A 273,769-nucleotide genomic window follows, 5' to 3' on the forward strand; every position below is an offset into this window, starting at 1 on the left:
AAACATCTCAGCACGAGTTTCATGGTGTTGGTGACCAAGTCACAGCCCGGAGTATTCCTGACCATGACACGCTTGGGGCAGAAAGGGTCATGTTAGAGCAGGTCCAGAGCTGCAGAAACGCTCCACAACTGTCTCTGAAGGGTTTGATTCTATCAAACCTCTGATCTGCCAATACAACACAGACTTTGCTACCCCAGTACTGCGGCCCTGAGCTGAATTTGGCAGTCCACTTCCCAAAATTCAATACAGATCAAGATTCCTCCCAGACAAAAGGTGCCAGGACAGAAAGCTCTTGGAGTGCCAAGAGTGGCCAACCAACTGCAGGTGAGAGATGGAGGGTCAGGGCTTCCTTTCCTGGCTGTCAGGGCTGTCATTGATCACCACAGCACATCTGCTTGACAAGTGACATCACTGACTGGCACCTCCCTCTCGAGGGGCTGGCACAGCCAAGTCAAAAAAGACAAAAAACAAACAAACAAACAAAAAAAATAGAAGAAACTTCTTGTGCCATCACCCAGCTTTTGGATGGTGTGGAAGAAGAGGGCTGTTGATAGCTTGGCTGGTTATATTAAATGTTATTGCATGGCTTGTTTATTTTTCAAGTTCAAAGGGGAGTCCATCTAAAAGAAATAAATAATCCCAGTGCAGCTTCCTTGTGTTTATATCCCTGTGTGTATAGGAGGGCATGAAAAGCCCCCTGTGGGGGGAGGGAAGGCAAGGCTGCAGGAGGCAGGGCAGCTCACACAGGAGCCCAGACAAGAATTCCCTGACTGCATTCCCCCGGGATATAAATGTGCACACACACACACACAGAGCAGCTCACTTAAGAGGTCTGTGTCTCCCAGCCCCTAATGTGGAACGAGCAAAATAAAACAGAATTGTGACCACTCTGCAGTGCCAAAAGGTGCCCAGCCAGGAAGGGGGAAAGAGGAGGAAACAGCTGGAAAGTTTTGGCACATAAACTTATTTTTGCACAATGAAAGAAACCCCAGGAAAGCCACAGACTCGCAGCGTTGTGTGGCCCCAGGTCTCAGAGGCTTCTTCTCCCCTGCTACGAGGAAGCCCATCCTTCCCTGTTTGTGGAAGTCTTGCTTTTCCGGAGTTCCCCAAGTTTCCTGGGAAACAGATGCTGGAGGGCGAGGGTTGGATTCCCTTTTTTTTCCCGAGCATCTGCTGCCATCCCGTGGCAAACGCTGCAATGGCAGCGGGAGCATCCCGGGGTACCAGGGCACAGGGACAACCTGGAGCCCCTCGGTGTCCACAGGCTGTGCCCAGGGGATGGAGCTCCCGGAAAAGAGGGAGGGAGCTGGACAGGGAAAGACCTGGGTGAGTCACGGGCAGAAATCAAGCGCTGCAGGAAGCTCTCAAATCCCACTCGGGGAAGAAGTCGGGACAATTGTTTGGCTCCAACTCGCCTCACATCCCTTGGTCCTCCTCGGGCCGGTGTCTCCTCTCATGGTGCTGTCCTTGCCATCCCGCCCCCCAGGGAGGCAGGGGGAGTTCCCTGCCCCAGGGCCAGCATTCCAGCCGGGAAGGCGGCTTTGCCAAGTCCCTGCCGTCCAGCTGGGCACGGGAACGGCGCTTCCAGGGCCACCAGCCAACTGCTCGTGTTTACTTATTTGCAGGCTTGTAAATAAAAATCAGTCAGACGAGAGCCCCGGGGGCCCAGGCAGAGACAGCCCCGGTCCCCACAGCCCAGAGTGTCTGTTCCACACGTCTGGCACAGGCGAAAATACCCAGGGCAGGGCAGTTTGCAGGGACACTGCACCCGCAGCACATTAAACTGCTGCTAAAAAAAGGGGCAGCCACGTCCCCCGAGCTGTGGGGACAGGGCTGAGATGCCTGTTAGCATTCCTCGGCCAGTAAAACCCAGACAATTCATTAAGAGAGAGACTTTATCCATGGCAAAGGCTCACACAGAACAAGGAATAAGAAGTAGGAACCCGGATCTTCCCTTTCCAAATGTCACAGCAAAGGCTCAGCTCGTGTCCTGTGGTGTCCCAGAGCAAACACGGGGCTGTACAACAGGGCACACACTGTGCAAACAAGCCCTGTGTCCTACAGACATCCCACATTTAGGTAACAGACTGTAAGCACTGCTCTCCATTACTGCAGATAAATGCAGCTGAACTCAACAGCCCTTCTCCTGCTCCGTGGTGGAACCAGCTGCTCATGATGGATCACTGCAGAGCAGAGGCTGGAGCAGGTCAGGAGCAGTGAGGAGCACTGGGGACTGAGGCATTATCTCAGTGCCTCCTCAGCTCCAGAGCATTAGGGGCAGATCCACAGCGTGGAACTACAAGACCTCATTAGAACAGGTGTCAGTAGCCCCAGCAGCCGAGGTTCAAATCACACCTGAAATCATGTGCAGTTATTAATTCTGCAGCCATCAGGATTCGAGGGTCTCCAAACCCATTACTAAGTTCTCCTCCATTGGTATTTCACCAACACAAACAACAGAAATCCATCTTTTCAGAGCTCTTTTGAAAGCACGAAACTGTAATTCAGAGCAAGTAAGAATCTTTTTACCTCTGTTTTTTTTCACACAGGGAAGCCAAGGCAGAGCAATGCCAGCACTGGGATTGGTGGCAGAACCAAAACTGCACCCGGACAGGTTGGCAAAACCACCCTCGCAGCCCTGTGGGACAGATTTGTCTTTCAATGGGCCATTAAGTAATTTGTCATGAATGCCAAAATGCTGTTTGAGAGAAATAAAAGCCGGGAGTTGCAGGGAGGATTACACGACTGAGATGCATTGGCAGAGCAGTTTAAATTGCCATCAACACCTGCCTGTGCCCATTAGCCCCTCGCTGTCAGAACACAGTGAGGTTACCTCAAACAGGCACGAGTCAAACTGAAACCAAACGCCAGGCACGGCTCGGGGGTGGTGCTGGCAGGAGACACACACAGAGGATTCACACTTTGATGTGGAATAAGAAATATGTAAAAAAAAAAAAAAAAGTCACGTTCTGCACTCTGGAGCAGCCCATCTTCACCTGCTTTCCCTTTAAACCAGCCAGGAGGGGGTGGGATAAGAGAGTTTCAAGCTGACTCTGTCCCAGACGGCAATGGACAGGCAGATGTCACTGCGCTGAAGTGACTGGGAAAATATTCCCCTCTGTCTCTGCCAGGGAGTTTGTGTTGAACTCCTTCCCTCAACCCCAACCCAGGTCAGAAGAGACTGTCCCAGTGCTCAGGGAGTTCTGTCCTTCTTCCACCCTGTGTCCCACTATTAAGGCACTTTAGTTCTTCCCACCCTTTGCACTCAAGACCCCGGGTTGTAACTCCACTGCCCAGCCTCACACAATTCCCTTTCCTTCTCCTTCATTCTCCCTATTTCTCATTCCCTCTGACACACCTGCTTAAAAAACAAAAGCGGTCCTATCACCCCAGAACAATACATTTCAAATAAGCATATAAAAGACCTTTTATTGACATGAATAAATTGATTGGGACCATTACTTGGTGGCTGCTTCCCACAGAAAAAGCCTCTTAAAAGCAGCCCGAGGCAGGGCAGCAAAAATTTACATTTAGATGAAGGCATTCCTGTCACAGCACCTCCCAGCAGTTGCTGGCCCCGGGTACTGTCTGCAGAAAAAATCCAAGGAGATCTGCTTTTAAATAACGTGGAGGGGAAAGGGAGGAAATATTTCCACAGTCCTGGAATGCTGTGGTCTGGAATCACACGATCTGCACCAAGCAAAGCAACAGGTGAGAGCAGCGACACCACATGCAGAGAGCTTGTCTGGAAACCTGTTTTTCCAGTACAAAATTCCCTGCTTTGTGTACCCCGACACTTGCAGAGGTTTCTGTCACCAGGCTGTGAAGGTTCCCTCACACACTGACACCGGGACAGACTCGGTGCTGCTGTGGGACGCTGTGAGACCACCCCAAATTTACACCGTGAGGGTTTTCCCCCCCCAGCCCTCGCTCAGTTCATCACATCCCAAGTCTTGGAGACATCCGAGGGATGGGATGCTCAGTCCATTGCTCCAGTGCTGCAAAGGGACCCCTTTTAGTGGCTCTATTTCCAGGGTGAGAGCACAGATCTAGCAAGGGTTTTCACTGCCCTTGGCATCTGTGTCCCCAGCCAGCACAGAAGTGGCAGGGAACAAAACCAGACCTGTGGGTTTTGCTGCTGTCATTGAAATCTGTGCTCCAGATTTGTCCAGTTTCAGCACTACACAACAGTTACAAGAGTAAAAACAGCAGATGCAAGTAGAACCAATAAAAATTATGTTTTACTGTCTTATCTACTCTAAAGGAATAATATCAGTCAGCTGGGGAAGAAAAGCAATTCCACCTCCCTAATCAATACCAGATATCAAAACTCAGCACAGCCCAGGTGTTAATACAGCAGCTTGATGGATGAAGGACAGACAAACTACGAACCCTCTAGTTCCACCTCACGTATTTCAAAATGGACATTCTGACTGTTAAATTCTCTCTAAACCAAGAAACTTTACTGTAGAAATTATTAGAGCAGTTTTCAGAATGCTGGGTCAATAATTTTCTTCTTAACAACGAGTACATGAATGTCTTTTTTCTCTAGAATTAACATCAATTAATATTCCTCTTAACACTGAACGTGAGTTAAAGGACAGTTTCACCAGAAGCAGAGTCCTTTTGCAGTGTTCACTGAATACATTAATCCTCAACCCCTACTTCCAATAATTGTCACAGACACTCCCTCTGTGACAAACCCCCCAGAGTTACCAAGTGCTGACCCTGACTGCAGCTCCTCAGGGGAATTGGGTGGAGTGTTCCTTTCCTCCCTGCACTTCTTAAAACCCTGCTGTTGATGCCCATTTTATTTTTCACTCTATAAAAAGCATTAAGCTGTGAAGGAACGGACTGGAGAGAAGGATAAAAGGGACAGTTGGATGACAATAAAACAATTCAGCTTCGAGGGAGGAAACTCCCCCCCCCAAAGCTGTGGGTGGGTGTTTTGAGAGCACAAATCCAGCCACGACCAGGGCGAGAATGAGATCCCTTGTAACTGCCCAGGCTTTGCAATTAGGGTTCATTCCAACAATGCCAGAGACATTCCCACCTTACAGGTTTGACTAATCGTCCACTCCAGCAAAACCAAGACCCCAGGCAAAGTGAAATACAGCTCCACTGACACCACACACAGCTGTTCTCCAAGGCCAGCCCATCAATTTGTTCTGTAATTTCTCTCCCATACACACGTTCCCTGGTGCAGGAAACAGCCTTGCAGCAATAGGAGACAGGAGCGTTCATGAGCAACACCTGAGCAGGGAATTCCTCCTCCTGGTGACATTGCCACAGGTAAGGACACTGGACAAATATTTAAAGAGCTAACGAGTAATGAAACAGGGATTGCAGCAGGACTCAGGAACTGGAAAGACGCAACAAAGTCATGCAGAGGGACAGAATGGGCAACAAAACCAATCACTTTGACCTTTTCCATGTCTTGGACAACTGTGCTCAGTTACCTGTGTGGTTTGGGGCATGGGAAAGAACACTGCTGCATTAATATCAGTAAAGTTATTCATGCTTATGTTGAAGCTGGGCTTGATTTAATGCCCTAAAATTTACATACTCTGACTTCCAAAACCTGAGGTTTTGTAAAACAGCAATCAAACCCTGTCCTGGATGTGACTCTCACCTGCCAAGTGTCCTCCACTCACTAAATGCTATTTTTTGTGGTGTCTTTTCCCCAACCTTTCCCATTACTCATCTGACCAGAAAATGGATGTGACCAATATTCATTGTGAAGACTCATTTCTCACATTTGTGAGCCCCAAAGAAGACAAGCTTATGTTGTGTCAGAAACCCGTGCTGCATCAAGATTCAGGTGCCACTGGTGACTTTTAGAATTCAAGTTTTGTCAAAACATCTGAGAGTTTACACAGATAAATGGTTTTTTTTGCCACATTCCTTCACTGGATTTTTCTTTAGGCAGAAAGTGGGAAAGGGCAGCTGAATTTGCAAGGGGGGAAAGCTACCACTTGTACAGAGATCAGCATTTATAAAGAACAAAAAGCAATAACCTGGCTGAATTGTCCACTTGGGATTCGTGGTTTGCAATATGTTGGTTTTATCTTTTGCTCCAGTTTGATTTTTTTTTTTTTTGCAAAGTCAACACCACGAGGAAAATCAGGTTTAATTAAAGAAGGAAACAAGCAGCACAGCAGTTTGCAAAGGGTGATTTGTACACACAGAGGCCCCCAAAGGCTCTGAAGGCTCTTCCCTCTATCAGACATTGAGTCTTTCTATCTCTTAGATAAACCACCCTAAAAAAGGACCCAACACAAATCCCAGCAAGGCTTTCTCAGGCTTACCTGTCACACCTGGGAACCAAAGGAGGGAAAAGACCCGGGATTGCCACGCAGGAGCAGCTGCCTGGGATACCTGGATGAGCAGCAACATGGACAGACCTGAGCAACCAGAACAAGCCCCTGGGCTGTGGGGTCTGGGCTGCCCCAGGGAACAAAGGACAGGGGAACAAACCTGCCAGGGGCAACAGAGGGACCCAGGTGCTTTGGGGACTGAGGGACAGCACCAGGAGGGGCAGAGGGGAAGCCAGGTTTGAGGAGCAGTGCCAGGGGCTGGGGGACACTGAACCCCAAGGTGTGGGATTCCCTCCCCAGGTAAAACACTGTGGCTGCTCTGGGAGAACAGGCTGTGCCCCAGGACTCCCTCCCACCACCTTTTCCCCACCACAGCAGGGGAAAGGCTCTTACCTGAGGGGCTTCGATCAGCTCCTTCCAGAACCTTCTGGGACAGGGGCTCCCTCAGGGGCTGAGGGGCCCCGCCCTCCCCTCAGGTGCTGAGGAGCCCCACCCTCCCCTCAGGTAATGAGGGGCCACGCCCTCCCCTCAGGTGCCTCAGCCCGGCCCCTCACACAGTTTTAAGGCTTCAGCACCAAACCCAGCACCAGGAGCTCCTGCAAAGTGCAGAAATCTCACGAGCAGCAACACCTGAGCGACCTTCCCTCGTTAACAGGCAATTAATTGCACCTGCTTCACCTTTTCTCCTCGTTAAAAATCCTAAACGATGCCAGCTGTGAAAGGCCAGTTCCCCGCCCGTGGTGAGGGGCTGAGTCAGACGGTGTTTAAGGTCCCTTCCAACCCAAACCATTCCATGGCATTCTGTAAGTGATCCCACGGCCCAGGAAGGATCCCACCCCACCTGCCCCGTGTTCCAGCTGACACAGCACCAAGTGAACTCTGGCACTGTGCATGTAACAAAGCCCCTCCACTGATGGGCTTCCAGCCTTTACCCAAGATCCCATTAACACGAGACCACAATATAAGAACTAACATCGTTTTCAATTTACCCAGCAATAAAAATCCTCTCCAGCCCCCTCTCTCTCCCCCTGCAGAATTCATCATTTTAAATCCGGAAACTCAGAACCTTGTGGCAAGAAAGGGGCAGCCTGAGCCCATTCGAGTTCTACGTTAAGTACAAGGAATTAAAAAAAGAAATGTCAAAATAAATAGCACATGTTCAAGCCAGGCTCAGGAAAAAAAAAAAATAGGCACTTTCAGAAGCTATTTCCAGCAGACAAGAACTGACCTTCCCCTCATAAAATGCCACAGGGTATAAATAGAGCAGCCTCTCATGCCATTTGTCACGGAGACTCCTCTGTCTGCTCCGAGCACGCTGGAAAACAGGACACTGTGCTCACAATGCTCCCAGCACTAATTAGCCTGGAGTCAAAATACTTCGTCTAGTCTATAATACTACTTCTGGAAAAAAAATCACAGATCAAAACCACAGCAGAAACGGGTCAAGAATGCAGCCTTCCCACTCTCTTCTGACCAAGCAATTAATTCTGCAAAGATACTCACCACGGCTCTCCGTGGCATCCCAACGTTTCCCTAAGTTTTGGGGATGCCAGTTATCACAAACTGGAAATAAGGAACCCTCACCAGCCAGCTCACACACACACACAGTGTGATCCCTGCTGGGTGCAGGACAGGGAGCCACTACAAGGGACACAGACATGTCACTTGATGTGATTGGAAGGCAAATTTTAGCTTTTCAGAAGACAATGAAGAGAGTTCTTGTGCATCTCCCTCCCTGCAGTTACCCCTCTGGAATGTGGCTCTTGCCAGCTCTGTATCAGTTGTGTGCAAGGCACAAAATAACATCTCTTTGGAAAAAAATGTGCACAAACCCTCCTCTACTGGGGTGTATATAGTGCATTATATTGAATTTCAAGCTTGCACTTCATAAGTCATCAGGCCTCATTCTCCCTTGCAGGTTCACAAGCAGATTTAAGAGATGAGAGTCTTTCCTACTCCACTGAAATTAGGAAATTCTCCTCTCTGGATTAGAAGTTCTCATCTTCCCGTTGTTCTCTGGCTGAGGCAGTGAGAGCTTCTGCACACTTTATACTTCATTTTAGCTACTGGTTTGTGCTCAGCCACTGTACACTGGAAATCTATGAAATCACATCCTTACACATCCGTTCTTATCCATCTGACTGCTTAACTTCTGGAGAAAACATGCCAAAATTGAGCAGCGTGGCCCTAGAGCAGCAACGTGCCTCGGGGGTGCAGAGCTGGAACTGGACACGATGGTGGGGTTTGTGTGCTGTACATTAAAACCAAAATGATCTCAAAGAAGGAAAAAATAAAGCCAAAAAAACCCAGACAGGTTTGAACCACACATGCCAGCATCCCACATTATCCCAGATGAAAGCAACTCTTCCCCCCCCCCCCAACTAACAACAAGCAACAGACACATTTCGCTTGCAGGCAAAACCTGGCTGCTGTAGTGTAGCTTGGTTTTATTTATGTCCACAAATATTTCAAAAAAATTACAAAATACTCAAATGGAGAGAACACAGAAGTCACGATTTCTGGGTTTCTACTCTGTTTACACTGTGTTATCCCATGGCAAACTACTCATATATACATTAAGCTTCAAGATATATATAAATGTAGCAGTCAGAATGTACACTCTGCTTTAACGGTGCAGTGAAACAAGCTCAACCATGACGACATAGAACAAGAGAGAGACGTTTCAAAAACACTAAAGCAAAGTCTGAAAAATAAAACTTTCAGAACAGAGGAAAAAAAAAAAGAAAAAAAAAAAAGGAAAGAGAGAGATTTTCTTAAAAGAAAACCAAAAGGTCTGGGTTGCTTTTAACAGGGCATCGAACACCGAGATGGCTTCAAAAGCCACTGCATGTGAAGTTGTAGTTAATCACTGGGCTGAAATGGAAGAATTTCAGTGCTTATTTGCTGAATGATGCGAACAAAAGAACTCCCATAAAATATTAGAATGTTCTTCTGTGGGAAAAAACCCAATAAATTTGAACAGACTGCCAACTTCAGCTGAAAAAGTAAGGAATACAGAGAGAGGACCACTGGAGGCAGTTAGGTTTCTCTTAAGAACTATGGCTAAAAATCAGCAAAGAGAAGGGTCAGAAGAAATGGCTGAAGTGGCTGAACTCCCCCAAATTCCACATGGTATAAAAAAAATGAGGGCAGAGATTTAACTGCAGTGTGCCTAATCAGACCTGTAAAGCAAACTGAGGCACCCTCTGCTGAGCAGAGCCCTCTTCCTGGGTACTCAGCTCTGAGCAGAAGTAAAAAACTGTGCTCAGAAGGAAAACATTTCACCTGATCACTGCCCACAGCAACTTCACCTTCCTTGATTCCACACTGACCTCACGCTTTGCCAGTCTCAGGAACACCAGCTGCTCCTCCACAGAGTTCAAACAGAGCAGCTGGAACTGGGTAAGTGTTACTGCAGTTCTTTAGCACTGAGAAATCTGGAATGGAGGGCAGAAAAAGGAGATCAGCATTAGCTGAAATAGTCCTCCTGTCTCTCTCCTCACTCTTGCTTTAAGTGAGCCTGGAATAGAGGCATAAATTTAATTTAAATTGCTGTCACTGACTGTCCAACCCCAACCTTCAGGCAGGTTTGAGGTGCAGGAGGTGGGTGAGCACTGTGCCTGCCACAGCTTCCATCAGAACAACTGATTAACTACAGGTTTATCATGGGTGGCTCAGAACAGTCCTAGGACACAACCATCACACTGAACAGGTTACAACAGCAGAGAGAGAGCACTCATGAGTTAAGAGAGAGAATGGGGGGAAGTTGTGCACCAGCAGAAAAAAAAATGACCAGCATGTTCAGATGTCCATTGGTCACGTCACCCTCTGCTCTGGCAAAGAAAAAGTGGCAAAACAGGGAAAAAATGTTTAAAAAAAATCTGCCTAGTAAGCAGAGCTGTCTCCAGAATAATGCTCACTGGCCTTCTGTGTGTTCCTCTCCTCTCACCACCCTCAGTGGCCAAGAGGAGTTATCCTCCATGGATCAGCTGGGAGCCAGTAAATGTTACTGTCCATAATCAGGTTAATGCCAAAGCAATAAAAGTTCCTGAGATGCAGAACACTGGTGGCAGTTAAAGAGCTTTTGCTTATAAAAACAAAACTCAAACAGTCAAAGAGAAAAACCAGACTGGTGTTTGCAAAACAACTTTTAACGAGTTGCCTTAGTCCACTTTTGTTGAGAACTTCTCAAACAGGAGGCCAGAAAGAGCACATCCTCCAAAATATGCACATGCAGACAAAATTCTGGCTGGGAACATTTTCAAAAAGAGACCTTTAGAAGAGATTATTTCTTTGAACTTTTTGCCTACAGTCTAAACCCAGTGTCCTCAGGTTTAAGTTTCCAAAGGTCACAGGGAAGAAGTGCTCTGTGGCCACACTGAAAAGGAAAGCGCCGAAGGAGGGATCCAAAGGGTCAGGCTGGTTCCAAGGGACATCTGTGCTGCTGAGAAACCCAACTCAACAGAAATCATCTGCAGAACAGAGAGATGGAACACCAACAAAAAACCCCCAAACAACCAAACCAACCGAAAAAAACCCAAGAACAGAAACAGTCATTTGCAACATTATCCCTGCAAATCCCTTTAATGCTTATTGTTGATATCAAACCAAATTTCAAGCTTTTACCCATTTGAAATTATTGATACCCATCACTCCCTTTAATTAAAGGGATAATTATATATATATATTTTATTAAAAAATCAACTCTGTATTCTGTCAATACCAGGTAGGAATTCACAATTTGTGATGTTACTGAAAATCAAGATAAACGTTTCTGGAGTTTTGTTTTGTTTTTGTTTCTCCCCTCTACCCAAAAAAAGTTAATATTTACAGACTTAAAAAGCCATGCTGCAGAACTGAGCTCTCTTTAAAATTATGAAGATTTCCTACAATGTATTAAAATAAAAGTAGATTTTTATTATTATAGCACTTGGATTCAGAGCTTGTTATGTCACCTACTTGCAATCCTTGTTTTTTTTTAAATAGCTATAGATGCATTGAGTGTCTCTTCACGCACAGTGACTTGTGTTGTGAACCTGATTCTAGCACCTACTGAAAACAAACTAGTAAGAAAAGAAAAAAAGGAAAAAAAAAAGAAAAAAAAAACCAAGATTGCAGGAAGTTCTCTGAATATTCCACACAGTCCTGTATTTCCAATAGGCTTCTGAATACGTTGTCATGCAGGGAGACCCACACCAGTCTTGAGAAACCTTCTCTACAAATGAACACTATGCTGATAAGTCTCTACTTGTTGGGTGGTTGCTTCTGTTTTAAATATATAAAGAAATCTTTATAAGATATTCTTTTCCTTTTGTAGCTCTTCTCCGTATGTAAAAATGTTCCACTCCTTCCCAAGGACTGGGGTTTCCACAGCCAGCGTCACAAATAAATAATTTATTACAACTGTTTGTCACCTTCTTTCTTCAGTCGACTGCAAGAGAAAGAAAAACTCGATTTAACACAGAGAAGGGGGTGTCAGACACTTCAGAGCCAGCTCTGTCTTCCTGCCACCTCTCCCAGGTGCCCTGAAGGGAACAGAGGTTGCAGGTTTTGAGCTCAGAGCCCAGAAGTGAGTGTGCTGTCCCAGCACTGATAACTCTGGGTGTGCAGGGGGGAGTGATGACCTTCTGCTCCCCAAAGTGCCCCTGCCATGGGAGCACCAGCACCAGTGCCAGCTCATCAGCTCCAGCCTTATCTGCAGCCCCAGCTGTGGCAGACTGGCTGTGCCCGTGGCACGAGGCCACCAGGCAGTTCTGGACAGCAGGAGCAAGGAGGGAAGCATCAGAGTGCAGGGCAGGAGTTGAATATGCTGCTTCCCAGATATCCTGGCTACCCACACACACATGGAATGATCCCTGGGAAGTGCTGATGCTGTCAGTGGTCACTGCCAAACAGGAACTAAGGTGGTGTCACACACAGCCACTCCACCATCAACACTGCAGAGCAGTCAGGGGAGGAACAACTCCCAGGATTGATCCAGGCCTTCTCAGCTGGCAGTGCAGGACCTGTATCATTCACACACTTCAACTTCCTAGTGCCCTCAGTCATTTCTCAGGATTGACTGAATCCCTCTGCCCACCCTCCACTGCTCTCAAGGAAGAGAAGGAGATGTGGAAACAGCCATCACAGCATCACACTAAAAACCCCAATCAGAGGGAATCCTGCAATGTAAGACTCAGCTAGTCTAATCTTGTTCCAGTAATTTGGACCCTGCTTCCAATCTGCCCAAACCAGGTCTTCATCTGTAAAGCTTCACCTGTAACTGCACCAGGACAGTGACTCACAGCGAGAAAGGCAGAAATTCAGAAGGAAAAAAGATGAAATGTAAAGAAATACAAAGGGATCTCCCACGTTTCCACAACGTGGGATCATCTCTCACCTGTAATAATCTTCCTGACTCGGTAGATGCCCACCATGCATGTGAGGATGCCCGTGCAACCACTGCTGCTCCATTGCCAGTCTTTGCAGCTCTGCGGACTGGGCGTGCATGGCCTGCAGCTGGTGGGCTGCTGACATGGGAGGTGGAATGGCACCAGGCAGATCCCGTGGGTAAGGAGTACCTAAGAGAGACAGGGCCCATTTTATAGACACTTGTTTGCTACAAGGTGTGCAGAGCTGTCCCTACAAACCAACAGAACCGACCTGCTGCAGCTCAACTCCCCCCGCCAGGAAAACACCACATCTCACACCAAAGGCAAGCTTTGTAAAGGACCATAAAATGCTCTCACCAAAGACTGGATGTCGGAGCATTTCATGCTCGTGAGGTGGCTGCCCTAGCAATGGGTTGGGGATGGTCCCAGGTGGGTAGGGAAAACGTGCCAAATGGGGTCCAGCTGCTAAAGGATCCACCAGCGGGTGAACAGGTCCTGCTGAGCCTTGGAAAGAAGGAAAGAAAGCATCAGTCAACTGCCTTGGGATCGCAGAGGGACTGCAAGGGAAAGGAATGACACAGCTAACACAATTCTCCCTCGGCTGGTACCTGGTCCAGAGCAGAAATTTGGGGTCATTTTGCCTTCTATTCATCTCCAATCTAAGGAGACAAGTGGATTATAACGGCAGTGACCACTACTCTGGAGCAAAGAACTACTTAGAGACACACAACTGTATTTTAGGAGCCCCTCACTGTATTTGAACCTGCCATCCAATATTAAAGCTAAATTACTTTTCAAATACAATCAGGAGAGATCTGGCAATGGACTGACTTGGCTCTGTCTGTACCAGTGAGAGGCAGAACGTACAAACCAGATTTTTCTCCAGCTGGGGACTATCAGACTTACCTGCACAGAGGTGCTGAGTGACTGACTTACCTGACAACAGAACCCTGGTACAGACATGACCTATGGCAAACTCCTTCTGCTATCTGGGGCATGCAAACCTGCCTCCAACTGAGCCAGCCTGTGATTTCTGCATCACTCTCAGGCCATGGCCACAAACAACAGCTTCAGGAGTGCTGACACTCAGCACTATCACTTCCTACCTGTAACCCCCAGCCCTCAACAATGTCACAACACCCTGCTGATTTCCTGGCTGTACAATCTGCATTCTGCAGCAGCACTCAAACTCTCTCCAAACTCCCCAGAGCAGCTCTCCCAGCATATCTGAGGCACGATGCTGCAAGGCAAAGTCTGCTACATTTGCTTGCACAAACACTGCTTTGGTAACCACCAGAACCTGCACTTTAAGTACTTGGATTTTTTCTCCCCTTTCTTGGAAGTGACTGCACCTGGTGCCTGGCTTGTCATGTTCTCTCCAGTCTGCCACCTAAAGAATCTGGAAACTTCTGCTTAGTGCCTCATCTTCAGGACTCCAGACCTCTAGAGGAGTTGCTTTAGAAATGAGCAAGGCATCGATTCATCTTTGAGGCTATTAAATATTTCTGGAAATAAGTTTCCAGGTATAAGAATACACCCTAAATAAAAAGATGCCAGTGCACAATTTTAGATGATTCTCGTGAGAACTGTGACAGAGGATTTCAGCTCAACTAAAGCCAGGTGGTTAGCATGTTCAGGGGCTAAAGAGATGGAAGTTTTTCTCCAATTTGTTTTTTCAGTTCCTATATGGAAACGCCATGTCCAGTTATACCTCCTAATGTAACAGCCACGAGCAGCAGCAGTGTCACCCTTGCCCTGTTCACCAGACACCACTCTAAGGTGCTGCCCTAGGATGCCTGTATTTAAAAAAAAACCAAACCACAAACCAGCAAACCTTTCCCAGTGACAGTGTGGAGTCTCAGTGAGCATCACTGTGGTGTTACCAATCCTGTTTCACTATTACTGGTTCACTCTCACAGAAACTACCTGCATTTCAGTTATTACAACCTTACACAGGACAGAATCACACCATGGACAAGAGGGCACAGTCTAAAGCTGCACCAGGGGAGATTTAGGTTAGACATTAGGAAGAAATTCTTTATAGAGAGAGTGATCAGACACTGGAATGGGTTGGGCTGCCCAGGGAGGTGGTGGAGTCACCATCCCTGGAGGTGTTTAAGGAGAGACTGGATGTGGCACTGAGTGCCATGGTCTAGTAAGCAAGGTGATGTTGGGTCAAAGGTTGGACTTGATGAACTCAGAGGTCTTTTCCGACCTCGGAGATTCTGTGGTTCTGTGAAAACAGGGATTTTGCCACTTGAACCCTGGGGTCCCAGCCTGCCTGTTCGGGGCAGACTGACACTAACAGCTCAGGGGAGGGGTTCCCTGGGGAATCACCCAGTTCCCTGGGCTCACCTTGGTGCAAGGGATCCTGCTGGTGTAGGTGTAGATGCGAGTGTATGTGTGAGTGCTGGTGGTGGTGGGGCGTGACGTTGAACATCTGGAGCCGCGCCAGGGGGTCGTTGGTGAGCGATGCCATGCGCTCGGCGTGGATCCGCTCGGCCGCCAGCCTGTCGGGGTAGCTCATCTCCGGCCGCAGCTGGGGCCCCGCCAGCGCCAGTCTCTCCCTCTCCAGGGGGTTCAAACCCGGGTGGAAGGAAGCGAAGGGGTGAGGTCCTGCCGTGGGTGGAATAGTCAGTGCGCCGTGCCTGGCAAAATGCTCCATGGGGTTGGTGGCCGGGTGCAGCGCGTCCAGCTCCGGGGGCTTCACCTCGAAGCCAGGCTTCATCCTCTCTCTCAACTCCCGCTCCCGGATTTCCCGCTCCCGGATCTCCCGCTCCCGCAGCTCTCGCTCCCGAATGGTGGGATCCACGTTGTAGAGGCCGGGCATGTGGTAGGCCAGGAGTGGATCCGTGGGGTTGAGGGGCACGAAGAAGGGGTGGTTGCGGTTTGTGGGCGACATGACGTGAGGCCGCGCGTACTCGCTCAGTGTCCGTAACGCGGGCGTGTCCGGCCCGATGTAGGGGGGAACAGCAGCGATGGTGGTCGGGGGAGGTTCAAATGAAGGTCTCATGTGTGCTGGCCCGCTGAGCTGGGACTCGCCAAGACGGCCCTCGTGGGAGGAGCTGGATACCTTCTGCTGCACAGAACGGGGGGAGAGAAGTTTAGTCCAACACACAGCTCAGAACACTACAGGTGCATGCTTCCCATCTTTGCCTCAAGCAGCTAAGTTCAGACTTTGGCTCTCTATACCAACACTGGAGTTCGGATCTCCTCATAAAGAAAGTTAATTAAGTTCACTTCAACTTTAAGAAGCCTTCAGATGCCTTTTTTCCCTGCAGACAGCTCTCATGTGCCTGCACACTAGTGCAAGGGACACAAAGACATTTATTATATCTGCGCAGTGTTTTTCTACTGCAAGTGAATGTCAACACTTGGCTTCCTTCTCCCCAGCTGCTCTGGCTTCCCTCACACCAGACACAGAGCAGGAGCAGAAGCTCTCCATTTCCTTTAAGAAGACAGTCCCAGAGTGGGCTGGATACACACAGCTCCATATTCAGGAACACCCAACTGCACAGGCATTACAGTGCTCCTGGGATCTGCTTTCTGCAGTGACCACCCACGTCAGACCCAACCACCAGCTCCCTCCCACCGCTCTGAGCCACCGCTGAACCTACCGCAGCTCTTTCCGCCTCTCGTTCCCGCTCCCGCTCCCTCTCTCTTTCCTTCTCCTTCTCTTTCTCTCTTTCCCTCTCCTCTCTGGCTTTCTGCTCCGCTTCCCTTTTGGCCTTTTCAATGGCCTCTTCTCTCTTCTTGGCCAGTTTTGATCCTGCCAGAGGCATGAAGTACAGGTCTGCTCTTGAGCATGAATTGTAGCCACGGTCCAGGTGCTTATAGAACCTGAAAGAAGCACGAGAGAAGGAGCTTATCCCTGGGAAAGATGCAGGAGTCTGGGATTTGAGAGCTGTATGTCAATAATAAAAAAAACTATCACTTTGCACTTATACAAAGCACTAGCAGCTTCCTTGAAAGCCAGGAGAAAATTAATTGAACCATGTTACTCCACAGACAATGGAATGTAAAATCAGAGCACAATCAGTGCTTAACTGGTGAAACTTCCATACCTGGCTGACTGACTGGCGTGACTTGGGATATCCACCACAGTGGGCTCTGGTGATGGACTCCTGGGTGGAGGGGGAGGGCTTTCTGGTTCCTCAGCTTCATCTGGGACCTCCTCTTTGATCTGGATGGGTGGCAGCGTGCAGGCTGTCACCACGGGCACCGTCCCACTAGAGGCTGCTGACGTGGAGATGGAAGTCTGGAGCGGGATGCCGGGCATGGTGGGTGGCGTGGAGGTGGAGGGGCACGAAGGAGGGGTGATGGAAGGTGGGCCCCCTGGGACAAAGGGATGCTGAGAAAAGGGGGGCTGGGAGGATACCTGATGGAGTCCAGAGGGGGGGTGACTAGCAGGAGGGGGAAGGCTCTGACTCTGGGTCAGAACAGGAGGCTGGGCTTGCGAGGACTGCAGTGGTTGGCTTTGAGGCATCAGCTGCAGAGGGGGAGGGTGTGCAGACGGAGGGTGGTGAGTCGAGAGGGAGCTCAGAGGTTTTAAAGCGGGCGGTGGAGGCAAGTTGGAGTTCATGGAGAACGGAGACGGGCCGGAGAGGTGAGGAGGGTGCTTGTGGGATGGAGCAGTGGGGAGCTGAGGGATGGGGGTGGTAGGGGGAGGTTTGATGTGAGGCATGGCCATGGGGGCGGGGGGCAGGGGCTGCTCCCGCGGGGGCTGCGCCTGCTGCAGCGAGGTGGCCGTGGGCAGGACAGGCTGTGTCACCTGCAGAGCCGAGTGGGAATGAGAGGGGGCTTGTGTCTGGAGGGGAACCTGAGACTGAGATGACTGAGCAGGCAGGGAAAACGGCTGGGAAGGTACGGGATGGGGCAGGAGGGGCTGTGCCTGCAGGCTGTGAGGGGCAGGCTGGGCCTGGCTGTGGAGGGGGGGCTGCGTGTGGGGCTGTGAGGAGGCAGGGCTGGGCTGGCTCTGCGACACGCTCAGGGGCTGCAGCGGAGGGTGGGGGGACGGGAGCCTCTGCGGGTGCAGAGCAGGGGCCTGCTGGATGTGGGAGTGAGGAGGAGGTGGGGCAGGGGCCTGGGGCTGGCTGGAGGGCTGGGACGCTGGCGGGGACACCTGTGGTGGGGCCGAGGCAGCGCTGGACACTGCGGGCAGCGACGCCGGTAACTGGGCCGGTACGGGAGGTGTGGGTGGAGGAGCCTGGCCAGAGCTGCTCTGTGCCTGCAGCACCTGGGGCTGTGCCTGCAGCACTTGCTGCTGGGCAGAGGAATCCGAGTCGCTCTCATTGTCCTGAGGGCTGGGGATGCTGGGCGAGGTGCTCCGGTTGTCCTGGTCGATGTCCTTGGGGTCGCTGCTCCCCTCGTCGTTGACGCTGCGGCTGTCGGAGCTCTCGCCCTCGCCCTCACCCTCCGAGGGGGAGTTGGGCCTGCTGATCTCCTGCAGGGAGAGGGGAACAGTCACCTCTGCACCGAGGGCATCCCCAGTGTGCCACAGGATGGGACCTGTCACACCAGTGCAGGAACCCTCTGAACCTCCCAGCAGGCAACGCAAATATCCAAGGGGAGGGTGCCAAGACAACAGAGCCAGGCTCCTTTCAGGAGTGCCCTGAAATGCAGCAGGTTCTCCCTGAACACAGTGAAACACTTTGAGGGTGACCAGCAATGGAAAAGATTTGTCCTGAGAGGCTGTGAATCCTCCATCTTTGGAGACATTCAAAAGCCACCTGGACACATATCCTGGGCAGTCAGCTCTAGGTCTGGAACAGAGAAGGTGGCCTAGATGGCCTCCAGATCCCTTCCAACCTCAGCCATTCTGGGATTCTCTATGGAAATATGGAAAGCTCAAGTTCAAAATTTCCAAATCCTATGCACAGAGTGAACCTGGTCAGATACACAGAGACATCCTGAAAGTATTTCAACTGAGCTTTGATACCACTGAATTAAGAGAACTCCAGTGGTAGTCTTCTAACTTTCCACAGAACAGGAAAAAATAAATTTAAATTAAAAAAAAATAGGGGTAGAGGGGGTGGAAAATAGTCCAAGTGTACTCCTATATGGTTGGTATTGATATTAAAGCAAAAAACAACTTCTGGACTTACCCTGTATCATTCCACTGTTTTCAACAGAAGGAACACATTACAATATTGGTTCCTTTCCAGCCCCAGATTAAGTTACAATTTGCTGTGGCTTAAATTGATTTAATGTTTTTGGTTTGTTACTAGGTTTGCAACCACCCCTCACCCTCTCAAACCATTCTCTTAAGAGGAAATATTCCTCTGTGGGACTCACTTGAGTTTTGGATTTTTTGGCATTGGACCTGTCAGGTTCCTCTGTGTCTGACGCTGCCTTTTCCCGCTGCCTCTTGGAGTTCTTGAGAGGAGAAGACACCTCTTCTTTTATCTTCTGCCACAAGGGAAGCAGAACACAGCAGTTACCAGTGGTGTAAATGCAAAAATAAATTGAGTGTATGCCTGTGATACCATATTTAACACAAATACAGGAGAAGGGTTCCTATGGAGCAGGAGAACTCAGAAGCTGAGATAGTATTTAACAACAACCCAACAGGCATCAAGCTAACAGGAAAAATGAGTGAATAAAGCCTTCCTCTTATCAAGGGGTATTTTAAAGAGCTGTGCAGGACCAAGTCCACCAGGAACTCATGGCAGATCAACTGGCCCAGGTTTACTCTTCTAACAGAGCCCAACACCAGCTGTTAACAGAGGATGGAATGAGAATTTCTGCAGGAGACAGGCACAAGATAAGCCTCATTAAAGTCCTGCTTTACTCCTGATATTTTGAGAGGAATATTTTTAGATCCCCTCAAATACAGGGCTATAGCTATTATAAGACTACTACCTTCTTTCATGGCCTGGGACAGCTTTATACATCACATAATTACCTAACCTAACTAACTTCAAATTCTGCCAGGTTTTCAGTTTTGTAATGTGAAAACTTGCTCCATACTCCAGTTTTGATTTTTTTTTTTTAAATATTTATTTTTAACTTGCTACTTTTTTGCTTAGTGGCAAGTCTTGCTGCTTCATGTGGCTTTGTTTCTTTAGAACTCCCTTGGAAAGACATTTATTCATTGAAACAGAATCAACTGTCAGCTTTGCTCTGAAAAATCAAACAAATACACCTCCAGAAAAACAGTAACAGAAGTAGCCTCAATTACCACACATTCAAATTCCTTTGTAAACAAAGCCTAAGTACTGCTTAAAAAAAAAATCCTTAAAAAAACCCCAAACTGTCTACTTGTCTCAAATACAGCATTTCTGAGCTGTATTACTTCCCTGAGCTTAATGCCTGCATTTGCATCTGAAATGGGAGGATTAATTTCTCGTGAGAGCAGAAAGGTTATGTGGGGATATCTGAATGGCCTGATCACCACCCAACCCTCTCTGCACAGGAACTCAGCAGCAGCTCAGCTGCACCGGGACATTCTCTGCTTAGCCACACAAGCAGGAATTTCTGGGTCACGGGGAGATTCTCCAGCCTCCTGCAGCCTCGTGTGTCTGACTGAGAGGCCTCAGGAGTGCTGTCCTAACACACCAAAGGCGTGGGAAAAGGTTACCTTGGTGGATTTTTTCACTGAGTCTGCCTTGCTGTCGTTGCTGGAGGTGCTGGCGGCGCTGGGCGAGTTGCGGCCGCTGGACCTGATGTCCTCGTTGATGGGGGAGGCTCTACCATCGGGGCTGGCTGGCTGCTTCTTCCGACCACTGCGTAGTGTAGACATCTGGGGTTCAACACAGACAAGTGTATCCAAGTCAGAATCTGCCCAACCTCTTGGATTTCCTCTGCCTTACAGCAGGGGAGTGCAGGAAGCGCTCGTGCCAAGAACCAAAAACCAGGAGCGCTGTTACAACTTCTCCTTGAAAGCCCATCTGGACTTCAAAGGAGGCAAATCCCTCATTTGTCTACTCAAAACCAGTAAGTGCTGATTATTTAATTTAGTACTGTCTGTCAGAAGTAAGGTTAGAAAGATGTTTCAATGCACATTTGCAAGTCTGCCTACACACAGGAGTGAATGAGACAGGAGAGGACCCCCACGTTCCACTAAAAATAGTCTACCTGTTGGCATTCAAGCAGTCAAGCCCAGGTTCTAAACCCCCAGTTTGTGTGCTCCTAGTATGTAAAAAGGGGTCACAGTCAAGTTTATTTCAATAATTAATGCTGTTTCCCTCCCAGTTTGGCAGTTTTTCTGGATGACTGGCTACCATAAAAGCAATGAGCCAACATTACCCAAGAGTGGAGCCTCACAAGAGATTCAGAATCAATGGTCATATCATCATGATCACAAAGACAGGGAGGGGAGGGTATGGAAAAGAAATCTATCTGCTGCTTTCAATCAGCCAAATCCAAATCAAAGATCAAATTAGCCAGAGCTGCTGTCAGAGCTCTCCCAAGTGATGTGCTCACAGGAGGGCTCCCAGCGTTCCACCCTGAGTAACAACTCAGGGACAGGGCACACCAATCACAGAGGCAAAACAGAGCTCTCTGCAGGGAAGACATCTGAACTCCAGTAATATGAGGAGACCACATGAACAGCATCTAATTTTTTAAAACTCTTCCCAAGGGCTTAACTCTGACAGGATCCAGCTGGAAGGAGGACACGTACTAGAACAGAATCTCTAACACACTGTCAAGTGCCCCCTTACGATGCCAGTCCACTGCCAGTCATTACAAACATGGAAATAACTGATCTGAGCTTGCAGAGACATTTCTGCTCCTTTTTCCAAAGAAAGCCTCAACCTCAGCAAAGCTCACACAGAAATGCAGCAGCAGGCCCAGTCCAAGTGAGATTAGCTCAGCTGGTGCTAAAAATGCCAAGGTCATGGGTTCAACCCCTGTATGGGCCATTCACTTCTGAAGAGTTGGACCTGATGATCCTTGTGGGTCTCTTCCAACTGAGATTATTTTGTGTGATTCTGTGGAACCAGCACGATGGAGAAAGGGTCAGTTGAGGAGTCTGACCCTTCTCCGCCACAGGATGAGGGTTAAACCTACCGAGCCTCGACTCCGCCGTGTCCTCATGCTATGCTTTCCACTGAGTCCATCATCTTCCTCTTTGACAGGCTTGAACATAAAGGGTGGAGGGTCAACTGGCTTCTCGATGGGTGGCAGCTCCCCGTACTTCTTGAAGTGAATCCGACAGTCCGTGCACAGCAGGATGTTCTCCCGCCCGCCGTGGTGCCAGTCCTTGGAGGCTTGGGGCAAGGAGAGCAACAGCTCAGCAACACAAAAGCACCAGGTCCCCAGAACAAGCACACTGGGTTATTTAAAAAGCTGCAGTTAGAAAAGTAGCTGCTTTTCTAAGGGGTAACGAAGTTGGAGAAGCTTCTGGAGAACTCTGTCCCGTTCCAGTGCACATCTTCAACGTTCAGTTTACAAACTAGTTGTTTGCTTGAGAAACTACAGCTTTGAAAGCAAAGAAAGAAGCCTTATCTGCTCTACCTGGGAGCTAACAGGCAGCTGTTGTTCTCCAAAGCTGTGGTTTCTGCAAGAGCAGCAAGTTGTGAACCTCTCATTTCCTTCCCTGTTTTGGGGCTCACGTTTCCATGCCGTGCACATGCCCAAATATCAACCAACCTTCAGAGCACCCACGGGAACGGGGCTGATGCAGAAGAGATTTGGTGCAGCATAAAGAAGTTGTGTGTGTGACAGTCACAGCCCAATATTGATTCATTACATCACAAATTGATTACATAGATTGTGGATTATGGAGATTTATTCCTGTATAAATGTCTACCCCAGGGTTCTCCTTTGTCACTGCAATATTAATTTGCAATGGCAAAGCCTGATTAACCCTGCAAGGAGGAATGCTGCATATTTTAGCTGATTCAACCCCACATTTTTTTCCTGAACAGCTGTACAAGCACACAAACTGCTCCTGCTTGAAGGAACCCCCATGAAACAGGCAGCAGAAGGGAAAGCCAGCAGTGAACTGGGACATACTGGTGGTGAAGCAGTGGCGGCAGGCGTAGCCCTTCAGCTCCTGTTCGCTGTCCTCGCTGTCAAAGTCATCTTCACTGGCTGAGCTCAGGTCCACTGAACAAGTGAAGAACAAGGGAAAAAAAGAGGAAAATGGAAAATAAAACACTCAGCAGGATTTTCTATTTCCTCTTACTTGGCTAAAATAACCATTAATAAAAATAGCTGGTGACTTCCTACAACCACCCTGCCTTGCATGGCCATTAGTTCTGATTTTTCAAACTAGGCAAGGCCAGACCTCATCAGCCTCCAGGTTAAAGGAGGATTCCAGGAACGTGCCAAGTGACACAACTCACAGAACTTGATTCAGTACACGGTACATTTCCAGATAAATTGTCATTCAGATGTCATTCCTGGGGAGCTGGAGAGGCTGTGTTCCAAAAACACAATTTTCAAGAGAAAAGAGGTTTCTCCTCTAGAACGTGTTCAAATTTAAAACCTAGTATTCTATACTTAAAACCTACTTTGCTACATTTAATGAGCAGACACTGTGGTGGCTTTTGTGTTTTTTATTTTGTTTCCAGATTTGCCTTGCAGCCCAGCTGAGGACCAATGTCACGCTCTGTTAGACACTGGCTGTATTTAACCAGGAGCAGATGTGTTTGTGGGTGGAAGAATCAATGCTTACATATAATGGACCTGTTTGGAAAACATGCTGTGATTCTTTTGGATGAGAGGCACTAAAGGACACCACCAGCTTTCCAATCCTTACTCGAGCCTCAGAGAGCTTCAACCCGTGGCAAACTCACATTTCAAAACCACATTTCAAAGAAGAGGAGGACATGGAAAGGGCCCCTTTCCTTTGTGGCAAGCAGTACACAGCAAATTAGCAGATTAAAAGGCTGTGAGCAAAAAAGCAGCATCTGAACCACCGAAAATCTGCAGACACCACAAAAACTGTATCTTATCTTCTAAGCAACTCAGGAGTAAATCCTTTCTTTCTGAGAGCGCTGTGTTCTTCAAGCACCACCACTATAAATTCACAACATAACAGGTCTGTAATTTGTCACAAGCAGAAAGCCCTCTGGCTTCTTTTGTTCTAATCCTTAATTAGAAGAGAAGTCCTTGATGCAAGAACACTGGTTTTCTAAAGGTTCCAAGAGGGTGTTTTGTACATGCAGGTTACAGTTTATGGATTATAGCTTATGGATTCTGCAGTAGCTGCCATCAGCATTTGTCAGCAACTCGTTACCCTTCAAATTAACACAGGGCCCCATCTAATAACCAGCACCACCATAATCCCCACAGTAATTCCTGCAGGTGTTTAAACCCTGACTGCAAAACTGACCCCAGGCTAGGACTTGCTTTCTTTTACTGAATTGATTTTTATTCTCATCCTGCACTCGGATCCATATGGACAGGTCCTTCCAACCACAAGCTCTGTGATGTGCTGACTCTCTTGGATTGAGCTGTAGAGTCCAGATCCTCACTTCTTGTGCACACAGAAACCAGCAATAAATCCTATCGATTCAGCAAGGAAAAACTAACAGCCCTTTCCTACCACCTCACTACCACCTGCTCCAGAATTCTGTCCTGCCTGATCACCACATCCTCCACCTCCCCCACATTCTGCCTTCCACACAGTCCCCCTTCTTCACAAGGCACGTGAAACGTGCTGGGTTTAGTCCACGGAAAGATTCTAAACCTCACAGGGTAATTAATACAAAGCCTTTTATAGAAGGATGAAAGTTTATCTCCAAATGGATGTTGCTGATCATAACCCTATGCAGTGCAGCACATGCAATGGTTTGGGGAACTACTCTTGGTTTGGACACTTCTGCTCCAGTCAAGGCCAGTGTTCTCCCAGGATACCCTGAGACAGTGCTGGACACAGCACCCACTGAGGTCCTGCACAAGGTGTGGGTCACCCAGGAAGGATGGAAGGGACTTCCTTCTTTCTGTGAGTCCCAATTCCCGATACTGTAATAAGCCTGGATAAAAATACAGCACAACACCAAGAAAAGAGCAGGGAAATTCAACACCAGGGCAATATTTCCATCCTTCCAGGATGCTTTTATGTTGAAGAACTGCACAAAGCACTGGGTGATCAAAGCCGCCTTCCACATTCCAGCATAATGGCGCAGGAACCGGAGAGGGCAACTGCCTGAACTCCATTTCCTTGCTCCGTTCCCTTGAAGGTACAGCACCATTACATGGCTCTTGCTGCCTGCATTTAGACAAAGATAAATGCATTGCTTTTAGCTCCCACTTACAGAATTCACTGGAGGGGGGCCTGGAGGGAGTGTTGACTGGAGTGGAAGCGGTTCGAGTTTTAATTCTCCGAAACACAGCCTGCCTCCGATGCCTACGGTGGGCTCGAGAACTTGCTGCTTCAGGGGTTTTCTTCCAATAGTAATAGAAGGTGATTAGTTCTCCCTGCAAACACAGAAGGAGTATGTTAGAGGGACATGCAAATCTGACTCAGCTTTCTCCCTCCCTCGTGCCTCTCTGCGTGCACACGTGTATTTTTGTAGGAACAACCACGAGGTGCTTCAGCCAGATGAAAGAATTATTCAGTAAGACAGAAAATAAAAAACCCTCGTTATTTTTTGTCTGCTTTTGCCAGGGAGGAAAAGAAGTAAATGAGTGGGTTTTCACTCCTTGTCTAGAAAAGGAAAGAGGTTGGGAAGCACATATCCAGGCTCCACCTGGATGCTGCAGGCACTGCTGGTCCTGGGATGCAGAAGAGGGTGCCCTTGTCTCACTGTCAGCATCCCCTGACACCTCTGCTCTGCTCAGGAGAGGCTCAACCTCCCACTGAGTTCTGAGAACAGACATCACCACACTGCTACAAATCCTCTGACGTTCACAGGAAGAGTAAGGCTCAATCCAAACAGACACTGCCATTTTGTCAACTGACACTCCATATACAGCTATTTTTCCAATATTCCTGTTTTAAGAAGCTGAAAGTCAGAAGGAAAACGTGTTCAACAACAAGTCTATAACCGTAACACAACCCTACTACAGTAAATCGTGTTTTAATTTGAATATATATGCCCACATCTAAATTAATTAAGCAGTTAAAAGAGCACACCTAGAGAAATGAGTGATAATTTCACAGCATAATGAATCTGGCTTACATTCAAAAAGTGGAGCAGCTGCCATTCAAACTGGAGGATGTAATGCTGAACCAAAGAACAGCATGTGGTTTTAATCTCTTTTCTCTTACTTTGAATCCCCATCATTTCCTGGCGACTTGTCTGCCTCTGAGGTAAAAGGTGTTGTTGCTTTCAAGTTGCAAGAGAAGAACGGAGAAGTTCTAACCAGCCTCTTGAAAAAAATCAATATCAGAACAAACATACCTGAACTGCCCACAAAAAGGGTTCCTTTGAACCGTGTTTTTATGTGATCAAATAACCTCAGCCTGCTCCCTCCGTGGGGAAATCCTGCAGCCCCTGCTCAGGGCAGAGCAGGGAGTCAACTCAGACCTGAATCCAAACCTTCCCAAACAAGCAATTACAGCCACCACTAATACCTGGCCCCCTGAAACACCCTAAAGACAAAAGGAGGATGTTGTTCTAAACATTAACTGCTGATATTTAATGTGCTTAAGAGTTTTATCAATGCCTACTTTAAAAATGGAAACCCCAGAAAGAAGAACACAACCACAACTGTGATTTCTGGCACCAGGCAGAAATAGATAATTTTTAATCTGAGCTGCTGCAGACTGGGATGATGCTGCTGATCCTCACCAGGAACCTAAACAATATTAATGTATTATATATTAAAGTAACAAGTATTCAGAGTGGTAACTGGTGAGGAAGAGGAGAAAGGAGCAAGTGGGCAAAACATTACCTACAACTGTCGATTCTGAAGCACAAACACTCTACTAAAAAAAAGAAAATATTTTAAAAAATAAGTGTTTCTCGAAGAGAATTTAAAACTGGCTGGCAATGAGCACCCAACTATGTCAAACTGGGACAGAACAAGGAGTTCTGACCCCAGCACCCTGCTCTGCCACTGCCTGTTCCTGGTGTTTGCTTTAGAAATACCATTTCACTGAGTGCACTCAGGGGGCTCAAAGTCCACCCGGCCCAACTGTTTGTCCAACAGGGATATGCCCCGTGCCAGAGGCAGGCACAGCTCTGCACAAAAGCTTATGCAATGCTCTTGCAAATGAAACCAGCCACTTTTAACCTATAAATTCATTTATATCAAATCTGAGGTGTCAGCACCAAGGAGCAAGTCAGTAAATCCCACATCTTTATGTCAGTGAATTAATGTGTCCTCTGACACCTGGCAACAGCAGAGTGCAAACCAATCTGTTCTCCTCCCATCATAAAATAGGGAATGGGAACCTATTTGAGCTCAATTTACACACTGCAAAGCCATCAGGTCCCAAGGGAAGTTTAACAACTCATATCATAAACCAAACTTTAAAAAAGAAATGGTGGGTGTTTATTAAAAACACTGACTTCATGATCACAAGGATTTCCCCCCCCCCCCCCCCCCCCCCGAAAGTGCAGCCACAACCACAGGCAGATAAAGACGAAGTAAAAGTCTATTTATTCAACAACCAGTTAACCCAACTATGAAATCTGGAGAGATCAAACGACCAAAGAATGTTCTGTACTTCAAATTCAGTGCTGGACTGCACAGCTACAACACTCAGTAAATGACTCTGAAGTAAGAGAGAGGAAGCACACAGAGAATGGACCCGTCACACACGGGTCACACAGGTACCACAGGGAACAAATTCCATGCCAGATCTTCTTAGCCACCTGGCTACCTAAGGCATTGTCTACCTAAGGGATTAAAGAGGCTGGAGTGGAGTGAGCCTGGCAGGATTAGACCCAGCTCGCTGGTGGCTGCATGGGTGGCACAAGCTCGAGCACAAAGGAGTAAGTCAGGGAAGCTTTGGTTCTCCAAACAGGGAGTAAAACCAGCTTCCAGCAAAGAAGTCAAATGAACTTTAATCAAACATGCAGAGTGTGTGCTGCTGAAAGCCACGGCACATAAATTCGGGAACAAAAGCTGCTGCAGAAATCAATAGCCTCCTGAAACGTTAACACAGGCCAGCATTGATCAAAGGCCCCGGGACAAAAGGCTGCCTTGCAAATTAGCTGCTGGTTTTGCTTGCAAGCAAACAGAAAAGCATGAACGCGCTGACATGAATGGCCTGTAATGATCATTTTGTTCCTGGTGATCTCACCTCACCTCACCACAAGGTCTCGCAGTCAACACATCCCACAGCTCGGAGCTGTAATTGCCAGCAGAGACACTCTGCTGGCTGGGGGAGGGCTGGGGGCAGCTGCTCTCCCTCGGATTTCCTGGGTAGCAGAAAAATCCCGGGGAACAGGCCTAACCAAAGAGCCTTAAACATGCTGTGTGTCTCCTCTGAAGTGTTCTGTGCCAGGAACTGGGGATTGCTAAACCATGCACACTAAAATCACACAGGTTAAAGCAGACTGAGCCATCCTTCACTGCAGCATCAGATTTGTTCAATTCAGGAGTGACACATCCTAACGAGATAAATTAAAGAAGGGTGAGACCACTGAGGCAACCACTACCTGGCTGATGATGGAAGAGAAACCTGTGTTGCTGACACTCTAAATTGTCCACTTGCACCTTTGCTTACCTATAAATCTAGTATGTTAGAAGGAAAATCCCAATAAAATGACCCACACATCTACTCCAACACGACCCCTCAAAACAAGCAGCTCTAATTCCTGTACTGTGCCACATCCAAGAAAGATGCTATTAGTGCCCTCCCAGATCAGCTCCATCAAGGCCCAGCTTTTCCTTTTCCATCTGTGTGGGCAGAAGATTCCTCTCTTTTCCTGTTCACAGTAACAGCCTCACCTCCACCTGATGCACCACCACCTCTTTTTTCCTGCAAACACAACTGCATTTTTCCATGTTAACGCCTGATTAACTGCCCCAAGCAATGTAGGAAACATATAAAATGAGAGGCATTATCCAGGCTTCTAATGCCACGTTTCCTCAAGAACACCTATGTTCCCACCACTGAAGTTTCACGAGACAGAGGGGGTGTGTTCTTCACTAGAACCACGGTTCAGCTTCCATCAGTTCTGAAATACATCTGGAGCTCACGACAATAATCTCCTGCCAAGGCCATTTCACCCCACGTTGTTGGTGCATATAGAAATGTCACACTTTATTCTCCTTTTAGCTCCGTTCTAGGGATCATTTTTGAAGAGAAAGACGTGGTTCAGATCCCTCTTGCAGGAGGACACAGCAGTGAGACCTTCTCAGCGATTCAGAGCTGACACAAGACTTTGAGTGTCCCCCAGCCCTCATCCCCCCTAACCCAGCACTCCTGCACGAGTAGGGGATGGATTCCTTGGCATGTGGCACCTTTCTCTGACCTCTGTTTTCACCCAGGTGTTTGTGCAGCTCAACCCAGCTCCCCAAACCACATCCCACAGCACCGGGGCAGCCTCCCCAGCCAACCTTTACACTCCCAGGGGCGCCAGCAAACCTGCAAGTCCTGGCTTCCCACTTCTTATCGGTGGTTTTCAAATGTAAAATACACACCGAGAGCTGTGCCCCGTGTTTGTGTTTAGTCTTGCCTTGGGTAAACAAAGGATTAAGGCTGTGTGTGCATTTCTGGATTGGAGAGGTTCTGACAGCCCTGCAGCAGCTCCTGTGGAAGCCAATCACACACATCAACTTACCTTCAAGTATCTGTTATGGTATAACAGAGTGAGCAAACATAATAATTGCTGTTTAATTTCCCCAGAGCCCAGCTCTGCCAGGGGGGAGAAAAAAAAAAAATCATGGGGGTGGGGAATAGCTTTACAGTAATTAAACAGAAAAGGTAAATGACAAAGCTCCTCAATGGCTACAAACCAGCCACGGCAGAGCAGAGGGGAACAGATTGTCCAGCTGTGGCCTTAATGAATTCACAATCTTTCTGGAATGCATCAAGATTTTATTAAGTCAACTCAATTTAGCTAATGCTCCTTAAAGTCCTGCAGTAAAAACAGTCTCCAGCCCTTCCCTCCTTCACTGGATCCCTGGCTTTGACAGTCTTGCTCCAACATCTGCTCCAGTGCCTGTTTGCCACGGGGTGGATCAAGAACGTGGAGTTTTGGATAATGGGAAGTGTATGGAATCAGTACAGACCAGTGTATCCATCTGGCACCTCCAGGCTGCTTCCCAAAACTTTACAGAGTAACCCCAAATACTGCCACGCACTGCTGGACTGGGAGACAGAACTGAAGGTGTCTGACCCTTCCATCACACACACCCCACACCCCAGAGCTGCCAGAGAAGAGGCTGCCCAGGGGAGTGCTGGCATCACCAAACCTGCAAGGGTTCCAAGAACACCTGGATGTGGCACTGGGGGACTGTGCTGGGTTAACAGCTGGACTCGGCCATCTCAGAGGGCTTTTCCAACCTTAGGGATTCCATGGCTATTCTTCCTTATGCCCTACCCAGGCAAGAGAAAATTTGGAACTTGTCTGAAAAAGTTTAAAGGATTGAAAAAAAAATGCAGCAGGGCAGAGAGGAGCAGCTGTGTGCAGCTCCAAGGGCTGAACTTGGGCATCTCCACACCGTGGAGCCCTGTCTGGGTGCCTCTGCCAACCATGACAAATAGGTTTGCACATGCTCCAATTAAGCAGTAAAGTCTCAGCAGCTTGTTCAGTAGCACTGATTAATGTCCACCCTGGGTGCACAGGAATCCTGCATAATCTAACACATTACCGAGATTTTAAGAGAGGCTTTTAAAAACCAAGCAATATTTAACTTAACACTACAAAAAAACCCATTAAAAATCGTGGGATGCTCTCTAAGGGATACCCTGCAGGCCTCAGTTCTCTGGCATGTTTTAGAAATACAGGCATTTTACCTCACAGTTCCTCTGGGTATTTGTTATCTTCTGGATGGCAGTGTAGCCCTCTCTCCATGGTCTCTGCTAAGAACTCTATCTATGATTTTAGCAGAGGACTGGCTGCCCTAATACTCTGTTCCCTGGCTCAGCACACAGCAAGGTTAAGCTCCCTGGTTTCAATTTTTATTTCAATCTCCTGGCAAACAGGCTGGCCAAGTGAGAATCAGAAGAGGAGACAGGTGTGTAAGAAACCCAGGCTCACTTCCTTGGGTTTTTATGCTCTCAATTTACTCCCCATGCAGGAACAGGCACAGAATTGCCTGGGAACCCAGCCGAGGCTCCATCTGCATCTTCTGGAGTTCATTTGGTTGTGGAAAAAACCCGCAATCAGACACAGCTTTGTGCTTTCTAATTGTTTCTGCTAAATGAGTACTGGTACCCTGCTTAGTCCTCTGCAGACCAGAGGAAGATCAAGCTTTGATCTCCTGCAAATGACACCTGCAGAGCTGACACAGGCCTAGGATGCCACAGCTCCTTAGAGAACCGTGGCACTTTTGAGAGGGCTAAAATAAGCTTGGAGCCTGAAGATTTCACTCCAAAGTTCCTCAAGCAGTGAAGAGACTAAAATAATTTCACTGTGCATGTTACCTAAACACAGAGATCACGTCTGTAATTCCCCCAAGAAAATATATTTGCCCCTCTTAACTATTACTCCAAATTCTTCAACATAACGGGTGAGTGCAAATTAAACCCAACTCTTAAATAAAAATTATGCATGGGAACTGAAGAGGTGAGACACAGTAATGCAATCATTAGTAGCAAAGAGTCCCTGCAAAGCCAGGAGAAAAAAGGAAAAGAACTACAGAAGCTGGATGTAAATAATCCCTCCTGCCAAACAAGCATTATCTGCAGTACCCCAGCAACACTCACCCACTGCACAGCATCTTCCATTTGATGACAAAGTCAATCAAGTTTTACAAATGAAGTCTCAGCACATCCTTTTGAAGTTTTATAGCGTGGAGAAACAATGAGACACAAGATTTATAAACTGGCCAAGATCAATCCTGTGTGGGAAGTAACAATTGTGCTGATTAACCTCTGTGAGCAGCTCCAGCAGTGACAGGCTCTGAAATTCCTTCAGAATTCCAACACGGGCCTATTGGACAGGCTTATCCATCCTTATTAAGCACAGTACTGGCTGAGTGTAACAGTTCACTCCTCCTTTTGCCCTCAGTACAAGCTGCTTTTTCTTACAGCTGGATATCCCTGTTTCACTCCTACCACTGTATGGTTTTAGCAAACCACAGAGAAACCCAAATGCCATTGTCCAAGCCTGGAAAAAAACCCCAGTAACATGTCTCTGTGCCACATCTCTCTTACCATTTTCATGTAGCCCATTTGTTCCTCTTCTCCACTGTTTGTAATTAAGGCTGCATAGACCGGTAGGAAATAAGATAATTAACATTTTATGGAACTTACCCTCGTTATCTGCTCTATGCAAACAATTCTTTTTCCCCTCCCATTTTTAGGGATTTAAGCACCAGCTTTAACAGTTCTGCAAAACAAATGCACAGCACACTGGGGCATTGTTTTAAGCCTCATCCAGAGTTAAAAGCTGCCGACCCTCTCTGCAGCTGCACCTCGTGCCAGAATGAAAAGAAAGCTTTTGTAATTAGGGCTTCTTCCTCCAGAGACTCCTCTTTGTTAATCAACAGAGCTCCCAATGCCCACAGGAACTCACAGACTGTTGGCTGCATCCATTATTAATTATTAGAGCCACTCTTTAATAGTGGCAGTGGTGGTTCTCCAGGACTGGGTAACCCCTGCCAGGGTCACCAGGTACCTCCCAGGGGGATCTCTGGGGCTTGATCAATCCTGAGGTTATCAAAATAGTGGGAGTTAAGAACCCCAGAGCCTTACACATATTTGTGGAGGGTTTCTTTTCTGCTCAGCTCCCCCTCTCCAACTTACATCACCCAAATTTCGCAGGTTAGAAATCTTGATTTGTCTCGACCACTTTGAACTCCAATAATTTAAATTTACCCTCCACCTCTTGTCTTCCACAGCCCTCTGTCCAACCTCTGCCCAGGCACAGCCCCCCAACCTGCAGCACAGGGGGGGCCTTCCATTCCTGCAGAGCCCAATTCTCCAGCCCTGGTGTGATGTTTTCACCCCTGACCACATTCACCAGGTGAACGGAGCACGACGTGGTTCTGAAGAACAGAGCTGAGATGCCTTTGCAGAGATGGCAGAAGCTGCTGTTTTCTTGAGCCAGCAGTTCTTCTGTTCCATTTTACAACCCACATCAAAGTGCTGGGGTTCACAGCTGTTACCTGCAGCTGCTTTCCCTGCCAGCCTCTTGTTAACTAGAAGTTCTCAATACTGGAGCTCACACACCAGGACAGAGTGAGATAAATACCCAGATAAATGAAATGCAGGCTATTCAGGAAAGCTTTCAGGGCAGGGCACTGTCTGCACTGGATCATGTCTTTCCCACTCCACGTACACTTTTCCTGTCACAATAAGAATTTAGCAGCACAATAGACAGAACAGGATTTTCTCAATGAAGGTGCCAACACAGACACATTATCCCTTTAACTGCACTTTCTTTTTGCAGCAGCTCAATAATTAAGTTTCTTGGTTGTGCATTGCCGGAGTTCAGGTGTGGAACAAAAACCCATTTCACTGCTACATCCCAATGCTACCTTCCTCAAAGCCTAAAATCCATCACATTTTCACTATTTAAAGCAGAGGCACCAGCGGTTCGTGCAGGGGTGTGCTGGAGAGAAGCGAGCCGTGAAGCCATAAAGCAGTTCCAGCCACCACACTCCAGCCTGTAAACATTTTTCTATTTATCTGCCCTTCATTACAAGCACAATCTTATTATCTGAGCACATCCTCAAAGCGACAGCCGTCAGGGTCACCCTATAAAATATACATCGGCAGCGTTACATCTAATGACTGGAGAGAGCGGGAGATGAAGGATGGGAGGAGTGGAAATACTGCAGGATGTTCTAAAGGGATCATCAGTTATAGCTGTGCATTTCCTGAGGTGATAATTGAATGACAGTGGCTGGGAGGAAAATCCATTTTTGAGCTTGGGAAAGGACTGTTAAGGAAAAATCAGGGTTTTTTTGTGCTGGCAGCGTGTAATGGCTGCCAGAGAATGGGAACCTTCAGCCACAGCAGCTCCTGTGCCTTATGGATTCTGTACAGGGGCTGAGAATTACATCAAGTACAATCAGATATTCAAGCCAATCAAAAAAACATCAACGGATTTTGGTGCTGGTTGTTGTGGTTTGCATGTCAGCTTTAATTAACAAGAGACCAATCTGTGTATGGGCACAAGGAAGGGACACTCCGACCACAAGTGCAGCAGCCCTTTTTCACTTTCATAATTTCCTACTTTCATAATTTCCTACTTTCATAATTTCCTACTCTCATAATTTTCTACTTTCATCATTTAAACAAAGTATTAAAAAATTTAATTCTGCTATTCAGCAGGGAACTCAATCCCCCTGCACCTCAGTAAGGTGTACAGATGCTCATTCGTTTTTCTGAGAACTGAAATGAAACTTGGGATTATCAAGGAAGTTTTTATACTTTAAAAATATTTTTTTTATTGCCTGATTTATTTTACAAATGGAATCAAACTATACTTAAGAAAACACTTCTCCAGTTGTAACTGTTGGATTTTTTGTTCTGTTAGTTGACTGATTCACAGCAATAACTCAAGTTGGTGTTAAAAACAAACCATTCCCAGTGACCTGTCACTTGGAATCAATGCTCTGCATCACTGCAGCCCTGCCCTGGCTGCCCCAGGCTCACACAGAACTGAAGAGAGGATGGAAAATGCTGACTTGGAGCTCAGGCTCCTGGGTTTTCTCTCACTAAAGTACTGGGGAGGGGCAATAAAATAACCCCCCCACATTCCCACTCCTCAGCAGCTAAACCAGACAAGCATTCCAAAGCTGAGGGAACTCCTTTTCAGTCCAGCTGGAAATTCCCCCAGGGATCAGAGGGATGAACTCACTGCTCTGACAAGGTGAGGTGCTGAAATGGTGAAGTGCTTCCACTTTGCAATGCACCTTTCCTGGCCCAACTCACCTGAGGAGCCACTGGAGCTTCCAGCATTTAACAGACAAGTTTCTGGTTATCTTTTAAACCCACTGGTCCACGGGTGGGCAAAGCCTTTCAGGCTGAACTCACATCATCACTCAACACCTCTGGGGCACCTTGGACCGTCTGGGGAAAAAGTTCCAACCCCCAAGTTGCTGCAGCCTCTCTGTGACAGTCAAATGTGTAAATCCTACAATGTTTGATGGGCCAAAAGGACTGTTTTCCTGTTAACTGGAGCTGGTGCTTCTGTTTGCTTCCTGGTATGAAACTGTCTCATGGCTTCCCCAAGTCAGAATATATTATATTATATATTATATTACCACCTTTCAACCCAAATCTTGCCATGCTCTATTACTGGAATTTGATATCATTCCCACTAGGAGTCCATCTCCATGATGTCAGACAGGTTTTATTCCCCCTGATTCCTTTGAAGAGTGGGATTTTGCCTCTGGATTAAGAACACAGCTGATATGCACTGCTCTCTGCAGTCCCAATTTCCTGGGCAGGCAGTGGGCACTGAGATGACAACATACCACAAAACCAAGGAAGCAAAAACCAATAAAGAAACACATGGAAATTCTGCAAGTTTGGTCAGATTTTTCCATTTTTAAGTAGGGCAAGAAGGGCTGAAAGGGGAGGAAGAATTAGCCACTCATTCCTCAAATGTCGGATCTAATTGCTTTCATTTAAATATAAAATCAGAATTCGAGGTCCCCCCAGTCCTGTGACAACCACCAGCAAGGCAACTCTGCCACGAGCAGCACAGTTTTGGACTCCTGATGTGTCTGACCACTGACCTGCATTCCACACTTCCATGTGCCAGATGTTTCAGGTTTTCCAAGCACATCTGGGCCGGATCACACAAAGCCTGGCTTGTCAAACGTGGGCACTCCCTCCCCTGCCACAGCTTCCTCTCCCTCTGCAGCTCCTGACCCACGGGGGAGCTGCTGGGTTTTAACAGTTCATACAAAGTCATGTTAAAAACAGCAGCCATCAGAAAATACTGACAATTATACAGGAGATAAACTCTGTAAAACCACCCTCTCACTGCTGCTGAGGAATGGGAAGCTGTGATCCCCTGGAAACAACGATTTTCAGTCTTTTTTTTATAAAAAGTCCTCATACCTGGTTATTTCAGGATGAAAACTATCAACCCCCCTGACTCCACACTGAAGACAGACAGAATTTGACCTCTTAATAAAAATCACTAGCACAGGATGTCCAACATCTGAACGAGCCAGATGGAGGAAGAAACCCACCCGTTTTACACCTGGAAAATATCAACTGAACTCATCCCAACCCCCAGCTTATCACTGCAAACTCACACACTGCACCAACAGGGGTTTAGGGAGGATGGGGGCCTGTCCCACAGTTCAGGCTGAGTTATGGACAAGGCAACCAACTTGCAAACAAACCCTCTCATGCACAGTCCCTGCCATCAAGCCCTGATTTTAAACAAACTTGGTTCCTCTCAGATCTGGTCCCTGAACAGCTGTTTTCCTTTTACTGCTCTCTGAGAACAGTTCTCTAAACCAGTAGATTTTCTAGATTAAGCATGGAGGGCTGAGGGGTATTTAAGTGTTTTCCTGTTTATCAGAGGAATACATGGAAAGAGGAATATTGAAGCAGGACATCAAGCAACCTCCCACCCCCCAACCCACAAAGAACTGCCACGTAAGCTGCTTATCCCTCAGTTATTGTTGCTTCCCTCCAGTCTCAAATTCCTTCTGTCAGGAAAAAATCCTTAGCAAGCAAAATTTAACCAGAAGACAATGCTAAGAGTTGTAAAGCAGTATTAGAAAGAGCAATTCGTTGTAGCTCACTATAATACCTACACAGTGAGCTCAAAAGTGAAAGAAATCACTAACTCTTCACAGTTCTCTTCTGCCCTGGTGTCTCTAGCAAGGATTAATCCAGACTGCTCCCCTGGAAAGTCAATTTGATCCTCACAATTAGGAGTACGAAAAAAAAGGGCACCAGTAATTTGGGGCACGACTTAGAGCTCTGACTCCTGAGGATTTGCAAATCATCCCACGGTGAGCTCAGAGCTGACATGAGCTGCCCCATGAATCCTGTCCCCCTGCCCGTGGCCACGGCCACTGCAGGGGTGTTGCAGGCCAGGTGACAGGGCTGTCACAGCTCCCTTACCCAGCGAGCTGAATTCAAATGTGTCATTGCCTCGGCTGATGCTGTTAATTGCAGTAAACAGCAGGCTCAGTGTTACCTTTCTGTCCCGTCCACTCCAGGGATGAGCTGAGGAAGAGCTGTGTAAGCAGGGCAGGAAGGGAGCGTGAAGGAAAAAGGAAATTAAAGCCATGGTATTTTTCCACCAACACAAAAATCAGCTGCCACCAGGAGCAGAGATCTCAGATGCCTCAGAGCTGTGATTCACACCCCCAGGCCATGAACCCTCCCACACCTATTGCTCACAGGCTGGGCACATTTCAGCTTCTGCCCCACTGGATGCCAAAAAGACACCTCTGTGTCCCTGGCCCTGCACAGTTCCCGTTATCCCGAAGTGCAGCTCCGTGCACAGTTATCCAGAGGAGCCATTACAGCTGAAGGGCAGCACTGGCAAAAGAACAAATGGCTCCAGACCTGATGAGCTTTAATATGAAGTTGGATCCGTCCCTGAACGGGATCTGTGTGACAACACATCTCAGGTGTTCTGGGCCTGCATTCCCGTGCCAGGGAAAGCAGTGCCCGGATCCCAGGAAAGCTGCCAGCACTGCCCTGCTCCTCTGCCAGCCTGCCACCTCAGGAACAGTTTCCTTACAACAGCCTGACAAGCTCCTTTAGAGCTGCCTTTCTGCCTCCTGAAACACGTCCCTCCACATTCACTTTAGTGCCCAAGAAAAGCTCAATTCCCTTGTGCAAACAAAGTCAAGTTGACTTCCCTGTTCATAGGTCTGGACTTGTGTTGTCTCTACCTGCCTTCCTGAGCTCCTCTACAGACTGAGACAGTTTTGATAAAGAGGAATAAAATACCATTTTCACCCTGTCAGTGATCTCCTGAAAACTAAGATGCTTCCTTTACTGCTTTATTAGATATGCAGAACTATATAAATAGTGTATATATATGTATATATAACTATTATAACTATATAAATATAAATATCATAACTATAGTTATAAAGTTATAAATCCAATATATAGTGATATTTAACAATAACATATATAAAATAGCAGTATACAACATATATGCATAATTATTTACAACAATATCAGACATATAAAACATATATAATGATAGTTATGTATCAAACAATGCCTGACAGCTCCTGCTACACCAGACTCAGCAGGACACTTCCATCCCTAACAGCCACCAAAATTACCCACTGCATTTTTTTTTCCTTAAACTTTGCTCTTCTGGAACAGATTTCTCCCCCTGGAAACCAACCAACCTGTGGCTCTAGATAAAGCTCAACAGCTTCCATCTATTAGAAAGCTGCACTTCGCTCTGCATTTGGTTTACTACAGCAAAATATACCATGCCCTAACTGAATTCTTCAGAAAGAGGGAGAGCCCCAGTGACACAGCTGGAAAAAACCCTGAGATGGATGTTCAGGGGGCTGATTTCACTGCCACATGTGTCTGAAAACCAGAATGCCACAAGTGTTCTTGGGTGGGGGCATGTTGTCATTTGTCCTTCTAACCGTGGAAGGTTTCTGTTTGTGAACCAAGGCCAGGGTTTGACACAGGGCTGGGCTCAGGGCCAGGCTCCCCAACCAACCACGGGCAGGGCACGAGGAACGTCTCCTGCAGACATGGAACACCTGGAACTCTTGGGAAGGGTTTCTCTGGGCACCATCACCTCAAACCTGCAGAAAAAGGTCAGCCTAGAAAGGCCACATTGCCATCACATGACAAACCTTTCTGTGAATCCCCACCTGCTGTCTTCTTCCTTTCCCTGTCCAAGCTGGTCCTTACAAAGCTTCTCCTACAAGCTTTGGAGCAATGTCTCAGTCTCAAGTGGTCTGATCCCCACAGCACCATTATAGAACAGGCATTATCCCATTTCACAGAGCAGTCAAGCCAGAGAAGGCCAACTGAAGAACAAGAACAAGGAGATTAAGCCAGTCCTCTCTATACAAGACTAACTTCACAGAGCTGGAGCCAGCTTTCTGTGGGATCAGATCCCATTTTTCATCCACCAGCACCTTCTCAGCAGGGCTGCTCTGAATCCATTCACCCCTCGGTCTGCACTGACTGTGGGGATCCCCCTGACCCAGGGCAGCACCTCGAGCTTGGCCTTGAGCCTCAGGAGCTTCCTCAGATGCCTCCTGAGAGCAGTGACTTGGTGCAGCCCTTGGTTTGCTCTTTCCAAAGCCAAGTGCTAGAAAAAGGTTCCTCGTGGTTGGTATCCTTGCAGGGTCTGTAAATGCAGAATCCCTGTGTTTTCCATATGAAATATTCACTAACCAGAGGATGTTCTCAGCTCTGTGTGCACTTCTCCATCAATGAGGAGCCAGGCAGTGCCGTGACAGCCCCCTCGGCTCTGCCAGGCAGCGACTGCTCCACACAATCCATCCCCCCCATTACTCAACAGCCACATCAGAGCATCACCACAGCCCTTCTCTTCTGCTTAACTCTTCCCTATCTGTCTGCCCAACTTTTGGGCTGCCAAGCACCCTGTTCTACCCACCCCAAACCCCGGGTGTGGCAGCCTTAGGAAAATCCCAAGGAAAAGCCATGGACTCAAGTTGTGATCAGAAACACATCCCATGGCCCAACCAGCTGACAGAGCCAAGGCACAGATCCTGCAGAACAGGGACGTGAGACATTACACAGCTCTGGAAAAGAAACCTTGTGGCACATGGAAGACAGACCACAAACACTATTTGCTCTGTTAAAAAACTCACTTTACTGTGCTGGCTCTACATAAAAGCACAGGGGATGCTCTGAGTGTCTCCTGTATCATTCTGTAAGTAATTCCTGCTCTCCTGGTTTCCCCCCTGGTTAAACCAATCACAGTAACCCTGCTAAAACATATCATTTACTTTTGGTCCATCCTTGCAGGTATCATTTGTGTGAGGTAAATGAGTAATTTATTTATTTCTATGTCTATTGCTCAGGCCTCGTGAGTGACATCACAGCCTGGAATTCAGTCCATTCCCACAGGCATGTGAGGATAATCAGGATTCCCTGGGTCTATACATACTGTCAGTAGCTGCTACAGAGCAAACAGGACAAAAAGTGGCATCTTTGGGTGGGAATATAACAAAAGCAGCAAATTAAGAAAAACTAAAAGGAGAAGCACAGAAAATGATGCACTAAAAAAACTGGAATCACTCAGTGGAATTTTTCTATAGTGATGCTTTTCACAGCAGCACTACCATCTCTTAAAATGTTCCATGAATCTTTCATGGACAAACACACTCAAAGAGGCTCAACAAACACCTGACAGTCAACTCAGGCATGTAAGAATTTTGACATTGCTTCTTCTATACCGTGTAAAAAATCTCATCAGCAGCTCAGGGCCTGAGAACTGCAGGCTGCACACAGCAGGCAGCTGTGGCTGAGGCAGGAAAGGGGCTTTGCAGAGGTGAGATGTGGAATTCTTCACTTCCAACTCACTGGTTCCCCTTTGGTCTGAAGCAGCAGTGACAGGATTGCTGAGCAGCATCCCCAGGAGCAAAGAGGCATCTGGGGGGAGCAGAGTGTTTCAGGGAGTCTGAATCCTACTCCTACTCATCTACATCCAAGACACACAACACCAGGAGAGAATCACAGAATTGTAGAATCAGCTGGGTTGGAAGGGACCTCTGAGATCATCCAGTCCAACCCTTGATCCAACCCCGCTGTGGTTCCCAGCCCATGGCACTGATGCCACATCCAGTCTCAGCTTAAAAACCTCCAGGGATGGAGAATCCACCCCTTCCCTGGGCAGCCCATTCCAATGGCTGAGCACCCTCTCTGCAAAGAAATTCTTCCTAATATCCAACCTAAACCTCCCCTGGTACAGCTGAAGACCCAGCCCTCTTGTCTTGCTGATCATTGCCTGGGAAAAGAGACCAACCCCCCCCCGGCTCCCCCCTCCTGTCAGGGAGTTGCAGAGAGTGAGGAGGTCTCCCCTGAGCCTCCTCTTCTCCAGGCTGAACAGCCCCAGCTCCCTCAGCCTCTCCTCACAGCACTTGTGCTCCAGTCCCTTCCCCAGCCTTGTTGCTCTTCTCTGGACCTGCTCCAGCCCCTCCATGTCCTTCCTGAGCTGAGGGCCCAGAGCTGGACACAGCACTCCAGGGGTGGCCTCACCAGCGCTGAGAAAACCAGCGAGCAGCTCAGCTGCAGTTTGTGTAAAGCCTGAGGAAGCTGAGCTGCCTCAGTCTCCTGGTCTGGCCTCTCTTCAGTGACACAGAGGAGAGCAACACTGCAAAGCCTCAAACTTCTGTGGGATGGGTACAACTGATCTAAAGCTGAAGCTCGAGAAATACTGCAACATGAAAAAATGAGCAGATGAGGGAGCAGAAGCAAAGAAACGCCCTTTGCAAATTCAAGACAAACAAAAAAACCCCAACAAAACCAAACAAATACAAATTGTTTCCTTAGTCAACCACAGCAGAGTTACCTTGAGCAGAGGAACATCCAATAATTAGAGCTCAGCTAGGCAGAAATTCCCCCAGCACCCGTGAAAATTCGGATTTTCGAAAACATTTGGAAGTGGAGAAAGGTGTCTAAGTGAGTATCACACGTAACTGAATTCATACAGTAAGTTCCCATAGTGGCTGTGTGTATCTATTTTGGTATTGTTTTATATTTAAAAGCACACAGGCCTTCTTCCCCTGCATTCCCTCACTCAGCACAGGCTCCTGCCTCCCCTCAGGAAAGCCCTGAGACACAAAGCAGCAGGACAGGTTTTCTGTTACTCATGTTTCCCCAATCCACACACACATGCTGCTGCAAAGTGGTCCCATAATTGAAACCACCCTAATTGTCCAACAGACCAACAAAGCCCTTGCTGTGGTTCACTGGCCAGTTTTTACTGGGGTTTGGTTACTCACCAGGCTTGGAAAAATTTCCACCCCCGTGACCCTGGGCAGGCAGGAGGGCCCAGAGCAGGTGTGGAGCTGCAGCTCCACTGCCTCAAACAATTCCTCCTACAAAAGGGCTTCTAAAGCATTAAAGGAATCAATCACTGGGTGCACATCATTTCTGTTCACAGATGCAGGTACCTGTAACTTATTTTTTCACTGTTTGCATCTCCAAGAGCAGATATTCCCCTGGCTAACAGATCCCTGGGGAGCAGGGAGGCAGAGCTGCCAGGAATCCAGCAGCCTCCGAGCGAGCCACGTCAACATTAATTATTATGGAGACAAGGCAAAATAATACAGAGCAACAAAGCCTGGGCAGCAGGGAACTTACCCTTCCTGCTGCCCTTTAGAAAGAAAATGGAAATCCCCCCTCTATCCTGCAGATGAAGGTGACCTTGGGAAGTGGGGGAGAAGAGGAATAAAAGCAGATGGATGATCTTTGGGAACTGTCCCCAAGAGCCCAGGTTCCCCCAGCCCTGTCCTTCCACCTGGGGACAACCAGAAATGAGATCTCACTAAATCTCAGAGCAAACCAGATCCATCCATGTCCATCCCCCTGCACTGCTCAATCTGCAAAGAATTCAACTGCAGACATGAACCCAAAGGAAGAAACCAACAGAGAAACCTCCTCCTGATCCGTCCTGCTGCCACCCAGAGCATCACAACTGCAGGGATGCTCCACAAGCTGAATAACAGAGTATTTGGGAAGTTCCTCAATGGGCTCTGCTCAGCATTGAAGGAGAGAGGATATATTCCTGGAGAGAGACTGAAGAAAGATCAGCAGCCCGAAGAATTTCTTGTTCCTGAATTAGGAAGTCCCTGCTAGTCTGGGATTTTTTGGTTGTGCTGTTTTGGGTTTTTCCCCCTCATTTTGACATGACCTTTATGGAATGACAAACCAAGAACAGGGCACCAAAAGCTGTTTATCCACAGCCTGCAGGATTCCACCCCCATTTTCAGCCCTGAGATGACAACTAAAGCAGTCAAACATAATGTGAAATCTGGTTTTAAAAATTTCCCCCATCTCTTCTATGTAAACTCCCTTGAAAAGGTCAAAGCAAAACTTCAGCAACTCAAAGACATCCAAAAAACTTAATGCTGGTTTGGCACAGACATAAATATAAACCCAGTTAATCAGTGGTGATTCAGAGGGATTTGTTACATATTACTTAATTGCTGAAGCAATGAAACTTCTCCAGTGGTAATTTGTAAATGCCAGCATGGCTCTCCTGACTCAGGATTGGGTAAACATGGGATAAGGACCAGAAAAGAGTGACTGGATGGAGGTGGGAAACGGGAGGGGGGTTTCACTCACACACATAACAATCCCATGGCTTTGTCTCCAGCAGCACTGTTAATGTGCTCCATGGAAAAGCATTCAGGAGTGGGGCAAGTGGGTCATTCATAACCACAAACAGCAGCTCACAATATTAATGTTTCTCTACAGTAGCCACACACCCATTAAACAAAACTTTCTCAAAGCATATGCATGATTTCCAAGTATCTCCTGGCCAGCTCTGGGTTACAGCTCCCTGATTGTTCAAATCTAACAAGATTTTAGCTTCCTCCTTTTCATTCTTTAGCTGAAAATCATTTGAATCAGTTTTGAAAGCCTTTGAAATGATCTGAAATCAGTTTTGAAGTTTGGGACATATAGATTGCTTGGAAACAAAAAGACTACTAACCTTAGGAGATAAAAAATAAGGGGCAGATAGGGAGGAGAGTTTTATGCCCACAGTGAGCAGACATTCTTTATAGAAGCTCTTATGCTCACAAAAAAAGAATGTCCTTCTATAGCCAGGCAACAACAACAAGGGAAAAAAAACCCCTATCCCATCAAATGGCACAGAATAAGAACATGAGCTGGAATTGTTAAATCAATACAACTTTACCACAGCACTGAAGGTGGGAGGCCTTTGTCCGTGTCACTTCTCCATAACAAGGTGAAGGTCCAGTTATACAACCCACAGAGTTATTCTACATTCTGGATCTCATTTAACAGTGGGAATTAGGATAAATGCATGTTTTTCATGTGCTCTTTAAGCACCCGGACTGTGCGAGGTTTATGGCACATGTTTTTAATCATATTCAACCTGCAAGGTTTTGCAGAACAAAACCAGGGTCCAAACCCAAACCCTTCCTCTTTCTGTAAATTTTGTTCTTCCAGTTTCTAAGCCACTGTACATCCCAACTGTACCACTGCAGTACAAGGAAGGAAACCTGTGCAAAGAGTGTCTGTGTGACAGCAAAACTGCAGAGGAGCCAGCCAAGCTCTAGCCAAGCACAACCACCAAAGGTGAAGACACTGCCCAGGCAAAAAACAACTCAGTGTACAAACTAAATTCACTATTCACCCTAAAAGTCTAAAAGAAACTTCAGGGAAGGGAAAGGAATGGATGGAAAGTAACAGGCTGCAGGAACAGGGCAAGGAGAGAGAAAAGGGCTGGGTTTATAGTTTAATAGGGTTTCTTTTGGTTTTACTCTGCTTGGTTTGTTTGTTTGCTGGGGAGATGCCATGATTTATTTCTCCAGTTCCCTCTGACTGCAATTGGGGTAATGAAAGACTCGAGCTTTGGCAAAGAACCCCTCCATGGCCATAAAAATCAAAAAAGAACTGTAATTAAACTTACCAGCAACAAAGCTAATCAAACTCCACAGTAACAAAGGGCAACAGAAACACGTCCAATGTATCAGATCTTCCTTGCTGGCCCCGAGCCCAGAGTTTTCATTACATTTTTTCCTTCCTCCCCCCCATTTCACAGCAGCATTAACCACCCCTGGCCCAGGATGCCTCAGCTTTACAAACTGCATTTGTAGGAGGTCAGCCTTCCATGAAGCCAAAAACCCAGCATGTGGAAAGTGTTAAGTCTTTCATGTAGCAGAGAAGGTTCTTCAAACTACTACTGTTCAACTCAAAAAAATCTTGGAGCTTCACAGATCATTAGAGGTTTCTGAACCACAGAGAAGGGCAGAGTTAGCAAAATAAATCCAGAGTTCCTGTGGGATGTCCTGGTGCTTTACACAACAGGCACAAAGCAGGCTTGGAGTTTAACAACAGGGAGGACTTCTCAGATTGCAGGTTTATAACCTGGAATGTGCTCCCCTCTCTTTACAGCTCAGGGGCTGGAGGCATCGGACAGAATAACTCCGGTTGTGTCAGGGGCACCGGGAGGGAAAAGGGAGCCCAGAGAGTGTCTGGGGGAGGAGAGGATCAACTCAACTGTTCCACCCAAGGACAAACTATTTCACCATGGCAGTAAAAGGACTTATCAGCACCTTTTTAATGCCAGATTTCTTCCTGTAGTTTGGTAGTGTAAAACAAATACTCCCCGCCAATGTTCCTTCTCCCAGTGACCAGAGCCGGGGAGGATTTCCCAACCATCAAGGACCCTCAGCATCCGAGATTTTGTCATCAATCTTGTAACACTTGGTCTGTTTCTTAAGACTCCAAGATCTTAAATAAGAGGGGATTACTCAGGAAAGCAGCCTGTTCACCTCCCCAGTAGAGAAAGCTTCTAAGTTCAGCTTTGCAAGGAAAAGAGGAACGGACAAATTCCATCTTAAAAGATCTAAATCAGAAGGAAATGCCTGTCAACATTCCAGGGTTTTTAAAAAATAAGGCATGCAAGAAGCCAAAGGTTTTCTGTGGAATCTGCTTTGATTGCTCAACATTTGATGAGGCACTACCTGTACCTTCTGAGCCAGCCTAAAAGCGAGAAGGGAAGGTTGAATTTCTTTACTGCAGAACATGTGATGCTGCTGCAGCAGAACGTGGCTCTACCTGGGACAATGCCAGAGGCACAGGCAGCACAGGGAAGAGCCCTTTCACTCCAAGGAAAAGGCACATAAGGTGGACACATCCTTGCAAGATCCTTATTACTCACTAGCAGGAACGGGAACCCAAAAGCCTGAGCATTTCACAGCTTTGAGCTTTGTTTTCCACACACCAGGAGACATTAAGGTCTCTCAAAATGCACCTCTTGGCTGGGAAAGAAGCCCCTGACTACAAATCCACTGCTGTGCACGTGCACAGGGCTCTGGTTGGCACTTCCAGCTGTCCTCCTGCCACCTGAGCTCCCTCCAGAATGGGCCTCTGCCCTCCCCTGCCACTGGGAGAAAAGAAGCTCACCCAAAAAGAACACCCAGAAGTAATCACCAGCATCCTATGCCCTGACAATCTGAATTCTGTCACACTCCTACACATCCTTTCTTTCAGGTAACAAACTAGAAAGGGGAAACCAAACAGAAGCAAAGGGAGGTGGTTTGGGAGTGTGATGGTAAATGTTTTCTAGGCTCCCACAGTCAGTGCTTCCCACAAACTGCCTTTCCCTATGGCACAGCTTTTATTTTTAACCCCCCATTCTCAGCTTATTCCAGAAGCTGGGTAGTTCCTGGGAGTCTTCCTTGGCATGAAAAAAACCACACAACAACACCCCTCCCAACAAGTAATCAAGCACTGCTTCATTTTTACAGCTGGTTCAGAACAAAACTGGCCAAATGAGTGCATCTGTCTGCTGGAGCTGTTATTGTCTTGCTCTGGCAGTACAGCAGAGCAGCACGTTCCAGGATGTTTAGGAGTGAAGAATGGATCTGGGGGCTGGTTCTGTGCCAGGAGAAGGCAGGAGACACCTTCTTTCGGTGCCATCTGGGGCAGGAGCAATGATTAAGGCCAATGATCTGCTGTGCAAGAAGAAAGTTCATTTTGTGCTCAGTGTGGCAGGCAAGACACGTTCAAAGCAGAGTCTACTCTCTGCCAGCAGCTCAGGTTTTTTTACCTACTGCACAATCCTTTGCCCCAAATGGCTGCTTGACTGAACCCCACACACCCTGAGCAACTGAATTTCATGTGTGTCTGTGCTAAGGAACCAAAAAGTGCTGTGCAGCTCTGCAGATCAATCTGACTCTCAACAAGTCCAAGCTATTTGTATTTATTTACTTCTTGAACTTGAAAATTCAAAGCCAGCTGCTGCAGTGCCTTTTGAAACTGTAATCTCCCTCTCACACACACTGTAAATACACCCAGTGAGTACCACAGAGAGGATTACCTGGAGAGTATTTCTCTATTAAGCCATTTCAAAAATCAGACCCCAGGCAGGATTATACAGATCCATTTCTTCAAGGAGTTACTCAAATTTTATGGCTTTAGCACTGTTCTAGGACAGGATGTCCCACAAACATCGCTGCTGCTGAGATGCCTTGTTTATTCCTGCCTTTCTGAAAGGCATTTTCATGTTCTAAAGCAGATCCTCAGTCACTCACTGGATGGGGAACAAACAGCAGGAAGGGTTTGATGCGTGGCAGCCCTGGTAAAGAATCCTGCCAGGCTGGGACACTCCACCATGAAAATAAACTCCACAAATTCTTTAACAGGTACCTGTTTTATGTACCTGTGATTCACAGGACCTCAGGGTTGATGTCTGAGTATTTGATACAATCTGACAACTGCCACAGAGGAAGAAAAGCTGAGTTTCTTTATTCTTACAGGGGAAAAAAAATACAGAGTAAATATAAATCTGTTGATGAACAACAACATTTTAACCAGTCACACTTACCCTTCAGCACTGATGCAAAAAAAAGAACTCACAGTAAGGAAATAAACAAACCAAAATTCCTTAGGATGGTGAATTATAAACAGAAGGTAAGGAAAATGCAGTGTAACAGAGCTCTGAGGAGCCACAGCACCGCTGTGTTCCCTCAGTTGCTGAGGAAGACTCAGACAATGTTGTAGCCATTACCCAAATAATCTTGGCTTGTATCTTTGACTACAGACCTTTCCCTACAAAGCAGAAATTGTCCTTTTTGGCTCTCTGACAGAACTCAATGCAATTGCCTAATGGCCCTCTTTTACTCACAACAATATTTTACTCCTACCTACCTCTAAACCTTCAGAGAAAAATAAACAATGAGTTCCAATCTTGTAATGTAAAATAATAAAAAAAAGCCACTAGAGTGCAGAGCTGATTTATTGCCCGTGCTAAACTCAATTCTAGAGTCCAGCTGGCACAGTGAATACACCTTCTGCTTTTATGCTCCTCATTTATGAAGGTTTCTTAGTAAGAAACTCGAATAAGCAGCCCAGTTTTTGAGCTGATGACACTATAAATTACCTCTGGAACACAGAAGTAAAACAATACAATTGAAAATTAATCCTCTTATTCTCTTAAAGAGAAAAGCTTAAGAGATTTAAAAGAAAAACAGAGCCCATGAGGTACTTTCTTGCTTTGGTTTTACTTGGTTCAGCTGAAATTGAGACAGGCAGGCAGGTGAAAGGGTATTTTGGCCTCTGGAAGATGGACCCAGTTGTGAATTGGTGACCACACACTGGTGGCACTGGGCCCTGAGAGGGAACAGGCCATGGAAAAGGGTTTCAGAGCCAGTGTGCACCTTCAGGACACGGTCAGTCACAAGGAGAAACTCAGGGAATGGAAACAAATGGTAAAAAATGGTCTGTAAACCACAGGGCTGGAACTGTGGCCCAGGTCTGTCCACTGCAGGGCACAGCTGGCAGCTCTACTCACCTGCAACACCTGAAACCAGGTTTAGAGGTTTAAAGACAATATGGGGGGGGTGTGTGTTAAACCTTTGTGTCTCTTTAAAAACCTTTCCAGACCTTCTGCTTCATTATCCAATAAAATTATGACATTTGCAAGAGGTTTCACAGTTAAACTCCTGAAAACAAACCCAATCCCAGCGAGCACACACCCTGAACATCCCTTTGTAAACAGCTTTCAGCTCAGAGCCACTTAAATTCAGGGCTATCTCCATGTGAGCTGGGCTCCTGTGAGCTCAGCATTTCATTACATTCTTTGGCTTCACTTCTCCTGCTCCTGGTGAGCAGCACGAACTGGATGGCTGTGAGCTGCCTCAGCACTGCTCTACCTTGAAGTCAAACATTAATGCAGTGTTCTTCCTCCAGCAGCCACGACAAAAACAGCCAAAAAAAAAAAAGGCAGCATGTTCCCTCCAGAAGAGTTTGTTATGCAAATCAGTCAATGGTTTCACTTACACAGGAAAAGCAACCAACTGCTGCCTCTGCCCCGTTTTTCTAACTGGACTGAAGCCCAGTAGGATATTTGCTATGACTAAAGGAAAAAAAAAAAAAAGGAAAAGAAGTCTCAGGCTATCATTTGAAAAATGTGAAGCCCACAGTCCCTGTTTTAACAAGAACAAACCCCTGTGCCTGCAGTATCCACGCTCTGGAAGCAGCAGCAGCAGCGAGCAGGGATGAAATGAAAAGAAGCAGTGGCTGTTTATGTTGGCAGTCGCTTCAAACTCTAATGGAAAATTTCAGCTCTGGCTGCACCCAGGCTAGAACAAGTTATTAAAGAAAAAGGTTCAGCTTTCAAACAGAAAAGGCTTCCATGGCTTGTCCCTTTCTGAACGCTCCTGCAGCAAAGACAAGTCAGGAAATAATATGCCTTGACTGTGCACTGTATTAACATCCCATCATTAGGGGAATATGGCATCAAATAAAATAGATTTCCTCTGGGAAAGGAGAGCAGTGACAGAGCCCACGCCACAGCTACTGCTACAAACAAGCTCCACCACTAAATGCAAATATTAAAAAGCCAGTGTAGGGCTAAGTAATCACTTTATACCAACAGACCAAGAGATATTCATCTAATTATCCCTCTCTTTTGATCAAAGGAAAACTGCTATTTGAACAATTGTCTCGAGGGAGAAGCTCTACCTTCCCGGGGAGTTTTGCACAAATATTCCTGAGGCTGTGAGCTGCCATGAGGAGCACACAGTTTGTCCTCAGAGAGGACAGACACCTTGCCAGCCTGCACATATGGTAACTGCACTGACCTTTCAGCTACTACACATTTGCACTATATTTAAGAGCTACTCAGGAAGCCAATATTGTGTATTATGTAACACAAGATTAAGCATTAATGAGGCAAGAATAAAATTGTTTATCTAAACCCCAATCTAAAATTAAACAGAAGTTTATGCTGAAAGCTCACACTGCACTCATTTTGTCTCCTAACATTAACAGAGCTCAGCTTACTTAGTCTCTGAGGTAAGTCCCAGCAGCATATAATTTGGAGAGGAAGATTTTACTATGAGAAGAGAGACTATTCTTCCTACAGAAATGATGCATATTTAGGTTGTTCTGTGCATAAACACAGCATGCTGCAGGTATTTCGATCTGAAGGAAACAGCTGATGTTCATAACTTCTGTTTACACTGTGTTTTAAAGCTAAATAAAGGAGCACCCACCCAGAGGCAAGAGCTCTGGATTGCACTCTGTCATCTCTTGCTCAGCAGCCAAACCAAAAATCACACACCCCAAAGACCCCTATGTGCTCACCAGGGGAATTCAAACCCCAATTAGAGCAGGGGCTCTGTGCCTCCACAAAGATCCCCTGTCCTCTTTGCAGGCTTCCTGCTAAGCCAGCAGCTCTGCAAGGCTCAGCCTGCCAGGAAAAGACACCATGTCACCATCACCATGCCATAAACTGTCCTTGGAGAAGGCAGGAGCCAGGGGAGAACCTCAAAACGTTCAGATGGGTGTCACCCCAAGTTTTCAGGACATGCTGAAGCACCATGGAAGACATGGAGGTCCCAAAACCACGACTCCAACTGCAGCAAACACCAGGACCATCCAATGGTGTCACTTTATATCACTCCTGAACCTGTGCAAGGCCACCAAAGGGACAATCACACACGTCCCCCTCTCTTTCTAGGGGCCAACTAAACTACTCAGGCCTCCTGCTAAGCCAGCAGCTCTGCAAGGCTCAGCCTGCCAGGAACAGCCCCCATGGCCACAATCCCCGTGCCATAAACTGTCCTTGAAGAGGGCAGGAGCCAGGGGAGACCCTCCCAGCGTTCAGGTGGGTGTCACCCCCAGTTTTAGGGGCCAACTAAACTACCCAGCACGAGGCTGGAGCTGCACAGCTCAGACAACACCTCTGACATGACACAGGCTGCAGGAACTCCAGCCAGAGGGAAACAACTCTGCTCCTTCTGGGACTGGGGCCTTAAATAGTTCAAACAAACTGCAACCTCACCCCTGAGGCTTCCCCAAGTGCTTGTGAGTGACCAGCACGAGGGCAGGCTGAGGGGAACAGGACACAGCTGCCACCACGGCCTGGCCTCCTCCTTCTCCTGCTCTGCACCAGCTCAAGTTCATTCCATGTTTCTGTTTACCTCCTGCTCGTAGCCAACACAGAGTTAAGCTATTTCCATGAACACAATGAGGCCATTCCCGGCCTCTGAGGCATTTAAGTACCTTTATCTCAGGCCTATCACAACTGCTCCTAAAACTCTCCAATTCAAGTAGCTCAGTGTAATCACCTAAAGAATTCAGAGCAGAATGTTAAATACTTGGCAAATCCTGTATTATCACAAAGTTTTAGCAAATTATCCCCAAACGAGGGGGGGAACAAAAACCACGTTCAAAGCCAAATCAGATACTCAGAAAAACTGCTGCCAGCTGTGTACCTTCCATTCTCACAACATGGGAGTTTAACCTCCAAAATTTACTTCTTGGCTTACCATGCAGAAGACTCAAAAGTTCTGCCAAGCATGAACCAAAGGAGAGCAGAACAGTTCATCAGCTGGGTCAGACAACCACAGCTACAACCAAAGGGAAAACTGTTCAGGAGGAAGGGGAAAGGATGGAAGGAACATTGGAATGGAGGAGGAGGACTATTTAAGACAGTTCAATGAAAACCCAAGGAAGTTTCAGAGATTTTATTTTAAAATCTCACATGGAGGCACTTTTTCTCTGGAGAATGAGAAGGTTAACACTTAGTGATATTCCTTTATTCCTTAAAGCTACTGGCCTGCCTTGATCCATGTCAGCATTCCCACCTCAGCCCAAGGCATGTCCAGGTAACAGCTGATTTCAGTTCCTGTGCCTCTTATGTAAAAAAGCCTGAAGGAAATGCTACAGTTCTTTACTCTCATGTCCACTGGGAACCCCTCTTGGTCATAAACATGGGAATAAAAGTGAAAATTTGAAATAGGCTGGAAGAGTGAAGTCCTAAACAAACACACCTTTGATATGGAATAAATGTTTTCTTTCACAAAGCTTATGGCTTGGTGATTATTTGTTTAGAATAAACCATTAAAAACGCTGAAAAACTGTGTTTAATTAAAACACACGTGGACAAACAGAAGGTTTTCTTAGAAGATACTGCATGTTAACTGTGGAGGAATAAAAAAAGCCAAGGCACAACTCAAATAGGACATTCCTTCACACACTTGTGAAATTCAGTACAGGATGGCCTAATTCTCATCTCACCACGGCCACTTTACACCTTCCAATACTACAAAAGAAATACAATGTCATGTTCATCTCTATATTCAGACTTTCTGCACAGCAGCCTCAGCTTGATTTCATATAAAACAGGCCTGGTCTCTACAAGGATTCTGTATTTCCACTGTATTCCTTATCTTCCCCTCTTTTCATGTCCCAACCACGGGGTTTAAGGTGATATTAGGGAGAGCTCTCCCCCCAGTGAAAGGGGCAGAACTTTAAGAGTTTAGAAAAGGCACATATTGTACAAAAATCAGGATAATAAGGAGATTTAACTTTTAGTGGGGTTTGCAGAGGCAAAAACCCTGGCTCTCCTCCCCACAGGCTTCAGTGACCAGGAAGGTAAACTTCATAAATTAAATGTATTCAGATATTAGGGTAAGTCACTCCAAGAATGCCCCTGACACATTTTTAAGTATCTGGAAGGTGCTTCACTGCTTTTGTATCCATATAATAATTTTTGGGGGGAGTTTCACCTCATCTCAATATGGAGGGCAAAGAGGAAAATAAGACCTTTTTCTAGTTATTTCTGGAATTGCCACAGGATTGCTTCACACTGCAATAAAGAAATGGCAGGCAAGGTATCTGAAATTATTCTGGTGATGAAAAAAGAGGGACAAATAAATTCCACGGCCTTGTCACTGACATTACTCATTATTCCACTTAAAGGAAGAAAAGCAAAGCTGGACAGTCAAGTATTTACTGCAGCCTTTACTCTGCAACGTCTTCCTACAGCAAAGCTGCTGTAAATTCTGGCTGAAAAAAACTGGGGATTAAAAGAAAGCAGAAGTGAGGCCTGTGGGCAAAAATAGGAAGCAGAGATTATAAACAACCCGCTGTAGGTCAAAGGTTATTTGTAGATCAGTTACCACAAGGGGCTAAAAAAACGAGCCCAAACCCATCAACGTGATGCTTCCCATGGCTCAGACTTAATATTTAGTCTTCTCCCTACTCAAAAATTAGACCTAATTAAACAAAAACATAGCACTTGTAAAATGATAGCTTATAGGAGGTTTAACACCACTTGCAAAACTTTCAGAAAAAGCCTGAGGCCTGATATCCAAGCTCCAGTGGAGAAATCAAGTAGCACCAACACGGTCAGACACCTGCCCCCAGCTCTGTTCTTCAGTTTTTCTTTTCCTTCCTCCCTGAAAAAATGTTTTTCTCCTTCACAAAAATACGTTTTATATTTAAAACATAAATTTAAGTTTAAAAAAAAAAAAAGATATGTTTCACAATTGCTGTAACTCAAACTTACAAGAGTACTTCTGCCTCTCAGTAACTTTACCACGAGCAGAATTAATTTCTAAAGCAAACACCAATTTGTTCTAAATCCATCCGAGGAGAGATTCTGAAGGAAAGAGGAAAGAACTGATTCAGCCATGTGCTGGATTTGTTAGATGTTGAAAGATCCACAGCTTTTCAGCATTCCCTCTAAGCTGTCATCTTTCCAGCACTAGGCCTTCATGCCTCAAAATCCGACAGCATACTAAAGCAAAGTCTACCAACACTCAATCAGTAATTAAGTTTTCCTTCTGAACAGAATCCATGAACATGTAAGTCCAGGAATTGTTTCATCCTCCCCTTCCTATTTGCCTCATTCAGTGTTACTATTTACCACCAAAAGACTGTGTTATCACAGCACTGTCTCACAAGAACATCTCAGAGGAGAATGGAAACATCCCACAGCAAGTGACAGATTGTTAAATATTTTTACAGTAATGCTCTTCCCCACTGCACGTCCAAACTCCACACCTACAGAAGTCCAAACAACCAGTTATGCTTCAAATCAATTATTTTCCAGATCGCTAACACATTGCTAGAAAATAACCTAACTCCATTTCCAGGGAGTTACCTCCTTTCTAAATTCAGAACAGAAATGAAAACCTCTCCCGGCTGTTAAATGACACCTGCAGAACAGAAACCGAAGCTTTTAGGGAAGCTTGATTAGGACTAAGGGAGAAGTAACTGGATCCCCAAGGCTTCCCAAACCCTCTTTGCCTTTGAAGGAGGCGACCACTCCTCCCTGTCCATCTCCCTGGGAGGCCCTTGCCAGGATTTTCCCTGGAATGACAGTTACGTAAGCTCCATGAAGTTCAGCAGAGGGATGAGCCACGGATCGATTCCCCAGCAGAACTTCCACGGTCGGGGAAGGTGAAGGGTTAAAACACAACCAGCGAATCCTGCGGGTCACAGGAGCAGGCACATACCTCAGGCTTCCCGATTCAATTAGATCTTGTTTTGTTTTAGGCTTCCTTTAATTACCCAATGCCATTTGAGCCCCGGCCGGGTGACATAAATGTATTATCCCCATCATAATGTCAGAATTTAAAATTAGATCTGGTCTCCCATAAATACACTTCAAACCCAACCTCGGCGACTCCGTCCAGCCATGACGACTATTTTATGTAACATCTTTCGTGCCCCGAGACCTAAAAAAAATACTGCGCTGAAATTTAAAGGCTACCTTGTCTGGCTGTGGGTCTGCCTTCCATTTATCCGAAGAGAATTCCGGGTGAAAAGGAAAGAGTTCCGTAAGATCAAACAGCGAAGCAGCAGCGAGAGAGAGAAAAAAGCAAATTACATAAAGTCCAAATGTACTCACGGTCTCCTTATTGGGAAGCAACTCCTTTCGGATTCTGAAGAAGTTCTTGCCGTACTGCCTCAACCCCTTAATAAAACGTTTCTGTGGTAAAAGATAACAAAAAACAGCGTGTCAGCAAAAGCGAAAAAAAATAAAATTTAAAAAATAAAAAGGTAAAAAACCCCAATAAGCTCCTGTTAAGCAGCACAAGAGCCGAGCAGCGCCGGGAGCCCAAGGTCTGTCGGTGGAAGCAAACGCACCTACACGGCGGCTGCGAACGGGGTGGGGGGGGGGAAAGGGCTTTGAAAACACACCGAAAAATTCCGACCGCATCCCCTTCCACGTCAAACTTCCAGCGTTCGGAGCCCGGGGACACCGCGCCACAGCCCGTCCTCGCCGGGCTCAGCTCCCCGGCCGGGGATCGCGGCGGCCGAGGGAAATGCGCAGCGCCGGGAGCGGGGGGCGCGGGAGCCGCTGCCGAGCAGGTGCCGCAGGGGTTAAATCCTCGCAAAGCCCCCCGCGTTCCTCCTCCGGGGGGCTCGGAGCGGCGGCCGAGCCCGGGAGCGCGGAGCCGAGCCCAGAGCCGAGCCCGGGCGCGGAGCGGAGCCGATGGAGCAGCCGAGGGCCGGGCGCGAGGCGGCGGCCGCCCAGCGTGTGATGGCGGCGGGGCTGGGCGGGCGGCACCCGCGGGGCGCGCCGCAAAAGGCGGCCTGGATCGCCGGCCCCCCCCCGCCGCCCGCGGGGCCCCGAGCCCGGGCACAGCCGGGGAAGAGCCGCGGAGGAGCCGCCGCCGGGTCCCGCCCGCCCCGGCCCCGGGCTCGGTAGCGGCGCCGGCCCCCCCTTCCCTCGCTCCGAGCAGCCGCTGCCTCGCATCCGCCTCCCCTCACGTCTCCCCTCAGCCCCTCGCGTTTCCCCTCAGCAACACCCCCAGCCCCGAATAACCCTTCGGCTCCGGCACCGCTCCCTGCCCTGCTCCTCTTCCTCCTCCTCCTCCTTTTTCCAGCACCTTCGCGTGGTAAATCCATGGCCGGGTGTCACCCATCCCCTGCCCGCAGCGCTGGGACCCCGTGACGAGCCTCTCACCTGCACCCCCAACACGAACCACCGCCAGGACCCTCAGAAACCTCCACAAGGACACTCAAAATCCTCCACCGGGACCCTCAAAAAACACCACCAGGACACTCAAAAACCTCCACCGGGACCCTCAAAAAACACCACCAGGACACTCAAAAGCCACCGCCAGGAGATTTAAGAACCAGACATTTAAGACTAAAAGTCCCTCTTCTGTGGGAAGGCCAGTCCTCCCCTAGGAGGACTTTTTCCTTTTCTACAAACAGCAAAAAAATAATAAATAAAAAGGGGGGCTTTCTCCTTTCCCATAAACACCATACACAGGTATGAATAATGAGCAAACACCAAATTCTGCCTGCAAAAAAGATAACGGATGTTGAGTATGTGGGCCCTAATATTCCAGAGAAGGGAGGGACCTGAGAATTAGTAATTCCCTAAAAAGAAACGAGAGGAAAAAAAAGCTTTTCCTTTCCTGTACACATCATACACAGGTATAAACAACAAGCAAACACCAATTTCTGCCTGCAAAAATGATAAGGGATGTTGAGTATGTGGGCCCTCATATTCCAGAGAAGGGAAGGAGCTGAGAATTAGTGATTCCCCAATAAAAAGAAACAGGCAAATACCAAATACTGCCTGCAAAAAAGATAAGGGATGTCAAGTATGTGGGCCCTAATATTCCAGAGAAGGGAGGGAGTTGAGAATTAGTAATTCCCTAAAAAGAAATAAGTTGGCAATGTATTTTGGATCACACCTATTTAACAAACATCTGCTTGAAGGAGGCGGGCAGCGATTAGAGGCTTCCATGTTGTGAAGGGCGTAAGGAATCCCAGAAAGGGTAATTTGCTGCTCAAACAGAGGACTCTGCACCTCAGCAGCTCCCACCACAGTCCTGGAGAGGAGTGAACGGGCCCTTTAGGGCCTCACACACATTATTCTGCAGCTCTGCTCCCACAGGGTTCTATCCTCACCCAACCCTGACCCTCAAAACCAGCAAGACTGCAGAGTTCGCCACGAACGTGCCTGGGGGCACAGAGACGAGAATTAACCACCAGTTGTGAAGGCTTTGAGATTACAGTCCCTTCCAGTGTATGATTTACCCACCTGCTCCTTTCCAACCAGCCGACCAGCACTTGGGATTTGAGCACTGGGGGCGCCTGGGCTCCTGAACACGGGAAATTTTTGCTAAGAGCAAAGTACCAGCCCCCCCAGACACAGGCAGAAGTCACACAAATGTCTAGAGAGCAAGATATCGAGTGCCTACAGTGTGTAACTGGTCCCTAATGCACAAACATACTCCTCATTTTTACCACCTGAATTTTACCAAGGAATTCTCATTACGCCGAGGGGAAGGTGGATCACGCCCCTGGCACCACAAACCTCTGGCTGTGCCCTCACACCACTCCCAGGATCCCAAAGAGCGATATAATTCCTGTCTGCAGCTCATCACAAAGAATGAAAAAGCAACTAAATGAAGAAACATTTAAAGGCAGACAATCCACAGGGAACTCGAGGATGCAGCTCAGTTCCTGGCTCTGCCATCGCTGCCTCCTGGGCTGTATCAGAGGGACGGTGCTTTTGCAGCCTCAGTTAACAGCATACACAGGAAAAGGTGACAGGAAAAGCTGTAGGGAATAAGAAGAAACCAGAGCTGGAACACTCCAACCAAGGATGAAACAGCACAGGGAAACAGGAGAGTGCAATCTAAAATGAAAACACCCAAAATTCCCTATTCCTCATTTTGCCAAAGACTTATTATGGTGCATCTGAATTCTCAATGGACCATTTAATTTATTTTTTTAAGATTCTTTAACCAAACTATTTTATATTTGTTTTGTGTTGGGATTCAACTCTATTTAAAAAGCCTTTGACAAACTGTTTTCCTTTGAACCCACGGGATATCAAAAATCCCTACTGGGAATGCAAGCCTAGCATAGAGCCCATCGGAATAACAGAATTACAGGGACCTTGAAATGCTATTCCAAATTTTCCAAGTAGGAATGAAGTCAGTCCTTCTGACATCCTGAAATTTTGGCCAACTATGGTGTCACCTTTATTGGTGCTGTGCAGCATTATCCCTGGGCCATGGAGGCAGTGGGAGATACCCAACTATAAAACAGTTGTGTGCCCCTTGGCACACAAAGAGATAAACTTCTTAATACACAGAAAGCACACAAAAATCAATTTGAGAAACTCAGAAGTCCTAAAGCTTAACAAAACAATAAAGGGTTGCTTAAAACTATTTCTTTTTCAGATTTTCCTTCCTCCTTTACATCGGATTCTTCAGCTTTTCCTCCCTGTTCTTGTCTTCCATTAATTCAGGCATCATGCTCTGCTCTCCCTTGGCCTGCAGCAAGAACAGCTACTCCTTTTCTCCAAGCCAAGCCCAACAGAGACCCCGAAATGCTTTTAAATATGAAAGAACCAAACAGTTGCAACACCAAATCAGAAGTGACCTGTTGCTCTGCAGCGCCTCGCAGAGCAGACTGCACAACACTGATTAAATTTGCTCTCCTCTGCACAGATGACACGCACCAAATTCCGTGTCTGCCTCTTAATGGGGCGGGAGATGTTGAGCTGCTCACAGAAGGCATCTGGGAGCGACAGCTGCTGAATTAAAATAGTCTTACAGTACAGGGCTGGTGGAATAACGAGGCTCAAACCTATGGATAAGTTTGAATGAGACGTGGAAGCGGCTCCAGAGCACAAATGGTTTAATTTTTACAGGTAGAGAATTCGGATTTTTTTTAGGGCAAACATTTCAATTTTGCCACTTGTGTTTAACTTTTGAGCATTCCTTCTGACAGGGTTCTGTCAGCACTGCTGTTTGTTCTGTTCACTGATGACAAACTGTGGCACAATTAAAAAAAAAAATGCTCTGGATAACGATGGCTGGGAAGCAGCTTTAGGAAATCCCATGGCTTGCAGCCGGTGCTGACAGACACAGTTATATTTTATGAAGTGGTTTCCATGGCTATTGACCAGCCACAGCACAAGGCCTCCTAATACCATTTTATAATTTGATGCAATGCATTAGATCCTGCAGTATCCCTGCTCCAGCCTGTAAACAGGGAGCTATAAATAACCCAGGAAGAACAAGGAACAAGCATGTTAATGTTTGCCTGTGTGTTACTTGCAGGTCCCATATTTTATCCCGGGGAACAAATATCATGACAAGATACACAAAGCCATTATGTTGTGCCTAACAGAGCTCAGCTGGCATGTTTATCAACGGGATGGCAGTGCCAGCACAGAGCTGGAGTTCAGGGTGTGCGTCAGGGTTTCTGTTATCCAGAGATTACAGCCTGGCAGGAGAAATCTGCTCACTGAAATCCTGCACCCCAGCTTCCCACCGGGAAATGAGGGGCCCAGTTCGCTTCTTTACTGCAAAGATCTAAACCAAAGCCTGCAAGAATAACAACTACTGCAAAAACCAACCTGGTTAAATCAAAGATCTAAACCAAAGCCTGCAAGAATAACAACTGCTGCAAAAACCAACCTGGTTAAATCAAAGATCTAAACCAAAGCCTGCAAGAATAACAACTACTGCAAAAACCAACCTGGTTAAATCAAAGATCTAAACCAAAGCCTGCAAGAATAACAACTACTGCAAAAACCAACCTGGTTAAATCAAAGATCTAAACCAAAGCATGCCAGAATAACAACTGCTGCAAAAACCAACCTGGTTAAATCAAAGATCTAAACCAAAGCGTGCCAGAATAACAACTACTGCAAAAACCAACCTGGTTAAATCAATTTTAGAGTTTCAAACGGAAACCTCACGGGCTTCAGGAAGGCAGCACAACTCTGAGAAACCTGCACATTCATCACTGCTGCTAATCTGTCTCTCCTGAAGTGATGCTTCAATCAAGTTTAGATCCACTAAGAAATTCCACGTGGTATTTCATTCCCTTCCTATGATTTCCACATGGTTAATGAGCGAAGAACATTGTGCAATGCAATATATTTACAAACACACAGAGCCTTTTCTGTTCTTTCTCAATCCAGGAAATAAGGACTTTATTTCTCAATCTTTCTAAAAAAAAAAAAGAAGCCCTCTCTAGCCTATGTCCAAGAACAGGAAGTTCTTCTCTCTCAACCTTTTCCTTAATTATAAGCAAATAAAATGGAAGATTTTGCTATAACAAAAGCAATAGGTTCAGTGCATTTTGGAAAAGGCAGATACCAATGGAAGTTGTCACCAAGTTGTCACCACCTTCCATATTTAATATGCCTTTTTGAAGTTTTATAGTACATACAGTAGCAAAATTTATGGGGTTTTAATAGTTAACAGCAAATAAACACTAAATGCATGAAAGCATCTTTATTTCTTAAGTTTCACGAGATGAAAAATTATGGCAGCTGTTCCAAAAAGAAAATGAGATTTGGTTGTAGCTGCAAAACTTCTGCTCAACGTGCAGCACATTTAGAGACTGCTCCAAACAATTCTGTCAGCTGAATTTCAGTGCAGGGCACATTTTATTAAAAGCTTGGCTGAGTTAACATCATATTTCGCTCGTGTGTGTACAGAGCAAATAAAGGCATTTGCTGATAAGGTCAGTGATAGACACTGTCCTCTAGAAACACAAGTATTCCTGATAGTTTCATTAAGAAGACTCAACCTGAAGATGTCAGGTCTCTCTTACAAAAAAACTTGTGTTATTCACAACTTATTTTTTGCCAAAATAGACCCGCCAGGAGTAGAAAATGATGCCAGTATTTATTGTATCAATCTCTATATTCCACAGTAACAGACAGTAACAGACAGGACTGCTCAGTAACTGCATGAAGGGCAAACAGAGGTACTTTAAGTGAAAGAAAAAGCAGCTGTCACACACATCCAAGCTGTTCTCAACATCCACCTGACCACTGCAGACACAGAGCATGTCTATTTAATGCTTATTTAACCCCTCCTACAAACTGCTTTGTTCCCTGAGCACTCTTACCCAAAAAAACCCCAAGGCACTGCAGCAGCTCTGGCCGTGGCAGGAGGGGCAGGACTGCAGGATGGGAAGTGCCAGGGGTTGATGTGCCCTTGCCATGCCTGTTGCTGGCAGGATTTCCCTCTCCAACAGCCCAGGCCAGGCTCTGGGTTAAATCTGGGGGAAAACCCTCTGTGGTGACACCTCTGTTGTAGGGGAGTGGCTGTGCCTTGCTGACCAAACCATACACACAAAATATACTCACTCCATTAAATAACTTACTCCATTTACTGCTTCATTCAGCACATTGTGACCTTAGTTCAAAATACATCCTAAACCCAAATTCAGCTTTCTTTTAATAGGATCACAGGATGGTTTGAGTTGGAAGGGTCCTTATAGGTCATCTAGTAACACCCCCCTGCCATGGGCAGGGGTGCCACTCACTGGAGATCAGTTAGATCATAGAAACTGCTCTGTTTATTTTTCTTATCATTTTTTTTTAAGTGAAATAATTCTATTCCGTCAAGACAAAATTATCCTTTAACCTTTGTGGTATTCTTGAAAATAAAATCATATTTTCACCAAGTTCTCTTACTCGAAGACATGGAAACCCCCAAATATTTTGCTGGTATTCATTAGATATTATTCTAGACTATGAATGTTCCTGTTGGATATTCAAAGCCCCTCTTCAGAGTGCATTGCTGGTCACCCCCATGTGATAAAAACCTTACACTCCTTCAGGCCATCTGCCTGCAAGATCAAGCATCCTCTATAAACAAACTGACAAGGAATAGATCAGCTGAAAGGCTTCGAGGAGCCAAACAATTTGCTCTCCCTCCCAATCGGATCGCTTTGTCTTCCTGAAAAATTATCCTGGAAAAGCAGCCCCTCCCTCAAACCCAGGGGTTCAACAGCAAAGCATTGCAGGGCCAGGCTGTGCTCTGAGCATCCCCAGCACATCCACAGTCATTAGGCAGCCTCCCTCCAGGGAATGCCAAAAGATCCCGCGCTGATAATGACCCCCCTTCCCTGGGGCTGCACTGCTCAGCTTTTGTTTGGAACAATGGATCTCCCAGGGTACCTCTCGCCCCGCTGAAAATGTTGGTATTAAGTGAGCGTGAGCACAGCTGTGTGTAAATGACATATATAAACAGATTAGATTTGTGTGTTTATACTGGATGCAAACACATTAATAGCACATTTGCATACCCAGTTGGCTAAATGAGATTGCATGCAGAGCGGGATTACTGGTTACAAGCACATTTATTTAGAATTTTCAATAAAGTATTTATATTGCTGGTGGAGAGGTCAGAGTGGATTCACCACCCTTTCTCTCCTCTCTGCCTTCTCAGACCTGCACAAATGCTCTTGTTGACGTGCTTTCCATGGATTGCCCACCCCTCCTCACCACTGTGCTGGGAAAAGGACTGGAGCCAGCAGAAGGAGCTGAGCTGAGGTGTTTATACCTAAAGGCTGCCCCAGTTTCCTTCCATTTAGTTTATGGAAGGTGATGTTTTAAGGGGGTGAGAGTTCTACATGTGACCACAGCAGGAACCATTACCTAAATGCCAGTTTACAAAACTCTGCTTTCCCTTTCCTCTGTTTAATGCCAGGGATCAATGTGAAAGTCTGTATGAAAGGCAACATGGTATTGAAGGTGACACAACAGCTCTCAGACATAACCAGAGCTGGAGGAGAATTCAGCTGTTCCTTCACCCCAGGCCTGGAGCTGTCAGGGTGCTGCCAACCTTCTGTGCTGACTCCAGCTGTATTTTCCCATCAGGATTTTACCAGAGCTATTTTTATAAAGGCAGAGATTTCAGGTTCACCCGAAGCACCAGGCACTGCCTGGATTTGGGTTCTGCACCCTACCTGGGTCTGGGTGGGAGCCTCGATGGGAAAGAGAAAACAAAACAGGGGAAAAAAATAAAATTAAAAAAAAAATCAATTCTATCTGAATGAGGAGCCCTTATTTTTGCTCTAATTGTGCCCTGACTATCAGCTCCGGGTGCTCTCAGAGCACATCCCAGACAATGCTCCCAGCCCAGCCGGGCTCTCTCCAGCCCTGCCTCCCGGGTTCCGCGCCCAGCCCCGCCGATAAATCATCCCCGACCTGATGCTCCGGCCCCGAGCCGGCTCCGGCCCGGGTTGCCAAGCAACCTGTGCAGGAGGGATGCAGGGATGGATGGATGGATGTCTGGGAACTGCTGACAAACGGCCAAGTGGCTGCAACAACAGACTCCTCTGTGTCAGGAGCGTGTTTGGGAGAAGTGCCTCCCCCGCCTCTGCTCCGGGCGTGATTGTAAAACCCAACTGCAAAGGCTTTTGTGAGGAACACACACTTCCTGCTCAATTCCTAATTGTTAGGGAGCTGCGGGGAGGCTGCGATCACACAGCGTATGGCAACAGAAATGTGATCCTGTAAACGAGATAAAGTCAACAGCGCACCGAGAAACCTGATCTGAGCACAGCCCACAGTGGCACAGCAGCAGCTGATGCACGATCAAAACCAGGCTGGGTATTAAAGCAGCAGCAGGAGGAAAAAAAGGAAACCTGACTTTCCTTTTCTCGAGGAGCTCTAGAAAGGGTGTTTGATAAACAACCCTGACTCCTTGGAAGAAACAAGTCATGGATTATTACAGGCATTATCAGCCCTGTTAACACTACTGCTGATGGTCCCACATTTCAGGGCAGGGATGGAGAGGCAGGGAGAGATGAGCCCTCTGGTTTGGAGACTGCTCAGTTTGCCATTTCCTTTCCTCTAATAAAACCAGGGTGGGAAGAGGAGGCATTGCTTTGTCCCTCCCAGGTCGGTGGCACTGCACAGAGGGGCGAGTGGCAGGAGGATCTTCCAAAGGGAGCAACAAGTGCTGGGCCTCCAGCAGGCTGGAAACATTCCCTCAGGACTCTCCACACCTCTCCTCTCTGGAGCTGCACAGAAAGCAGCTCCTCACTCTGCTAAACGTCATCATTTCCACAGCAGGGAACCAGCTCGGCCGACTCAGCCAGGCTGAGATTTAAATGCCCCTGACAGACCTGCTGCTGACAGATGGGGGATCCACCTATGCAGGTGGGACAGGCAGATCCAGGTCTGTGCAACACTCCAGCTGCTCCCACGGCCTCCCCAGACATCTGCTCTTCCATGCTCTTCAGAGAACAGCCCCCTGGCACGGGGCCATCAACCAGGTTTCACACAGTCAGTCTGAGACTCGTCCCTTCTGTGGGCACAGACCTTGAACCCACCAACCTGGAGTCTGCCCTCGCTGACTAAAGAGAGCTGCTTGTCAAACATTCTCTCTAGCTTGTTGTCTCCTGGAATCAACAGCTTCTCAGTCCTGCAGATGAAGCTAAAATGATCTGAGCGTGTTTTTACATAAATGATTTTTTAAAGGTGCCTTTTAAGAGTTAAACAGAACAAAGGTCTGGCACATTTTGTGACCCAGAGAAGCAAAACAATGTGCTGCTGCCAAGAGACAACAGCAAGCTTTTGATTATACCTCAGATTGCCTTTTCTGTACACAAAGAGATTCATTTCTGATTGTTATTTTAAACTGCTGTTAAAAATGCTAATATACAAAAAGCCTTCTTGTACATCAAAACCCAAGAGCAAGTAAAAAGAAAGAGCTGGACAACGTATTCCTTCTCAAGGACATGCTTCCTTTCCCATTTGGCATCTCCAAATATCTCCCTTTAATACAGGTAAATGGAAGAAATTCAGCACTTAACCTGCAAACTTCAATCTGAATAGAAAAGAAAAAAAGCTATTTGTTTTCATTTCTCAAGATTGTGCTCACCCAGACTTGGTACAACTGCGTTTTCTAAAAAAAAAATAATTTGTAGTTCCAATTGTTGTTGGGTTTTTTTGAACATGATGGAACTGGTAGAAGTATAGAATCCAAAAGCAGAGGTAAAAATACATACAACAGAGTATGCAACATGAACCAAGAGAGAAATCATCACTTGTGGAATATAAACAATGTCCTCCCAGACCCCCTCTCCTCCTGAGGAACAGCTCTCAGGCATCACTTGGGAATATTAACCTTTCTTTTCCTCACATCCTCTGAATCTCAAATACCTGTACCAAGAACTGCAATGCCAGTGTATTCTTAAAGTTATCAATATTTCCTTGAATTACACCAACATTGGAATGTTCCTCATGTTTCCTCACCTTCACTGGGCAGAAAAAAGCCCAGAGGAAAATAAATATCGGATTGATCAGCCTCCCTCTGAATTTCCTTCTCCTCGTGCTGCTGTTCTTAAAAGCAGCATTTTTACTCCCTGTACAGCAGTGAAGGGAACACCCCCCTGCCCAGTGACACCCAGAGGATCTCCATTAAATCTCCATTAAATCATCAAGGCTAAAATGCCCATTGCAGGCAGTGCCACGGGTGGGTGAGCACAGACACACAGCAGCCCCAGCAGCCCAGAGCCTCGTAACTAATGGGAGAGTTAACACAAAACATCAGAACATTGCCATTTTCTCCATCTTTTTCACCAGGAAATTCTCCTTTTGTGACACAGGTCATGCAGAGTGAGGGGAATACACAAGTCTGGAGTTGTTCTCTCTCGCTGTGACACTTTTGGTCCTTTCAGTCAATTTGAAGCACCAAGCACAGAAAAACACCACTAAAATCACCTGAAATATCCTGGGTGAGCCTTTCAGGGCTCGAGCATAGTACTTCTCATGGAATTTCCCTATTGCAGGACTATTGTTCCCTTGGGATTCCAACCATTATTATCAATTATTGTGGAGATGATTTTCTGCCTTCAAACAGGGACTTTATGCAAACAAATAAAAGCACTTCAAGAGCCCCCAGACTTTAGAGCAATGAACAAATCCAGGAATAATGAGACAAAATGGTGGCAAGAATCCCCAAGGAAATTATCCATGTAGAGAGGCAGGTATTTCTGCAGGTGGCTCCCCAGCTAAATCACTGAACAGCAGGGCTGTGACAGCAGTGATGCCCAGGCTGGAATTCAGGCACTTGGATACAAATTCCAGTTTTTTGACCCTTACCAGAATGACATAAGGCAACCTCTGGAAACTCCCTGAATTTCTCTCAGGATATGTCTGCCACTGGCTGCAGTGGCAGTGAAGAGACCCCTGAGTGTGCAAATCTGGAGAGAAATAATACTGGTGATGACAAAATCCAACTCCAGGCTGGGGGACACATCCCCAGTGAGGGGGGAATGGTGCCAAATGTGGAAAAAATGGCCACGAATAAGAGAGGAAATAATAAGATTTAAAAATGAAGGACCAGAAATGCAGCTGCAACAAAGGTGAACACTGGAAGGGAAAGTGGGAAGGTGGATATTTGGGGGGAAGGAGGCAAGGGGGAAGAGGTGCTGAGACTATGGAATTGCCTCCCCAGACACACAGAAGTGAAGAATACCTTCCCTAAGAGAGAAATGAAATATGCACCCTAATAAACCAGAGGTGCCCTCGTTGCCTTGCCCAGTTTGTAGCAAATGGGATGTTTGATTTGAGCACTGGAAGTTATTCCAGTGCAGTGGAGGGGAATACACTGCCACGTTATTTATCAGCTCCTCTAAATGCATAAGGCCTGAATGATCCATCTCCCCACGTAGCCTAAAAGCCACATAAATCTGAGGGATGCTGTGAAAGGGATGGGGGGAGGAGGAAAGGAACAAAAGAATAGAAAAAAAAACCCCACGGTGGAACAAGCACAAGGGGAACAAGTGAGATATCAAGAGGCCAGTCAGTAAAAGCTGAAGCAAAACCACAAAGCCAGAAGCTCCTGCACTGAGTCTTTAACACAATATATTCAAAACCACAAGGCACATGAAAGTACAAACAACACTGGGCAAGGAGCACCGAGCAGCAGCTTTTAAGTGCACCCTCATGAGCCTGATCAACACATCTGACACTCACTTAACCAAGGAGGGGAAGAGAGAACCTCCCCCACACAGAGGGAAGCACTGACAGAGTTTGCAGGGGCTCAGCTCTGCCAACCACACCCTGCTCTTAAAGGGTTAACAGTGAAGCCACTCAGTGACTGTTCCATGCTCAGTGACTGGGAAAAGGTGGCATTTCCTCACTCAAATCTAAGTTTCCTTCCAGATACACCAAACCCCTCAGGCTGGCTCTGGAGCAAGGGGGAGCCGGGCTCAGAAAGGAGGCCTTTGCAGCTCTAGCAGAACTCATGGAATCCTGGAATATGCCAAGTTAGAAGGGACCCACAAGGACCATCAAGTCCAGCTCCTCCCAGCAACCCCACCACCCCCTGAGAGTGTTGGCCAAACCCTCCTGGAGCTCTGGCAGCCTTGGGGCCGTGCCCACTGTTCAGTGCCCGACCACCCTCTGGGGGAAGAACCTTCTCCTCCTCCAGGTTCCAGAGTCTCCCTTGGGATCAAATCCTTCTTTGCTGTCAAACCCTTCCCATGGCACTATAATCATTAGCTCCACTGGCACTGCCACCCTCACAACTAATTAGGGCTCTTGGATGGATGCAGGAAATGATGAATATTTAGTCACTGTGCATCTACTACAGAACCAGCCTATTATCAAACAAGTGACACCTCCACCAACTTAAATTAAATAATGGCTCCCATCGAGGATTCTGAGCCCCTGACAGGATGGCAAGTGATTTAAGGAACATGAAGCTGAGCAACTGGTGATGGATCGTGGTTTTCCACTCGCCCTGTTACAGCCTGTAATAGAACAAATGATCATTTTTCAGCCTAATTGAATGTGGCCGCCCTGCTTATACACAGAAGAGACAAAGCCTGATAATTTGCTTCATTAAAATGCATTTTTATGTCATCTGAAGGATTAAAAAAAATAATAATAAATCGGTGCCGTTGATAGGGAAGATTAGAAAAACAAAATTTATCATGCAAACAGCGCTTGCAAATGAGGGGTGTTTTGGCATTCTTGTTGTGCAAGAGAGATAAGCCCTGAGCACTAAAGCACACAGAGCATCCACACTGACAGTAATCAACCCTTCTTCAATAGGAATTATGTCACCACACCAATTTGAAGAGCATTTTGTCATTTGCTGCTGCAGAGGCCACTGGGCCATATTGGTAATTCTCAGACAAGCTGTGGGGGCAGAACCACAGAGAATCTCGTGACAAAGTCCAAAAGTTCGGCTTCTCTGGGCTGACAGGCTCTGTGTTCAAACAGAATCAAAGCAAGGCTAAGGCAGAGACCCAAACTATCAGGGAAAAAACATTTAAATAGGAAATATCATCTTGTCAAGTTGCAGACAATGCCTGTCATCTGTCTGCACTTGCTTTGTTTTAGGGGGTTTTTTGTGTTTTCAAAGCGATCTTGTTAGGAACAGCAAATTGCCATCCAGACAGCAAACAACTCCTTGGAAATGAAACAGCCACTTGCCATATCAAGGAATCTACTCCTGGGCTCTGTGTATTTAATAAAGTGTAATTCCAGCATAAGTATTACAAAAGGAAATGCTTTTCCCTATATCACCTTAGACTAAGCCAAAATTACTTGGAAAGAAGCTGGAGATTTCTATCATACACTTAACAGGAAAAAATATCAAAGCACTTCACCATTATTTTGCTACTATATTCTAATTGCACTTTTAGGTATTGAGGAGGGAAGGATCCTGGAGATAATTTGAATTTCTTACCACCTGCAAGGCAGATAAACCCAACCAAACTGCTGAAGTGACAGGAGGATTGAAATAACTTTAAATCAACCCAAGAGCTCTGGATGTTGCCATCAGTAAAAGCCAAGAAACCAGTCACCCTTCCTTAACTAGTAGAAAAGGTGAATCTAAGTTTAAATCACTCTATTGATAGCATTTCCAAAACAACAACAACAAAAGGATACCTGAAAACAGACAGATGACCAACATTTCTCTTATTTTAAAGTATAAAATCCCTTTCAAAAGCATAGAGAAGCTCATGCAATCCTACAGGCTGGGGTGATGCACCCCAAGGAGCACAAATCTACCCCAGGTAATTTATGAATTTGCATTCAGAACGGGAAGCAAACAGTGCAATGTTATCTTATTAACACTATCAGCCTTTTAAAAGTCACTTACACTGTGAATAAATACAGATTATCTTAAAATATTCAATTCAGAATCTGGAAATTATGTTATGTACAAAGAAAGGGAGAGTAAACAGGTCAGTTTTACAATTATATCAAGATGTAACAACCTCCTACCCCCAAAATAAAAACACGGGGTGGGAAAGATTGACCACAACCACCAGAGATGAGTTACAACCCCTCCCTTGGTCTTCCTGCTGTGGCAAAAGCACTGAGCCCAGAAAATCCAGAATTGTGAGGATCCCTCCACTCTGCAGCTGCTCTTTCTAAGGCCATGACTCAGTTTCCTTTCGGGGAGGAACAGGATATAACTCGCTGTTATATTTAAACCACATTCCGGATCTCCGAGCAGATAAAATCGGAATAAAAGGTCAGAGTGTTGGAGGCAGGAGCTGTGCCAGTGACCAGAACATCACCTGATGGGAGCAGGGAGAGGGACCAGCTGGGCTGTTTTCTTCCAAAAGGCCCAGGCTTTGTTTCAACTCCTCCACCAGGAGTGGGGAGACATGCCCTGGCCCCGACTGCAGCCCCGTTGCTAAGGAACTGCCAGGCACGGCTTTTTTGGCCCCCCTCCTTTACAAAACCACCCCCTGCCCTGCTGGGGTCCCCCAGCACCTCGTTCTCCCTCCAGGAGATGATGGAGAGCTGGGCAGGGGCCGGGAGCTCCGTTTTTAAGATGCCCTTGAAGAGGAGATGAAACCCACGCTTTCGACAATCAAGCGCCGGCTGTTGATTAATCTTCCAGGCAGCAGATTCCTTCCCCTTGGCAACAGGGAAACTGCTGGATTACAAGACCTTTTTCTTTCCCCCCCCCCTCCAGAAACCAAACCAGCAGCTTCTGGAGGCAGCTCTGGATTATTCAGTTTATGCTGGAGTGGAGAGTTTCGCTTCCGTCCCCGCACAGAAAAAGCCCTTTGAGCCCTGGCAACTGGCCAGGGGAAATATCTCTTGGGTTATTTTTTGGGGGGGATCAGCAACGTGGTAAGTTGCTTAATAGATAAAAAATAATTCCACGTGAAGGCAGAGAGACCCCGAATCAAGAAGCGTATGGCAGCTGAACAAAACAAATACAATAATAATTAATTAAAAAAAAAAAGATATTGTTAAGGAAACACCAACTTCTCTGGCAGCTGGGGGAAGATCAAGATTAGGGAAAGCAGTGAAATCACCCATTTTGAAGCCAAGGTCACTGACAGGATTTATAGGTTTATCCCTGAAGAGCCTCTGCTGAACATGAAATGCTGAAATAATTTTGTTTTAAATCTCTCCCTCCCCCCCATTTGGGCTCCCTCATTTGCTGGAGGCTTTTAAAATTCATTCCTTTTCACAGCTGGTTAAACAATGGAATCTTTTGGCAAACTAAAAGGACAGAATTGATTGCCCTACACAAACTTTTCTGCACGTATAATTGATTTTTAATTCACTGCCTTATTTCCGAAAGGACTCGACAATAAACTCGGTGCTGCATGTGCAATATTGATCCCTCTAAACAAGGGCTCAGATCAAACACTGATGCAAGTTAATCACAAGCAAAAAGATGGTTATCTTTCATCTAGAAACCTGTGCTGAAACCAAGTTCACCTTTTCAGGCTATAATACACCTTGTGTTTTCCAGCTGGGCTGCAGCTTATCATTCTGTAACCCTGCCAACTGCTAAGGAACTGGAATTTTATGCAACCTTTAAATAACAACTCTTTTCCCCCCCTCAAGCAGAATAATTTCATCCCTCATCGGTTACTTTTCACTGGGAGGGCTGATGGTTCTTTTCCACTTCTTAGAATAAGCTCCAGACAAGACCTTCCCACACTTGCTTGAACTAAAATCTTATTTATTCTCCTTAAAGTACAGGCCCAACTGGGCCATGGCAGTTTAAATTTGGTGGGTCTTTTTATCTCAGTGCTCAGTAAATTCCGACTGCCACCGATTAACACACTTGCAAATGGCTGGATTTCTAAATTCCAGAAAATGTTGATTTAGTGGAACTGTCCCTCCACTGTAAAGCTGTAATGTTTTATTTTCTGTGCATAAAACATTAAAACTGAGCAGTAAGTGACATCTTAACCTTCTAAGCCCACTGGCTGAGTCAGATGCAGCCCTGCAATGCCACTCAGCTTTTCCAATCTCCCTTGATGATTTTTTTTTCCCCCCACTCGACTATTCCAGAGGTTCTGTTTCAACCTGGCCATGAATTCCATTTCCTAGAGCTGCCACAGAAACAGGCAATAAAATTCAGGGCATTTTTGCCCCAGTAAGCAGCTCTGTCTTCCAGCACATCTGAAGAGCTTGGCTTCAAAGGAGGAAGCCATGAAAACAATGTTTTCATGAGCAGATGCTCCAAAAGGGCAGGTGAGAGACATCTGAAGATGATTCCAAGCAAATAAGTACGTGGGCTTTGCATAAGTAATTTCTTGACCTGCTCTGCTGGATTACAAACCCTTGCAAACATATCAGGAAAAGAGTTTTCCCCTACCTTGTCCTTTTTGGAAGAAAGATCTCCATTTGTATTTTATGATAAATGAGTTTAAAGCCGAAGCCAGGTGTGGATATTTTAAAATTTATGAACTTGTAAATTGATGTACACGGCCAATTAAGGTTTAGCACCAGCAAGGATTAACTACCCCTGCACATAAATTTAAGAGGTTGTTTGAATCAGGGTTGTTTACCTCAACTACTCGACATCAAGAGCAATGTAAAATATTTAAAAGGCAGAATATTTCATGATAAAAGCTGGTGCTCAGGGATGTCACAGGGTGTCAGTGACAGCTCTGCACGGAGATGCACAAGTTAAAAAAAAACCCTCCTAAGGAAAACTTGGCAATTTCCCTCGGAGAATTCAACGTCTCTGAAGAGATGGAACAAAGTGCAGAGGGAAAAGGAAGAGCTGCCCAAGAAATGAAGTGTTGCTTTATCCAGATTTCCTGAACTTTGGGAGGCTCAGCCCTGAGTTTCAGAGGCGGTTCCATCAGCTCTTCATAATCAACATCTGCCTGGTAATCAGGAGCACAATTCCATGCAGGAAAAGCATCCCTGTGCAATAAGCTGCAGCAGAGCAGCACAAGCCCTGCCTGCAGCAAGCATGCATAAATAAACAGAATTAATAACTACCCAAGTGTGGACGGGTGACTTAATCTGTTTCGATTAGATGCAGCTCAGCCCGAGGCCTTTGTGTTATTTAAAATGTGTTCATCATGTTTAATTAAAAACCTAATAAACTAGAGCTTCTTTGGGTTCTGATTCGTCTCTCTCTCTTCTGGAAGGCCTATTGATTTCTTTAGTAGTTTTGATAGAAAGAGAGAGGGGGAAAAAAAGCACATTCTGGACAAAGAGACGATGAGGTGAGACGGAATCAGGGCTGAACCAGGAACAGTCAGAACCAGCTGGTTTCCCTCCACACTTCCAATGCATCAGGAATGCCAGAGGAGAAAACCATTTAAATGAACAAAACTGAAGGTGACCATGGCATCCTTTACAAATTCTAGCCACTGGATAGGTTATTGATCTGAAAGGGAAGCTCATTTTTGGACCTGGAGCAAGCGCAGGGGTCAGAATTGTACTGAACATCCCTGGGAGTGGAAAAGCAATTTTGCAGAGAAGATTTTCGCCCCAAAGACGTGTGGAAATTTCATAAGGACAATTTGTCTTGGGAGATATTTCCACTGAAACCACGCCAGGAAATATGGACGTTGAGTTTAACCTGAACTGAAAGAAGTTAATGCTCATGGTTCCAAATCTGGAAGCTGCAGAAGGTCCAGAAATGCTGCAATCAGGGCAAGCACCAGAGTAAACACAGGCACTGTTAAGTTTGCTGTATTTATTCTCCATAAACACCAGGTCTGCATGTTCCAAAATATTTCAAAACTGACCTGGAAATTGTATTTCCAACTGGAGAAGAAGGGACCAGCACCATTCCATTCTTAGGAGGGATTTCTGATTGCTGGCACCCAAAATTAAAAGATTTCTGATTGCTGGCACCACAAAAGAGACAGTTTTTGAGGTGGCCACCAGCTCAGTGCTCTGACTGCCATCCCCTGCTTCAAGTGGAGCATTTTGATCTCTCGGTGTGTTCAAAGTCAGACAAATCCCAGTGACATCCAGTGCCCCTTTTCCCAGGTACCCTGACCTGCTCCAGCAGAGCCAGACATGGAATTCAGTGGTAGGGAACTTGGAAAAGGTGCCAGCTGGATCAAAACCACATGACTTGCTCCAAGGTTTCTCCCCAAATAACCCACCTCCTCCAAGCTGCTCTGCCTCCTGCCTGCCACTGCAGCCTTACACTGAGGAGACCCCACCAGGTGATGCTGCTCAGGGTTGGGGAGTGCTCACAACGTGCCCAGAGAAGGTTTTATATATGACAATTGCTCCAACTTGTCCACAGGAGTAAATTCATGAGCATGACAAGAGAAACCAACCCCTCCTCGTCAAATCACTGCTGGGAATTGATGCTGTCAGGTGGAGAAGGAGCCCTGACAAACAGGAAACAGCTGCTCTCAGAGCTGCATTTAGACCCATCAGGAAAGAAGTTGCTTTGGCCACTTTTGCAGGCAGTGTGCAAGACTGGGTTTCACACTGTGCCTCTGAATTTACATACTGGGATTAAAAAAAGAAAAAAAAAAGGGTTTAAAAATAGCCATAGGTTTGGAGAAGCCAGGGAGACAACAAACCTCCGTCTTCATATTTACAAAGCCTTCCATGTAATTCGATCACTGGCCAATTTTATCCTCTGTTTAATTTGATCTAAACCTCTGCAACCACATCATCAGCAGTAAAAATAACAGGACTGCCATCCTTTATTTTAATCAGGTCTGATATTGCCAAGCAGCTCTTAGATCACAGTTTGGTCACAGGGCAGCAGAGCTGTTCTAACTGACGAGAAAGGTTTTGTCTTTGGGCAGCAGAGGCCACAGAAAAAGTTAAAAAAACTTGAGAAAGAACCACATTTTCAATAAATTTGAGTGATGCACAGTGTTATATCAGAAATGCTAGAGAATACACAGAGGCTGTGCTGGACAAGGTGTTATCATGTGCACAACAAAATCAACAACAGGAATCACCCAGCACAGCAGAAGTGACTCAGCCAAAATCCTTGTGCAAGTCACAGACCAACCAACTCACAGGGCATTTCTGGCTCTGGGAAGTGTGGAGTTTTAAGAACTGGTTTTGTACTAAGCCAGTTCTTTCCCTGAATCAATGTGACTACACTCCACTGCAGTGGCTTTTACCACTGCCCAGTTCCTGGAGGTTGCCCCAACACTCCTTTCTTTCCCAGCCACACAACCTTTACAGCTTCCCTGCAACAGCTCTGACACTCATCTTAAAAATCTGGCAGAAAATGAAACTAAGAATAACAAAAAGGGAAGTGTGACCTTTTTTTGGGGCCCACAGGCAAGGCAGGGGGAGAATATGATGGGATTAGAAAGGCAGGAATGGAAAAACTGAGACAACAAAAGCCATGAGCTACACTATTATCTTCATTATTATGACCTACATCATTATTATTATGATGATTATTTGAGTTGGTCCCATGCCACAAAGCCTTTCTCAGTTCAGGTTATCTGACCAAAGCTCTGTATCAGGTGTGGGATCTGCTTATTTATCCAAGTTGTAAAACTTAAGTAAGTAGATATTTGCTGGGCTACAGGAAAAGATTAATTCTAAGTCCAGCACAAACAGGGACATGGATTGGACCTGGGTCTTCTACTTCCCTCAGAATTGTGTCTCTTGGATTATCAGCCCACCACAGGATTAGAGGCCTCCTCCTGCTCATCACTTGCCATCAGGAGATGGAGGGGCCACACATAGTTAAGGTTCTCAAATTTAACAGTTAAACCCACATTTAACTGGTTTGGCCAGATTTTGGGTTTGATAGATCAGTATTTTCTGAAAAACACTTCAATATAGAATTGCTAAGCAGCCTGTGGATCACACAGAAAGAGTTTTCCTCCGTTTCAAAGAGCCAACAATAGGGAAACTTCCCTTGCAAGTCCCAGAAATGCTCCCAAGTGCAGAGCTGCTGCTTTAATCCCGAGTTTTCTCCAAGCTGCAGGGACAAACAGGCTGGGGAGCTGTGCAGGTGGAGCTTAGCTGGCTATAAATAAGAGCACAGTTTGATCTTTGGCTCTGCCGAGGCTGGAGGGCTGCCAAGTGTTTCTGGAAACTTGGATGGAACAGAACAAGAACAAATATGATAAAATGAGCTGGGCCTGACAATGATTTATAGAGTCAGTGATCGTTGCTCTGTGCTCACAGTCTGCACTTCTGGAGTAATGTTTCACTTTGCAATAAACTTTGTTTTTTCCATTCCTAAGGCTCTATTCTCCCTCTCATCTAACAGGAGTTGAGCATGGAGAACCCCTGAGCTGCAGCACCTCCAGCACTCCCAGTGCAGCTGATGGAAAAAAACAAGGAGGGGGGGGGGGAAAATCTACACAGGAAAGAAAAAAAAAAATAAAGGTGTTGGCCCTGTACAATTTAACCATGAATGTGTGCAGAGAAAAGGGGCTGAAATATGAACACAAACTTCCTGAACACAGGGCAGAGCACTCCAGTGTTTGTTCCAACAGTCAGTTCCCTAAACAAAATTCACTTTTACCACGAGATAACTGTAAAACTTATCAGGAAGGAGCGACTCAGGCTTTGCCCTGCCAGTGTCAGCACATGACCCTCCTTCCCTCCCTGACTCCAGGCAGCTCCTGACCACAAAGGTTCTTTGTTGGATGGTGGAATCAGCTGCAAACACGGGTTTCTGGGGCCTGGCTGAGCCCTGACACAGCTCCTGCAGGAAGGTTTGCACAGGGAGAGAGCAAAGCCCCTGAATTCACTGCAGGACTCCCTGAAAGACTCACAGAGAAACAAGAGCTTAAAAAACTCTCCCCAGCCAGGGCCTGAATTATTAAAAACACCAAGAGACCACCAAAGTTCCCCCGTTAACCAGCTCTGTTTTATAACACCAATCTCACTTCAGTAGAAGCTGAACAAGAAAACAACCCTTTTATTTTTGTTCAGGCCTTCAAATACTTTATCAGTTAACCACCTTAAAAATTCATCCATTCATTCCTATCACTTCTCCATGAGTAATTCTATCTTGCACTGTACCTTATTTTTTCATTTATATATTCATGTCTCTATATTTTCATTTATATCCCCATGTCTCTATATTTTCATTTATATCCCCATGTCTCTATATTTTCATTTATATCCCCATGTCTCTATATTTTCATTTATATCCCCATGTCTCTATATTTTCATTTATACCCCCATGTCTCTATATTTTCATTTATACCCCCATGTCTCTATATTTTCATTTATACCCCCATGTCTCTATATTTTCATTTATATCCCCATGTCTCTATATTTTCATTTATATCCCCATGTCTCTATATTTTCACTTATATCCCTCCATGTCTATATATTTTTCACTTGTATCCCCATGTCTCTATATTTTCACTTATATCCCTTTGTCTATATATTTTTTCATTTATATATATATATATATATTCATATATATATATATATTCATGTCTCTATGTTCTTTCACTTATATCCCCATGTCTCTATATTTTCATTTATATCCCCAAGTCTCTATATTTTCATTTATATCCCCATATCTGTATATTTTCACTTACATCCCCAAGTCTCTATATTTTCATTTATATCCCCATATCTGTATATTTTCACTTATATCCCCAGGTCTATATTTTTTCATTTCTGTACCCATGTATATATTTTTCATTTATGCCCCCGAGTCTATTTTAATTTATATCCCCATGTCTATATTTTCATTTGTATACCCATCTTTATGTATTTTCTAATTAAGTTCTATACATTGAACAAGGCCCCACTGACTCAGGCCTGTGCAAAATTTACCCCGTGCAGCACATTATATTTGCTCATAAAGATAACCTTTTTAGGGGAGGAAAAACAAAAAACAAAACCAAAAAAAACACAAGTAACCAAACAAACAAAAACCCCCAAAACCAAACAAACAAAAAAAAACAAACCAAAAACAAAAAACCAAAACCAACCAAAAAAAAAAAAGAAAAAAAATTTTAAAAAAAGAAAAAATTAAAAATAAAAATTAAAAAAAAAAGAAAAATTAAAAAAAAAAAGAAAAAAATTAAAAAATAGAAAAATAAAATTTTAAAAAAAAAAAAAAGAAAAGAAAAGAAAGGAAGAGAAGCAACATGAACTTTAAAGGCTGGAGGGAATAAATCATTTCCTACCACTTCATCCTCAGTCCAACACTTCTCAATCAGCTTTGGCACAGGTTTCTTCACCAGGCGCTGCAGGGCCTTCCCAGCATCGTAGTTGCTTTCATGGAGCTAAAAAAGGAGGGAGACAAACAGATCATTCCATGGAATTTAGCAGGGAGCTGATATTTGGGAGGAAAACCACCATAGGGAGCCCACTGAGATGTTCTCTGCCTAATTGTTTTTCCTGTGGATGTCTGAAGTGAGATTTAAAATTGGGGTAATTTTATTATAAAAGAAACGCCATTAAACCAAGTATGTTTTCTCTTTCCTTCCTAAACCTCTCCCAGATAATGTTGGAGCCCATAAAGCACTGAAAACTTTCACCAAAAAATATTATTTTTACATTAGCAATTCCAAGAAAAATTATAAGGAGCTGCAACAAAGTGTTTTTCAAAAGGAGTTGTGTTTTACGCAGCGAGTTTTGCTCAGATCAGTAAAATCAACTGGAAAAAGTAACACACAGGAGGGACTGCAAGTCATGGGATGTGGAGTTTACCCATCCAGAAAATTCCCTTTATTTTTCTTGCACTGCAAAGATCACCATGGTGCTGGAAAACAAGTGTGGAAGGGAACAAACACCTCCAGAGAGCAACCAGGGATGTCCAAGCTCACCTCACCCTTTCAGAGGCAGAGCCTACAGTGCACCTGATTTTCTCCCCCAAATTCAGTGTCTAGAGGATCAAAAGTAGACAGGAGACATGAAAAATCAGGGTGGGGTAGAAAAACAACTGCATGGAAAAGAGCATTAATGGAGCCCATGAGAATCTCTGGCTCTTCACTCGATAGGAAACTGCAGATTTAGGGCCTGTCCTGCCTTCCAAGTGGAATTTTAAGCACTGAAGGACTAGGAAGGAGCTTGCTCTGTGTCTTCTGAAAATGCTCTCAAAGAAAAGAAATATTGCTGGGATGACAAAAACTGAATTATCTCCCAACACCATTTGCATCCCAACTTCTCTGCACGGACAGGAGGTTGTTTTTTTAAACACAGACAGGGCAGAGCAAACCTTCAGAGCTGTTCATGAGCATCACAGAATTCTACAAAAGACCCTCAAAGGTTTCTTTACAGCAGGGAACACCAAACCAGGGCCCTTATATTGCTTCTCTTGTCTTAACTCTTCAGCAAAACCAGCTTTTGACAGTCTCTAAAGCCAATTGGAGGATAAAACATGTTAGAAATCACATTGTTTTCTTCAATAACCAAACCCTTGCACATGAACTTGAAGGCATTAAAAGTAACAGCTCATTTATTCCATTTGCTGGTGAACTCAGTTCAATAGTTTTGGGCCTCCTTTAGAAAACCTGAAGAGCTGAGTCCCCAGAACACAACTGGATCAACAATTATTAGTGAACACTGGGGTCCAAAATGAAGAGGAGCAGGGCAGCTATAAAAGCAGATCCTTTGCACAGACCTCTCAAAAATAAAGCCACAGTGAGGGGGCTGAACACGATGCCAGCTGAGTTCCAGAAGAAATAATACAGGATGGGTTAAATTCACACAAACTGGCTCAGATCTTCTCTCACCAGGAACAAATCTTGAGCTGCTGAAGGTGCTCTTCCACCTCCACCAAGTTACTGGGGCATTCTTTATTTTTGAATACTTAAGGGAATTTGGAAGGAAGTGAAGTACTTCTAAAAATAAAAGGTCACTCCTGGGCACAGACCTCTGCCCTTACACACAGTGTGTTTTCACCTTCCTTAACTGGAGGCCTGAACACACTTTTTTTTCCCCTTACCAACAACTAAAATAACACCAGCAAACAGGGTGTTTCTGCAGTGCTTGAATAATATAATGAGGACAAGAAAGAAAACTAAGCCAGAGTGGATTTCTCTTCATGTTCAGCTTTCAGATGGCACCTCCAGGGGAGCTGCAGGTACTTGGGGCAGGAATTACAGGCAGAGTGACCACAGCAAACAAGGCTTCAACTTCCAAAAGTGATCTAAGCCCAGGTAAGAGCAGAGAGCTGAGCCTGCAGTGCTCAACCACCACCACTGACTTCAAAAAACCAAAAAAACCCAAGTAAAAAAACCAAGTTTCAAGCCCCCTGTGGTACCTGCAATACCCACTTACAGGCATGGAAATAAGATGTTGCCTTTTCTGCTGGGTACACATTAATTTTCCTCCTTGTTTGCACTCCAGCACTGGGAACAAATCCATCTTAAAGCAAAAAAGCACTGTTTGTTTTGCCAGCTCACCTTGCAAATGGTTGGGTTTTTTTTGTTTCCCTGTGCATTGCACTACCCAGAAGATTTTTCACTTAGGCAATGTGACAGTGTTGAAGAGAATGGTGCTTCTGTTTCCCTTCCCTCTCTGCTCCCTCCCCAAGCACCAGGAATGCCAAAGCCTCTCTGGAACTTGGAGGGCATCTTTATTTTGCCTCAAGGACAACACGTGTTTTTTTTCCCCTGGCAGCCCTTAATTGCCCAAGCAGCTCCATCTCTGCAAACAAAATCAACCAGACAAGCCCAGAAAGAATGGCCTGGCCTGACAGAAAAGTCAAAGTTTACAGGCCACCAAGACTGTCCCAAATCAGCAACAGAAAATACAAGCATTGACTTTTGACCAAGTAATTATATTAATAATATAATAGTCACCAAACCCATCAGCACAGGCAGGAAAGAAGAGTCACCTAACAGAGAAGACACACGTGTGAAAACAGACCTGATAAAGGTTTAGAGTCTCCTGAAAAACGTTACTTTCAGCAAGTAAAAAAAAAAGGTTTTTAAATGCCAGGAGTAGGATAATGCAGCGGGAAGGAGAAATATTTTCTCTAAGTGCTGGAATTAAATTTACCTGTCTCAATCTGGCTCATTCTCTGCTTATTACTTGCAGTCATTTAATGTATCTAAGCACTTTATTGGCAAGATTCAAACATATAAATAACAGCTAATGATGACTGCCTCTGGGTTCATTAACTTCTGGTTGAACTTCTCCAGGTATTTCTATAAACACTGGGTGATTGTCCTGTCAGGTGCAGAATCACCACTTTGAGCATTAACTCTGCCATCTCTGTTTTGCACCACTGTGCCTTTCTGTCAGCCCACAACTGCAACAGGAACAGACACAGAGGTGCTTTAAACCAGAAAATACAGGATTAAAGAACGACTCTGAACGTGCACATGTCCCAACCCCTCATTTCTGTTACAGCAGTCATTAAACAACAGCAGATCCCAGGGAAGGCCTGTTACCAGCCAGGCTGCACATTCCCACAAGGTTTCCAGCCCCTGCTCCCGAGCAGAGCTGCCATTCCTGTCTGTGAGGCTGCAAATAAATTCTCCTCTGGCACGGCTCAGCTGTCAGGCACCTCTGGGCTGTAATGAACCCATGAATTACATCTTGCAGCTCTGACATCTCTGGGCTTGCTCATCAAAATATTGTTCTTCAATTGTAATTTATAACTTAATTTAAATGTCCCTTTTACTGTGACCTTTTTAGCTCAGAGTGCCATTGCATCTGGCAGCTCCAGCTCCAGCAAGGCATCCTTTGGCAATTACAGTCATTAGGAGCTGCCTTGAAAAGCCCATCAGAGTTGGGCTGCATTCATGGCACAGTGTTAAATAATTGCAGTCCATTAAGAACAGTTACATTCCGGGGTCCTTTTCTCCAAGGAAAAATTGCTGCTGTCTGGTGGGACAGTATTATTGAACTAGTTGGATATGACAGAATCCCAGACTGGTTTGGGTTTGAAGGGACCTTAAAGTTCATCCTCTTCCACCCCCTGCCATGGGCAGGGACACCTCCCACTAGCCCAGGTTGCTCCAAACCCTGTCCAGCCTGGCCTTGGACACTCCCAGGGATGGGGCAGCCACAGCTTCTCTGGGCAACCTGTGCCAGGGCCTGCCACCCTCACAGGGAGGAGTTTCTGCCAAATATCCCATCTAACCCTGCTCTCTGTCAGTGTGAAGCCATTCCCCTTGTCCTGGCACTCCAGGCCCTGGAAAGAGCCTCTCTCCATCTTTCTTGTTGCTCCTTCAGGTCCTGGAAGGCCACAATTAGGTCACCCTGGAGCCTTCTCTTTTCCAGGCTGAACAACCCCAGAAAGGATTGTTCAGTCAGAACCCACTTTTGTGGGGATACAGTCACATCTTTGTGGGGATACAGTCACATCTTTGTGGGGATACAGCCACATCTTTGTGGGGATACAGTCACATCTTTGTGGGGATACAGCCACATCTTTGTGGGGATACAGCCACATCCAGCATTTATGGGGCAGCACTGGAATTCCAGAGTTCACCACGTCCCAGTGCTGGTTCTTCCCTGGAACGACCACTGGTCACAGACAAATCACATCCCAGGATGAGAGAGAAGGGAGAAGATGAGGAAAATGAAAAGCAGGATGAGGATTCCTGCCCTGTGGCTGGAGTAGCCCTATCTTTGGGTGGAATAACTCCAACCCAACACCTGATTTAACACAAAATGTGACTCAGGCCACTTCCTTCAGAAGCAGAGCTGACAAATCTCAGTTGGATGTGGATATTCCTCATAGCTATGGGCATCTTGCCCTACTGTGAAAATGGAATATGCTCCATTTAATTTTTATCAGCCCTGGCTGATACCCAGCAAGACAAAGGGGCCCTTCAGGGCATTTGGTGCTCTTGTCTTGTTGGGTATCAGATAAAACCAAACCAAAAAAAAACCCCAAACCCTCAATTTCCATCTCTTCCCCCCAGTTCTAACCTTTTTTAAGCATCTAAACAGCTCCAATGGCTTCCAAATGATCTAAGATGCTACTGATAAAGGTTGAAAAGCCTGGTATTTGTGATGCAGCCACTCTGCACACACTGGCACTGCCTAACAGCCCAAAATCCAGCTGCAAAACAGCTGTGGGGCACTGCAGGCATGGCCAGTGCTCCACACACACCCAGGGCAAGAACTTGAAGCAGCACTTAAAAAAAAAACTTCCAGAAAACACCAATATTTTTGCATACTCCCCAAAAACTTTAAAAGCAATCACAGCAGTCATTTTTGACCCTTTTTATCTGCCTGTTTCAACAGTTTCTGTAGAAAGGCTTTCTGACTCATCTAGCAAATAAAGTGCTGAAGTTTTTCCCCTAAGAGCAAGGATAAGGATGAATGGAAATTCAAAGTGGCCAAATTGTCTCATGCACTAGAGGTGGCTTCATCTCCCAACGTGCCCAGGCAGAGAGCACTGGCCCCTGAAGTGCTCCAGTACCTCGTTTGAACCATGAGAGTAAATGTTAATTAAGACTCATCCAAAAGGAAAACTGGTAATAATAAGAAATGCTAACATATATTTAAATAATTTTTTTTTATGCTTTCAACCTTGTCTGTAGTTAATGAACAAGAAAATCTGGTCTAAGGGCAAGTTAAAACAGGGAGTAATTTGTCTGGGTGACATCTGAGTTAGAACTGCATTTCCTTAAACTGATATTACACTGTCATGTTTGTCACTCATAATGACACGTTCCCATGTAACAGTGTGATGAGAAGGCAGAACAACACTATTAGTAAAGAGAGATTTACACAATATTAGCATATGATTGTTGTGTCTTCCCTCCATGTAGTAGTACCTGAGCTGCAGTGGTGCTGTTTTTATCCTGTGGGAGGATAGATGAGAGTTGCTGGCTCTGATTTCCCCAGCAAAAATATCATGGCATCAAAATGCCAAAAGCTCAGAGGTTCCACTCAAACACCAGGTCTGCACATGGGCATGCCCAGATTCTGTTCCATAGAACTGGTTCTCACCCTCACTCCTGGATCACAACAGGTCAGGCAGAACACTGGGGATGAAATGTCACTCTGGAATTTTTCCAAACCCAGCACAAAGCAGTGAATTAACTCCTCCTTGAGCTGGGATCTGTGAGAACAGAACTGCACAACCTCTGACCAGCAGGCACAGGTCAAAAGGATAACTGAGGTCAGGAGTTCCTGACACAGAGAGGATCTTAAACCACATCTGAGGCTGGAGCAGAGCTCCTGAGGGCACGGGCAGAGAGATGGGAGGGAGGGGAAGAGCTGCCCCAGGATTTAGCCCAGCTCTCACCCCACACAACCCACCAGCACAGGCTGAGGTTAAACATTCCCCATGGCACACGGGCTGGCAGAGCTGGGGCACCACCTTTCCAACACAGAACTTTCTGAGCTCGTTTCTCACCACATCTGGTGGTGAAAGCCTTGCAGGAGCTGCTGTGTCCTCCCCCCCTCCCAGCCCGACCCCAGAACTCATCAGCAGGGCAACAAACTCCAAAATGAAAACTTGCTTTCCTTCCTAAGGGTTACAATGACAAATGTGGCAGCAAATCCCAACAGCCAAACAAAGGAACAGGAGCTGGAGTTTTACCTGGCACGTTAAGTGAATAATCATTTCAATGAGGCTGAGATATAAATATAAATATATATGTCTGTATGTTGCACTGTGCCTTCCATGATCTTCATTTCTATCTGGTATAATTAACAATAAATCATTCTAGGGGCTTGCAGCACCTGTTATTACATAAATAAAACACCAGCAAAGAAGCTTGTCAAGACTGATTTATGTGAAGTGCTGCTCTGAAGTTTATTGGATTTCCATAATAAGAAATCATACCCTATCAGTTTCTTTTACATTCATCTTCTGGGTTGCATATGATAATTTCTAAACAAAAACACAACTTAGTGCAGGTTAAGAGTCTCACAAATTATTTATCAGATAAATCTGATCCATTTTAAATAGACAGTGAGAGATAAAAAAGAGGTGCCATTTTGTCAGGACAACAAATTTAACTGTTTGAAGTCAGTCTTTCAAAAAACAGGTTCTCAGAAATAAGTCACAGTTTCTTAAAATATCCCTGACAGAACTATTAATTATTAGGAAACTCTTTGCTAGAAAAACTCCAAGTGGACAAGGAAAGTATTTGCTAAAATAGATGTGCAATACAAAGAGAAAAGAATTAGAAGAACACAACCAAAATATTTTGGGACTAATCTAATTCAGAAGCAAGAACTCTACAAGTGCAACTACAGACTCCTCGGGCTGCTGAGTGATTAAAGGGGGTAATTAAAGTAGATGGCAAAGCAGTGAAGTTAAATGAATTTTCTGCATTCGTCTTTTATTATAGATAAGGGGAGAGAAACTCCAATTCCAAAAGCTCTTTGATGATTTTTGACCTTAACAGGAATTTGAGCCTCTGAGAAGGATGTTAAAGAACAGCTCAGCAGGCTCTGGAGTGGGGAGCCAGCAGGATCAGGTGGCATCCATGCCAAGGAAAGGCAGGAACTAAAATGGAACACAGGTAAGAACCTGAAGAGGATGTGCAATAGAGACTGAACTGCAACACTGATCAAACAGCATAAAAATCTGCATCACACAAAACCTTTAGGAAAGGAACCAAAGGACTCGGATTTCTACACTCCCCTCAGTTCTGGGAAGCACTGAGAAATAACACCTGACTTTGCAGAAGTCAAAGTGAGAACAACAGGGAAGGATTTAATTTGGGTGCAGAATTTGATCTTGGATTTCAGCTCATTACACATTCAAGTGTGTGTATTTGAACAAGAATGAAAGTTCTGGCACTGTTTACTTAGTAAGTATTACAGGGGAACATTTGAGATCTTAATACTGTTTTACTCCTGCCTGTTGCAGGATGAGAATTGATGCACTCTCTGAAACACACAAAATCAAACAGGAGTGGAAATCAAATAAAAAACCCCAAAGCAAGTGGTTTTGATAAGCTAATGCTACACAGGGAACATTCTCCCTGTTAAGAATGCAGGCATTTGAACCTCAGTTAGCATTTCAGACTGGCTGGACTGAATGGAAGGACCAACAGCTGGGTCAAGGGCCAGCTGAGAAAGTCACAATTCCAGCTGGTGGACCTGAGCTGAGCACACAGAACATTCCCTGGGATCCCCTTAAAGGCACCACCCAAAAGTTCAGCACTGAAGTTCCACAGCTCAGAAAATGGGTTGGGGTTTGAAAGGAACGTTGAGCTACAATCAGCCTCATATTGTGATCCCTAAATCTGTTTTATCTCCTGTTTCATGCACTGGGGAGCCCAGAAATAACTGGGAAGGCTGTTCCTCCCTGCAGGAGTTGTACTCACTGTGTTGAGGGCGTTCAGGGTGGTGTCGTCACGGGAGGCAGCGACACAACCGTCCTCTGTGGATCCTCCATCACACATCCCTGCAAAGGCTGCCATGCTCCTGTGGAGTTTGAGGGCAAAAGAGTTGACATTCCTCAGCTGCTCTTTGATGCACACATCATGAGAGGCATAAAGAGTGTATTTACAGCTTAAATCATGAATTTCGGGGCCTTGTGACACTGTGGGAACGAGGAGGACGAGGCACCGAATGCTGGTGGTTATGGAAAGCTGAGTCACCTCAGCATATGGAATAATTGTTTCATAATTAAAATCCAATCTAATTGGGTTTCATCAGTTAAAAATCTGCACTGCAGTAGTACCAGAGCCTGATGAGCATTAAGGAAGATACAACCTCCAGACATGAGAACAGAATCTCAGCAGAGACAGCAAACTTTTTGCTGTCATCTTAGTTTTATTATGTAAAAAAAACTAAACTGAATTGCAGATTCCCCAATCTCTGAATTCCTGCAAGCTACAAGTAATTTACTAAGACTCTGAATTACTGTGAATCTACCAGGCAAACCAGAGATGTGTATGGAACTGAAATGCAAACTGGAGCTCCAAACATTGTCTCTGAAGGAATCCTGTGCTGTCACGGCTCTTCCACTCAGAGCAGTTCCTTCCCTTCTTCCACGATGCCCATCCCACACTGGATCATGCCAGCACACACTGCTGGCTTTGCATTTTAAAGCCAAAAGCCACAGCTGATGCAAAGATGCCTTGTTGGCCCAACAGCAAATTTGAGCATTCTTGTCTCAAACATACATTTCAGCAGCCCCATTATCCAAAAGAGAATAAAGGAGGGATGGGATCCCACTGCATGGACACAGCACCCCACATTCCCCCTCCAGCATGACCCAGGCACTGCAGGATGGTGGCTGGAATTACCTGGCTGCCCTCAGGTACATCAGCAAGTCACAGTCGTTGACTCCTGGCATCCAGACGAGCTCTTCGTGCTGTGTCACCGTGTCACCGTCCGGGGAAGGGAAGGGCTGCAGGTCAGGGAGCTTGGCCTGGGTAAAAACGGGGTTCAGACAGACATGACAGCTCTTCCTAATGTTAGGAAGCTTGTAAATTCTCTGCAACACTATGATCTCATAGATGGAAGATACTCAGGCAACAGGTAGTGAAGCTACTTGATCCAAGTTTCCAGAAGTTTATCAGGAAACTGGGTCATCAAGCCCCAACCCATTCCCTTTATTCAGCATTTCTTCCTCCAGAAGGGCAGCTCATTTCCTGACAATTATGCAGGTTAACACCACTTCTCAGCCTACCACACAGACCAAGCATGTCTGCAGAAATATCAGGGCTTGAAAGGAAACCATTTTGTACTGCAAACACAGCCCTCTGTTGTACAGAAGTCAAACACTGATGGACAATTTATCCTCGGAGACAGCGATTGCATTTGTAACAAAGATGCTGCTACAACTCTGCTTGCCAGGCTATAACATACTCACAGAACATACTAATAAGAGAGAAGGCAAGAATGTAGCTACCATATGTGTCCCACTTTAAATTAGTAAAAAAACCACACACATGTGACACTAAATTTAAAATTAAATCCTCGGTAAATCATTTAAACTCTAAAGAGAAACAAAGACGTTTCCTGAAAGCGAGATAGCTGAGCAAAATGAACCCTGCCACTAAATAAGTATTACACTACTCTATCCAGAGACCCAATTAGCATCTTTAGTCATCTACTGCTATGAGATGAGATAGCTGAGAGCCTCTTCAGAAACAGCTTTTAAGCCCTATAATTACCTCCTATACTTACAACGCTAAACGTATTTGAGAGGCAACATTTCTACATAACCAGTAATTACAAGTCACAGGTTCAGATGTCTTTCATGTTCTGCTCTTTAATCTGTACTTTATTTTACTTCTTGCCTGGGAAAATGGATATGTCATTGAACTTCTCTTCTGGAAAAGGATAAGCCAGCATTATCCCCAGCTGAGGTTGCTGGAGGAGCCATGTGCTCCAGCAGCCGGGGGGGCTTTGCACAAATCCATGTTCAGCCTCCTGTACCCTTGGAATGTGCTTCATTACTGGAGTCACTCCCAAAAGCAACTTCCTCTTGAGCACAGAATCACTGAGGTTGGAAAAGACCTCCAGGATCCCCGAGTCCAACCTGGGACCCATCACCACGTTAAGCACCGAGTGCCACGTCCAGTCTTTCCTTAAACACTTCCAGGGATGGGGACCCTCCACCACCAGGGCATTAATTAGCCAAAAGCTGTCACAGGAGCACATCCAGTAGAGACCCTCTGTCCTCCTGTGCTGGTGAATTTGGAGAACTGCAACTCCACAGCACATTTATCTTCACTGTGTCCTTGTTTGCTGTGATGACACAGGCAACACTTCGGGGGATCTGTGCACTAAGTAAAAACCGACCCAACAACAGCCTCCAGCATCTCTAACACACACTGTTTAAGGAAAAAGAAGGCAAGAGATTCATAAAAAACTACCCCCTGGGGACCTCAGGGTTGTTTCTGGGTTCTGCTGCATGTCCTTTGTGCTCACTAAGGTGGGTGGAGTGGATCCATATCCACTCCCTGAGTTAGCCCAGGGTGCACAGGAGACCCTCTTACACCTTCCACAGACAGAATCAAACAACAGGACAGAGAGCAGCAAATACCACCTTCAGCCTGACTTCCCACCAGGGCCACCACAATCAACCATTCCTGGATCTCAAGATGACACCTTACACTAATTACCAGGCTGAGAAGAGCCCTCTCAGTGGTGACATTTGTCAGGATGTACAGGGATGCTCAGCAGGTGAGGCAGAGAACAATGCAAGTTTAAAGCATCAAGCAAGCAAGGATTTAACAGTGTTCTAAATCAGTGGACCTTCTCCCTGCTCTGTTTTTTTTTTCCCCCATCCATAAATGCATCTGGTAATTACACCTTCCAGCACAGGTGACTAACGCCTGCCAAAATATTAGATGACAATTTGAGATAAAAGTTGTTTTGAAGGTACCATTTACAGTGCTCTTATTATAACTGTGGAACAGAACAGCACAGGTTGAATTGCCAAGGACGTTTTTCCTCTGAAGCAAAACATCCTTAAGAATGTTACATAAATATTTACTTTCACTTGTTATTAAACAACATTTTTTAAAAGGGTCTGAATGAATATTCATCACTTGGATGTGAAAATCCAGTACTTGGACAGTGCAAAGTCAATTCTACAAGTAAAGGAGAGGATTCAGTTCCCAGTGACAGATCTGGCTCCATGAACCACAGTAAGCTGTATGTTAATGCTCTTTAGGAACAGATTATTTTCATTGCTTATGAAGGATTTCCCTCAAATTAGCACTAAAATATCAGGCACAACTACAGTCTTAACCTTATTCTGCTTCCCAGTGTTGGAACACACTCACCTTTCTCAATTCCTATTTGAACAATCCAAACGACTTGAGGCACTTTTTAATTTCCAGTAGATCTCACAGTGCTTCAATCTTATTCAAGAATTAACCCAACAGCACTTCTGCTAGTAAAAATCATCAATATATCAACATCTGTCAGAAAACCCTGGGCTCAGGAATTCCAAAGGACTCACTAAAGTGAGTCATCTAAAGATGATTCTAAAAAACTCGCCGGGTTTGAACAGATGTAATTTTAAATAAACATCATCTGAACAGATCAAGAGGCAAAAGCATGTCCAGATGTTGGGATACAAACAAAACCCCCTTACCTGATGGCTGGGTCCAACTCTGATTTCACCTTGGGTACTGTTTAGCCTCCTAAGATATAAAAAAGAAACCAGCAATGAGAAAGAATTGCAATTCATAAAATTCAGGGGCACGTTCTGTCACTTCTTTTCATTGCATTTCCAATGCAAATGGAAGAGAAGCAAAAATAAATGTTCTTAAGAAAACCAGGGGGGATATAGTCAGGTGTACACTGAGCAAGCTGGGCTGGCAGGAGGTGTCCCTGCCAGCTCCAAACCCTGCCATGCAGAGTCACCTTCCAACAAGCCCCTGATCTGGACAAATCCTGTGATCCTTTACTTGTTTCCACCCCAAACTAATGCAGACAACATGGCAAGTATTATCCTTCAGCAAAACCACCAAACCATTAAATCCCATTTGATGCCAGAAAGGTCACTGGAGGGTGTTTTTTATGTGATAATATCATGTCTTTATGAACACTTTCACCTCAACATCTCAAAAATGTTGTTTAAATAGGTGTATTAAATTCAACTTCCCCTCACTGACCATTCTGAACTGTAAATCACCAGTGCCCAAGTGTGGAGCTGAACAGGCCTTACCCAGGGCAACTCAGGAGAACCTGTCAGACAGGAATAAACACTGGGTTTGTAACACTCCATCCTGTGCCCTGATATTTTGGCAATGTTACCCTTCCTAGGAAGCAAATCCACTCCAAAATATAATGCCAAGAGCCTCCTGACAACGACGAGAACATGTCAAAATGTTTTCCCCCCCAAATGCATATTTTTGTGAGACACAATCTGACACTGTTCTCTTGTTTTCAGGTTATGCAAAGGAATGATTGAACTAGGAAATCAATTTTATATTTACAAAGTTACACATTAAATACCAGGGTAGGTTTTTTTTCCAGCTACAAGGTGTCAGAATTTTTCCCTGTGAGGAAGGAAGGGGAACCTGACAAGAGAAAATGCTGATGGCTCTTCCTTTATTCCCAGGATTCATTTTAAAGCCGTGCACATCTCTGCTAGTCAGTGCAAGTCAAACCTAAAACATGCCTGGGCAGTGGCTGCCAGCTCCAGTTCTGCACCCCAGCCAAGGGCTGCACCAGCAGGTTTTGTACCTGCACAAAAAATTGGGCTGTTTTCAGTTTAAATATGAAAAAGCCCAGCGCTCCAAATATCCCCCCAACTCCCAATTTCTTCAGTTGCACCACAATGAATATGATAAATACAGCATTTAATAACCAGGGCTGGAGGATCCTGTAAGGAACTGCAAAGTTAAAAACAAAGTTTTGGATGGGACTTCTGCTCCCATCTATTCCCATGGAAAGTCAGTGGGGTTATCCAACCATTTCCCACGTGAAATGTGGAGAGGAACAGTTCTGTGTGCCTTTCCATCACTGTTTGCTGATGATGTTCACACCCTCCCCTGCCCCAAAGGTGAGGACAGGGCTGAGTGAAGCTGCTGTGCAGGCTGCTCTCCACCCCACTTGGATTGTAAAAGGGCACAAAGCCATGGCTCTGCCAGGGCACACAAGCTGTTCCAGAATTTTCACTGGTTCCACGTCCCCAGGAATGGGTTTCAGACGGAAAAGAAAATTCTCGTTAGGGAAACTAAAAGGCACTGTAGGTTTTAAGCTAAATTATATTGGTGAGAGCAATTACAAGGAGAATGGAATGGCATCCTGTGTTTATTCCATGGGAAAGGGGGAAAAAAAGGAGCCAACACTGTATATGAAATGTGACACAAAAGAAACTGCTGTAACAAAGCAGTATCCATAGCAACAACAACTTAATATTTCAGTCCTCTTCAGCTGCAGTGGATTAAATATAATGACAAGATGTTCCCTTTGAAAAGTAACCTGTTGCCATGACAACGTTGTGTTCTGCAAAGTAAACAGGGGCTGGTCAGAGAGGAGATGGAAGCCTGTGCTGGAATATCAAAAAGGCAGGAGCTGCTGTGGCAGAGCAGGGCAAAAGCAGCAAGGCTCTGATCCGGGAGAGGCTTGTTCCCAACAGCTCCCGGAGAAGAGAGAGGATGTTCAGTTCAATAAAGCTTTGTCCTTCCCATTCTGAAGCAACAGGGGAGGTTGGAGGTTCAAGGCCAAAGGCAGCAGCGCTGAGAGAAAACAGTTCAGAGGTGAGGATGGGAAGGGACTGGAGGCAGCACAGGCTGGTGCAGAGCTTTCATTTACCAGCTTTAGGAAGAAGAAAGAGGAAGAAAGGTTGGGCACAACAGTTCCTGCACAATTTCCAATCCAGAAATAAGCTTAACCTTCTCTGTTTATCCCCTGCCTTCCTGTCCACACCAGGTTTGCCCCATTTAAACCAAGGGTGGCACCACTGGCAGCTCTGTCCATGAAAACGTGGCACTGCAATGCCAGGAAGGACTGGAATTCCCAGATGGAGCTGCCACGAAGCACAGCAGGACAGCTCTGGGGATAACTTGGGTTCAGGACTTGCAGCACCAACCACTGTTACAGCATGGCCAGAGCCAGGCAGGATTCAAGGCTGGGAATTCCCAGCAGAACTCTGAGTTTGGGGGCAATGGCCAAAGGCACTTGGAGATTTCTGCACAGACTCCTCTGCACAGCTCTGCCCTTGATGTGAATCAAGTCAGTCCTTCCCCAGCAGGAGCAGGGAAGACCTTTGCCAGGTTCTGAGAGGAACTACACACGAGGGGGACCTTTGGGGTCAGGGATGGCGTGTCTGAGGTGGAACCTTCGGAACGGTGCCACTGCTGCTTTCATCATTCCCTTTTTACTGCCAGGGTTCAGCAGGAGACATGCTAGGCAGTAATTGCACGTTTCTGAAGTGACTTGCATGCCTGAGAAGGGGCTGAGGGAGGTGGCACTGCTGCAGCATCACACTGAACCCACTCTGTTCTTCTTCCCTTCATGACACCCAGCAGCAGACACGGTTTAATGTCCTGCTGTGGCCACCACGCACTCAGTGCTCTCCACCACTGGCTCTCAAACATCTGCCACCAGCCAGCAACAGCTCAAACCTCAAAAAGAACTCAGTGATACCATTAAGTTTAAAAAAAAAAAACAACCCACAACAAAATACCAAAACAAAATACCAAAACAAAACCCCACAACCCAAACAGCACACACGGGCCAGAGTTCTGTGCTACCCACTGAACCACTCCGGGCATAATCACTCCTGAGGCTGTGTAATGAGGTGATCCCTAATTAAATTAGAGGGATGCTTCCACAGAAGAAGGATTTTGAACTGGCCAAACAGCTCAGCCACAAACCTCCTCTCCAACAGTGTTTCTGAACCTCTTTGAAGCTCTCCAGAAAGAAAAGTTTGGAAAACCAACTTGCTGAAAGCGGCGGCCTGGTGCGACACGGGCAGGTCACCAACACCAACTTCACAGCACAAAAGAAGTTTCACCCATTAAACTGGGAGCTTTATCAGCCTGGAGCAGCTCTCCCCACCCCGGAATCCAGCTGGAGGAGGGTCAGGGCTCTTGGAATTGAGCCCAGGACCACCGGGACGGCGATTCCTGTGCACTGAGCCAGCCCCAAGGGAGGACACGGTGTTAGCTAAGGAAGTGTGCAAAACCAGCTGGAAGAGGTCATTAATTTTATATGACCAAAGATTAAAAGAGAAAAAACACAGCTCAAAGGCAGAATGTGCAGGGGGTGGGGCTGTTTGCTTGTTTTTAATAAGCAATAACAAGCTCTAGCAGTGAACAATGAATCTGATGAGACTTGGGGTTATTTATGAAACTCAATGGCTTTACAAAATAAAACCATGTCAGATATGTGCATTACAGACATAATAGATTATATACTGCAATTATACATTTAGCAGAGATGTAACCAAATTATTACTGGCCACATAATCAGTTACATCAATTGAGAGCGTGAGGCAATTCCTAGATATTTGTGATTTTGGTAAAATTAACACAAATCTCAAGTAGTTAGGAAAACAAAAGTCTCAAGGAAAGTTTTGGGGTTTTTTTAAATCCTTTAATTCATATAATCCAATACCCAAGATGAAGAAACCCTGCTCTTCAGAGGCAGTTCTAAAAACATCTGGCAAGGATCATTTTGTTCCACCTCCAGAGGGACAAAAACGGGCGAGAACAAAAATTACTCCACTCCAACTTCAGCTGATTAAAAAATAGTTTCTCAGGAGCTGAAGGTGATTGGCATTGCAGGGAAGAGCATCTGCTTATGGTCACTGGTGGGAGACAGGAGACTGAGCCAACTGGAGCCCCAGTTTTGACCTAAGATTATCTTATGCACATCATGTTCATACACTACAAAAGGGACAGGCAGGCTCAGGGCACTCAACCTTTAACCAAAAAAATCCCACAGGTACCACAAATACCTGAGTTAAATACCTAAGAATAACAAGCTCCCTGATTTTCACCTGTCCAGCTTGCACTTGGCTCTTAAACCTTTTTTTTTAAGCAAGATTTTAAAATCCATTTCATAGAAACAGTGTCTTAACCCTCAAAAAATATCCTGGTCAGCCCCTCTTAAGCTGAAGTTTCATTTAAAACCTGTTGTAACAGCGGGTTATAATTAAAACATAAATAAATAAAAAAATAAATGCAGGAGCACTTTTATGTTCTGAGTGAAATATCCACCCTGTATTTCAGACAAGTGAACTTATAAGGGAAGGTTTTCAGTGATTGCTCAATGTCAAGCAGGAATGAACAAACATGTCCCAACACTGGGATGTGGAGGGCAGGCTCAGACCTGCTCCCTGACTGCAGAGCCACAACCTGCAGGAAGCTGGGGGCTGCCCTGCCCCGTGCTGCTGTTTGCAGAAGGAAGTAGTTGCCCAAGTTTGAGTCAGACAGGAAAAGCTCTTTTCAAGATAACGTTATTTTTCACGTTTAAATAGGAGGGGGAAAAAAAAAGCCTATAGAGAGTCCTCAGCACTGTGCTCCACTCAAAAGGTATGGAAGGGACCATAATTCAGCTGAGACAAGCTCCTGCAGAGGAAACAAGTGTTCTCTGCACATTGGAATTACCTGGGTGGGTGATATTTGCTGGCAGATTTCATTGATCACCTCTCTCAGACTTGTTTTCCAGTATTTGTTCACCTTTCAATAAGGAACACACCAGTATTTTGATCATAAGTTCAAAAAGAAAAATCATACAGTGGAAACTTGCCTGGTTGTGATGCAAAGCTGCACAGTGCAAAGGTTTTTATCTGGTTACATGGGATTTTAAAAGAACCAGAATGTTACTTATTCAAAAGTAACACTTACACTGATAAGTAAATGTGTAAATGAATTCACCATGGAATGATGTTGCTTTAAGTCTTTATCCTGCACAGATTCTAGAATAGCCAGGCAGTACCTTTGCACTTCCAGAGCAAATATGCACCATTAAAACAGAACAAATACCACAGTGGCACCATTTTTTTTTAGCATAGTCTCAGTTTCTGGGTAGGACAGTGGAATGGGGCAGCAACCTTAGCAGGTAATTTTTCCATAAAGCTTCCTCAGGTGCCAGGCAATGATCCCCCATTTGGGCTCCTGCTTGAACAACACAAACCTCCAGCTCCTTGAACAGCAGGCACAGGGAGGAAGAACAAGGGGAGAAGGATGTGAAGCATAAAGGAAGCTTGAAGATATCCCTGGTTCTGCCACACACTTGGAAATGCAAAGCTCTGATTAAAACAAACTGCAGCCTGAAGAATTGGAAGGCAGGGGGAAGAGGTGATCTGAGTGATTTATGCCTTGAAAAAAGCTAAAATGAAGGCAGAAGGAAGGGAAGAAACCATCAAATACTGGGCCATTGCTTCTTCACCCAAAGGACAATACACAAGCACTTCCCATGATATATTTGTGACTTCCAACAGCTCTTTGGAATGGCACTGTAAGTCACCAGAACACCCACCAGTAACCTCTAAAGTGGGGAGAATCCTCTGGGCATCCAGCCAGCCTAAAATTCACCTAAAATTCACCACCTGGAGCACAGCCCAGGCTGACCAGGGAGGAAAGAGGCTTTTCAGGGCACTAAAGATCTTGCCAGTGCCAAGACTGCTCATATCACACAGCCTTAGTCCTCCTCACACCAAGGGTTTTCTTGGTTTGGCTTTTCTGGGGGAGGGTTGTGGGTTTTAGAGGTTTTCTTTAAGGTGGGGGGAGAAGGAGGTTGGTTTTTTCTCTGTGCTGTTGCCTTTTTTTTTTTTAAAAAACAGGTCCTGTACTCCTACACACAAACCTCAGGAGCTGCTTTGGTTATAAACTCCAACCCCCCAGGTGGTAACACAGGTGACAGACATTTGTGTTGAAACACGTGGAAAGGAAAAATTGAGATCTCAAAAGCACTGAAGGTCTGCTGTGAGAGGAGCATTGCCACAGGGAATACAAATACCCATAGATATGCCAGAGGCAGGAACCATCTGATTCCACATCAGGGCACAGGCACCTGAGGCATCCTGCAAAGGGGAGGTCTGGGAGCCAAAACATCCAACATCACATCCACAAGTTCTTGTGCAAGTGATCAGTGAAGAATGACACATTTGGCATGTTATTCCAGCTGTATTTGTTTTGCCAAATGTAACGGTCCTGCTTAACAATCAGGTTTTGTGGCTGTTATAACCTAGAGGTCCTTATTCCACCTGTGCTATTGTAAATCAATCTCACCGTTTTTAAAAATAAGCATGACCAAATGATCATTTTAAGCTTAGAACTGGCATTATTCTCAAACTTTTCTTAAATGCAGGCACAAATTGCCACTGAAAAGCAGCAGAAAGAAGATTGCTTCATACCCTTCCCATACCTCAATGCATTCTCTTCTGCTTTTAAGTCAACATCAGGACACAAGGTGCCATATCCCTGTATCCCTGCAGAGCACTGTTGTATTCCTGCCCATATTCCAGTAGCTCCTTTATTAGGAATAAGAATGTTTCCAAAGCTTAGGCCTATGGAGACACCTCTTTAAACTATGAAGTGATCCAGCCAGGCTGAGTTCAGGGGAATTGGGCTCTGTCATCATTAGCAGGGCTTTGCTTCAGCCAATGGCAAAAGTGACCAGTGACCCACATTAATTAGGAGTTCTTGATTTTTTATGCTCTACAGGTAGAAAAGGAAATGGAAAAGGGAATGAAACTTGGGATACAATACAGATATGGACATGGCACTAACGTGGGCAAAATTCTGCTGGCTTATTCATCATTCATTCCTCAGCTTCTGACAAGAATCATAGAATGGTTCTAGTTGGAAGAGACCTTAAAGTTCATCCAGTTCCACCCCCTGCCATGGGCAGGGACACCTTCCACTAGCCCAGGTTGCTCCAAGGTCCATCCAACCTGGCCTTGAACACTCCCAGGGATAGGGCAGCCACAGCTTCTCTGGACAACCTGTGCCAGGGCCTGCCCACCCTCACAGGGAAGCATTTCTTCCTAATATCTATTCTAAATCTCTGCTCTGTTAGTTTAAAATTGTTCTCCCTTGTCCTGTCACCCCCTGCCCATGTGAGAAGTCTCTCCCCCCAGTGACACACACTGTGCAGGTGAGTGACAAGGTGTGCAAGGCTAAAGGCCAACCAGCCTGCTGCTCTCCAACTGCAGAGATGGCCCTGTGAGCAGCACAAACACTCCTGCCACCTTTAAATCCACACACTCCAGTAACTCCCAAACGAGCTGCCCTGGTTGAAGGATTTCCCCTCAGCACCAGCCCCTGCAGGGTGAGGTCAGTTCTGCAGGGCAAGGGGCCGACAGAGGATCTCAACAGGACAGCCCTGTTTTGTTCAGACACTCCTGAACGAGAACACGCTGCAGAATCATGTTTACTCCCCTCAACACACCCAAGTCCTCTCAAACCCATCTATATTTAGCAGTGACACTGATGGCTGCCCCACAAGGACCTCAGAGCCAGTTAGGAGCAGAGCCCAAGCCTTACATTTTATTCTGACCAGCCTCAAAAGGGGTTTTGCCAGCCTGCTAAACCACCGTGGGTGCTGCTGACACGGCTCTGCTCCCTGACACAGCACAGGCTCTCAGTGCTCGAGGCGATATTGCTGCAATTTAGATGCACAAGTGTCACCTGCATGTGACTGCCGGGCAAAGAGACCCAGGCTGGGCACTGCTCCTGAATACCTGAGCAAGTGTCAGCGGGATCGCTGCCCCTCCATCACCGGGAGAACCACCCATCCCGGGAGCGACCAATGGATTGTGCTGCCGATGCACGACCCTCCTCTGCCAGCATCCAAACCAGGCCCCAACATTCCCTAATCCCCGCTTCGGCAGCGCTGCGGCTGCAGGGAGAGCCTCTGCAGCTCCCTCCAGACCCGGCATGCACACAGCACCACCGAAATCCCAACTGCACCACGGGGAGAAGGGGGAAAAAAAACAAAACAAACGCCAAAAAATAAGCCCCCACAGCTCCAGCGTTTCAGTCCATGCCCCCCTTGAACCCCCTGGCAGTGCCCTCATGCACCGTGCGAGCAACGCTGCTGAGATTCATCGCAAGGCTCTGAGGAACATGCAACAGCAATGGAATGATTTTCATAAACATTGCAGAAAGTCACAAACAACCGCAAAAATCACCACTGTCTCGGGGAGGCCGGAGTGAGGTAGCCTACCTGCAGGGGCTGAATGGATCATCCATGACTATGACAGGCGCCTGCGGGTTCGGATGTATCCCCGAACCCCCTAGTTAACAGCTAAAAACTCTGCCTTTTCCACTCTACCAACTCAAAATGGAGGCAACATGCAGGCTGAGAGACCTCGGCGAGCTTTCACTGAGCTTGTGCTGTGACCTAAGCCCGCACGCAGAACGCAGAAACTTCGCCCTCGGACTGCCGGCACTGAGCATGTGCTGTGACCCTCCCTCAGCCGCCCGGCCGCTCGGCGCGATCAATCCCAGCGCGCTGTTTCCGTAAATAAAGCTCGGAGCGCTCGGCAGAGCCCTCACACACCGCACACACACACAGATACACACACACACACACACACACACGCCAAGCTTGTGTGCAGGGAAGTGGGGCCTTGGCTGGGGGATCCCTCACGGCCAACGCCGGAGATCCCGCCCCGGCCCCCGCGGCGGCTTCGCCCGCGCTCCCCGAGGCCAAACCAAACGCGCTCCTGGAAGCCTCTTTTTTCTTATTATATTTTTTTTCTTTCACTAGGTCGTCATCAGCTTTTCGAAATTAAAAGGCTCGGATGCAAAAGGAGAAGCGTCGCGTTTTCACGTGCAGTTTATGTGTTGGAAAACGGAGCGGCTGATTCACAAGATACCCGTGTTCTGTGAGGGCATTTAAGGGATGCCAGTTCATTTACAACCTAAATGAACTTATTTTACCTGCAGTGTATGAGAAAATCTAAGGAATATAATTTCATTTACGAGCTAAATGAACATATTTTACTGCAATGTATGAGAGCATTTAAGGGATATTAGTTCATATATGAGCACGTGTGAACATAACATGTTCTACCTGCAGTGCGTGAGGGCATTTAAGGGATATTATTTAATTTATGAGCACGTGTGAACACAATATATTCTACCTGCAATGTATGAGAGCATTTAAGGAACATAATTTCATTTACGAGCTAAATGAACATATTTTACCTGGAATGTATGAGAGCATTTAAGGGATATCAGTTCATATATGAGCACGTGTGAACACATGTTCTACCTGCAATGTAGGAGAAAACTTAAGGGATATTAGTTCATTTATGAGCACGTGTGAACACATGTTCTACCTGCAATGTATGAGAAAATTTAAGGGATATCAGTTCATTTACAAGCTAAATGAACTTATTTTACCTGCAGTGTATGAGAGCATTTAAGGGACATTAGTCCATTTATTGTGAACACAAAATGTTCTACCTGCAATGTATGGGAGCGTTTAAGGGTTATTATTAGGTCATTTACATGGGTGAACACATTGTGAACCCAAGAGGAGCCAGGCTTGACTTCTTGGCTCACCCTTCAATTTTGGCCTTCCTGTTTATATTAATGTGATTTTCAAACAGATTCTTTGGTGCCCATTTACATGAAGGTAACATCCCTTCCCCTGGAGCACACACACAATGATTTAATTAGGATTCTCACCTCTGTTTTTAGGCACCTGAGATGCCTGAAGCTACCACGAGGCTAAAGAAGGGCAAAGAGTTTCTCAGATTTTGAATTTTGACAGACAAACACATTAAGCAGAACAGATCAGGCCACAAAACAATCCCTGATTTCCTCTCTTACAACAGTCCAGTGAGAAAAATTTGTTATAACATAGGTGGATACACAACTTTCTTGTTGTGCTGCCTCCCACTCCCTTCTTGAGAACCTTCACCAACAGTTTGGCTCCTTCAATGAATGTGCCATAATAATTTAAATGTTCAGTAAATGGAATGTTCCAGCTACTGTGGCTCTGCTGAAATTATCCAGTGCCATTTCCTAAGATACAGGATAGAGGAGCCTGGCTCATGCTTGTAAAAAAATTCAAAACTAACACAATCAAAGTTCCTATGGTTGGTTTGGTTTTCTTTTTTTAAATACTAAGTTATACTAGGTTATGGATTTAAAACTTCCAGAAACACGATGAAGTTTTATAAACTTTTAAGAAAAACAAATAAACTCACCATCAACTCATTTCTGTTATAATATTACATTCAGAATGAGACCATCTGACCAGAAAAAGACAACTACTCCAAATATGCTGCCCAGTCTGTACCAGCTGATTGATTTAAGTAATTACAATTGTAAGGTCAAATGTATCCAGTCTTCAATTACAGTAGAAATATATTCCTGAATTTTTTTGCTGCTGTTGTTCCAGTTAAGGTTTTTGACCCCTCAAATTCACGTGAACTTGAGAACAAGCTCTCTGCTTTATGCTCCCCTTGGTTCAGGGATAAATTGAGATATGGACACATGGAAATAATGTCACAGTGACAGCAGTAAATCTGATATCAGCCAGAGAGAAAAACCCAAGGAAGTTACTCATCCATTTCTCTAAACACAGTTTTTGGGAGGGTTTTTTTGTTTGTTTGTTTAAAAGGGATCAACTGCAAGGTACTTCAACACAACAATATCAACTGATACGGAGTGAGGGTAACCAGCACCTTCCGTAATTCCTTCTGAGCACTATTAGACAAGTGACACAAAACAACTTTGCTGTAATTCAGTAGGACCTACAGAAACCATCTGTTCCACATCACAGGGGCACATCATGCACACAGGCCCTAGTTTCCCCCATCAGGAGGATTCATGGTTGTGTTTAAAACTGTTAAACTTATTTAAAAAAAAAAAATGGGACTTGCAACACGCTGTAGGAATTGTCTCATCTAAACAAAGCACAGCAGAAACTGTCAGTGCTGTACTAAGCATGAGCATAACAAGAACTCTGATTTGAGCCAGAAGGATGGATACATTTAAACCCATAATGATCATTTCTCTGGCGCTGCCCCAGGCACTGTTATGTGCTTACAATCAAAATATTCTGACTGCTAAACATTCAGCAGAAAGATGACAGCAAAGCCCAGCTCTGCAGCTCTCCCCAGCCTCTGCTCCCATTTGGGTTCCACATACCAATGGATCATTCAACCACAGATTTGTTCTAAACAGGGGCAAATGAAGAGGGAGCTCTGAAAATCCCACTGACACAGTTCCACAGCTTCCCGGAAGAATATCCACTGTTGCCACCTGTTCCTAGACCTGAAACTTGGACAACACCCACCCTGCTTCCCACTGAAAGGAGGGGAAAATAATAAAGGAAAAAGAGGGTCTTAATTCCGACTTTAAACAGAAATCCCTGTCCAGAGAATGTAAAATGAAGAACAAGAAGGAACAAAGTCCCCTTCAGTGTCACTCTTGGGGACACTCAGACACCCCAGTACTCATTTAACTCACCTCACCACCCACCAAGAACACTTCAAAGGATTAAAAATAAAGGAAAAGCAAACGTTGTGCAATAAAAACACAGACAAACACTTCCCAAAACGTGTACTCCAAAATGTTTGGTATTATTTTGTTGTACGACACAAAACAGCATTGAGGAGGAGAAATTTGCATTCATGGCCATGAAAACTGTTTGTAGAATAATACCTGGTTATTTCTAGTTCCAAGTAAAAAATTCAGTAGCCTTTCAATCTGTATATTTACAGATGTCAGTGTCAGACAAAACTTTATATTGTCTTTATTTACTCCAGCACATCACACAGACCAGCAGCATCTGGCACATCTGCAGCCCCCAGCCACAGTTCCAAGAGCTTTCTCCAAGTCCATACAGGATGTCAGAGCACAAAAGGAAGGCCTGGAAGCAGTGGTGGGATCCCATGTTGGTGGAATTAGTCAGTTCAGAGCAGTCACTTCTCTGAAGAGACACGAAATTAATTATTTTCAAGTACTCCACGTAAAATGAATTTCCTTTCTCAGCTGGCAGGATGAGCTCAGTGGATGCATCCCACACCCTGGAGAGCCAGGAACACATCTCAGCTCTACTGACTGCCTTGATTAACACTACTCAAGGTGTTAACACTCAGTCTCTGGCTTTAAGATTAGCTGAGGGTTTTATTCCACAATCAGAGGTTTTTTAGTGATGTGAGAATTACTGAAACTGGGAGTAGTCTTTTGTCGAAATCTGGAGGAAAAAAAAAAACCAACCCTGCCTGATACTCACTGCAAAGAAAAGTTATCCCAAAATGCAGTTTTACCAGTTCCAGACAACAGCAACAACAGCAGGATCACAGTTGATATTTCTCCAGCTAAACCTACAATCAGCAAGTTTTCAAACAGCAAAAAAAGGACAAAACAAACTTTCCTTGAGCAAAAGGAAACAAAAAGGCCTCGTATTCCACATCCACCGGCACTGGGGATGTCTTTGAGGTCTGGGATGTTTGTGAGTTGCTCTGCAAACACGTGAAAACACAGAAAGCAGATTCCCACCAGGCTGAGCTGGATCTGAGAGACCTGGGGAAGTTTATGAGTTTATGCTGAACACAAACCCACTCCAAAGGAACTCCAGCTCTGCACACACAGCCCACAGCTCAGGATTGTTGGGGCAGAGATGTTTCCCATCCCACATTCCAACCAGGCACTTGAGGGGCTCACACTCATTCACAACCTCATCTACAACACGCTGGTACTTCAGGCTACCAAGAACATTTTCCACCCTCCCCGTGTGAAATAAAACACTGCCTTAGAAAAGCAAACCAAACTGAAGACAAAGTTGTTTTGTTTTGTTGTTGTTTTTTTTAAAGGCAAACCACCAACAGCTCATCCCGAAACGTGTCTTACAATACTTTTCCTTCCAAAAGCAAAATAAATCTGGCCTTGGGAACTCGAAGCCACATGCATTGTAAAACAGTAGCAAACACACAGGTCAAAAATAATCAAGTGACCTTGACTTAGCTCCTTTTTCTCAACCTCCCCCATCCCAAGACAAAATACAGACTCAACGAGCTAGAGTGAAAAAATAAAAAAGAAAGAACTGGCTGCAACCAAATGAAGAAAAAGCTACTTTTCAGAGCTGGCCAGGCTGAGTAATTAGCTGATCACTAAGTGCTAAGCTTTGTCATTGTATTGATCTTTTCAGGCTCAGTCATTTTCTAATAGCTGGAAGAATTAGCAGCTACTTCTACACAGAAAGGGGGTTTAAAACTACCCTGACAGCTCACATAAACGGCATTTCAGAAGAGAAATCATCCATTAAACACTAATACAAACACAGCGCTTAGAATTCAACCTCCATGCCAAGACTGAAGAACAGTGACAAATACAGGGGGCAAGGATGGTGCTGAATATCAGAGAGGTGGACCGTGAAAACCTCACAAATGCCTTGCCTCGCTGGACTGCTCCATGCACAAACGATGATACAAACATATTTTAACATGTTTTATTTGAAAATATTCCGTTCCCAGAGCTCAGCACCACACACCACCAAGAGACCTCCTGGAGACTTACACTGAGTGTAAACTCACACTCCTCCAGGCCCCTGTCTCAGGGTTAAGGACAGTTTAAGACACTCCAGAATAAGGTGCAGGCAGCCTCATAAATAGGCAATTACATAATAATAATAATAATAATATGCCCACCCAGGGAATTTCTTCCTAACTGCGAGCAGGTCGTGGTTGGCTCTGCCCTGAAGCAGAAAGATCCATATCTGCATCAAGAACAGCAAACCTACCATGTAACAATTCAAATATTTATTGTTTATATGCCTAGCTAATCCCCACTTCAAACAATGCCTCTAGAAATCAAGGTCCACAGCTAATTATGTTCTGCACTGAAAGGAACAATGCACCTTTCAGTGGGCACAGGCCCCTTGTTCCACACAATTCATCTTTTACTCCAGTCAAATATGCCCCTACACAACCAGCTCAAGGCTGGGGTTTGTAAGGTGTTCTCTGGGTTTAGAAAATTCCATAAATGAAGAAAATACAAGTCCTGGTTTGGACCCAAAAACCAACGAAGGTACACTCCAAACACAGCTGATAAATCCTGGCTGGAGAAATGCCAGGCAGACTGAAAGAGCTGGGAAATAAAAGAGCTGGACACACCTTCAAACATGTACTGACTCCCAAAGAGAAGTTCCTTCTGTACCTCTAATTTGTTCTCTAGGCCAGCAAAGCATCAAGGAGGAATTGCTGCTGACCCTGGATGAGAGCAGGAACTCCCACACTTAAAAACTTCCAATTTGATTTCTTAAAAGTGTCTAAATTTCAACTTTGCTTGCTAGGAGATGCAAATGTACTTTAAAAAGTATTTTCAGGGGTGTACATCCAGCCAATGAGACAGCAAAGAACTCCTGCTGAAGTCTGCAACCTTTAAAACAACAAAAAAAATTCCACATTTCTAAGAAGCTGTTTGGAAGCAGCACATTATTTACCCAGAGATGCACCTGGATATCAGGATTTACTGCAAAACCTTTGTTTTCTACTCCTGTTTTCTCCTATATAAACACACACTCCAGCAGAAAGATGGAGCTTCTCCCTTGCATTCCCTTTAATCAGCATCACACTGGATTTTTAACCTTTCTCCCCTTGAGTAGTTGTCATAGAATCACAGAATTAAGGTTGCAAAAGACCTCCAAGATCATCAAGTCCAACCTCTGACTGAACCCCAGCTCAGGTCAGTGGTAAAGTTGCCTTTAAAAGCCACTTCACTTACCTTGTCTCTGGATTATAGCCCAGGATGTAGAAAAATGAATCCACTCTGGCTTTGAACTCTCTAGCAGCAAAAATGTCAGAGAAATGGGAGATGTTGCACTTCCCTCTGGAAGAAAGAGGGAAAATGGCATTAGAATTCTTGCTTGAATAACAGCTATTTTAATTAAGTGCCACTGCAATCTGTGGATGAGCCACAGGCATCCTCGCTCTCATAAATGTCCAAAACCATCATAAATACCAGCCTGTTGTAACAAATAACCATGTGGATTCTTTCCCACGGTGGAAAGGGAAGGAAATCCAGTTACAGTGTCTCAGATGGTGTTCTCCAAACAATCATTAATCCTCCTTTAGCCAGCACAGAGTCCAAGGAGCCCAAATTTAATCAGACTAATGAACAATACCTAGAAATACAAGCCTGAAAATATCTAATTTTCGAAGCTTTTACAGTCTTATTACACTTCAATCTTCCAAAATTGTACTATTCACATTGCTGGAGTCAGACTGGGAAGTCAGCTTTGTATTTAGAAAGCTAAATAAAACCACAGTTTAATAAAAGCTCCAAACAAAAAGCAAAGCTGTGCCGTTTTTAGCAAGCCTGCAATCCCAACAATACAAATTCCAAACAGACAGAAGTTTCTCCCTTCTCCTTTTGTTCCTAAGAGAGTAAAACACACAAAGACATATTAAAAAAAATGAAGGGGGAAAAAAAGAGACCTGAGGATTTATTAGCTTGTTCCACCACAGATTGCTAATAATTTCTTTAATACAGCTTGCTGATGAAGTCATTATCCTTAAGAAGAGCATTCAGACTGACTCTAAGAAGTTGTTTCTCATTTCCTAGAGGGTTTGTTGGGCTCTTAATGTTCCACAGCTGCTCGTGCTCTGGCAGCAGCACATCCCACTCTGCTGCCTCTCAGTAAATCACATCAGGAGCAGGCAGAGACAAATGGGCCAGAGAGCCAGAGCTGGGGCTTTTTATCTAAACCTGAGTCGAGGCAATAAACCAAAGCACAAGACTTGGCTCTTTTGCAGACTGATAGCATCTCCTCTCCCTTGCATTCACTGAACAGTACTCACTGTTATAAATAAGCTGCTATGGGGGTTATTTAACACTGTTAAAGGTTTGCCAGTCCTGGTTCAAATGGAATGAGAAGTGCTCTTGCCACCAGGACGCTGAGATGAATCATTATTTTTGCCTGCAATAATCATTATTTTGCCCAGGCTGCTCAGCAGAGCTGGGAAAACACCTCATCCTTGAACAACTGTATCCCTGAACAACTGCATCCCTGAATGACTGCATCCCTGAACGACTGCATCCCTGAACAACTGCACCCCTGAACAACTGCACGGGGGAAGCTGGAATGCTGGACTTGCTTCCCTTCCTCATCTTTTCAGGGTAAAGCACTTCAAAAAGGCTTTCCCAGTCAACAGCCAGCTAAGAACTGCCTGGGAATGTGAGCTCTCCAACACTTCACCTGCTGCAGGTGAGGGAAACACCCCTGGGAGGATGGAGGAGGAATAAAGCTGCTGCTGTTTGAAGCCAAAATCGATACTGGGATCCTGCAGAACTGCCCCTGGCATTGCCCAATTCCCAGTGCATGGCCTTGCTGGCAAAGCACAGAGAGCACTGGGTACTGCCCAGGCCGTGCCAGGCTCTGATGGAACATCAGCAAGGTGTGGAACACCCATCCCACACAAACACTCAACCCAAACTCCTCCCTGACACCCGTTTTCTCCCCGGTGGCTGCTGCTGGTTTCCTGGTTCAGTCATTTAGAACGACAGAAAACGAGAAGGGGGATTTGTTTTGATAATTCACATTAAATTCACATTTTAAAAGCGTTCTGGGGAAAGAGATTGAGTTTCCTTTCAATAATTCAGCTGACAGTTAATAAGCATTTGCCAGCTAAGCTGCATTATCTGTGTCAGTGGCAGCAGCACATCTTGTTCACAGCATTTCACACAAGGAGTGCTGCACTCACCACAAAGATTCACCATACAGGTAAAATTAAGCACATCATTTTTATTACACACTTCCACAGGGAGCTACAACTCTGCTCCAGTTAAATTTTTCCACTTGTTGGAGCAGAGGATTGGTAGTTACAATCACCGGTTTTATTTCCCAGTTTGTCATCAATTCATCCTGTGTCCATTTGTTTGCAGAGGGCAGAGGAATAATCTGGTATTATAATAAATTAGAATTTCATGTTAACCTTTCATGCATCACGACACACTCTGCCCACTCCACGTTCTCAGCAAGAACACCACGTGCCATTATCCTTATGTTCAACCTGTCCACTGGGAGAAGGTTATTTTTCTAGTCTGTTTGCCATACATGTAAATTCCATTTTTAACTTTCCATTTCTATCTTTTCTTTAAAAAGAAAAAAAAAATAAAATAAAAAAACCAGAAAGGATGTAGAAGAGAAGGTAAAATACTCCCAGGGAAAATTCCAGACACACAGTTGAGTTTCTCCCTGTTGAAGCAGACAGATTTCCAGCTTGGTTCCATCAGGACAGCCAACCTCCTGCTAGCTGCTCTCTGGGAATGCTCATTTAATATTGCAAATCGACCTCCTGTAACTCTGCAAAGGCACTGTGGAATTCCATGAGCTTGTAGTACACCCCTGGAATGCTCTGAGTTTATAAAAGAAGTCTAACACGTAAATCAAAGACTTCCCCCCCCCCCCAATAGAACAGGAGCTAAGTTTGTCTTGAAGTAAAGTGGCTTCAGCAAAGTGACTCTGAGCACAAAAATGTCTCCAGATGGCTCTGGTGAAACACCATCTGAGCATTATTAGCAGGGAGATTATTCAATTTGCATTTTGACAATATCCAGGCATGTTTGGCAGGCTGAAAATCAGCTGAAAAATAACGCCTGGCTGTTTTTCTCCGAAAACATTTGGCAGTGGTGGCGTGTCCCCCTCAGCTCGGACAGCTCAGGCAAACACTGGTGAGCAGGAGCAGCAGCCCCCAGGGAAGGGCAGGGAGCAGGAACAGCTCCCTCTGGGTGTGCAGGGAGCAGGAACAGCTCCCTCTGGGTGTGCAGCCAGCGTTTAATGGAGCTCTGAGCTGTGACAATGACAAGGGCCCGGGAGAAAAAGCCTTTTAACACAATTTAATCAGGGCAACACCCCAGCAGTCCGGGCTGCAGGAGATGCCACCGTTACCAGGGCAATCAAACCCCGAGCAGGGAAGGGAACCAGCGATGACCTCAGCTGGCAACGACTGCAAACAATGTCTTCTGAGCACCATCGATTAACCGAGATTAAAACTGCACAATTACAGCTCGGTGCTGAATGAGAGCAGATAACGCCAGTTAATTACTGCGGGAGAGGAGGAGAAAGCTGAGCTGGGTGTTAATGACCCCACACAAACCCAGCACAGCCCCTCTGGTGTCACTGAGGGTTCTCTCACCCCCCTCAGCCCCGCAGGGTCTCACCTGAGGGCAGCAGCGTGGTAAGTGTCCACGTAATCCGAAATGAAGAGCTCTCTGTTCTTGATAACGGGGTCTGTGATAACCAGCTCTCGTCCAGAGTCTGCCAGAAAGCACAAACACAACCCCCCAAACTCGTTAGCTGGTCTGCAGGTGGTTTTTACAGGTCAAAGTGTGAGGATGGTCCTCAGATAACACACTCAGGTTAATTAAGGTGACAAACACTCTGTTTAGGTGGCCTGTAAAGGATGGGATATGAGAATTAATGTGTAAGAATGGCATATCCATTCTTATACATCAATTCTCCCTTGCCATAGCTAAAAATCTTCGGAAGGGAAAGAGCTTTTAAGGAAAAAGGATGACACATTTATCCACTGACCACTGGAAACTGTCACTCACTCCTAGGGGGAAGGAATTAAGGTGGAAGGACATAAGGAAATTAAATTGTTACTGACTTTTCCAGGATAAGGTTTGGGCTGTTTTGCATATTTAATGTCAAATCTTCAACTAAATCTTGACAGCACTAACTGCTTAGTCCTCTGGCTTTTGAGGTAAATATTGATATTCATGTTGAAACACCGAAAATTCTGAGTGTTAACAAAAACTGGAACACAACACAACTTTTTCCCTGACTTCTTCATAACCCCTTTGAGGAGCACGAAAACACTCGCCCAGGAGTGCATAAAAAAGCAGCCATGCTATCAAAACTGCTCCCTGTCTGACACTGGGCCTGTAATCTCATCCTCAGAAGTTTCGAATAAATTAGTAAGAGAAACGTTAAGATTTGTGGAGCTTTTGCTAAAAAGCACACACAGAATGTCCTTTAAAAGGAGAACTCGTGCTCAACTTTGTACTGTCAGGCACCAGAAAAGTTGCTGTGTTCCATATTTCAATCATCAACTTTTATCATCACAGTTCACCTTGGAGTATCTTCAGAATTTTGAACAGTTGCCTCAAGGAACTTCCCTGGTAAGAACAGAAGCAAATGTTATGTCTTCCCTGGAGGCAAGAGATAAATGGCACTGGGATATGTACACTGAAGTTTCTTCTGCTTCTGTTAAACCCAAGATCACACTTGTTTTTGCAAAGAGAGAAGGGGAAACGGAGCTGTGAGTGTTTCAGTTCCATCCCTTCCTGCAATATTAATCACGGGGAATAGTCACGGGGGTGAGGGGCAGGAATGGAAAACACCCAGTTCTCCACAAAAATCAGGAGAGATTTGTGGCAATGGATTTGCCATATGCAGGATGGAAAAAGTCCTGTCAGAGATGGACTGGTGAGGAAAACAGCTCTAACCTTATGGAAACAGAAGTAAAACACCCAGTTCTCCACAAAAATCAGGAGAGAGTCACAATTCCTTTGGATAATTTGGTCTTCACTTAGTAATTAGCACAGAAGGCCTACAAAGGATTCAGTGTTGGTTTTGTTTTATCTTGTCTCTTAAGGGTCTGTTTAATCCATCACAGAAATGCATCTGATTACAGCTGTGGGTACAGGAGTTAAAGGAGGCAGGGCAGAAACACCACCAGCTGATAGATGGTTTTCATCCCGTCCTTGCTTCACACCCCTCTGCAAAAGTGTTCTTGCTCTGTTAAAACTTCAAACTGAGAGCAAGGCAAAGCAGGCCTGGCTCTGGGAAGCCTGACTTACCATTCTCATTGTGCCTGTCCTGGACCAAGTGCTGATAGACAGAGTCTGGGACCTCAGACTGGCGATAGTACCACTTGACGTTCATCAGGAGATGGTCCCGTTTGCTCTGAAAAACAAGGTCTGAAGGCATTACTAAAAAGGGAAATCACACCACACCTGACACAACCTTCTAAGTTCTCCACACTGAAACCTGAGATAAAACCCAAAAAAGGAGGAAAAACCCAAAAAGGAGGAAAAACCCAAAAAGGAGGAAAGCGTTTCCATGACGCCGAACCAGAGAAACGTGCTGAGGACAGATGGATTTTCAAAGGCAACAAGAACCTCCTGCAGTTGTATCTCTCTGTGCATCTGACCAGCAAACACTAATCTATTCACTCACATTAATTAACCCAAGAAAAGAAAAGGCAGGGATTAGAAAAGGATTGGAATTTCTGGCCTCATGCAGCGTGGTCTTAGTCTGCTGTTTCTACAACCATGAAGTATTTATGGCCAAACATGCAAAAAAGAATACCAATAGTAACATAATTCAATGCAACTCTTTTTTAATAGTTGAAACTAAGAGATAATAGAATTTCCCCCCCCCCAGGGACAGATGGATTCAGACATAATCATAGATGTTCTTTATTACACAGAAGAATAGGATGCTGCACTTCAATCACAATAATTACAGGCTCTGACTGCTCATGAACCTCACAGCAAAATTTACACAAAACTATCTTCTTCAAATGCTCCTTTTTCATTGAGACTCTCCAGCCACCAATTTGTTCCTTCTTAGAAGGAAACTGAAGCACAACCACCACTTAAAAAGAGAATTTTTAGATCAAGTCATTACAGACTCTGCTTCAGTTTATCTCTGAACCCCTCGGTCAGCAATTCCTTCTGCTGTTCCAAAACACTTGAAGAAACAAAAGCCTGAAGGGAAAATAACATTCTTTTGGCATGAGGCAACTGCAAGTTCGTGTTTTTCCGGATTACAATTCTCCAGACCCTTCTAGGATTGCTCCTAAAACATTTACATTTCCAAGTCAAACCACAGGTCACTGGCCCGGAAGGTTCCTGTTGTCTCTCCTGTTGTTGTTACAGCGATTCTGCTTCACAAACAACATCAAACCCTTCCCATTCAAAGCACTTGGTGAAGCCTTTGATGAGAACCACGTGCAATACCAGAAAACCACTGCCAGTGGCAGCATTGTGCCAGAAAAGTTTGTGACTGATCCACCACTTCCACACGAGATGCACTTGAATCCTCAAAGCCCATTCAAGAACAACACTTGGGCTGTACAGGAGAAACCTGATCCTGCTCTGTTGGGTTGGTTTGTTGTTTTTTTTAAATAACACGTCTGCAATCAAAGCCAACAAGCTTGTCTAATGCATGGAAACATCAAAAGGACAAGGAGTGAGAGGCAGCTCTGATTTCTGGCGCCTGCTGTTCCAAAATTGGGGTTGCAGACTCGTCTGTTCTCCTGCAGCACAGCTTTTGTGAGCAGCCTCCCTGAATCCTGGAGACAAAGTAAGTACAAGGAAATAATCTGTTACCCTCTCACCAAGTGCTAACAGGCACTGCTTGAAAGGATGGGAAACATCCCAACGACCCAAGCATTTCTCTGGGAATTCTCTCTGCATTCCTTAGGTGGGAGGAGAAAGCCCCCACTCTTGTGCTGAACACACAAACCATCCCTCTGTGGCACAAAAACCCCACTCCCTTTTATATGAGAGCAGTTTACAACAAGCAATAACAGCTTAATGCTTTGATTTGCTGGGTTTGTGCCACTGAAGCCAGGGGGCTCTCAAATAAGACAACCCTCCAAGGAGCAGTGGGAAGGAGGCACAAGTGCATCTGTACAGGGAACCAGGAAGGAGGACTGAAAAATCCACTCTGGGATTTGGTGGAGGAGGTGGTTTTGAATAGCAAATGATACCAGGGGGAGGAGGAGGACTAGAAATCAGGAATGGAAGGTGCTTACAAAGAGTTACCTACAAACCAAACCATCCCAAGTCTTGTTCACAACAACAAGCAGCCAACAGAGGTATCCCAGAAAAGAGAGTAAATTATTATATTTTGGAAAAAAAGCAGAGGACAAAGGTAGCAAATGATGAATGAAAGGCTGCAACTCTGCTAAGAGGGGACAGTTTTGCAGAAGGAATTCTGAAGGTGTACAAATTCTGTGTGAAGGCACATCCTTTACATCTGCACACACTGGGATGATATTCCAACAAAAAGGAAAGGATCAACACTGAAATGTTTTCACTGCTTCCTTGGCATCACAGGGAGCTGGGAGGTCACACCTTTTCTGTGAATTAGGCCAAGGCTCTAAAGGAGGTGGTGATGCCATCACCCCACTTCCCTCTCTCTGTTTCTAATTCTACCCTAGAACAGCACAGGGCTTTTAGCAGGGCAGGGATGAGGCCAAGGTCAGCACTTCCAAAGCGTTCAGATCCTCTGGAGAGAAGAAATCAGTGCCTGGAAGTGAGGTTTTCCCACTTGCTGCCATAAGGGACCACCTCACCCTCTGCCCTCCTCCCAAAATACCCTTTTTTGCCGTTCAGCCAAAGCAAAGAGAAGTTTTCTGCCACATCCCCTGGAAGCTTCACTGCCAATGCTCCCCAACATGCACTAAAGAAATGGGATAGCAGGGGATTACCCAGGAGCTCATCAGGAATATTCACACATGAACACACAGAGGAGGCAGGCAAAGCATTTACTGTGTTTGGCAGCATTTTATCACCTCATCACTCAAAAATCCCACAGTTTAAAAAAAAAAAAGGATAACATCTACACACAGGCTGGAGCTTTCTGCCAGCTGAAGCGTTGGAATTTGATGGGGAGATATTTCACTTCCCACTCCGAGTGGGAACCCCTCCGAATGCCTCAGTTGTTCCCCTCCCCGGGCTTTATTCCAGGGGGTTCGAGGTTTCTCTGGCACACGAAGGAGAACAACAACATTTCCTCCCCTGCAATCAGACTCTCAGCCGGGAGATTGGATTTCAGGAGGCGGGGCTGGATGGAAGGAGTTTTTAGGGAGGTGATGAATGGCCCTGTGCTGCCAAACAGGAGTGGGACTGATGGCTCAGGCTGAGCCTGCAGGGGGGAAACGCTGGCACAGGGCAGGACAAAGCCAAAGGAATTACAGGGGGTTCCTAACACAGAGAACCACAGTTCAAAAATGTATCTTTTAAAACCAGGGAGAAAACCATGAAGTTAGAATTAGCACCAGAACAGGTGATAAAACCAAAACACAACCAGGCCAAAGGGCGTGGGATGAACACAGACTCTACACCCACTTCAACCCTGCACTTCTGAACACTGAGTTCTATTAAATAAGTCATCTGGAGGGAATTAGAAATGAGAAGATGGATGAGGATGGCCAGTCTTTAAAGAGTCTCAGACTCGTGGCTCCACGGTGCTGACTGGCTCTCGGTCATGGAATCGTGGGATGCTGCCCATGGAATAACTCAGTGCCTCCACAAGTAAAGAAAGCAGGGACAAAAATATCATTTACAATGGGATGTGCAACTTTTTTAATCAGTTTTTTTACAGAAAGGTCTCTGGATAAGGTTGCAACCAAAAATATGCCACTGTACTAATAAACTGCTATTTGTGCTCTGCTGGCAGGGGTTGGGGTTGGGATGTGGGTTGGTTGGGTTGGGTTGGGGGGTTTAGGGGGGTTTTTTTGTTTGTTTTTCTGTTTGTTTTAAGGGGGAGGTGTGATCTCCTTCCTAAATCACTCTTTTTACCAGGTTTGGTCAGTTTTGTCCAATTAATTCAAAAGCTTCAGCCTGAGAAGCATTTTCTGTGCTTCCTCTCCAATATGGATGATTTTGTGGGTTTTAACCTGAAGCTTCAATCTCCCTAAAAATATATAAAACGTCTGTCAGAGTCTTCCTTTTCACATTTACATCCTTCACTGCACAGAAATTCCTAGACATGCTATTTTGTCAGCCAACTTTCTAAATATGTATGTCATTTATAAAGCAGACTACACTCAGAGGTGTCAAGGCGCCAACTTCTGTGGCAGACTATTTATTTTAGAGCCATGTGCACACAAAAGAAGTGTCCCCCAGTTCCTGAAGTGTGACTTTTTTTTTTTTTAATTTTTTTTTTTTACACCTTTACATCTGAAAAGCCGCAGACAGTCACCTGCCAAATTCAGCCTGGCAGAAATTGCAGCCGTGGCAAGTGCTTTTAAATTTCAAAGTGTCTTTCTGGCGGCTCCAAACGATCCCCTGTGCTACAAAACCACACTCTCCCCTTAAATGAAAATATTGTCTTCTGCTGCAGCACTCACAAAGTGCTCACTTGGGGGTTTTGTTCGTGCTGACATTTCGGGTTTTGTTCCTTTGAAACAACATGAATCAGTTTTGGGCACGGAACAAGAATGAGATGGAACCTGTAACTGGATTAAAGCCTCCCCAGCTCACAAGCATCTGGTCAACTTCGATTTAAAATGAGCCCCTGCCTTGGAGGGAGGAAAAAAAAATAATCTTGCAGGTTTCTCTTTAAGAAAGTAGGGAATGTTGGGATTTCCACAGCCCCTGTGATAATTCCAAGGTGCCTGTTTTCCTTAGAACAGGCTCCAAAGACAGTTCCTGCTCATCCCAGCTCAGAGCTCCCGAGGTTCCAACACTCCCCTTCCAGGGTTATGAGTAACCACACTGTGCAAACCACCACAGATGTCCTGCACCTTCTCCCAGAGGGATTTAATCAGTGTACTTCACTACTTGCCCTATTTAGATCCATGTTAAATCACAACTAGCTTTGGAAACAATATCCCAAACGCTGGGGATGACAGATGGGCACGGGGGAGTGGGGGAAGAGCAGCTCTTTCAGAGGCACAAACAGCAAAACAGGAACAAGGAAAAGAACATCTCCCCCTTTCCAACGTGTTTTTCACTACGAAATTTTTCTCTCAGAGAAGAAATAATAATAATGGGATTCATTCTAAGCTACCAAATTCTCTGTAGTATTTTAATTGACACATTAAATATTTTAACAGGGTAAAAATAAACATCTTGTGCACAGCAGCAAAGCAGCTCTGGCCCCAGCAAAGCAGCTCTGGCCCCACAAAGCCAAGGGTTGGGGTTTTTTTTTAGCAATAGAAATTAACCTCCTCCTTTGAGGCATTGTTTGTCCCCCCCAAAATAAAGATTTCACTTCACACAAACAGTTGCAATGATGCTCCCTGACGTGCCTGACTCCAGTGGTACATTTGATTTGCTCCATCCCTTCCTGGCCCTTCCCTGCCATGTGGAATTGCTTCCAATATTTCTACTCCAACTGCAGAGCTATTTTTTACACTTAGAATTTTGACATTTACTAATAGTCAGAGGAGAGAAAAAGAAAAATAGAGACCACTCAACCAGTGGGGAGGGGGAAAAAAAGCAGCAGGGGGGGGATAAATGAAACTATCCGGCTATCAGGATCTAAAGAGATCCAGCAAGGATTATTTCTCTTCCCCCTCCACAACAGCCCATGTAATTTCACATTCTCAGGATATCTTTTTGTAGGCTGCTTGCTAATTAATTAGGAAACCCGATCAGCTGTTTGTAAGCCAGGCAAACCCAGCTTGGAAATGCAGAGGTTTATTACTCCAAATGAATGTTATTTTTGCAGCTTGATTATTTAATTCAGCCGCCCGCGTAGCAACACATAATTACTCCTTGCAAACACAGAGGCATTGTCAGCCTTCAGCAAGAAATGAAAAAAAAATGGGAAATGAAAGCAAGGACGTGGCAACAACGCAGATTAATCCTCACAAGAGCCCGGGCAGGGCCCGAACCCACACAAAGGCTGCCCCTCTAAACCTGTTATCTAATGACTGTTCCATCCCAAGAGCTTTTCCAACAGGAACACGCCTGGGTGGCTGATCTGGGGCACAAGGCAGGGCACAGAGCAGGGGCTGACTGAGGCGGGGAGGGAAGGCAGGAAATGAGAGGGCTCGGGGAGAATCGATCAGTGGCTTCGCTCGACTGGGAGCTGAGCTGGGAACGAGCTGCCCGGGGTAGCAAATATTGCTGTTTCCAGGGTAAAGGCCCATTTCTGTGATCTGTGCAGGAGAGAGCACAATTTATTGACAAAACAAGATCGGATTTTTCTCGCCACGCCTCGCGCTTGACATTTGGTGACTGTTTACGGGGTCCCGGTGTCCTTTTTACTCACAAATAAAACTCGTGTTGGAATTCACAAAGTCACCTCGGTGGGGCTGGAAATTAATTCAGCCTCATGTACAAGTAACTCTGAGATGTAAAACACGCCTCACACTCACACACCTTGCCCTAAATCCCAGCCTTTCACACTGGGATGCAGGTGCACAGAGCACTTGGACACCTCCAGGATACACAGGCCTTTTGCTCAGAGCCACCTGCTTTGGTGAGAATATTCTTTGCTCTCGGTCTCTGCTGCAGTTTCTACAGAATTGGAAGCAACACTGTTGGCAAACACACCCAAACATCACAGACAGGTTATTTGTAGACTTGTTTCCTACAGAAGGAGGGGGGAAAGTCCCATCAACGTACCTGCAAACCTCGGCCTACACACACACAGTGATGGATAAAACAACAACCTGTTTGCCTACGCCTTTAAAACAGGGCAAAACGTGGCCAAAATTAGTTTCTCATCACGACACATCACATGCAAGGTTGTTCTGTGCACTGGCAGGACGTGGCCAGGCAGCCAAACCCTCAGACCCAGCCCCAAGGCTGGAGCCTTTCGCAGAGCGGTGGGTGAGGAGCGACTCAGCCGCATGTTAATGCTGAGTGGCTGCCATATGTTGTCTCCCAGTGTGGGTGGTTTGGCATTAGAGCTGCTAGACTGTCTTAAAAACACAGCCTTCAGATCCCCAGAACTGCACCACCCAAACTTGCCACGCTGCCACCTTCCCCAGCACGAGATGTTCTGGTGGGGCGAGGCAAGAACTCCACGGGCACACACGACAGACAAAGAATAATTCTGGCAGCTGAGAACTGGGCAAAGATCCCTCAGAAACTGCAATAAACAGCACTAAAAGGCTGCCTCAACCTCAGGGAATTCAACAGCAAAATCTGCCTCATCAGGAGTTAGCACTGAATTTCGTTTGCTTCAACTGGATGCACTTCTAAGACAAAGCTCAACCAAATGAGCACGTTTTTACAAAACTCAACCAATCTGATGTTTCCTCCCAGCTCTTAGTTTTATTTAGTGTCACTCAGGTATCTTCCCTTGAACACGGCCTCATCCAGGTTTTTAAAGGAGAAAAAGAACATCACTCATTTCAGGTAATGACAACAGAGATGTCTGTATTTAAAACAAACCCTAGTATTGATTCCATAAACTTTTCAGCTTTACTAGAAACAAAGCTGCTCGCTGTGCCAAAAGAATTAGCAAGTCACCTGTTTTGATTTTGAGTGAAATACACCCCAGTACAAAGGCACCCTTAAAATTTCAGTGCAACCCTAAATGACAAAAGATAACTTCATCTTGTTAAAAAAAAAAAAAAAGGCAGTTATGCTTAAACCCCGACTGGCTTAAAAAAAACTCTGATAAGATCTTCCATGAAGGTTATGGGTCATTGCCTGCTAGCTCATTTAATCCCTTTGTGGTATCTTTCTGCTCCGTTTCCCTTTGACGTTCCCGGGATCCCATCTGTGGTTCCCGGTGTTGGTGACGTGGAGCAGAGGCACAAAATCATCCCAGAGGCACAGAGTCATCCCAGAGGCACAAAAAATCATCCCAGAGGCACAAAATCATCCCAGAGGCACAAAGTCACCCCAGAGGCACAAAGTCACCCCAGAGGCACAAAGTCACCCCAGAGGCACAAAGTCACTGCCGGGGCCGAGCACCGGGAAGGAGCCTGGCAGGGCTGGAGACAGCCTGTCCAACCATTTCCTCCTCCCCCTGAGAGCCACAAAAAGCTCTCCCCAGCTGACTGCTCCCTTCCTGGGGACAATCCCCAGCTGTCTGCAGCCCTGCATCCGGAGCAGATAAACGGGGCTGTGTCTGATGAGATAAAATTGGTGTTACCTTCCCAGATTCCCAAGAGGGAAGCAGAGCACGGATGCACAGCCAGTGGATGCACAGCCAGTGGGGTCCAGCCTATTTTTATCTGAGCAAACCACATCTCCAGGTTTTCTGGGATTCCTGCTGTTGGTGAAGATCCCTCACAACCCCTGGAGCTGCTGCACCTCTTGTGTGTGTGTTACAGCCAGGGGCAAAGCACAGGGGAAGCTGTGGAGGTGACACATCCCTGCTGTGATCCTACAAATATCACAAAGCCCTTCACAGCAGACACAGGGCTGAGGAGCCACGAACAGGCTGTAACTCAAATCACTGGAAGAAAAAGCAACAAGCACTATTTTTGACCCCAGCCTGTTCATGTGTGCTCCCTCTCCCAAATCCATTATGCCTTTCCCACAGAAGGGGATTTGGAGGGACAGGGACCCTCCTCAGCATCCCTGCTGCTGGGCTCAGCCCACACAGGGTCCAGCAAACCAGGCATCATGAGCAAACAGCCACCTCCAACTAATGGTACCACAAATGCACTTAACTAACCATCCAACATAGGCTCTGGTAATTAAATTCCATTAAGGTTTTTTTAGCATCATCCCGAAGAAGTGCAACACTGAAATGAAGACACCATTCAGGCCGTGCCTGGCATTTGCCATTAAATGTCATTTATGGTATATCCAGCTCCAATCTAATTGCTGAGCCCCACCAGCTGCAGTATTTATCACTTCTATTAACACAAGCAGCACTGGGGCTGTTCCAAGCCATCATATACAGTTTAAATAGATTTCTCACCTTTTAAATATCAAGAGGCCACATTTTCTTTACCATCTCACCATGGGGTTTACCTTTGAACAAAGACATACCAAGAGCTGGAGGATAAAACAATCAGGAGACAGTTTGCTCTGCAAACCCTGCCCAGAGTTTGAACAGTCACAGGGCTGTTCAAATATCGCCCCATGGGAAGGGGAATTTTAGGACAGGCAAAATTAAGGCACCTCTTCAAACAGGCTGGGGTTTGAAATTATAAAAAGGAAAGGAAAAAAAAAATAAATAAAGGCTGATTAGCCAGACCCTGTGACTTGGCCATTTCACCACAAAAGCCAATGCTGTTCCCACCAGGAAACAAAGTGTGTTTGGAAAATAAATGCCTGGAAAGTAAATGTTTCCTTGTGCAGCTCCTCGGAGGATGTAATTTGCTTATGAAATGGTCAGTTACTTCAATGTTTACATCCTCTAAGAATCTGCACCAAACGTGTGTTATAGAACAAGCCAATGTTTTAAAGCAGGGGGAAAAAAAAAATCAGCTTTCTACACGTGCTTCATGTGAGGCTGTTCAGGCACTGGCTGATAAACAGGGGCATGACACAGCCTTCATAAAAACCCTGCCAGTAATTAGTGTGCAACAACCAGAGCAGCTAATCAAGAAAACAAAGCAGGAATCTTAAAAAAATAATGTCAAGTTGTAGGAGATACAACTGGCTCTTATCCCACATTTCTGATACAGATTGTTGCTGTATGCCCCATATCCACAGCTAGAATTAGCAGCACCAGACTTTGTGTTTTTTCTTTGTATTTATATGGAAATCAGTACTAAATAAACATCCCCCACACCGGCTCCACAGGCTGCAATCTAATCTGAACCCGGAGATTGGAAAGATGGGCTCCATTCATCTGGAAATAGCCAGATATTGAAACCACTAAAATCAGAAATAACTACACTGGGAATAAAATGGATCCATTTACCTGCTAGAAAAGAAAAATGCTCAAAGGAAAAGTTGGGAGAGAGAGACACAAAGGAAAAAAACCTCTTTTCTCAGGCACTGAAAGCATAAACATCCAGACAACTACGATGATCCACGAGAAAAGGAGCCGTGAAACACAGAAATAGAGTTTTTAAACATATAGCCCAGACCACGGACACCATCTGCACTCGGGCTGGAATGAAAGGGAACACAGCCAGCCAAGCTAACACACAGTTTCTAAGGCTAATCGTTTGTCTTGGGCAATATAATCTCACAGCATTACAGCTCTAACAAATGAAGCCACTAATAGCTCCCATTTAAAAAAGTCAAGGTGTTAATTCAGTCAGGGATCCAGCAGCAGAATAACTTTGAGACCAACCAGTAGTTCCATAAACCATTCAGTCCTCATGCAGAACTCAAGTTAATTTACTTTATTACTGGAGGCATTGGATGGAACCCATTTTTTTGCCCAATTCAAAGGCTCCTGCCCCTGAAATCCTCGTGTAATGTTAATGAAGGTTTTTGCCTTTCCCTTGTTGTTCTGGGCACGAGGGTTTCTACCAAGCATATCATCACAGCCAGTTCTTCCAGACACTTATTGAGAACAGGAGAATTCTGTGTGCAACCATTACCCAGAAATGCAGAAGCTGGCAGAGTACCTTACAAAAAAAAAAAATTACTAAAAGTTATTCAGGAAATTTGTATAAAACTTGGTTTGACTGGTTTAGAGGGAGCTCATGATTCCAATTAGCTTCCTCCTAACAAATGCCAGCTTCTCAGCAGGAGTTAGGAGATTGTTTTTAACATCTCCATGAACTCAGTCCTTCAAAGTGCTGAGCAGGAGGAGTCTCTTTTGGGAAAAATGAAAGTGTTAGAGATTATGTAATAAAATCAGGAGCCCTCCCTCTCTTTGACACTCGTGTTAAAGGCAGAAGCCTGTTTAAAGCAGTGCTGGAGCACATATTTGAGAAGCCTGTGCAATTGTCTTCAGTTCTGGCTGTAACATCTCTCTGGGAACCTGACCTCAAAGGCCTGGAGCTCACTGAGTGTTCAGTACCTTAGCAAAGTGAAATAAAATCAAATATTCATGCACTGGCACAAGCAACACTGACAAATCCAAACCCATTTCCCAACGCTTGAACTATTGCAAACTACAGCACTTGTCCTACAAGTGCTTTCCAATGAGTGCAGCAATAAATTAAACTGTAATATAATGCAATATTAGCTCACATTTAAATATTTACTGGGCAGTTAATGCCTTTCAAAGGCAGGAATGCCCCAGATATGCTCCCAGCTGTTTATTTTCCTGGCCTGATGTCTTTAGTAACAAACAGCCCAGGGGTTGAATTGCCTCTCCATGTTCAGCATCAATATTAAACACCAAGGACAGGGATCCATCAGGGCTCTCTGGCACCAGGAACAGCCAACATGTGGGAATGGAGCATGTTCCAGGGGGATGGAGCATGTTCCAGGGGGATGGAGCATGTTCCAGGGGGATGGAGCATGTTCCAGAGACCTGCCCTTCCCAAAGCCCGGGGAGGATGATGGAGAGCAGGGATTGCAGCACAGGTTACACCCAACCCTGCAGAGACCACGACAGCTGCCCCCCCAGATAAAGGGTTCTGGTGATATTTCACCACTTTGTGGGAATTTTGCACTTTGGAGAGTGAAGTTTTTAGCTTAAAAGGTCCAAACTACCTCAAAATTCCAGCAGTTTACATGGGATGAATTGAGGGTACAGGAAATCCCACTGAAGGGCACCAAAAATCAGGATACAATTTCCAAGTATTTCCTTACAAACCTGCCCCAGCTGAGGCAAGGAAACACTGAATCACAGTCCCTGCTGGTGACCATCATCATCATCATCATGATTCCTGGGTTTAGGAATTGCTTTGTGATTTCAGTATGTGAACCATCACAGCACATCAGAATGGGGACACCAACAGCAAACAGCAGCTTCCTTTTCGGAAAGCATTATTTCCCAATCTTTTCTGGCAACAGACATTCCAAAAAGCATCCAAGGGAACACCTTCCTGCAGATCCCTTGCCATCCATTGCAGCACTGTCTGATATTCCACATTCTGCAGCTTGTGCCTGGCAGGGTCCTGGGGTTCACACATATCAAAGCAGCCAATTGCCTTTTCTTTTTTTTTGCCTTTTTCTCTCTTTTTTTTTAAAAAACGTGAAGAATATGAAAGCACAGACTGAAGCTGGTCCTTGTTAGCAGACCCATTTTCATCTCTTTAAACTCAAAGAGAGCAATTCCCTTGAAAACTGTCACAGCATTTTCCCAATCCATAAAGAGGAAGTTCAACAGCCTCAGGTCACTAATCACGACGACGGGAGATCCAGAGCATAAATTATGTCTTCCCATTTCACAGCAGCGAAACACAGAGAGCCTTTTATCTTCCTTATTTGATTCTTTCTATAAACTGAATGTTTTAGGCATGTTTGTAGCCTAAAAAGGATGTTTTACAAATAAAAGGGAAGCACTTTGTGCAGCCTTCCTGACAGGAGGTGGATGAGGAGCACAGGCAGGTGGATGGACAGGAACTGCTTTACACAGCAACATAACCTGGGTGTTTTCTCAAAGGAAAAACTTCAAATGAAGTTTAAGGGTTTGCTTACAACAAGTTTGTTGGTTTTAATAATTCTGCATTGCTTTTAACCTTAAAATGTGCCAACAAACAACTGAAGGGAATAAGATTTTAAACCCCCCCAGAAGTTCTGCTTAGAAAGCAGAGCAGGATGCTTACACGCTCCTAATTTAATTAAAGTTATTTTCCTTTTAAATACCCTCTAATGGCCCAAAACGAACTCAGGCTGATTTAAAATCAATCACTTTAATCAAAATTACAAGTTCAAATTCTCCATGGACCAGTGTTCAGTGACTACAGTGTCAAAAATGCACATCCATCACATCCTGACGTTTTCCTCCCTCCGAGTCCCAGTCAGGGACCAGCACAGGTTCTCTCCTTCACACAGAGGTGACTCTGAGGCTCTGCCAACCCCCAGCCCTGCTCTCTGAACAGACCTGCCTGCCTTCTGCAGGGAAGAAAACAGCATTTGCAGGAGCTCTGAAGCTCTATTGGCCGGTCACAAGGTGGAGCTGACTTGAAGCATTTTCCTAAGTGGCTCCATCAGTCCCTGCTGCACAAAAGGGGAGATGTTGCCTTTCCTGCCACTCAAGCTCAGAACACATCTAAGCTATTCAGAGAGTATCCACACTATTTTCCCTTCCACATGCCAGCCTTTCTGTACCTCTCCCCAGCAGAACACACACTCTTCCCAGCATTTAACCTACACAAAAATCAACCCCTCCCGACATGCAGTGGGGCACAAACCTCAAATTTACTGGACAGGCCAAATAATCCCTTGTCTTGCAGAACACAACTGCTCTACACAACACTCACACAGCAAGAGCAGGGGTGGTGCAGGGAAGAAACACCCACAGGGATAATGAGGCAAACTGACATTCCAGAACATCCACCCCTTGCCCTTGTCTGTCACTGCACCAACACTCCCAGCGGGGTGGGATTGTTGGGGTGTCCTGTGCAGGACTGGAGGATCCTTGTGGGTCCCTCCCAACTCTGATATCCTGGGATGGTGTAGTAAAGAGGGCTGATCCTTCTGGACAGCCAGTCCCTGCCTGCTGGAGCAGCAGCACACCAGAGGGGCAAGGAACACAGGCAAGGGCAGCTGCCCCCTAACACAGGGGTGTGCCAACAGCCTGGCACGGCCCCAGGTCCTGAAACCTTAAGGAAACTAGGAAAAATGGGAAGAGAGAGTCCAGTCAACTGCACATGGGGCAGGAAAGGAGGAACAGAGACTTCTGACTACACTCACATGCCCACAGAGATGCAGGTGGAGATGTTTCTGTACCAGGGCTGCCAACACTGCAGGCAGTTGCCACCTCCCACCTTCTGTTGTAGAGATCTCACCCCACACACTTCAGGCAGGGAGTCTTAGGAATGTTTTCCAGAGGGTACCATGCTACAGCTCAACTGCCCTTCCTCCAGTGCAGCTGGAACAACCAGAAGTGCCTGGTTTCCATATTATGCATCACTCTTTTCTGCCCAGGTTTTAGTTTGTGGCATCCTGCCAGGACTCACAAGCTCAGCAAAGATGCTTCTGCATCTCAGTTGTCCTCCACTGTGGTTACTGTGACAGTTCACAGCTGGAATAACCCCAAAACCAGCTCCCCCCCAAGCTCAGGGACAGCACAGGGCTCATTTTGGGGGATGTTTGTTGTGTCCTGCACCTCCAGGTGCTGCACTGAGCATTTCATATTCCCAGGAGCATCAGCATTACCTCTGGAGCGATTCCAAGGCCAGCAGTGAGGCTGCAGCAATGCTGAGGGATGGGACACACACACTAAAATTCAGTGACCACGGTGACATTTCCCATTCCTCCAGGAAACCATTTTGAGAGCGGGAAAACAAATTTCTTTAATGAATTATCTTCGGCAGCTTACGAAGCATTACGAGGGTGTCTTTGGAGGCTCAGCAGAGACACGAGAAATCTGACAGTGCTCAAGTACCCCCAAATGACCAGAGAGAAAATTTCAACTTCAATAATCCTAAAGGTCAGGAGCATTATTAAACATGACAGATGCCCTCACGATTCAACACTAGAGGACATGGCTAAATTTATTCTAACTCCATTTTCCCTTGCTACATAAAACCGCAGCTAATGTACAATTTGATACTTTTTCTTCTAAAAGCCAGAAATAACAATTTTTTTTTCCCCTTCCCCTCCGTATTTTCAAGCTGGCGTGTAATGATTTATTTAGCAGTCAATTATCTCAGCAGCAGGTGCAGTAAACAGGTTTACTTCGGGTAAAGGGGGAGGAAACAAGACAGAAAAAAATGGGAAGAAAAAAAAAAGGTAAAAGGTGGTGAAGATTCTGCTGCTGTGACAAAGGGCTTAAGGGAAGTGTAAATATGGGCAAGTCAAATATACAGGGGGTGTTACTGAACCCTGTGGTTCCTGTATCTGCAATCAATCCACTGCTAATAAAGGTGTTCTTATCTACAGCTTTATAAGCCACACATCCCTCCTGCTAACCCAGCATGAGCAAAGCACTCGGGGTTACACTCCACAACTGGGATATTCTTGGTTTTCCCTGTTTGCTCAACATCTGCCTTCCCCCTCAGCTCCCAGTCGAGCAGGGGGCGGGTGCTGTGCTGAGGAAATTCCTCCCAGTTGTGCTTCCTGCTTTCCTCCTGCTAAACCCAGGGACAACAACACCCTGGCAGTTCTGCAGAGCCAGCCTGGGACTCCACAGCCAGCCCCATTTCTGTCCTGCTGCACTTAAAAAACTCCCTTTGCCTTTTTAGACACAAGTTTGGCCCTCAAAATAAAGCAGCTTTGCAGTGAATGGGAGCAGCTTTGTGACGTGAGATGAGCTGACAGGGATGGTCAGCTTGGATTAAGGGTCTGTCTGCCACGGCCTTGGACACCAGGGATGCTCCAGCAGCTCCTGCTGGAGACAGGGAAGGAGCTCCAGTCTTTTCCTGGGGGTGAATCCTCAACAGCCTCCAGACAGGCCTTCAATTTTCATGTGGCAACAAGCCAGCAATGAAAATTCTGATTGCTTGGGCCTCTGAATTGCCAAGTGGGGCAAAACAAAGAGGGGATCACAGCAGGAAAGAAAAAAAAGGAAAGAAGGGGGTAAGAAGAAGGGGGTAAGAAGAAGAGGGAAAGAAAAAGGGGTAAGAAAAAGGGGGGAAGAAAAAGGGGGAAGAAAAAGGGGGGAAGAAAAAGGGGGAAGAAAAGGGGGGAAGAAAAGGGGGGAAGAAAAAAGGGGAAGAAAAAGGGGGGAAGAAAAAGGGGGGAAGAAAAAGGGGGGAAGAAAAGGGGGGAAGAAAAGGGGGGAAGAAAAAAGGGGGAAGAAAAAAGGGGAGAGAAAAAGGGGGAAAGAGGGGAAACAGAGCACCAAAACCTCCCAGACAAAAACCCAGTGGGTTATTCTGTGGGGTGGTTTTTGTTTGTTTGTATTTTTGTTTGTTTGTGGGGGGTTTGTTTGTATTTCTTTGTAGCCCGAATTTCTAAGGTCTGGATTCCAACTGCAAACATCCAGGCCATACGGAAGGAAATGGAGGAAGAGCTGGCTTTGAGCCCTCAAAAACATACCATATAGTCTTAACTTCCAGCTGTTTAATCCTCCTTCTGAACAATGCTCCCATCTCTTTTAACCCTCCAAACATGAACCCTCTCTCTCCCTTTCCCAAAAGACAAGGATGGAACTTGTGACATAACATTGCAGCTCTGTAGACATGAAGTGAGGTCACTGGTGCATGACACTATCAAAGCCACTCAAAAAAACCCAAACATGAACCCAAACAAGTCCCAAAAACGCTGAACATTCTTCAATTGACAAGATAATGACACTGATGGAATCACAGATCTTTGCCAGCATCAGCCAGCTCTGAATGCAGTGTCTCCACACAGCCCTGAGCACCTTGGGAATGCAAAATATGCTGCTTTAGCTGCCTCAGAAGGGATGGTTTCTGCTCCTGCCTCCACAAGATATACCACCAAATAAAGAGAACGTTGCTCTGTTTTTCAAGCGAGTCCAGTGCAACTCCAATCCCCATAAATCCAGGGAGCAGCCTGGTGCCTCTTCCTTCAGTGCTGAACTCACCTGAGAGCCGTGGCAAATGCCCTGCTAATTTAACACCCTGAGAGCAGCAAATCAACTCAGCCCTTAAAGAACAGGCCCTTAGACCAAAAATAATTCGTTTTTACACGTATGTGACGGGGCCAAACCTCACTGTGAGCCACAGCTTAATATCCGTGGGAGGATTCCAAGTGGCATCAATGGAAAGCAAAGGAAACATCCAGAGGAGCAGGGGAAAAAAGGAAGGGAATTATCAAACTGGATTCATGTGCATGGGGAATGATTTTCATACCAAATGCCCAGCAAATCTCTCTGCGCCGCTGACAAATCACCAGCTGAGGTAAATCCCAGATAATGAAACATTGTAAGGAAGGCTCTATTTAATAATTTAGCCCCTGTCAAGGAGTTTGTATTGATTCTTGTTTTCAGCACTGGGAGAGAATGTTATCTGCAGCCTCACGGCTCAGTGACAGCATCAGTGAATTTAATCACTGTGCAGCTCCTGCCATGCAATCCTTAAACTGTCACCTCTGATTCTTCATCATTCCCTGCCACTTCCTTCAAAGCCCCTGGACCCACACTTCCATACTAATCTCCCACCCCACACGTGCCCCACTGTAATCACAGCAGCCTTTCAATCTGCTCCACATTAGACATAAAAGCCAATCTCATTTGCAGGCTAAATTTTTGATTTTAAATAATTCAGGGCTCCTTCAAACGTCTCATTCGTCTGGCTCTTATTAGCCAGTCTGTTCCATCCCTTGAACAGCAAAATGAGCTGTGCTGAGGCAGGGCTGAGCACTTCCAGAATCATGGAATCACAGAATGGTTTGGCTTGGAAAGGACCTTAAAGGCCATCCTGTGCCACCTTCCACTAGACCAGGTCGCTCCAAGCCCCGTCCAACCTGGCCTTGAAAAGGTTTAGCAAAGATTTGGAGGGGAAAAAAAAAACAACAAACAAAACAACTTTCTGCCTTTCCTTGACTGTAGAAGGAGAAATGAATCTGGAGAAGCAAAAAAAATCTATATTAATCAGCATTTTTTCCACCCCAAAAAGGAAAGGTCACGCTGCCTGCCTCGGAACTGGCCAGGAAAAATTTGCCACAAATTAATTCAGCTGCAGTTCAGGAACAGAACATCAATTCATCTGCAAACAGAATGAGGCTTTTAAATACATAAATGCTTGTGGCTACAGAAACCTCACCCAGATATTTGCATTCAAAACCAGCAGCTCCTGTAAGAGCGTGGAGAATAACAGATGTAAATGTAACATGTTTGCTGAAATGCAAGGCCTGATGCAGGGGGAATGCAAAGGACAGGAAGCAGATACTGCATAATTTAGAAAAACAAATTTCTTTTGATTTTTTTCTCCTCCCCCCCCCTTTATTCCAGGTGAGATGCAATCCCTGCCATTTTCTAATCAGAGTGAAATGATCCCCCAGGCCCACCCAGACAAGGTCACCGTACACAGATTTTCTATTACAGGGCACTGGCAGCGTTTCACAACTGTCTTTTTATGCACTTCTGCCTTTCCATCCAGACTATAAATTGTTACAAGGCCCTGGGGCAATCCAGCTGTGTACTCCATTCAAATCAGGCTTCAAGGAGAAAGCTCCACAGCCGAGATGCTCCAGTCAAATAAACACAGGGCAGAGGCATCACAGTGAATGATGTTTGCTTTTGTGCAGGCAAATCCAGCCTTTTCCTGCCTTCAAAAGTTCCTCTCTGATGCTCAGATTCAAAAAAGTGTGGCCATTAGCATTTTAAATGTGGCATCAAATTAAAGCAGAATATGAGAAAGCAGAAGCTGCTGAAATCCATCTCCTGGTCGGGCTCTGGAAAACAGGAAAACCTTCAAAAAGGCAGTTTGGACTTCATTTATCCGAGCTGGAAATTCATCCCAAGAAAGGTTGGAACGTCAGGATTAGAGGGTGGATTTGCAGGACCTGGTTTATTTGTATAAATTAGCTCATCCCATGGTCAGAGTCATCCTGTTGTTACCAGAGCTGGCAGTGGTTTTATTGTTCCTGTTTTCTTTGCTTCTCCCTTCACCTCTCCTTGTTATCCCAGAGAAAACACACATAAACTTCCAGGATGAGTTGTTCCCCATTCCCTTTCATTTTGGATGGGTTTGTTTTCCCCTTTCAGCTTAGAAGTCAAGCTGGAAGTGCCTTGGTTTCAGTCAATTAATCACCACTTCACACTCACACTGTGATGTTTCCAAACCTCCCATTCCTCCCTCCTTGGGATGGAAGTTCAGACTTAGGCCAAGTTCCACACTTGTGCTTTGTTTCTTTTTCCCCAAACACTAATATTCAGTCATCTTATTTTACTTTATGATCTCTGCATACAGATAAACCCTTTTCCAGCAGCCCTGGCTCTGCACCACTTTTGATATTTAAATGGAGACGTGTAATCAAAGCTGGATACGCAGGGGTTTAGATGCACTACATAATTAATATATTCCTATCTGAAATGCAATTACTGCTGTTGCATCACATATTTAAGCCAGCAGCTGGCTATTTAAGGTGAGGAGAAGAGTTTTATTGGAATATTATCATTACCAGCACTTCACCAAGGCAGTGTTTGGCTGGTGACAGATCCCTGTCCACACCAGCAGGTTCAGAGGTTTCCATGTTAAATTAAATATATCCTGAAGAATCCCTCAAACACCTCCCTGTGCCTCTCTGGTGGGGCCACTGAGCACAAATGACAAATTATCTGAGCTGCTTTTCCCTCCATGCCCCCAGTATCCCAGTCCTGCAGCCTGGCTGATTCCCTGCTTCCCAGGCTGCCCTTCCCTTCCAGGGCAGTGGGGTCCAAAGCAAAGGAGCATCAGAACCACCCCAGTGACCACTGGGCACACATTTGAACTGAACTGCTGCATGGTAATTGGGTTTTTCCTCATCCAAGTCAGTCAAGCTCAGTTTTAATCGTGTATTTTCATCATCTGGAAGTAACCACAATCAACATTTTAATTAAGATAAAGAGAATGGACTGAGTTTTAGGACTTGTTAACCATTAACAAAGAGATAAAGGGAAACTTCAGTGTTTATAACACACTGATTGTAATGCAAAGGATCTGTCAAGGCTTCAACTACAAAAGAAAACCATTAAATACTACTGTTTAATAAAAAAAAAAAACCTTATAGCTATGAAACAACATCCTCAGAGCGAAGGGAATAAAAATCTGTTTCAAGTGGCTTGATCCAAAAAGAAATGCAGTGAAACCTTCCAGCTTCAAAACATGGCATTCTTCAATTAAAAAAAGGGGGATAAAAAAAGGACTTGTTTTCTTTTTGGGGGGTGGAATGAGGCAGCACAAAGTGCTGGGGTGTGAGTGCTAAAACACGACTGGCTGAGCAGATCCTTTGCTATTTCCTCCAGAAATTCCAGATCCATTTCCTTCTGCCAGAAACTCGGGAGATCAAAGCCATTTTGGCCAGGTTTGATTTATTCTTAGCAAGAGCTCAGAGCTGCAATTCAGAGCCCACAATAACAGGATAAATAACCAGAGCCAGGCTCTGCTCTGAAGGAATGAGGGGAGATAGGATCAAACCTGGAAAAATTAGCACTGAGGGTGGGGGGGAGTGAAGCAGCATTGGATTCCCTGTTAGTTATTTCAGGATTATTGCAGTTCAGAGCTGGAGGTCTGCAGACAATTCACCCCTGTTCACTCCCTCTCCACTGCCAACCCAAACATGACTCAGTCATCGCTCCTCTGCCGGCTGTGCTTTGATCAGGGGATTTGTAGCACCAAAGAGTATTTAAGGAATACTTCAGGAAGCCTGGAGATTTTTTTTTAAGATGTTTTGACTCGTGCCAAATGACAATGAACAAAAAAGTATGCTTCCCTAACTTCCTGATGACTAGGAAAATTTGCATTTCTGACAGGTGGGAACAACTGCATTGTTAAAAAATGCACTGGTTTTATTGCAGAAGGAAGGGGAAAAGCAGCAGATTGACAGCCAGGAGACAACTCCTGATGTAAACAAGCTGAACGTTTTCTCACAGAAAAAAAAACCAACCCAACCAACAATCAGAGAAACTGATGTTTTTTTAATGCAGCCAAGCATTAACTGCTTTCATTTTATTGACTCGCCCGTGTAATTTAAATCCCGACGCTGGGAGATTGTTCTGGAACAGAAAACTCCCCAGTAAGCAAACCCTGAACCACATGTTAATGATCCCAGTTCTGCTCCCCCATGGAACACCCTTTTCCTCATTCTTACATTTGCTCAGCAATGTCAAGGAAGTATTAAAGGCACATTCCTGTGCCCTCTTATTACAGCCTTTATCCACACCTTCCAGCTTTTTCCAGTTATGTTTTGCTGTTTCTTTTTTCTGAAAACAATATTTTTAAAGTGACTGACATTGTAAGCTGGATAACACAGGCTGAAATTAGGGAAAGAAGTGCTTCCTGAGGGAAAAACAAGGGTAGAAAAGTTGCTCTAAAGCTACTCATGACCTTGCAAAATCCAGATTTACACCTGAACCCAACCACCCCTTCAGCTGCCCCAGGGAGGAGGGAGAGCACATCCTACAACACAACTGAGAGCAAATATTGAGTGCCAGCAATGAGAGAAGGAACTGAGAACCAACAAGAACATGGAAGGCAATAAAGCCAGCACAGATTTAAACATTGCTTCACCACAGTTTGTTCCTAATCAAAGTCCTTAAGAATAATCTGGCCTTGAATCCTGAAAGAGGATAGTATTAATCCAGAGAAAATGAATTAGCACTAAAGAGAGATTAATAAAATGTTCTGGGACACAGACAGCACAAACCCCAATCAGCAGGGAAGGAATAATCTAGGAACTTCCTGGTTGTTGTGGGTTTTTTTTACATACAGACAACCATCTCATACTCTTCTGACAGGTTATGGCAATTTCACTTTTAAAATGTATCAGTAATTCAAAAACTGGGAAGTGAAGCAAACAAAGAAAAGGCATTTATGGCACATTACACCTTTTCACGTGACCTGCCACCCCAACGTTTTCCATAAGGGGAAGAAACAGAAGTTCTGCTTCCAAGGGTCAACATTCACAAACATTTCAGTATTTGAGGGCAAAAATAAACCAGAGGATTTCCCAAGAACACACTTATCAGTGTTCTGCATAAACCATCACAACTCACAACAGCATGAGAGCTACTGAACCATTATTCTGTATTTTTACACCTTTGATGCATCCCTTCCCCTGAGGGAACACCTGAGGCTCTGGAGAAGAACAGGGACCCCCAGTGATCCAGCCTGGACAGCAGAGCATCCCCTTGTTTCTCCAGTGAGAAGAAACACAAAAGTGCAGCAACCCCACCCTGCCCAGGGCAGGACAGCACAACCCTCCACTGCCAAGAAAACTGATGTTCACTCCAAGCCCCACTCATCCTTTTTCCTCTGGAGAACGTGCCTGCTCTAGTGCTGTGGCGTTTTTGTTTAAGCAACCTGTCTCTGGAGGCAGCTGGGAAAAAAATGATCCTTGTCTCAGCAAGACAGGATTCACAGGAATCACTCTCCAGGACCATCTTTCAGTTCTTTCCCACCAGTTCCTGCTGTTTCCCTTCCACACCAGTGGGTCACCCAACCAGGTCACTGCCCCCAGGGCAGCAGAGTTCTGGGAGGCTCCCTCAGGTGGGAAAACTGTGCTTTTTCCAAGGGGTTTTTCCTAATTCCCAGGGCAGAGCGGTTCTCTCGGTGCTGGTGTTCCCAGAAAACACCTGAGACTCCCAACACGTTCTTGGAGGTGATTCTGGAGCTGTTGTTAACCCTGCAGTGAAAGCTGAGTTATGGAAGTTCTGAAGCAACAGCAGAGCAGAAAGGACCCGACAACTAAAGTGTCCTTTGTGCTGACAGCTTCCCTAAGACACAACACAGCAATCAGGTTTTACTCCTCAACTCCACTTCCATGAGTCCCTGAAAGCCTGAAGGAATGTGGGACCACAGGAACAGTACAGACAGAGGAGGTGAATGTTATCCAGGACAGTCCCAACACAGTTCAGGTGGATTGATCAGATAATTTCACAGCTTCTCACACAACCTGAAGGCATCATTTGTTTTTTGGGCTCAAAGAGACAGACCCAGAAAGCTGGATATGCTCCTCCAGCTGCCCTCAGTGCTCAGGAACCACATCTGCTGCTCCTGCTGCCCTGTCCTAAACCAAAAACTAATACCTGTCCTAAAACAACTACTAATACCTGTCTTAAAGCAACAACTAATACCTGTCCTAAAACAACTAATATCTGTCCTAAAGCAAAACCTAATACCTGTCCTAGAACAACAAATATCTGTCCTAAAACAACTAATACCTGTCCTAATGCAAAAACTAATACCTGTCCTAAAACAATGACTAATACCTGTCCTAAAACAATAATACCTGTCCTAAAACAATGACTAATACCTGTCCTAAAACAATAATTAATACAACTCAGAGGGAAAAGCCAAGCTCTGCAACACGGGCAGAACACAGGATGGCAACAGAGACAGTTTAAAGAGAAATTAGGAGTCAGTGAAGTTTCCTCACGAGGATTTTAGGGCTGTTGGTGAAGTGGAATTGTTCTCCAGGAAAGGCAAAGAGCTACTCCTCTAATATAATTTTTAATAGAACTGATTCATCTTAATGTCAAGAGAAACTCGTGACAGAAGGAGAAACTAATGCATCCAAAGACAGCACTGCACCTGCCAGAACTGCTGCAACTGCCAAGAGCAGGCAGAGAAGAACAATTCCTGCTTTCTCCAAGGCACAGGGTTGAAACACTGAAACACAACTGCTCTGCAATTGTTTGTACCATCTGCTTCTGGAGCTGTGTGACTGCACCAGGCTATGAGGAATCTGGAAATCTCAGCTGGAAGAAACCGCCAAACTTCACAGAACCAGTTTTTAGTTCTGGAATAAAATCACATCTAATTATTATTATTTATGATATTCCTGTGAAAAGCAAGTTAAACCTCAGTTTACTTCAAGAATGGAGCTGAATGGTGCTCCAGTCTCATCCCCAAAATCATCCTCAGGACCTTTTACCCTGCAGGACAGCACACAAGTGCATCAGGCTGTGCCATTTTTCACTGACTGCTCTTTTTATTTTTAAATTTTTTACATCTTTTGGTTCTAGAACATCACCCTCAGCTGGTGCACCTGAGCAGCACCCAGAACCACAGGAAGCACAGGCTCAAGCTCAAACACTCAGCCAAAAACTTTCATTTTCTGACAACCAGCACAATAATGTATTTAATTAGCAGGCGACATTTCAAAGCTGTTGACTTTAACTTCTCTGCTTCACTTGACATATTTAGCTGAAGGCAAAACAAGACTGTTTTCCTGTTGGTATCTCACACTGGAAGAGAAATCAAGTGTCCTTTGCACTGTACATCTTTCCTTTTCCCCCAACAGTAAAATCAAGGGTCACACACACACTGGAGATCCATTTTTCTGCTTTTATCAGCGTCAAGAGTTTTTGGTTTTGTCATTTTTATGCACTATGGCAGTAAGAGGGGAAAAAAAAATCTAACAGAGAAATTAAAGAACTCTGAGCAAGCAAAAATAAATATAAACCAGGGACACTATTTCCATGTCAAGTATTCAAAACTGCCAGCAAACCTCACGTCAAGTTGAAAACAGGAGTAAAGAGAAACCACTCCACAAAAATGTAAAGGTACTGCAACCCAGTGCAATGCACTTCCCACAGCTCTGCAAACAGCTTCAACTGGTGGGACAAGCCCAGTGCTGACAAGAGAAGCTTCAGCTTTTGTTGTTAATATCCTGAACAATTAATGCAACTCAGCAGGAGCTCATTGCCCAGAATGGCAACTCTCCCCCTGGAATTCCAGGGAGACACCAAAGCATCTGATGGGCAGGACTGGGACAAGTTCTCCCGCTGGCAGAACCTGAGAACCACAAATCCAACAGCTCCAGAATCCAACAAATCCACCAAGTCCAGAAACAAAGGGGGAGAGAAGAGAGAACCAAGTCCCTGCCACGACATCACCACTGAGCAAAGTTCTCCTTCACTGTGGTCTCACAGAATAAACTTGGAAAAGCTTGGAAGAAAGTTAGATACAGCTCAGAGCAACAGATCTGGGTGATCTGTGTCTGCAGACAATGCACTGGTAAGAAGGACAGTTTATTATTTATTCAGAGCTTGAATAAAGCACCAACAAGCAGCACAAGGAGGAGCAGGAACAGTTCCCTTTTCAAAGATCCTGCTTGCAAAGCTCTGCAAATCCAACCCCAGCCCTGGGCTGTGACCAGGCAGCAGCTCCTGCCCTGCACTAGGTGCTTTTCTGTGCAGCTCCAGCAGGTGAAAAGGAACACAGTGAACCTTTTAAATGTGCAAATTCAGACACAAAGGGGCAAACCACAACTCTGATCTGTTCTCACACAGGTCCTTCACTTTGCAGGCTTAAAAAATAAAGTGCTAAAGTGTTCTTGGATGTTATTTTGTATTTTTTCCCAATCAAACTGGTCACTGGGTCTGGTCTCCCAGTGAGTCCAGGAGCAGCTGAGATGCAGAGGCTGCCCCAGGCCAGCCCAGTGTTCCCAGTGTTCCCAGTCTCACAGGCAGCCAGAGGAAAGAGCCACAGCCAAACTTAACTTCCCAGGAAAAAATTTAACTTACTGAGCCACAGCTTCCCCAGAACACTCAGCTCAGAGTTAACATTTCTGCTAAGCTAAAACTGGCACAGAGCAGAGTTTGAGCTGCACAGTTAAACTGAGCCTAAAGCAAAGGCAGGTCGCTGTCCTAAGAGCAGAACAGCTCCTGTTCCAGAAGGGAAAGATTCCTCAGGAGGAGCTGCAGGAAGAGATACAGGCTAAGAAATATCAGCACCTCACTGGGGAGCAGGGCAGGGGAAAAAAGGAGATGTGAAAATGTTTCCTTACCAGTTTGAAGTCTTGAATGCTGCAGATGAAATAGGGGGTGTTGGGCCGGCGGCTCTCGATGTAAACGCAATCTTGAAAGAAACAAGATTTTAAAAATAAGGGGAATTAACTTCTGCACCTCCAAGAAAGGACATAAAAACAGGATAAAACTGAAACACAGCCTAAGCTTTTGAAAGACCCACCATTTCATTTGCATGAACGTGTAATTTATGCTGAGCAAGGTCTAAGAATAGAAACTATTTATGATGATAAATAAGGGAATTAACTGCAGAAAAATTAACTTTGATTTGAATAGACATTTTGCTGGGAAAAAAAGCAACAAAACCAAAAAGAAAGTCGTTGAAAGCCCACTCTGGATTGAGTTAATAACAATGACCAGGTCACAGCCCATGAACCAGATCAAAATAAGAGAGGGAACTAATCAGATCTGGTGTGGTCAGTTTGCCATTAAAAACCCAGCACTAACATATTTTCTCTTCTAATTGTGAAGAAAACCAAGGCAACCAATCCCAGATGAAACACAGCCAAGTAAATTAGATTTACCTCAGGGAAGGCCTGGGCTTTCTCCAGTTACATTTGACATGACAGAGACACAGTAATTATTTTTGTTTGCTTTTGACAACTGGACCCTCCGAGGTTGCTGGAACATAAGGGCTGTTGTATTAAAAACAGGCTTGGCAATAACTACAACAAAAGCAGTGCCTTTGGAATAGAATTACTGCAGGGATGGGAACCAAGTGCCTGATTAATGATAATGACCTTAGAAATCAGAAAACTCACACAAAGCCTGCTAAACAACAAAGATGCTGCTCCCAAAGCCAAACAAGTACCTAAGGACAGGCATTGTGTCCCTTTTTATATACATAGAAATAAATGATATCCAAACCCCAGAAGATACAGAAAACACCATTATCCTATGAATGGGTTTCTATGATTTTTTTTTTACATTTCTACAGAAAAACTCCAGGGCTCAGAGTTTAAGCGAAACAAATCTCTAGGGACAGTCACTGTGTCCCTTTTTATACACATTTAAATAAATTATATTCAAACCACAGAAGATACAAACCCCACCATTATCCTATGAATGGGTTTCCATGATTTTTTTTTTATATTTCTACAGAAAAACTTCAAAATCTCAAGAGTTTTATAACACACCTGGATGCAGTTTGATTCAATCCAGCTGATTTGGGAGCTGTGGCAATTTAACCACATCAAAGCCCCTGTGTGTTATCCCAGACTTCCCTGGCTAATCATTCCATTTGGACAAACCTCCACTCACTCCAACCAACTGCTCAGCACCCCAGATGAACCATCCATTTATTTCCATCATGTCCCACCTCCTCTCACGTGCTGGAAGTTTTCTCAGGATTCATTGGGGAACGTGCAGGAAAAGCCACGAGATCACAGATACAGAAAACACCACAACTTCCAAGATTTTTATTTTCTTTTTCCTTTCCCCCCCCCCTTAATATCTCAGTTTTACAAGCCTCATCTCCAGTGTTATCACACAGCAGGCAGAACAAACAGCTGAACAAAACAGCACAAAAAAAATCAGGGAATGTGGCATCTCCTGTGGATAAAGCAAAGGAGTTGCCTCTCTCTGTGTTGCATTTAAGGGAGGCACTGCTGGCTGCCTGCCAAGCCTTAAAACAAGGATGACACCCACTTCAGACATCTCTGAAGCAACAGAGGCCACACTGAGAAGGAAACAAGTTTATCCAGGTGCAAAGCAACGTCCTGAATGAAAAATGCCCCCCCAAAAAAGGAGAACACTGATGGATGGGTTCACATCAACCACCCGAAACTCGCTGTAAAGAGCAATTCCTGCCCTTTACCAGAAACCCAACCAGCTTCCAAGTGGATCCAAGGAAAGAATTTTTATAATGCAATAAGATTTATGCCACTGAAAACTGCAGCACAGCCCCATCCTCACCCTCAGCACACTGCAATGGGCTGTCTCACCCTTTTTTTGTCACCCCCACTGACCACGGACCTGGGGAACAATCTCAGCACAGACAACTTCAGCCAAGTATAATTTGATTTATTCTGCTGAAGGATAGTTGTCCTCACATCATCCTGTGCTCACCAGGAGGTAAGAGCAAGTAACCCCACGGGAAATGTGTGTGCTACAAATCCACACAGCGAGATCTCAGCCCAGGGCCACCTTGGACAACTCCAAACACCTGAGGTTTGTACTCAAAATGTGGGGAACACGCAGGGCTGAATAATCTCATTTTCAACTACAGGTTGAGGAAAATGTTAACTGGCAGCAGCCACAGGTTAGACCTTGAAACCTTACATGAGACCCTAAAAACTTGATGTTCAGAGGCACATCCAAGACATGCAGAGCAAACCACAGAGTTCCCTGCTGAACAAACCGGCAAAGAAAAGAAAAATAATCGACAAAAAATAAAAATAAAAGGGCTTTTCCATAACCTTTGCCACTCCAATGGCAAAACAGAGTAAAGGAATAAGTTCCCTGCACTGCTCTTGGGCTCACTGCCTGTCTCCAGCCGGGAGTGCATTTGCTGCCTTTCCCATTCCGTGTAAAACGTCCCACTGGAGATGGAGCCTTTCCCTGCCACATGGTACAGAGTCATTATGCCTTTGGGCTTGTGATATTCACCAGATGTGCCCTAGTTCTGAAGGGTTACATTAATATTCCCACACTAAAAGCTGCTTTTAAAATTAGAGCTTCCATACGTGGACGTAAAGATCTTTTGGGGGGAAAAAAACCCCAAATCCAACCACCTCCATTTTCTGAACCTCGAGCAGCTGAAGGGTTGGGGGTTTTGTGGGAACTGCCTTCAAAATTAGAATGCTTTTATGTTTTACCTAATGAGTCAACACTTGCATCATCCAAGACACAAAGCCTCAGGCTCTCTGCACAGCACCACACTTCCACAGGGACCATGTTCCTCGAAAGTCATTGGCAAGGAATTGTCTGCAAGCCCCTGTCGTGGTTTCAGGAGCCACAAGCTCGGCCTTCCCAGGGCAGCTGTGAGCAACCAGAGCTCCAATATCCAGCATTTCGGGTTGGACAGCCCACTGTTTTGTTGGATTCTTTGCCTTATTTTGCTTTTCCTTCAGGTATTTGATGTTGGAGGTTCTGAGCCAGAGATGCTTCTGCTCCCGGGGAACAAGGGCCAGGACAAGAGGAAACAGCCTCAGGCTGTGCCAGGGGAGGGCAGGGTGGACAGCAGGAGGAATTTCTTCCTGGAGAGGGTTGTCAGGCACTGGAAGGGGCTGCCCAGGGAGGTTTGGAGTCCCCAGCCCTGGAGGTGTCCAATGAAGAAAAAAGGAAAAAAGGGGAAAAAATGGGGAAAAAATGGGGGGAAAATGGGGGGAAAATGGGGGGGGAAATGGGGGGGGAAATGGGGGGGGGAAATGGGGGGAAAATGGAGGGGAACATGGAGGGGAACATGGAGGGGAACATGGAGGGGAACATGGAGGGGAACATGGAGGGGAACATGGAGGGGAACATGGAGGGGAACATGGAGGGGAACATGGAGGGGAAATGGTGGAGAAATGGTGGAAAAATGGTGGGAAAGTGGTGGGAAAGTGGTGGGAAAATGGTGGAAAAGTGGTGGGAAAATGGTGGGAAAATGGTGGGAAAATGGTGGGAAAATGGTGGGAAAATGGTGGGAAAATGGTGGGAAAATGGTGGGAAAATGGTGGGAAAATGGGGAAAAATGGGGAAAAAAGGAAAAAACTTGAAAAAAGGGAAAAAATGGAAAAAATGAAAAAATGAAAAAATGGGGGAAAATGGGGAAAAAATAAAAAAAAGGGAAAAATTGGAAAAAAATTGGAAAAAAATTGGAAAAAGTTGGAAAAAATTGGAAAAAATTGGAAAAAATTGGAAAAAATTGGAAAAAATTGGAAAAAATTGGAAAAAATTGGAAAAAATTGGAAAAAATTGGAAAAAATTGGAAAAAAAATTGAAAAAAATTGGAAAAAATTGGAAAAAATTGGAAAAAAATTGGGAAAAAAATGGAAAAAATTGGAAAAAAATTGGAAAAAAATTGGAAAAAAATTGGAAAAAAATGGCAAGATGGTTCAGTGACAGAGAGAAATGTGGGGAGGAGGGCACTGGGAAGGCCCAGCACGTGGTGTGAGCCAGGCCAGCATTCCCACTGCCAGGTAGGGAGCTGTGCAGCCTCCTCTCTCCTCCCCCATATGGCTGACAACAAACAAATTGCCAGCCTGATCTTTCAGTGTCACCTCCTGCCGAGCAGATTTCCAGCAGCTCTGCTGGCTCCTTGTCAGGGAACGCCGAGCCCCAGCCCTGCTCTGCAATAAATGGTTCAACCAATTTACTGTGTTCATTTGAAGCTCACAGGAGTATTCCCAGTGCCTGGGCTATAGTTCTTATTTGGCAAATGATTTTATTATAAACTGGTATCATAGTGAATCCATTTTCTTTAAGGGGTTTTGCTGCTGTTTAATGGACTGTCAGTATAATTTAGATTTCATCTATTTAAACTCATTCAAGCCTGGCTCCTGATTGTACAATAAATGGAACATATTTCTATTCAACAAAATTAATGACAGCTAATTGTACTCTGCAGCTCCCAATTTCATAAAAGCAACTGTTCTGCAGCTCAGGCCCCCAGCTCCAGCATTTCCCACACCAATTATTTTCCTGCACTTTTCAAGCATGTCCACAACACTGCACAGTTCTCCTTGGAAGATGCATTCAGACATACTTCATTAACAACCCTGAGACAAAGCAAAATGTCCTTACAGAAAGTTGTCACAAAAAAAAAAATGCCACACTGAAAGCAAAGGGTGCTGAGCCCCTGCAAGGGGATCCTCCTGCCTTGGAATTGTTTTTCTTTTTCAATTAAACACAGGAAAAAGGGAGGATGGGTGGGAATAAAGAATCCAGGCTGCTAAAAAAATATTAATTAAATAACCAATTAGTCTAAGAGCTCCTCCTTTAGCAACAGATAAGCTTTACTGCACACATGCCATTTCAGACAGTCTTTTCTGGTCTTTTAAGGCAGCAAAGTTTTGCTGGAGGTGCCACATTTGCTCCCAGTGCTTCTCACAAACACACCCACGGAGCCACCTGGCTCCCAAACCTTCTCTGGCTGCATTTCCACAGCTCTGCACAGACACTCCTTCCTAAACCTGGGAGACACAAAAGATGAGCAGCACCACAAATGTCTCACTTTATTGACACAGCCTTAACTTCCTTTTCTATTTAATAAAAACCCTCGATGTGCAATTCCCAACTCACTCTGGGTAATTCCTCCCAGACCTCAAACACAGGGATTATAATAAGCCTTTAAAAATGGGGAAAACTGTCACATATTTCATGGGATCAACGGTTTTCCACGATGTCTTTGAGTAGGGAATGCAACTGGCCAAGACACAAAAATGTGGAGAGACCAAAGGACTGGGATTGGGGAGATACAGAAGTTTTCTCCTCATGCACTTCCCGTTCACTTGTGCTTCCCAAGTTTTGGCAGTGAGTCACTGGGGACACTGGAGGAAATAAAGAGTCAACAGTTGGCCCACGAAGCTGCACTTGATGTAAAAACTGTCATTTTTATGTGGTTTTAAGGAGCTCTTGTACAGTCCATGCAGGACTGGAACTCCACACTCTGCCAGGGAAAACAGGCACACCAGGAGGGCTTGGAAAACTCTTCCATTGCCAAGCCCACCACAGACACCAAATGGCTGCTGAACTTCTCTCCCTTCGCCACCTTTTTGATAATTCCAGTGTAACACACTCATCAAAACCTGATATCCTGTTTTTCCATCCAGCCTGGTTTCTGTTCTCTGTTGGTACCCCCAGCACACACAGAAAGGCAGTTTTATGCATTAAGGAGCTGGTGTGCTCTGCCACACAGCCTTAATTATTTCCTGTGCTTAATATTATTCACTTACTCCCTTTAAAAACCACACTTCTCCAATGCTTTATTTGGAAAAAAAACCAAACTCCCAGCCATTCCTATTTGCCATCCCTGACCCCATCACTCCATCCTCCTGATTAGACACAGAGCAATCCATTTTCTAAGCTGTTGGTGCAGCCCTGAACAGAAACATGTGTTCAGAGCAGGGAAATTAAATGTGTCACTTGAGTGAGGATGATTTTCCCAGAGTGCTGCATTTCAAACAGTGCAGCCTGTGGAGATGCAAATCCTGGCACTGCTGTCGAGTGAGCTCATGAGAACCCCCCATTACCCACCCAACACAGACAAAAAACAAGGGGCTGGCCAAAGATCTCCTCAAATTCAAATGTACAGCTGAAAAAAAATATCATTTCCTTGCATTTCTTCCTTCTGCCCAAGCACCAAAGTCAAATTTCAACTTCCCAGCAAACAATTAACTTTCCTGCAAACAGCTGGCAGCACCGAAAAATTACCTTTATTCCTCAAAATCAACCTGTATTTTCCCAAATGCAAACTCTTTTCCCTGGAAGGAGCTCTGAGAAGCCTTTCACACAGAACAAATCAAGGCAGCAGCTATAAAGCTGATCTTACAGCAGAAGTGTTATTTACTTTAACACATGATATGTCACCTTTTTCCCTTCGTTTTAAAGCACAATATTAATATATATATAAAATATATATAAAAATTTATATAATATATAAATATATTGTTATATTTAATATATATTTATTTAATATTATAATTAATGTATTATATTGATATATAATAGCATAAAACCTTGCTGTTGGGTCAGCCCTGGGCAGAGCCACCTCCTCAGTGCTGCTCTCCAGGATTTCCACACAAAGGCCAAACAAAGCCAGAGGAATCCATTTGCCAGCTCAACCTTGATCTGCACTTAAGGCTCCATCTGCCAGGCCCCAGCAGCTGTCCATGGGCAGAGCAGTGCAAGAGTAAATGGGAACTCAGGAACTGCATCTTGTTTTTCCATCCAGCCTGGTTTCTGTTCTCTGTTGGTACCCCCAGCACACACAGAAAGGCAGTTTTCTGCATTAAGGAGCTGGTGTGCTCTGCCACACAGCCTTAATTACTTTCTGTGCTTAATATTATTCACTTACTCCCTTTAAAAACCACATTTCTCCAACTCTCCAATGCTGAGAATCAAAATTAATGATGAGCACTGTGATATCCCAAGCACAGGGCAGAACCAGCCCGAGTTTCAGCTGCAGACAAACAGGCTCTTCCTACACACAGACTCCAATCAAAAACCCTTCTGGGATGTTTTCACCCATTTTCTTAACCCTCCTGACATGATTCAGGACTCACCTACTAATCCAGGCCTCTACTTTAATATTTTTTTCCCCTTCTTTTAATTACCCGAGGAGGAAAATGGGTAAAGAACACGTTTGTTTCCACTGAAACAAAAAAAGTCTTAATGTTTTCTTATAAAAAAAAAAAAAGATTGTTAGTTTTTCTCACCACTATTCACAGATGCAGAAGGGTTGAAAACAGTGGTGGGAGTGTGAAAAATAAGGGAGCTTTTCTAACCACATGAAGCAGCTCAGCTCCTGAGGTGACTCCTCTTCAGAGGAGCTGAAAGTCTGGCACTGAACTATTGCAATGATCTCCTGTCACAATGGTAACAGATTTTCAAAGGAAAAGGGAAATACAGGCTCTGCAGCACTTTGGAACACACTCAATCCAACTGTGGAGCTTCGGAGGGAACAGGAGACCACACGTGGAAAATACACATCTCTGTGACAAACCTGACCCACCCAACAGGCACAAAAAACAAGGGGCTGGCCAAAGACCTCCTCAAATTCAAATGTACAGCTGAAAAAAAATATCATTTCCTTGCATTTCTTCCTTCTGCCCAAGCACCAAAGTCAAATTTCAACTTCCCAGCAAACAATGAACTTTCCTCCTTCCGACTTCAGCGGCCTAAAATACACTTGCCAGAATTTCAAGGCTTATAGAAAAAAATTCCTGTTCACCTTACATATATTTTTATATTCTATTCTGGCATGGCCCCCTTTTGCAGCTGATAAAGCTGTCAGAATTAACAGAAGCATCCAGAAGAACGACAAACACATGGGCCAACGTCAAATACGAGCCAAGCACTGTCAGAGTTTTTCTGTTTCATTCAGCCCAGATCCCAACATACCAATTATCAACAAATAAACAGAGGGAGGAAGAACTTCAATTTGGTTCTTGGTTTTGTATTTTTATAAAGTTCATGGATTAAAACAACCATTCCAGCAATTTCCTCAGCTACAACAATACAAAACACGGACGGAGTTTTAATAAAGGGAACGTTTACAATTAATTACACCAGCAAAAACTAAAGATTAAAATTTATATTGCTTGATAAGCAACCTGACAGGGGACTTTAAGGCAGCCAGACTGGATCTGAGGCAAATATAACTGTGGTTCCACTGAGGCTGGGACTCCCCAGGACACCGATTGCAGCCCTGCAGGTTCACACACAGCCTGACCCCCACCCCTGGCTGTTTGCTCACTGTGACAGAGCAAGAACCCAACTCCTGCAGGTCCCACATCCCTGCAGACTCTTCCACAGCTGAGGAAGTGCTCCCTTGGAAAAGTGGCCACTCTAAAACAGAACATATCCCAGAGAAAAGCAGGATTTCACACCAGTGTCTGACCTGCAGAGCCAGTCCTGACCTTCTCCCCTCCTGCCCAGGGAACAGCTCAGGGGTTGTGGTGCCTCCTGAGCCACACTCAGGAGCAGGAATCCAACAGAACTCTGAAGTGACATCGAGCTCTAAACCCAGAGAAGTCAGTGCTCAGCTCATTATATTTTCCAGTAGCAATATCTCACTTTCATCCCAGTGACAACCTCATACACCTCAGAAATAAAAAGGCAACTAAACCCAAAGGTCCAACAGCTGTCCCAAACAGCCTAAAAGAATGGAAGAAATTCTTTCCAGAGAGGGTGCTCAGGCATTGGAATGGGCTGCCCAGGGAAGTGGGGGATTCTCCATCCCTGGAGGTTTTTAAGAACAGACTGGATGTGGCATCAGTGCCATGGGCTGGGAACCACGGCGGGGTTGGATCAAGGGTTGGAGTGGATGATCTCAGAGGTCCCTTCCAACCCAGCTGATTCCATGATTCTAAATGGCAAAGGAGCTCATTCCTATTTTTCAGATACAAGGCCACATGTTCCAGGCCACACAGAAGGAGTGGGAGGCATCTCTGGCCATGGCAGGGAGCTGGAATGGGATGATCTTTAAGGTCCCTTCCAACCCAAACCATCCTGTGATTCTGTCTGATGAAAAGCCTCCATTTGATCATTCTGCCTCTTTCCCTGCACTGTATCAAACTGCACTTCCCATATCTAACCCCCTGCACCTCTTCTTCCAGCTTCACACGGATCCTAAAGCTCCAGGACAACGAGGCTCTCACACGAGCTGTTCCAGAGCAGTTTGCTGGAGCAGCAGAGTGGGATCATTTCACCTTGAGTTACCTCCCGCTGATTCCTCTTGCTCAGGTGCTGTTTATGTAGCTACTGATGTCACTGGAGAAACAGATCCTCATAAATCCTTTTAATTCCTGCAGATCCTTTTAAATGTTTCTACGTAGGCCAAGCAAACAATATTGGCCTCAGCTCCAGGGGACATGAAGTCACCTGGTTTTTTCCTCAAGCTCCAAATCAGTTCAGACTTCCATCCAACCAAGTTTTACAGTTCCACAATGACACCACAGCAGTTTGCTCAGTGAAAATACCCTCAGTTTTAAATTCTGTGACTTTAACATGAGAATATCCCTTCCTGAGGTGTTCAACAGGCTGAGGGTGAAAGGGGACAGGGACACAGAGGTTCCTCCAAGTAAGAAAGGTATTCAAGAGCTCAGAGAACAAGACAATCATTATCCACAGAACCAGCTACTATTCTGAGGCAGATATTTCTATTATGTACTTTTGCTGGCATCTTAATCCATTTACTTCATAATTTATTGGGCTACTGAAAAGGAAATCTCCATGTCCAATGACAGGCTGAAGACACAGGAGAAAAATACCTCCATATGTCAGGTTCTTGGAAGATTTTAAGCTTGTTGTTGCCCTCATGAAGAGGGAGGGGAAAGATGCAAATATATTACCTAAAGCAAATCTGAACAGCCCCCGTGCAACCAAAATTCATGTTCCAACAGGCATTTGGACAAAAGCAAGGTTACAACTGTGTGTGGGGGGGGGTAAAAATCAGGAAAACCCCCCAGATTAGATGGGGAAGGAAATGGGAGGAAGGTTGTGGAGTTGAGGGGACAGATGGGGAACTGGGCCAACAAGCTTTTAGGAGAGGCCTGTGTGATTCCCAGCAAAGTAGAGAAGATTAATTGCATAGTGTTGTCTAAGCCCTACTCAGTTCTTTTTAATACCTTGTTTAAAGCTGTGCATGAATTCATTATATCCATGCAAATTAATAAGAGCAGTATTTATACAGTAACAATGTAGTGCCACCTTTCACTTGGAAAAATTCCAATTATCTTGATTATGTATTTATTTACAGTTTGTTTTCTATTGCTCCAATACAGCTGCTGAGCTCAGCATGGAAAAAAAAGCTGCATTAAGTGCTGGATTAAGTACTGTACAGCAACAGGGTAAACACAGAATGAGATTTTAAGCAAGGACTTCACAGGAGGAAAATGCAGACCTTTAACTTTCATCCATATCAGATAAGAGTATTTAAGGGACAGAATCAAATGACTGGAAAGGATTTCCTTTCCTTAAAGCCTAGGAGATGTAAGCTGAAGACAGCTATCCCTATTGCACACACCTTTAATTTTCATCTTTCTAATCCTTGCTGTGTCTCATTAATTTAAACTCTCTAATCTCTCTTAAAATTTATGTAATTTGCACCCTGAGCTACAAATACATCTTCCTGTGTGTAACAAGCTGTAAGAGCTCCTTCTGTAACACATGCTAAACCTGGTTTTTGGATAAATTAAGCACAGGAATGTGTATTCAAGATCTCATCCTGTTGAGAAATTACCTTTTAAATCGAATTTAAAAATCAGTATATTCAGTTAAGATTCCAGCTAAGCTCATGTCCCTCCAGAACTGAGCTAATGTTTGTTCTCACCACCCTCAGCACTTTTCAAGACAAAGTTTTACAAAAGCACAAAGAGCAAACTGAGCAGAAAAGTTCCAGTGCTGGGGCACCTCTCTTACGCTAATTATTACTAATCGTGTAACATTTAATAAGCAGATTCTTAAATGACAGAACAGTTACAAATACCCCATTATCACCCAGACTGTGGCTTTCCCTGTTCTTTCACTGAATAACCTCCTCCACACCAGCTCCAACCACCCCTCCATCCCACCACAACAGGGCAAAACTGAGATCACAAACTGGTTTCCCGTCTTCATTTCAAGCCCCAGCTCTTTCTGCAATAAAGCCAGTGTCTCACATTGTACTCCTGGGCCCACACAACAGCTGTTCTCCACAGATTCTGAATTATTTTTCATCCTCTGACACTGAAAATAAGATTGTCACCAGAGCCAGAGCTTCTGCAGCTCCCTCTTGCCACTGCTCGGGCGACAAATGTTCCCCAGGCGCGAGCCCCGAGCGAGGGACAAACAGCTTTGCAAGGGTTTGGAGTGATGGATGAAAGGAGTCCAAATTGAAGCTGAAGCATTTCAAGAGATAAGCTGCTCTGACTAATGCTGGGAGAGCTCAGTGAAAAACAGCCTCTTGGACTTGCAGGGGGAAGGAGGAGTGTGGAATTCAGCACCTCCTGCCTGGGGCAGTGGCTGGGCTGACCCACACACCCTGGAGCACCCACAGCCCCAAAACTGGGGACAGCACTTCAAACACTCCCATCTGCACTGATGCCTTAAGGTCCAGCTAGTTTTTTGACTTTTCTAATTTTTCCAAGTTTCATAAGTAGTTATGTAGCAGAAGCAGATGTTAGAAGCAGCAGCAATTATTCCCTTACCCTTTGCACAGTAACTCCAACCCTTTTACCCCCATTCCCCAAATCAATACCCCTGAATTCCATTAGAAATGTTTAGTCTCTCTTCAGGATAGGCCTCTTCTGTTTGAGGACATCTAATCCTGGCCTGAACTGCAAGAGTACAGTCAAGACCTGGGTAACCATGTGCCCCCTGTACCCCAAAGAAGATGAAGATGATGAAGAAAAGGGTCTCAAAGACCCCAGCCCCAATTCCCCAGGGGTGGGACTGGGGGTGGACCAGAGCAAAAGCCAGGGGGTGGAAAAACCTGGGATTGGACAGAGAATATTATAAATTATAACATCTGTAACAGTAGCATCTTGTAACCCCATGCCTAGGCACAAATTAAATCCTTTCCTTATCTCACCCTCAAAACTAAGTTGTCTTGGGAGTTTTTTCTCCCTGAGTTTTCTTCCAGGCATCAGTACTCACACAGTGACATTTCTGTAGCTGAGCTATTACACAGCACCTCACAGAAAAATGAGATTTGACCTCCTGAGTTTCCCAGGTTTCCAGTTTGGATCCATCTCTGTTTTGCTCACTGTGGCACACTGAGCATTTCACAGCAAAGGGATGTAAAACCACCAGGGCCCTTCAGCCCACACTAAAGCCAAACACAGTTATTTATTGCTTGTGGGGGAACAACCAACTGCAATCAACACTTCTGAGATGCTGTGCAGGTGAAGTTTGTACCCAAAATGTGGGGAACATGCAGGGCTGAATAATCTCATTTTCAAGTACAGGTTGAGGAAAATGTTAACTGGCAGCAGCCACAGGTTAGACCTTGAAACCTTACATGAGACCCTAAAAACGTGATGTTCAGAGGCACATCCAAGACATGCAGAGCACACCCCAAGCTCCTGGTTCTGTGCCCAAAACATCCCAGACACTTGCTGGTGCTGACACTGCTAAAGCTGCTGTGCACAGGCTGAGCTGTTAATGAGGGGGGTGAAATCAGTGGCACAACAGGGATGAGATCTGGAGTCACCTGATTTATATTTCACAGAAGACAGCAGAGGAGCTTTAGAAAACAATCACAGATCCACAGACAAACTTGCCAGAAAGGTTTGAAGATTTTGAAGATCACTCTACATCCCAGTCAAAACCTCCAGCTCAGATCAGTTTGTTCCCAAAGTGGGAGCAAAGCCTTTAGTGCATCACCCAATTTAGTTTCAAATCTCCCAGGGACAGAGATTCCACGGGACACACAGATAATTAAGGCAGCAGAAAGCAAAAAGGGGTGGCTCTTTCCTGAAGGGGAGCTAAATCAGACATCACAAGACACACTGAAAAGCTTTTGCATGCCCAGCCCCCTTTGTCTCCTTGGAAAGGCTGCCTCCTGCCCCCAGGACAAGGATCATTTCAATTAGCAGGGAGCTCACTGGGCTGGCTGCTGCAACCAACTGGCAGCACAAGGCCTTCCAAAGGGAAACAAAACTTCCAAAGGGAAACAAAACTTCCAAAGGAAAACAAAACTTCCAAAGGGAAACAAAACTTCCAAAGGGAAACAAAACTTCCAAAGGGAAACAAAACTTCCAAAGGGAAACAAGGCAGGGAAGGGATTTCTTACCTCCAGGCCTGTACACCACGTCGTCCTCGGTGATGAAGGACGTGATCTCCCCGTTGTCGGTCCTCTCGTAGCGGGATTTCTTCTTGGGGGGTTTCTTTTTGCTCTTCTTGGTGGACTCCTCGGTGGTGGCACTGTTGTTGTCGTTGTCCTCATCCTCGCTGTGGTCGCTCTCCGCGTAATTCTTGGCGCCTCCTTCCAAGGTGCAGCTGCGCCGGGGCCGGGAGTTCTCGCTCTCCCTCGCCTTGTCCCTCTTGTCCCGCTCCTTCTCCCGGTCTCTGTCCCTGTCCTTCTCTTTGTCTTTGTCTTTCTCCTTGTCCGCTGTCATGATTCGCCACGTGCCTTCTTCTGTCCTCTCACGGCTGGGCCTCCGTGAAAGGTAGACAGTGAGCCTGGGCTTCAGTCTTCTGAATTTCTCACTCAAATCCAGGAAAAATTCGACCACTCCAACAACCCCAGCGTTTTAAAAAGGTTCTTGAAGGGGTGACGGGAAAGAGAGAAGGGAAAAGCCCATGTTAATATTCGAAATTCTGGCCATTTCTGCGAAAATAAAACTTCAAACCCCCCACGATCCCAAAGCAACTCGGTCAGAATTGTAAAACACAAAGCAGCTCTTTGAAGGCTTCACAGAAATAATAACTTCAGTGTCTGTAAAATGTTTGAAGCCACTTCCCTCCTCAAAAAGATCCTCACAGCTCCTTAAAAAAAAAAAAAAAAAAAAAATTCTTCTGTTCACTACAACTTCTGGGATGGGAAGTGCTCACTGAGAACACACATCACTTTATACCTGCAGCTAACAGGGAGGAAAAAAAGCAATTCCATAAAAGATTTAGGAAGGGACAAGTGCAAGAAAGGAGGAGTCTCTGGCTCTCAAGTGGAAGCAAATGAAGGAGTTCAGCAAATGGCTGGATTGTTTTACATCCCCACAGCACTCACAACGGATGCCCTACAAAGCTGGGACAGAGTAAAGGATGCCATCTGCCACTTCCAGGGCAATCTGTTAGGAAGTCCTGCCCCTATCCTGCTTTTCCAAAAATAGAGCCAACCTGTAATCCACAGATTACAGGAATTAATTAATTGAAACCAAACCAAACCGCAGGAGTTACAAATGCACTAACAAAAGCTGCCTTTCCATAGATAAGAATAGGATCTTTCCTGAAAGGAGAGTGTTTCAAAAAGGAGGCATCCAACACACAAAGGTAAATTCTCTTTTTTCCCCCTGATTCACCAATTTACTCACATCCAACTCCTAACTTTTCAGGAAGCTGCTACTTGGTGCAATGAGAACTTCACCCACTGTGTAGAAAGCTGCAGCCTCAAAGGCTGGGGCCCTGAGAACATTCATTGTTCATGTGTTAAGCTTTTGAAACCACATTAGAGAAGGAAAAGGACTATTTTCATCTTTAAGAAGTCAGCTGAGCAGTCAGTGATCCCCTGCACTTGCCATTCCCTCAGCCTGACAGGAACCTCAGACCACAACATTCCCTGTCGACTCCCACCTCCAGCAATGGAAACAGCAAAAGGGAGAGACAAATTGCTTTTGCTGATGCAATTCAGGCTGTGCCTTGAATCTCTCAGGCATTTCCTGAATGAACAGCTCAGGTAGGAAATGATTCTGTTTTCTTTCCCTGTTATAGCAGCTGCCATCACTCTGATAACACACCGGGGGAATCCAATGAAACTCCAGTGGAGAAGAGCACAATGAACCTGTCAACTGCCAGAGAAGCTGCAGGTAATAGTGAGAGCAAAGCTCTACAGGGATTCAATAAGAAATGTCTTAAATTTCCAGAGGTTAGGGAATTCCCCAGCAGCAAACTTGGGGGGTTTTTAACTCTCGCTGTTGATATAAAGATCACTCTGGTGAAAGGATCACACAGCTGAGCCCAGCACAAACACCTTTCTCTGGCAAGTGCAAAATGTGTCTCTTCAGCCTCTAAATAATTTCCAAATAAAAAAAAAAATATAATCATCCATCAGTCACCACAGTATTGAATTATTGGGGATGGGTGGCACATGAACAGAAAGAGCAGGTTTGAACCTGGACAGCTACAGGGCTTTTCCTTGAAGCCCCAAACTTAAGAAGGTGCCAACCACCCCACACAGCTCTAAACATAAAGGAAAAATGATTTTAAAGTCCCTGTCTGAAGGAAAAATAAACTGAACTTCATTAATAACTGATAGATAACACATCCATATTAATTTTATCTGCATCTGAGGCATTCTGAGCTCCTCTTCGTCACCCACAACTCTCAAGGAAGCAGAGTTGTGCAAATAACCCTGGAAAAAGCAGCCAGGCTCTCAGGGCAGGCTGCTCCTGGCCAAGCTTCATTTGGAAAGCAAATTCCAAGTGAACCATTTTACACCAGTGGAGTCTGTTCAAGAGCCAACACCACATCAACCCCAGTGACCTCCCCGTGCCTGGGGGGTAAATCACTTACAGGAGTCACCCCCCAAATGCACCTTCCCCCCCTTGCTCTGCTCTTCTGTCTCCATCCACCCTTTTTATGGGCAGAGGTAAAACCAACTGGCCAGGAGAGAGAAAACCCCTGCACAGCCCCTGCCATGGAGCACAGGAGAAGCCTCCAAACATCCTCAGCTGATGGATTTCAGTTCTCCCCAGGAGCAAGGACCAACCCTGCAGGATTTAACCCCCCCACAGCTGCAGGTTTTAAGTCCTTGCTGTTGCTCTCAGATTAAATCCAAACAAAGTACTTCAGTGTTTTTATTACAAGTCCAATTATTAATGGGGATTTTTTTCCTGGGTTTTTGTGTTTTGGGGTTTTTTTTTGCACAGAGGAGGAACGTTGAATAATTAAACCCCACGTTCAGAATGATTTCCTTTACTGGAGGGCTGGGCAATAATTAGTGTAGAGCACAGTCAGTCTGTTCAGCTGTGAAATTTCCAGCTAAAAAAACCCAGCCAAATGGCCACTCTCCTCCCAGCTCCCATTTCAGGAGATTCCAGAACAAGTCATTTCCATAGCCAATGTATTTCTGAACAGCAGAGGCAGCCTCTTCATCTTATCAGTCCCTACCTTGGGATGCAATCTCAGCACGAGCACTGTTCAACTCTCTCACATAAGTACATCCCATTTCCAAGACTATTTTACTCCAAATGCTCCATTTCAGAAGTTTTGCAGCATTCAACCAACATCATCGTGAAGCAAAGACTGCTTCTGTCTAAGAATAAAGCAATCCCATAACCTTAAATTCAGCTGCAACAGGACCAAGAAAAAACACGACAGAGAAAAGATAATGTTACACAAACTCAACTGTTTAACAGCAATACAGGGCTGCCAGAGGAGCAAAGAAAAACTGTTTAATCAGCAGCCACCTAATTAAGATTAAGCCATTATTACCACAAAGAAGTATTTGATTAAGAAACATTATTATTTAAGCAACGAGCCAAATGTGTTTTGAAGATTCCAAGATATATTTTGCTTTTATGGTGAGACACAACATTGTCCCCTGCTGCATCCCTGCTCTTTATTTACCACCACCAGAAACCAAAAGCAAAGAGCTGTTTATAGATAAAGGACACACCCAATATCTGGAAAGATCCCTTCGAGCAGAAGAGCAGAAAGTTTCTTACACATCATCTAAACTTCAATGTTGGGGTTTCGTTTCACACGTTCTCACCTCGCCCACCAACCACCCTGCAACAGGAGGATGTTACAGACTCTACATGTTGCTGAATCGCTCTGGACCAAAATGGAAATACTGTGAAAAAGTATCTGCTGGCTCAGCATCACTCCTCACTCCCAGATGTTGGGGTGGGTTCAGCACTTGTGGAATTCTGAATGAACGTGGAACCCGAGGAAACACCAGCACAAAACCCACAAAAATACTCTGAGCCTTCTTTTTTTGTTCTCTAAAGCAAACTGGGGTAATACAGCACACAGCAATCACACAGATGTTTAACTCTGGATTAGGACAGCAGAGGCAAATACACTGAAAATCCGGGTTTTGGCAAGCTCTGGGGTTTGAGTTTCCTGTAATTTTATTCACTGGCAGCCCCTCGTTCTCCCTGTACCAAACCACCACCAAAGCAGCTGCTTCTGTCATTAAACTACAGAAGAGAAATTCAGGTTAAGCACCACGGGCTGAAGGGCATTAACAGCCTTTGATACCGGTTTACTGCTCCCTCCGTAGGGAATTCAGCTGGGAAAGAAGTCATTTGAGCTAAAAGGGGAACAATCACTTTACAATAGCTGAGCCTGGCATGCAAAGGAGGGGGAGAACAGCCCCTGTCCATTATTTGCTCGATGCAAGTTGAAAAACCTGAGGAAAAATGTTAACTCTGCTGCAATCACACTCTGAGACTTGGTTGTTGTTGTTATTATTTTTTAACCAGAGCCTCAGGATATGTCCACTTCTCCCAGTAAGTTTATTACATCCACTGTGGGAGAGCTTCCCTTGCCTCCACCCTGTGTGCCACCAGACTTGAAAGGTCTTTTTTATCTGAAATTGTTCAGAGATCAAACACGAGCCAACAACACGTTTGCAGAGTCACTCACTGAAGTTTTCTGTTCTCTGCTTAGTAGCAAAAAAAATGCAGATATCGATGACCTCACGACACATTCAAGTGTGCTGATTCCTGCTAAAAGGTTCAGTGATGAAGGAACAGAGCAAACTGGGACCAGGAACCTTGGGTTTGAGTCTGGGGCAGGCAGGATGGAGGAAAGTTGGCACTGAGTGTCTCAGGAGAAGTGTGGAAGCAGGTGCTTCACCAGGTCAGAACTGGCCCCTGCAGTGCTCTGTGACTTCCCAAGCACGCTGAGTGCTTGCAAACACTCCTTTTGTACAGAAAAGGTGTTTAACATTGCACAGCAGCCTCTCAGAACAGTTAAGGTGGAACCAACTGCAGACAAGTCCCAAGGATCCCTCCCCTGCCCACAGCAGTTCTGGAGGAAAACTTGAGCGCCGATGAAGAGGAAAGCAAAGCCCTGCCGGGTCCCTGCATTCCTGACACGGCCTCTGCAGCCTTCACCTCTCTGACAGGCAACTCCAGAGCAGCATCACTCCAAAAATAGCACACAGAGCTCCCAGCCACCCCTCAGGGCACAGGATACACCTGCACTTTCAACTAGTCCTTCTCTAGTCAAGCCCAAAAGCAGCCGGGTGTCAGGCTGGACTCTCACTGAACCTCAGTTCCACTCCCAAAGACAGAGAACAAGAGATGTCACAAGGAATATTACCAGACCTGCCTCTGCATTTTCAAGATGGTCTTGCCAAAGTATCTCTGGAGAAAACAAGCAGGCACCATTTAACCTTTAACTCAATTTAAAAATCTGAAGTGCAGAAGTTCATAATCCCTATTTTCAACTTATTACCCCACATTCACTTGGCTCGGGGGGGATGTGTTTCCCCAGCATTTTAAATCTAGTTCAAATTAGAAGTTTCAGCATTTGTTCAGCCACGAATTCCCATCCTCCCATCCCAGCCCAGAGAGCAGGGCAGTGCTGCTCCCACGAGAAGTGAGTTCCAGAGGGATCTGGGAGCTCTGGGATGGCCAAAGTGCAGTGACCTGTCCCACACAGCCCTGCAGGGATCTCAGCTGGGCACCTGGAGACCTTTATCAGAGCAAAAGGCACATATACCACCTCTTCCCACATTAAGTACTTAAACCTCTTAACTAGAATTAAAGAGTCAGGTTTTAAAGATAATGTGAAAGCAAGTCCACCAGAAATGCTATGAGACCGTAACAGGAAGGCATCAGAGGGGAACTAAAAATATGGAGAAGAGCTCCTTTTTCTTATTTAAGCCAGACAGATAAATCTTTTAACAAGATTTGTTTGGTCATGTGTTACCAGCCTTAATAAACACAACAGGACCATTCTTCTGTAAGCTTTTAGTCTCATATTGCCAGATAAAAAGGCACTGTTTCCAGCAAATGCCAGATTAAAGGAAGTATGTGCTGCCACTGCTGGAGTTCCTGCCACGGAGTTTTTTCTAATTTAGATGTCAAGGGAGAATTTTAACTCTGTTTCAGTGCAAGGGATTAAGTTTTTACAAAAGAAACAAAAAAGGAAACAGCCCATAAAGGTTCCCCCTCTAAACTCATAAGGTTTGAAGAACTGCTTCAAGAAAACCTTCGAGGTCGTTTGTGAAAAATAACCCTGGTAATCAGTGTAAGGGAGAAGAAATCTCAGGTGCCACAGACAGAATCAAGAGTTAAACTCCAGGTATCCAAGTGGAGCATTTGACTGGGGTTCAGATCCTCCCAGCCTGCTCCAAGCACCCAAGAGAGGAGTTTCCACACAGCTCCCACTTCCCAAGATCCACATCCACCATAAAGCTCATTAAATGCAGGGGAGCCACACACACCTTTAACCTTTAGGTTTCAGCAAAGACTAAGAACATCTGTTATCAGCTTTCTCCCACATTCTTTCCTTATCATCCATTTGCCACTGAAAATATGAGTTGCAGATATTCAGAGGGATCAAGTACTTTAAGAGTTCATGCAGGATATTCCTGGGAATACTCCCCACCCCACGGTTCATCCATCATCTCAAAGTGGAGAGCTTGGCTCAGCACAACACACAAACAGGCTGCAAACTCAGGGCACAGGCACTGGGAAGCCACAGAGGAGGAAAAGGGGGAAAGGGAAAGCAAAAGGGGGAAAGGGAAAGCAAAAGGGGGAAAGGGAAAGCAAAAGGGGGAAAGGGAAAGCAAAAGGGGAAAGGGAAAGCAAAAGGGGGAAAGGGAAAGCAAAAGGAAAAAAGGAAAGTAAAAGGAAAAAAGGAAAGCAAAAGAAAAAGGGAAAGCAAAAGGAAAAAAGGGAAAGCAAAAGGAAAAAAGGGAAAGCAAAAGGAAAAAAGGGAAAGCAAAAGGAAAAAAGGGAAAGCAAAAGGAAAAAAGGGAAAGCAAAAGGAAAAAAGGGAAAGCAAAAGGAAAAGGGAAAGCAAAAAAAAAGGAAAGCAAAAGAAAAAGGGAAAGCAAAAGGAAAAAAGGGAAAGCAAAAGGAAAAAAGGGAAAGCAAAAGGAAAAAAGGAAAGCAAAAGGAAAAAAGGAAAGCAAAAGAAAGGAAAGATCCAGCCAGAGCTTTCTATCATTACTCTAGGACAGTATTTCACTGCTTGGAGTGAGATTTTGCTGAAGGTACTCACCCCAACTTCCATACTCCAGATCCTGCTGCATTTACCTGCAGTGTTTTCCACCCAACTCCCACACACAGAGCCAGAACACGGAGCTCTCCCCACCAGGAGTACAAACCACACACCAGCTTCTTCCCTGGGATATTAATGTTCAGCACAAACATTAATTTTCCTGCCCTGTTCTCGGGCACCTCCTGGGAGTGAGGACTGGAACAATCCTGCTGGGGCAGTGGGTGTTGAAGGGTCCTGCTGCCTGGCCTTGAATGCTCAGAGGCCAAGTGTGTGACCCTTCTGGAGGCAAGTTTGCTGAAAGTCTTAAAAAGCTCTCAGGAGCCTCTCCAATGATTTATGTGCCTCTTATCAGTTGTCTCCCTTATCTCCTTCCCTGGGAGTTTGTAACACAAACACCCGCTGGAACACTGTGGGCAGGAATGGTCACTGAGTTACACATTTACAGCCCTTGGAAGCCCTCGAAGAACAGGCAATTAAAAGTGTGTTTGTTCATCAGAACTGCCCTGTGCCAATCACCCCCATGGCTCCAGGGTGGACACAAAGCACCCACTTCATCAGCATCTCCCAGCCCCGAGGTGACCCTGGAATCCAGGCACACAATTCCAGGTGTTCCCCAGGACAGACACCGACCTTTTCCTTCCCCTGCTATTTCCCCACCGTGCCCTGAGCAAAGCAAAGATCTCACATTTCTGAGGGGAGATCTCACATTTCTGAGCCGGGTCTCGCACCAGCCACGCTGGCAGCTGCCAGCTCTGAGATCCCAGTTTATGGTGCTGCCCTCCCACTGCACATTCCACCCTCCCACTGAGACCCCCTGACCTGGGATGTCACGGCATCATCCCCAAATCCAGGTCGAGGGGCTGTTTGACAGACGAGCTGTGCAGGGTGACAGCTCAGATAAGATCCCAAATCCCTCTTCAACACGGCGTTGATGCCACAGAACTTGGGGGAAAGCAGCAAAGCCAGATTTCCCAAGGCAAAAATATTTCTGCATTTGTCACCAGGATGTTTTGCATGGCTTCAGAGTCAATTTTTCAGGAGGAAATCGCCAGGTTTATGGGGCAATCGTGAGGATTTTGAAGGATCTAAGACAGCAAAGTAACATTTCCCTTTGTGTTATTCTAAATTGGCACAGCACAAGTAGAACAACTTTTACTTGCAAGAGCTCCTAAATTCAGGAAGGACTAAGAACAACACTTAAGACAGTCAGCTTTGGCCACAGGGAACACTGGGACTGATATCTGGAGGGAGCAGCTCAGCTCCTGCCTCCTCCAAAAACGGGTGGGCGATTTATGGACCACGCTCCCAACAGTGACCCGAGAGCAGCTCCCAGAGAACAGCTGCTCTCACACAGCTTTACACACAGGCTGCCAGAAAAGTAATGTCCTTCCAAATAAGCCACAGTTTCTCCTCACACTAGTTCAAGAGCAGCAACATAAGATCAATACAGTCTTAGGAAGTTTCTGGGTTCCCAAATTTAGTGGATAAACGAGTTATGCTTTCTGTTCTCTCAGTGTGTGGTGAGGGCTGCAGCAAACAGCAGGACACTGGGGCTGTCTGCACACTGGTCACCAGCCCTGTGACACCCAAACCACTGCAGGAGCCTCTCCCAAATCCCTTCTCATCTCCATCACACATCCCCAGGACCTTCAGGGTCGAGTGGTTCAGTGGTGACCCCAAAAGCACAGAGCAACCAAGGTACAGAGCTGTGAGCAGAGCACAGAAATTCCCAGCCCAGCCCAGGGCATTGATCCACCCTATTAAAGGGGGAGTTCTTTATTAGAACTCTTCTTGTCGTTCAAAAAGGTGCTTTAATGGCCTCTGTAGTCATAACACACACGGGAACAAACAGCAATCCACAGGCAGTAAATATGAAGCCGTGTATTTACTGCTGCTCCTCTCAAGTCAGCCAGGCTAATGTCAATGATTACCACAAAATAGGTCTGAGTAATGCAAAGCAGTCATCCCATAGCACCATTAAAAAGCAGAGCTTTAAAAAATGACCATATAATGCAAGATAACTCCCTCCTGTTAAAGGCTGTTAGGGGAGAACAGGCCCACGGGACCTGCAGGAGCTGCTTCTGTAACAAGAACTGTTATCTGGGGAACTTGGAGTCATTGGGAGCCAAGGAAACATCTGCATTATGAGGTTGCTTAACAACATTTAAAACAGGAAAAAACCCCTCGTTGTTATATACAGCAGATTATTTTGAACAGTTTCCATCACGGGATCACAGAATATCCTGAGCTGGAAGGGACCCAGAAGGATCATTAAAGTCCAACCCCTGGCCCTGCACAGGACACCCCAACAATCCCACCTTGTGCTGGGTTTTATCAGGCACAATCACTCTGCTTTCCTCCCAGCCACCACACCTGCACAGCTGGATTGGCAGGATAACCATCCAGCCAACAAAATGCAGATAAAGAGACAAAAAGTGAGATTAGGGTGGAGAACCTAAACCAGAGGCAGTGGAGCAATTCCACCATCCCACCACAGATCAGCCACGGGACCACCCATACCCCAACACCCCATACCACCCATACCCCAACAAATAAATCACATTTTCCCCTGAGGAATCATCAAGTATTGTAAAAAAAACCCCTCATTTGTTGATAGAGGTTTCAGAAAAAAAAAGACAACAGATTTTGAGAAGTGAAAAGGGTTGAAAGCATGCATATGGATCTCTTGACAGGCAAGTCTGTGGCAAATAAAAAGAGAAATCTGTAGTATGTTTACTAAAATATATAAAATCTAAACATTGCCAAGTGCTGTAAATTCAGATCTGGGGAAAACCAACAAAGAAATCAAAGCATAAAGAGAGATTGCTGGTACACAATAACAACCAAGATAAGGGTCAATGAAACAGAATTGTGTCCCTTTTACAACAGCCCTGGTTTTACAGGATGTTTATCAATTTTACCAATAAAACAAATCCCTACACTTGCCTCTAAGTCACTTATTTTAAGACAGAGATGAGTTTTGTATAATACTGAAAACCTCCACTTGTGTGTGTTTATTAGAACGAGCCCGTTGCTGCCTCGCAGGCAACTCCAAGTGCAACTACACCCAAAACTCTGCCCACACCTCATTTCAGCTGCCAATTCTAAATTTTATTTTGGCACCTCCATCTCTGCCACATGGCTACAAATATCCCCCAAACTGTCACTCCCTGGGTGGATTTAGCTGTGCTTTTCTCCACTGGATATTCCATTTCTCAGTGGCTCAGCTGCCCCCCCTGCAAACCTTTCATCTTCCAGAAAAGCTGGAATAAATAACTGGAGTTATTTAAATCACCCAAACCAAAACTAGATGGGGGTTATTTTTGGGAGCAGCAAAGGCAAAAACCTCTGGTCTTCAGCCACATTAAGTGTTTTATTTAAACTCCAGACAACTGCCTGTGGATCTGAGCTCCTCAAAATGGAAGAGTAAGTGCAGGGTGGGCTCCCAGGATGAGCCCTGACCAGACATTCAGGGCTGTAATTAAAGCAATTCCTCTCCAAAGAAAGCAGCATCCTGAGATTTAGAGACTATCTACAAGACTGACTAAAGCTGCAGCACTTAAGTGCTCCATAAAATTCCACAAGAGTAGAAACAAAGAAATTCTCCTCTTTTGGTCAGAGGGGAGAAGGTACAATGTTATCAGAATAAACAGATTTTTTTCTCATCCGCTGTTTTAAAACACTTTCTGTACAAGCAGAGACAGATGATAAAACAGGGGATAAAGACAAGATAAGAGACACTTAACAGTGCTAAAAGAAATTACTTTAGAAGAACTGTAGCTTGAAAGTAAAAAGAAAAAAAAGACAACTTCTCCTTTTTCTCCTGGACTCTTTTTTGGAAAAAAGGAGGGACTTAACCTAATGTAATATATTGTTTTACTGTAAAAAAAAATTAAGTTGTTATATATATATATATGTATGTATGTAAATAAACTTGGTATTAGGGGAAGGGAAATATTACAAGTTGAATGTGTCTGAAAACTTCTTCCCTTTCACATTAGAACAAGTTGTAACGACCCCTTTAAACCGGCCTTTTGGAAACCCCTGTGTTTTTCAAACCACCACCCTGTCTTGAGAAACTGCCTTGAATTTCAGGCCCGGGTCTCATTTTCTCTGAGGAGCAGCTTATTTCAGTTAATGACAGAGCAGACGTCAGAATTTCCTTCCCCCCCAAGCCTCCCTTCCCGGCCGGGCAGGGCTGTTGTAATCAGGAGATTAACTGTGCTTATTCATGTGTGAAATGCAGGCTTGAGCCCTGTCTCCTATTAGAGACTGTCTGCAGCAAATGGTCAGCATATTCCTCATCATTTCATAACACTTAACAACTGAAATGGCTTCAATTACATCTCACTTCCTTTACTGCACTTAGAGAAAACAGCAATAAATACTTCGTATTTAAAGTGGTAAAACCCTACTAGTGCAAGGATGACCTTTGATCCTGACAGTGCCACACGAGGCAGGAGGAATATTATCTGAAAAGCAAACAAAATACTGCGGGCAAGGCAAAGAATGAAAGCACAGAGCCGTGAGACAGAGGTGTGCTGCTCAAAAAGGAGTTTGCAGCCAACCTCCAACAGCTCATTATCCCTCGGTGCTCTCGCTAAAGATCCCAAAACACGTGCTAAAAGGTCTTTGCAAAGAGGGGTCTGTGTTTCAAGGGATCTCATGATCTCCTGCCTGACCTCGAGTGATGGAAACCAAAGCTGTCAATGCTGGCAGTTGCCTTCTAACATCTTTTCATCCCAAAAATACAGCCAGGTGTCCTTTCCACCTCCCTGAAGGCAGCACAGTTGCCCCAGGTGAACTTCCCCCAGGATCCTACCCCACTTTCCTGGTTGGTTTTGTACTGCACACCAACCCCAGCCTCTCTCAGCTGCCCGGTGACTCCTCACTGCACAAACCTCCACATCTTTTCCTCCCCTCGGGTCTGCTTCACTCCTCTGAAAGTCAGAGAAGTTACTCTCAAAAAAACCCCCCAAAAACCAAACCAGTGCATAGTTCCAAAGATAACTGAAAAATTCCCCTCCTCTGTAGTCCTGTTACTGCTCCTGGGCAACAACCAGTTGAGTTCCCGAGGAGATTTGAAGCCCTGGTTTTAAGAACAGGCCCAGCTGGCAGGTCTCACAGTTTCAACCCTATAGACTGGGGTTTAAACAGCTCTCAGCCCCAAAATGACCCCACAGCACTCAGCTGCTAATGAACCCGAGTGAAAGGACCTCCCAAGACCTTCCATGAGGAGAGGAGAATATTAAGGCTCAGAGTGATTGATCTGAGCCTGATCCACAGCGAGGGAAATGTTTTAACGCTGCAGGAAATAACTTCTGGCTCTGGTCAGGCTGCAGATATGAACAGAATTCCCACTTCAGGACTCTCCATGCTCTGAACTCCTGGTTGACCAGAGCAGTGGGATCTGATGGAACAGGGGGAGGCACCACCACATCCTTAGGGCTGATCTTTGTTAAGCTGCTGAGAACAAGGCTGCAGAGTAAGACCATAAGCCATCAAGCATCAAATAAGCAATGCAAACAACCATCCAGCTCCACGTGAAGTGGCGTGGCCGTTAAAAAAAATAGAATAAAAGCAATAAAATTTTTATGAAAAAAATAAAATTTTTAAAATTTTTTCAAAATAAAAGCAATAAGATTTTTATTAAAAATTTTTTAAACACTTTTTAAAATAAAAGCAATAAAATTTTTATTTAAATAAATTTTTTAATAATTTTTAAAAATAAAATAAAATTTTAATTTGAAAATTTTATTTTTTAATAAAAATTTTATTGCTTCTTTAAAAAATTATTTAAAAATAAAATAAAAGCAATAAAATTTTTATTTTAAAAATTTTTTCAAATAAAAATATTATTTTATTTTTTAAAAATTAATAAAAAAATTTATTTCTTTAAATAAAAATTTTATTTTAAAAATTATATGAAAAATTTTTAATAAAAATCTTATTGCTTTTATTTTGAAAAAATTTAAAAGTTTTAATTTTTTTAATAAAAATTTTATTGCTTTTTTAAAAAAATTATTTTAAAAAAATTTATTTTTTAATAAAAAATGTATTGCTTTTATTTTAAAAATTATTTTAAAAATTTTTAATAAAAATCTTATCGCTTTTATTTTGAAAAAATTTAAAAATTTTAATTTTTTTAATAAAAATTTTATTGTTTTTATTTTTTGAAAAATTTTTAGTGGCCTCGTTCACACCTGTGACACTGTCACGTCCCCTCACCTGCCACCAGCAAAACCAGGAGGTGACACAGGGACAGTGGCAGCAGTTTGGTGGCTTTGGGCCTTGCTTGTCCTTTGTGTGCTGACTGACACATTCCCACAGAAATAAGAGACCTGAAACACGTGTGGACAAAAATGAGCACATGGGAAAGAAAAAAAAAAAAAGAAAAAGAAGAAGTAAAACCTCCTTAGCTTTCATAATTACATGCTAATACTCCATGACATGCAAATTAGGATCACACAAGCCATGTATCCTACTGAAAATACCTTCCAAATGGAGGGTCCTTTCCCTAAAGGAAGCACTATGAGGTTCCTAACTCTGTTTTCAAGGTGAAGGTTTAAGGTTAGACACCAGTAGAAGCTCTGAAAGAACATTAAATATTTAATAAAGCTACTTGGAGTCTGTAGTGAACAAGACACAGAATCCCAGAATCAGCTGGGTTGGAAGGGACCTCCGAGATCATCCAGTCCAACCCTTGATCCAACCCCGCTGTGGTTCCCAGCCCATGGCACTGATGCCACATCCAGTCTCAGCTTAAAAACCTCCAGGGATGGAGAATCCCCCACTTCCCTGGGCAGCCCATTCCAATGGCTGAGCAGCATTTCTTTCTGGAAAGAAATTCTTCCCAATATCCAACCTAACCCTCCCCTGGCACAGCTGCAGACCCAGCCCTCTTGTCTTGCTGATGGTTGCCTGGGAAAAGAGACCCCCTGGCTCCCCCCTCCTGTCAGGGAGTTGCAGAGAGTGAGGAGGTCTCCCCTGAGCCTCCTCTTCTCCAGGCTGAACAGCCCCAGCTCCCTCAGCCTCTCCTCACAGCACTTGTGCTCCAGTCCCTTCCCCAGCCTTGTTGCTCTTCTCTGGACCTGCTCCAGCCCCTCCATGTCCTTCCTGAGCTGAGGGCCCAGAGCTGGACACAGCACTCCAGGGGTGGCCTCACCAGCGCTGAGTCCAGGGGCAGAATCCCTTCCCTGGCCCTGTTGGCCACCCTGTTCCTGAGCCAGGCCAGGATCCATTGGCCTTCTTGGCCCCCTGGGCACACTCTGGCTCATGTGCAGCTTCCTGTCAGTCCAAACATGAGACTAAAGAGAGCACCAGAAGCTGTTCCCAGCAGTGTTTCATCCAGCTGTGACCAAGGAAAGTCTTTTAAGACCTTCTTTATTCCCACAATAACCTGGACCAGCGTTACCATATCTCACTTGTCCTTTCCAACAAAAACCTGAGGTGATCCTTTAGCAACCAAAGACAGCAAAACAAATGACATGACTCGTTATTGTTCTGGGGCACTGAAGTTTTCCAGCTCTGAGGACACCTGTGGGTGAAGTTTCCATCATTTAAAGCAGGTGAACATTCCCTAACTGGAGCAGGAGTTCAGAAGGATGCCCTGTCACCAAGTGTTTCCCTGCAACACAGACCTAATCAGGAGCTGACTTAAGAGCTACTTTTCAAAATACTACAGAAGAAAATTCACCAGGTGCCAGTTACCCAAGCAACTGGGACCTAATTAAATCCAGCCAGCACTTGAGGGATTAGCCCTGTTTTCTCCTCCAGTCCTGCAGCCTCTCCCATGAGATAACACACACAGCCAGGGGGAGATTTATTACTTGCTGACTACTCCTTAACATATGCTGATCTGGCCTTTGAATCAGAAGGAACTTTGGTTTAAGTGACATTTCAAAATAATTATGTACTATTTTTTATTCAAATTGTATTGATAAGACCAAGAAGGAAAAAAAAAACAAACCTCCCATGAAGGTATGAAGGGTTTTCTCAAGTTCTCAGCCCAAGTGAAAAACTTGTCATGATTTTTCAGTAGTGCTGTGCATATTATTTCTTTGTCCACTGCTTCCCAGACAGGGAGAACTACACTCACACTGCTCTAGAGTTTAAAAAAAAAAACCTCCCACAAACTAAAAGCCTTCTTGGAGAGGGGAAGGAAAAAAAAGGCACCAAGCCGAAACCCTCGAAAAACAACACATCAAAGCAAAGCAAAAACCCCAAACAAAGCAAAAACCACAGCAAGAGTTCTAAGAAAAAGATCCCTGTATAAACCTAGACAAAAAAAAAAAAAAACAAAAATCCCAAACACAACCACTGCCTTGCTCACACATTGAGCTTCAAAACCAAAACAGTCATCACATGCACAATTTAGGCTGGAAGAGGCAGGAAAAGTTTCAGCTGCCTCCTAAAGATAATCCCAGGGAAGGTTTTATGACTCATCATCTCTCCACACACTTATCTGCAGGACTAAAGCACTTGTTTATCTGCCTAAGAACTGTTAATATACTTTAGGACTTCCATGGAAGAGCTCTCCCATGAGACCCACACCAACCCCACGTGGCAGTGTGGGATCCACAGGGCAGAAAATGATCTCAGAGCTTTATCACCCTGATGCACAATGCTTAGAATTTCTCCCCCAAAATCCCCTCTGCTCCAAATGAACTGAAAGATGGTCAGAGATTTCACTGTCTGGGATCCTGTCACGCTCCTGAAATCCTAAACCATCCTGAACTCCTGCAGGAATGGAACAGAACAAGAGAGTTCTGTTTACCTTTGGCACCTCAGATCCCACAGTGCACCCTCAGAGGGGATGCACCCAGCCAAAAGCATGGATTCAATAAAGTTCTGTGCCAAAGCAGAACTTTACACAGCAGCATTTGTTAGAAAAGTCCAACTCTGAAGTTCAGATGTACATGTTGAGCTTCATTCCCATTTCTGTGACTGACTCTGTGCTTTAAAAATCCACAAGGAGTGCTTTTCCCAGCTCCATGGGGCTCAAGCATCTTTCCAGGGCAAACTTTGGACTCTTGGTCCCTCAAATCCAGCCCCTGACTCTCAAGTACCAGCAGACAACAGTGACCTGCTATGGGAGGTCACTTGTCCACTCTCATTCTCCCCCCACTGGAAAAAAGCCCTTGGTGGTACCTGGAAGCAGGACATGGTGCTGAATTCCAGCAAAACTATCATTCCTGGTTGGATTTAGACATCCCAGCTGTACTTATCTTCCACATTAACAATATTTTAGTTACAAATCACGTCACTCAAACCCCAGATCCCATTTGTGCACAAAGGCAAGTTAGACTAAAACTTATTTTTTAACCTTAAAAATTTGTGGAAGCATTTGATCACGTGCTACTTGAGTTAAAAACAGAGCATGAGGACTGATTTTTTTTTTCCAAGCAACACTTTTTCTCCTGTCAGGACAGCACAGAAACACCCCAGCAACAGATGAAGCTGCAAGAGCCCTGCTCAGCTGCAACTACTACATCCATTCAGGAAAGAATTCTTCCAATTTAAACCAGAGCACTCTCCCAATTTAAAGCAGACCACACTCCCAATTCCCTCAGCACCAGGGGTATGTGCTTGTTTAAAGAGAACAGACCCGAGGTGAAACGTTATCAGGAGCTGAAAAACCTCATGGAAAACCTCCACAACCAGATGGCATCATCTGGGGGGGTTTAATGCCACACTTCCCATTTCCAGCTGCAAGTGGCAAATACCAAACATGCCCTGAATATGCAAATTCTCAGCTCAACACAAAGGAGGACAAGGCAATTCCTGGGAAAGACAGGCAGTGCTGTTGGAACACACTGCACCCCGTTTTCATACACTACTCATAATTACTTTATGACACTGTGAAAGGGCAGTTGGTTTCCAGCTGATCTAATAACCTTGGGCTGCTCTTAACTCTTTAATACCAGCCTGAACCACAAGCCCTACTAGGCTACAACCTTAAGCCAATTACACCAGTCTAATACTGAACACCCAGGGTAGATGTGCTCTGCCTCACACTCACACCCCAGCACACAAGACACCAAAGAATAGTCAATTATTAAGCAGGAACTGCTATATATATATATATATATATATATATATATATATATAAATCCATTCCCAGCTCTGATCTCAAAGGAATAGCTTTATTACCAGGAAATGGAAATCTGATTTTTGGCTGCTTTGTTAGATTTCAATAGGAAATGGAGTGAGCACGGTGTGTTTTGACTGCTTGGAAGGGGAAATTCCATAGGGATCTGTGACTGTGTCAAACTCACAAAAAAAAAAAAAAGAAAAGAAAAAAAAGAAGTCCCCAACCTTAAGTGCCTGAATTGTGTTGACTCATATTATGGCTCAGTCATTTCCACACTGCCTTGGAATTTGGAATTGAAGTGCTGGCTGGGGCAGCTCCTGCTCAGCAGGCACTGAGTAAATGCAGGAAACTTCACCACGTGAAAAAAGACAAATCACTGAGTTGCCAACTTGTGCTGGGGTTAAAACCCCCACCCAGGGCAAGGACACAAAGGCTGGGAACTCCCCCCTCAGAGGAAGGGGCACGTTGTCCTGGCTGAGGTCAATGTGTTGACTTGGCAGATTTTTTCCACTGAATCCTCCCCAAGAAAGAACCCGAAGCTACTTCAGCTTTGAGTTTTAGAACCTTTTACTGCTGTAATTTTACTGAGGGGCAGGCACAGAGACAAAACTGGGACAGAACTCTGGATTAAAAGATCAAATGGGATGGCAAAACTCTGCATTTTCTCCACTTCCCACCACTGACCAAAGCCAAGGCCGTGACCTTCGCACCAAACCCCCCAGTGACATTCCAACCACAAGTGGTTTAAATTTTAAGCATCTAAACAGAGCAAAAGCTTATCAGACTCCAGGTGCTGCTCAAACATTTACTGCCTATTAACAAAATTTCAGTTTTATTTCAAAAACAAGTCATTTTGATCTCTACAAATAAGCCAGTTCCCCAACAAAACACTGCCAACCCCAAAGTATTTTCATTGGTAGCTTCAAGAAAATTCAAATCAGCACTTAAGACAAAACTTATTCCATGTAAAAATTAGTGTTACAGAAGCAGCAATTACCTAAACCCAGAGTGGTTGGTTTTAGTAGAAGGTTTACCTAGCACACAGCTTTTTACAGTCAGTTCATTTAAAAAAAGGGGAAAACACAGAATGAAAAATCTGCAAGTATCAAACTTTTAGGAACCAACCCTCACACAGTCCAGATTTGTTATTTCCCACTGTGTTGTCACCCTATGAAAAAGAGAGTGATCCCCATTTTCAGAGAGGAATAATTAAATCAAGTTTCCTTTTGGAATTTGCCATCACTTCCCAAGGGAAGTGCACAGCAACGTGGTTAATGCTGAATTTACAGCCATTATATAAAAAACACACTAAAAAATCTACACATCACAATCAAATCCCATTCAAATAAAACATTAATCCAATCACCCAGACCTTTTCTTGGCAAAACTTGTCACAAATGTTTCCTAGAGAAGGCCAGCTTGTTTTAATCATTTACATTTTTCAACACTATTTGTTCTCACTTCGTATCCAAAGGTCAGAACTCAAACCACTACCCCAGGCAAACTTTGGAATAAATACTATTTTTGTCCACTCTCCTGGAAAGAGTTTCACTTCTGCTAAGAAAGCTGGAGTATAACAAGCAGATTTCCCTCTGATTCATTTATGAATACTTTTCATAGGCAGCTTAGAGCAAGTTTTTCATGGCTCCTTTCCTTTAGTACTTGACTGTGTTACATCACTTGTGGCTTTTCCAACCTTTACTAATAGAGAAATTTATTCTGTGTGTATCTTCTGAATTACACCAACCTGAGAATCAGCCAAACAAGGAGCAGGGCTAAGCAAGGTCCAGCTGGAATTCCAGTTTTCCTGCCACAGCCCTTCTTCTCTAAACACCCCTTCTGAAATCATCTTGTTTTACAGGTATTAGAGAAGATTGGCACCTTAAGCTGCATGTTATTAGCTAGGAAATTACTCCAAAAAAGGCCTTCCCATCTTATTTTGGGAGTCTTCATTACACTGAATGCTTATATCCACCCCACTGGCAGTTCAGTGATATGTCAGGATCAGGAAAATGGAAGAATCTCCCCCTCATACCCAAAGCCACCTCTGCTGCCCCTTGGACACCCTGTTTGTGAAGCAATGCTCAGTCTTCTGCACACAAAGGTGAGAAACTCGAAGATTCCTGCACTTGACTGTCAATATTAAAGATTCACATCAGGTCACTTGCTATTCTAGGACTACAGTGATTTATACACCATTTCCCTTCTTTACCCTGAAAGTACAAAACAGAACTACTCAGGGTTCTTAGATGTCATTTCCTGAGCCTGGCACTTTAAACACACAAGGTTCAAACAAAAAAAAAAAGAAGTTATTTTAAGGCAGAGGGAGATATCTTGGCCAAGACATTACAGGTCACAAAACCAAATAAAACTCATCTGCAGCTTGTTGGGCCACTCACAGCTCTGAGCCACTGCTTCAGGAAAGGAGCCAGAGCTGCTCTGTACCTTCAGAGAGGTGAAAATGCTGAGCATGTGCATCAAACAGCACAGGCTGCATGGAATTCCTGCCTCCCAATGCCTGGAAAATGCTCACAGCCCTGTCCAATATTCTGTTGGGAGCCAAGTCCCCAACAACGTCCCCCCCCAGTTCCCAGCCCGGCTCCTGAGCTGCTCTGGTGTTCTGCCTGGGGCATCCCTCTCAGTCAGAAGGATTTGGTGAACTAAACAAGCCTGGTTGAGACCAGCAGCAGTTCAAAGGCAAGCTTCACCCAGATTTAGACACACACAGTGACCACCTGAGCGCCACAACCGAGAGCTGGGGACTCCAACAGCTCCAGTCAACACCTTTTAATCCATTCCTCTGCCAGAGCCCAGCCCAGTGCTCCAAAGAATAGCCTTCATTTGAAAATCACTTGGCCAAAAGAGCATTTCATGACAATCTCAAACACACTATACCCCTATTTCTGCAATTGCCTTCACAATTGGTTTTTTTACCAGTAACTGGATCTCAGGAGAAATATTGTATTATCCACATTTATCAACAAATTACAGAAATACTGGTCTCCAGTGTTTTACAAACTGGTTTTACTCCTAGTTCAGCACACACAGTATCAGCACAATCTCTCTGTATCACTTGAAAAAGTCCCAGGACAAGGAAAGATTAACACATGCACACTGACCCAACACTCTGAGCCAGCTCTAGAAAGCTGCACATCCATTAAAGAATTAAAAAATTAGCAAGGTCGGGATTCCTTCTGGCTACTCTTAAGCAAAACAATAGGCAACATAACCCCTCTCAACCCAAAAGACAAGGAGGTTTAGGATTAGTTCAATGATAAACAGCTTATTTCTTTCCCACACACACACAAAAAAAATCAAACTCAAGCCCTCTGGCAATGAACTCTTAACCACTCACATCAGGAGATAAAAGCCCCATCTTGTCACCTCTGCATAAATAAAAGCAAGCAGAAGAGGGGTTGAGAGACACACCAAGGGATTCTCTACAACCTGTAGTAAAACGGCAAAGCCAGGCGATGCATTCCGACAGAACAGCTGTACACATCATTATGTTAATTAAAATTAAAGTCTCATCTGCTTAGCATACAAGCAATTCACTGAACCTTAGTGACAATAGGAAGGAACCATTTCCTCCAAGGGACATAATCACACACAACTGGAACAAGTTGTCTTGCTCAGACTCAAGGCCACAGCAGCGAGAGGAGATAGAAAAGTATTCAAGAAACAGTCCCTGGCTATTTTAAGTAAAACAAAGCACTATCAACTCCAAAACACACACAAAGGAAGTGGTCGGAGAGATTACGTCAGCCCTTGCCTCAATTCATAAATCCTGACCGCAAAACAAGACGAATTCTCAACTGCCTCTCTCTGGAAAGATGTTTTAAGTGAACACAGGCAGCCTGTGCCCTAAAATCCGCTCTCGAGCAACACTCGCTGATGCATCACTTTGAAACAGCGACGGGGGGGTGAAAAAACTCGTGTAATCCCGGGCAATTCTCTCCTGCTGCCAGATCAAACAACATTTCCACAAGTGCCTGCCAAGCACCCGGCCTGCCAGAGCACAGCGAGCACTCGAGTGCTCGGGGACTCCAAACCACCTTTCGCCGGGTCCCAGAGATCTTTATAAAATAGTTTAAACACTGCTAAATTACAGGGTTGGAAAAACAAATAAAAGCTTTTCAATGCTGCTGCTCCTCCACCGTTCTCGGCTCGCTGTTAAAGGCGTCCCAGACGTTCTGTCTTGTGACAGTCACTGGGCAAAAGTGCTCAAAAAACTGCGACTGCCTGCAGGAACAAAAACTGAGAGAAATGTGGAGTTGGTCGCACGTCTGGAACTAATTGCCTGCAGATTAACGGCTTTACGTTGGAATAGTGCTGTCTGTAGGGTTTGAAATCCAGCTGACTTTAAACTGATTCCCAGAAAAAAACACATATCTGTGGAGCATCTGAAACTACACTTCACTAGATTTCTGTTCTCCACTTTCTCCTGCTTCACGCCCCAACATTAATGTTAAGTTTAAAACAAACAACAGCAACAAAAAAAGAAATTCAGTGGCCTTGTCAACTGGCATTTTCACTCCCCTCCAATTAAAGCCGCCCCATATGGCTGGAAGGAGCCATCCAGCCACACAATGCCCCATGCAGGGAGAAGCCACATGGACTCAGAGGAGCTTAAAACCAACTGCAAAACAAAGCAGAGCTGGTTTCTTCCTCAGGAAACAAAGTGGCCGAGCAGGTCTCCTGTCACTATCTTTATCCACCATTAAACGTCGTTAAAAAAAGTTACACACACGCTGTCCCAATTAGTACTTCAAAGGCATTCCATTGTATCAAGAGCAATGAAAAAAAGTACTTTCTTCCAGGATAAGGCAAACGCAATCCTTATCTCCTTATCTCGTTTGCTTTTAAAAAACAGAATTAAACACTAGCGGCTGAACTGTTTATATTTAGACCAGGGAGGTAAAGCGTTTGTTATGGAAAGAAAACCCCGCAGCCTTATGGAACACTCTGAACTTTGCCAGGCCAACAACAACCTACCCACTGACTCGATCCAACTTTTTCTGGGGAAAAAAAATAAAAAAATAAAAAAAACCAAAACAAACCAAAAGGAGGAAAAGAGAATTAAGTCAAGCCTTTCCTCCACCCAGGTTATCCTTGGCCAGGTAACAATTGAAAAGCAGCTCTTGGGAGCACAACCTGTGCACGTAAAGGCACCGAGTCACCCAGTCGGGCACCTTCTCCAGGGATGTTTCCAAGCGGGATCCCAGACCCTTCCTCCGCCTTGGCCAAACTCCGGGGGAAGGTCCGGGGGGGCACCCACCGCCAGCCCCGGGGGTGGATGGGGGGGAACCGGGAAAACACCCGCGATCCCGGGAAAACAAACCCCCCGATCCCGGGAAAACAAACACCCCGATCCTGGGAAAACAAACCCCCCGATCCCGGGAAAATACCCCCGATCCCGGAGGGGCTGTGCTCTGGAGCCGGGGGGAGAGGGGGGGGCAGCCGCGGTGTCCGGGAGGAGGAGGAGGAGGAGGAAGGAGAGGAGGAGGAAGAAGAGGAGGAGGAGGAGGAAGGAGAGGAGGAGGAAGAAGAGGAGGAGGAGGAGGAGGGCTCCGGGAAGGGCAGGCACGGAGGAAGCGGGGCCGGGAGGCGCAGCTGGTGAACAAAAGGAGGCCCCTCCGCCGCCGCCGAGCAGCTGCTCCGAGCGGGGTCTCCCGGGCCCGCCGCCCCCTCCCCGCTCCCGGCACAGCCCCCCCGGGTCCCCCCCGCTCACCCCCCCCGGTCCCCACGCACCGGCCCCGGTCCCACGCGGCGGGGGCAGCTCCAACACACACGGACACACGCGCGGCTCCTTCCCCGCCTCCTCCTCCTCCTCCTCCCCGCCCGGCCCCGCCGGAACCGGGAGCCCCGTGATTGATGGCAGCGCTTTAATAGCGTGGTCAGCGAGAAAAGGCATCTGCAGCCGGCGGAGCAGGAGCAGGAGGAGCAGGAGGAGGAGGAGGGAGGCGAAGCATCTCCCCCGGGGCTCTCGGCGCTCCCAGCCCGCGGTGCTGCAGGAATATCAATGGCCCGGCCTCCCCCGAGCTCGGCACGACACGGGGGGGGAAATGCGGCTGCAACGGGGGCCGGGGGGATCCCAACACGGCCCAGGTGGGGAAGGGGGGATGCCCGGCCAGTGCCACCTTCAGAGACACTTCAGGAGGGGGGTTTTGTTGCAGCGCGTTCAATTAGTAAGCCATTTTGTTTAAAATCCCTTCCTACCATGTCTTCCTTCCTTCCCCCCCTCTTTGAAATAGAAATTCATCTGCTCGGCAGAACGCGTTCCTTTTAATTGTGTTTAATTGGGTTTTTTTAAATAATGACTATTTATCTCACTGTGCGTCTCCACGCAGACCTGGAACTCATCTGAGCCTCACAATGTCTTGCTCTGTTCTTCACCACCACAACCATGACCTTTCAGCTGCTAGTACCGACTTAATTTTAGAGCAAAGCTTTGCTATTTCCCTTGCAGAATAACACGCAGAACAAGTCATCTATGTAATCCATTACCTCGGGGCAACGTACACTTTATCCCTGCCGAGCAAATCCATTTCCTAGGCGTGCAGTAATATTTTACCCATAAAATAAATACGGCAGTACACCTTCCCAGAGCTGGCTTTACAAAGGCCAAGTTAAAAAAAAATAAAATAAAAATTTAGAAAAAATAGCAATAATAATAATAATAATAATAATCATTAAGGTTCACAGACCCAGTTAATTAGAGTGACACCCTCAAGTCCTGCCTGCCAAGTTGATCTTTCCAGATGCTGGTAATTATTTGTAGTTGTGTATTTTCCCCTCTATTTACCCACACAGATTTCTACCATGTCTCATACCATAACCCAGGAGTCCTTCAGGAGACAAAGACCCAACTTTGAAATTTATTCTGCGCTTTCTAGAAATAGCTCCCTAAAACCACAAGCCCCAGCTGAAGGAGCTGATTAATTCTAATGCCCTTGCCACATCACAGGACTGCTCTGATCAATACAAATTGAAGCTGGTGTATGGCACGAGCTCTGCTCCTGCAATATTCATGGTACAACAGCTCCCGAGCTGGAGCCTGTCTTTGCCAGACCTGGTTCAAAACAAGCTTTGTAACCAAGTAGCCGTGTGAGAGCTCCAAACCTGCCAGAGCTGAAATTCAATCCTCCAGTCAGCACAAAGAAACCACATTGCATTTATCCTCACTCTTCAATTTTCTAATCAAATGTGGCCCAACACCTGGCAAATCGTGGAGGGGAACTTGCTGCTCCAGTGTGTATTTAAATCAGCGTTTACTCCTAATGACTTCCAAAAGAGCTTTCCAGCAGTAAGTTAATTCAGGCCAGGTTCCATCAGTTGAAAAATACCCTGCTTGACGGTACTTGTTCAAAACCACCTCATCCCTTTAGGGCAGATGACCCAGCCAGCTTGGACCACAAATCCTTAAAGTCAGAATATATTGGAAAAACGCACTCAAATAATAATAATAATGATAATTTTAAAAGGTACAGAATTGTTTGTATCCCAGGAGGATGGAAGTTGTTCAAGCAGTGCAGGGAACAGCATCCAGCAGTCTGAGCACAGCAACAGAACTGGAGACTATTCCTGAATCTCAGACACTGTCTTGCAGATCCAAGACAAACCAACTTCCGAATTCAGCAGTGTGGGAGACGGCAGGGAAATCATCCCAAGCCCCATCTGCTTGTACACAGCACACTGGAGATCCTTCAATGAACAGAAGAGCCACAGCATTCAATCACCAACATCAGAGACAACTCAACTCTCACTAATTGGCTTTCCTGTGAGATATGGAGATCTGCCCCCATTTCAGAGACTGAAAGGAAAAACATGCACAGAGTACAGCCTCGAGCTCCATTTTGCAACAGGGACTTTTCAGCTTGCCTTTTGGAACTGGATCACAAAAGATCTTTCCTTGGCCATGAAATGCACCTTTGCTGGTTCACAGCATCATAAACTCAAACAGCTTTGCTTTTAACATCACTTCTGGAAGCTTGATGTCTGGAAAAGGGGGAGGGGAGGGGAAATGTGAGTTACACATACACAAAGCCCAACAAGACTATGTAAAATCTACCTTCACATGAGTTAGGAGAGAATGAGAGTTTGAGTGGAGTTGGAACAAGTGCCCCCAGCCCTCACAGGACACGTTGTTGTGCTCGGTCCGGTGTGCAACAGTTATCTGGTGTTACACAATGAACTGAAGCTCAATTCCACCGCCTGCAAAATCCATCCCAGCTTTCCTGGCAGCCTCCATTTATCAAAACAAGCCTGTCATGTCGAGTACCATTAACAGATAATGAACTGAGACAAGGGATGCAGTTACAAGCAAAGCACTCCGCATGCTGCAGGCCCCAGCACACAGCCAAGGGAGCTGATATTTACTATAAACACCGTAATTAAATAGAACACCTAGTTGAAGAAACATTAAGGTCGTGACAATAAACAACAGAAGCTGGAAATCTGAAAAAAAAATTAAAAAAAAAATAAAAAAATAAGGCTTTGACTTGCTGTCAGTAATTCCTGACATTGCTTAAAGGCATCTGCACACACAGAGCTCAGCGCACCTTCCCTGCCTGCTGCTGAAATCTGGGAAGCACCTGTTTGTGTTTTCAGCGCTTTCCCCGGATCCTGTAGCACTTTGTATCCCCTGCCCACGCAGCTCATGAAGGATTGAGCGCCCAGAAGTGACAGACAGCGAGCCTTCAAAGGGCCGCCAAACGCGCCGCTTCCGAGACACGCGGCTCACAACAGCCGCGAATAATTCAGAACCCCGCCGTGCTCCAGGAATATTAAACGCGGACACGCAAACTTGGAGGAATATTAAATAAAGAGGTAAAGCCCTCCGAGCCCCGGGATCCATCGATCAGCGGCGCTCCCCGCCCCTCCTGACAGGATTAGCCATCGAGCACACATAAACATCTCACCCGCTAGAAAAACTGCTCCAGAGGAGCCATTCCGGGTCTCCCAGGTATCCACACACTTGAAACACAAACTAACCGTAAACAGGCTTAATGAGATTATACAGATTAAATGGGTACATTACTTTTTTTTTCCTTTCAAGAGACACCCACGACAAAGAGGTCCCACAAACGCTTAAAAGCAGCTCCCTCTGACTCTGAGTTCACTCATCCAGTCCTGTTAAAAGGTAGGTTGGAGCTGCACAAATTGAACAAAAAGAAGCCTTAAACTACTTTTAAGAACGCACGGAGATGTGAACATGACAAGTGTTTTCTAAAGGCTCGTACAACACAACTTCCCAGCTCAGGCAAGCACTAAGGCTGACACACCAGCCCCCCGCTAAGCTGAACCTATTTTTAAAAGGGGATTTAACACTGTCTTCAGAGCTCCACGTAAATCAAGCCCTCCCCTCGGATTTGGCCTTGGATAAGGGGAGGAAGAGGAAGGGAGCAGGTTCACGGAGAACAAGCTGACAGCTTAATATTGTCACAACCCTGTTTTCCTTGCGTGTCATTCGACTCCGCTCCTCAGGCCGAGTTTCCCTTTCCCTGTCGTGCACACATTCCCCAGAACACCGGTGATTCCTCCAGCCAAACAAAACCAACCCCGAAGCAGAGGGGCAGTTTAAGCCCAGAATTAGCTGGAGAATTCCAGAGGCCAGCGGTCACCTGGAGGTTTCTCAGCAGAGCAGGGGAAGCGCCGGCCGTGCTGCCAGCAGGAAAGGTCACCCCCGGCCGCTCACTGCAGAGATTTGTTACCCGGTCCTGTTTGTCTTCAGCTCCACATCAAAGCAGCTGGGCTCTGTCTAAACACAAAACCTTTGGTCAGGTTAGAGGTGAGGTTTCTATTCCTCTGTAAATAATGCACTGTTTTATTGCTACAAGCACAGCTGAGAGGAACTGATACTCGGCTCTTGACAGGACAGTTGCTGCTGTCTGCACACAAACGGCTTCGAATCCGCCCCGAGCAGGAAAGGTCTTGTCTGTGCTTGTAGGTCTGGGAGAGACCCAACAGGAGAGCTGCTCTGAGCTCCAGGCAGCCACAGCACTGACCCAGCTACCACTCGCTCCACAGTTACACCAGGGTGCTTTTCCACACTCCTGGAATGTCACCTGGGAGAGGAAATTCGGAGCAGTGTTGTTATTGCCTCGACAGAATCAAAAGGCCATTTGGTGCTCTAATCCCAGCCTGAGGAGGCTGTAAACTCTGCACACAGTTAAACAGCCCTGGCTGCTTCCTCTGCCCCACATTTACACACTCAGCAGTTCTTAAAACCAGCATGGGAAGGGTTATTTTAAACTACAGTAGAACTGCTGAAATTTGGATGAACCTCTCTCAAATCTCCACCCTTTACAGACCTTTAAGAGGTTTGCCTTTTTTTTTGTTGGGTTAGACTGTGTTTTGTTGGGTTTTGTAGGGTTTTTTGGTTTTGGTTGGGGTGAGGGTTCCCCCCCCAGGCCTCTGGTTACACAGCATCTAACCTGGAGCCTGCAAAACCAAATTACTGACACTATCACACATTTTATGGTTCAAGAACTCTGACTCTTTTCCTGTACTTACCTGCTGTTCAGGTTTATATTCCAGATGACCTCTGCTCAAGCTGTAACTCCTCACAGGTCACTGTTAAATTCTAGCACCACATCAATACCCTGGGGAAGGAAAACCCTGCCAAGCACAGAAAAGTCTGAGCAACTTCAGCCCCTTTTTAACGACCCTGAGGCCCAAGAATTGCAGACAACGACCTCCTGTAACTGTCACCAGCAACTGCCACCAACTGCCCCTTTGCCAGCCCTGCAAGGTAACACCTTGGTACCAAACTCCAACTGGCAAGAGGGGCACAAGGCTGGAGCAACACACAAATGCAGACAAAAAATCCCCCCAGAGAAATAAAAAAGTGTATCACTCCCCAGACCTGTGCACTGGTGGCACTTGGTGCTGGTTAAAACAATGGCTTCTTAAGAGGTAAAAACCACAAATTTGGCTCAAACCTGTGACAGAGCCAAAAAATAGACTGTTGGTACAGTCAGGGCATCACTCAGAAGAATGGGAATAGGGAATTCCGGGATAAAGGGCTGCACAGCTCCCTTCTGTGTGTCTTTGGGAGGAATCTGGTGGGTTATTTTTGTACAGTCTTGGATGCACACAGTGTTTCTGGCACAGTACGGATGAAAAAACAAGAGTGGCTCCCCCGGGGAGCTGTGAGGACTAAGGCAATTCACATGCTAACACGTGAAAAAAGCAGGATTTTACAGGAAGGCCTAGCTTAGGAAGTGCTGGGGAAAACAAACAAACAAAAAAACCACTGGAAACCCTCAACCAACCAACCACAACCCAAAAAGGAACAGCTCAGAGTTGCTCCCACAATTAAATGAGTGTTCACAGCTCCCTGTTCTCCCCCTCCAAAGGCTGGAGACTCGATTGTAGCAGCTCCAGAACCCCCTGAGCCCAACAAAAGGCCAAGGAAAAACACCCCTGAGGCAGAGGAGGGACAGGGCAGGGTTAAAACTTCATTGGAGGGCACTGGGCTGAGGGAGCTGCACCTCAAAGGGGGCAAAATTCAACCAAAAAGACAGGGTGGGAAGAGAGAAGGGTGAGGGAAAGAACACAAAAAAAAGATAAACAAGCTGAGGAATGCAGGAGATTTTAAAATAAAAGCTGTTATGTGCATAGGTACGAGAGGATGGGTGTGAAACTCAGCTGGGATGTTGTAACCAAGTGAGACAAGTGGCTCAAAACCAGGTGCAGCCTCAGAGCTGGAAATCAAAACAAACCAGGCAAGGCAAATTGAAGCAAAAAAATTTCACTTGCTCATCACAGAAATCACTTTTTTTCCCCTGATATTTCCCTCCTGGTTTGTTTCTTCTCCTCTGTAGGGACCAACAGTGAAATTCAAAAATGATTTTGTGGAAAATCCCTGCCCTGGGAACCTCCAAACTACAGAATGGTAACCTGCAAGCCAAGAATATTAAAACAAAATCCAGTGTGTCTGCCAGATTTTGTGGTACTTAGGGCAAGACATCAACCTGTTTGGCAGCTTCTTGAATTCAACACAAAAGAATGCACAGAAGTTATTTTAGAAGGACAAGGGGGGGAAAAAAAATCCAAATATTTGTCAAGAAAAGAAGTCATATTTCAAAGGGGAAAATTTACATACTGGAAAATCTAATACATGCATTAAAAAGCAAACAGGAAGCTATTTGTTCTCAGCTGTATATATAATAAAGCAAACAAAATAAAACCCTCAATAGTTTCAGTATGTGTGGGAGGGGTAAAGCTAAAGAAAAGGAGGGGAGGAAGAACTGAGCAAATGCATCTTTTTCCAACTCTATCAAAGCAACTGTAAAACAATGGAAGTTTGCCTGTTTAAACTAAAACTCTGGGAATGGAAAACTCGATACCCCCACCAAGAGCCTGTGGCCTGTGTTTAAACTATTCTAACATCAAGCATGTTGGGACTCCCAGCCAAAGGAAATGACTCCCAAATGCTCCCCTTGCTCTGGAAGGAAGGTTGTGAGCCAGATCCTTCACCAGGAGGTTTTTCTCCACACACAGACTGAACTAACAGAGCTGTGGAATTTGCAGTGGATTTAGGGCTTTTCACTGGGATCCCAGAGGGGCTGGGAATGGTGACTCCAGCTCGGTTTTTGGGGGCAGTAATCACTCAGCACCTTCAAAGGACTCTGAAAATTCAATAGGCTTTTTTTTTTTCTCCCTCCCTAAGTGACAACAACCACAGGATGTGACCATACCTATAATAATCTCTCCCTCCAGACAGGGAGATAAGCTCTAAAAACAGGAAGTTTCTACTCTTAATCTTGAAGAAATGTTAACAGTTTAAAACCACACGACCCTGGTTCGGTTACACCGGGAAGAAATTCTTGGCTTTCCAAAACTATAGGACGAGATACCCCCAAAAACATGGAATAATGTGAAGGTTCTCAATTTATTCCTCTTCTTTTTTCACCCCTACAGATTCATAAGAGTAAGTAAACAAGACAGCTGCCCTCTCACAGGAAAGAAATAGTGGTTTCTTTTAAAAAATGGATATTTCCCCACATTTCTTAAGAGCCTTAAAAAAAAAAAAATAAAGCAGGGTAAGAATTGCACCCAAGCACTGGGGGGTGTCTGCCTTGGCCATGCTACAGCCAATTACTTAAATATAACTTTAATCCTTCTGAGAAAGGTCTCTTTACACTTTGCAAGACTCGATAGAGAGATCAATTCAGAACTGTGCTGAAACCCTTAAATCACACGAATTATCTGAGCAGTTTGCTGGACTCTGCTTATTTTGAGTTGCTGTTCTCAGGCAGGCAGGGATTCACTGGTGCACATTTTCACACAGCAGTGAGTCTTCAACCACCTACACAGGGACTTTTAGTCACCTGAAAGGAAGCAGCCGATTTTTGATAGCTGTTATCAACCAATTAACAGCCACAAAAGCCTTTCAGAGCCAGTTTCACGATGTTTCTCACGCTGCAGATTGAGGAGGTGGCAACACTTAAACGCGGCTTACACCAACTCATCAAACAACTCCCTCGAAAGAAAAGGATCCCGCTGTATATTTTAACATAAATCAGTGCTGCTTGTCGATACAATGCACGTTTTCCTGTCGGTGTTTAACATAAAACAACATAAAATCACACCAAGGGCTTAAAACTCCCACTCACGTGACTGCATCCTGACTCTGAACTTCCTGCAGAATCCTCAAGCAGAACACACACTGGTTTTATCTACATTCCTGTTGGTTTCACGGGTTATGCAGCTACAGGAACAGGGAAAATTAGTATTTTTAAGAAGGCTACACCTGCAACACACCAGCTTTTCCCTTCCACTGCTCCTTCAGTGGCCTGCTAAGAGAATTCAACATAAAAGGCATCCCAGATCTTCTGTTTAGTTGTCTTTTCTTGTAATCCCCACAAAATAAGACAGAAAAACTTAAAAGAGAAAATCCCCATCAGAACTGAGCAGCCAAATAATTGCAAGGCATCACAGCAATAAGGTTATGGGAGAGGTATCCATGGAATTTCTTGAAAGCACTTGCAGAAAACTGTAAAATGCCAGAGTACCACCCCCTGCCATCCTAAATCGTGTCCCAGGCATTGTGTCACCTCTCTGGTGGAATAACTGCCTGCAGGTTGCAAATGGAGACCTGAAACACAGCCACAAAGGGACAATTCCAGCAAACAAACATTCATTTAAGGAAGTATTTCTACGTCCTACATTAAATTTACAGGAGAAGCAAACACTGCTGGACGAAAGGAACTCAGGAGTTTGGGAGGACGTGAGGCAAGTTTCCAACGTCCTGACAAAACCAGCCTGAAAGCCACTGCAGAGAGACAGAAAAATCCTCTTTCAACAGAGAGCAAACTGTGCCCAGTTGCCAGGGAGGTGGCAGGGCCCAGCTGCAGCATTGCCACCTAGTGTCAGCCTCCAAAAAACGCTACAAAACCCACCAAAACACCGGGAACTCAAGTCAAGTCACGAAGCCCACCAAGAGACTTGACTTTGCAGCTGAAAACTTCAAGTTTTCCCCCCCCAAGTGCTGCCAAGGGCCCAGCCGAGGGCAAGGAGGGCAAACCCAGACAGCACCAAGTTAAGCACCATCCCAGAAGCTCTTTGCTGGGCTTGGCTCCCCCTCCAGCTGATAAATCATCTCATTAACCAGAACATGAACTAACAAACAACAAAACGGGTGTGCAAAGTGCTCAGTAATCCAGAAAAGCACAGGCAGGCTGTGGGATTCCCAGAGCAAACATAAAGTGCACCTTCCCAGCTCCATGTGCTGTTGTCTCATTCCCTCTGAACGCCCTGTCTGGGTTTTGACAAGGAGACTGACAGGAACTGCTGGATTTTCATGCTAATGTTTCATCAGGAAAAAAGCATACATGTCACCTCATGAGTTCATTAACAATCCATTTTATTACAGCTTGGCAGGCAAATTCCTCCTGAAATAAAATCTGCTGCTTTGTGGGTTTTTTTTGGGATCTGAACGTGTCAGGGCGGCACATCAAGAGGTGAAAACAGAATTTAAAGACTTTGTTTCAGTTTCACAGAATCATCACTGAGCAGTCACAGATCCACTTCATTCTTCATTCCCTTCAGCCATCAAGTTCCAGAAGGAAAACCTTGAAATCACAATAAGCACATGGAAGTTCACACTGGGGGAACCACACACAGCAAGAACTTGTGCTCTCCCCCTGAACACCAGCCAAAAATGTCCCACTGCACCTGCCTGACTTCCACGAGGATGCCAGTGGGTAGCACAGGTAAAATAGATTAAGCAGGGCATGTCAGGAGGAAATAAAATTGGGGAGGGGGGAAAGAGGGGGAACAGGAGAACTGTCTCCAACCTGTATTTCCAGGCTCGCCTGCAAAGCCCAGCTGTTAAAAGGGCTTAAATTTAACAGTGATTTCAAGGAAGCAACACCAAGTTGATTCCACAGCCCCCCAAGCAGTGCCTGCTTAGTCCACTCCCCCATTTACAGGGTTACAAGGCAACAATTCCAACCCCACCTACGTTTTCCCAAAGGAATGGCCAACCAAGCTGTCATTCCCCTCGGGACTGCCCAGGGAAATCTACACTTTGGGGTCCCAACAACCAGAGGTGCCATGGATGGATCTGGAATAAGCAGGGCTCACTGGACAAAGGAGGTCAAGAACAAGGGAGACAATTGTGCTGGATTCAGTCCTTGGAATGAAAAGCCCAAGTGCCTTTCATGGCTTCCACTACAAAGAGACCCATCATTAGCCCTCATTTTTGTCAGCTCCTACAAAGGCTGAAGACAGAGACAAGAAGTGGTGGTTAAAAGGAAAGCCTTTGAAATCAAACAGCCCCCAAGAATCTCACTCTCTCCCTGGCAGATTAAAACCTGGCCTTACCTTCCCTTCATTAGCCCAGCTGCAGGGAGGAAGCAGCACCGAGCTCTGCTCATTAGTTCCAGAGCTGGGCTGGGGGGCTTTGGTTGGTTGGGGGGGGTTTGTTGGCTGGTTTGTTTTTTTTAAAATAACCTCTAAGACAGCTCTCTGTTGATTAAACCATTTTCATCCTTCAATGAGTTTGATTCCTATTAGTTCAGACTGCAGAGAGGACATTGATTTTTTACTCTGGTCGGGATCAAGAGAAGTAACAGCTTTTGCAATTAAACAACTGCTCGCCACGTTAAGTAGAAAAATATGTCCAGAGCAATAATGTGCAAGCAAGCAGAGCACTCCTCAATGCCAACAAAAGCCAGCACACATGCTTGTAATAACTTTAACCTTTAACTTGAGGAAAGGAGGAAAACTCCATGTATTACAGACAGTTCACCTCGTGTTAACTCTGCTGATAAGGAGCTGTAACACTGAGAGAGGCTCAGAATTACAGACAACTCCAGCTCGGAATTACCGTCATTACACCACACAAATCACCACGTTGGGCTCCAGCCTCCTAAAATAGAAATCACAGCCAGAAATGCTCTAGTAGGCTGCTGCTGCTGCTGCTTCTCCTCTTAAATTAAGCCTTTATACCAAACAAATCCATACAGTTCTTGCATTATGGCCTTTCACGGGGTTGCAAAATAAATCAAATGTTTTATTCCACAGCCTGCAGCTATTTCCACATTTAATAACTGACATGGGAGACAAGTTTTAATCTCCATCAGGCTGAAACAATTACTGTCCTCATAACCACTCGAGTCAGAGGTAAAAATTACGAGATTTCTATTACCTGATTGTATATTCAGGGGGAAACAGTCACATTTTTGCAAAGACAAAGTACAGTCAGCGAGACAAAAGAGGGGAGCACAATCACAGTCCCAGAGCAAGACTTTCTTTTAAGCTGTGAGAGAAATGCAACAACATCCCTGCCAAAAATGCAGCAAAAAAAATGTGAGCAGACACCACACTTGCAGGTGTAAATATTCCCTGGCCAAAAACTTGATCTGCAGCTTCACCACAGACCTTAAACAACACAGGGATTTTTTCCCTGTCATCAGGGAAACAATTCCCCAAGCTCAGAGCAAAAAAATCTACTAAAAAGCTCCCTGAATGAAGAGAGCTGGAAGTCCAGTCTATATCTGTGCAATGAATGCCAGTGCTGTGTTTTCATGTTTTAAATTACTTGTTAAAAGGAGTTCAGCTTTTCATTCAGGTGGTGACTCTCCCCCCCTACTCTGTGACTTAAAAACCATCAGCACTTTGAGGCTTTCCAGTTTGCAACCAGGAAATTCCCTCCCCAGGAACATTTGGGAAAGGGTGGCAAAGACTATTTAAATGGAAGAAAAAGAAGAAAGTGTTACCTGGACGGTTACAGCCAACAGGAAAAAAAAAAATCCCTCTGTGAAATCTCAGTGTGGAATTTGTACATTATTACATGTTTTATTACCAGTTATTACCAGCTGCTAGAGAGGGATATTAAAAATCACAGCAGGTCAAGACACTGTTTCTTTCTCCATTAATATATTGAGGCAAAAATGCAGTAATTTACCTCTTGTCCAAGAAAGGGAGAAAATGCCATCCAATTTGAAGCCCTCATGCTTTTATTTATGCTCTATAAAGGCCTCCAAAGATACTTCAAACATCCAAATTATTTAAGTCAGCATGAAAACACTGGGAAGGATGTTAAAGCTCACAGTGCAGGAATCCCCCCAGAGCTAAATAATTAAGCAGCATCTTCCAGACAAACTCTCCAGGCCAAAGCAAGGCTGAGGTTTCCAAGGCAGTGAGAGCCCGTGTGGTGGGGGAGAAAGGCAGGGGGAAAACAGGGAGATTTTTATTGTTTTTCTTCAGCCAAACCTCATCTGTGCATGTTAAAGAGGGGAAGGAGACGCTGCCTTGGTTCAGAGCACCCTCTAGAGCCAACTCCTCATCAGTGACATCACCCCAATGTCCTTCTCCACTCAAACCCACACCACTGCTGTGCCACAACCCCCAAACCAGCAGGGTTTGACCCAAAAAATGGTGACAGTCGGTAAAACCAGCAGCGTTTTTCTGCCCTCAGGAGATAAATGTATTTTCTAAATTTACACCCATAAATATCCTCCCTGATCTGTGCTGTCAGTGTGCTCCTAACAAAAGAAGACCCAACCTCTGATTAAAGTACAAAGCTATTAAAAACCATTGCTACTTCTCTGGCACTTTGAAGAAGAATTAACCAGCTCATCCTGAATAAAGGCTGAGCTTTGTTTTCCAAGACTTCATGTGCACCTTTCACTGAAGGGAAAAAGGAAGCTGCTGTCTCCCAGATTTTTTTCAAACAGGCTGAGGATGGATTGCAGGAGCCACTCTTGATCTGTTTGAACATCAGCCATCCTAAGAACCGGAGTTTTTAATTATTATTCGTAAGAGAAAGATGTTAAGGCATGGAATTTCAGTTGATTAAAAATCCACTTAGTTATCAAACTACTATTAAAAGACCTATTTCAATCCCAAATGAGAGTTGGTTACTGCCACGTGAAAATACATCATTCAATTCTCACTCATTGATTGGAAACTTTTTGCAAAAGATAACAGTGACACCAGAAAGGAGAGAATCTAAGCAGTAACTTCATCAATTCAATTCTTAGGGTTTCACTTTTTTCCCCCAAATCTGAGCCCTTAAGAGGAGGAAAAAAAAAAAAAAAAAAAAAAAGAAAACCCAAAGAAAAACCAGACTGCAGAATTGAATGATGTCATTTTGGTTTTATCCTGGGAATTAAAGGGGCTCAGGAGTGATGAGTGAGGAGAGAACAAGTCACACAATGCCAGCAATTCCTACGGAGCTCTGCAGACAATTTAAGGCTCAAAATCAGGAGGGAGGGTTTTTCCTTCACCCCCCCACCCTCCTCTTCATCCCCCAGCCCAAGGGCCTCATGTTCTAGGCCAGATAAGCAGGTAAACACACAAGGTCAGGCTCCTGAGCTTCACTCACACATCTCATCCTGGAGACCTGTCTTCTGTTTCACAAAATCTCTGATTATCCTTCTAATCTTTCTGGACGAGGACACTCATCCTTCATCTAAGGGGATTCAGAGAGATCTCCTGAGGACCTTCCTTTGGACCCTGCAAGAACTCTAAGGGCCTTAAGAATTCAGAGCTATCTCCAAACCACCCTTTCCCTTAAAAGTAAATCATGGGAGAAATGAGGAGTTAAAATAAAAGTGGGGGGTTTTTTATATATTTTTAAACAAGCTCAACATAAAGCCAGAGAGGCAGAAGAAAATCATTTGTCTCTTCAACACACTAAGTCACTGCCAGCAAAATAAAGACTTGGAAAAGGAGGTCAGAACAGTTTTTGGCAATGTGAGCAGGCAGAAACCCCATCCTGCAGAAAGGATAGAAGACAATCCCATCACAAATTGTCTTCCTTAGAGAGATTTGCTGCAAGAGAATCACAGCTTTGAAGGTCTAAATTAAGTGTCACAGACAGGCAAAGTATCTCCCAGACCTCCTGCTCACAGCTCTGCCCTTCTGCACATCCCAAGTCTGCAGTTTTCCAACACTTGTTCCAGCTCACAGGCATGGGAAGTTTTAACCTCCCCTTCTCACATGTTTATTTTCCTCTGAACATCAACACTGACAAAGAATTAAGAGCAGCAGCTAAAAACAGCATCTATTTAAAGACAAATCTGAACCTCTGACAACTACAAATCTTTACATCTCAATACAGATCTTTTCCTCCAAAGGGATCAATAGTCCAGCCCCTGTTTTAGCAGAACCTGCTCCTTCTGTAAACCCACTGCTGCTCTGACTGAAAATTACCCAACTGCTGTGCACACACAAAGACATCACCTGCAGTTCCTCACAGATGAGCAACCTTGGTGGCTTTCCCATCTTTTGCTAAAGAGCATTTCCTCAGCCCTCATTTCCCTTTCCCTCGACCACAATAGAGAGATTAAGGTGAGCCATTCACAGCTCGGAAGACATTTGTGTGTTATTTTTAACGAGCTCCACCGAATTTAACCCCATCCCTAGAAATGCTGCCCTGGCTTTCAGCAGCAACGTTTGTGCCTCCCACAGCTGCAGGCTGGGCATTTCCCTCCCTCCCTCCCTCCCTCCCTCCCTCATATTAATGTGTTTATCCAGCCATAATTCCATTAGCATTATGTAACAGACAATCTTCTTAGGCATTTTATCATTGTCTCACCCCCAACTAACCCCCTGCACACACGTACACTTTGCCTGAAAACCATGATCTCCCAGCCTTTGCTGACACAGAACAACTGTCTGATGCAGAATTAAAGTGACACCTCCAATTCCTTGCCTGTATCCTCTCAGCCAAACCTCACAAAACAACCACCTCTCTCTGGCCAAGGCATCTTCTCACATACACACACAACACACTGACATTGTTGGAGTTGTGATCCTTCCTTTAAGGGAAAAAAAAAGAAAAAAGCTCTTAAAAAATATATTTCATGTTTGTCAACTGGCTGCCTCTCCTTGCATGCTGAACACAGTAAATACTATTTGCAGTTATGTCTGTAATTTGACATTAATTCCTTAATCTTCTTAAGCCAAAGGCAAGCTTGTGGATCATTAGGAGGTTACTTAGAAAAGCACAGCTCAAGTGTTACATGAAGGGGACGTTTTGTGAAGAAAAGCAGTTAACTCGAGTTTTGTCTTTTGTCATTCACACACCTGCAAAATAAATCAATCTCCTTTGGAGAGCAAGGAAGGGACACCCACGATGGGCTGTTCTTGCCCTGTAATCCCCTTTGGGGTGGGGCAGGACCTGCTAAGGAGGTTGTGTGGCTTTCCCGTTGGATCAGCAGGACTGTGACCTCTCCTGCCAGCTCTTCCAAAACCAGTGCCAGCCATGGCAGGGCAGCCATCCCCCACATTCCTGCTCTCCCGAGCACATCCCACCCGGATTAGCTGCCACTGCCCTGTCACCACCTGTTTCTTGCATCAAAAACCCCTGGATCAGGCCCAGAGATGATTTGTGCTGCCTGTGCAGCAGCAGCTCACCACAAAAAAACCCCAGGATTCTCCAGAAAACCCCTCTCACCTCAGCAGCCTTTATTGTGCCATAAAAGACAGAGCCAAGAGGGGCTGTTTCAAAATATTGATAATAAACTAAAAAACCAACCTCCCCCCAAGACAACTGGTAGAGACCTAAAAAGGCTGAAATCTGAGTTCCAAATCAAGGGTTTTAGTTAAGCCAATAAAGATGAGATTAGAAATAGCTTTTAAAAAATTACCTGAACTAACTCGTGCTGAGACTCAGACACTGCTGCACCAGGGAAAGGAAGAGACTTTTCACCAGGAGTGAAAAGACACACACCAGGCAAAATGCTTGGATTCAACATTCCCAAATGACATCCCACCAAGAGAACTCACTGGCTGGCACTTGACAAGAGATTTAAAATCCAATTTGCAGGCAACAGTGGAAAGCTGTGAGGATTAAAGTTACTTTAAGTTTAAAATTTTGTGAGAAATTTAAAACTGTGTTCAAGTTTCCAGAGGAAGCTTCATTCTGATGCAAATTCAGATGTTTCACTTGTTCTTACACTGGCCACTAAAACCAGTTTATGTGAAAAACAGGATGTGAAATAGCAGCTACCTCTACCAGGAAAATATTTTTTGCTAGGTTTACAATCACAATGCATTTTGTAATTAAATTGCTAATGTTGCAGAACCTAGTTTTGGTCAAATCTACATGTAATTACATTCATCAATTAGCCTGTAATTGCATTTTGCTGGTTTTGATCCCTGGGTATATTGGCTGGGTATATTTGACAGACTGACATTCCCTGGTTTTGGTTCTTGGCCTGGGGTGATCAATCCCACACTACAAAAGAGATGGAATGGTTTTAAATATCATTATATTTTCAAATTAAGGTTTACCTGGAAAGCAGAACATGATCTTCAGTGTACAAATGGATGGACTGGCTGGTCACAGGGTAAGAGAAAAGGGATTCAAACATTACAACATTCTGGTGTGAAAGCATTTCCTCTGAATGCAGAAGTGAGCTCCTTAAACTGTTCTTTCTGCCTCTGAAAGCTTCCTACTCAAATGATTACTGTAATTTCCAGGGGAGATAAACTACCAAAAACAAAGGAAATCCCATTTTGAAATTGTACCTGCACTGTGTGCTCAGCTAGTGGAAAAAATGACATTTCAGTACCTTTTCCTTCAAGACACCAATACAGGAACACCTTGCTTCAGGGTTTTGCCTAAAGATTCAAGACACAAACAGTTATAAAAACGAACTCATAAAATAGGAGCTAAGTAGGAGACATTTTTTTTTGTTGCCACAGAAAACTGGAAGCCAAAAGCAAACAGCCAGCCAGGCACTGACCATCAACCTCCTCACTGCAGGATGGAATTCAAGACAACTTTCTGGTGTCAAGACACAGCTGAGTCCATGAAAGGAGGAAATCAAACCTTGCCAGATCTCCCCATAACGACAGAACTGAACCAGGGGGGTTGTTTCTCTGGGAAGGGTTTAGTTTCTAAAAATAAAAGATGCAGAATATCCCACCAGGAGTTTTTCTGCCCTTTCCCCAGAGGAGTCATCAGCTCACTGGGGCTGCAGGACTGCAAAGCCACAAACCAGGGCAGGATCAGCACAGGTCAGTTTTAGAAAAAAAAAAGGTAATTCCAAGGAGTTAGCAGAGTTTGGCACTGAATCATAACCAAATCCCTGACCCTTCCCTGAGTCCCTGTTGTTCCTGAAGATGCATTTCTCTCCAGCTCCACTGCAGGTGCAAGTTGGCTCCATGTGTGCCAAAAAGATCTTATTTGAAGGGAGCAGTAATGTTTTTTGAGAGCAGGTACTTCTCAGCCATTGTAGCCTTGGCCTGCTGTGGAGTGTTTCCTGAACTGCTGCTGGAATCCTTTAGAACTGATTTCCCCAAACAGAGAGCCTTAAAACTGCCAGAGAACAAAGTTATACAGGGATATTTATACAGACTTCCTTCCCCAAACCAGTCACAATTACTGTTGAGATGGTAAATTACTCTGGCAAACACTTCACCCACAAAAACTCTGCTTTAAGTGATGAGCCAGCAGTAATTCCAACCGAGAAAAACTAATCCCGCTCTAAGAACTACTTTTAATGAATTTCAGCTCTGTGTGCCAATTCCGGTTAAGAACCCAATAACTTTGGTGTTGCAGCTGATTAGGATCCAACCAAGGTGGATTTGCTGCCACTTTACATTTCTCAGAACGTCCTAATAAGACCAAATGTGATCCAACACCACCCAACACAAGATTTATTTTATTTTATTTTTTTTCCACCAGACGCCACAGAAGAAAACCTGAATTATTACTTAAGGCAGCAAACAAGTTCGTGCACCCTCAGCTGTGGCTGGAACTGAGACTGCCAGGCCTCACTTTAGCACGTCCAGTTCTCTGCCTTTGCATATTTTTGGGGTTTGGCTCGCAGCTTATTAAGTTCTGCAAACAAAGGCAGTTTTGTGCTCTTGCCAACAGATTATCATGTTTTAATATCACATGGGTGATTTTCAAAACATCAATGCACCTACACAGGGTGATGCACCTACACAAGGTAATAGAATCAGCTGGGTTGGAAGGGACCTCTGAGATCATCCAGTCCAACCCTTGATCCAACCCCGCTGTGGTTCCCAGCCCATGGCACTGATGCCACATCCAGTCTCTTCTTAAAAACCTCCAGGGATGGAGAATCCCCCACTTCCCTGGGCAGCCCATTCCAATGGCTGAGCACCCTCTCTGCAAAGAAATTCTTCCTAATCTCCAACCTAACCCTCCCCTGGCACAGCTGCAGACCCAGCCCTCTTGTCTTGCTGATGGTTGCCTGGGAAAAGAGCCCAACCCCCTCCTGGCTCCCCCCTCCTGTCAGGGAGTTGCAGAGAGTGAGGAGGTCTCCCCTGAGCCTCCTCTTCTCCAGGCTGAACAGCCCCAGCTCCCTCAGCCTCTCCTCACAGCACTTGTGCTCCAGTCCCTTCCCCAGCCTCGTTGCTCTTCCCTGGACCTGCTCCAGCCCCTCCATGTCCTTCCTGAGCTGAGGGCCCAGAACTGGACCCAGCACTCCAGGGGTGGCCTCACCAGTGCTGAGTCCAGGGGCAGAATCACTTCCCTGGCCCTGTTGGCCACACTGTTCCTGATCCAGGCCAGGATCCATTGGCCTTCTTGGCCCCCTGGGCACACTCTGGCTCATGTTCAGCTCCCTGTCCATCCACACTCCCAGCTCCCTTCCTGCCTGGCTGCTCTCCAGCCCCTCTGTCCCCAGCCTGTAGCGCTGCAGGGGATTGTTGTGGCCGAAGTGCAGGACCCGGCACTTGGCCTTGTTGAACCTCATCAATGCACCCACACAAGGGGAGGCACCCACACAAGGGGAGGCACCTACACAGGGTGAGTGATGCACCTACACAGGGTGAGTGATGCACCTACACAGGGTGGGTGATGCACCTACACAGGGTGGGTGATGCACCTACACAGGGTGGGTGATGCACCTACACAGGGTGAGTGATGCACCTACACAGGGTGGGTGATGCACCTACACAGGGTGGGTGATGCACCTACACAGGGTGGGTGATGCACCTACACAGGGTGATGCACCTACAGGAGTGAGAGGCTCGAACTGCAAGTGCCTTTGGGCGCCTGCAGGAGGATTTTCCTTGTTCCAGCAGCAGGAGTGTTTGGCCAGCACGGCAGGATGGTGTTTTCATCTGCCATGACAGCTGGGGCTGTGCAGACACCAAACAGGCAGTAACTGCAGCACGCGTTCCTTTTAATAAACTGCCACGGCAAAAGCGAGGGGGGAAAAAAAAACCCAACAAAACGATTGGAGCCGAGGACATATTGATGGGTACAAAATCCTCCAGGCATTATGCAGCTCACACAAGCTCATGGATCAGGATTATTGCAGCAACCAGGAGCCGTCAAAGCCAATTACCCCGGGGAGGGAGGCCGGGGGCTCCTCGTGCCTCCCGCGCCCGGCGGAGCCGCGACGCCGGGGAGAGGAAAACCTGTCACAGCCAATTACCGCCCCTGCTTCAGCCCTGGCAGGATACACCTGAGCAGCCAACAATAAAGCCATTTTAAGAAGGAGATGATTACAAAAACAGAATGCAAAATGGCAACAACTGGTTGGGGGGGGGGGAAGGAAAAATATCATTTCCAGCCCAACGCGTTCTCCCCGCGCGCGGAGAAATAAATTCTGGCTGCTGAGGGAGAGACACACACGGGGGTTTAAAGCTGTGGCTCCAGATGTAAACTGCTTTTTTTTTTACCCCCCCTCCCCTTTTTTTTTTTTTGTCAAATGCCCTGACAAAAGGCTGGGTTGTACATAACTCCTTTCAAGTCAATCTACTACAAGGGATTTAAAGAATTCAATTTTATGGAGAAGGAAGCCAGAGACAGGGGAAGGTGGGGAGGGGGGGGAGGAGGAGAAAACACTGACACAATTTGGAGATAAGCCCACAGAACATCTTTTCTGTGCGACACCAGCCTTTATTTCAATTGCCCGACTCAAGTGACACAGGAAAAAGGTTATCTACAGGAAAAAATATAGGAATTTTAACATTCTCCAAGGCTTGAGAACCTGCTTTGTACTTATCTGTCTTCATCTTACAATATACTACCTGCATTTTAAAGTTAAACAGATTTCAGTTTAAACCTGCCCTTTGGCCATGGGACTCAACAGCAGATCCCAAAGAAAATATTGATTTTTTTTTTCCCCCTCCCCACAGATATATCAACTATGTCTAGTTTTATTCATGGCAATTTTCATTACTTTCAGGAAAAAGGCACCATGCAGAACTGTTCTGAAGGAACAGAGCAGCTGGAGCCTTCCCAGGTCAATGTGCTGGTGGGGAAATCCTTCTCCAAGCAGAACTGACCTCCCAGGAGAAGTTCTCCGAGCCACCGAGGTGGGAGTTGGCACTTCCAGATAATTTCCTTCAATTATTAAATTCCTAAGTGCCAACATTTCCTGCCCTCTCTGTCCAAGGATGTCTCATGACCCCGTTCCTCAGGACACCACAGGAGGTTTGGTGATTACTCTGGAAACGTGATTTCCATGAGTCACCTCTGAAACAACCAACAAGCCAGTCATGGAGAGTCAGGTTTTTTCTCAAATATGGCCTTTTTAAGGACCAGATCTGAGTGATACTCCACTATTTTGTGTACGAGGGAGGGAGAAAATGCCTCAGACTTCAGCTGTGGGAGGCACAAATGTTGCTGCTGAAAGGCACAGCAGAATTTCTGGAAATGGTTTTAAATCAGTGCAGCTCGTTAAAAAAAAACAACAGCAAAGAGAAAGAGAAAGCCCAAAGATCCAGGAACCAAAACCGAGCAAGACTACACCTATCACTTTACAAGGTAAATACACAGGAGTATTTGGGTCTGGCCTTCCCTGGCAGAAGGTTTAAAGAGTGCAAATAATGGGCAGTTCAGCCCTGAAATCCAAGTATGAAAGGAATGGCTGCTGGGTGCCAAGCTGAGCACTGGATACTCGGATTTCCCCCTCCCTCCCACATATCAGAGATGCAATATTCTTCAAAGGCTCGTTTTGTTCACCAGTCAGACACTGTGCAAGTACAGCTGCAGAATAAGGCAGCATTTCAACACAAAAACATCCTCTCTGTGTAGAGGTTTGTGAGCACTTTGATATATTTTTTAAAATAATCTGTCCTGTAGCTACTCAAAGGAGCTACACAGCTATCTGCCAATAAATTCCATCTTTATTCTTTTTCTCTCCAAATGCACGCCTTTGAATTTAATCTGACTGTACCCAGCATATTTATGTGTGTGATGCTCAAAACATATTTAATCAAGGAGATATTACACACTGGAGTGGCTGAGCTCCCCAGAGAACACATTTGGTTTAGGTTTTTCATACCTGACAGGGACACCCCACCCCTAAAAAAAATATAAAAATAAATAAAATCAGAAATATAGCAGATCTAACAGAATATTTCACAATGGAGTTGCACAGTCTATGCATTCAATCGCTCCATTTCCCAGAAGATTCATTACAGTTACATTAGAAAGTCAAATCAGGCAATTCTGCAGTCTGGTGAAAGCCAGCATATGAAAGCAGGTTAATACAAAAGAATTTCATTTTAAATAGAGGACATTTAGGACTTTTAAAAGCAACATTATGATAAAAATTTCAGGGTGTTTATTCTGGCTTCAGAGCAGGCTTTTCAAGTCTCGTTTCAATGATGGAGCTGATTTTCTAAGGAAAGAGGGAGGGAACGTTACATCTCCGAGGTTTGCCATCTTAATTACCCTCCTGCCACCACACACTGCTAAAAAACCCCGCTGCAGATGCCCTGCTGCACTCGGCAGCCAGGGGGGAGCTGGGAGCAGCTCTCAGTAAAAACACCAAGTGCCTCAGTTCCCACTCACACACGACACATCCCTGGGGGTTGCATTCCCCACAAAGGTGTTGTTAAGCACAAGACACAACCCCCCCCCCGCTGAAGTTTTCTGCTTGCCTTACAACAGAGGTATTATAGCTAATTATTACCACTTACAACCCTGCCTCCATCTCAGCCAGCAGAATGCAAACAGTGAATGGAATTGCTTTACTAAACTCACAATGTGAGGCTTGACTGGCAGGGTGGAAGGAGAAAATTGTCCAAAAGCAGTTTTAACTTGAGAGAATAAGCTCAGCTGAATGAAGGCAGCTAATTTTAGAGCGAGTTCTTTACTATGAAGACGCCCACAAACACACAAACAGTTAAAAGCAACATCGAAATAAAATAAAATTAAAAAACCCAAACAAATCAGAACACAGAGTGGTTGTCACAGCACCAGCTTTGGCAGCGTTAACAATGAACTTTGTGCACCCCTGCCTGTGTTTAATTTAATACAAACCCCAGAGCAGTCAAAACAGCTGGTGCATTATTGATGGGGCCCGTGATAAATGAGGTTGGACACTGCACAGCAACTCGTTAGAGGTCCCCTCACACCCCGGCCTGCCAGGCCAGACACCTCCATTTATTTCTCATTTCACATCTTTTTTTGGGAAACACCCATTGTGTGATATTTTTGACCCTCCCATTGTGAAGGACTCAACTCGCCCAGTTAATTACAAACATTGAGAATTTAAGCACAGCCGCCCACGTTGTTTTTTTTTACCCTCTACTAAACAAACGCTGCTGAAAGCCGAGATGATTTGACAGCATTTTGTCCCATCTGAAGGGCAGAGATCACAAGGAAGGGGCAATATGGACACAGGGTCGTGGCCACTCCTAAAACCAGAGATTAGAAAGTGAACTGCCAGCCCTGGTGCAGCCCCAAAACAAGGCTCTTCCCATGGCTGCATGAGATAATGCCTGCCAGCAGGAATAAATACACTGCAGGCCAGCCAAGAACCTTTAATTTCTCACATCTTGACTCAAGAGCTGTACAAAAAGTTATTAAAATTAATGCAAACTATCATAACTCTGTCTTTTTTATTACTGGTAATATTCCTTCTAAAATATTAGTCTCCTTGGCTTGAACCAAGAGTGTCTGTTTGAAAGTTGGCTTTGAAGATCAGGAACTCTTTAGCATAAAAAGTGAAACACGCAATCATGTTAATTTGACAAGGTAAAGGGGGGAAAAAAATCACTTCAGCTCAGTATTTCTGAAACTCAGGCTATTCTTTCATTCAGAAGAAAAAAAAAAAAAAGGCATTTTTCTTCCCTGGTTCTCACTGCAGTCACTGAAGTGACTGGGAGCAAAGTAACAAAGGCTTTTGGCTCTCCAAGTGTTTTAAAAACCAAAAGAAGAAAGTATTAAACTTGGCAAGTGACCTAAGTAAACACCTCCCAGCTTAAATAAAATTAGTCAGTTTGAATAAATTGCTGCTGCTCAAACAACCCTGGCAATCCAGTGAGGGCTCATCTCCCCTTGTTTGCATAAGTACCACAGCTATATATATAAATATACACATATATATGCAGATATATACATGTATGAAGGAGGGAGCAGGAGCTTCAGCACATGTGTTGTATAAACAAGAAATTCCAGCTGGAATTTCTCCCTCTTCCTTCCGAAGCTGAAGCGAGCCCGGCCAAAACACCACATTATGCAGTTATTCTGTCAAAAAAAGCAAACCCAACATCCACACATTCCCAAGTTTTGTACTAAAAAAACCCACAACCCAAGAGCCTCATGAGTTGGCAGAAGTCTCTCGGTTTTTCCAATATCCAAGGACAGCTTATGGTAACACTTTGTGCCTGTGAGTGTTTTATTCCTGGATCATTTGTTACTCTCATTTGCTTCACACCAGGAAAAACAGGTTGGAAGATTTAGAACAGCCCATTTCTCACTGCTGCCATGTAAGCACTGAGTTCTTACCGGGTAATCCATGTTACCATTACTGTTCCCAAATATTTATGAACACTTTTGCAGTCAATAATGGGCTCTTGATTGCAGAGTTGGAGAGCAGCACATTCTGCAGTGCTGATCAGCACTTTGAGAATAACAGGCTTCTCAGAGCCATCCTGTGGGACGAGCCAGATGCCAAAACTCCAGAATGAAAGGGATGCTGGTGTATAATCATATTTCTCTGAAGTTATATTTGCAGGGGTATTCCCTTGGAAACCAGATGTTCTGCCTCTATCCACACACGCTCAGCTTTCCCCAGGACACACATCCACATTTTATATATTTCAGATATTTTACAGGTATGAAAATCAACTCACACCAAATAAATACACAAACAGCACTGTGTGACTGCTCTGCCTGCTGACTCCCCAGTGCTTGTTCAAACACCGACTCGACGCTGACAAAACGAGCCATTTCCAGGAGAGGGACCAACCTCCTTTTCATAATTGCTCACTCAATTTTTAAAAGCCCGTTCCTCTCCCTTACAGTTACAGAATGATTTCCAAAGCATGAACCCATTAAACATTTGCCTCAGTCTGCCCTCCACAATAGCCTCGAGAGATAAAACTCTCATTTGTTTCCACAGAGGCCCCTATTGATTGTGCTGTCACAGAATATGACTCTTCTCTGCTCACGCTGCTTTTCAGAACGGAGCACTCGGCACATTTATTGCCTCCCCTGTCTCCCACAGCAGCTCTGCAGCGGCGGCTTCTCACACCCACCACCCTCCTCCCCTGTCCCAGAGCAGAGCAAGATGCAAATCCATCCACTTCACACACCCCAACACGCAGCAGATTCCAGGCAAAAACCTGGGGAACCCCAAAAAGTGTTTCCCGCTGTTCCAGTCAGAACGTCCGAGGAGCCGGTTGGAGATGAACGACCTGTCTCCCAGAAACCACCCCCAGCATCACCCCAGTGCTTATGGGCCTTCAGAAAAACAAGGCCACAAGACTTATTGCTGGCAAGGCTGGGAATGGGAGAGTCTCCAGGCACGATCCTGGGCTGGCGCTGGGAGAGCTGCCGGGTTTTATTAGGATTGGGGAATATCGACTGCGTTCTGTGCCCGGAATGGCGATGACCTGATCCCTCAGGGCAAGTCAGGCCCAGCTTCCACCCCCAGCAGCTGCTGAGTTCATGGTGTGGCTACAGAAGCTTCAGAGCAGCTGTTTGGGAAAGCCTGAACAGGCTCAGCACAACTGGATGGAACTCAAAGGGTTCTTTACTCCACCTCCAGCAAACATCAAAAAGTGGGGCTGTCTGGTCCCTACAAACCCCTCAGGCAATGTTCTTTCCCAGGAAGCCACAGCATCCCCAAAGGAACAAAAATTAGCAGTTGTGTGAGCAACAAACACAAGCACCTTCTGAGAGACTTTTGAGTGTGATTAGAGGGGGAAAGGGAGGTTCTTTTTAGGCACAATCACAACCAAGTCTTTGCTTCTACCTCCGGATACTTGCGAGGTGTCCCCACACATTTTCTTTCCTTTAAAATCCTTTAAAAACAAACAAGCCACGCTCAGAGGAAACACAGCTGAGAGCATCAGTTTCTACAAACAAGCTCAGTGTTACTCAAATATTGTGCTCTCTCACACCTCTCCAACATAACTCCCTGGTCCAGTTATCCCATATGAAGACAGGCTGATCACTCCCATAGACCTGCTGCTGCTGAAAACCAACCCACTGACAGGATCAAAAACTGCCCTCTAATTCTCCTCCCAGAATTTAAAAAAAAAATAAAATTGATTACCCTCCAAGAACAAGAGGATTTATATTTTTTGGTTCCCTCAAGACTTCAAGCACCACCACTGGTTTGTTTTATTGCTCTGTCATTTAACTGGAGTTAAATTTCAGGTGCTCCCCAACACCTGCCTTCCCCACTGCAAGATGAGGTGCAAGTACAGAGGGAAAATATTTTCACAACAACTTCTGCCAGCACTCAATTCAACGTTGCCACCGAGCCACAATAAGCTAAAAACACACAGAGAATGAGGGATCTGTGTGGCTTGGAAACCTTGAACCTCTGACTATTCACTGAGTGATAAAGCTGCAAACACACCCCTACAGGGGAGCCAAACAATCCATCAGCAGGGAAAGCACAGCCTTTCACTCATGTCAGCTGAGCACGTCTTTGTTCAGCCCGAGGTTGACAACTCCAGTAGTCAGTTTGCTACAGCACCAAAATAAATAAATAAAGAAATAAAAGAAGCAAGGCAAGGCAATATATGGAAATTGAAAACAAAAATAAATGTAGTTTGCTGATATGTGGGTCAGTACAGACCAGTCCTGCAACATCTCCCACTGAATTCACTTCCACCACAGTGAGGACTGAATAGACACATCAGAATTTAGCAGACTAAGTGTTTTACAGAGCTCAGAGTTGAACCTAAAATCATTTTCAGTGATCCTCCAGCTCCACTTGAACGCTGCACAGTGCCACCTTTAGCTCACTCCAAGGATTCTGCTAAGGATTGGGAAATTCCAGCTTCTTTGACAGTAAGGAAAGATCATTCAGTGAATCTGTGTCATAACCACAAGTTAGAGATGCTGAGATACGTGGGGATGGGCTAAACTAAATCCAAGAGCTGCAGGAAGCTGCTTAGAGTCAGGAGCCAAGAGTGACACAGGGAGAACTCTCCCTGACCCTGCTCCTGCTGTGAACAGACCTGCACACCCTGCCCCGGGAGCCGAGGGATTGCTGGAGGAGGCAGCTCCTTGTCCTACTGAACTCCAGCCTTTCCAGTCCCAGCAGAACATTCTGCCAGCCCTGTAAATCTCCTCTTAACCTCCCTCCTTTCCTAATCCTCAGCAGCACAAGGACTTTTCCCCACTGTCCTGCTTTCTGTGGTAACTCCCACTCGAGGGTGACATGTGGGTCCAACAAGCAGCAGATTGTTGCCTGGTTTTCATCCCAGCCCTTGTAATCCCCGGGTTCCTGACATCTGCCTTTCATTTGGGATATAATTACACATTTATTTCCCATTTTAGAGTTTCGCTTCATACACTGTTTACTTGATCTTGGGTCTGATCTTGCTGCAGCCAAGGGACATCACAGACCTCGTTACCAACAGGAACATGTTTCATTGGAGCTTAAATAGTTCTGCAGTTTTCTTGTTCGCCAACACATTCGTGTATTTATAGAAGAAAATTGCTCACACATTTTGTCCCCCTAAACTCTTAATAATTCACAAAAAAGCAGTGGAAAAACCCAGAGAAACTTGACCAGCTCTTCTATAAACACTTACAAACAACTGCAAGAGCTTTAGGAGTGTCTGGGAGGTGAGGGGGCAGAAAGAGGTATCAATATTTAATCCACTGCTAAAAGTGTAGCATCAAAGCTGCATCAGGGTGGCATAACGTTGCAGCTGCTTCCATTTTCGTGTTCTTACATTAAGAAACCAGCTTTTCCTTTTGCATTATGTATTAAATAGTACATATTTTACAATCTCAGAGAATCGTCTCTAAGCCTCGCTAAGCCTTTATAATTGAAAAAACTGCATTTAGCATTTTACAGACTAGACATGTGTGAAATACTAAATTCAAGGACAGAGTGAATGTTGATTTTTATCACTGATAGTCTCTTGTGATCTACACCCCTTCCCAACCTCGGCACATCTGGAAAAGAGAGGGATCAGTGTAATTCTCGTGCCTAACCTAAAGCATGCTTGCATTCTTCATGTTTGAGCAAGGAAAGTTCAGGCTTTCTAGCCACACAAATTCCTTTCCATGAGAAAAATTGCCACCACGTGGTGAAGAGCTCTCATGTCTACACTGCCTATCTGGGAGAACATTAAGAAACCAAGGAGTTACATTTCAAAACACACTTTCTCACCAGTTTGGCACTGAAAGCCTGGTTTTTGCAGGTTGCTCCGGGCAGGGTTTGTGTTTTAACAGCACCCTCCGAGTGGGCAGTGCTTTATAAGCTTTTAAATTAAATTCACACCCATCTGACCTGACCCCTAAAGGCCATCCCCTCATACCAGCCAGGCCCACGTTTACAGAGAGCACAGCCACGGCACACAGGGAGATAAACTGCACAGATTGGCAACAGCAAACATTTTTGGCAAGCAAAGAGCAATTAACATTAGAATTCTTAATCATCTCGACCATCTCCACATGGAGATGAGTGCATCAGCACGTGGGGGAGCCGCTGGGAATGTCAGGGCTCCACAGGCAGCTGGAGCAGCAGTGGGATCAGCCCTGGGACTGCAGTGCTGGCAAAGCCTGGGATGATGCACAGCTCCAATCCACTCCTTCTCCCCCAGCCCACACGAAGTCAAAGAACTACAAGGGAAGTCCTTGTTAAAAACGGGAGGGGAAAATATTTGTCTTACAAAACACACGGAGCTGAATAAGTGCAACACGTTTGTGCAGCATCACTGACTGTGCTGCAAACTGATTTGACTCCATCCAGGAACACATTCCACACACAAATTCATCCCACTGATCACCTGTCAATAGAATAAATCACGTTTCCACCGTGCATGACCACACCACGTCAGCTTGCCATATCACCCCCTTCATTTGTTTGAAGTTGCTGCAGCTAAAAACACACATCCAAACGCAGCTTTAAGTTCCACAACCTGCCTGGTATCCATTATTAAAAGCTAAACAGATGTTTATTCACACTGGGGGAAGCACATTGGGGCTGTTTATACCGGCCCAGAATAGAGGCCAGTGCCTGCCAGTGCTCGGGGATGAACCCGGAGAGGGACAATGAGGGGCATTGAAGCACAGCACAACTTGCTAATGGGTTTTGATAACAGCAGAGACACCCCCCGTGTCCTTCATTACCATTGCACTGCTCATTCCAAACGCATTTGGATACATAAAATCCTCCTAAGCACTGTATTTAAACACATTATCTATCTGAGCCCGGGATCCCTTCCCCACCTCTCCCATATTGATTAAATGACCGGCACAGCAAGGATTTACAAGGCCACTCTAATAGGAACCATCTCCTTCTCTGCAGAATCCGCTCATCAGCCCTTGGTGCTCATTTGTGCCCTCCACGCTTTAAGTGGGTTTCCGTTTTTTAATAAAAAGACGTTTCTGGTCACACCATTAAAGAGTCTCATCAGGGCAGAAACACTGAGAAAAGACCCGTTCTTCCCCTCGGTGCTTCTAAACAACTAAACATCACATTAAAATAATAATAATACTGAAAAAGACAATCCCTCTGAAATACAGCCTGGTTTTGTCAGCCAGTGGAGGTTTTAAAATTCAGATGGTTGCATTTTACTTGTCTGCCATTACTGGCAAATTAAAGCTATGAACAAATGCTGCGTAGGCAACAAATAATTCTACTAACATGCCAACAATCACTTTAATCTCTTCCACTTAACAACTCATGAACCTTTTATGAACATAATCTTCTAGAAGGTAGCTGGTAATACAAGATAATCCCAGTACAAGTTTAATTAAAACTACAAACTACATATAGCTCCATGCTCACCAACTCCTTCACGCTGGAAGAGCAAGAGTGGCTATTATTAATAGCTCTGTTAATCTGGCAAACTGAAGTGCACAGAAACAGGCTAAAGAAGCATCCAACAGGCCATTTCACACTGAAAAAAAAACAGTCCTCACAAATTCTAACTTGCCTTAGCACAGCATTAAAAATAAATTAAAAAAAAAAAGCCAAACCTATTTTAAATAGCTGAACTAAAGCTTGCTTGCAGTTATGGATCCTACTCTTATAAAGGAAATCCAGTCCAAAATTATTCATTGTTACAGGCTACAATGGAATTCATCAGAAACAAAAAAATAAAAAGCCATTTTCCTTCAAGAAACACAGAATTTGAGTCACTTGGCTGTCAGATGGAAGTCAACACAGATTTCATTTGACTGCCAAGAGCCTTATTTGACTGGACATAAAAGACATTTGCTATTTTTAACCATACCTCATGTAATCATTTAAGCAGAGCCCTGTAATTCAGACTGGGGAGCTCTTCTCACATTCAAAAGCTGATCAGGAGACGGGTCTTTACAGTTCTGTTTAAGGCTTGGCCCCTTTCCAATAAATACAGTTTGCACTCCCCAGCTCCCCTAGTAATCATCTCCACAGCTCTTTCCCAGCTCTTCTTCTAAACCCAGTCAGAAACATTTTAAAGTGCCTGAAAGCCTCCAGAAAGCTTTTTCTGCTGACCCTGAGCACAGCCACTGCCTCCTACCTGTGGCCAGTGAGAACCAGCCCAGGCAGGTCCATGCTGGCCACTCAGTGGACACTCCAGAGGTTGTGGGTGTCTCCAACCCTTCACTGCCCTGACTGAGAAGAATGAAGTCCAAAATCTTCCTCTGCCACGTGGTGCCAAGAGTCAAACCTGTCACAAACACAGGAGTGGCACCTGCCCAGATCCCAAACCTTCAAACCACCTTCTCACCTCAAACACCAGCTGGGTCATCCCGAGTTCCTCCAAGTCCCCAAAGGAACTGTCTGTAACATATAGGAGTAAACAGATCTCTAATGAGCTCTAAAATAACTCCCCTGACACACACACAATGAAGGGATGTGTAGGTGAGCTGTGACATTCTTGTGGAGAAGCACATTCCCCAAACCAGCAAGTTTTCCATATTTTTTTCCCCACCTTTCTTTTGGATGGGACTATGCCAGGGGGAAAGGCAGGGTATGGGCTCTTTTCACACCAAGAAAATAGCAAGAAATCCCACACTGGAGACAAAAAAAAAAGTGCACAAGCAAGCAAAATTAAACCTTGTGATCTAACACAGATTCCTTCAAACATGTTTCAGCTCTGACACTTCCCTGAGAACTAAAGGCACAGCAAATATTTTTGCCTCCAACAAGAGAGCATCAAATTTTAGACACAGCTGAATGAGTTACCACTACAGAGAAATGTGGGTTTCCTCAAGCTCAGGATCATCAAAAGAAGCCAGACTATACAAAGGCTTTGTCTTTTCAGGAATATACTGGGCTAATCCTAGCAGACAAATGTAATTCAGATGGATATCCAGTTCCTGGAGGGATCAGGGACTGGTGCTATTGCTCATAGGAAGTTCTCTCACATTTGGAAAGCAGCTCCTTTAGATGTAACAGCGTTTACAGCTCCCTCCTCTTAAACGATGTGATGCATTTTATTACCCAGGGCTACCCCCAAATGTCAGAATTTCTGCACACTCTTCATCTCTAAACAGTTTCTCACTGATGTGAAGCTTCCAGTTCAGTCCCCAGAGCACTCAAGGTTTGTTTTGATACCAGTGCTTTAAAAAAAAAAAAGAAAAAACCCACAAAAACCAAAACGACGACGGAAAAAATCAAACCTAAAAATTGTGCTGTGCTATAGAGACAACACCTCCAGCCCTCCCTGACAGCCAATTCATCTGCAGCCCAAATTCATAGCTAATCAAGTCAGCAGAGCAAGCCCAGAGTTCCTCCTGCCAAACACTTCCCATCTGCAGGCTCTGGGAAGGCCACAGTCCTGCCCAGCTGCACCAGTCACACCGGGCTAGGGACAACTGGCCCCTCAAGGCCTAGGAACTGATGACCTGAGAACTGTTAACATCAAGGAACTAAGCAGCAGAGATCTCAAAGGGGTGTTTAAGTGATGCTCCCAAATAGCTTCTGCCCACCAGAAAACAAAAAAAAACAAACAAACCCACTTTACTTTCAAAACTTAAATATTTTTTAGCACTGAACTTAAACACTGAAGACAAGGGCTTTGCTGCTGCATTGAAAGGGTGCTTCTAAGGTCCCTTTTAAGTCTGGTGTCCTTCTGTATCATCATAATGTGGAATATGAAAGCAGTGGACCCTGCCTTCATTTTCTCTCAAAAAAAAAAAAAAAAACAATTAGCAGGGGAAAAAATAAGTCCCATTCAACAACTCCAGCACACTCATACACATGCCTAAGTCCACTCATAAAACAAGGAAATCCTCTTCTCCCCAGACATGCTCCCTGAGAGTTGTTTGTATGTTTTATTTTAAAGTGTAAAGAACATTTTGGTCTCTCACCACATCCACCACCTCTTCTGATCACAGACAGAAAGGTGCAACTCACAAACCATCCAGCCCCAGAGAGAACAGACCTGCCTGGACTTCAGAGACTTCACATCACACAGGTATCAGTGTTTGCTGCAAGGATTAATCACTTCTGCCTCATTTCTTCCCTGGAGCCCACCCTTCCTCTCACCAGGGACAGTGAGAGAGCTCAGTGAGAACACGGATTTTATTCCTCATCCACCCACTGGACCACAGCCTGATTCTAAAGAACCATATTTAAATGAAGTTCAAATCATGTTCCTACTGAACTAGATCCTAAAGAACAGATTTTTATTAAAACCAAACACGTAGAAATAGAAATACCTGAGAAAGTGGAGAAACAGAAATACCTGAGAAAGTGTAGAAACAGAAATACCTGAGAAAGTGCAGAAATAGAAATACCTGAGAAAGTGGAGAAATAGAAATACCTGAGAAAGTGTAGAAACAGAAATACTTGAGAAAGTGTAGAAACAGAAATACCTGAGAAAGTGGAGAAACAGAAATACCTGAGAAAGTGGAGAAATAGAAATACCTGAGAAAGTGTAGAAACAGAAATACCTGAGAAACAACCTTCTGGCTTTCCTGAGCTTCCTAATGGGTGACACCTCTGTCCATCTTAAGAGGCTCATTCAACATTTATAACTCCACCTTTGTGCATTTGAAAGCAAAATCCCAATTTCATTCACTGGAAGGAGGAAGAGGGAACATTACTCAGAATGAATTTCCAGTATTGATTGAGAACTGTGCCCTGACTGAGCAGTCAATTAGGAACAGGAGGGACACCAAATACAGGAACTCTCCATCAGTAACCCCCAAAATCACCCTGCTATCACCCACATAAAGACATATCTCTTCTGCTGAAAGCACAAGGAAGTAAATCAGGGGCAAGAAGTTACAGTTAGTTATTCCTACAAAGCTTATTTTAAAGGCAAACTTGATTTAGAACAAGAATTAGAGCATGAAACGGTTCTGAGAGCCAAGGAAAACAGCGAGCCAGAAATTGATTCTAAAACTTCAAGGGGAAAAAAAAAAATCAATATAACTCAAATTTGACAGCTAACAGAACAGGCATTTAAAAAACAATAAGAATAATTTCCATTCAATACCAAAGAATTAGATATTTTCTACAGCTGCTGCTACCAGAAGATCCTTAACTACTCTGCCATGGACAAGCAATACCAAATAGATGCTGCTGATACATCCAGACAAATAACAGATGCAAAGATACAACAGAAAGTTGCCAGCAGAATTAGCCTTTGAAGTAAAAGAAGAGCAACCATGTCTTAAATTAAAAGGTACAGTGAGAAAGGGCTGATCTGCACTCACATGGACCTGGATGCAAATATGCCATTATTTGTGTTTTTAAAGCATTAACTACCTATTTCATGATCCCTGCAAAAGGAAACGTGGCACGTTTAACTGAGTTAAACACACATTTTCAGATTAGCAAAGTAAACAGATATAGAAAATTGGCACTTTCTGATTGCTTAACAACTATAAAACTTCCTGATAACGATGGCAAAGCACCCTCACACCTATTTCATCAGCACAGAAAACACAACTGCAGTGAGTTATTCAGCTCAAGGTCAGGCAACATGTTTTTTGGGGAGGGTTTTTAAGTGTCTGGAGCACAATCCAAATATTGTGATACCAAAATGTAAATTCTTGTTAGGAATGAACAACGTGCAGCCCTTGCAGCCTCTCTCGCTGTGTGCGTGTAGCGTGACCCTTTATCATCTCCAGGAATTAAAGACATGACCTAATTATGGGATCTTTGGGATTTAACACAGGAAACACGCTGGGTTTCAAAGAGAATGTCATAAACAAGAGGCCTCACTGGTTAATAATCCCTTCTTTCTACCCAAGAACATCCAACACGTGCACGAGGGCTCCGAGAAGTCCCAGCCAGGAGAAGTGTCACCGGAACTCACGGGGACTCCGAAGACTTGACTGAACACACAAGCAAAAGTAATTACTTCCCACATCTTGCTAAACTCCTACTTTGGGAGAAAAGCTGTGGAAGGAGTCATTTGATGAATAATTAGTGCAGGGAAAGAGAACATTAATTGCAGCAGGGCTGCAGCCACGGAACACGGGCAGGGCCGGTTTCATTCCTCACACATTCCAGCCGTGGAAAGAGAAGCATGCACTTACACAATAAAGCCCAACAATAAAAGGCAGAGGCCATTCAACATGAAGACAAGCAGGAAATAAGAATCAAATGACTTTTTCCAGCCAGAAGAACGAGCAGATATGCTGTTTACAGGCTGTTTAACAAAGCTGGCCCTGGAAGGTGAGCTGTGACAGTGGCTGAGACTCAGAGAAAGAAATATATCCTCAAACACTCAGATTAATCATCAGAAAAGCAGAGCAGGTGGAATCTCAAAGTCTGCAGGAGGGAAATGGGTATAATTATGAAAAAAAATCTAAGCAGAGGCATAAAATAAACGTGTTACATTTGTGCTGCCCTGCTAAAGGACGTGTGAGATGTAACAGGGTGCCACTGATAAATTGAGCACCTCCCTAAGAATGACCACAATAAAAAAATAAAGAAATAAAGCTTAAGATTACCAGACTACCTGCACCACTACCCTTTCACCTACTGCCCTCCAATATCTCCAAACTCTGATGAAGAATTCAAACAGCAACCAGGGCAGCTCGGAAGAGAACTCGGATTCTGCCTAAGTTTCCTTTCAAGAGGAAGGTTTCCCTGATTAACCACAGATACAAGGGGCAAATCACAGCAGGATCTCCAAAAAAGAAAACAAAATGAATTTTACTTCACTCAAAACGTGCCCATTTCAATTTTGTTCCCAGTGACAGCAAATAAACCTGCGTGTGACACAACAATAAACCTACAGGTTAAGTCGAATTACAAATTAAATACATTAGAAATGAAATGCTCAGCCTAAATTAGCCTTAGGGTAAGCCAGTTTACCCCCTGATGACTTACTAGCTGGGCATTTGATTCACAGAAACCTTTCAGTGTACAGAGAAGTAAGTTTGTTGAATCACTGAGGAAAGTTTTGCCATCTTAAGGGTTCACATTAGAAGGCAAGGAACATAATTCAGTGGTTTAAGGAGCAGTCAGAGGCAGGTCTATTAAGTTTCATGAAAATGAATGACCTCAGAGACATAAATTAGATTTCCTGCACCTCGCTCCCAGTTTGTAAAAATGAGGATTAAGTGTTTAAAAGTCTCCTGCACCGACCTCATTAGAAGCTCTTTAATGGAGACATCCCTTCTGAGACAAAAGGTACCACCCTGGCACAGCCACAGCAGGTACCAGGACACACAACTGCTGTCAAATTGGGTGTGTTTTATTCACCTCAAGCAGGAAACAACTGCTCTGAAGAACCTCCCCACACATCAAGTCCTTTTTCTGAATTCCAAGCCAATCTGAAGGTCCTGATTGCCTGGACACCCTGATTTTTTTACTGGGTATTTCTCAGGGAAATGCAACCCTTAAAGCACTGGAATTCCGGGATGTGCAGCACTTTCTTCTTCCATATTCATGACACTTTTCATTTTAACATGCATGAATGAAGACTCCTAAATCAAGGAGAAGATAAAGAGGCATTTTAGCATCAACACCATGTATTCCAGTCCCTTGTGGACGTTGGCATCAGCAGACTACTGTCACATCCACACTTGTTCAAGAAGATTCATAATCCTTAAACACATATATTTAATAGCTTTGATATTTAGCACAAAGCTGCTGATCCCCTAACATCCTGTAATACATAGTTAATTACTAACTGAATTTGCCATTTTCTTCAAACCAGGGAATAAACTGGTTGCCAAAATAGTGAGCTTTGACAGAAACCATCACAGTCTGGTTTAATTCTCTAGTCCACCACCCCAAAACACTCAAGTCTCCACCCTCCTGCTCCCATGTAATCATTGGAGGTTTAAAACATGGTGCAGTCTAACCAAATATATATATATATATGTATAGGTGATGTGTGTCCCAATGTACATCCCCAACAATCCCCCCAGGTAGGTTCCCCCATCCACTCCCCTACACACATTCCCACTCCCATGATTCCATGTACAGAATTCCAACTGTAAGATCCAGAGTTTAACAACCAATACCTGCCTAAGAATCTAATATACAGCACTTGCAAGGTATCTGAGATCAAACAAGATCCATTGTGTTTTAGTCCCCTAAAATAAATCAGGCAAACTCTAGGTGAACATCCACTTCTGCATTTTTTTAGTCCCCTAAAATGAATTAGGCAAACTCTAGATGAAGATCCATTTGTGGGAGAACTGGTGTGAACACACACACACAGATTGGTGTCAAACCAAACAAAAGCCTGATGAAAAATGTTAAAGGTGATTTCTCGCCAAGGAGAAATTCTGCTCCTTAATGTTTTTATTTGTTTTCAGTATAATATGCAACAGGAATGTTTCCCCTTTATATATGCCTGCTCCCAGACCAGCTGACACTCACAATGCTCCAAAAAAAGGAAGGAATATCTGCAGGAAGATGGGCCAAGTGCCCAATAATTGCCTGTTGCACCCCAAACCCGCTGACCACATGAAAAGGACCAACACAAAGGAGACACTGCTCATCATCCACACACAGAAATATTTATTAGCACTGGATGACACCACTTCCTTTCTCCTTCTTTCACCCAGTTTCTCAGAGAAAACAAACTTCCCTAATTCACCTCACTCCCCCTTTCCCCTCCTCCCCAATTCCCTTCTCCTCTCATTCCGTGCCAGTAATGAATCTCCAACCAGCCACATTCATCCCAGCATTCCTGAAAGTTTTGTGCAAGCCAGCAGATGGATAGGAAAAAACTCCCTAATTAATTACATCCCCAGCAAGGCATGGCCAGACACAAACCAGCCTTTGGAGTTTTGCTTGGCAGCCACAGCCATGTTACTCGTCCCCTCCACTGTCAGGAAGAATAGGGGGGGGAAAAAAAAGAGGATTTAACTGGCAACAGGGATGAAGGGGGCAAATTTCAGGACTTACAAGCTCCTGTTCCCTCAGCAGAAACACTAAAACAGAAATTTCATTATTCCTGCTGGTTATGAAAATAAATTTACACTACAGCCTTCACTAGAAAAGATCAGGCAACATCCATCACCATAAAACAGAAATCCTGTTCCATATTTGAAACAGGCCAATGCTGACTCTCAGTACCAGGGATTAATAATACCATGGTAAGGGATTTTTTATTACAGATTAAATATGTAGATCAACTAAGACCTCAAAATTAATGAGCACTCATTTTCTTCCACTTACCCTGAATCTTATAACAGTGAACTAACCTCTCATCTGTGTTCTGTAGGAAGAACAAAAAAGACAATCAACACGTTCAAAGAATTGCCCATTTTTCAATAACTCAATCCTCAAAATTTACTTTTTAATCTATCAAATCTAGGCAATACCTAAACTGATTGAATTTTCAGAGTTGCACCTCTGACAGAATTAAGATGCCAAAGACAAATAAATCCTTCATGTCTCGAACTCAGAGGAACACCATCAGCTTTGACAGCTGCATTCCGTGGACACATTCCTAAGAATTCCAAAGAAAAAGGTGATTATTATCCCCACTGGGCCTAGAGGGGAAAGTGATGTTTGCATCCAAGCCAGTCTCACTTTTCTCCAGGTCAGCCTACAATTCCAAACTAACAGACATTTGCATCAAAAAACCCCCAAAACCCAAAACAAAACCAACCCCCAACACCTTTTGAAGCGGGAACAGCCAGCTAATATTTCCATCTGTGTGTGTTTTTCAGTCCCTTCCAGCAATCCCTTGCCCCTGCAGCCCTGGAAAGCAGAGGGAGCCAGGGCAGCATTCAGCTCTTGTTTGCTCCTTTGTTCCCCCCTCAGCCTCTCTGAAAGGAGCAGTTGGGCACAGCCACCAACACGAGCAGAGCTGGTGCAAAAGGCTGCTGGCAAAGCCACAATGCAGCCTTGTGGATCCTCGGGGATCCCCCTCCCAGCACCTCCCTGGCTCCCAGGATTGCTTGGATTTTCCCCGCTGGAAAAGCCGTTTCCAAAGGGCAGCTGATGGCACTCACCTCCCCGTGCCAGCTGTGCCAGCTGTGCCAGCCTCACCCCCCTCCCAGCTTCCCCCCCTCCACATCAGTGCCCTGCAAAGCTTTTAAAACAACCACCTTCAATAAACAGGTCTCCGGTCAATAGGGGGTTTTGTTCTGTTGTGGTTCAAAGATGGGTTTCTCTTGAAATACACAGTATTTTAAGCCTATTGATTGAACTTTAAGCCCTGAGCTAAAATCACAGAGTATGCATCCCTTTAAGGCAAACTGGATGATTTGTTCAGGCTTCATGCAACTGTAACAACTGCAATATATAGCAAAACCAGAGTGAAAAATAGCTGAACATTAAAAATAGTTAGTCCAGCCAGGACACCATCCTAAAAAAACACACCAACCTGCACATTAGAAACTTAAGAGTTGGTTGTTTCGAGCTTGTTTGGGTTTTTTTGTAGTTAAAAAGGGGTGGTTGGGGTTGGAGTTAATTTATGTAGTCCCTCCCTCATCTCATTTCAGGATCACATAATAACTAATTGTTTTCCAATTGTCTCTTTTTTTGTTTTTACAACTAGAAATTAATCACAATTCGAGCACTGTACTCATACACCATCCTAAAAAAACACACCAACCTCTACATTAGAAACTTAAGAGCTGGTTGTTTCAAGCTTGTTTGGGGTTTTTTTAATAGTTAACTCTGACCCCAACCACCCCTTTTTAATTTATGTAGTCACTCCCTCATCTCATTTCAGGATCACATAATAACTAATTGTTTTCCAATTGTCATTATTTTTTTTTTTTAAACCAGAAATTAATCACAATTCGAGCACTGTACTCATACACCAACAACAGAGAGTGTGATGTTCCTGGAGCTTACAGTGTCCTTAAATATGGCTCATAATGAAATCAAAGCTCCCCTCAGGCCATCTCAGTGCACGAACAGCAGTGCAGAGAGGACAACACACCTTCTGCTGTGCCATTACATGGCCACTAACACAGCCCTGCTGAATTCTGCATGCTCAGAGCACACTTGCTTCCCTCCCACTCCCAAAAGTGAAATAACTTCTTTATGGGCCAAACACGGCTAGGACTGAGAGATGCATTTTGCAGCTGTGATGGTAAATTTACAAACAGAGTGTTATTAAACCAGCCAGTTATTGAACTGCAATGTCAGAATGCCGGGTTTTTCTCACCTAAGCTGCAATCTGCATTAATAATTATGGAATCACAGATCTGGAAGGGGCACACAAGGATCATCCAGTCCAACCCCTGGCCCTGCACAGACACCCCAACAATCCCACCCTGTCCCTCAGAGCGTTGTCCAAACCCTCCTGGAGCTCTGGCAGCCTCGGGGCTGTGCCCAAACCCTGGGGAGCCTGGGCAGTGCCCAAAAACCCTCTGGGGGAAGAACCTTTGCCTGAGATCCAACCCGACCCTGCCCTGGCACAGCTTCATTAATTCACAGCTTCACAAACTGTACCCACCATATCTCTTTATGCTCCTGAACACTGTTGGTTATTTGCCTTTTGCTGTGGCAGCACTGAATCCATACCCACAGCTCCCCAGGAAGGACTCTGCATGCAAACAACTCCCACCCTAAGGTAAAACAAATCCCTGGATGCAAAGAAATCACTGGTTTTTAATCCAGCTACTTAATTACTGGTTAAGGCAGGTCTGTCTCTCCCAGTTGCACTCACCTCTTCTGCCCTAGGAATGCCTCCTATTTTGAAAAGCTTTGTCCAGATGGAGAGTTATCCCTCTCTCTGTCACTCCACAGCACAAATTCCCAGGGCACAGGAATCTCTGAGCCACAGAGAGGCAGCACAAGTATTTCACTGCACCTCTCTGAACTCACAGCACAGCATTCCTGCAGACAATAGCCCACAGGGACATTACCACTGGCCACACCAAAGCCATGGGAGTGGGAGAAAAATACCCCAAAAAAGTGTCCTCAACCCAGAGGCAACCACCACGAGTTATTCAGGTAAAAGGAAAATGAAGTCATTTACCCCAATTGCACACTGAAGTCAGCTGAAGAGTCAAAAACAAAACCAGGAGGCCTCATGATTAAACCATGACAGTCACTGTTTCCTATTTTCCACAGGATCCAGCACACTGGCAACTTTTCCTCAACACCCACATGTTATCTTTTCACCCACTCCTGCAGACCTCTGTATCACCAGCCAGCTGAAGTCACCAGTGAGCTGACTGAGATTTTACCACCCCCCCAACAAGCCAACAACCCAAAAATCTCAACCCCTCGTGCAGCAGTTGCCCTTTCACAGCCTCAACACCCCCCCACACACAGTCCCAGTCCTGCAAGGGCTCCATGGTCTTTATGGGGCCACTCCAACTCCACATATCCTACAACCCGTTTTGGCCTTTTCCAAGCTGCTGCTGTAAAAACAAAAGCCATCAACAGTCCCCGGGAAAGGAAACCATGGACACACCGAAGCCAACTCTGCACATTTCCTTTTGCCACCCCACGCACTCATCTGACCTGCCCCCCCCCCTTGGCAGCAGTTTTCCCCGCACAAACACACACACACCTCCGGACCAAACAACCCAAAGCCAACACACAGACCTGAAGGGCACCAATTTGGGTTTTTTTGTTTTGTTTTTTTTTTCATTTTGGGGGGGGTGGAGAAGGTGGAACACGAAAGAAAGTTGCGAGGGGTTCAATGGAGTGCACTTCCGAGTCTCACCTCATGTGCTCCCTCTCCACATTCACTCCCAGACACCGAGCAGAGGGAGGGGAGGAGGAGAGAACATACACAATGTTTTGGCGCCCTTTAGCTTCTAATTTACTATTTTCTTTTTTGCCGAGGGACCAAAAGGCCGCTCTGGGGAAGGAGGAAAAGGCAGCCAGCGCTTCTCGGTCCCGATCTTTCAGTGCTCCGAGGGAAAAAGAGGCCGTGTGTGAGCGAGAGAGCCCGGTCCCAAACACAGCGGAGCGTTCGGAGAACAATGAGCTCCCAGCCTGGGCATTGTGTGCATCCACCTCCCGCCCGTCCCTCCACACCTCGGCAACCATCACGCAAATCCCCAAAAATCACTCGTCCCCCCACCCAGGCCACCGAAATCAACCCCACTCCGCGATTTATGGGACGAACCGGAGGAGTAAAAGCCGAGATGAGGCGTATTTACCAGGAGTGCTTTTATTATTAGAGAAACGCTTCCACGCCTCTCAACCACCACCATGGATTTCTCAGTTCTGAGGGAGCTGGGTACAAAAAAAGAACCAAACCCACCAAAACAAAAAAAACCCACCAAAATGTTTGCCTGGCAATCCCAGAACGACAGGAAAAAAAAAAAAATCCCGTTGTACGTTGCACATTATTCAAAAACGTGGCGTGTGCCTTTTACAACCCACGACTACTTCTTTTGACACAGTGTTCATTTTTATCTGGTTAAAACCCACATTTAAGAGCAGACACGCTGCCTGAATTGTACCACTTCGGGTTTGCTCCAAAAAAAAGCATTTTTATGACATTTGAGCAGTAAGAACCAGCGGCTGAGAGGCTCCTCAACTCAGCGACATCAGAGCACGAGCAAAATAAATATCTTTGATTTCCATACCCGGCCAAGGTAACCCGGGAGTAAACAGCCATCAAACAGCAGCACAAAAAACCTCCCGAGCTCCCAATCTTCCAAGAACGCCACTGCTTCGAGGAAAAACTCAGCATAAGAAGCCAGCAACCCAAAATAACTGCAAGCAGCCCGTAAAAATAAATCTAAGGGGCAAAGGCACCTCGACAATGAATCATATTGTTTCCTTCCCAGCAATTTCTCCAGCAGCCAATGAAGCCTCCAATGTTTTCTACCTCCTACTACTTTTTTCTGATCCTGGGCATCTTCTTTTCACGCTTTAGGAAGGAGAAAATGGGAACCGAACAAAACAAACACACACACACACACATAAAGAAAAAAAAAAAAGGAAAGAAAGAAAAAAAACCCCACCCCTTCCTATGCTACTGAAAATGTTGTGATTAAATCCATTTGCATAAAATCTTCATTTCACAATTCTGAACCCGCACACACACACGAAAACAAGTGTGTGTCTTTTGAACAGCTCACTCGATTTTTCCCTAAATCATATATATTTAAGTCATATATCCCTTTCATTTAGAAGGTTCACAAGTTAAAAACCTTTCTCCGAGAGCATTATCTCTCTATTGAGCATCAGGGCAGGCACGACACGGCAGCAATAAAGAAATAAACAAACAAACAAACAAAACCTCCGAAATAAAATAAATGAAATAAATGAATAAAATAAAGAAATAAAGAAATCAAACACAGAAATAAAGAGACAAAGCGAAGAAAAAAAATAAAGAAATAAAGAAATAAAGTAAAATGAAGAAAAATAAAGAAATAAAATAAGGAAAAAATAATTGAAAGAAATAAAATAAAGAAACGAAGAAACAAATGAAGAAATAAAGAATTGCAAGAAATAAAGAGGTAAAATAAAGAAATAAATTCACAGATAAAGAAATAAATTCATAATTAAATAAATAAAAAGCCAAACACACACACAGACCAAACACAGCCAGACCCAGCACCCAGAACTCCGACGAGGGACTTTCTCACCCCCCCAAATCCCCCCAAACACACACACACACACACGAATCCCCCCGAATTCCCGGCGGAGTTCCCTCTCCCAGCGCTCCCTCCCCTCGCCTCCCGCACTCCCCACGGCTCCAAGCCCTGGATTCCCTGGATAACAGGGAAGGGCCTCAGAGCCCGGCACAACAAAACCCCTCGGAGCCCCCCTCCCACCACCCACCTCTGCGGGCTCTACACCATCCGCGGCGGCTCCGGGGCGCTGCCGGGACAAAGCGGCGGCGGAGAACAAGGGGGGGACGGCGAGCGAGCGGCGCTCAGCAGCGGCAGCCCAGGGGCATCTTCCCGGGGAACAAGGAGGGGATGGAGGAGGAGGAGGAGGAGGAGGAGGAGGAGGAGGAGGAGGAGGAGCGGCCGGTGCGGGCCCCCCGCGCTGCCCCCGCCCGGCCCTGCCCTCACGCACGGCACGCACGGGCCGGGCACGGCCAGCGCCGCCGGCGGCACGCGCCGGCCCCGCAGTAACGCCGCGCGCCATTGGAGGAGGCGCCGCGCCGCGCGCCGCGGAGGGCGGGGCGGGCCAATGGCGGCGGCCGATGGAAGGGGGTCGGGCGAGCGGGGCGAAGGCGGAGCGGGGCGCGGGCACAAAGGCGGCGGCGCCCGGACACGGGGGGTGTCCCCCCTGCCCTCCCCGCGGCCCCCTCATACCCACAGCCCCTTCTCCCTTCCCCTTCCGCCTCTTCCAACCCCCTTCCTCACCCTCGTTCCTATCCCCTTCTCTTCCCCCTTCTTTCCCCCCATCTCTTCCCCCTTCCTCAACCCCTTTCCCTTCCCTATGGGCCTTTTCTCCACCTCTTCTTCACTTTCTTTCCCGTCTTCCCCATCCCCCTTTTCCCCATCCCTCCTTCCCCCATTCCCTTCCTCCCCTTTCTCTCCCCCCATCCCCTTCTTCCTCTTTGCCATCGCCCTTTTCCCCACCCCTTCTCCCCCTTCCCCTTCTTCCCCATCTTCCTCTTCCCCACTCCCTTCACCCCCCTTTCCATCCTTCTCCATCCCCTTCTTCTCCTCTCCTTTTCCCCCCTCCCTTCTCTTCCTCCTCCCCATCCCCTTCTTCCTCTTCCCCGTCCCCTTCTTCCTCCTCCCCATCCCCCTCTTCCTCACCCCTTTCCCCTCTTCCCCCCGCAGTGGTTCAGGGGGTGGGTTTGATGTCTCCAGTGTCTCAGCCATCACAGGGGTTGTTTTTGGGGTGTCTCCATCCCCTGCTGCCCTGACATGGGAGTGTGAGCCCCCCCAGTCCCCCCTGCTCCCAGCACAGCCTGCCCCTGCCCTGGCACCGCGGATTTTGGGCACAGAATCACAAAATCCCACAATCACTGAGGTTGGAAAAGACCTCCAGGATGATTTGAGTCCACCCTGTGCCCGACCCCCACCTTGTCCCCCAGCCCAGAGCTCTGAGTGCCACAACCAGCCCTTTCTTGGACACCTCCAGGGGTGGGGACTCCAAACCTCCCCAGGCAGCCCCTTCCAGCACCTGACCACCCTTTCCATGAGGAAATTCTCTCTGATGTCCAACCTGACCCTCCCCTGGTGCAGCTTGAGACCAAAAACCAGAGTCACTGAATGGTTTGGTTTGGAGGGACCTTAAAGCTCATCTGATCTTCCACAGGCAGGGACACCTCCCGCTATCCCAGGCTGCTCCAAGCCCTGTCCAACCTCACCTTGGACACTTCCAGGGGTGGGGCAGCCACAAGGTGGGTTATCCAGCATCCCATGGCAGTGCCCAGAGCATCCCTGGCGTTGTGCTGCTCCCTTTGGGCATCACATCTCTCCCACCCTCCGGCCGTGTCCGACGTGCCTCGCGCGTCCCCTCCGAGTCCCCTCGTTCTCAGGAATAACTAAACAGTTTATCAGCATTACCAGTAAATGTGTTGGAAGTGTCCTCGGTGGGAGGCAAGGTACAAAATTTTATGGCTCTGGCAGGAGCTTTTGGCTGCGCTGTGGCTCCAGCCCATCAGACCTTTTAGGCTCACGCTCCGTCTTAGTCACATTAAGCTGCTGTTACTGCCCCTGCACTGAATGTTAAGATTATGCACAAGTGCTTTGCTGGATAAACAGCTGATGCTGCTTCTTGCTGCTCTGTGCAGCGAGGAAGTTGACACAGCAGCAGAATTCCAAATTACCAAGGGGCAATTAATAAAATACTTGGTCGCTTAGGACATTTATTTTATTTTTTTTTAAGCTCCTCCATCTCTGAGCTGTCGGGTATTTAGCAAAGATAACGTGAAGGTACCGGCGCTGCAAATAGAGCAGAGTTGTTATTTAACATTAACCTCACCTCTCATGCAGGGGCCAGCAAAATAAATCACATGGCTGTGAAGGAAGTCACACGCTCTTCCCAGGGATCTGAGAATTTTCATGTGGAATTATATCTCCTTTCTGGAAAGGCACTTGGAGATGTCAGGACAGATTTTGCCCTCAATTACACCCGTGTAACCCCAACTGTTTGCTGCCTCTGTAAACTGCCTTCAGTGCTGGTTCTGGTCGTGTCACAGAGATAAGTTGGAGGCTGGAAATGTTATTGCCTTTAGAAGGGGGAAGTGGGAGCTGCTCTCGCCGCAGAGAAAGGCACACACGAGGAGATCTGAGCTCTGCACATCAGAGGAATTTGGTTCTTTGCCCTGAACACACAGGACAAATTTATCCCCAGCATAACTTCGGGGCCATCACCACCAGAGGTTGAGACACGGAGCTGATTGTGTTCTAATAACTAATTTAGATAAGCGTCTAAAAACGCACATCAGTTCAGTGGCTGACACAGCCATTTCAGAGGCTACACTTAAGCTGTCCTTGATAGAGTGTGATTCCATCTCTCCTATTTTCTCTGCTAATTACAATTTCATGTTCCTTGGCCTCTGGATGCAAGTGTTAAAAACTGCAGGAACTGCCACGACGGAGGGTTTGCCTTCAGCTTCCTCTGGTTCTCTCTTCTCTGTGAGGGGAAAATCCTCCACAGCAGCCTCTCTTTCTCCTACAAACCTGGGGATCACGTCACCACACAAGGATTACAAGTGTGTGCTCAAGGCATTCTGATGTCATGTTTTGTTGTTAAACAGAAACTAGCATGGCTGAGGTGAATATTCTCAGATATACACATCTATCTAATCTATCTATCTATCTATCTATCTATCTATCTATCTATCTATCTATCTATCTATCTATCTATCTATCTATCTATCTATCAGTCTATCTATCTATCAGTCTATCTATCTATCTATCCATCTATCTATCCAATCCATCCACCTCTCTCTCCTAGTCCAGAGGAGGCCACCACACTGACCAGAGGGATGGAGCACCACTCCCATGAGGAAAGGCTGAGAGAACTGGGATTGTTCAGCCCAGAAAAGAGAAGGCTTTGGGGTGACCTGATTGTGGCCTTCCAGGACCTGAAGGAGCTACAAGAAAGATGGGGAGAGACTGTTTGCAAAGGCCTGTAGGGACAGGACAAGGGGGAACGGCTTCAAACTGCCAGAGGGGAGGGTTAGATGGAATATTGGGGAGAAATTCTTCCCTGGGAGGGTGGGGTGGCCCTGGCACAGGTTGCCCAGAGAAGCTGTGGCTGCCCCTGGATCCCTGGAAGTGCCCAAGGCCAGGCTGGACGGGGCATGGAGCAACCTGGGACAGTAGAAGGTGTCCCTGCCCGTGGCAGGGAGTAGAACTGGATGAGCTTTAAGGTCCCTTCCAACCCAAACCATTCAGTGATTCTATGATTCAACTGTATAACAAACATTTGTTTAGCCCCTAAAATTATTCCCAGCCAGTTCTAGCAGGCAAACCCACATCCTCATACCACAAACAAGTGATCCAATTATAAGTTTGCCTCTCAGCCAGAGAATTGCTGCAGGAGTTGCACTTGAAGCTCCTTCTTTGTTTGGGTTGTCTTTTTTTTTTTTTTTTTTGGCAGAGACCCAGCTCTCCCTTTGGCCAGTGACAAATAAATAATAATAAAATCCACAGAGCTCCTCCCACCATCTCCCACCAGCTAAAGCCACAGGGTTTAGTCAACACAAGACCAAGGAACACCCAAATGCTGCTGAGAGAGATCTTTGTCCTCCTGTCTGGTCACTGCAGGTTTTCGTGGTTCACATCCAAGTGGAGGGAGATAGATGGTGGAATGACTGGGCATATTCCACATGTGAAATATTTTATGTACACACAGATTGGCTCTAGGGGATGCTGGCAGGTCTCTGCCCAGGCAGGGGCTGACATCTCTGCAATGTTTCCTGTGTCTCTCCCCCAGGGCTCCCAGGAGGTGTAAAACTGCTGAGGCAGGGAAAGGCTAATTGGCCAAATCCACACAGACCCTTAAATTCCAACGTGCCACATAAGGTGTCCACACACAAAATGTTAATTCTCAAATTCCCCTCCCTTCATCCCTGGATATTTCCAACGTGTGCTGAGAATTCCAGCTCTGAGACCCTGCTGCTCTCAGCTGGGAATGCTCCTGTCTCCCCATCACTGCTCCTGTCTCCCCATCACTACTCCTGCCTTCCCATCACTGCTCCTGTCTCCCCATCACTGCTCCTGCCTTCCCATCACTGCTCCTGCCTTCCCTGCCACTTCCCCCCCTCCCAGACCTCCTGCCCTGGGCTGTTCTGCCCTGCTCTGTCCCTTTTGGGCCCCTCACTTCCACAATCCTGTTCTGCTGGTCACACCCCCCGACCCACCGAGGGCAAAAGACGCAGCAGGAACTTCCAATGTTCCCTGTGATTATCATCATGTCAGGGAAAAATCACACCCTCCTTCATTACAGGGGTGGGAAAACCCCAACAGTGGCAGAGCAGCACTTAGGGAATGGGCACCGAGGGGAGAAGGAAAACCACTGTCTGACAGAACAGGTCATCGGTGAGCAGAGGCAAAACATTTCCTGACAACTCTGCTGCCAAATCCAGACAAGCCTCAGGTGGGCAGGGAAGAGTCTGTGGGGCTTCCAGCAAACCTCGGGAACGCTCGGGGAGGGAAGAAAAGCATTTGCATGACAATGGCACGAAGCGTTCCTGGGTTTGTTGGGGTGGTGCAAGACTTCTCCCCCTGGGGAGGGAGGGCTCTGCACGGGGCTCTGTGCCCTCCCTTCAGCTGCTGATGTGATTCCTGCCCAAAAACCCTCCTGACGCTTCCCCTGGGCTGCAAAGTTTGCTGTCAGCAGCTCAGAGAGACCACGAACTGCTCTGTTCCCTCGGCAGAGGGAGGTTCAGTCCGTCAATGATTGACTCAGGTCTGGCCTGAACTGTTTTTCCTTCCTAGCCTTAGATAACATTTCTTTCTTTCTCTCTCCCTCCCTTTGTTAACCCTTGCCTCTATTTTGCCTGACATCTCTGTGTGTCAGTGCAGGTGGTGCATTTAACTTCTGAAAATCATCTCTTTACAAATGTGTTTTCACAGGGCTCTTTTTTTTTTTTCCAGCATCTGTCCATTTGCCAACAGAGTGACACAAAAATCTATGAGGGGGGAAAAAAAAAAAAAATCTAAGGAGGAACTACGAAAAAATCCCCCCCACCAACACAGAGAATTCTGTGAACACCATTTCAACCCAACCTGTTAAAAGAAGGGAGACTTTTTTTTTTTTTAAATTTCATTCTACGGTCGTGAAATTACAACCCAGTCCTTGCCCATGATGGATGAGTCAGGTTGTAACCTCAGCAATGCAGTAAAAACTGAGCTCTAATGAAACAGGCAAATGTCAATACAGCGATTAGCTGGGGAGATAATATTCTGAGAGGCTTTTACAGATGACCTAACTCCACTCACCAAAAAGGATTATATTCTTTCCTTCTCTTTGTCATATCTGAATACCAGCCCTTTTAGCTGAAAACTGTTTGCTTTGGGGAGTTTTCTGCTTTGGGTTTTTTTGTTTGTTTGTTTGTTTTGTTGGGGTTTTTTTGCCATAGAAATCTCAGGAATTTTTAAAATCTCGTTTTCACGGATATTACCAGAGAATTTTATTTTTTTTTTTTTTTGGAAGCCTCATACCACTTGGAGGACAATGCTCTGCTGGATGTTTGTGAACTCCTCCTGGACACAGATGCCTCTGTTTAAAACTGGCAGCTGTGTGGGTTGCAATGAAGGCAAAAGCGATTTAAACAAGATTTAAATCGATTTGGGGATAATCACACCCATTCCAGGGCAGAGCAAATTCCAGGGGCTCAGCAGGAGCTGTTAAAACACAGCACGTTATTCCCTAACCTGATGCAACTTCCCAGAGGCTGGAGAAACAAGTTCCCAGCAGGACAGGCTGAGCTGACAAGTCAGGGGGTGACTGTGGAACAGACTCTCCACGGGGAGAGGAAGATGCTCCTGGTTATTTTTGGGGGGATGGAAACACTCCCCTGTGGAGCCCAGGGCACTCGTGTGCCCAGCCAGCCTCCACCTGGGGGGCTTCTTTCAGATCCTTAAAAATCAGGCTCCCAGGTCACTGTTGGATGCATTTCCTGTGACCCAAAAAGGGCCTTGTCCCTGTCTTGGCTCAGTCGTTACATTTTGCTGTGAGGTTTTGAACACACGGATCGTGGAATCAATAATTTGGAAAAGCCCTCTGAGATCATCAAGTCCACCACTAAACCCTGTCCCTACACATCTCCCAAATACCCAGGGGGTTTGGGGGGAGAAGCCCTAATTTCCTGAAGGACCATCCTCGGGCACTCCCATGGTTTCTAACACAGGGCACACACAGCCCTGACATTTCTGGGCTTTAATATTTTTAATATCCCTAAAACATCCCAGCAGCGCCAAATGTTACGAATTAGTTTCCTCATTATCTCTCTTTAAAAAAAAAGAAAAAAAAAGAATTTAAAACCTTTTTATCTTTTAAAGGTTTTCCATTTCCCTGACTCAGACCGTTTCCTAGTGGGTTCTGCATAATGAATATTAGCAGAGGTTGGCTTACCACAGTGTCTAGAGAGACTCATTTATCAAAGCCCAGGATGTGAGCCATGCAAAGGGGGGGGGGGGGGGAAAAACCAAACCATTGAAAGGGAACAAAAAAACGTCAGCCCTAACAATCGTCCCTCTCATTTTTGTGTACTTGGGCATGTTCCAGTGCGTGCAGGGAGAGGACAAAGTGACCATCTGCAGAACAGGAGACGTGTCTGACGAGAGCTCTGGGCACCTTGAAAGCCACCAGTGCTGAAGCTGCAAATGGCTAATGAGTCTTTCCTCATGAGTGGGATTAATTGCATCACCCCTGGATGCTCAGCTCTGTGTCCTGCCCCCACCCAGGGATGGTTACACGGGAATTCTGTCTGGGATTCACACACCGGGGAAGGAAACACAACAAAGTTGCTTTCAACCCCAAAACAGCTTTTGGATTGTAACATCACAAAGGGACAGCAGTCCTTGGAGGTGGAATCCTGGCAAAGGGATCCAAGCACCAGAGGATTTAGGGTGTGGTTTTGTTGTGTATTTTGGTACCTTTTCAGTGAGAAGCCTCACAGGCTCCTGTCTGAGGAACCACTGGGCATGGAGTGGTGACTGTGTGCAGGTTCACACACAGAACCACACAGGCACCTCTGGATCCCATTCCACAGCCACACACTCGAAATCTGGAGCTGCATCGACCTTCTTCCCAACAGGAAATCAGTTTTCCCCAAGCTCTGCATCCCCTGCAGGTGCTCCTGGACAAGGCACAGCAGGGGTCTAACACAGCTCCAAGTGGGGGTGTTTCCCATTTAATCTAAACCCTTGGAATTCTGTCCAGGGAGCTGCCAGCCAAAGGCTTGGCACGTGCCCGGAGCTGGCTCATCTCTACGTTCCTTATGGTTCATACCAATAAATTGTTCATAACCCACTGATTGTCAATTGACTGCTGGGAATAGAAGCGGATGTAAAATCCAGCTGAATGTGACAACAGCTAAGAGCTGGGCTGCCAACAGCCCTCCAAAAGGGGATGGTTCTGGGACAGGCTCAGGAAGAGCCCTGGAATCACAGGGTGGGTTCCTGCTAAAGCAGAAAGGGGTGAGGGGATTCAGCCCCCCTTGCTGTGAGCAGAGTCACCTGCTGCCTGGGGAGGCTGAATCCCATCGCCCTGGGAAGTGCCCTCATTTTTTGGCACAGTTGTCCATCCCCACAAGGGCAGGGAAGGTTTCAGGGGGAACAACAACAACACAGTTTGTTCTGCCACCACAACGAGACCACAACCACATGGGATCAAAGGCACAGACACCTCTGTGCCTCTGATGGAAACCCAGGGGCAGGGGAGGGCAGGGGAGATCAGCCCAAAAAGCTGTTTGACAGCTCTGGGTCCCAAGGCCTCGTGCTTTCTGCTTGTTCAAAGGTCTGCTCTGATATTTTTGAGCTGTCCTCTCTTGCTAACCTGGAACACCTCACCTGTGCACTTACAGCACTCCCACTATAAATCCACCTCTTCTCCTCCAGTGCAGAAAGCAGTAAATGGATTTACAAGCCTCTCCTCTTGGCCTAAGTGACTGACTTCACTTGAGGCTGTTACAAATGGCCAAAGTGTTCAAGGCGGGGAGAGAGAGAAGGATCGATGCCAGATTTGCATTTTTGCCCTTCCCACCACGAACCTGCTCCTCCAGGAGGAGATGTCTGGCTCCCACCCCCCCCCTCGTAGCTGCTCTTCCCCTGCTGTTGCAACACGGCAACCTTTGATGGCACATCTGAATGAGCTGTGCTGAAAGGAGAGAAAAGAGAGTGACAGAAACGGGAACATTTCCATTGCAAGCACCGTCTCCTCTCTCCTTTTTTCCCCCTCTCAGCACTTTGTTATCTTCAAAGCACTGGACAAAATGGGATGGATCCCCCCCCACACCTGACTGGGAAGTGTCAGCCACCCCATGGGACAGGGGAGACAAGGGAGCAATAGAGGAATGAAACACAGACAAGGTCTGGGAGTGTGTCCAGGGCTGGGGAGGGCTCCCAAACCCCCAGCACCTCCCTGGGGACTCTCCCCTCTGGACAGGCTTGTTCTGAACACGAGCAGCTGGGCAAGAGGATTTCGGGGTTTGTTAAATAATAGGGAAACCTGCCTGCCTTCCTAAAGCCACACACCTCTCCTCTTTAAAGCAGGTTCAGACCTAGAAACATCCTCTCTTAGCATTTTGCTGGGCCAGGAGACTTCTGGGCTCTGAATTCAGCTGTTCCAGGGACTTTACAGGCAGCATAAAAGCCGCGATAGGCATCTTTCAATCACTGTTTATTGCAAGAGATTAGAGAGGAACCTGGGTGCTCCGGAGAATAAAGACCACAGGTTAGGGCTTATTTAAAGTGGGGCAGTAAAAGGGATCAGTCAGCGGAAGGGAAGAGCAGCAGCTTTTGTGCCCAGCTTTTGTTCGCAGCCCTGCCTCGGCAGAGGAGAAAAACCAGAAAACAACCCAGGGTGGGGGTGGCAGCACAGCCTGGAACCTGCCCTCCCCAATCACTCCGATCAGCAGGCAGGGCTTTGTCAGGGGTTTGTCACCTCCCCTCCAAAGTCCTGGCTGGGGAGCTTTACCATACACTGCTTTTTGCAGCATTTCTTTGAGTTTGCACGTACCCACCGCGGGACAAACGAGGCACGGGTGGCCTCGGGCTTCTGGTGCAAAAACCCCCGAGCCCATCTACAGCGATATTCCCCCAGCAGCTGGTCCCTCTGGAGCCCCTCAGCAGGGCCTGTTCCAGGCAGGGCTGTGTTCTCACAGCCACCCAGCCACACTCCTGATGCCTGTTCCCACACAAATTTGTCTGGCAGGAGGTGTTTGTTTTCCTTGTTGAGTTTGTTTTCAAAGCTTTCTTAAGGGCTTTTCGAAGGAAACATCCCTTCAAAACGAACATCAGAGAAAGTGTTTTCCTCTCAGAACGCTAAAACGTGCAGGGTCTTGAAAATCATATTTTGAGCTGAAAACTAATGTGCCAAATTTGTGAACAGTTCGGGGGGGGGGGGGCAGAAGTGATGCCCAGCCCTCCCTGCCAGCAGGGGTTTGGTCTGGAACCAAACCCAGACTTCTGGTCTGAAGTGAGGAACCTGCAGTGCTCTGAGGGAAGCATCTGGCAGAGAAGGAGCCACTGCTCCAGAAACCCCTCCCTGCACAGCAGAGGTTGGTGCTGCCTTGGCACTGTCCTGCTCCCTGCAAGGAGCCCACACGTCCCGCTGTGGGATTGCACCAGCCCAGGTGCTTTCCCAGCTCGTTTTCCGAGGGAACTCTACACTCCCTGCCCGGCACAGAACTCCCTGGCTCTCGGGTTACTGGAGAAGCTCCCACACCCTGTTCCACCAGTCAGGTCGGTGGCTGCTGACAGGCACCGGCAGCAAGGGGAGATGCTGAACCCCAGCTGAACCTGGATGGGCTGAACAGCCCCGGGGGGAGCAGGAGGAGACAGCCCCGGGATGCTCCCAGAGGGTCACGGTGCCTCCTGTGCAGACACTGCTGTCAGCAGGGTGTCATTTTTTCCCTTTGTCCGAGGTTTTTTTTTTATTTTGCAGGACTAAGTCTGTGTTTCTTCTCCCTGCTGTAACTTAAGCCTGTAACTGGCACCAGGGATGATTAAAGGTGTGTGTCTCCAGACAGAGCTGGGCCTGTGCACTGTGCTTTGGGCAGGAGATTTCGCCACACACACACTTCAAGTGCGGCACGAGGAAGTGAGCTGGGCCTTGTGGTTATTTTCTTCCTTATAATTTATTTTGTATCTCTCATTTTTATCATCCGAGTTCTCCGCCCAACCCTTTTTCTTCCCCCATTGCCTCAGTTCTCTTCCTTGATTTCTGGTGGGGTTTTGGGTTTTTTTCCCTTCTTTTTTCCCCTTCAGCTTTTCCCTCGCAGAACTGAGGGCTGCAGCTGGTTTGGCTTTTATTTCCTCTCCTTCTTACCCTTCTCTACACCCTGAACTTTCAGTGTCTGTGGCTGGATCTACCCACGGAGCACAGAATGTGTCAGATCTCACAGTACTTTGTTCCCTCTTTGGGGCTGAAAGAGGGAGCACAAATGGGTGTCTCTCCCTGTGGAAATGACCCAACCTGGATTCCCCAGGACAGCCCAAGCACCATCCTGGTGACCCCGGGCATGAGCTGCAGGGAGAGGCCACATTCCCACGTGCTCAGAGGAGCAGGGCTCTGGCATTTCATTCCCACACCCACCCACAGCCCATATCTACAAGGAAATCATTTCACCCTGCAATACAAAGCAAAAGGTAATAAAAGCTTCCCAAGGGAGTGGTGGGACCAAGCTGGTGCCTGGCACAGCTCTTTCAATCCTGCTGTGAAAGGGAGCATGAGGCCAGAGCCTGAGATGCTGCTGCAGGGCAGGCAGGGCTGGCAGCCTGCCCAGCACAGATCCTCTCCCCAGCATCCACCTCCCTCCCTCGTGTCTCCTTGCAGCCTGCACAGCTGCAGGAAAGCCAGATATCCCCCTTCCAGCAGGGAAAAGGCAGCAGCTGCCCCCCCTACCCCTGCTCTTGCTGGTCCTTGTGGGGTTTTTCCCCTCCAGCGCTGGGGACACACACACAGGTTCTGGCTGGGAATGAGCCAGTGGGTGTTGATGGAGCACAGAAACCAAGGAATTCCCTTCCAAGAAAGGTGGCTCATCCCCTCTGCCTCTCCAGAGACAGGGAAACACTGATGTCCTTCCTGGGGACAGCAGTGGGCACAGCAGCCCGGGGATGGTCTCACTCCCTGCACACAACGGGACAGTGACTTCTTTGTGCCCAGGATAAGCCATCAGGAGGGAGAAAGCACTGGGTATAAAATAGCTTTGAGCCATGCTAGAGGCAGTAAAATCTACCTGGCAAGTCTCAAGATTTCCCTGAGCTGAGCAGCCCCTGCAAGGAACAGTCAATCCACTGCTCAATGGTACTTCTGTTTCTTTTCAAAAATCAACAATCTGAACAACAAAAAAAAATCATTTAGACTGTTTTTGAACGACACAGAAATCAGGGAAGAAAGGTGAACAGGGGGGAACCTGGACCAAACAGACCCAGGGAGGTTCAGTCCTGCTCTGTGGGGCACCCATGGTATGAGAAAAGGAGGGAGCAGGATCTGGGGGTGGTCCAGGAAAACCAAAGGATGGGAAAATGTGCCTTGCACTGCCCCAGCCTCAGAGAGAGAAGGTTGTGAGTGATGTGCTCACTCCATACCAGGGGCCCACGTCTAGCAAGAAATGTTGAATCATTTGGTTTCTCAAGATTACACAGGGATGGCAACATTCCTTTCTGTCCAGAACCAACTCTTTGAGACAGGCCCTGTACGAGACCCAGAAACCAACAGCAGGAAATTAATGCTCAGAGTAGGCTGGGCTTCAAAGCAGAAAAGCCACCTCTACACACCTAGAAACAGAGCCAGAGGGTAATGAGAGATCTCTCCCATTCCAGTCCTTTGCATCACTCCATTATAAATCCTGTTACCTGAATAGCTCCCGAAAGCACCACCTGCCTCTCCCCTCTGCTCATCAGTCATCCCTTCTCCCGCTTCCCACTCCAGCCCTGCTTTTAAGCCAGCCTGCTATTCTCAGAGCAGCCTCCCAGCTCGTGTTTGCTAAGCTGATGCCTCCCCTGCTCCAAGGAGTGCCATCCCTGCAAATTATTACAGTAATAAAGCCACTGGCTGTGCTACATTTGCTCTCTGTTATAAAGCACAGCCTTTCGAGTACAACTCCGTGGGGACAGCCCAGAAAGGTGAGGAGCTGTGCGGCGGGATCCGAGCCCTGATTAAGGAGTAGACACATCTCTCCCCCCTCTCCAGCACTGCAGGTTTAGGTCTTGATTTTCAGCAATCAAATCTTGTTCCCTATTCACTCACCCCCCTCGCTCCAAACCCACACAGCGTTACCAATCATTCACTTCTCTCTTAACACGCTTAAAATCCTTATCTACAAACCCCAGCCCCACGTTCCAGCACTTACCCACTCTGGTCTCCTTTCTTCCTTTGCAAGGGACTCCTTTCAACGCTGCAGCCTCATTAGGTAGAGCCTGAATCCTCTGCAGCTGGAAGCACCTCGCTGATCTGGCCCAAATACTCTGTGAGATTTAACTTGAAAGCTTTACATAACTGGTTTGATGGGACAGGTGAGCACAGCGTCTGACACCGCGGGATTGATCCGCCGGCTGAGGGAGGAACGGGCAGTTCAACAGCGTCTGACTTCAGCTTTGGGCTTTCCAGCCCGAGCAATGTTCTGACCCTGCCATTTTCCATGTGATTTCCTGGTTATTTTAAGGCAGGACACGCCTGGTGATTGACCTGGAACCGCTCGTTCTCTCCACGAGGTGTGAACGATAATGAATTAACGCCGGGCTCCACCGGCAGCGTCGTTAACCAGCACAGGTGGAAGGGCCTTTTGTCAGAGCCGGGACTGAACTATTCATCTGAACAGAGGAGGATTCCAGCTCACTTTTCCCCCCAGGTCGATGGAGCTGCACACAAATACAGCAGCCCAGGTGCCAGGCCCTGCTCGTGTCACTCAGTTCATCAGAGCCTTGGTGCCCTTCAGGGTTTTGTCAATCTGTGGCAGCCAGTGACCTGATTTCCCAGCTCTTTTTGCCTTCTGATGCTTATTAAAAGAAAATCACCGAGTGGAAATAGAGGCCCTGGGGAAGGTGGGTTGAGCATTTGGACTTTACTTCCTGAAGTACCAGGTGAGACACAGCTCTGTTAAAAAGCCTTCCCAAAGCATTCTGCACACACTACAAACTTCCCTCTTAGAGCGGAGAAAAATCCCCTGATAGGATTTGTGTGTAATTAGCTGGTTTATTCATTTAACAGGTCTAATTCAGAGATCAGCTAAGTGTGAAAAGTGCACTGTGCTTCAAATCTGCCACGGGGTGCAACCAGCCCAGCCCCAGGCCTTGGGAAAGGACAAAGGAGTGTGAGAGGAGGCTTTTTTAGTGTGCTGAGCTGGGGCTGGTAAATTTGGTATTTATAGCAAAGCTCTTCTTAAGAGGAGCCTGACAGGGGAGATAAATCTCCTGAGGAGACACCGTTGCCAGCTGCCCAAGGAAGGGATGTTTTCATTGCACTGGGCACCCTGGGGAGGTTTTTTTGGGACCAGCTGTGCTGTAGTTGCTCTCAGGCTCCACCTGCTGAACTGGCCACAGGACCTGGGGAAGCCCAAGTGTGGCCAGGCCCAAATTCCCCTCACTCCCAAGGGATGCTGGTCCATGTGCATTTGGACACTGGATCCAAACACACCCACATCCCAGGTGACAGTTCAGTGTTCTTCCCACACCCTGGGGCCACATTCCCCCAGGAATGAGCTCCCCTTTGCACTAATTACAGCACTAATTACACACAACAGCCATCACCTTCCTCCCTCCACAGGTTTAGGGACAGGGAAGGTGCCAGAAACTCCTCCTTTCCCACCTGAGGGATGTTGACCATTCTTAGTGCTGCAGCTTCTTAATCTTCACATAAGATGAGGTGTTTTAGAACCAGCCACAGCAGATGAGTCTTTCTAGTTCAAAAGCACTGACCAACAGCAACCAGGCTTCTCCCCCCCAGCCCTTGGTGCTAAACCCTTTCCTAGCTCTCACACCAGTCCCAGGCAGCTGGAAACCATCCCAGCAGCTCACCAACATCTCTGCTCTGGCCTCTGCCCTCCCCTGTGCAGGTTTGTTCAGGGACACAACACCCCATCCCTGCCCCTCAGCATTTCACAGCACCTACTGAAATAAATTGGTTTTTCCCCCAAACTAGAACTGACGATATTCTCTAAGTTTAAGGCAGATGATGACACGTTCCCTGCAGCATCAGTGGCTTTAACGTTTTCCACCTTAGCGATTTAAAAGACACACAAAACTGGTTTGTGACGCTACACTGCAACGCCCGCAGCGCCCACCGGAGGGCAGCGCTGTGCTCCTCACGGATAATGAACATTCCAGCCACGGGGGACCCTTTCCTGGAACCGAAAGACCAGGAACAGTCATTAAGTGAAGCGGAAATTAGTATTTTTATTACAAATCTGCCATTATGGAAAAGAAGAAGAAAAAAAAAAGAAAGCAAGAAACAAGAACTGGCTTAGACAACCCCTTCCTTAGTTGTGTAATAATTTGATTTTTCCTGACTAGAAAAGGACTTAAGGTCACGAGTCTGATCCCCAGTTCTGGGGATGCTGCTCTGATGGTGACCACACAGACCAACAGAACCACCGTGGGGACAGAAACACCAAACAAACTCTTGGCAAAGCCTGGGAGAAAGGAATTCTTCCTCCTTGTCTCCACGAGCAGTGATGTGCCACATGCTTTGCCATCTCTGCCTGCCTGCCCTGCCCAGCCAAACCAGCAGAGCCACAGCCTGAAGGGAGCAAAGGGGTTTGGAAATACAAGGATCAGCTCATCAGCCTTTTGTTCACCCTGCTCTCACACAGCTGGAAATGCCCTCAAGTCTTTCCTTCTCCCCTGGGAAAAGCAGTAACTGGACACTCATAGAGTAAAAATCAAAGTGCAGCTCTGGGGTCAACCCCAAATTACACCTTCTGTCAGTGCCATCAGCAAAGCCCAGGGGCTGAGGAGCAACTCTGTGCCACAGCTCACACCTCAGGGCTGTCACTGGGATGTTTCAGCCACACTGACAGGACTGACCAGCCAAGATGTGCAGCAGGCCCTGGCAAAGGTCACAACTCCTGTCAGGATACACCTCAGCTTTGATACATGAGGGAAATCTGAGCTTTTCCTTCTTCCCTGCAGAATCACTATTGATCCATGGGTTCAAAACCTATTCTTCGTCTCCCTTCCCAGTGACTGAACAGATCCTTGAAGGCCAGCTTGGTACAGGCACCTCCCCTGAGCTAGTTGTCACCTTGTCACAAAGCAACAGCCCAGCCCCTGGCACAGAACAGTTCATCTCTCCCTCCTTCCAGCACAGCTTTAAACCAGGATGTGATGGGAGGGTGGGGAGGCCCTGGCACAGAGAAGCTGTGGCTGCCCCATCCCTGGGAGTGTCCAAGGCCAGGTTGGACAGGGCTAGTGGAAGGTGTCCCTGCCCATGGCAGGGGGTGGAACAAGATGGGCTTTAAGGTCCCTTCCAACCCAAACCATTCCATAATTCCATGATGCAGAGGTGGGTATCCCTGCCCCCCATCTCCTCCAAATAACTCAAAACCACACGTTGTTGGGTTGTTTGATGCTTTTATTTATCACATGTAAAAACACTACTAACTCTGTCTGCAGGTACCTCTTGCTGCACTGCAAATCACACAGCTCCAAACATTGACAGGCAGAGAAAGGAACTAAAGTGTTGATGCCCAGAACCACAATGTCAGGATCCCTGAGGGTGTTAAATACACAGAACACCCTCGAGGACTGTTCTACAGAAGCAGTAGAGCATTACAATTAACACATCAGAGTTGGTGAAAACACTGGGTGAAGGGATCATCTAGGGGGGAAGAGGACCTGCAGACTGGTCTTTTCCTTCAGCTGCCCTTAACTTTCTAGTACAGGTAACTGTGATCTAAGTAAATGACTGGTGCTCAAAGCCAGAACAGGGGTCGACTGATCCACACTTAGTTGACACGAGGGTTCCTGAAGTTCCTCCCAGCAAAGCGGGCCTTGCTGCCAAGCTCCTCCTCAATTCTGGGGGGAGGCAAGAGAGCACTGGGGGTCAGCAGACAGCACAGAGCTCCTGCACCAGCACAGCCACTGGCCTTACACTGAAACCCTCAACCTACGTGGTGCTGAAGGCACTGCCAGTGACAAACCAGTTCCCACCAGTCAAAGAACTGCCCCGTCGGGTCAGTGCCCCCCATCTGGCAGAACTCAACCCAAACATTTTAAATGCTTGCCCAGGGGAACTGCCCCATGCAGAGAGAAGGACAATCTCACATCCAGGATCACAGGATGCTTTATGTGATGTTCCCTTCAGTGTGTCTGTTAAGGACCTCACCCATCCAGCTCAGCCTTCAGCCACCCCTACAAAGCACCGGCCCAAAAGCACCTCTGCCAGGGTCACTTTATGTCCTTCAGCTGCAGGGTGTTTCTGAGAGGCAGAAGACCAAGCTGTGCCCCCCAAAGCATTACTGGAGCATTCATTCTATGCCAGGCTCAGCCCTGTTCCCCTTTCCCAAGGCTCACCTCAGCAGCTGGTTGTACTTGGCTAAACGCTCGGATCGGCAAGGGGCACCAGTTTTGATCTGAAAGGGAAATCACAAAGTTAGTGAAGAACTACAGCAGAAACCAGGCCAGAGGGGCCAACACAAAACTATTCAGAGAAACAAGCATAATTATGTAATAATAATTTAGTGATAAGCTTTATTTGAGCATCAGGCTCAATATCTAAACACTCAAACACAAGAGGTTTGGGAGCAATAAAGATTATTCATTTGCTATCAGCCTCAGGATCAGGAAATCCCAGTACACCCACTGGAGCTGACAAAGGTGTTTTAAATTGGTGGTTAAAGGTGAGTTTGCAGAAGATAACAATTTTCCTGTCACACTCCTGTGAGTCAAATCGGCTCCCTGTGTACAGGCACAGCACACCTGAAGGCAGAGCAGCCCCCAGCTGCAGTGCAGCATGGCCTTGGCTTCACCACCAAATTAGCTCATCAAGCAAAAAAGCCAAACTGCAACAGGTAGACACCAACCTGACCAGTGCAGAGACCCACTACCAGGTCAGCAATGAAGGTATCTTCTGTCTCTCCAGAGCGGTGACTCACCATCACACCCCAGCCGTTGGACTGGGCCAGCTTGCAGCTGGAAGAGATAAAGACCTCATTAGGTTCACACCGTGCCCATGTGGCCAGCAGCCTTTGCTCTAGTGTCAGTGCCAGGTGGCAGCATTCCTGGCTTTGGCAGGACAGAACCACCCTTTGGGACAGGTCAGGATCATGTGACAAGGCGGTGACTGAGAGCTGCTTTCACCCTCAGACCCTGTGAGGTTGTGCTCAGACCCTGTGGGGTTGTTCCGTGTGCCCCATGACACCAACACTATGAAGGTACAAGTTTACTTGCAATATCCTCTCTCAGTTAATAATTGTTCTCCCTTCACAGATGCTCCACCAACAGATTTCTGTTCCCCTGGATCTGGTCTGTATGTTCACCTCCCTCAGTTAAAACAACCCCCATGCCTGGCCTGGCCAAGGGGGGAGAACTTACGCTTGCAGGGACTCTGTCACGGAGCCGATCTGGTTGACCTTGAGCAGGAGGCAGTTGCAGGCTTTCTCCTCCACAGCCTTGGCAATGCGCTTTGGATTGGTCACAGTCAGATCATCACCAACCACCTGGATGCCAGCACTGCCAGTGAACTTCTTCCAGGCAGCCCAGTCATCCTGGTCAAACGGGTCTTCAATGGACACCACTGCAGAGGGACACCAGCAGCTTTTAGACAACGCCAGCCTGAAAGGTCTTGTTTGAATGCAGTGGTACCAAAGTGCTGCAGCCAAGCACTACCCACTTTGAAGAACATTCCTAAGACCCCTAAGAGGCTGCTCAAGGGAGGAGCTCTCAATCCCTCCTATAAGAGAGGCTGCACAGCAGCTCTTTCTTTCAGCAATCAACCCCTACCCACCACTACCGTGCTTCTTGTTAATGAAGAACTCACCAGGGTAGCCCTTGACAAAGCCCTTGTACAGGTCAGCCAGCTGGTCAGGAGTGATGTATCTGCTGGGGTCATCAGGGGATTTGAAGTCCAGGTCATACTTCCCATCCCGGTAGAACTCTGAGGCAGCCACGTCCATGCCAATGACCACCTTGTCGGTGTACCCGGCCTTGGCGATCGCCGTCTTCAGCAGCTCCAGGGCTGGAACACAGGCAGGGATCTCTGAGCTCCTGCCAAACATCCTAACCCAAAAGCTGCTCATTTCCCAACAGCAGCACGTTCACTTGGCAAAGAATCTCCATTACCCACTTTGGAAAGCCCAAAGGCTGCACAGAAAAGGTTCTTAAACTCTCCCACTTCTGAACTGACTGGAACAAGATATTACTCTAATACTGCTTTTAGCTTGTAATACCCTCGAGACACCATTATGGGATTCCTAATCTCTTCAGGCAGGACTACATGTCAGCCCAGAAAGCTTAATGCTAGGTGATACCACATCCTCCTTCAGCTTTATGCATGTGGGCAGGAAGCACTGGCTGCACTCTAATCCCTTTTAGCTCCACATCAAGTGCTGCCCACGGAAGCAGTGAGCATCCAAACCCTGACAGGAAAGGGGATACAGCCTGCCTCTGCACAGGGCACCCCTCTTGGCATCTACCTGTTCTCCACTTGCACATTTATTTGCAGAAGAGGGGACAGAATCACTCAGGAAAAAGTCTCTGGATACTGCCCACTGTGCTACTGTTTGGCAGAGCCCAAGCCAGGGAACTCAGTATGATCCAACCAGTAAAACTCTCCCCATTACCCCTGAGTGAAGCAGCTGGGATCAGCCAGGCTATCTGCAGTAGGAAGCTTAGATCAAGTGGTTTTATTTCTTGTTGGTTTGGGTTTTTTGTGGGCTTGGTTGGGTTTTGTAAGATGCTAATGTAGCACAGACTGCAAAAGCAGCTGCCAGCAACAGAAATTCCTCGGGCTGTAACGGTCATTCAAGGTCATCCTCACTGAGGTCTGTGAGGGCACAGACCCAGCAAAGCTGCATGTGACAGGGACTCAGAAATGGCCCCATTCCTGGTGCTGCCTCAGTATCTTCAGTGTCAGAAAAGGCAGTGCAGTTTAGAAGTCACCCTGAACAACAACATAACTAACAGGTGTAAAGTAACAAGCAACTTAAGAGTTGTAGTATTCTACTGCCTTATTAGCAGCTCCATTTCTGTGAGAGGCAGAAAAACAGCTCCTCTGGCACAGTTTTTGTAGGAACAGGTATTTCACTTCTCACAGACAAACTGCCTCTCCCACAGGTTCCTGAACAGAACTGTTTGGCCATGGAAGCAGCAACTGCCTCAACTTCCCAGGCAAGCCTTTGTGCACTCCCACACATGACCAGGCAGAGTATAAACTGTTTTCCTCCCCTGTCAGCAGAAAAACAACTCCAGTGATCTTTGACTACTGGTTCTGGGAGACCTGCAGTGCACAGATGTTTCCACATCACTTTTCAGCTGGAAGGACACAAGATTCCCTTAAGCTGCCATGGGAATGGAACTAATGAGGCACTGAGGTTAAAGCCACCCTGTCAAGCTGCATAAGCTGATGTCCAAGGGAACACCTGACCACATCAGTAGAGCATCTCGGGATGTCTGTCAGGCTAAGAAGCAGAGCCAAGAAACAGCAGCAAGTCCTACACCTTTGAACCTGTTGATCCTGCTTTCCATTGATATTGGGCAGGCACGGTCTTAATTCCCCAGCTTTCAGTTACAGCTCCTCCTGCATTTAGCTCATTCTTACCTTCTTTGTTTTCCAGGATGTTGGGGGCAAAGCCACCCTCATCCCCCACGTTGGTGGCATCCTTGCCATACTTCTCCTTGATGACGTTCTTGAGGTTGTGGTAGACCTCTGCCCCGATGCGCATGGCCTCCTTGAAGCTCTCGGCACCCACGGGGAGGATCATGAACTCCTGCATGGCCAGCTTATTGCCGGCGTGGGAGCCACCGTTGATCACGTTGAAAGCCTTGGAGCAACCAAAAAAAGCCAAGTTAGAACGTTTCAGGGGAACTTGATAACAGCATTTATGCCCATGAGGCACCTGGTCAGACCAAGGCTTCAGCCCCACCAAGAGACTCACAGGAACTGGGAGAATGACTTCTGCGTTTCCAGCAAGGTCAGCGATGTGACGGTACAAGGGGACACCCTTCTCAGCAGCACCAGCTTTGCACACAGCCAGAGATACACCCAAGATGGCATTGGCACCAAATTTGGCTGAAAGAGAAGGAATTGTTGATGGAAATGTCTTTATAAAGACACTCAGCAATGCCAGCCCCACAGTTTTAATTATGGCAGTGCACAGCACATGCCACACACTACCCATTTCTGATAAAGTAAGTTAGAATTCTATAAACCCTTCTTAACCTTTGCACCCCCTCGGGACAACACTTACATTTATTCTCAGTCCCATCCATTTCCAGCATCAGTTTGTCAATCTTTTCTTGCTCCACAACGCTGACATTCTGCAGAGAGAAGCAAGCAAAAACCACTGTTTGACACCAAACACACATCCACAAACTCTCACCGACCCCCCACTGCATCCACACCCCTGGGCAGGCACCAAAACTCGCCATCATCACACAGCAGAACCTCTGGCCTCTTGCAGCAGACCAAGGCTGACAGGCAAGCTGGATGTGCAATCACTTCACACATTACCTAGTTTTGCACCATCCTTTGTAAGCAGGGCTTGGAGCCCACAAAGAACTCAGGAATCTCACACAAGCAGACTTTTCTAGATCCCTCAGATTCCCTTCCAAATTACCCAGTTTGGCTGAAACCCAGCCTCTCCTCATCATTCAGCCACTCAAGTGTAAAGCACACCACTGCAGCTCCCAGGTGCTTGTGTTCCTACACACTGCACCACCAGGCTGCCAGAGATGGTTTGATCATGTATTAGATATGCATTCATTAAGTAAATTAAGTAAAACAATTGCTGTAGTCAGTTTGTTCACATGCACCCCAATCCACTAACACCCCCCATGTCACACAGTTCCTCCAACCACCCTGAGGGGTGGTTTGGCCACACTGCCTGGCTTTAGGTGAGGTTAGGGAAAGGCAGATTGCTCCTACCTTGCTAACCAGTGCAGGTGCAATCGTTTTATTGACGTGCTCAACAGCTTTTGAGACACCTGGAAGGAACAAGCAGATCAGACACTGGTCAACCACACAGGTTATGCAGGTGTTAGTAGGGATCTCAGGAGCAGTAACATCTCAGGAATACCACCTCATGCTACTCCAGCCCCAATCCAACCTGAGCTCACAGGGAGGTCACCTCGACTGAAGGACACACTGCCAGGAATGCCTGTGCAGGGTTAGTCTGCAAGGCCATGCACTGCAGAGCTCAGCCAAGTGACAGGGCTGCACTGAAAGCACATCCATTACCTGTGTGCACAGGGCTGTCCCCAGGAACTCGTTAACATACTTAACAGCTCTGGAGACACCTGACAGAAGCCAAACAGGACAACAGAATCAAGAGGGACAGGAAGACTCACAGCCAACCCCACAGGCATGCAAGAGAAAGGACACACACAGCTGAAGAGACCCACCAGCCAGCAAGAGCCTGACACTGAGCAGTGGACCAGAAACAAAAGGTTCAAAGAGCAAAGGAAATTGTGCAAGGCTGTATTTCAGTTTTCCACCCAGGTCTCCATAATTCTGCCAACAGCACTTTGGACCCAAACCTCAAGTGGCTGAACGACAGCATTTACAGAAGGTTTTAGGATGGGCTACTCATAGAATCTATGAGAAGGGGGAAAGGAAAAGGTTTCCCCAGAAGTTAAGGTATGCAGCAGCTCAGGCATTTCACCATCTGCTATCATTTTGTAACTTTGCTAAAGCATCACCCTAGCACATGTTTTACTGTGCAGTGTTTAAACATTTCCAAAAACCCCCATGTTCAGAACAGTGAATGCTAATTAACTGCACCCTAAACCACATTAATTGCTTTTCCAAATAGTCTAAGTCTGCAGATTTATATTACAAAAGGCCTACCAGTTATCTGAAACTCATCCCATTTGGTGATTATTTTTTCACAACTCCTGTTATCTCCCAGCTGACAAAGCCCTTCAGCTGCCACAGCCTGTTAACCACTGTCTAGTTAGATGCCATTAAGAACTGCCTGTAGGATCAGACTTAACAGGTCTAAGCACACACACATTTAGCACAGTGAGGTAAGTACACATTTACTCTTCTCAAGAAGTGGTGCCCTGGGTAAACAGCATAAGCTCTTCAGCTTTTTGGGATATTCAGTCATCCAGGAGTTTATTCTGCATTAAAAGCATTAACAACCATGAATCTTCTAAGACAAGGCTCTCCAAGTTAATTCAGTAGTTACCCACTCTAATTGCTCTTTCTTAATAGGCAAAAAAATATTTCAGCTTCCTTTCACCTGACTGGCAAAAGAGTCTGAAATTAATTCCCTCTCCCAGCCAAAAGTCAGGATGATTGCTTATACTTGGAAGGCATCACCAATGCTTTTAGAGCAGCAAGTTAGAAAGGAGCCCTGACTGTCCAAGCTCTCAGAATGGTCATAAGAACTACAATTAGGATGTGTATTAGGTAATGACATCTTGTTTGCAGCTTTTCATTCTCACCCATACTTGTTCCCCAGCCAGCCTGGTGACTGCTGTGTTTAATTTCCTTTCAGAGCACACAGTCAGTCCCCAGACAAGTAAAATATTAACACCATTAACACAAACCTAAGTATCCTGGCTACCTGTAATGACAGACAGAATTGAGAGTGGCTTTAACTGCTGTGCACCCTGAAATAGAAGCCTCCTCCAGGATTACCAGTGCAGAGCTGCACATTAGCTGTGGACAGCAGCTGGCATAAAACCTCAGGTTCAGGATTTAACATGCAGGGATCTAAGGAGTCTACAGTGACAGAGCTGAGAGATTTAAGGGTTCTTTGAGAATTTGGCCCATGGAAAGACCTTGTGAGTGGCTCCAAGCCTTCTGGAGGAGGCAGTGTGGATGTCCTCATGACACCTGCTGATGCACTCTGTACTCTGACACACACACAGGGCAAGGGGAGCAGCATAACAGAGGACATTTGGGCACACTGTACAGAGACACTGGCACCTGCCTGGCCTGTCCAAGCTCCACAGACCCACCTGTGCAGGTACAGTGACCTCCAGCATGAGGCAGCTGCACTGCTGGAGGCAGAGTCACCCTGCACATCATCCCCAGAGAACCAGCCCAGCAGCCTCTGCTTTCCCTGTGCCCCAACCCACAGCTGTCCCCTCCCTGCCCATCTCCACTGGCCCTGCTCACTTGCCATGCCTTGTACAGAACACAGACAGCAGCACAGGAGCCCTGGTGGCCTCTGCTACAGTGCAGCAGCAGCACCTGCAGGGATACAGCCCTTCTGCCAGGGCTCTCTGGGGACCCACACTCAGGGTTACCTTTGCCCAGGTAGCGTGTCTTGTCATTGTCACGAAGCTCCAGAGCTTCATAGATTCCAGTTGAGGCACCACTGGGAACAGCAGCTCTGAACAGACCTGTGCACAACACAAAAATGAAATGTCTTGGCACGTTCAAACCCACAAAACATCCCACACCCATAAACCATCCCAACCTGCCCATACTTCCAGCCCTGGAGATGGGAGAGGAAGTCTCTAAACCACATCTCTGCTCACGTGTACAATGATTCTAAGAGGGTTGTCTGCTCCTTTACAGCATCACCAGTTTATCAGTGTTTCCCTCACACTGACTCCTTCTCTTCCACTGTGCATTTCAAGTGTTTAAGTTACAAAACCATCCATTCTTTTTCCAAAAAGGCAGCTTTATTCACTGGATCTACTTTTGAGCTCAGTCTGGCAGGCAAGCTCTTAAATTCTAAGATATGGCATAAAGGGGACAATTAAGAGGTCTATTTTGTTAATGTGAGTTCTGAGCTCTTCTGACAACAGCAGAGCCACCCAGACAGCTCATTCCTCCAGCCAAGGATGCTGAACTTGGAGCAAATCTGCACACTGGAGTCTGTTCTGCCTGTGGTTCAAGATGCCAGCTTCAGCCTCCAGTCTTTCCCTTATCCCACTAAATCAAAGAGCTTAGTGGGGGCAGTCTCATTAAATGACTGCATTAATCCTTTGAGGCAGAAAGATCAGCTCTTTAGTCAGTGTATTAAAGGCATTGTGTTTGCTCATTCCACCAAAGCACGTTGGTATGAGTCTGCACAATGCCTTTGTCAGATCCTATCAGATGTGGAATGAACAACTCACAAACCAAGGGAAAGTCCTACAATAATTAAAAATATAAGATGTTATATGTGAAGGCCCAATTAGACAAGTTCTTTAGTCACGCCTGAGTTCTCACAGAGAGAAGAAACCATTACTCAAAATTCACCTCTGCAGCAGAAGACTTTCATTACAGCAAGTGACTGCCAGACCAAGTGCAGTCACCCAGAGTTTGGGGAGCACTGACCACCAGGACCATCAGCAGCTGCTCGAGGACAGGAACAAAGGCCTTAACTTTAGTTTGCAAGTGCTACCCAGTTTATGCTTGGGGCAGGGGAAGGCAGGTTTGGAACTGCACTGGCACAATTTAGACTGTAAGAAGCAGCACACTTCAAAAAGCCCTGCATTGTCTAGGCCAGGAACTTGAGCTCAGCAAACTCATCCCAGGAGAATGAGGCAGAGGTTTTTCCTGCCAGTCTCAACAAGTTCTATGTATGGAAGAAAAAGTAAGCACAATTGCAAGGCTAGAATGGGATCATTTGTTCCATCAGATACAAGAAAGGAATGAACCCCCACAGCTGAGGACTCACCTTTGTTGGTGTAGAGGTCTACCTCAACAGTGGGATTCCCACGAGAGTCAAAGATTTCACGGGCGTGGATCTTGGTGATGGACATCTTTAATACCTGAAAAGAAGAAGATTTTAGCTTTACTCATGGAATGGGTTGGAAGTTTCCTTCTGATCATCTCGTTCCACCCCCTGCCATGGGCAGGGACACCTTCCACCAGACCAGGTTGCTCCAAGCCCTGTCCAACCATCCCCAACTTCCAGGGATGGGGCAGCCACAGCTTCTCTGGGCAACCTGTGCCAGTGCCATCACCTTTATCATTTAAAAAGCCTCTTCCCTATATCCAAGGGAGAGTCTCTTTTGATGTTTTTAAGTGACCTCATTGCAGTATCATGAGACCCTGCACAGTAGGAGCAGATGATGTGAATGCAAGCTCCTGGTAGGCAGCAAACTTCTTAGAGAAATTGTCTGAATGGAAAATGGGAGCTTCAGCAGGGAAGGGAGGAATCTCTAATTAACAACACCAGACATGCCTTTCTGGTGTCAGGTCACAGTGTCCTCACAGTTATAAAGTGGTAATTCCTTTGAAATATGGCATCTTCCTAATTCCCAGGAGTCCCCAGGTCTCTGGGTAGGCTCTGCACAGTCACCACTGAGTTGGGGTGACCATCATGTTGCAGCCTAAGCTGCAGGTGAGCAGAGCAGGCAGAGCCCCATCCCACACCCTTCCCACCACAACCTGCCAGTGCCACTCCCCAGCTCCTCGGGCTCCCCAGAGGCTGGTTGTGTGTGACTTTTAGCAGCTTCAGCTGGCCACAGGCACAACCAGCACCACCCAACTCTCACCAGGCCTGTCCCAGGCCCTCTCCCACACAGCCCAGGGGTGCCAGGGACACAGAAACCCCCTCAGGCCCCCTGCCCAGGGACCTCACAGGCCTTGCACTGCTCTAAGCAGGCAGCAACTGCTGCAAGCATCAGCTTGAATTTTATATCCTGTCATAATACCTGCAGGCACGAGACCAGTTCAAAAACATCACACTGCAGGAAAACTTCTTAAACTTGGTGGGAGTTCAGAGTCAAATGTTGGGAGAAGTCTCAACTTAGATGGGAAGAACAGTCTAAACCCAGAAGGCTGGTTTCAGAGAGAGATCTCTCACCACATAAGAGCAGGCAAGCAATCCTAATACAGGAAATCTCTGCTACCAGTTAGAGTTCTTTTTGATAACGAGTCTGAAGTGCACCAGCTCTTAGTATGCACAGCAGCTGCTCAGAGCCAAACAGAGCCTGTGTCGAAATAGAAACAGCCACAGCTCTAATTAAGGGCTTGCATTAATAGTTACACCCTGTTGAGTATTTACAGGAAGAGTTTTTCCTTTTAACTTTTCCTCTTAAAAGGAAGAAAATTCACCACACTGTTCTGAATACTTCCTTTTCCCCCTTCTCACTTCTACACACATAAGAAAACTCTTACGTAAGCTTGGCTAGATTTTAAAAACCAAGTCATACACATGCTTGTAAGCCACTCACTGGCACCAAACCCAGCCCATCTGCAGAGAATAAAGCTCAGCCTCAGAAGCAGAACTATCTGGAATCTGGCTTTTTGGCAAGCCAGTGTGGGTGGCAACTCTGTTTACAGAAATGGTCATGAATCCACAGTTACTGCAAAGTTAAGAAAACACGACCTTAGAAATGCTGCTGTTTGTTCTGAGTCTGTGTGAGGAGTCACTTCACACACTCAGTCCTTCCTCCACAGCAAATTCCTCCCCCTGAAGTTAAAAACACAGGCAGCCATTTGCCTTGTCCTCTTGGCTTTCAAACGTCCCTTCCAGCTGTCCTGCCCCTGCATGTTGTATAACCTCTAACATTTCCAAGTGCCTGTTCAGAGTCAGACCCACACACTGACAGATGATATGACTAATCTAGGAAGCAACACAACTTACTTGGAGTTGACCTTCACACTGCCACTACTGAGCTTCAACCAGTGAATAACACACAAGCTAGACATAAATCCCTGCAACTCCCCAGTTATCAGTCCCACCCACACTAACACTTATCTCTCTGCAGGTGCACTGAGCAATGGCTACCAGCAAGAGTCTCCATTTATCCAGAGAGAGTTTATTAGGCTGGCACTTTCATTTTGAGAGCTGTGGCTCTGTCACAAAACTTTAGGTGCCTTATTCTTTGAAAGCACAGCCAGCTCACAGGAAGTCTTAGCACAATGCAAGAACTGTTTGTTGACCTCCACAAAGGAGGCACTTCAGGAATACACACTCCAAGAGCTTCCACTGGGAATGTCTGCCAGGTCTGAGCTACTGAGCATCCTTGACCTCTCCAGAAGTCCCTCCCTTTCCTGCACAAAGAGCCATTTCACAGCACCACTCCAGAAATCCTTCACACTTTTTTCTTGCTCATTTTGCAAACCCCCTCACTCCCGTGCTCAAGGAACAGTTCTCCCACTGAGCTATAGGGTAAAACTGAAGCTGTTTAGCTCCCCACAAGCTCAGCACTATGAATCCTGCCTCAATCAATTCAATCAACTCATCTCGAACAGGAGGGGCAGCCTGAGCACAGGTTTAACTGTGGAAATGCTGACTGAAGGCAGGAGAGGTCACCAGCAGCACTGTCTGCTCCAGACCTTTGTCCTGAGCCCTGGAATCAGCCCAACACGCAAATACCACAGTGGTATTTAACACACACATTGCCTTAAACCTTTTTCTGTAGCATAATCTGCTGACAAGGTCACTGTCTGCCTGCAGGGGAGAAGCCACACACACCAGCTTTCCTGGCCTTCCCAGGAACACACGTGTCAGCACCTACTCAAAGCTAAGTCACAACCCTCTGCCAGCTCTGAGTACTCACTCCACTGTCACCTGAAGTCCAAGAAACCACCACTTATTCCCCATCTGATTCTCTGCTCTGCCCAGGAAATGCAGTATTCTCACACCAGTGGGGACTACTCCAACTGAAAATTATTTCTAAAGATTTTATTTACAGCCAACTTTATCATCAAAGCCTGTCCTTGTGAGCTGTTTTGCAGCCACATATCTGTAAAGTCAAGACAGGGTTACAAGCTGAGCACTGCAAGCATCTGAATGGAGATTTAAAAAGCAACACTAAAGTCTGGTCTTAAGGAAGAACTACCCTAGAGTCTTATTACAGAACTGCCACTTACTAGCTTTGCATGACATTTAAATGTCCTGTATGACCACAACTCTCATACCATTACCACCCTGAATATAGTTTACTGCCCATTAGACCTTTGGATTCAACACATCAAATCCACTGCTAAAGCACTCCTGAAAAGGGCAAATGTGCACCTTCCAACCCTACTGCTCTGCATTCCACGGGGTTTAAATTCACCTCTATCTCTGTAACATGATACTACGGGTTCTAAACAATGCCCGGCAGGGAGTAAATCGCAGACGTGTAGAACCACTTTCTCTCTCGGTGTTTAACAAGATGGAGGCCTGAACCTGCACTGCCTCAGCCCGTGGGTTTGGATGACAAACTTCAGTACTTCCTGCCAGGCTCAGACAGTCACAGCCCTACCCTGTGACTCAGCAGGCGAGTAACGGAACAGGAGGAAGCCCAGGATCCTCTCCGGCAGTCCCTGCACGAGGCGAGAGGGTTAACACGCAATTCTTCAATTCTTTCTGCACACCTCAACATCCAGGGATGCACATCCACGCGCTGCTGCCTTGGGATAACCAGCGCTCAACCACCCGCTAAGAGACCTCAGGCACGGATTGGAGCGCCGACGGCAAAGGTTAAATATTTGAGACGGGCAGCTGAAGGACATCCACTAAAGAGGGGGAAAGTCCGAATCACCGCAGGCAATCCGAGCGCGATTGTTAATGACTAAGAGGGAGAGGTTAAACTCTGCCTTTGAGGATGCCTCGACCCAACATATCCCCCAAAGTCTGGCCCAGCCTTGACCTACCATATCTCCCCGATTGTGTCCCCGCCTTGACTCATATGACCCATCATATTCCCCCGATTTTGCCCGCGCCTTGACCCTCACACCCCCCTGATTTCGCCCTCTAGTCCCACACGTTGGCGGGGTTCAGGCCGCCCAGACCCCCCAACCCCCACTGGTGCTGCGCGAACCGCCCTCAGCGGCCTGCACCCCTCAGGGACCACCGAGCCTCGGCACAGCCCGGCGGCACGGCCCCATCCCACGGGGGCGGCCAGGACTCCGCCGCTGCCACGCGGGGAGTCTGAAGCGCGTCCCCGGTGCCCGCGGGGCGCCGAGGCCGAGCGGTGCCGGCGCACTCACCGCTGTGCCGGCAAACCCGCTGCGCAGCTCCGCCGATCTCGCCTCCCCGGCTCTGACTGAGGGCGAGCGGCCGCGCGCCCGCCCGCCTATAGCCGCCCTCGCGCTCAGCGCCCGCCCCCCGGCCGCTCCCATTGGCCGGGTCGGCCCCGCGCCGCGCTCCGATTGGCTGCCGGCGCCTCGCGCCAGAGGCGGGCTGGGGTGCGTGCGCTACGTGCCGCCGAGAGCCGGCCGGCGCCGCGTGCACAGTGCGCGCGCGTGGGGGGCGGGGCCAGAGCGGCCCATGCGGGCGGGGGGAGCGGGGGGGGCGGGAAGAGGACGGGACCATGTGACGGGGGGAGCGGGGGGAGCCGAGTCCGCGCGAGGGACCATCGTGGAGTCGTGGAATGGTTTGGGTTGGAAGGGACCTTAAAGATCATCCAGTTCCAAACCCCTTACATAAGCAGGGACACCTTCCACTGCAGCAAGTTGCTCCAGCCTGGCCCTGGACACTCCCAGGGATGAGGCAGCCACAGTTTCTCTGGGCAGCCCGTGCCAGGGCCTAACCACCCTCACAGCGAGAAATTCCTTCCCAATATCCCATCTAAACCTCCTCTCCTTCAGTTTGAACCCATCCCCCTGTCAATGCATGCTCCTGTAACTTGCCCCATCATCGCTGTAAGTTCCCCTCAGGCACTGGAAGGCCGCAATTAGGTCACCCTGAAGCTTCTCTCCAGGCTGAACAGGCCCAGTTCTCTCAGCCTTTCCTCACAATTGTGTCTGTCTGGGGAGCTGGGTCCAGCTCTGGGCTCCTCAGCACCAGAGGAGCTACTGGAGAGGGTCCAGTGGAGGCCATAAGGATGATTTGGGGGCTGGAACATCTCTTTCAGGAGGAGAGACCACGGGAGCTGGGCCTGGTTAGTCTGGAGAAGACTGAGAGGAAACCTTATTAATGCATATAAATATCTCAGAGGATGGTGCCGGCGACAGGAAAAGGAACAACGGCCACAAACTAAAACACGAGAAGTTTCACCTCAACACGAGGAAGAGCATGAGGGCAGCAGAGCCCTGGAACAGCTGCCCAGGGAGGGTGTGGAGTTTCCCTTCCTGGAGATATTCCAAATCCACCTGGGCACATTCCTGTGTCACCCGTTCCAGGTGACCCTGCCTGGGAAGAGGGGTTGGGCTGGATGATCTCCAGACGTCCCAATAATTCTGTGTGGGAATGGCAACTAAACCCAGAAAGAGGAAGGCTGGAAGGGGTGGTGCGTGTGTGTTTGTATTAATTCTAGGAAAAGGTTAATTACAATAAATATTTACTTTGATTTTTAAGTGAGTCCTTCTCCACACTTCCCAGGGTGGAGAAGGAGCACTTATGTTGATGGGTTATGACACCCCATATCAGTGTGCCAGCAGCAACAAAAACTTTTCCAAGTGTTCTGCCTGGATCTGATTCCCCAAGACACATGTTTGAAAACTATGTTGTTACAAAAAAAACCAGAGCAGAACACAGCTCAGAACCAGCCACAGAATTAAGGACTTTGCCAAAATGGAGTGATCTTTGCTCCTGAAAAGCTCCAACCCCTCTGTGGATGCTGTAAAAACATCCAATTATTCATTGATAATTATTCAGTCTGCTGTGCTGTGGTGAGGTATGAGCCACTGGCTGAGCTGGGAGCTCTGTGATCAGCAAACCCTCCATCCCTGGAAAGTAACACTCAGCTGTCTGTGGACTCGGCGCTGACCTCGTGTCCTGGTGTTTAATAAGAACATGACCCCTCACATGAATTGTTCCTGCTGTGGCACTGCCCAGGGATTCCTGTTCCTTCCGTATTTATCCAAATCTCCCCACCAGCTGTTCCCTGGGACCACCTTGGCAAGGCCCTGCTCCATCTCCTGAATGCTGGAATGCTGCACTGTGGTGCTGGTGGGGGGGCCATGCCTCCCTCCCTCCCTCACCATCAAAAAACCCCCTTCAAACCTGTTTTCATCAATCCTGGAGTTGGGGTCTAGGGGCTCCAAGGTCCTGACAGACCTCAGAGTAGGTTCAGATTGGATATTAGGAAGAAATTCTTCCCTGTGAGGGTGGGGAGGCCCTGGCACAGGTTTGCCCAGAGAAGCTGCGGCTGCCCCATCCCTGGAAGTGTCCAAGGAGCAACCTGGTGTAGTGGAAGGTGTCCTTGGCCATGACAGGGGGCTGGAACAGGATGATCTTTAAGGTCCCTTCCAACCCAAACCATTCTGTGAGGTGATTCTGTGCCCAGTTCACCCCGACTGCTCCAGACAGAGCCGCTTCCTCGCTCCCAGAGTCGGTGATGTTTGTGCTCTCTCCAGCCCTGCCTCGCCCTGCCAGCCTATGACTGATTATTTCTTCTGGGCACATTTTTCTTTCCTTCCTGAGAACATCCCCTCGGGGCAAGCTTTAAGTCTAATAAAAAGCAAAGGGAACCTGCTGAACTGACCTCCTTCCCCCAGCACTGTGGGTGCCACAGTGCCCCACGGGCCCCCTTGTGTGACCCCCCAGGCTCCCAGCAGGGAGAAGCCCTGTGAAATCCAAGCTGGTTTGGGACAGTGTGACGTGTCCCACGTGCCCACAGCGACACTGTGTGCTGGGGTTTGTGCTTTTTATGCAGGTTCATGTGGGACAGCTGTGAACCAGGCTGAAATGCTGCTGGGTTGCACACAGCTGAGACAAAGCGATGTTGGCCAGGAAAAGGAATTAAACTGCCACTTAGGGGTAGATTAATTAATTAATTAAGCTTGGGATTAAACTGTCACTTCTAGGTAGATGATTTTTTGCAGTGCCACCCTCCCCAACACTCCACATTATACCCCTTAGAGCTGTGTACTTGGCATTACTGACCTTCCTGCAGCCTTACCCTTCCTGGTGTGAGGGCACAGGAGGGGAACATTCCCTTCAAAAACACGTTCCAGATGCTGGAAATCACAAAACTGGATTTTTATACTGGTTAACTGCTGGATTAGAGATGCCTCACCATCTTTGCACTTGGTAAAAGTCCCTTGATTGCCGTGCAGGAAAATCACGCAGAGGTGCCGAGTCTCATAATGAGCTAAAGAAAATGGAGCACAGGAAAGCCTAAGGCAGAGGGAAATTAAACATTGTAGTAGCTGAGCAAAGGCTGATGCTCAAGTAAAATAGGGTGCTCTTTGGGAATACAAGATGTATTAGGAGAGGTCATAATTAGCTTGGTGGCAGGCAGAAGTGGAGTGTAAAGCAAACCCTCTGGCCTGGAGCACCGAGCCTCTTGCAGGTCCCTGTTCCTGCTCAGCCAAACCAAAGCTATGGGAGAGGTCTGGCTGTAGAAGACCTTCCTTGTGAGGAAGAGTTTAGAACTTGTCCCTTGTCTGGGTTCTCCTTTCCTTGGGACCACAAAACCAGCACAAAGCGAATTCTCCTCCGTTGGAGTGTGAGCGACGAGCTGTGTGCTGAGAACCTGCACTCCCCATCCCCAGCAGGCAGGACTCGGTCCTGGCCATGGACACCGTGCCAAGAGCTGTGTCTGCTCCACTGGCTCGTGTGTCCATGAGGGAGGCACAGCTGGAGCCACTGGGACTGCAGTAGCTGGAGGCAGCAGTGGTCAGGCATCCATGATCAGAAGGCTGGCACTGTTCAGGTGTTGGTATAATATTTTTCTGGATCAGCAGATTTAAAATTGCACTGTACCATAAATATTAAAATGAAAATCAGAGCTGATATTAAAAAAATGCCGCTGCTCAGTCATGTATCCTGTCTGATTTTTCTTTTTCTCTTCCTTCATAAAGAGCATTCCTAAGGCTATGAGATATCTAGGAAGCATGAGTTTCTGTGGGAATCCAAGCTTGTTACCAGTTAATCAAATACTCAGGGCACTCTTTTATAATATTTTTTTCATGGTTGGGAAGGGGGATGTATGGCTGATGGGGTGGACACTGGGAATAGAGAATTTTGGGAAACATAAAGCCAGAGATCCCATTTGACAGCCCACACAGGGACACCAACACAGCAGCGTAACTGCTGATGGAGCAGATGGAGGGAAAACACTGACACAGGCCTGGCTTACAGGCATCCACCACCCAGAGATGGAGAACAACTCTCATGATCAGAGTCCCCTCCGCTGCGAGGCCTGGTCATTCCTTGTGCTTCACAGGTAAAATTCCAAGTGGGATTGTGTAAGTTTTTTGATTGCTCGCAACACGCTGGTGAGCACAGCAGCTGACTGGGCCAGGCTTTGCCTTCCCTGGTTAAAGCAGGCTGTGAGCTTTGCAGAGTGTGAAATCACTGGTTCAGGCAGCTGAGGATGCCAAGGCAGGGAGCAGAACCACCGCAGATCAGGACTTGTTTGCCGGTGCATTAATGTGCTTAATGCCCATTAGCAGTGCAGGGCGCATTCCAGGGCGTGAGCTTTTGTAGCACCTTGAAAGCACTTCCTGAATACTCAGGGACTCCTCTTTCCCCCCAGTGCCTCGCAGAACACCTGAAGAACATGTGTCTGGGTCGCTGCCTGTGCACCACCCTCGCCCGCTGCACCCGACGAGTGCCAGCCTGTTGGGGTTTGGATCAGGATCCTGAGGAAGAGCAGCCCTGCCTCTCAGGGAACGAGGCTTCCCACATCACCACAGCCAAGTGGAGATCTCCAGGGGAAAGCCATCGGATGCAGAACTCAGCACTCTGTCACTCAGATTTCTCCTCCTCGTTGACTCTGCAGATCCTGCTGTTTTAAGGAGCATCCATTGGAAAGGTAACGGCAGAGTCTGACTGATGCTGTTTCTGCGTGTCTGTTAAATTGCTGAATGACTGTTTAAGAGGTTTTCTGACTGTTTAAGAGGTTTTCTTCCAGGCATTCAAAACTTCCTCTGATTTTACATCCTTCTCTCTCTCTTCTCATCCCCCTTTTCTGTCATGCCCTTGTCTTACACCACGGGCTTTAGGCACATGAATAGTGAAATGACTGCAGGTGACAGACCCGATGTCTTTCTTAATGCTTTTAATTTCTTTATTTTCTTAATTCTACTGACCTCTCCCAGGGTTTTAGAGATGGACTGGTTAGTCCATTTCTGAGAGGTGACACTGTGGCACACTGTGGTCTGTGTGCAGCTATGAATATGGAGCACGGGTCAATCCTCAACCTCCATGAGTAAATAAGGGCTGTGTTAGACACTGGGCAGAATATTTTGAACATGTTTTATTTAAAATGGAACATCCATGCACAACAACCATGACAACAACAACAAAAGAAGAGCAGATAAGATGGCTCAAATAGGAAAAATATATACTGCTTTTTAACTGCTGTAAATTCCAACCTACATATACAGCCACTACATCTGTTTCCAGGTGATGGGGAAGGGTTATTTGGAAGGGAACCAATGCACAAATCAGTGCTAATACCAGAGAGCACACTTCCCAGCAGCTGATATGGTGATTTGAAGTGAGACTGAAAGCTTTTAAACCAGCTGGATATTAATTGCCAGGAATTGTGGATGCAAAGGCCAGAGCTGCTTGTTCCAACCACGGTGAAACCATTAAGTAACATCCTCTATAGAGGCCAGTGTGCAAGCCTTGCACTGCCTCTTACAGGGTGTTTGAGGCTCCTTGCTCAGCAGGGCCCTCCCTCTCTCTTTGAGATATATTCTGCTATAAAGGGGAAAGTATGCTTGGAATTGATTAGCCATTAAGAAATTATATTTGGTATTTAGGGTTGGGGTGTTTTTTTAATGGAAACCTGAAAAAAATCCAGCATGAGTAACCCAATAACAACTCATTTGTTTTCTTAACGAGTGCAAAATACTTATGTAAAGCACAGGAGTTATCAGGCAGGATTCTCTTGCCACAGAACAGGTACAACACAGACAGTAGGATTTAAATCTCCTTCATGTTGTCTTGAAAATGGACCTCATTCTCGTGGGAATGACTTCTAGCTCCCATCATCACTTTAAGCTCCTGTCATCTTCCTCCTCTTCTGAACTGGCAGAGTGCACTGGTGAGGAGCCACTGGGAGAGGAGGGACTGTGGGCACTTTGCTCCTGCTGAGTGTCCCTGCAAGGACCTTGCCTGCAGGAAAAAACCACTGCAGGGCTGAGCCAGCAAACACTGGGGCACTGAGGACCCTGAGGAAAGCAAGGACTGGTTTCTTGATCTCTGAAACTGGATGCATCTGTCCCTACTTTGGATCTCTGAGTCATTCAAGTCTGCTTTTATAATCCAAAGGAAACAGGCACGTCTGGGTTGAAGTCAAGGACACCTGTGTGAAACAGCATTTGTGAAAAGGCTGTTTGTCAGCACGGGGTAGAAGGGAAGCTTAAGGTGGCAAACTTGCACCTAGACTAGAACTTTTACATGTCTTCTTGGAGCTTACACGCTTTGGGCTATGGAGTGATTGCACTTCTGTCCCTCACTGAAGGCTGTGAGCAGCTCAGCAAACGCCCTGGCCCAGCCACTCAGCACATGCCTCAAACAGGCAAAGGGTTGAGCAGAGTCTGAAATGCAACAGATGCGCCAAAGGCTACCATTAAACCTGTCAGAGGCTTTGTACCCACTGCTCCTCCCTAAACATGGGCCAGGAAAACCCATCTCTTGGTCCATTTTTGTCTTTCTCTGTGGAACAGATGTTGCTAACACCAACCTGGGATGCCCTGTTCCATGGGTGAGACCCAGCTCCTCTTTTCCATGATTTTTTTTTTCTTGGTTTCTCTATCTTCCAGTTTACCTGACACGACAGGAGTCACAGTTAACTGCTGGGATCTCCCTACAGCCACATTTCTTAATCCAAATCCACGTTAGTGCTGCCTTCCCCACCTTCCACATCTATCAGCAAAGTGCTCTGACACGTTCAGAAAATCTCTGCAGAAGCTTTTTCCTCAGGCCAGGCCTCTTAACAAAGGATCTCTTCCAAACCAGCCCTGCTCCTGTGTCCCCTCATCCAGCTTTCCCCACTCCCTTACCATGGATTTTCTTGCTCTTGGGGAAAATGAGCACAACCCTCCCCTCGGGTGTGGCCTCCTCATCAGGTGCTGAAGGAGTTGCACCTTTCTGATCCCTTCTCTCTCAGCAGCTTCTCTTTGCACTGCTGGGTGAAGGTCCTGCACTCTGCTCCTACAGCAGGCTCTCCACCTCCCTAGAGAGCTGATTCCTGTGCTTTTGGAGAGCCTGGGGAGTGATATCCCCCTCTTACGTGCACTTTTGGGATCACTGCATTGCTCTGCCCCGCTGAGCCACGTAGGGGTTAATGAATTCCTGCTTATGCAGCTCTTTGAAGATGAAAAGTGCCATGGCAGGGCTCTGTTATTGTTACCATGTATGAAGAGGTCTGTACCAGACCCAACCGTATTGTGTTTGGCCACTGGATGTCACAGCTGCTCAACACACAATGCAGCTGAAAGCAGAAAGGAAAAGTGCTTACCCAGCAATGGGCAACAGCAACTTCCAGAGCCTTTCCTTGTTCTGTGCACAGCCTCTGTTTGTCAAGGGGCTGGAGGGCTTCTCCTCTGTTTGTGCCCTGCTAAATGTTGGTTTTCAGAGAGATTGAGCAGCAACTGTGCTTCCTGTGCCTGTCATTACACTGGGAGGTCAGGAGCAAAATGAGGGTTTTTATGTATAAAACACCAACAGCACAGGGAAGGTGAACAGGTATTTGCACAGGCTGACAAGCTGCTTTTTCACTGAATTATTCCCTTTCCATCCCACCACCATCCAGTGCACAGCACAGAGCCCTGGAATGATGGAAAAATTTCCTCAAGGCCTCCTCTCTACAGCACTCCTTCAATCCCCACGTTCAGGCCACATTCCTGTGTTCCTCACACTAAATGCAGAGGGAAGTTTGACCTCCCCCTTCCTAACACTCCCTTCACCTTTTGGTTTTTTTTCAAAGTCTCAAGCAGAGATCCAGAACGTGAAGCCACTTTCAGCAAAGTCCACAGAGCAGCCCTACAGAGACATTACAGGAACTGTAACTACATTTCCTGGAAATGAAAACGAAGAGGGATTATTTGACCATGTTCTCTGCTTTTTATGGCATCACACTGTCCTTTTCTCCACCTTGGGGAAACAGTGAGTGAAAAGCTGCTCGTGCCCACGGAGCAGTGAGGTGATAACCACCCCAGAAGTGATGTGAACATTAAAAAGGGAAAACTATTTCAAAATAATCCAAGGGTTATAGCTATAACTAAGAGTAATTGGCTGAAACTGAGCAAAAGAAAATTTAGGTTGACAGTGAACTGCAGGTGGATAATGCTGAGATCTGTTAGACCGTGAAATGGAATCCGCAGAGGGAACCTCTCTGCTTCAAAATGGGCAAATCCTGCTTTTAGGAACACTGGTGTAAATCTCTGGTGTCTGCCTCTGACTGCCTCAAAGCCCATTTCTACCACAAAGCTTCAGTAGGATCAGTGTGTGTGTCAGAATTTGCAGCAGTAGAAGGTAAGAAGGTGTCCCTGCCCACGGCAGAGGGTTGGACTGGGTGATCTTTAAGGTCCCTTCCAACCCTAACCATTCCGTGATTCTGTGATTAAATTTAGTCAAACACATCAAAATATTATATAGGATGAAGGAGGTCTGAGGGGATTGTGTGAACTGGAGGAATGAATTCCAGCACTTTTCTACCTCTTGTGATCTCTGTACGTACTTGAAAACCAGGGGGGGGTAAAAAGAGGGGGGGAAAAAAAACCACGTGCGAAATTTCAAAGAAATGAGGGCAAGTTTTGGAAGGAAGATGTGAAAACATTACAGGATTTGCTGCATAAAAGAATCCCCTGTTTCAATCTGTGCAGCTATTGCCAGCTTTACTCATGGCTCTGGGCCTGCCTGCACTGGCTGATTTTGGTCTTTCATAAAACTTGTGGATACTTTCACTGACCCAGCACGACCTCAGCAGACAGATCTCTGTTTGAAGAGGCTTTAGACTCACTCAGGAAAAGCCAGATAGCCTGATTGAAGGCAATCTGTCCATCTCACATCAAACAGCCTGTGCCTGCTCAAATGTTTGCTGGACTGGGGAGTGATGCAGCTATTACTGCAATTCCTGACCAAATTCCTGCTGATTCAGAGGGAGAGGAGTTAACCCTTTCAAGTTCTGGGTCAGAGGAGCACTGAGGTTTTGAGCCAGCTACTTCAATGCCATGTCAAGGTTTTAATGTGTCTCCCAATACTCAGAATGTCAGACTTGAGCCGAGCTTTAGGCCAGCGAGGAGAATAGCCCGGGAGAAGCAGGATTTAAAAGATGGCAAAGAGTCAGGGAAAACTGTGGAGATAAAAGTGAAGTGCATGGAAGCCAATGATGTGGGATAAAAGGCTTATTTCCTACTGTAGTGAGGCGGGAGGGGGGAGGCTGAAGTCTGTGTGAAAGCAGCCTGCCCTTGGGAAGAAACAGTGCCAGGAATATTCATGGCTGAGCTACACAGCTTTAGATTTTCTCACTGGATAAATCCTGTTAGACCCACAGTCCTCACCTGTGAACCACCAGTTTATCTCCAGTCCTGCTGTGCTAACTGGAGTTCCTGAGCACTGTGTCCATACTTCTCCCTAGCAATTATTTTGGGGTAGCAAAAGAGCCTCAGCCCAGCCAGGTTTAATTCCACACACACTAAAAAGGCTCCAAGAACCAATAAGCAGTGGATGATGTGTGCAATACTTTATACAGGGGGAGGACTTCCATAATATTCAGCTTGTACTTAGAAGATGAATATCCAAATACATTCGAAGAACTTAATTAAAATCATTTCTCTGTCCTAACCCCAAAACAAATTCATACTTTGTGCCCTTAGCAAATCCTCTCCCCGGGTTGCTGTGCCTTCAGAAGATCATGGAATGGTTTGGGTTGGAAGGGACCTAAAGATCATCCAATTCCAATCCCCTGCCATGAGCAGGGACACCTTCCACTAGACCAGGTTTCTCAGGGTCCCATCCAACCTGGCCTTCCAAAGCAGGCACTAATTTAGGGGAAGCTAACTCAAGCTAACAGACATGTGGGTTTAGGATGTGCTGAGCACCCACAGCTCCTGCTGATGTCAAGTGAAATGTCACCAATGTTGCAAAAGCTCCATTAAAAATTAATTCACTGTCGTCTCCAGTTTCCTGGCACCGGTACCTTCCCGAATGGGCTTCATTCCAAATCCTTTGTGCAGGCTGGGCTGGCTGATCAATAAAGCACAGGCAAGGGAAACAGCTTGTCACTCTGTGCCATCCATTTCCACTCTCCTGGTGAACACAGGGAGGTGACAGGAGGGATGCTTCAGTGCAGAGGTGACCTCCTGTGCTTGACTCTTCCTCGCACCCTCCTCTGCTGCTGTGTGGAATCCTGAAGTGTAAAGAGGTATAAACCCCCAAAATTTCTCCCTCAGCTAATTTCAAAGCCTATTTACCCAACTGGATACACAAGGATTAAGAAGTGCATTGCAGGGCATGTTTGCTTAGTTTAGTCCTTACACAGTTCAGTGCAACTGTCAGAATAAATGATTTCTTCAGAGGAGAACGGGGAAAAAAACCACATTTGGTTAATCAACTCAATATTACAGCAGTTCCCAAAGATTAAACATGCACTGCACAAACCAGCAGACCAGGAAAGGCCTTTTAACACTGACAAAGATGAATAAAAATCCTGCTTCTGTCCTTCAGATCTGCTTAATCCCGGAAATCTGAGTTCCCGTGCAATCTGTAACTCACTGTGGCTCTTACTGTTGAATTGCTCCTTGTTGGGGGATGGATGGATGGATGATTCCCTTGATCTTTAATTGTGGCTGGTCCTGGGAGGGTGGTGAGGTGCTGGCACAGGTTGCCCAGGGAAGTTGTGGATGCCCTCTTAGGGCTTAATATATTCATTTTTGCCTAAAAAGGTTTCTTTTCTCTCAAAAAGGGGCTTTCCCTTCTTTCCAATGGGCCATTGGGCAAAAATGATGGATCTTCCTTTGTTCTTAGCCCAGAGAGAGAAGAGAAACCCCTGTGCACAAAATCCTCACGTGGCCCTGAAAGATTTTAATTTTTAGGAATTTTTATATTTCACTTATCCAGCCGAAAAAGACCCTGACAGTCTGGGACTTGGATATCTTACAACTTCGCGATACTCCTATAAAACCATATTTTTATTTCTCATAAACCCACTGGGAAGCTCGAGCAGTCCCTACAGCCCCAAGCCTGGACAGCTACACGGGGATTTTTGCATGTTTTTGGGGTTTTTTTTCTGGAAGCTCTGTTTGGGTCACCACATCTTTTTGGATGAGTTTAGAGGCCTTGTCCCCACGCTGGGGACAGGCACAGTTTGAGCTCTCTTAGCAAGTGTAACGACCAGCAGCTGAGCACCTGCAGCACCTCCGCGCCCTACCTGCCCAAACTGCCACCCAAACTGCCACCCAGCTGCCTCTGAGCTCAGGGTCCCCCCTGTACAGCTCAGTCTGAGCCTCAGCCCTGGAATTCCCTCACTGCTGCCGCCTCTGACCGACTGAAAATCCCCTTACTCCTGAAAATCCCCCCCCTTGTTCCTGAAAATAATTGCAAATCTTATTGCAAGTGGCAGGGACGTTGTGAACAGCAGTGCTGAGGTGGCACTGACCTGAGTTTGCTTTCCTGCCAGATGTTTGGTGTTGCTGCCTCTCTTTGGGGGAGGCTGTAGCTCTTCTCAGTGCCAGGTGAAAATTCCATCCCCCAGGGAGGAGATTTCTGCTCCCCTTCTGGTGTAAAGCCATGGGCTGGGGGGCACTGCTGGGCAGGAAGGGCTGTTGGTCCAGGTCATTCCTGGAGGGAAGAGAAGGTTTTTCGGAGGGAATGGCATTTGCTTGGTAACAGGATACAAAAAGGCAGGAGGAGGATCCACGGGCTGTTCCCCAGTTCTGCCAAGTGGCTTTTTTACTGGACTGTGTTTGCTTGGGACAACGTTTTTAAGGAAATCAAATGTCTGAAGATGCACAGAGCAGCTGCTGAAGTCCACGAGAGCATTTAGACATCTGTCACCTGCTGGTTTTTATTTGAATTTCCCTCTGTTTTTTAGAAAGCCATCAGGGTTTCAGTCTCTCCTATCACACCTGTAACTTTCAACAGTCTAAATTTTTTTTTTTTTTTTGGGAGCTCTGAATTTTTCAAAGGTTGCAAACCCCTCCCATTCAAAACTAGATTTGCAGTGAGGAGGGAAGGTGTCGAAAGCAAAGTGCTTTAAATTCTAAAGGCTTGGGGGCGTGGAGTGGTTTTAAACCTGGCCTCAAAAGTCTGATTTTCACAGGGGCCAAGTGTCTACAGTTTTGATTTCTAATAAGATTGTGAATGCTCCCTTAATGCCTTCTGCCTCTGTGTGAGGAGGAAACAGTTGGCTGTCTCAGGGCAGTGTTTGAGGTCTGTGCTGGGTATTTTTGCTTACAGAGCAGTCTTTTACCAATACTTGCAACGAAGCTTCTCAACCCATGGATGAATGGGCAGGAAAAGTGGTCAGACAGCGACTCAGATCAGCGTTGGCCATGGAGGGGGGGAACCTGTCCTGTTTGCAGGCACAGCTTAGTTAAGAGGGTCAATAAAGCTGACTGTCCAAATATATTATCTCCGTGGTGCTGTTTGCTGTTGTTGTTTTGGCTGGGTGAGGAGAAGGGCAGGGTGGGTGTTGGAGAGGCCAGACCTGCAGGAAATGGGTATTTTCACCTCCTGAGGGTTTTTAAAGCTCTCCCCACCTTGGGTGTCACTGCAGGTACAGCCAGGGACATGTGGCTCCGAGCTGCCTTCTTCCACCTGCTCCTGCTGCCCCTGAGCTGCTCTCACCTGGTGCACTGGACTTACAAAGGTAATGAAAAACAAGGCTGGTTTGGGGGCTCTGCTGCTGAAGACACTCCCTTCCCTTCTGTGCTGCAGAAGCAACACTCAGCTTGGCTCTCCCTCAGCGAAAGAACACAGAGCAGCTAATTTATTCCACTTTATCGATGCCTCTGTGTCTTGAAAGTGATTCTCTTCAATGTCACCCCTTTTTACTCCTTTGTGTGGTTAGGACACGTTGTCAGGGTTGGCAGCACAACGAGGTTCAAACAATAGGGGATATCTTTACTTGTGTTAGAAGAAAAGCTGCCCTTTGGATGATCCTGGAAGGAAAAGCTTTAAATACGGCCTACTTCTTATTTTATTGTCACGTTCCAGGCAGTACAGAGCACTAAGAAGTCCTTATTTGGGCATTTATATTTTTTTTCGTGAAATTTTTTCACAGCTGCATTTGTTTCAGGGAGTTGATTGCAGGGCTCACTGAAGTAAATGTTAATCCTTTTATGATCTTCGGTGGGCTGGTAATCAATCCAGCTAAAACAAAGGACGTTGTTGAATAGTTGCAATATTGCAATTGCTCTTTCCCCAGTTAAAAAAAGCAAATTGGTGCCAGTTCCTGATCCCAAGTAGAGTCTTCCTGCCTATTGCCCTGATCCTATTCACTCCCACTGGTTGAGAACCGAATTCCACACCTTTGGCAGTTGAGCCCCATTTAAATCCCCATTTCCATGCAAACACTGCTCCCCTTTTGGTGGAGGCTCAGTCTCCAGCCATCATTAAGCTGCTGCTGCAATGCAGGTTTCTCACTTTGCAGCACAGTTGTCCTGCAGACAGAATAATGTGTATTTTCGCTCTAGGGAAGGCAAAGCAACCTTTTATGGCTGCATCTCCTGGTGTTCCAGTAATTAGATCAACATTTCCTGCTGGCAAACGAGGGGAGTTCTCCCACTCCCGACCAACAGCACTCCTCACCACACCCCTGTAACCTTGCCTTGCTTCCCCTCCTCACAGAAGGAGAGCTGGATGAAGAGCACTGGGGGAAGCACTTTCCAGACTGTGCTGGCAAGAGCCAATCTCCAGTTGACATCCAGAGGAAAAAAGTGAGGTACAACCCCCTGCTGCTGGAGCTGGAGCTGAATGGTTACGATGGGCCTTTGCAGGGGGATTTCAAGATGACCAACAATGGTCACTCTGGTAAGGCTGGGGGGGTGTCAGGCTCAGGAACACTTCTCATTTTAACTGATGGAAGTGCTATTCACAGACAATGCCCTATTTATTTATTTATTTATTTATTGTTTTAACTCATCTTACTTTGCCATCTCACTTGGTTCCCCTCCCCTTGTTTTGCTGTTTTCCCCCCAATCACCCAGGAAAGCTCTCCAGAAATACATCTATAAACCAGATAAATAAAGGGCAGATAAGTTTTTGCAAGATATTTTCTCTGTCAGACCTGAAAAGGGGATAAAAGGCAGCCAGAGCATCCTAGATTGACCCTTTCTTTTAACGTGCTACAAGACAACAGGACTACAGCAGTGTGTGGTATTTGGGGCATACTGACTCCTCTCTGCATTAAAAAAAAATGCATCTTTTGGCCCTGTGTGTTAGTAGGAAGTGACAGGAATGGAAACCTTTGCATCCCAGGTTCATTTAGATGTAGGTCACACAAAGTACAAGGCAGAGGATCCCTCCCTCACAGCCAGAGGATGGGTATCTTGGGTCTCAGGAAGGGAAAATGAAGCACAGCACAGGTTAAACCCTGGCCTTTGGCCACACAGTTTCAGGGCGGGGCTTGTAATTTAGGAGATCCCAGACTCTCCTGCTGCAATCTGTAATTCATTGCCTAAATAATTCATCAGCTGGTACTGTTGGGATAATGCTTTTGGACTACAGATGAGCAATGAGAGGATTTTCTGATGGCTGCAGTGGGGAGAGAACAAGTGGTTTTGGGGAGGTGCTCAGAACATAAAACTCTGAGCTCTTTAATCCTGCATGACAGTCCTTTCTTCCCCTCTGTAACAGAGAGAGGGGAAATATGGGGTGAGAGCAAGGAGATGAAGTGATGAGAGACAAAGTGCCTTCAGAGGAGGATTGTGTGTCTGAAAATTGTGCCTCCTGTTTGTGGCCCACACAAGCTCGGCGTTCAGCTCGTGTCAGCACTGCTGCCCTGCCTGCCTAGACATTAATTCTTGCAGGTTTAGCTTTTCTGACTGCACGTGTGTGTCTGCCTGTTCTTTTGTTAACTTCCCAACAATGATTTTCCGGTGCAGGGCAGTTTCCTAAAGCACAGGGACAAACGGGCTGAGCCCATTCACAGCTCCTGTGAGTCAGGCTGGGATTTTCTACTGGCTTCAGTGAGAGGGGACAGGGCAGCAGAATCCCTCAGGGAAAACACTCAGCAGATCTGAAAGATGGATTTATCAGCAGGACTCTCCTTACGGGCTCTCAGGAGCCAAACCCTAATGTCTCACCTAAGAAACCAGACACATTTTCTCTGTAGCTGTATTATTATCAGGCTAAATCCCACCTGATAAGGCCTGTTTGCAGTAGTGCAGACTCTGTGTGCAGACACACTCACACAGATAACCTTGGGTTAATGAAACCTTTTGCATTTGGACCTTTCTTTTTGTTTTAAAGAGGACTGGTTGTCTGGCAGGTAGTGAAGGCAAGCACAGCTCTGGAAAGTAGAAACCCCAGTGAGGTACTTGAGGTAAATAACCCTCATTATGGAAGGCAGGCAGCAGGGATCTCATGAAAAAAGGCAGATTTTTTTCCCCCCTCCACTCTATCTATCCCTTTGGGATATTACAAGGAAACATGTCTTCATCTTGTCCATCTGTAAACAGTTCACAAACAAAAGAAACTTCTCAGAAACCCAAACTATGACTACTGACTAATATGGCATGCTGCATTTTGCAAGGATAGTTGCCAGTTTTTATGATACGCTGTGGGCTTTTATTTGCATGAGGCAAATCTTCCATTTTCACGTCTAGATTTGGCATATTTATTAACATGAGACATGATTTGTGGCAGTGAATTAGCAGGAAGACAAATGGTTTGTAGCTTCTTTGTGAGTAAGGAGAAGGAAAGGAGATTTGTCTCCATAAATCCTTCAAGAAATAAACAGCCTTTTCAAACGTACAGGGCTCCCCCAGAATGCCTGTTCCTAGAAAATGCAGAGTCCAGAATGCTGGAAATTATGACAACAGGTTAGATGAGGCCAATCACTTCGTTGATTTCTATATTCCCCTTTTCTTCCTGGGAAAGGAAGTAGTTAAATTTATGCAGAGCCCGGCGAGGAGCGATGTGCTGTGCAAGAGCTGATCACTAAAGCACTTTAATTAGTGCCTAATGACAAACCCGGAGCTGCTCAGACGGAGGAAGAGTTTGCAGGCACAGCTACTGCCCCTGGTGGGAGCTGTGTGGGGCACAAGCCTGAGGCCAGGAAGGATTTTAAGCACATCCAGCTTTAGGCTCAGTGTTTTCCCTTCCACGCTGGGGTCGGTTCCCGAGGTGTCCCTGCTCATTCCAGAGGGAGCAGCAGCCACTGTGAGGGGATCCACAGGAATGAGTTGGCTGCACCCGGCGCTGTCTCCAATCCTGGTGGTTTTTTTTTTCCAGTTCAGATCGATTTGCCACCCACCATGAACATCTCCAGAGGGCTCCCAGGCCTCTACACAGCTGTCCAGATGCACCTGCACTGGGGTGGCCTGGACCTGGAGACCAGTGGCTCCGAGCACACCATAGACGGGCTGAGGTACTTTGCGGAGGTACGTGAGCAGGGTGGGCTGCAGGGAGGGGGCACTGCACCTCTGCCAGCTGGGAAACTGGCAGCTGCAGCCCACAGAGCCTGCAGGAAGCAGTGCAGAGGCCAGGGGGAAGGACAGGGCTCCCAGGAGTGCAGGTGGCTGGTGCGGTGCAAGGGCTGAGCCCGATGGTGCTGGCACAGGACTGTGAGAAAAGCCATTGCAAGAGCACTGGTGTCCTTCTAACATGGAGATTTTCCCCCACATTCATCACAAACCTGTTAAATCAAAGGTCTCCTTGGCCATGCTGTGAGGCAGAAGCAGCAGGAATTGGGATGGTGGCTCTCCTTGCAGTCTGCCCTGGGCAGCACCCAGGAAGCCACTCATCACTTGTTGCTGAATGACCTTGTCTCTCTCCTGGCAGCTGCACATTGTCCATTACAACTCTGCTGACTACTCAAGCTTTGAAGAAGCCAAGGACAAACCCAACGGGCTGGCTGTGCTGGCCTTCCTCTACGAGGTAGGTTTGATGCCCAGGGATCAGGGCCTGTGCTAAGATCTCAGTCCAGACACAAGCAGCCTGTGCTGGGTTTGTACATCTGTCCTAAAAGATGGTGTCTGCCACCAGTTTAGGGAGCTGTGCTGCAGCAGGGCTGTTATCCCTGGGGCCATCTGGGGTTCACACAACACCAGCCCATATATTTTGGGAGCCCCAGGAAAGTTTGCCCCATAAGCAGTGCAGATGGAATATCAGCTGTGGGAGCTGCTGTGCACCGAGGCCTTGCTCTGCTTTGCAAGTGGGAACACTTGACTTTGTGTGGATTTAAAAGTGGTGAAAAAGGACCCTTACAGTTCCCTGTTCTACCTGAGATCTCTGTGTACACACCTGGTCATGGCCAGCATTGTCCAGCCCATCAGATCTGTGATAGCATCTGTTCTCTTTATCCCCCAGTTCATCAATTAGTCCCCAGAGCTGATTAGCAGAGCAGAAGGACAGGCAGGTCACAAAGCTTTTGATCAAGGTTTCTGTGCTGTGTTTAGGATGGGCACTTTGAGAACACCTACTACAGTGAATTCATCTCCAAACTGGCAAGAATCAGGTTTGCAGGTAAGACCTGGGAATGCCTTTCTCCACCCCTGATATTCTCAAAGCCTGGACATGGGTACTGGGTCTGGGGACAGACCTCTTCCTGCTGCTTTGCTGGCAGTTCCATGGCTGAGCATCCTCAGCCGTGCCCAGCTCCACACCATCCCTGCCCACGTGGCTCCAGCAGCAGCAGAGTGAGGGAGAAAGTGCTCAAGGCAGCAATAAATAGACTCCTGGTAGGCCTGCAGCACCAAACACCAGCTCCCTGCTGTCTGTACACCCACTGAGACTCTCTGCCTCCTGGGAGGACCAGCAGGTACTGGCAGAGCACTGGGGTGCAGGTGCCCCCCACCCCCAGGTACCTCCAAATGACAACCCACAGACCCACTGGAAGGGCCACTCACTGCTCTCCATCTCCATCCATCCTGCCAAAGGCCTGATAAACCAGTGCTCTGGGCAGAGGGATTTGCCAACCTCAGCTCTAACAGAGCTTCCACATCTCTCCTCACTCCCCATTAATTGCTGATGTTGCCTCTCTGCTCCCTTTTGAGGTCAATCCACAAAGCTGAGTTCTCTGGATGTCCAAGCCATGCTGCCAGAAAACCTCTCACACTTCTACAGGTACCAGGGCTCCCTGACAACCCCACCCTGCTCTGAGAGTGTGATCTGGACCATCTTCCACTCCCCAATTGTCCTGTCACACACACAGGTAAGTGGTAGCTGTCACCAGCTGCTCTTTCCTCCATGCTTCACCTTTCCTTTTCTGTCCTCCAGTGATTTTGGGAACAGCCTGACAGATGAGATAACGTGGCATCTCTCCTACAGAGCTTTTGGGATAGATTCCAAAGCAATTGGAATTACAGGTGGCTGTGATGACACTGTGGTGCCACATCACAGCAAGGGTCAGGTGCTGTAGAGCAGCAGGTTACCTGAGGTCAGCTGACTGATAACAAAGCTCTCTGCTCTGTTAAGCTCACCCAGAAGCACTATAAAAAGGAAGAGACCAGCCAGAATCAACAAGGCATAAACTACTGTAAGAGAGTCCCCCCAAAAAAACCCAAAACTACCATAAAAGAGCCATTCATAACATTAAAACAATTACAGAATAGTTGCCACATTTTTATACAGTATATCAGGGTTTTTCCCTGCCTAGACTTACATTGAAAGTAATGCTTTTAAGCTAATAAAGGAGCATCAGAAACATTTCCTTCTAGGAGAAGAGCAAGATAAAATTGGGACTACAGCAGTGGAGGATCACTGTGTTCCCTCTGGAAAAGAAATACTCTTTCTGGCAGGGGGGAAGGCTGGAAGGCACTCATGAGAAAGCTACAGCACAGGAGCAAAATTTCCATGCATGCATTACCATCAGGTGTTCAGAACTTCCCTCAGGCAAAATACCTTTATCAGGAATTAGCTGATAAGAGCCCTCATGTTCTGTTCCCTTCCCTTGCTAACGCCCAGCGAGAGACCCCTGAGGAGACCCCTGAGGATGCCTCTGGAAGGAGCTGTTGGGTTTAATCCCGAGCTGCAGGGTTTTCCCTGAGCTTTTTGGGCCCAACAGTTGTTCCCACTGCCCTTCTAAAGATGCCCTGTGCTCCTGCCAGATCAGCCTCCTGGAGAACACCTTGCTGGACTGGGAGAACAGGACCCTGCGCAACGACTACCGGCACGCCCAGCCCCTCCACGGGAGGGTGGTGGAGTCCTCCTTCAGAGCCAGACCCCCCCAAGGTAAGGGCTCAGCAGGCAGGACTTGGGCTTACCTGGGGAGGGGCAAGAAACCTTCGTGGAAGGTGTTCAGCTGCGAGTTCAGGTGTGCTGGAGATCAGCTCTCCCAGGAGCAGCAGCGTCCCTGCGCGGGTGATGTCCCACACGCCTCCTCTTTCCCTGCCAACACACTTGGCTTCTGAAGGTGCAGTGGTGGCTGCAGGGTGTGTGCCAGCCTGTATTTTGACAGTTTGGGGCAGTTTTGACTGTCACACACATCTCCAGGGTAACTGGTGCTATGTGGCACCACAGCAGGGTCCTCAGCTCGGGTGTGTCTGGGTGAGGTGTGACAGCGACCAGGCACCACAGGGAGGAGAGATGCTGAGATTTAAAACAAAGGTTTTCCCCCAGACTAGAAGATCTAGTGTAGAAGATCTAGTAGAAGATGTAGTGCAGATGTCCTGGCCTTCTGTAAATTCACCTGTCTGATTGCTCTAGCACAATGCCATCCAGAAGAACTCACCCTCAGACTGGATCAAATCCAGACGCAGCTCCAAGACATGAAGACAGAGTTGCTGAACGGAGGGAGCCAAGCAGGTAAAACACACAGCTGGGGGGTCCAGCTTACCTTGGGAGGGTGAAGAGCCCACGCCCTGCTGACCTTGATGGCCTAAATCATTGCCAGGTTTGGTACTGACACATGCAGGCAGAATTTTGTCCCATATCTAGGCCTGCTGATGGAAATTCTTCAATTAAAGCATTGTTGTGGCCAGCCCTAATGTAGATACTCCCACAGCAACTGCAGCTTTCTCCTGCAACATGCGAGCACATTTTTACAAGCAGTGAAACATTTAAGCTCACAGTTCCCCCAGGATAAATAATTGTCACCTCTATTTTATGCAGTATGAGAAAAAGAGAAAGAAGGAGGGGAAAAAAAGCAATTTTCCCAAACAGTTGTGTGAGGGAGCTCAGTTTTTCATTGTTTCAAGCCTCTTCCCTGTGGGCACAACACACACCAGTAACTGTGGCTCAAGACAGCTCAGACTATGGGTGCAATTCTTCAGGATTTGGGCTTATTTATAGGCACGGCAGGAAACGTAACCGGTGCCTTTTTGGTTCTTTCAGGTATTAAACCCAGCGCTTTTCCAGCTTTCTACTTCCCTGTGGAAAACATTGAGAGCTTTGTGGATGTCCATCCCCTCCGTGACATGTCCCTCCAAGCCTTCACCTTGTGTTTCTGGGCCAGATCCCGGCACCCCGGGAGCCAGACCGTCCTGTCCTACTCCACACGGGAGAGGGACAACGAGCTGCTGGTGACCGTGGGCACAGAGGTGGGGCTGTGGGTAGGAGGCCATTCCATCAGCTTCCCCCTGCCCCACAAGGCACAGGACTGGCTGCACTACTGCCTGGCCTGGGCCTCCCAGCCGGGAATGGCAAACCTGTGGCTCAACGGAGCGGCCGGCAAAGCAGCGAGCGTCCAGAAGGGGTATGTGAGCCAGGCTGGAGGGATGCTTGTCCTTGGAAAAGACAGAGACACTCTCCTTGGGACGTTCTCCAACGGTTTTGCAGGGTGGCTGGCTCAGGTGAACCTGTGGAGCCACGTTCTCAGCCCTGCGGAGGTTCGGGCGCTCGCGCTGTGCAAACCGGGGCAGCCGAGGGGGGATGTCATAGCCTGGGGACAAACCCCCATGGCCCTCCTCGGGGGGGTGGTTCTGGAGGCTGACACCAGCTGCCAGTGATCCCAGCTGCTGGTTTTTTAATTAAGGCATCAGGAGATTCTGAACTGCTTGCTGGGGGAACTGAGAAGAATTGAGATTACTGGCTTGTTTCTCCTTCTGCTTTGTATGGGCTCACCGTGCCCCTGCTGCTGCTCCAGGGTGTCTGTCCAAGAGAGCAAAGGCCTCCATCAGTGGGATAGAGGCAAAGAACAGCAGAACTTGAGGCACAGTCCAGCACCTTGGGTTGTCACACCCCTCACAGGAATTTTAGATCCCCCTACCTAGATCCTTCATGCCAAAGACCTGCTCTCCTTGGTCACAGGAGCCACTTTCTCAAATAAAATTTCTGTCCCATCCTTCACCCAGTCTGGCTTTCTCACCATCCTCCCTGCACATGTGTTTCCTTTGTTTATCACTGTCCACTCACCACCCTTCACCTGCAGACATATCACATAGGAAAGGGGATGTAAGGCAGCTCCTGTGCAATCCTTGTGCCCTGGCCAGGCACAGCCCTTTGCCTTCTTTTCTGTAAGGGATGTAGAGACAGAACATGAAACAGTTTCTTTTTCAACACATATATCACAAATTTGAGGGCAGGTATAAAAGTAATTTTGTAAGGTTAAAGTAAACCATGTGAAGGACTCTCTCCATCAACACCACCAAATCCATGCCAGGCTGTTCAACAATTCTGCTTTTTTCAACACAGAGGGCAGCACCCTCAGATAACAAATTAAATTTAGTTTCCCCATGCTACACCCTCAAATACACGAGTGACAGTTCCTCAGAGGAGTGTGGTGCTGGCTTGTGACAAGACAAGGGCTGGCTTGTGTCTCCCAAGGTGTGTCAGTCAGGAGATCAGGGACATTGGTCACTTGGTCACAGGACCTGAGCTGGCTGAGGACATTGTCCTTTCCTGGTGACAAGAGGTGGAACTGGCAGCGTTAGGTTTGCATTTGGACTCGATGGTAAAGGTCTTCTCCAGCCTTAAGGATTCTGTGATTCTCTGAGCAGTATCAAATGATGAATCAATGTATTTGTTTTCCCACTGAACAGATCCTGAGGGATGTCCCTGCCAGGCCAGACACTGGGCTGTGTCACAGCTGACTGCTAAAGCTCATCGTCCTCTCTTGCAGCCCACCCGGGACAGCACAGAAATCCTTCAGCTCTTCCTTGTTTTCCTGAATCTCCACTTTGTTCCTCTTGGCCATGATCCTGTTGATTTCCATGAAGGTTTTGTTCTTAGTCTCGGGAACGATGAAGAAGATGTAAAGTGCAGTGGCCAGGCAGATGGCACAGAAGATGAGGAAGCTGTAGGGCCCCAGCCCAGCCTAGGGCAAGGACAGGAGAGAGCAGGAATCAGGGAAACATTCCAGGGGGGCAGGTACATGGCTTGGACACTGGCTATAAAAAATGCAGCCACAGTGGTGTGCACGTATTTTAAAGCTGAACAACTAGAAGTTGAGGTGGTTCTAGATTCTGTCTTCTCATACCACCACCATGGGTTTATTGGGAACACCATGAATTTAGTGGCAAAGGAGAGTGAATCAAGCTAAATCAAACTAAATCAAAGTGAACTCACCAGCTCCCTTTGCACAGGCTAAAATCAGCACCTGCTGCAGTTTGTGGGTCACTGCTGGGGATCAGTTTGAACTGGGGGACCCAGAGATCAAAAGTAAAATTGGCTCCCTGAGAAACACAGGGAAAGATGGGGAATTTGCCATCTTTTCCATGCTCCTGAGTTCAGGATGAGACATTCACCTGGCAAAGTAGCTGCTTTCTTTTAAAGCCTGTGCAGCAGACAGGTGTGATAAGAAAATGCTGATTAACATCAGTTTCTTGCCCTTAACATATAATCCTACATACGGGTACTGGGAACCACCAGGGGCATTTACAGCTTTTGGGATTAAACAGGGGCGAAGGGATTAATTTTAAGCTGAAGTCTTGCCCTGTTGTGGGGTTGTATCTCACCTCCATGTAGAGGAACACGAGCCCCACGGTGAAGTTGCTCAGCCAGTGCACAGACCCTCCCACCATGAAGGCTGCAGGCCGGGACGACTGCAGGAACATCTCGGTGATCATGACAAAGGGAACTGGACCTGGAAGGCAGTTGGACATTTGGAAACCCCGAGGGCAGTTCCTCCACTCTGAATTCTTGATTACACTGGTTTGTTTTTTTCATTTCAGCCATTTGTTCAAACGGTTGAAATGTTAAAAAAAAAAAATGTTCCAGCCACTTCAGTGGCAGGCAATGGTTTCTAACTCCTAAGTGTTTAGGAGCACCCAATAAGTTAAATAAGGATTAAATAAAAAAAAAAAACAAGTAAACAAACCAACAAAAAAACAGGGCAATTAAATGACTTGCACGGTGCGTGGCCACACAGAGATGAAATCCAGTGTCCATGGATGAGCTCCACAAAGGTTATGGGTTGAAATGGAACATAACACTTGGCTTTAGCCAGCTTGTAGAGCAGACTGGACGAGCTGTGCATACTTACTGGCTCCTATGGCGTGCCCAATGATGTAGAGAATGACACAGGCTATGCTGAGGTAGGACATCCAGGACACCGTGGTCTGTGAAGGATTGAATCACAGGTTAGATGTGGTTCCTATCTGAACACCACCAACACGTCCAAGGCACTGTTTGTAATAAGATTTGAAGGCATTCTAAAGCCAGTGTCACCCTCCAGTGCCAGATGTGTCCATAATTAGCCACCAATTCACAGCCTGGGTATGATTGTTGCTGCCAACAAATGGATGCAACGGGTGTTAGGAATGTGACATACTGGAAGTCGTATTCAGACAAGCAGGATCACAGCTTTTCAAGAGGTACTTCAAAATATAACCCTGGCCTGCTCCCTGGGAAGTCCAGAAATGCTTGGGTAGGATCACCTGAGCCATTTGTACAGACCTGGAGGTTGAGGGCCAAGGTTAACACCGCACAGGAAGCACAGCACAACAAAAAGCCAGCGAGGAGAAGGATCCTCCTCCCCAGGGATTCCACAATGAAAACCTGAAAGAGACAGGAGAGGGTGAGACCCCCAACACCTGGGGTCTTTTGTTCCAGGTGCCTTCACCCAAGGGACACCACAGGACACCTCTTGTGCAAAGCACCTCACCCCATGGGTGAGTTACATTCTAGTGAGAGGTTTCCCTGCCCATGGCAGAGAGTTGGAAGGAGATGATCTTTTAGGTCCCCTCCAACCCAAATCGTTCTGGGATTCTCTGGTTTGATGAATATAAATTAAACAGACACAGACAGGGGAGACTGGACAAGTCAGAGCTCAGAGAGCCCCAAGAGAAACTCACAGCAAGCAAAGTCATGACGACGTTGATGGCCCCTATGGACACAGTGACATACTGGATGCTGCTGCTTTGCACACCTGCTGACTCAAAGATTCTGTTTGCGTAGTAGAAGACCTGCAGCAAAACCACAACTGTGTTTGTATGTGGCCAAGGGCAGAACGTGGGAATCCCATTTTGGCTGCTTTACATCCTGTCACTGGTGCACCGAAGCCTGAGGACTGAACTATTTTATTTCTGAAGACACTGTTGTTTGGATCCGAGCCCAAGCACTCTAAAAACATCCAAATTATCCTTAACAGGACAGCTTGATCCTGCATCTATATATGAGCCTGCCCCTGTACCTGTCTGTGCTGGATTTGGTACTGGCCAGGGTCAACCCACCACAATAAGAACCAGTGTCCTGGATGAAGGGCTACTCCTGTGTCCTGGGTCAGCACTGGCCTGCATCATCAACCTCATCCATCCCTTCCTTTCCACCCCACTGCCCTTCCCACTCTCCACTCACCCCATTGACCCCGGAGAGCTGCTGGCCCATCATCATGATGATGATGGAGATGAGCTGCCACCTCAGGCCTCTGAAGGTGCACAGGCTGAGCACAGAGAACTGCCCTTCCTCCTTTTCTGACTGGCCCTCTTGGAACATTTCTTCTATCTCGTCATCCACGTCATCGCAGCCTCTCACCCTCTGCAGGGCTAGTTGGGAGAGCAAAGTGAGTTTTACAGTGAGCTCTCCTGCTTCAAATCAAGACAGAACAACATGTAATGCTGGGCAGCAGTGCCTCTGTGGTGGCAAGCTGGGGATTCACACATGCAGAGGAAGGAGCAGTGCTGCAAGAATTCCACCTTCACCACCAGCGAGGAATTTCACGCTTTGCCATCAGTGGTGTCCCACAGTCAGATCCACCCCCTTCCATCTCCCCTTCCATTAAAGGGTGACACTGTACCTTGTCGTGCCTGCTCTTCGTTGCCCTTTTGGAGCAGCAGGTACCTGGGACTCTCAGGGAAAAAGGGCAGGGTAAGGAGCTGGATCAGTGATGGGACCCCCGTGAGCCCCAGCAGCACAGGCCAGCCTGCAACCATGGAGACAGGACAACAAGGGTGAGAAATCCTCCCCCTACGGAGCCCCCAGCAAAGTCCCCAGGCAGAGCTTTACCTTCAACATTCCCCAGGATGCTGTTGAGACCAAGGATCTGAGCTACAAGGATCCCGATGGTGATGAAGAGCTGTGGGATTATCCCAATAGCACCTCTGAGATTTCTGGGGGACATTTCTCCGAGGAACATGGGAACCACATTGGAAGCCAGACCTGGTAGTGAGAGAACAGTGTTAGCCATGCCTGGTGCCAGCACACTCACAACCTCCAGTGAGATGGGGGGCAAAAGAGATTCCTGATGAACCACAGCACAGGCAGGAACTCCACACTCAAACCCTTCTGCTCCAGCTGAAGATTTGATGTCACCTTCTGGCCAGTGAATAGGCTGTGCGTGTTTTCCTCACTCTCAGTGGAAGAGGGGACAAAAAGCACGTGGCACTGGGTCACTCAGTATGTGGAGAAGTACAACATCCATCCTTGCAGCTGCTGCCCTCAGAAGCTCTGGCCCTGCAGTGCAACCTGCCCATCTGCTGGTGCTCTGAGCGCTGAGATCATTAACTGCTCAGCTGCAAAGCATTTGAGGAGTCACAGGGTGAGCAGGAGCCTGTCTTGGCCACAGAGCCAGCAGATGATTTGAGGGCTCTGTGTTCACCTTCCTAAAAGCAGCTTTCTCCCAGCAGCTACTTCAGCACAAGACACACAAAGGAAAACTGTGTAAGGAAGGAACTTTAACTTCCTCTAAAACAAGGGATTATTATCCAGTCAAGCTGGTGTGAGGGTGGAAGGAAATGACTTCGTGTTGGCTCTTAAAAACTCGCTGCTCAGTAACGCTCTGCAGAGAGCTTTGCTGGTCTGAGATGTCTTGCAGCTGGAATGCTGGAACAGGGATTTCTAATCCAATCAGGACACCAAGGGCATGGGTTATTTCAAGGAACATGACATGCCTACCCACAGTAACCCCAGCGAGCTGCCAGCTCCCTGCTTACGCTGTAAATCCTGGCACGCAAAACCCAAACTCCTGGAGTCAAATGACCACATGAGGCTCTTATCTGACATTTCTAGAGGTCCTGAGCTTCAGGAGCTCGGGGTTACAGAGGTGATCAAGCTGATATATGAAAGCTAAAAGGCACAGAAACAAGTGTAACCAGTGCTGGAGGGTGACATTTGGATCCTCCTGGAGAGTGACACTTGGATCCTCCCAGATCCCAGGGCAGCCAGGCTGGGATCAGCAGCTTCCCTCCCCAGGAAAAACGCCCCCAGTTCTAGTGAGGTCAAACTGCAAAGTCAGGACAGCCAGTCCAGATTCCTTTGTGGGTTATAAATAACTGGAAAGAGGGATCACACTGAACAGGTCCCTCCGCGTTTATTCCGAGCTCCAGTGCTAAGAGCAGCTGCCAGGTTTAGGCCAGTCAAAAGCCAAAATAAAACCACTGGAGTAGATAAAACTGGAAAACAAGAAACTGCCCCGAGGAAAGCAACTTGATCTGTAATGTGCAGCAATTACAGTCACTGAGCTAAGGCAGGAAATTTGTCCTTACAGGATATCCCAACTCATTAATAAACCGTGGGGCACGTGAGCCTCGCCAGCCCAAGGCCAATTAATTGAGCCTAAATGCTCTTAGGACCCTTACAGACCTGGCTCTGCCCAGCACTGCACGGGGTACCCAGAATTCCGGGGTTCTGTTTGTTCCCTGTTTCTGCAGCTCTAAAAAAGCCATTTACACCAGCAATAACTTATATCCTTGGCTTCCCACTATCTTTGCAGTAAATCCAGTGTCTCTGAGCTCTTTTTTCTCCCTTTTAACAGTTCTTTCCTCCTGCAGGAAGAACAGTCAGTTCCAGGACTGGATTATTGGATCTGGCACTGACTCCAACGACTTTAATGGATTATTCTGATTATGTTAAAAAGGAAAAAAAAATAGACTACCTGCTTTGAGTCCTCTGGGGAAAGAGATTATCAGCAGCAGGTTTCCTGGCTGGGGGAGCTGCAGTGCCTAGCAGATATTTATTGCAGAGGAGAGGTTCACCTGCAGGCACACACCTCCTTTATATGTATCTTAAATTCCAGTCTCAGGGCCCTTATCTCCAAGAGATCTTTAGTACTTCTGCAACATGCAGGTGACCAGTGCTAAAGCACAGCATTGTTATGCAGATGCTAAAATGTGAGAGCATCTGTTGAGAGAATAAAACACCCTTATGTAGCCAAGAAAATATTTATGGCTCTCCCTTTACCGTCCACTTACCAGCATATATTCCCATGATAAACCGGGAAATGATGATTGCTTCAAAGGTTTTTGCTAGCTCTGAGGTCCCCATGAGGATTGCAGAAGAGATGGAGAAGAGGTTATTTATCAGCAAAGTGCCCTTTCTGCAAAGTGACAGGAAAGGAGACATTCAGCTTGGTTTTTCTAAGGCCCCCGGGGTGCAATGCTGTCCCAAACCCCAATGACTCATCATCCCAAAGACTGATGAAAGTGCCAATTGTCCCATTTTTCCTGCAGGGAATGAAGGCTTCCAGAAAGAACTGAAGTTTCTCAGGAACCCTGAGCAGCAGGAGCTGGGCCTGATCTCAGCCCAGCACTTCCACCAGTGCTCTGTGGCTGGCTCAGTGCCCAGCACACAGCCTGGCCTTGGCCATCCTGAAACCATATAAATTCCTGACAACACCTGTAGCTGAGCCCAGCAACTCATCCTCATCCCAAGTGCTTTACTGCCAAGGTGGGTGTGGGAAATTCATCCTCCCAGCTGGAGTGACCAGTGAGCCAAGTCTTATCTGAGCCCTGGGGTGAGGGATCTCAGGCACGGCTGTCACGTACCTGCCACAATTGTTGACCATAGGATACACCAGCAGGGACCCAAAAAAGCCACCCAGAGGGAACATGGACACAGTAAGAGACCAGAGCAGTGTCTGGAAGGCACTGTTCATGGGCTTCCCAGTCCTGTCCAAGTAGGTTTGGTTGTAAAAGTCTTGCATGTACTGGAATGAAACACAGAGCACATTTAGCACAGTCAGGACAGTTTTCGTGCTGTAAAAGCCAAACAGCAACAAATGCCATAAAGCTTTAAACAAATGTCTTGATAAAAAACCAGAGTGGGTGAGTGGGAAAACAAATACAAGAGAGGGATAGAGAAGCCTGGACTAGATAACTGCTACTACAAGTTATCCTGACTTAGAGGATGTGCCTGGTTCCCAGAGGGGGAGGCATTTCTCACAGCCCAGCTCTCCTGAGCACAAGGAGAGCACAAGCACCTCCCCACAAACCCCTGTAGTGAACTGTTACACTTGCTGGGTTTGTAAACCTGCTCCTAAGTGTTTGCAAACCCACTCCCAAGTCATGGGCCCCTCCACAGCTGGACCTACCGGGGCTGGAGAGTTGATCACAGACACGTTGTAGCCGTACTGGAAAGAGGATCCAAAGGCAGATATCAGAGCCACCAGGGCAAGGGAAATGGTCATTTTCTGTAGAGGGGAAAGAAAACAAACAAACAAACACCGCCTTAGAAGCAGGTCTGGTTCTTAGGCATTAACCACATTCAGTAAAAATAAAGAATTACCTCAAGCCTTGGTTTTCTGTGTTTTTTCCCCTTAATTTTACTGCATATGAAAGCCCAATGGGTTGTTTTCATTACGACTCATTTTGTTCTGCTTGATTTGCACATACTCATTACAGTAATTCACTCTGTGCTTTGCTGGTATTGATGAATCATTGGGATGATTAAATTTTTTTTTGAAGCCATCATCCTTAAAGTACCACCCCACAGGGAAAAAAAGGTTGTAAGCAATTATTCTTTTCCCCACTTGCAAATTGGGTAAGGAAATAACACAGGATATTGGCGCAGGAAAGCTTTAAAAAGGAGTGATTTTGCATCAGGTGGCAAAATCCCTTTCCTGTTAATTTTTTCCACCTCCCACATTTTGGGACCAAGCTTTTCACGGATCTAACTGATTGTCACTGAAGCCAATTAGAACTTATCCGAGTAGCTCAGCGAGGGCTTGGTTGTGGGGTACAAGAGCTGCACTTTGCAGTTAAACAGGCGAGTGGAATTGCCATCTGGAGGGGGATCAAACACCATGTTTGTGGGTACACAGTGCCCAGGGCTCCAAACAACTTGCCTTTCACAACAATTTAGTTGCTGTTCAGCCCCCGGGCTGTGTTGACAGAGCTGGGTTGTTGGGTTTTTGCCTGGTTGGTTTTTACAGCTGGCTAATGCATCTCATTGCTGCTACAGCAATAAAGTCATTTTAGGAAAACCTCTGGCGCACGCGAGCTGTTGTGTTGCGCAAGACTCCACCAAAGGCTGCTGTAAAAGGCAGCCCCACCCAGAAAACTAACACTGTAGCCTAAAATTGATTAGACAATACGAAAGAAAACTCACACACAGAAGGGGGAAGTCACACAGAAGTTACAGGGTGGGTGAGCTGCAGACAGACAGAAAATCACAGCACTCAGTGCAACCCTGCACTGCAGACAGACATAAACAGGGCTCAAGAAATGCTCGCCTCTGCCCTCCCTGTGGACGTGCCAGCCCTTCTCCTTTCCCTACAGGCATCCAGAGATTTCCAAGAGCTCGTTCTGTGTCTCTCTGGGAGGCTCAAGCTGGAAGAAGGGAGTCAACATACTCACCCCCTTTGCACCTTCACTTCTGTCTGAGCTCTCCTGCTCCCCTCCTTTCAGCTTCATTTTTGGTGTTTGAATCCCAGATGCAGTTTGTGGAGTGCAGGTTTTTACAGATGGAACAGCCAAGGCAGGGGATGGAAACGCCCCACGCAGAAAATCCCCCTCTGTGACTCTTCCAAACACATCCGATCAACGACAGGCTCTACCAGCTGGAGTAAGTCCTTGTTGCCTGATCATTCCCTTCCTGAACGTTTCTTTTCCTTGCTCGAGCCTGTCGCCGCGGGGGCAGATTTGTGTCACCAGATCCTGTTTCAAACAGAGGTGCTGCCAGTTAACAGGGGAAACAGGCTCATCTCCAGCGGGAAGGGGCAGATTTATTGCAAAAAGTTGCTAAATGAGCCGGTTCATAGACATGGACGAGGTGAATCTATAGCACAGAGCCGCCGCTCCTTCCCCCCTGCAGCCCATGGACAGCTGTGGATGGCGCAGCTGGAGACGCTGCCCAGCAACTGTGGAATTCCGGGAAAAGCAGGGCATTCTACGGGGGAGGGGGGGCCGGCAGCAGAGAGGGTGTTTGCCATCTGCCACAGCAATCCAAGTGAACCGCATTAACCCCCCCTGCAGCCACAAACCGCACCTGCCCTTGGCCCCAAACGCTGCTCCTCGTCCTACCTTGCTCAGGCACTTCTGCGGTTCACAGAGGGCAGGTTCATCCTCTCAGGGCTGTGGTTTCCACAGCACACGAGGTTTTTTCCACCAGCACTTTTACGTTCCTTTCCCTCTGCATGCAAAAGGTGGCACCACGTGCTGCTGGCTTGGTATGAGCCTCCTGCCTTACGGGACTGCTCTGAACAGTCCAGCACTTGGTTAATAGTCGACTACAATTTATAGAGTTTAGCAGAGAAATGCAAAGTTCACAGATATCTCCAGCAGCTGGAGGAAAACCAGCCTCCTCTTTATTAGTCCATCTATCTTTAACAGTCAGCTCAAAAAAAAACACGTCCTCTTGAGCAACAGCTCTTTCCACGTGTCCTGCATGTGTTCTTTAACTGGCTGGCTTGAGCACCAGCTCTTTTTCCACGTGTCCTGTATATGTGTTCTTTAACTGCTGCAGCCTCCCTTCCTCCAGGTAGAAGGGGCAGAGCCCTGCCACTTTTAGAGTAGTGGAACTTAGACCCCACACTTCTCGGAATTTCTCTTTTATTGCTTTTGTTACAAGTGAATGACAATAAGGACACAGCTCTCCGAGATATCTGATGGTGGGTCACACCTTAAGAACCCTCCTGTGTCACAGCTGCTGAGGTCACAGCTCACTCAGCAACTGGTGCTGTTCTCACCCTTCACAGATCTTTAGCCAAGAGGGAAAATTCTGCCTCAGGGGTGGGAAAACTGCAGGAAAGGACAATTTTCTTTCACAGAATTACTGTTCTTTAAAGACAGCCTAATTTTGCTGGGAGCTCTCGGAGGAATGACAACTGCTCTGATGTAATTATTATAAGGGAAGAGAATTCTCTATCTTTAAATTCCTTTCCTGAAGAAATAATCTTGACACATACAGAAATTAAAGAAAACATGCAGGTTTGTCATCAGAAATCCTCCCTCAGAGTAAATATTTGCTTAGGGCAGCAGAACAGTTTGAAGATTTACCAAACACAGCAGGAATCTGACAACACCCCTAAGGTGGTAACTGGCGCCGGGATGACCTTGGAAGAGACTGATGAAGGGAGACAGGGTGATGGATGGACTTTCAAAGCAATTGCAGGGGTGTAACACCTTCAGCACTTGAGATCCTGTTGGACTTGGGCACAGGACAGAGCCAGGAAGAAGCAAAGAGCCAATTTTACAAGCATTTTACAATTTCAGCTGCTGCACACGTTGTGCTTCTTACATCTGCCCTTCACCCCAGAGAGTGTTTGCCTGAAGACATGACCTC

At 46.2% G+C, this 273,769-nt stretch overlaps 4 protein-coding genes across 13 annotated transcripts; 1 reads left to right on the forward strand and 3 right to left on the reverse strand.

Moving 5' to 3' along the window:
* Positions 1–8,720: 8,720 nt before the first annotated feature.
* On the reverse strand, positions 8,721–212,726 carry RERE (arginine-glutamic acid dipeptide repeats). 7 transcript variants are annotated; one of them, XM_064678476.1, is made up of 23 exons: positions 212,539–212,726; positions 147,332–147,802; positions 133,896–133,966; positions 108,678–108,783; positions 107,034–107,130; positions 103,596–103,700; positions 88,538–88,586; positions 85,731–85,855; positions 84,804–84,903; positions 76,734–76,832; positions 54,502–54,582; positions 54,364–54,384; positions 24,898–25,060; positions 22,649–22,741; positions 21,701–21,900; positions 20,268–20,429; positions 18,983–19,093; positions 16,753–18,131; positions 16,306–16,528; positions 15,044–15,767; positions 13,046–13,192; positions 12,697–12,877; positions 8,721–11,748 (listed from the first exon to the last, which is right to left on the reverse strand). In XM_064678476.1, the coding sequence occupies exons 2-23, from the start codon at positions 147,654–147,656 to the stop codon at positions 11,715–11,717; spliced, it is 4,596 nt and encodes a 1,531-aa protein (XP_064534546.1). In that variant the 5' UTR covers positions 147,657–147,802; positions 212,539–212,726; the 3' UTR covers positions 8,721–11,714. The 7 variants fall into 7 exon arrangements, with proteins under 7 accessions (XP_064534546.1, XP_064534545.1, XP_064534543.1 ...); XM_064678475.1 differs by having other exon boundaries at positions 15,044–15,764; positions 18,983–19,096; XM_064678473.1 differs by having other exon boundaries at positions 18,983–19,096; positions 212,539–212,725.
* Positions 212,727–228,393: 15,667 nt separating this feature from the next.
* ENO1 (enolase 1) lies at positions 228,394–242,006 on the reverse strand. 3 transcript variants are annotated; one of them, XM_064678494.1, is made up of 13 exons: positions 241,876–241,934; positions 241,261–241,401; positions 237,623–237,716; positions 236,259–236,354; positions 233,926–233,984; positions 233,249–233,318; positions 232,937–233,070; positions 232,600–232,822; positions 230,821–231,018; positions 230,376–230,577; positions 229,865–229,973; positions 229,356–229,414; positions 228,394–228,857 (listed from the first exon to the last, which is right to left on the reverse strand). In XM_064678494.1, exons 2-13 carry the CDS (start codon positions 241,396–241,398, stop codon positions 228,788–228,790), a joined length of 1,452 nt encoding a protein of 483 aa, XP_064534564.1. In that variant the 5' UTR covers positions 241,399–241,401; positions 241,876–241,934; the 3' UTR covers positions 228,394–228,787. The 3 variants fall into 3 exon arrangements, with proteins under 3 accessions (XP_064534564.1, XP_064534566.1, XP_064534565.1); XM_064678496.1 differs by lacking the exon at positions 241,261–241,401 and having other exon boundaries at positions 241,876–242,006; XM_064678495.1 differs by lacking the exons at positions 233,926–233,984; positions 241,261–241,401; positions 241,876–241,934 and adding an exon at positions 234,238–234,296.
* A 4,290-nt stretch (positions 242,007–246,296) lies between these two features.
* On the forward strand, positions 246,297–263,182 carry CA6 (carbonic anhydrase 6). 2 transcript variants are annotated; one of them, XM_064678498.1, is made up of 10 exons: positions 246,297–246,590; positions 254,508–254,600; positions 255,581–255,763; positions 258,188–258,336; positions 258,737–258,832; positions 259,354–259,420; positions 259,951–260,108; positions 261,004–261,127; positions 261,602–261,700; positions 262,229–263,182. In XM_064678498.1, the coding sequence occupies exons 2-10, from the start codon at positions 254,522–254,524 to the stop codon at positions 262,840–262,842; spliced, it is 1,569 nt and encodes a 522-aa protein (XP_064534568.1). In that variant the 5' UTR covers positions 246,297–246,590; positions 254,508–254,521; the 3' UTR covers positions 262,843–263,182. The 2 variants fall into 2 exon arrangements, with proteins under 2 accessions (XP_064534568.1, XP_064534567.1); XM_064678497.1 differs by lacking the exon at positions 246,297–246,590 and adding an exon at positions 253,161–253,464.
* Positions 263,183–263,834: 652 nt separating this feature from the next.
* On the reverse strand, positions 263,835–273,021 carry LOC135425827 (solute carrier family 2, facilitated glucose transporter member 5-like). Its single transcript, XM_064678499.1, has 13 exons — positions 272,509–273,021; positions 271,843–272,142; positions 270,579–270,677; positions 270,034–270,194; positions 269,461–269,585; positions 267,278–267,430; positions 267,069–267,194; positions 266,630–266,817; positions 266,128–266,238; positions 265,730–265,831; positions 265,317–265,392; positions 264,790–264,917; positions 263,835–264,149 (listed from the first exon to the last, which is right to left on the reverse strand). Exons 2-13 carry the CDS (start codon positions 271,897–271,899, stop codon positions 263,916–263,918), a joined length of 1,560 nt encoding a protein of 519 aa, XP_064534569.1. The 5' UTR covers positions 271,900–272,142; positions 272,509–273,021; the 3' UTR covers positions 263,835–263,915.
* Between the last annotated feature and the right edge of the window lie 748 nt (positions 273,022–273,769).

Source organism: Pseudopipra pipra, chromosome 22 (genome assembly GCF_036250125.1).
Source record: "Pseudopipra pipra isolate bDixPip1 chromosome 22, bDixPip1.hap1, whole genome shotgun sequence".
NCBI classification, from domain to species: Eukaryota; Metazoa; Chordata; class Aves; order Passeriformes; family Pipridae; genus Pseudopipra; species Pseudopipra pipra.

Coding starts and splice junctions, on each gene's coding strand:
- ENO1 (XM_064678494.1), bottom strand. CDS start 241,398: ATGTCCTTCAGCTGCCCGTCTCAAATATTTAACCTTTGCCGTCGGCGC. Junction 233,071..233,248: donor GGATGGGACTGAGAATAAAT/GTAAGTGTTGTC, acceptor CTTCTCTTTCAG/CCAAATTTGGTGCCAATGCC. Junction 229,415..229,864: donor TGGGTCTCTGCACTGGTCAG/GTTGGTGTCTAC, acceptor TTTCCCTTTCAG/ATCAAAACTGGTGCCCCTTG.
- CA6 (XM_064678498.1), top strand. CDS start 254,522: ATGTGGCTCCGAGCTGCCTTCTTCCACCTGCTCCTGCTGCCCCTGAGC. Junction 259,421..259,950: donor GGCAAGAATCAGGTTTGCAG/GTAAGACCTGGG, acceptor CTCCCTTTTGAG/GTCAATCCACAAAGCTGAGT. Junction 260,109..261,003: donor TTGTCCTGTCACACACACAG/GTAAGTGGTAGC, acceptor TGCTCCTGCCAG/ATCAGCCTCCTGGAGAACAC.
- RERE (XM_064678473.1), bottom strand. CDS start 147,656: ATGACAGCGGACAAGGAGAAAGACAAAGACAAAGAGAAGGACAGGGAC. Junction 107,131..108,677: donor GGACAGGCACAATGAGAATG/GTAAGTCAGGCT, acceptor GCTTTCTGGCAG/ACTCTGGACGAGAGCTGGTT. Junction 22,742..24,897: donor GCCCCCCTCCAGTGAATTCT/GTAAGTGGGAGC, acceptor TCACTTGTTCAG/TGGACCTGAGCTCAGCCAGT.
- LOC135425827 (XM_064678499.1), bottom strand. CDS start 271,899: ATGAAGCTGAAAGGAGGGGAGCAGGAGAGCTCAGACAGAAGTGAAGGT. Junction 270,678..271,842: donor GAAGTGAAGGTGCAAAGGGG/GTGAGTATGTTG, acceptor TCCCCTCTACAG/AAAATGACCATTTCCCTTGC. Junction 270,195..270,578: donor TGATCAACTCTCCAGCCCCG/GTAGGTCCAGCT, acceptor GTTTCATTCCAG/TACATGCAAGACTTTTACAA.